This window comes from Bufo gargarizans, chromosome 10 (genome assembly GCF_014858855.1).
Source record: "Bufo gargarizans isolate SCDJY-AF-19 chromosome 10, ASM1485885v1, whole genome shotgun sequence".
NCBI lineage: Eukaryota > Metazoa > Chordata > Amphibia > Anura > Bufonidae > Bufo > Bufo gargarizans.
In genome coordinates, this window is record NC_058089.1 from 63,647,908 (window position 1) to 63,936,265 (window position 288,358).

The 288,358-nt window shown below is 44.4% G+C and overlaps 3 protein-coding genes across 6 annotated transcripts in view; 2 read left to right on the forward strand and 1 right to left on the reverse strand.

The window, feature by feature from the left end:
* The window catches only part of NPAS4 (neuronal PAS domain protein 4), a 3,990-nt gene extending 3,744 nt beyond the window's left edge, over positions 1-246 (forward strand). Inside the window, exons 7-8 of the mRNA XM_044271065.1 lie at positions 1-4; positions 221-246. The exon at positions 1-4 is cut by the window's left edge and continues 1,216 nt beyond it. Of these exons, the coding sequence (XP_044127000.1) occupies positions 1-4; positions 221-246 (30 nt within the window). The remainder of the gene's footprint in view (positions 5-220) is intronic.
* Positions 247-25,130: 24,884 nt separating this feature from the next.
* MRPL11 (mitochondrial ribosomal protein L11) lies at positions 25,131-101,363 on the reverse strand. The gene is made up of 6 exons (XM_044270538.1): positions 101,238-101,363; positions 88,549-88,673; positions 78,767-78,862; positions 58,614-58,707; positions 38,462-38,621; positions 25,131-26,046 (listed from the first exon to the last, which is right to left on the reverse strand). Exons 2-6 carry the CDS (start codon positions 88,669-88,671, stop codon positions 25,941-25,943), a joined length of 579 nt encoding a protein of 192 aa, XP_044126473.1. The 5' UTR covers positions 88,672-88,673; positions 101,238-101,363; the 3' UTR covers positions 25,131-25,940.
* Positions 101,364-101,501: 138 nt separating this feature from the next.
* DPP3 (dipeptidyl peptidase 3) lies at positions 101,502-237,330 on the forward strand. Of its 4 annotated transcripts, none has more exons than XM_044269901.1 (19): positions 101,536-101,580; positions 103,902-103,955; positions 127,799-128,090; positions 171,328-171,417; positions 178,256-178,393; positions 200,279-200,353; positions 200,477-200,570; positions 200,656-200,789; positions 200,981-201,111; positions 201,228-201,286; positions 215,719-215,913; positions 217,350-217,462; positions 217,819-217,911; positions 218,033-218,095; positions 218,195-218,319; positions 221,085-221,205; positions 224,472-224,651; positions 233,908-234,070; positions 236,768-237,330. In XM_044269901.1, the coding sequence occupies exons 2-19, from the start codon at positions 103,930-103,932 to the stop codon at positions 236,923-236,925; spliced, it is 2,250 nt and encodes a 749-aa protein (XP_044125836.1). In that variant the 5' UTR covers positions 101,536-101,580; positions 103,902-103,929; the 3' UTR covers positions 236,926-237,330. The 4 variants fall into 4 exon arrangements, with proteins under 4 accessions (XP_044125837.1, XP_044125836.1, XP_044125835.1 ...); XM_044269900.1 differs by having other exon boundaries at positions 101,567-101,580; positions 103,902-104,005; XM_044269902.1 differs by lacking the exon at positions 103,902-103,955 and having other exon boundaries at positions 101,502-101,580.
* Positions 237,331-288,358: the final 51,028 nt, after the last annotated feature.

Genomic DNA, 288,358 nt, shown 5'->3' on the forward strand with positions numbered 1-288,358 from the left:
CAAGGTAACTTATTAGTGCAAACCTCTGAAGTTATATTTATAAAATAGATTACGGCATATTGTAACGTTATCTTTTATAGATCAGAATTTGTTTAGCTTTCTTCTACCTAAAATAAAACCTATTCTTTTAGTTAAGGTCTCAGTGTCAAACTTTTCACTTTACAAAATAACTAGTGAAAAATATGTACTAATTTCTCTCCTTTCTTTTGTTGTTTTACAGATGGAAGTGGAAAACCTTCGTTTTGAAATAAGTCTGTGACTTACTTCGATATGTATGGCATATTGTCATATTCCAAGCAGATGTTTCCTGCCTAATAAAGAACAAATCAAGACGCACAATGTGGGAGCAAAAGAACGACTTTTTGCGTCGTACGACTCTCCCATTTATCGCAAAACGGCTTTGTTCATTTTTTCTCTTTCAATCCTCTATTATTGTTTTCTGAATTTTGTGCATGTTTACAAGATATATCTTTTGTTTTCTTTTGAAAATAATGGTACAGGCAATGGCCCAAAATGTCAATTTAAAAACAAAGGGGGAGATTTATCAAACTGGTGTAAAGTAAAACTGGCTTAGTTACCTATAGCAACCAAACCGATTTCACCTTTCATTTTCCAAAAGAGCTGTGAAAAATGAAAGGTAAAATCTGATTGGTTGCTATGGGCAACTAAGCCAGTTCTACTTTACACCAGTTTGATACATCTTACCCAAAGGGTTTGCAGAATTGGTGAGAAATAGAAAAAAAAAGTGTATATTGCAAAATTAAGCTGTAAGCAGTCTTACATAACAAAATAAGTATTCACTTGTAGTGAAACAAAAAAATGTAGTGTGTATATATATATATATATATATATATATATATATGTATTGTGGATATAAAAAAAATTCAAAGTTTTTGTAAATTAGAGACATTTTCTCAAAATCAAGGTCTAAAGATTTCTGAAAATTATTAGATATCAGCTGCTTCAATCACTGATATGAATTTCAAGCACATTAATAACCTTGAACATGGCATTAGACAAAATGGGTAAAAGAAATACGGTAAGGTTCTGCTGAAGAGCGACCAAATTACCAACAAAAATACAAGCCACCAGTTATTATTTCAGCACTGCAATGAACAGTATGGGAGAACTCAGGTTGCAAAATTTGCAGTAACCATAATTGCGATATTTATGCTTACACTACAGGCACCTTAAAAGGCCTGATAATAGCTACATTACATCTGTATTTTACATTTATACCGGCAATAGGTTTACATTCAGAGAAAATGCACGTTGATGCTCACTTTCACTCTTCTAAATAACGGTTGATGGCTTGTTTTTTTTGTTTCCTACCCATCAAATCTTAGACCTCCGCATCCTTCTGTAGGTGCCTGAACTGCACCCATTTATCCCGATTTAAGTTTATACCTTTTTCAATTTTAGCCTATGTACTTACATTTTAAATGTAAAAGTTTCACAAAAAGATAAAACATAATTCACAAAATAAAGGGACTGGGATTACATTAATCCCAGACAGGTTTTCCCAGAGAATGTCAAAAGTTAAACAGTATGGGGTGATGTTGCTAATATTCTCTCCCTTATATTTAAGGTGCAACATTGTTGAAATAAGCCAAAAGGCACAAATACCAGCAGTAAGTCCTTCAGCATTGCAGAATAGCATATGGATTTTCAGTTTTTCAATTCTGTAATTTTCAAATTTCTTTATCTAATGTATTTGGTGTTAACAAATATGCAAAATATAACGCTGAATTCCTTGTATTGGCTCACTGAACTGAAGTATCGGTACACAACTACCTGTGCCTTTTTTATGAATATTTGTATTTTGGATAATTGCACCTTGAAAGAGGGGGGAAGTGTTTGATGTAAAACTGAACCTCTACAAAAAAAAGTGCTAATGCTTATAAGCAAGCATAGAATTTTTTTTTATATGTATCAAAATTATGGTGCGGTGGCGTGCCATAAAAGATTTAAGTATAAGGATATTTTTTCCTGAACAGCTGTTTTTCAAAAGTTTGAGAGAAATGGTGATAAAATGTACAGTTATAAATATTTATAAGTAGAATTTTTCTAATGTGTATGACAACTGCATTGTGTTGGGCTGGTGATGTTAAGTCCTGGTCTTGTACAAAGTGATTTTTTTATTGACATGATAAAGAAAGAAATGAAAAGAAAAAGCTGTGTATGCTTTTTTACTACATATTGCAAGAAAAATGTATATAAGTGCATTGCATCCCAGAATCCCAAAACTATCCAGCAGTATCAAAACTAGGTTTAAGACGGAAAAACAAGCAAATAAAACACTGACAGAATATAGCAGCAACTGCAGATTATAAAGAAGGCAATTCACATTATTCCAAACAATGAGAGCTCTTTATTTTGTTACAGTTTAGCAGTAACAATATGCAAATAAGCACTCTTTCCAAAAAGAAATAAAAGCAGAGCCTCTGATGCCACCACAAGTAAGGTAGCTATACTATAGGGCAATGCTCAACCCGTTAAACAGGCCTTGAAGCATAATTTGGATGATAGCTAAGCCAATACCTCATTTGCAGACAGTTGTTTCAGGGTGATTGCCCCTCATGGGAGCAGAACTGGCTTAACTAGGTGAGAGGCCTTTGTCAGGATTTGGGGGTACTATTTCTCTTTATGGAGAGAGCCTAGTAGGCATGAGGAGTCCTATAGGCAAGACTACGCTCCTCTGGATTCTGGGAAAAAGATATGCAAATTAGCTTCCTTTTCTAAAAAGAAAGCTGAGCATCTGATGTCACCAGATGTAAGGTATCAATCACCCCTAAACAGCTGTCTGCAGTTGAAGTACTGGCTTAGCTAGCATCCAAGTTATGTTTCAAGGAGATCGGAGGTTCAGCTTTGTTCAAATTCCCAAACAGATTGCATTTGGGGGGTTTGGGCAGATCTCTAGGCATTGTAAGGGGGCACTGGGATAGTAGTTTTAACCTGTTCCGGACACATGATGCACCGGTATGGCATATTGTCCGGTACTTAAGGACACATGACGTACTGGTACGTCATGCATAGTACTGATCACCGCCGCCCGGTCATCGGAACCCAGTGCCTGCTCAAATCATTGAGCAGGCACCTTGGCTCAATGCGCCGGGGGGTCCTGTGAACCCCCCATGTTGGAGATCGCAGCAAACCTGCGGTTTGCTGCGTTTCCTGCGATCCTGAGAGGTGATGGTGACATCACCTCTCAGGATCGCTCTCATTGGTCGGCTGGGCGGGCGGGTCATTCAAATTATTGCAGTGCTCCTTTCCTCCTCCTTTTGTGTCGGGGAGCCAAGGAGAGAGGAGCGCTGCACGTGGATCACCAGCTGCACTGATCTCCAGCCAGCACCCCAATCTTTGCCCCAGCACCCAGGTAATTAGGGAAAGGTTAGATTAGGCAGGGATATTTTAGGGAAAGTTAGTGAGAAGAAAAAACAAACAATTTTTGATTGCATCACCTGTGAACTGTTACACCTTCCTGCGGGGTTGTTTTGGGCAGAAACAGGAACACCGACACCTTTGTAGCTTGTGCGTCAGACTGTTGCTAGTTTGTTTTGCAAGTTGCTCAAAATAACTAACAAAACCAAAACAAACAATAGCCGTCTGGCTCCTGCCTATCTCACTCGGCAGCCCTAGCTAAACTCCTAACACAAAACACAAAGAGCATTTTCAAGGGAAAAACTTACAGTTCAGTAGTTAGGTAGAGAAGCTGACTGCTTTCAGAGCTCCTAGGCTTGCAGCTTCTCAAACAGACTGCCAGACTCCCAGAGAGAGAGCTTCTGGGTCTGGGCTGCTGACTTAATTAGTACATCTGTCTGAGCAGTCCCCCCAGGCAGGTAAAACCCGGACTGGCTCCGGGTGGTCAGGGAACCCACCCAACTCTTCTCTGACCGGCTCCAGGACCCTAAACTGGCTTTCTATTTCCCAGGAAGCTTCTGGAAACAAAGAAAACCAAACCTTCCTGGAGCCTTTTAACCCCTTAAGGACCAGGCTCATTTTCACCTTAAGGACCAGGCCATTTTTTGCAAATCTGACCAGTGTCACTTTAAGTGCTCATAACTTTAAAACGCTTCGACTTACCCAGGCCGTTCTGAGATTGTTTTATCGTCACATATTGTACTTCATGACACTGCTAAAATTGGGTCAAAAAAGTAAATTTTTTTGCATAAAAAAATACATTTTTTACCAAAAACTTTGAAAAATTAGCAAATTTCAAAGTTTCAGTTTCTCTACTTCTGTAATACATAGTAATACCCCCAAAAATTGTGATGACTTTACATTCCCCATATGTCTACTTCATGTTTGTAGCATTTTGGGAATGATATTTTATTTTTTGGGGATGTTACAAGGCTTAGAAGTTTAGAAGCAAATTTTGAAATTTTTGAGAAATCTTCAAAATCCCACTTTTTATGGACCAGTTCAGGTTTGCAGTCATATTGTGAGGCTTAGATAATAGAAACCTCCCAAAAATGACCCCATTCTAGAAACTACACCCCTCAAGGTATTCAAAACTGGGTTTACAAACTTTGTTAACCCTTTAGCTGTTCCACAAGAGTTAATGGCAGATGGAGAAACAATTTTGAAATTTCTATTTTTTGGAAAATTTTCCAATATAATCAATTTTTTCCAGGAGTAAAACAAGGGTTAACTGCCAAACAACACTCAAAATGGGTTGCCCTGATTCTGTAGTTTACAGAAACACCCCATATGTGGTCGTAAACTACTATTTGGCCGAACGGGAGCACATAGAAGGAGGGGAACACCATATGGGTTTTGGAAGGCAGATTTTGCTGGACTGGTTTTGTTTATACCATGTTCCATTTGAAGCCCCCTGTTGCACCCCTAGAATAGAAATTTCAAAAAAGTGACTCCATCTAAGAAAGTACACCCCTCAAGGTATTCAAAACTGGGTTTACAAACTTTGTTAACCCTTTAGGTGTTCCACAAGAGTTAATGGCAGATGGAGAAACAATTTTGAAATTTCTATTTTTTGGAAAATTTTCCAATATAATCAATTTTTTCCAGGAGTAAAACAAGGGTTAACTGCCAAACAACACTCAAAATGGGTTGCCCTGATTCTGTAGTTTGCAAAAACACCCCATATGTGGTCGTAAACTACTGTTTGGCCGAACGGTAGCACATAGAAGGAGGGGAACACCATATGAGTTTTGGAAGGCAGATTTTGCAGGACTGGTTTTGTTTATACCATGTCCCATTTGAAGCCCCCTGTTGCACCCCTAGAATAGAAATTTCAAAAAAGTGACTCCATCTAAGAAAGTACACCCCTCAAGGTATTCAAAACTGGGTTTACAAACTTTGTTAACCCTTTAGCTGTTCCACAAGAGTTAATGGCAGATGGAGAAACAATTTAGAAATTTCAATTTTTTGGAAAATTTTCCAATATAATCAATTTTTTCCAGGAGTAAAACAAGGGTTAACTGCCAAACAACACTCAAAATGGGTTGCCCTGATTCTGTAGTTTGCAAAAACACCCCATATGTGGTCGTAAACTACTGTTTGGCCGAACGGTAGCACATAGAAGGAGGGGAACACCATATGAGTTTTGGAAGGCAGATTTTGCAGGACTGGTTTTGTTTATACCATGTCCCATTTGAAGCCCCCTGTTGCACCCCTAGAATAGAAATTTCAAAAAAGTGACTCCATCTAAGAAAGTACACCCCTCAAGGTATTCAAAACTGGGTTTACAAACTTTGTTAACCCTTTAGCTGTTCCACAAGAGTTAATGGCAGATGGAGAAACAATTTAGAAATTTCTATTTTTTGGAAAATTTTCCAATATAATCAATTTTTTCCAGGAGTAAAACAAGGGTTAACTGCCAAACAACACTCAAAATGGGTTGCCCTGATTCTGTAGTTTGCAAAAACACCCCATATGTGGTCGTAAACTACTGTTTGGCTAAACGGCAGGACATAGAAGAAGGGGAACGCCATACGGTTTTTGGAAGGCAGATTTTGCTGGACTGGTTTTGTTTATACCATGTCCCATTTGAAGCCCCCTGTTGCACCCCTAGAATAGAAATTTCAAAAAAGTGACTCCATCTAAGAAAGTACACCCCTCAAGGTATTCAAAACTGGGTTTACAAACTTTGTTAACCCTTTAGCTGTTCCACAAGAGTTAATGGCAGATGGAGAAACAATTTAGAAATTTCTATTTTTTGGAAAATTTTCCAATATAATAAGTTTTTTCCAGGAGTAAAACAAGGGTTAACTGCCAAACAAAACTCAAAATGGGTTGCCCTGATTCTGTAGTTTGCAAAAACACCCCAAATGTGGTCGTAAACTACTGTTTGGCTAAACGGCAGGACATAGAAGAAGGGGAACGCCATACGGTTTTTGGAAGGCAGATTTTGCTGGACTGGTTTATTTACACCATGTACCCTTTCAAGCCCCCTGATGCACCCCTAGAGTAGAAACTCCATAAAAGTGACCCCATCTAGGAAACTACGGGATAAGGTGGTTGTTGTTTTGGGACAATTTTTGGGGTAAATTAGATTTTTGGTTGCTCTATATTACTCTTTTTTGAGGCAATGTAACAAAAAAATTTAATTCTAAAATTGTTTCTACATTCGCTATTTAGTTTTGTGGAACACCTAAAGGGTTAACATAGTTTGTAAAGTAATTTTTGAATACCTTGAGGGGTGTAGTTTCTTAGATGGGGTCACTTTTTTGGAGTTTCTAGTCTAGGCTACATCAGGGGGGGCTTCTAATGGGACATGGTGTAAAAAAAAAAAACTGTCCATCAAAATCTGCCTTCCAGAAACCGTATGGAGTTCCCTTCGTTCTATGCCCTGCCGTGCGGCTATATAGCCATTTACGACCACATATGGGGTGTTTCTGCAAACTACAGAATTGGGGCAATAAATGTTTAGTTTTGTTTGGCTGTTAACCCTTGCTTTATTACCGGCAAAATGGATTTAAATTTAAATTTTGCCCAAAAATAGGTGTTTTGGCACCGTTTTTATTTTATATTTTTAACATCGTTCATCCGAGGCGTTTGGTAAAAAGTTATTTTTATAGCGACGACTTTTACGCACGCGACGATGCCCAATATGTATGGCTCTCAGACTTTGGAGACACTAAGCAGGCATCCTAAAACTGCGGCCCTCCAGATGTTGTAAAACTACAATTCCCACCATGCCCTGATGATGGCTGTAGGTTGTCTGGGCATGCTGGGAGTTATAGTTTTACAACATCTGGAGGGCCGCAGTTTGAGGATGCCTGCACTAAAACTAATATTTTTTGGGGAAAGAAAAATTGTTTTCGTGTCTCCAAAGTCTGAGAGCCATAGTGTTTTATGTTCTCTAGTGAACTGTTGGGGATTATAAAAATTTAGTACTCCATGGAAGTGTGATACTCCCTGAAGCAATCGATAATGCAGAGGCCCGGATGATCGGGGCACGTGTCACATTGAGTTGTGGTGTCCTTCCGTATCCCCCTCTTGTGACACACTCTGCACTTTTTTTGGGTTCGTCCCTTCTTTCCAGTATGGGGGACCACACCTGGAAAGTGTTGGCCAGGGACGATCCGGGCGCCTCCAGTTCCCGAGGTACTCCGGCCTGCTCTTTCCCGGTCCGAAAAGATCAGGTCTTTGAGGACTGCCTCATAGAATTGGAGGAATGTCCCTGTGCTGCCAGCGCTTCGGGATAGTACAAAAGAGTTGTACATGGCAACCTGCACCATGTAGACCGCAACTTTTTTGTACCATGCCCGGGTTTTGCACATGGCGTTATATGGCGTGAGGACTTGATCAGAGAGATCAACTCCTCCCATATACCGATTGTAGTCGACGATACAATCGGGCTTGAGGACCGTTGCCGCGGTACCTCGCACAGGGACTGGGGTGGTGCTGTTACCGTGGATTGTGGACAGCATAAGGACATCCCTCTTGTCCTTATACCTGACCAGCAACAGGTTTCCACTGGTAAGTGCACGGGTCTCACCCCTGGGGATAGGTACCTGGAGGGGGTAGGCAGGGAGGCCGCGTTGATTTTTCCGCACGGTCCCACAAGCGAACGTGGATCTGGCGGCAAGGGACCTGAACAAGGGAATGCTGGTATAAAAGTTGTCCACGTACAAGTGGTAACCCTTATCCAGCAGTGGGTACATAAGGTCCCACACGAGTTTCCCGGTAACACCCAGAGTGGGGGGACATTCTGGTGGTTGAATCCGGGAATCTCGCCCCTCGTACACACGAAATTTGTAAGTGTACCCTGAGGTACTCTCACAAATTTTGTATAGCTTCACGCCATACCTCGCCCGCTTTGTGGGAATGTATTGGCGGAAACTGAGTCTCCCCTTGAACGCAACGAGAGACTCATCAACCGCGACCTCCCTTCCAGGTACGTAGGCCTGCTGAAATGTGGCCCCAAAGTGATCGATGACCGGCCGTATCTTGTACAGCCGGTCATAGGCAGGATCACCTCGGGGGGGACATGCTGCATTATCGGAATAATGCAGACATTTCCGGATGGCCTCAAACCGGTGACGTGTCATGACCATACTGTACAGTGGGGTCTGGTACAGGACGTCCCCACTCCAGTATTGCCTGACACTGGGTTTTTGGACTAGACCCATATGCAGCACGAGGCCCCAAAATGTCCTCATCTCGGCTGCACTGACCGGCATCCAGCCACCGGGTCTAGCCAAAACTGAGCCTGGGTTTTGAGCGACGAACTGTTGGGCGTACAGATTCGTCTGCTCCACCATCAAATTCACCAGTGGGTTACTGAAAAAAAAACTAAAAAAGTCTATTTCAGTAAACCCCACTGTGGGAATCTGGATTCCAGGACTGCCAGCGAAATCCGGAATCTCAGGCTCAAAGTCCACTGGGGGACACCAGCTAAGTTCATCGGCAGGGGGCTCCGGTGAACTTATTTGGTGGGCCGGGAAACCAGTACGAACCCCAGGGCGGCTCGTACTAGGGTGGGCCACAGGATCCCTAGCATGTGTGGCCCCTGGCTCCGCCTGGCGGCGTCTCCGCTGCCTTGGTGGCTCATCGTCATCTGATGATGATGAGGAGGATGCGGATGACAAAAGGAACGTGGGGTCATCCTCATCCTCACTGGGGCTCTCAGAGTCGGAGGCAATCTGGGCATATGCCTCCTCGGCTGAGAACACCCGGCGGGCCATGGGTGTGTGTGTGTGCGTGTGTATGTGCGTGCGTGTAAACCTTTATTCTATGTGCGTGTGTGTGGGGGCACGGGTGTTCACGTACTAAAAAGTCCAGGCAAAAAAAATGGGCAAGTGTTAGGAAAAATAAAAATCTGCGGTTCAACGCTGATCAGCGGTCGGTGGGGTGGTGGGGCGGGCGATGCGCTAACAGTGGACGGACGCTAAAAAGTGCCGGCCAGTCAGCGCACGCAGAAAAAAAAAAAAGTGGTGGTGGGGGAAGGGTCTGGTGATGGGGGGAGGGGGTTGGTGGGTGGGGGGGGGGGCTGGTGGTGGTGGGGGGGCTGGTGGTGGGGGGGATGCGGGGGGGGCAAGTGGCAGGGGGGGTCTGGGGTCTGAAAGTTGAAAAAAAAACAGTTTGGAATAAATGTGCTTTTTTTTTTTTTTTTCTAACTTTTCCCTTCTTTCCCTGCCTAACGGTGCCTCTCCCTCACTGACCCTAACCTACCTGGGTGGCGATGGGTGCAGGAGGGTGATGGATGCCGATTTAGGGGGACACAGGAGCTGGTGCTGGACGATGCTGCACGGTCAGGGTGCTGGACAGGAAGAGGAGGGGAGAGAGGAGCGCAGGAAGTTTGAATCTCGCGCCTCTCTCCCCTGCACCAATCAGCACCCTGGACAGCGGCGTTCAGCACCAGGGCCAGCTCCGCCTCTGCAAATCCTCGGACTGCGATTGGTGGTGTAAAATTACGCCACCGATCGCAGTCTTTTTCCGGTTCATCGGGTCACAGGACACCTGAATGGACCGGAAACGCAGAAAACCGCAGGTCTGAATTGACCTGCGGTTTTCTGCGATCGCCGATACGGGGGGGTCCAATGACCCCCCCCTGCGTTGTTACGGGATGCCGGCTGAATGATTTCAGCCGAAATCCCGTTTCGATTAACCCCCGAGGCGCCGGAATTCAGATTTTAAGTCAGGACGTACCGGTACGTCCTCGGTCCTTAAGGACTCGGGAAATAGGGCGTACCGGTACGTCCTCGGTCCTTAAGGGGTTAACACATGAAGCGCCGGACACTTTCTGAGAACATACAATGAGTTCGGGAGAGAGCGTCAGCATTGGCCTGCAGCTTTCCTGCTCTGTGCTCCACTGAGAAATTATAGTCCTGTAGTGACAGGAACCAGCGAGTCACCCTTGCATTATGATCTTTGGCCTGTGACATCCAGGTAAGAGGGGAGTGATCTGTCACTAACTGAAAACGACAGCCGAGCAGATAGCATCGCAGAGTCTCCAAAGCCCATTTGAAGGCCAAATACTCGCGCTCCACAATACTATAGTTTTTCTCAGCCGGGGTTAGCTTCCTATTCAAATATATCACTGGGTGTTCTTCTCCATGCACCAACTGTGACAACACGGCCCCTAGGCCCACATTGGAAGCATCTGTTTGAACAACAAACTTTTTTTTAAATCAGGAGCAATCAAAACTGGCCTACTGCATAACACCTCCTTGAACGCAACCTCAGCATCTTTGTTACAAGAAATTCCCCCTAAGCTTTTGCCCTTGATTAGGTCCGTAAGTGGAGCAGCTATGGTGGCAAAATCTGGAATAAACCTCTGGTAATACCCTACCATGCCCACAAATGTCGTCACCTGTTTTTTTGTGCAAGGTTGAGGCCACTCGTTAATTGCCTGTACCTTTTGAGCCTGAGGCTTGATGAGGCCTTTACCAATAATGTACCCTAGGTATCGTGCCTCTTCAAGGCCCAGGGCACATTTCTTGGGATTGGCCGTCAGACCAGCCTGCTGAATTGAGTTTACCACCGCTTGGACCTTGGGAAGATGACTTTCCCAATCCGAGCTGAATATCACCACGTCGTCAAGGTACGGACCACAGTGAAGTCAAGTGTGACATAAGTGTGACATGGTTTAAACAAACCATGTCCATCAGATTCTAATCGCATACATTCACATGTCGACAAACCATCAGATTATTTAAAATCGCAGACTTTAAAATCGCATGTGATAAAATCTAAAATCGAAGACATTATAATTGGTGCACAAGTACCTAACTTAGATGGACACATACGCATGCTTCAGTCCAGCAAATCGCGTATAGCCAGTGTGCATGCTCTGTGTTGAGCATGAGCCGCCCATATGGTTCAGGCATTGCACTTCATTATCTCTTATCCACATTCCATACACTTGTAAAAATAAATGGACTTGTAACATAAATAACCAACATGTGTATATAAATCTATGTCATGGAAACTACTACTTTAACCTGAACTCCATAATTAGTCCCCATTACGCTAGATCCTCTATTAACCCACTCGATACCTGAATCTTCTATTTTCCCACCACATACCAATAAAGGAGCAACTGATAGACACTAAGAAATACCTAAACTGGTAATTCCATTTAACTCATGCTAACTGCCTTCATGTCCCATTGTATGTTGAGACTGTTTTGTAGGGTTGTAGGGTGTTCAGTTCGTATATATACATTTTGCTTCTATTTTGTTAATTTGTTTAACCACATCCCCACCTCTCCAATTTTTTTGCACATGTTCTACTCCAACAAATCTTAGTCCTACGGGGTTCTTTTGGTGGACTCTTTTAAAGTGTGTCTCCAGACCTCTTTTTATATTACCTATATGCTCGCTGATCCTGGTTTTGAGTTTTCTTAAGGTTCTGCCCACGTATTGTAGCCTGCAGGGGCACTCTAGGACATTGATTACCCCTGCAGATTCACAGGATAGTTGTCCTCTAATTCATTTTGGTTAGAGCAGGAGGATATGGTGTTTTGAGTCCTACAATTTTTATCTGTTGTGGATCTAGTCTTACAGACCGAACAAAAACCGCACCAAACAAAGTTATTTTTGGTGGACGTTTTAGTTTTTTCATTTAGACACCCTCGTACTATGTTATTAAGTACAGTGGGTGCCCTTTTAAAAATAAAAGGTGGTTTATTTGGGATCAGAGGGCCAATGACCTCGTCATTCTTTAATACTCTCCAGTTCGTCCTAATTACTTGCTTAATATCAGGACATGAGGCTGAGTACATGGTTTTGAATGCCCACTTGAATTTATCAGTGTTTTTCTCTCTGACTGTATTTTTACCAACATTGTTTTCACCAATTTCCCTTCTTTGTTCTTGTAGTACCTCCTCATTGTAACCCCTTTCTTTAAACCTATTTAAAATGATGCCACTCTGTATCTCATAGTCTGCCTGATGGGAACAGTTTCTTTTTATGCGTTGGAACTGACTCTTGGGGACCCTTTGTAACCATGGGCTATAATGACAGCTAGTTGCATCAATGTATCCATTCCTATCTGTGGGTTTAAAAAAGGGTTTGGTTGTTAGATGTTGGTTAGTTATAGATATCTCCAAATCGAGGAAATTAACCCTAACCTTGCTACTCTCCTTTGTGAATTTGATATTCTATTGATTGTTGTTGATATACTTAATAAAAACCATTAAAGAGGACTCGTCACCCTTCCAGATACATAGGCAATCATCGATGTATCTTCTCCAAAGAATCAACATCCCTCCTGCTCCTTTTTTCTGTATGAGCGGGGTGATAAAAAAAAATTCCCAATAGGACATAAAAAGATTGGCAAAACTGGGTGCGAATTTTGCACCCATCACCACTCCAGACATCTGCAGATAAAAGGAATCTCCATACGAGAAATAGTTGTCTGTTAAACAATATTCAATACAGTTTAAAATAAATTCTTTTTGATCAATTGCCATGTGTTCATCCTTATCCATGAAGTATCTTACTGCCTCCAATCCTTTATCGTTGGGAATCATGGTGTACAGTGATGAAACATCTGCTGTCATCAGATGTACATTCTCTGTCACTGTATCAACCTCCTTTAAGATCTTCAGAACACGACCTGTGTCTTTGAGATAGGATGGTGCAGTGGGCACATATTTCTGAAGAAATATGTCCACATATTCTGAGATCCTGCTGGTGATGGATCCGATCCCAGAGACAATGGGTCTCCCTGGTGGATTGACGGGATCCTTGTGGACTTTAGGCAGGTAGTAAATAAAGGGTGTGATTGGATGAATATTATGGAGATAGTCAAATTCTTTTTTATTCAAAACTCCTTTTTTTAATCCTCTCTCGAGTAGTGTTTTCAGTTCTTTTTTATATTCCTTAATGGGGTCATTTTCCAACAATTTATAAGTGACCTTATCACCAAGAATGCGTGCCATTTCTTTCTCATAACACGTTTTGTTGAGGACAACTATCCCCCCACCCTTATCCGCAGGTTTTATTATTATATTTTCATTGTTCTCTAGATTTCTTAAAGCATCTTTCTCTTTCCGACTGAGGTTGTTTTTTATGTTTTTATTATCTTTCATCCCTTCCACTCCTTTTATTACTCCTTTTTTGAAGGCCTCGATACACTCATTATCCCTGTTGTTTGGGTAGAATTTAGATTTATTTTTTAGGGAGTTATGTGGTTGTTGTTCCGCCAACCCAGCATCTGTTATTGGTTTGGACATCATGTATTTGAAAATATTGAGTTTCCTTATATATTGGTGTATGTCCAGATATACAGTCGTGGCCAAAAGTTTTGAGAATGACACAAATATTAGTTTTCACAAAGTTTGCTGCTAAACTGCTTTTAGATCTTTGTTTCAGTTGTTTCTGTGATGTAGTGAAATATAATTACACGCACTTCATACGTTTCAAAGGCTTTTGTCGACAATTACATGACATTTATGCAAAGAGTCAGTATTTGCAGTGTTGGCCCTTCTTTTTCAGGACCTCTGCAATTCGACTGGGCATGCTCTCAATCAACTTCTGGGCCAATTCCTGACTGATAGCAACCCATTCTTTCATAATCACTTCTTGGAGTTTGTCAGAATTAGTGGGTTTTTGTTTGTCCACCTGCCTCTAGAGGATTGATCACAAGTTCTCAATGGGATTAAGATCTGGGAAGTTTCCAGGCCATGGACCCAAATTTCCAACGTTTTGGTCCCCGAGCCACTTAGCCATCACTTTTGCCTTATGGTACGGTGCTCCATCGTGCTGGAAAATGCATTGTTCTTCACCAAACTGTTGTTGGATTGTTGGAAGAAGTTGCTGTTGGGGGGTGTTTTGGTACCATTCTTTATTCATGGCTGTGTTTTTCGGCAAAATTGTGAGTGAGCCCACTCCCTTGGATGAGAAGCAACCCACACATGAATGGTCTCAGGATGCTTTACTGTTGGCATGACACAGGACTGATGGTAGCGCTCACCTTTTCTTCTCTGGACAAGCCTTTTTCCAGATGCCCCAAACAATTTGAAAGAGGCTTCATCAGAGAATATGACTTTGCCCCAGTCCTCAGCAGTACATTCACCATATTTTCTGCAGAAGATCAATCTGTCCCTGATGTTTTTTTGGGAGAGAAGAGGCTTCTTTACTGCCCTTCTTGACACCAGGCCATCTTCCGAAAGTCTTCGCCTCACTGTGCGTGCAGATGCGCTCAAACCTGCCTGCTGCCATTCCTGATCCCGCAGCTGAATCCTCTTTAGGAGACGATCCTGGCGCTTGCTGGACTTTCTTGGATGCCTTGAAGCCTTCTTAACAAGAATTGAACCTCTTTCCTTAAAGTTCTTGATGATCCTATAAATTGTTGATTGAGGTGCAATCTTAGTAGCCACAATATCCTTGCCTCTGAAGCCATTTTTATGCAACGCAATGATGGCTGCACGCGTTTTTTTGCAGGTCACCATGGTTAACAATGGAAGAACAATGATTTCAAGGATCACCCTCCTTTTAACAGGTCAAGTCTGCCATTTTAACCCAATCAGCCTGACATAATGATCTCTAGCCTTGTGCTCGTCAACATTCTCACCTGAGTTAACAAGACGATTGCTGAAATCATCTCAGCAGTTCCTTTAATGACAGCAATGAAATGCAGTGCAAAGGTTTTTTGGGGATTAAGTTAATTTTCATGCCAAAGAAGGACTATGCAATTCATCTGATCACTCTTCATAACATTCTGGAGTATATACAAATTGCTATTATAAAAACTTAAGCAGCAACTTTTTCAATTTCCAATATTTATGTAATTCTCAAAACTTTTGGCCACAACTGTACTTCAAATTTGTTACCCTTATGTGTGGGGGCAAATTTGAGACCTTTATTGAGAACTCTTTTCTCATCTTTTAGGACTCAAAACACCATATCCTCCTGCACTAACCAAAATGAATTATGTATGAGAGGACAACTATCCTGTGAGTCTGCAGGGGTAATTTATGTCCTAGAGTGCCCCTGCAGGCTACAATACGTGGGCAGAACCTTAAGAAAACTCAAACCCAGGATCAGCGAGCATATAGGTAATATAAAAAAAGGTCTGGAGACACATAGTGTATTTGCACACTTTAAAAGCGTCCACCAAAAGAACCCTGTAGGACTAAGATTTGTTGGAGTAGAACATGTGCAAAAAAATTGGAGAGGTGGGGATGCGGTTAAAAACAAATTAACAAAATAGAAGCAAAAAGGATATACGAACTGAACACCCTACAACCCAACGGTCTCAACATAGAATGGGACATGAAGGCAGTTAGCATTAGTAAAATGGAATTACCGATTTAGATATTTCTTAGTGTCTATCAGTTGCTCCTTTATTGGTATGTGGTGGGAAAAACCAAATTACTTACCAGTAATTCCCTTTTCATGAATCCTCCATGACGGCATACCATGAGAGATAACCCGCCTCCAACCAGGTAGGGTCAGGACGTATAAATTAGACCCTTCTTCAGCTCTTCCTCAGTGTCTTTCTGGACCGACAGCCTAGAGTCTTATCCTCATATAAAGGGATTATTATGTATTTACAAATATATATATGTATTTTATTTTTATGTACATATTCCTACATATATTTATTCATATACGTAATTAGGGTGGGAAATCCGTGCCATCATGGAGGATTCATGAAAAGGGAATTACCGGCAAGTAATTTGGTTTTTCCCTTTCATCCTCCATGACGGTATACCATGAGATATAACAGTTTAATACTCTTATTAGGTGGGGACTATGGCCTGAAGCACCTTCCTGCCGAAAGAGAGCTCCTGACTAGCTGTAGTATCCACTCTATAATGTTTAATAAATGTATGAGGACTTGACCATGTCGCTGCTTTGCATATCTGTTCTAATGAGGCATTCGCCCCTCTTTGCCCAGGATGCAGCCACAGATCTTGTGGAATGTGCTGTAAAGGACTTTGGTGGAGGAATATCAGACGCTTTATATGACTCAGAGATTGCCATTTTTATCCATCTGGGTAAGGAGTTTTTTGTGGCTTTTTGCCCTTTATGTGTTCCACTAAACTGGACAAAGAGAGTCTGTTTTCCTGAACGTTTTTGTAGTTTCTAGATAGAGTAACACAGCCCTACGTACATCTAGATTGTGAAAATTTCTTTCCCCTTGTTTTTGGGTTTGAGCAGAATGATGGGACAATAATCTCCTCCTGCCTGTGGAAATTTGATACCACTTTAGGAAGAAAAGAATTGTCTAGTCTCAATACAATTCTGTCCGGAAATATGGTGCAAAAAGGTTCCACTATTTTTAGAGGTTGGATTTCACTCACTCTTCACGCTGAGGTGATTGATACCAGAAATAAAGTCTTTAGAGATAAGTATCTCAACGAGGTTTCTGACAAAGGTTCAAACGGGGCGCTTGTCAAACCTAACGGCTTGGAACTTGAAAGGATAATTTTGAGAGCTAAGGGCCTATCAGAAGCCATTATTAATACTATGTCAGCCAGCAGAAAAGACGTAACTTCTAAAATTTATCGTAAGGTGTGGAATAAATTCCGCAGAAGTTCTCAGTCCAAGCAGTCCTAGGTTTCCTACAGTCCGGCTTTGAAAAAGGTTTACACGTGAAAAAATTGCAGAACATCCTTGGGTGATCTGTTTCCTAAAAGGGGCAGATAGGTTAAGACCGTTCCTAAGACCTACCGTTTCCCCTTGGGATCTCAATGTAGTGCTATTAGGTGTAACTTTTCTATCTGGGGATGGTAGATCGGGCCCTGGAACAGAAGATCCTGTTGCCAAGGAAGGATCCATGGGCTTTGGACTGAAAGTTTTCAGTAATGGAAACCATGTTTTTTTTGGCCATAGAGGGGCTATTAGTATCACATGAGCCCTGTCTAACCGAATCTTTTTTAGGACCCTGGGAATTAATTGAAAAGGGGGAAGGCATATGCTAGTTGAAAATCCCATCTTTGGGACAGCGCATCTACCCCCTATGTTTCCATCGAACGGATTCAGAGAAAAAAACTTTTTTAGTTTTGCGTTTGTGGCTGAAGCAAAAAGATCTACTTGTGGGGTCCCCCACAAGTCCGTGATTTGGAGAAAGACATGTCTTTCTAGGCTCCATTCTGTTGTTTTTAAGGAAGTTCTGCTTCAAAAGTCTGCTTCTATGTTTTGGGATCCTTTTAGATGGATTGATGATAGGGATCTTAAGTGAATCTCCGCCCAGGAGAATATTTTTTTCTGTTAGTTTGCTCAATGCTAAACTTCTTGTCCCACCTTGATGGTTTAGGTAAGCAACTACTGTTGTATTGTCCGTTCTTACCTGAACATCTTTGTTTTGAATAAGATGGGCAAACACCTTTATAGCTTCCCAGACTGCCGTGAGTTCTCTTTGATTTGACGACAGATATTTTTGAGTGACAGACCACTCTCTTTGGGAATAGAGGGGAGAACAATGTGCTCCCCATCCCCAAAGACTTGCGTCCGTCGTGATAACAACTAAGTGCTCGAGGTTCCAAGGAACTCCCTTTAACAGATGGTTTGACTGTTTCCACCACTGTAGGGACTGAAACACAGGTCCGGGAATTTGAATTTTTTCCTCTAGAGAATCCGGGCTTCTGTTCCAACACTTTAAAATCCATTGTTGCAGGATCCGGGTGTGGAACTGAGCCCATCTTACAGCCGGGATGCATGAGGTCAGACAGCACAATAGTTTGCTTCTCTGATCATACATACAGGTTGATTTTGGAAATTTGTTGCCTTTTCGCTTATCCCCATTACCTTCTGAACTGTAAGAACTGTCTCTTGGTGAATCATACCTAGACAAACCCCCAGGAAGGTTAGGTTCTCGGATGGGCAAGGATTTGACTTTTTCCAATTTATCAGCCACCCTGTTTGGTACAGAGTTTGGCAAGTCAAAAACAGATTGTTTTTGAGATCTGTCTCTGAATTGCCTACGATCAACAGGTCGTCTAAGTAAGGGAATATCAGGATGTTTTGTCTCCTTAAGTGAGCCACTACCTCCAACATTACCTTGGTAAATACCCTTGGTGCAGAGGTAATTCCAAATGGGAGTACCTAAAACTGGAAATGACAGCTCTTTCCTTAAGAAAACCGCTATGCGGAGAAACTTTTGGGATTCCTCGCAAATTGGGATATGGAAATAAGCGTCCTTTAGGTCCCGAATCCCCCTTTCCAAATTTTTCTGTAACACAGCCGATCTTTGGATGGGGGTTATTCTGAATACATTTGGGGGAGGAGGAAGGCGAAAGGTAATATTGTAACCCTTTGAAATGATGTTTAACACCCAGGGATTTATTGTGATATTTTCCCATTCCTTTAAGAACAGCTTCAGTCTTCCTCCTACCTCTCTGGCATCATTGTTTAGTGGAATCTGGATTTCTTGGGGTAAATAAAAACCCTCTGTTACCACTTTTTTGATTTTTCCCTTTTGACCAAGGAGTGTCCCTAGAGGTTCTCTTGGCCCGGAAAGAACTCCCTTTTTTATTCCTACGAAAGGGAAATTTCCTTTTATTTGCATCTTTGGGAAATTATTTTTTTCAGTCCGCGGCCTTCTCTAAAATGGATTCAAGATCTTTGCCGAACAGTAGGTTCCCATGAAAGGGCAAACTAGAAAGCCTTGTTTTTGAAACGGTATCACCAGACCAGGATTTTACCAGAGAGCTCTCCTAGCTACAACTGCTAGGCCTGAGGTTTTAGCGGCCATTCTGACTGACTCTGCCGTGGAGTCTGACAGGAAATCAACTGCTTTCACTAGTAAGGGAAAGGAGTCTTTTAAAGTATCATAAGAGGCTCCTTCTTTCAGGAGAACCTCTAACTGTAACAACCACTGTTTTAAAGACCTTGATACAGATGTGGCCACCAGATTAGGCTTGAATAGTGCTGTGCTAACCTCAGACTTTTTTAAGAACCTGATAAGTTTTTTGTCCATGGGATCCTTTAAGGTCCCCCTATCTTCAAATGGGAGAGCATTAGCCCCTTTAACTAGTTTGGATAGAGATGCATCCACTTTGGGGGAAGTTGTTAATAGGGCCTCGTCTTCTTTACAGAATGGTAGGCGACGTTTCTTTGTTTTTGGGATGAATAGTTTTTTATCTGGGGATTTCCATTCTCTTTTAAATTAGTTCCATCATATTTTCATGGAGTGGAAATACCCTCTTTTTCCTTTGTTCTAGACCGCTATACATCTGGTCCTGGACCAACCTCTGCACTTTCTCGCCTGAGAGCCCCATAGTAGCCCTAATGGCTTTTACTAACTCCTTTGTGTCCTCAGAGGAAAAAAGGAAGTTTTTATACTCTGAATCAGACCCGGAAGAGAACTCGGAATCTTCATCCTCCGAATCCAACTCAGGCTATAAGTCAGAGGATGGCACGGAGATGCTCAATTTAGTATCTCTGAGTTTAGAGCTAGATGTTCCAGGAGTAACAACCGTACTTTCTGCCATAGCAGATCTCATTTCTTCCCGTATTACATCTCGCAGCTCCTATCTAATTGACGGAACTAAGTCCTTCACCATACATTAGAGGTACAAGTTTTTTGTTATAAGTGTCGGGTAATCTAGCTAAACACATAACAAATTTTTTAGTTTTTGGACTAGCTATTTTCTGAGCTATATCCTTATCACTCTGCATTCATACAGGGAGAGCAATAGAGGGGAAGGGGGAGAGAGGAGAGGAACATACAGGGGTTAGCAAAGTAATACAACCAGCACTCACCCAACCCACAGGACCTTAGCTTACAATAGAGGGTCCCTGAGAGGTTTCCATCTGGCCAGGTTGTTCAGACATGTTTGCAGCAACCGCTCTACAAAATACCCCCCTTAACCACCTCAGCTCCCCTAGCTTAAACCCCCTTAATGACCAGACCACTTTTACAACTGAAAGTTAAAAATGTCTTTTTTTTGCAAAAATTTCGGTCAATTTCGATTAATAACAAAAAAGTAAAAATGTCAGCAGCAATGAAATACCACCAAATGAAAGCTCTATTAGTGAGAAGAAAAGGAGGTAAAATTCATACAACTTACCACCCAAATGATTTTACCTCCTTTTCTTCTCACTAATAGAGCTTTCATTTGGTGGTATTTCATTGCTGCTGACATTTTTACTTTTTTGTTATTAATCGAAATTGACCGACATGTTTGCAAAAAAAAAGAAATTTTTCACTTTCAGTTGTAAAATTTTTCAAATAAAACTACATTTCTATATACATTTTTCTCTAAATTTATTGTTCTACATGTCTTTGATAAAAAAATGAAATAAGTGTATATTTATTGGTTTGCGCAAAAGTTATAGCGTTTACAAACTATGGTACAAAAATTAGAATTTCCGCATTTTTAAGCAGCTGACTTTGTGAGCACCTGTCATGTTTCCTGAGGTTCTACAATGCCCAGACAGTAGAAACGCCCCACAAATGACCCCATTTCAGAAAGTAGACACCCTAAGGTGTGAGGCATAGTGAGTTCATGGAAGTTTTTATTTTTTGTCACAAGTTAGCAGAAAATGATTTATTTTTTCTTACAAAGTCTCATATTCCACTAACTTGTGACAAAAAATACAATTTTACATGAACTCACCATACCCCTCACGGAATACCTTGGGGTGTCTTCTTTCCAAAATGGGGTCACTTGTGGGGTATTTATACTGCCCTGGCATTTTAGGGGCCCTAAAGCGTGAGAAGAAGTCTGGAATCCAAATGCTCTTTGGAATTTGGGCCCCTTTGCGCACCTAGGCTGCAAAAAAGTGTCACACATGTGGTATCGCCGTACTCAGGAGAAATAGGGCAATGTGTTTTGGGGTGTATTTTTACATATACCCATGCTGGGTGAGAGAAATATCTCTGTAAAAGACTTTTCAAATTTTTTTAATACAAAGTTGTCATTTTACAGAGATATTTCTCTCACCCAGCTGGGGCGGACTGAACGCAAGTGTGCGCACAAGATCAGGCCTGATCGGGCGAACACTGCGTTTTTTGTAAAGCCTATAGAACACGTCCTATTCTTGTCCGCAATTGCGGACAAGAAAAGGCATTTTCTATATAGTTCTGGCAACGTGCGGAAAGCACATTGCCGGTGTCCGTGTTTTGCAGATCCGCAAAACACATACGGACATCTGAATGGAGCCTTACAGGGGGGTGATCAGGGGTTAATAAGTGACCGGGGGGGGGGGGGGGGTAGTGTAGTGCTACTTATTACAGAGCTGCCTGTGTCCTCTGGTGGTCGATCCAAGCAAAAGGGACCACCAGAGGACCAGGTATATCAGACGCTGTTACCAAAACAGCGTCTGATATACCTTTCAAGAGTTAAAGAAAATTGCATCTACAGCCTGCCAGCGAATGATCCCCGCTGGCAGGCTGTAGATCCACTTGTTTACCTTCCAATCCTGTGAACGCACACTCCTGTGTGCGCGCGTTCACAGGAAATCTCGCCTCACGAGATGACGCGCCGGCGCGTCCAGGAGGAAAAACCCAGCCGCCCGGCGATGCAATCCTGCGTTAGGCGGTCGGGTAGTGGTTAAATACTCTCACCTGCAGACCTCAGATCAATGGGCGACTTCCGCCATGATCAGCGTGCCTATTTGCCGCTCCGCCCCTCTGCATGCGTTCCACAGAGCGGAAGTTCCGGTTGGAACGCACGTGAACCGCATAAGACTTCCGGTGGCGTTCTTTGCGAGAGCCAAAACTATCGGATCGCAATGCGGAGCTCCTAAACAGACCGGAGGGACTCCTTGATTGTCCGGTCGCACATGGACCTCCACGCCCGACACCATGCGGGAGGTAAGGAGCAGTGATCCTGACAGTCTTTTTAGCCCCACAATACCCAACTAGGGCACGGGTGCTGCTGCTTCCCTCATGTGCATAAGGCACTTTTCTTCTTACTGCCTCTGCCTGCCTGTAACAGAAACGGGCTCACAGCATGTGCCATGAGGATGATCCATCTCCTACCTGGAGGGACAGAAAGACACTAAAGAAGAGCTGAAGGAGGGTCTAATTTATACTTCCTGTCCCTACCTGGTTGGAGGCGGGTCATCTCTCATGGTATGCCGTCATGGAGGATGAAAGGGAAAATAGAAGATTTAGGTATGGGGTGGGTTAATAGAGGATCTAGCGTAATGGGGACTAATTATGGAGTTCAGGGTAAAGTAGTAGTTTCCATGACATAGATGTATATACACATGTAGGTTATTTATGTTACAAGTCCATTTATTTTTACAAGTGTATGGAATGTGGATAAGAGATAATGAAGTGCAATGCCTGAACCATATGTGCGGCTCATGCTCAACACAGAGCATGCACACTGGCTATACGCGATTTGCTGGACTGAAGCATGCGTATGTGTCCATCTAAGTTAGGTACTTGTGCGCCAACTATAATGTCTTCGATTTTATATTTTATCACATGTGATTTTAAAGTCTCCGATTTTAATAATGCGATTTTAAATAATCTGATGGTTTGTCGACATGTGAATGTATGCGATTATATATGAATCCTGATTCGGGAAAAACTGATATGACATAGGAGTTTGGTGGTATAAGATAACAGCTTGAGCTGATTTTGTAACGTCCCAGACGAAGGAAAGGCGAAAACCGGGTCGGGCATATTTACACGCTGTGTACAAGTCAATGTTAGTAAGTATAATAAACCTTACCGCACATTAAACATCCTGGTATTGCACTATGCTTTGTTCCTCCTGAAGGACAAAACTTTGCTGGTCGGTATCGAGAGTTACATTGGGGATGTACCGGTGACATTGTGGAATCTCCATGGAATCTTCCTGTTAGTGAAACGCCTGCCTTTTGAAGCCCATCGCGGACCCATATATATGTACTTTTGCGGTTTTTCTGGAGAAGGGACTTACTCCAATTTTTGGGACTGCTGCTTAAACTGTTCCTGACACCACACAGTAACTACATTTGTGGTTTTTCAGCCTAATGATGGCTTGCTTCGCTGATAGTGACAGCTCTTTGGATCTCATCTTGAGTTGACAGCAACAGATTCCAAATGCAAATAGCACACTTGAAATTAACTCTGGACCTTTTATCTGCTCATTGTAATTGGGATAATGAGGGAATAACGCACACCTGGCAATGTAACAGCTGAGAAGCCAATTGTCCCATTACTTTTGGTCCCTTAACAAGTGGTAGGCACATGCAAACTGTTGTAATTCCTACACCGTTCACCTGATTTAGATGTAAATACCTTCAAATTAAAGCTGACAGTCTGCAGTTAAAGCAGTCTTGTTCGTTTCATTTCAAATCCATTGTGGTGGTGTATAGAGCCAAAAATGTTAGAAATGTGTTGATGTCCCAATATTTATGGACCCGACTGTATGTCTATGTCTTGTGGCTGCTCAGATGTATTTTTCATATATTTCTCATTAGATGGAAGTCCGGGGACTGTAACTAGACATTATTGATATATATACTGTGTATTTACTATGCCATAAACACAGTATTTCAGTTGTTAATACTCCTTTACATTTTATTTTCGGCCCTTGTCATTGGTTCAGTCTGGCAATGTGGCTGGCCCCCAACCATAAAACGTTGTGCACCCCTGGTTTACTGGGTGTCGTAGATTTACTATACACACACACACACACACACACACACACACACACACACACACACACACACACAAAATATACATTATATAAACTTCTGTCTTTCTTCATTTACGACCAAATGACTTGACCGATCTGCACCAAATTTGGCACATAATTACATCCGGTGTCCGGAAAAGTTTTAGATCAGCAAAAAAAATGAAATATGGAACCATCACATGACCCATATTAGCCAATAGAAGCTTGTGGGTCTTTCAATCATATCCTAACTGCCATACACACGGTCATATGACCCTTTTCAATATATAGTGCTCTTACCCATTTCTGTTGTCTAGTTTCTTTTTTTTTAAAACGCACTTTTATAATATGTTAATTGCCTCTCTACCAGCAAGTAGGGCGGTTACTTGCTGGTAGCCGCCACATCCTCCTTTAAAATAAAAAAAACGCCCCTCCTCCTGTTGATTGACAGGTCCAGCGAGCGCTCTCCTCTGGCTGGCCCTGTCTGCATTCTAAATATCACGCCTGCGCTGTACCAGTCTTCAGATGGCGCAGGCGCACTGAGGACGACACTCGCTCGGCCGCTCCTTCCTCAGTGCGCCTGGTGTAGATGTGACGTCATCGGCGCAGGAGCACTGAGGAAGGAGCAACCGAGCGAGCGTCCTCCTCTCAGTGCGCCTGCACCGACTGAAGATCGGTACGGCGCAGGCGCGAGATTTAGAATGCAGACAGGGCCAGCCAGAGGAGAGCGCTCGCTGGCCCTGGCAATCAACAGGAGGAGGGGCTTTTTTTTAAAGGAGGATGCGGCGGCTACCAACAAGTAACTGCCCTACTTGCTGGTAGACAGGTAATTAACATATTATAAAAGTGTGGTTTTTAAAGAAACTAGACAACAGAAAAGGGTAAGAGCACTATATATTGAAAAATCGCACTAGAAGGATTTTAAATTAGCCCAAAAATGAGATCACTTAAAAGGGCAGGGTGTTGTGGAGGTCTCTGTTAAGGGGGTGATCTGCTGTGGCGGTCACAGTAAAGGGGGTGGGAAACTGGAGGTCTATGTTAAGGGGGGGGGGGGGTGCTCTGGAGGTCTATGTTAGGGGGTGGTGTACTGTGGAGGTCACTTTTAAGGGGGCAGACTATTGTGGAGATCAAAGTTCAGGGGGCAGGGTACTGTGGATATCTTTTAATCATAAACATTAAATGAAATAGAGGAAATATACCCTTGCAAAGTCAGGTCATTCTGCTTGTATATAAATATTTTCTTGTTTGCCCAATAACATTTTAATATGCAATTCCATTAATATTTTTATACTTACCCTGATACACTAATTTGTGTAACTATACTCAGGGGTAAACCAAGAAGGATGTCACCCTACATGAGCCACCTAGAGATCACACAAGGGCTACAACTAGCAGGGATAGCTTTGAATTACAAAACATATTTTTCTTGAACACCAGTTGTAAAAATGTTCATTAATGCACGTAAAGTTAAATGCTTCAAATCTGCTTCAGATCTGTAAGGCTATGGTCAGTCCCAGATGAGCGAGCGAGCGAGCGAGCTGAGTGTGAGAAACTTGCTTTGAGTGGCAGTATGAGTTCCCGTTCTGAGCTCTGCTCCTCTGACAGGATTGCACCGCCTTAATATGTTTTATAATGCTGTTGCCCCTTTGCAACGTGAAATATTTTGTATTACACTGACAGCATTATGTCAGTGTAATTAAAAAGATTTCAGGTCACTCAGGGTCACACCGCATTATAAATCATTGTAATGCTATGCAATCATGTCAGAGGAGCGGGAACTGGCACTGCCAACCACAGCGAGTTTCTCTCGCTAAACTCACTCTTGTATGTCTTGCCTATAGCTACAGTGTGCAATAAGTAGCACTACAAAAAAAGTGGCAGAGTAGCCCAGACTTAAAAAAAAGATGTGGCAATGTAAAGTTCCTCAAAAGTTCAAAATATCCTTTTTCTTGTCACATCATTTCTTCTTGACTGTTGCAATTTCTGCTAACCGAACTTCAGCAGCTTCTTGAAGGATAGTTCGTCGCTCTTCTAGAAATTTTCCATAGTCATCCGCTGACAGACTGTAGGAACAAAGCACAAACCATTTAAAGGGCTATGCCACAAATAAAAATAAATAATATATCTAGGGTCACACTCAACATTATTTTAACTACTGTACATTAATGCAAGTGTACAATTTTGAAGTGCATTGCAGTAAGCTATTGTTAATCCCTTCCTCCCCTGTATAGAAATTATTCCCTCACACGCAATGCAAAATCCTTCTCTACTGTCTACAGAGAGCTAAAGTTATATATTTCTATGAATTAAGGCTACTTTCACACTGGCGTTTCTGGGTCCACTTGTGAGATCCGTTTCAAGGCTCTCACAAGCGGCCCAAAACGGATCCGTTCAGAATGTATCAGTTTGCCTCCATTCCGCCCTGGAGGTGGACACCAAAACGCCAAACGGATCCGTCCTGACTTACAATGTCCATTTTCACTGACAATATGGTGCAATTGAAAACGGATCCGCCTCCCATTGACTTTCAGTGTAAGTCAAAACGGATCCGTTTGCATGATCATGATTATTATTTTTTGTTCACGATAATGCAAACTGATCAGTTCTGAACAGATACAAGCGTTTGCATTATAGGTGCGGATCCGTATGTACACATACCAGATGGATCCGCACCTAAACACAGGTGTGAGGCTGGGTTCAGACCTGACCGTTCGGGATGGAGCGTGCGATTGTATGCGCGTTTACAATGTACGCCCCAAAGAAGCTCCTGTACTTCTTGGGGCGTTTTACAGCGCGATCGTACGCGCTGTAAAACGCTCAGATGAGAACCATTCCCATAGGGAATCATTGGTTCTTGCCTGTTGAGTGTTTTACAGCGCGTAGGAACTGAACCCAGCCTGAAAGTAGCCTTAGAAGTGGGGACACATGCAATGTGTCTGAGCCAGATCATTATGAGATCACTAAACCAGCACTAAGAAGGAAGATGGTAGGGAAAGTACAATGCATGTTTGCCCACCACTAAATGCAGAAGGTGGACCAAAGTTTTAGCAAATGATAAACAGCATGGGAAGCTACAAGAAAGAAAATGTAATGTACATTAACAACCAAATAATATTTTTATTGCATGAAATACTTTATTTAAAATGCTCTATTCTTTGCATAGGAATAGTTTTCATGGGATAACCCCTATAACATTAAACAGATCTCCAAACTGTATATCTCACACCACACACACGCGTAATTATTCAAAGTGTATGTAATATATTAGAATGTATGTATATAAGGCTTGTTCACATCACAGTACCCTAGAGACGGAAACAAAGAACATGCCAAACTTGCTCCCCACACCACTCTTGCAAAGATCGCCTTTAGATGTAAACCCACAAACTGTCAGATAGATGGACATTCAGACTTCTTTGCTGGAGACAAAAATCCTACCCTGAAATCATACTTAAAGGGGTTGTCTCACTTCAGCAAGTGGCATTTATCATGTAGTAAAAGTTAATACAAGGCACTTACTAATGTATTGTTATTATTCATATGGCTTCCTTTGCTGGATTGATTAATTTTTCCATCATATTACACACTGCTCTTTTCCATGGTTACGACCACCCTGCAGTCCAACAGGGTTGGTCGTGCTTGCACATTATAGGAAAAAGCGCTTGCCTCTCTTGCCTATAGTGTGAAGGCAAGTTTTTCCTTGATCATCTAGTACGTCTGAAAGAGATTCGTTGTTTTAAAAAAATGTGTATTAATAAACCATACAGCATCGGCTCCAGGAGTGACGTCACATAAGGGCGCGGAGTTTTGCGGAGCAGCCGGTAACGTCTCTATGAACCCAATGGGTTTAAATCGTAGACACGATCTTATATTGCATTACTGATCCGGATTCATTGTTTCTGGGTTCTTAACACATTTTTAATGTCTCAGAGGTGGAGCTGCTCCTGATTATTTCCACCTGACATCTTTGACCTGCCCTTTATTTAAAGGGAACCTGTCACCGGGATTTTGTGTATAGAGCTGAGGACATGGGCTTCTAGATGGCCGCTAGCACATCTGCAATACCCAGTCCCCATAGCTCTGTGTGCTTTTCTTGTGTAAAAAAAAACGATTTGATACATATGCAAATTAACCTGAGATGAGTCCTGTCACTAATATGAGTCAGGGACCGGACTCATATCAGGTTTATTTGCATATGTATCAAATCGTTTTTTTTACACAATAAAAGCACACAGAGCTATGGGTCTGGGTATTGCGGATGTGCTAGCGGCCATCTAGCTACCCATGTCCTCAGCTCTATACACAAAATTCCAGTGACAGGTTCCCTTTAAATAAAGGGCAGGTCAAAGATGTCCGTGTCTTCCTTCATCTTTAGAACCGGTGAGCCTCAACAACCCCCTTTTTAAGCATATGAAACTGTTTTACGCAATTCTGTCACAGGGCTGGTGCACTTTATGTCTGTGCTAAATAAAAAGAAAGGAATGCACTGTTGCCAGCACGACCAATCGTAGTGTAGTGCAGGGTTTCAAATTGTGACAGTGAATGAGGTCGCATTGCAACCCTACAGTTGTACAGGTCCCAAAATTAAGCCTCTCACGAGTGGCAATGTTCTTTTCTGCGCCTACCATGGTGATCACGGGTAACGGGGAATCAGGGTTCGATGCCGGAGAGGGAGACTGAGAAACGGCTACCACATCCAAGAGAGGTCAATGGCTGAAATCCGATTGGCTGTTGTTGCCTTGCCCCTTTCTTTTCCCCCTAATTGTGAACCACCCAGAGAGGGTGGTTCATGTTATTAAAGCACAAGCGTCCAAGGAAGGCAGCAGGCACGCCGCAATTACCCACTCCCGACTCTGTAGTGACGATAAATAACAAGAGGCCCTGATATTGGAATGAGTACACTTTCCATTAACAAGGATCTATTGGGAGGAAAGTCTGGTGCCAGCAGCCGACTTGCTCCCAGCCTCCACAATGTTCACCCAGTGTGCAGTCATGGTGAGGATTGTGTTCACCAGACTCTTGGCTACTGAGACTGGACTTTAAAAGTGAGGGCCTGCTGCTGCTGCTTTGTTGACTCTAGATAACTCCCAGGTGATCGCACGTCCCCGTGACGGCGACGACCCATTTGGAGGTCTGCCCTATCAACTTTCGAGCAATTTTTCAACAAGGACCTTCTGTTATAGCACCGTTTTGCTTGTCCTTTCCACCAGAGAAATGAGAGATGAGAAGTTTTCTTTGTAGCGGGGGTCGAGAAGGGTGAACAACCAGTAATCAGTGTTGTCTAAAATGCGTATAACACGCGGGTCGTGGGAAAGTCAGCCTAACATGAAGTTAGACATGTGTGCCAAAGTACTCAACAGGCAAGACTTCGCTGTCGTCATCAGAAGGTGAGCTGACCCTGTAAAAGATTGTAGATGAGGGCCTGCGGGTGAGCTGACCCTATAAAACATTATATGCGAGGGTATTATATGTGAAAAATAAGCATGATGATATGATGGAAGAGGATGAGAAAAGGCAGATTTAACCATATACCCTTTTTTGTGGTGGAAGGGGTGCATGAGAATACAGTGTATTGAGTATATTAAACGTGGAGTCGAGAAGTCTGGAGCAATCCAGGCCTTATTCATTTTTATAAGAGTCAACCTGTCAGCATTTTCAGTTGACAGGCAGATACGCTTATCTGTTAGAATGCCACCAGCAGCACAGTTGTAAGGCACTGAGGACACTGACACGGTCTGCTACGTACTCCATCATCTTCCAAAACTTTTCCCTCCTTGTGACAATAGGCCGTATATCAGGGTGAGGGTGCTGGCGGAGTGTCATGAAACTGTCCCAGGCCTTGGAGAGTGTCGCCCTGCCTCTGTTAGAACTGCTGTGTGTTAATCCCCGTCTCCCCTCCTCGGCTGCCCAAGAAAGTACAGACTCTGCCGCCAGAGTTGTCAGATGGAAATTTTTGGAGCAATTTTTAAACAAGGACCTTCTGGTATTTCAGTTTTGCTCGCCCTCTCTAACTGAGGAATGAGAGATGTTCTCTTTGTAGCGAGGGTCGAGAAGGGTGAACATTAATATGTGTTGTCTATAATGCGTATAATGCGCTGGTCGCGGCAAAGGCAGCCTAACATGAAGTCAGTCATGTGTGCCAGAGTACCAACGGGCAAGACTTCGCTGTCATCCTCATAAGGATGACTGTCCATCTCCTCATCCTCTTCTGCCCACCCACACTGAACAGATGGAATTAAACTTCCATGGGTACTACCGTCTCCTGCTCCTCTTCATCATCCAATTCGCAATGAGAATATAGACGAAGGGTGGTCTGGCCATCGCCCTGTGTAATGTCTTCTTCCCCCATTTCAACCTCCTTCACATGCAAAGCGTCGTCCTTAATTGTGACCAGCAAGCATTTAAGTTGCAAACTACTATTATTTTTCCGTCTGCACCTTTCTCAAAAAAGCGCTTACTGTGGAACACCTACCCCTTGGCAAGGGAGATTTATGCAAGGGTGTGCTCTGTGGAACAGTTGTGGGCTTGTTTGGTGTGGCCCGCCTTCTCAAGAGGTTGGGAATCAGGGCACAAGATCTCATGTCACTCTTCTAGCGTGCTTGGCAAGAGGCCCAAATCAAGTAATGGCGATGAAAAGAGCTTGGAATTTCCGAGTGTGGGATCACTTGTTTGGCCGGACTCTCCATGGTGGGGGAAAGGAGGATAAGGGTAAGGATTCTGTTGACCAGACTCTTGGCTACTGAGACTGGACTTGGTGGAAGACAGGGTGGTGCTTAACCGACTAGAAGCATTATCTGCTGCAATCCAGCCAACCACCTGGTCGCACTGGTCTGGCTTCAAGAGTTTTGTCCTGCTACGCCCTGCAAACTGGGACATGAAGCTAGGTATCATGGATGATTGTTTTTCTTGTGCTCTGGTAGCAGGCACAGTTTCAACGCGCCAAGGGCCACAGCCTCTGCGTGAACCATCAGCATCACGGCCACTTCCCCGTCCCTTTATGCTCGCCTTCTTCATATTAAATGTTATATGCACGGTTGACACAAGATGTGGCACGGATGTCACAGTTCACAGCAAGCACAGTATATGGAAAAAGTACGTAAAAGTAGGAAAAAAGGAAAATATATTTCACTTATATTTTTACTACTATCTCTGTCTCTGACACACAGAAGGTATTGCACAGATGTCACAAGTCACTGCAAACACCCTCTATAGAAACAGTATTGAAAATGATGGGGGGAAAAAATTGATGGCTATATTATATTGCTGCCACCACACACACACACACACAATAGTCCTTAAAAGGAATTTTGGGTCTTTGAAATGTTTTTCAACTAGATTGCAAATCTTGCAATCACACTCCCTACAATGTCTGTACCTTCCTAAGCGCAGCTCTCCATAACTACAAATGAGCCGAACATGCTTCATTGGGTGCTATATAGCACCTGATGAGGTGTTCCGACCAGCCAATCACTGTAATGCCAGTAGCAAACAGGGCTACTGGCATTACAGTGATCGCAGTACTTACCTGTACGTTTATTGGCTGCATAACAGCCGCGAAACGTGCAGTGAGGAGACTTGAGCATGACGCTCGAGCACATGCGGTACTTGGCCGAGTACCGCCATGTGCCGAGCATAGCCGAACAGCAGTTCAGCCGAGCATGCTCGCTCAACACTATTCGGCAGGTAGTCTCCTGCAGCAGGCTTTGGTGGATCATTACTGGATACCAGTTCGACATCCCAAGAAACCCTTGGAGGTGACATTCATTGACTGGAGGGCTCTGTCTAAGTCTGTACAATATCTGAAAAGATATCACTTATCGTACTTTCAGAAATATCCAATTCTCTTCTGTCAGGGTTGCTATGGCTCCGAAAACAATCCTGTCCTGGAGTTTTTCAAGAAAAATGCCTCATCTTCGTTCAGCCTACTCAACCTCCATCTGTGCTACAGAAATTGATGAATCTGCCTGTGGCCTACCACAGATTTGCAGAGGTGTTTAACAAAAAGGAGACATTACTGCCGCATCAACCGCATGACTGTCCAATAGATTTGGCACCTAGATCCTCACCTCCTCAAGGATCAGTGTATTCTGTCTTCTGCTAAGACTCAAGCAATGTCAAAAAAACTAAGAAAAATTTGTACAGGGTGTGCATTAGAAAATTATCTTCTCCAGCTGATGCCAAATTATTTTTTTGTAACAAAATAAAAATAATAATGTTGTTTCCCTTTGTCTATGTATCAATTACAGAGGTCTCACTATCAAAAACAAGTATCCACTGTTTTATTTGATGGCTTGCGTGGAGCCAAATTTTTTAACATTTGTGCAAAAATCCATACCATTCCAAAAGGGTTCACATACTTTTTCTTGCAACTATATATCTAAATGTTTAGATTTGTTACTCTATTGTGGCCTTATAAAGCACCAACATGTCCAGATTGAGAGAGAATAGTCTTTGTGGAAAAATTTTTGAAAAAATGTGTTTTTGACAAATCTTCACTTCCGTTCCTTTGGTGATCGAGAACTACATCAACATGGCCCTGGAAGGAGCCATTCACCCAGTGGTGATTTTCACAGACCATAAAATATTTGACATATCCACAGTCTGCACAGAGGATTAACTCCAGTCAAGCCAGATGGTCCTTGTTTTTTTCCCTCCATCTCCGTGCCTCAAAGAAAAATGTTAAAAGGTGCTGTCTGGGTTCAGAGCTGAACCAGGACATATCCCCTTCTTACTTCATTCAGACCCCTGAATTGAGTATCGCACAGGCAAGGGCTGTTTGTTTACCTTTTTTACACTGCTAGACAGAGGCTGGCACTAACAGGTGGCCTATTTTACAGGCTAGGGCAGACTTAAAGACTTTTAAACTAATTTCTCTAATTTCTCAGTACTATTGGCAGCCAACCATGCTGAAGGATGTACTGTACAAGGTTACATTTCAGCTTGTTCCAATTGTGACTAAAGCATAACACCAAGACAAAATCCTGCTGGTCTTCTCCCTCCTTTAGTTAGTGAGGCTCCCGAGGAAACACATTGCTATGGACTTTATTACAGACTTCTTATCTTCAACTGGTTGCACAGTTATCGGGAGAGTGGTTCATCATTTTTCACAAATAGCACCATTTATACCAAAATGTCTGGCCTTTCATCTGCTCATCATTTGGCCATCTGAATACTTCATACCTTCCATTTCCATGGCTTACCACAACATACGTCTAACAGAGGTGTTACATTTACTTCGAAATTGTGAAGGGCAGTCTGCAAACTCCTGGATGTATCTTTTGATTTTTCATCTGCATATCATCCCCAGTGAACGGGTAATGGGCAGGTGGAACAGGTCAAACAGATTCTTACCAATTTCTTCCTATGCAATTTCACCAATGAACACCAAGACCCTCCCCCCTTCCCGGCGGATATAGGGTGGAGGGGATACGGGTGAAATAAGGGTTAAAGGTAATATGCTATCTACTGTAATGTATTGGATAGGTCCGGTATTTCCATGTAGGGGGTGTTTTAGTGGCAGGGGAACGAATACCCTGCTACTCTTATCGGTGCAATTGTATTGAGCACTCTTACTCTCTCTTGGTTGATGCCTGATGTTTTTATAGTGTAATTGTTAAATGTATTACTACTGCTTTTTTGTACTCTACTGGATTAAATAAATAAATAAATAAAATAAAGAACACCAAGACGACTGGGTTGAGCTGTTATCTTTGGCAGAATTTTGTCAAAATAATCATGTCAGCGATTTTTTTTTTGTCATATATGGTCACCAACCCAATATCGCTTGACATGTTTCTGCTTCCTCAGCAGTTTTAGTAACTAATGTTTTGGTGGAAAATTTTTCTAAAATCTTTCAGTAAAACCAATATTGTAATGGAAAAGTCTTGCAGACAGCAAGCGTAAAAACCCTCCTCAGTTCGCTCCAGTTGAAAACATATGGATTTCATCAAATTATATAAAGCTTAAAAGTACCATTGTAAACTATTGTAGCTCCTCACTTCCTTGGACCATTTGAAATTATCATGAAAATTAATCCAGTTTGTTATAAATTAAAACTTCCTGCATCCTTGTGTGTACCAAATTCTTTTCAGGTTTCTATACTCAAGCCGGTGGTCTTCCACTAATACTGTAAAGTACTGTAAAAAGCTGTGTACTAGATCGTACACAATGTGATACCTCTTGGCGCAAAACCACAATTGCGAGTGACGTCTTTTTGAAAGGTATTTATTCATTCAGGTGACAACGTGTTTCGGAGTAAGGGTACTCCAATATCAAGTCTTTGGAGCCGGGTACATACAGTTGGCGCGACTGATCCAGATACTTGATGTTGATGAGTCCTGTGTGTGTCTGCTGTCCTCCTGCAAGCGCGGACGGAGCAACACTTAAGCCCCTTTCACATGAGCGAATTTTCCGCGAGGGTGTAATGCGTGACGTGAAAAGTGCAGTAGGTTCTAGATTCTGAGTTTTTCACGCAGCCCTTGCCCCATGGATGTGAATGGGGCTTCAGTGAAAAACGCATTTTATTTTGAAGTAAGAGCGGATGAAATGCGTTTTTCACTGATGGTTGCTAGGAGATGTTGTTTGTAAACCTTCAGTTTATCACGCACGTCAAAAACGCATTGCACCCACGCGGAAAAAACTGAATGCAATTGCAGACAAAACTGAACTTGCTTGCAAAATGATGTGAGGTTCACTGAACGCACCCTGAACGCATCCGGACCTAATCAATCACGCTCGTGTGAAAGGGGCCTTACTATGCCATCCAGCAACCAGGTCGCAGACATCCTCTCCATGGTGCTGCCTCCATGCTCCCTTAAACTCTACAGGACCGCCGCACGCACTGATGAGTCTTTGCGGCGGCCCTGTAATTCCTCCTGGACGCGCCGGCGCGTCATCTCGCGAGACGCAAGAGTTCCTGTGAACGCGCGCACACAGGAACTGCAGGTAAGCGAATGGATCTACAGCCGGCCAGCGGCGATCGTTCGCTGGCAGGCTGTAGATGCGATTTTTTTTAACTCCTAAAAAGGTATATTAGAGGCTGTTTTGATAACAGTGTCTAATATACCTGCTACCTGGTCCTCTGGTGGTCCCTTTTACTTGAATCGACCACCAGAGGACACAGGCAGCTCTGTAAAGTAGCACCAAACACCACTACACTACACCCCCCCTGTCACTTATTAACCCCTTATTAACCCCCTGATCACCCCATATAGACTCCCTGATCACCGATCCGCGGTGTCAGTGTTTTGAGGATCCATGGATCCGCAAAACACATACAGACGTCTGAATGGAGCCTTACAGGGGGGTGATCACCCCATATAGACTCCCTGATCACCCCCCTGTAAGGCTCCATTCAGAAGTTTGTATGTGCTTTGCAGATCCACGGATCGGATCCGCAAAACACATACGGACGTCTGAATGGAGCCTTACAGGGGGGTGATCAATGACAGGGGGGTGATCACCCCATATAGACTCCCTGATCACCCCCCTGTAAGGCTCTATTCAGACGTCCGTATGTGTTTTGGACACCGCGGATCCGCAAAACACGGACACCGGCAATGTGCTTTCCGCATTTTGCGGATCCGCACATTGCCAGAACTATATAGAAAATGCCTTTTCTGGTTTGCAATTGCGGACAAGAATAGGACATGATCTATAGGCTCTACAAAAAACGCACTGTTCGCCCGATCAGGCCTGATCTTGTGCGCACACTTGCGTTCAGTCCGCCCCACCGCAGTGACTGAAATATATTTTTTTCTGATCAATGCAAAAACACAGTAAAATCGCTGCGGCGCTATAAAAAGATCACTTTTGAGGGGCATGGCGAGTTCATAGAAGATTTTTTATTTTTTTTGAACAAGTTAGCAGAAATTGATTTATTTTTTCTGTGTGGGGGGGGGGGGTGTTTCTTACAAAGTCTTATTTTACACCAAAATCTCACATGAACTCACCATACCCCTCACGGAATCCAAATGCGTAATTTTTTTTAAAATTTATATTCCAGACTTCTTCTCGCGCTTTAGGGCCCCTAAAATGCCAGGGCAGTATAAATACCCCACATGAGACCCCATTTCGGAAAGAAGACACCCCAAGGTATTCGCTGAGGGGCATATTGAGTCCATGAAAGATAGAACTTTTTGTCACAAGTTAGCGGAAAGGGAGACTTTGAGGGAAAAAAAAAACAACAACATTTCCGCTAACTTGTGCCAAAAAAAACCAAAAAAATAAAAAAACTTCGATGAACTCGCCATGCCCCTCACGGAATACCTAGGGGTGTCTTCTTTCCAAAATGGGGTCACTTGTGGGGTATTTATACTGCCCTGGCATTTTAGGGGCCCTAATGCATGAGAAGTAGTTTGAAATCCAAATGTGTTTATGTGTTTTGGGGTGTCTTTTTACATATAACCATGCTGGGTGAGAAATCTCTCTGTCAAATGACAACTTTGTATAAAAAAAATGGGAAAAGTTGTGTTTTTGAGAGCACCTTTAGGGCTGTTTCACACGAGCGGATGCAGAGCGTGGCATCCGCTCCGTGAAAGAGTGCCAAAACCCGATGCAGACTGCAGAGGCACGGAGCATTGACATGACTGATAATGCTCCGTGCCTCTCTGTGACCTCTTTACTACAAAATCACAGTGAGATAAAGTTGTCACCGTGATTTCGTAGTAAAGAGGTCACAGAGAGGCACGGAGCATTATCAATCATGTTAATGCTCCGTGCTTCTGCATCAGGTTTTGGCACTCTTTCACGGAGCGGATGCCACGCTCTGCATCCGCTCGTGTGAAACAGCCCTTAGGGTTTCACAGGACATTTTTTAGACATTTGAATTTCAAACTACTTCTCACGCATTAGGGCCCCTAAAATGCCAGGGCAGTATGACTCCCCCACAAGTGACCCCATTTTGGAAAGAAGACACCCCAAGGTATTTCGTGATGGGCATAGTGAGTTCATGGAAGTTTTAATTTTTTTGCCACAAGTTAGTGGAATATGAGACTTTGTAAGGAAAAAAAAAATAAAAATCATCCTTTTCCACTAACATTGTAGAACCTCAGGAAACTTGACAGGTGCTCAGAAAGTCAGAGTTGCTTCAAAATGCGGAAATTCACATTTTTGTACCATAGTTTGTAACTTTGTACCATAACTTTTACCCAAACCAATAAATATACACTTATTGAATTTTTTTTTATCAAAGACATGTAGAACAATAAATTCAGAGAAAAATTTATATAGAAATGCAATAAAAAAAAAAAACATTTACAACCGAAAGTGAAAAATGAAATTTTTTTTGCAAAAATTTTGGTAAATTTCTATTAATAACTAACATTTTTGGGTTCCCTGGTCACTACCAAAGGTGTTTGATTGTCTAGCGCTATTGCAATTTACTTGCATTTATCATGCGTTCTCCTTTCTGTATTCCTGGTGTTTCAAGTGTGTGCGCTATCCTCCCTGTTTGTCCTTGCACTTTCAAGTCCAAAGTCAGTCCAGTTTGTGTTTAAGTTAACCAAATCTGTCTACCCTGTCTGTCCTCCAGTCTAGTCCCCAGCCTGCTTACCTCATGTTTGCCTCATCACTAGTCCGCCTGCAAGTCTTTCTTGTGTCTACATTAACTCCCTGGGTCTCTAAAAACCAGCATTCTGGTCTTTGTGACTGTACAGACTATACATCTGACGGAGGCCTCTGACATATCATACAGTGGTAACCATCACCTATAGCAGTGATGGTGAACCTTTTTAAGACTGAGTGCCCAAACTGTAACCCAAAACCCACATATTTATCGTAAAGTGCCAACACAGCAATTTACCCTAAATACTATAGTCCAATATAAAATATCTTCCATGTACTTTATCATTTAGCTATAATATCCTGCCTACATTCAGTGCGCTGCCTGTGCTGTTCATAGTGAGCCCTGCGCTGATGAATGGTAGGAAAAGTCTAAGGCATATTGGTACACCATAGACTTTTTCCATGGTGTGGGTGCCCACAGAGAGGGCTCTGAGTGCCACCTCTGGCACCCGTGCCATAGGTTTGCCAACAATGACCTATAGGGTCCCACTGTTAAGAAAAAAATATATATATACGTTTAATGTATACTTTACTAGTGGATACCACTTTTTCCACAGTTTGTTTTAACATAAACTGACATATACCAGTTAGACTGAGGCCGAAGAGACATCATTTTGGCTTCTGATAGGCCAACGTAACCCTATGGACATGTTTAGCGTATATGTAGGGAGCTTTCCCAGCATACATGCAGACGTATGTCACATGTGAACACTGATTAACATAGCAGTGTTCCAAAACTTCCTGCTCACCTTTTGCAGAGAAACTAAAAACTCTCCTTGTACTCTATCAGACTCAGGATCTCATGACATGTTGAGAGTTCTGGTTAGAGCCGCATAATATATTAAACATGGTCAGCATCTTAGTTTGTACTTTTCTATCACTGAAGTGACATTAGCGGGACACAGAACTCCTTACTCTCTGACAACTTTGATCCCCAGTGACCGAGCGCTGGCAATAATAGATTTCACCACTTCAATCAGTGGCATATCCCGGACAACAAACGCTTCATCTTGAGACTTCACAACAGCTATTTCATATACTTGCTTCAATGTCACCATTCCTGCCACCTCCGAACCTACAGGACAAATAAAGCAAAATAAATATCATTGCTGCAATTTTTCACAGATTAAGGCCTCATGAACACGGCTGTGCCATTTTTTGCGGTCCGCAAAAAACGGAAGTGGGGCCAGCAATATAAATGCCTATTCTTGTCCGCAAAGCGCGGACAAGAATAGGACATGTTATATTATTTTAGCGGGGGCACGGAACGGAGCCACGGATGCGGAAGTGAATGGGTCCACATTCGAGACGCCGTTTGGTTGTGTGCATGAGGCCTAAGGCCGAATCTACACGGCCGTGAGCGGTCCGTGGTATCCCAACCTGGCATTCTGCTGACAGCAGCGCACGGAGTCATTGGTTGCTATGCCGCCGTGCGCTTCATGCCGCCGCTGCACTACAGTAATACACTCGTATGATCTATACGAGTGTATTACTGTAGTGCAGTGGCGGCATGAAGTGCACGAGGTCATAGCAACCAATGATGCCGTGCGCTCCTGCTGTCAGCAAGATGCCAGGCCGGGATACCACGGACTGATCACGTCAGTGTTCCACGTAAGGCCTAATGCAAAGCCCTATATTTAGAAGCCATTGTATCAGTGTCTTAAAACAAGTAAAACAGGAGTCAATTAAGTTGCTATTTAGGGTAGAAGGGGGAAATTTACTCCGCAGGTGCCGGAAGCACGGCTCAGGACGTGTGCGTGAGATTTGGAGCTGCATCGCCGAATAGCATAAGGTATGGTTATATTGCTTTTAAAAGACTCCCTTAAATCGAATAGTAATTGTCAGAACAAACAGCCCAAACACTGTGTAGATGCAATCTGGGATGCATTAAGACTAACCTTCGCTCAAATGTAACCATGGAGAAGACTACTTATGTTTCCATGGCTATAGATGTTACTAAAGAAGCTCAGTAATAACAATTTCCCTGTTCAGTGTACCTGCATGAACACTGCGGTCTGACATCAGAAAGTAGCAGCTATGCAGCAAAAAATAAAAATAAAAAATCCTTGACTAGTGCTAAAGCAGGAAATGATCAGGGAGTTCATAGACTTTCATCGCTCCTTACTGTGTCAGACTGAGGAATTATTCATGCACAGTAAAAATGATTTTAAAAAGGTTGTCCGGCCTCAGAGCACACAAGCCCCAAAGCTGGCGCAGGTTTTAGCTCAGCCATTTTTCTTCATTGCTATAAGTAACTGTTAAGGGGGGCAGGGCGCTATGGAGGCCACTGTGGATATCTTTTAACCACACTCAAACATTAAATAAAATAGTAAATATCAAGATGGTGGCTCACTCCAAACGAAATACAGAGACAGGTGCTACTAGCCCAAATTAGAGGGTCACCCACCCTCTAGTAATGTTTGGTTGAAATAAAAGCTATAATAATGGGCGAGCACACTACATTTGGACTTGTGCGATTTAGAAAATTTAATTAAATCACACAATTTTGTACTGAACACGTGTATAACATGTAATAATAAAATGAGTAAGACAATATACTATAAAATACAATAAGATCAAGTAAAAAATAAAACGCACTTCATGAAAACTAACACCACCATATATATCTGGCAAGGTCCACGGAAATTGGCTTGAATTGCTGGGATAGTTCCTTATTTGCACAGTAACTGGCTGACTGTGTTATGCCAAAGTTCTAAATAGTATCTAAAAAGTCTCGTGGAGATAAGTCCACATGTGAATAAGGATGTATATCAGAAATATTGTTGTACGGGTTTTCAGACACTTTGGAGTTTCATAGATTGTTGGAACGTCAGTCTCTTGTGCTATTATAACCCAATGACCGTTAATGTTTGTTTCACCCACAAATATTTTAGGTGTTTTACTTGTAGATTAAGTCCTCTTACCTTCCTCGGCGCAAATAATTTGTTCTGACGAGGGTCGAGCGGCACGGGACAATGCCGGCGTCTCACTCTGTACTCCTCTAGCCGGCTTACCCGAGATAATGCGGGAATTCGGACGAGACTTCAGTGTATGCTTCGTCCGTGCTTGTTTCTCTTCCGGCACAATAAAAAGGAAGGCATCTTTTCGGTCTGTAGATCTTACTTCCGATCGTTTTTCATCTGTCCTTTAATTAAATTTTCATAACGTGGCCACGCTTATGACTGCGAAGGTGCTCTTTACAGGTGTCCGATCTGGCCCAGACGCGTTTTTGGAATTAACCTTCCCTTCATCAGTGGTATCGCAACACCCGTTAGCCTCCGCCTTTTATTTCAAAGAGAGCACCCAAAATATGGATGGCTGGATTTCCTTTTGGATAAAGGGACATTTTTTTTTTTTGTACATGTGCGTTTTTTTGTGCTATATGTTCCTTATATCCTTGTGGACTTCTTGTATAGACAGAATTGCTATTTTTGATTGCCTTAAAAGGTTATAACTTTTTAAAGGCAGTTAGCATAAATATATACTATCTATAACTATGTGGCTATATCATAGCGTCAATTTTCAATCAATATTCTTTGTGCATTCTATATCTATATAGATTAAAATGCCAATATTAAAATTGCACATTGTTAAAATATTAATAAAAATTCGAGAATAGGTTAATAGAGGATCCTTGGTCATATATAATGTTAAGAATCTTTCTTATAGACCTTGATAATATACCCATATAGTTGTATGCCATATTATAGACAATTTTAATTGGATCAATATGCCACATAAATGGCCTGTGAACAAAACAGATTTGTTGATGTGTATGGGATGTTGATCTAGTTGTATAGGGTTGGGGGCCCCAGTTCGAGTCCACGACACAGTGCCGATAGACGGCCAGACTGCGGCGTGTGTCGACTCTGTGGCACCCTGCCTACAACAACCCAAATATTTCAAGTTCAGCATTCAGACCCGCTGGTAGCATCGATTCAAACTCGTTTATGCGTCTTGACTATCTTGGACAATCTGTTTAATGTAATTGCCTCCCCGCCAGTGTCTATCCACCCTCTCCAGTGCCATGAAAACCAGATTGGATGGATCTTTGTTGTGGACATCTCTAAAATGCTTGGATAGGCAGTGTTTGTCATATCCCTTTCGTATGTTAGATATGTGTTCCGACAATCTCTTACATGGACGTCTCTTACATGGACACTGGATAAGGTAGATGACTCTGACGGTATTGCAAGTAAGGCATTCCTTAATCTCCCATTTGTGTTTATTTTGAGTGGAAGAGATTGTTGTTGTTTTCCTTGGTGTAGGATTAGTCTTGCATGCCATACATTTCCCGCATTTGAGGAAACCTTTCAGAAGAACATTAACATTTAGAACCTAACCTAACCTTCAGAACCTAACATTTACATTCTAGGCCATTCTAGGCCTAAAAGTAGCTCCATCTATCAAAAAACCAACTAAGAAGGAGAACACTATTATGGGCACTTGGATGATAATCCAAGTGCCCATAATAGTGTTCTCCTTCTTAGTTGGTTTTTTGATAGATGGAGCTACTTTTAGGCCTAGAATGGCCTAGAATGTAAATGTTAGGTCATCTTCTGCCCATTATACCATCTCTATCAACTTATCACTCTGAATATGGTGCCAATGAGTTCATTTCATTTTTTGCACTCTTTTATGATTATTATTAAATGGGAAAATGATTCTAGTATTTATTATACCACTCTCTTGCCTTTTCCCAATTGTTGGTTCTTTATCTTTCTCTATTTCTAGTTCTCACTAACGCTTCATCCAAAATTTTCTCTGGATATTGCCTGTCCAAAAATGTATTCTTTATTTTCATGGCTTCTGTCTCAAAGTCTTCATCCTGTGTACAATTTCTTACGATTCTGCCAAACTGGCCGAAAGGAATATTCATCAGCCAGTTTGGCAGATGGCAGCTGGAGAATTGTATAAAACTATTTTTGGATGTGGGTTTAGTGAATGTGTTACACATATAGCTATTTCCTTGCTTGCATTTGGTTTCTTCCATAATATTAGAGGTAAGATTTAATCGATTCTGGTTTATTTCCCTCAGGAATAGTTCCAATTGCTCTCTACTCCCTTTCCAAATGAAGATAATATAGTCTATAAATCTGCGCCATAGGGCCAGATCCGCCCCCAGTTTGGGTTTGATGTAATTTTCTCCCCATTCTGCCAAAAATACATTTGCATAACTCGGGGCGAATGTGCTCCTCATGGCGGTCCCAGAAATGTCTCTATCTATCTATCTACCTTGAGAAAATGAGGAAGCAGCACACTGTGTAAACGAGGGGTGCACGTCCGGCCAATGTGGACCAGCACCTAGGTCCAGTGAACTAGAAGTAGAAAAACAGCCAGCAGCACTCCGAATAAATTCAAGAAAATTGTGGTTTATTGGACCCAAAGTCAAGCGACGTTTCAACAGCTTGTTGCTGTCTTTATCAAGCACGTGCTTGATAAAGACAGCAACAAGCTGTTGAAACGTCGCTTGACTTTGGGTCCAATAAACCACAATTTTCTTGAATTTATTCGGAGTGCTGCTGGCTGTTTTTCTACTTCTATCTATCTCCTACATACATAAACACAGTCCTGATCAAAAGTTTAAGACCACTTGAAAAATGGCAAAATCATATTTTACATTGTTGGATCTTAACAAGGTTCCAAGTAGAGCTTCCACATGCAACAAGAAGAAATGAGTGAGACAAAAAATTTTTTTGAGCAGTCAATTAATTGAAAATAATGATTAAACTGAAACAGGCTGTTTTTCAGCTGATCCAAATTTTAGGACCACATGCCTTTAAAAGGCCAAATCTGTGCAAAAATGTGGATTCATTGTCATTTTCTGTCAGGTAGTCACACTTTGTGATGGCAAAAAACAAAACAAAAAAAACTCCCTTTTTTAACGTGGTCGGGTTGTTGAACTGCATAAGCAGGGTCTCTCACAGCGCGCCATCGCTGCTGAGGTGGGACGCAGTAAGACAGTCATTTGTAATTTCTTAAAAGATCCTCAGGGTTATGGAACAAAAAAGTCAAGTGGAAGACCCAAAAAGTGAAAGACCCCAAAAAAAAAAAAAAAATCATCAGCACTGAGCCGGAGGATCCAATTGGCTGTCCGTCAAGACACTGGACGATCCTCAACACAAATTAAGGCCTGTGAAGAAAATTTACTTTATTGTTTTACCTTTTTGTGAATTGATCGACCACACGTGGAATTCATGGAACTGTTTTGGGTGAAATTTGGATATGTTGGTCCCCCAGATCGGGGCTATCAGGGGATATGTAAATTGTGGGGATACCTTGTGGGGAAAAGAGTGTTCCAACGTTTGAGAGAATTGTGTGCTCTCTGCCTGGAGATAAAGGGTTTATCCCTTAACTTATCTCAATAGCTCCCAGGCAGAGAGGGCAGGTGTTAATGTAACTATGTTAATTGGTTATTGTCCCTTGTTTACTATGGGAGGTCCTCTTGCAGGAGGATTTCTCAAAAGCCAGTGTGTTATCAATAAAAAGTGCTCCTGTTACACCCTTCATGAAGTCTAGGCTCATGGTTGGGGAATATTGCATTTGCTGGGGAGAATCATCTTGGAAGCTGCATTCATCCACCCTATGGTAGCTATAATCACATATGCTCAGCTATTGGGGAAGGAATAGAAGGCCGCAGTCCCATAACCACTGTAGGCTTTAACAACTGGTGGCAAGCGACGGGATTGAATGGGACGCATAAAGACAACTGGTGAATGGCCCAGCAGTACGAGAGACTAAAGAGGACTATGCTAAAGGATCTGCTGGAAGCCTGAGGTCAGATGGCAAGCAACAAAATGAAAGCTACCCTCATAGCAGAACTAAGGGAGGGCGACCAAACCAGCGGCATGGCGGATGTCAGCCGGGAGGAAGCAGAGTTCCAACAGAAGGTGATCTGGAGGCTAAACCTATATGGGCCAAATCCCACACCGGAGATGGCGCAAGTCCTGGCGCTGGTGAGCGCAGAACGCAGAGCACAACAGGCAAGCTTAAACCAAGGAGACACTGCTTCCTTAGCTGGATCTATAAATGGAGGACAGCGGAGAAAGATTAACTATGCTGCTTTTAAAAGTTTTTCAGCTGGAGAAATGGAAATTGACGCATATCTACAGATTTCGAGCAGCAATGCGCTTTGGAGGGTCTGGAATCAGAGCAATGGGCCGCAGAAAACTCACGGGCCGAGCAGAGGCTTACCGAGCAGTTCCTGATACAGCCATACATGACTACGCCAGGGAAAAAGGACATTCTGCTAGCCAGGTATGCTGTGACCCCAGAGACTTACAGGAAAAAGTTTCGGGCATTACGGAAAGGGGGCCGAGACGAATTACGAATGGGCTTTTAGGATGTATCGAGAGAGCCCAAAACTGGATACAAGGCTGCCAGGCCACGACGCTAGAGGAGATGCTACAACTCCTCTTGCTAGAACAATTTTTTGACCACACCCCTGCAGACACCAGGGACTGGGTCAGAGACAGGAAGCCGGCCACAATTGAGGAAGCGGCCAGACTGGCAGAAAAGGCTAGTGGGAACCGCCCTCTAGTAAGGTCCAGCTCTCCAACGCCAGGTCCTGTGACCCACCACAGACCGAACGCGGTACCACCCACGACACAGCCCAATTTTAACGGAGACCGCCATTGGTATGTCACCAATGCAATCAACCAGGGCATTACAAGATACATTGCCCTTAGCGGAGCAGAAGCAATTGGGAGCGGCCATCGCCACCGAGGGCAGCCGCTCATCACTATCAACATGAGCCGCTGGAAGACCACAGCCCTGAATCTGAGCAATGGGCCGTACTACATGAGGTGGACCTAGCCCAAGCAGAGGGGGACAACCGGGTGCACCATAATGGGTCACCATAGATGGAAAGGAGGCTGAGGGGCTACGGGACTCTGGGGCCACCCTTACTCTGGTGCAGCCTCACACCGTATCTGCAAAAGCACGCACCAACAGGATGTTGCAGTAAGAGTGTCAGGAGGCGCCATCCACAAACTACCCACAGCCCGAGTGCAGTTAAATTGGGGCACCGGAGCAAAGCAGATGGAAGTAGGCATTATGTCTGGCCTACCTGCGGAAGTATTGTTGGGGAACGATTTGGGGTGCCTAACTTCACAGATGCTTACCCCAGATCCCGCTGGTACCTGCCCTGTGACTACTAGGGCACAAGCCCGCCGAGCTGGACAGACACACTCTGAGGAAACACAGGTAGGAACCAAAATATCCCCGTAGTATGCCCTAACCCTATTCCCTTCTGGGGCACTCCCCAAGACTTTGGCCAAGCCCAGCAGTCAGACCCCACCTTAGCAGGTTACAGGAAGGCTGTAGCTACCCCTAAGGAAGGTAATGCCCAAGAGAACTTCCACTGGGACAAGGGACTGCTATATAGGGTCACAGGGGGAGTGGGAAGTGGGGAAGCGCAAGTTATAAAAAGGCAGCTAGTTGTACCCCGCAAATACAGAGCAGAGCTTCTAAAGCTCAGCCATGATATCCCACTAGCCGGACATCTGGGTATCAAGAAAACTAAGGACCGCCTTACCCAGATGTTCTTCTGGCCAGGGATATCAAAAGACTTGCAGACATACTGCAGGACAGGTGACGCATGTCAAAGGATAGGGAAACGGGGGGACCACCCAAACGCCAAGTTACGGTCCCTACCTATAATAGAGGAACCATTCTACAGAGTGGCAGTAGACCTGATAGGGCCCCACAACAAACCCAGCTCCTCCGGAAAGTGCTACATCCTCACGGTGGTGGACTACGCCACTAGGTACCCTGAGGCTTTGGCGCTCTCCAACATTGAGGCGGAGACGGTAGCAGAGGCTCTAGTCAGGATCTTTTCCAGAGTAGGATTCCCCCGGGAAATACTCTCCGATCAGGGAACACAGTTCACAGCAACTGTCACTCAACAGTTATGGCAGAGCTGCGGGGTGAAACCGTTATTTAGCTCCCCCTACCAGCCCCAGACCAACGGCCTCTGAACTATTCAACGGCACGCTTAAGCAGATGTTCACGGCGTTCACAGAGTCCTACGGTCAATGGGAGAAATTTCTACCCCAGCTCCCGTTTGCCTACCGGGAAGTACCCCAGGCGTCAACCGGGTTCTCCCCCTTTGAACTCCTATACGGGAGAAAAGTCCGGGGACCCCTGGACCTTATACGGGAGCACTGGGAGGGCAACACAGGAGAGGAAGGGATCCCAGTGTTACCATACGTGCTGGAGTTCCGGGACCGCCTGCAGGCACTGACCGAATCAGTTCGGGAGAACCTGCGGGCGGCCCAGAAACGACGGCCCTGACATTTTAGGGGTGTGTAGACTTTTTATATCAGAGTGTGTGTGTGTGTGTGTGTCACAGGTGCAAAATCGACACTGTGCGCAACAAGCCAAAAAGGGGAGGTCAATAGTACAACTCCATCTCACCTAGAATAAGGCTTCTTTCACACAAGTATATTGGGTCCGTGCAGCAGCCAGGACAGATCCAGACCCATTCAACTTGAATGGGTCCACGATACGTCCATTCCCCAAAAAGATAGAACAAATTCTATTTTTTGGAGGAATGGAAGCACTGATTGGAGCCCCACGGAAGCATTCCGTTAGTGGTTCCATTCTGTACCTCCGGATTTGCACACGGCTGGTGACCTGCGTATTGCGGAACCGCCGTATGCAGCCTACAATACGGCCGCGGGAGCACTACGGCCGTGTGAAAGAGGCCTAAGGGTGCTCCGCCTATGTCCCACTGCATAAAATATTGGTGTGCATAAGGGTAAAGATAAAACTCCTGCAGGGCACTTACAGGAGGCAGAGAAGGAGCATCGAGCTCTCTGGGCGAATGCGGTTCAGGACCAGACATACTGATCACCAGACTTCAGATCAGTCATGACTCCTGGTTCCCAGCTTTATTCCGGTATCAGAAACACTGCACGCCACCTCCTGGTCACTTCCTGGATGCGACGGGAAGGGACGCAAATAAAAAAATATATAATGCAACAGCACTGTGCAAACCAAATAAAGTACAATAATGCCATAGTAATAGAAAATATTCTGGTGCTAATGCTACGCTTATTTTGTAAATTAGAGATTCTTGGCAAATACATTTTGTACAAAAACTGCCACCATAAAATTCAGGGAGTGCAGGTTCCACATGCATGCTGGGTCCACTCTGCTTCCCCGAATTTAATAGAGGCCATTTTGGCACCAAAAATGATAAAAAGCAGAGTGGACCCAGCATGGATGTGGAACCTGCACGCCCTGATTTTTATGGTGGCCGTTATGGCACATAGAGAATAGTAAATAGACAAATAACAGTGGTATTGTGATTCAGCACTTTACCAGAGGTATAATATCTGTCTAAAAATAAAAAATATAAGAATCAAACTGAAGCGCCACTCCCTATAGTTCTTACTACTGAGTTAGTGAGTTGTTTGGAAATAAGTGTCTCAATTCACCCTGTGAATTTTATATATTCCTCAGTCATATATAATGATGAATATATGATGAGACTGATATGAAGCACCAAATTAGTCCGTGATAAACTTAAACAAATAGGAAGAGAACAGTTCTGTAGGACTTGATTAAAAGTATATTATATATATATATATATATATATATATATATATATATATATATATATATATAGAGAGAGAGAGAGCAATACCCCTTAATGGCATATAGTCTGTTTTATATCAATAAAACCAATAAACAGGATCGCATGTAGTTAAATGGAGACTGATGGCAGCACACTCTCAGGGCTTTTGATAAATCTGCTCTATTGAAAATCTGAAAAATCTGTGGAACGCAGATTTCATGCGTTCCACCTTGGAACGCATCGGCCGTGGGTAGGCCAATAGGAAGAGTGTGGGGGGGGGGGGGATGTGGCTTATAGCGTTCACAGCATGATTTTTTATACCAATTATGGAATATTCATTGATATTATATTAAAATGCAAAATACTGACAAAGTAGGGAGGCTCGACACTCCAGATGAACAGATAGCGGTGGGTTCACTGCTGATTGGGTCACTCACCCAATTAAGAAATGAAATTATGTAACAAAGAGGAGCAGGCACACCACCTTCTGGAATAATAGTGGACCACTAGAAATACTCTATTAAAAAAAAATATTCTGAGATGTCACACATAAAATGGCCAATGTATATAAATTACTCTAAACAATAAAATACACTGAGATAAAATTGATAAAAGAAAGAAATGTCACATATAAATGCCAAGATTGTCATACAGTCTCCTGGAATAGTGTCTCCTGAGATGAAAATGTGGCAGAGAACAATAACAATCCACCTGTCAATATTTGTCAAATTGGACTGTCTCCATGAGACTCTTACCACTCAGTAGTACCGATGCTGTTAGTGTGTGTCATGGTTGAAGGGATATATGAATTTTCTCCACTATGACATATGAGAACAAAAAAACGCACAGGAAACGCATGTGTGCATTGAGACCTATTATGGTGGTATCATGAAGGAATTATGTTAATGCTAACTTATTGGTATTTTTGTGATTGTGAACACTTTAAGAGAAGAATATACATATATTCTGTGTGACATAGAATGATATTTGACATTTTGATGCATATTTGCAACCGATGTGTTTGTCTCCATTTTTAGAATCCTTTTTAGAATCCATTCCATGTTTTATTTGGTTTTTTAACCTGATCTCAGGTTTTACTAATGATTTTAATTGTGTACCCTATATAATGTTTGGAAGAGCGCAGTCTGGTAGCTACTGAGGAAGAGGCAGGTAGCCTCGAAACGCGTCTAGCTGACTACGCAATTTCTACATCTAGTACTGGTCCGGACCCCAAGTACAGAAGATTTCGTGGACAAAGAGAATTATTCTTTAAAAACTATCCGTGAACATAGCCATTGTTGCAACATAGGACCTGGACTTATGCTGTGCCAAGTCACCACCATGATATAAGGACCTGTGCACTATGTGATTGGGCGATTCATACCAGCTGATCGGAACATCTGATTCATTTACATAGGATCACCTGATCGAAAGCACGCCCTCCGAACTAAGCACTTGAAATTAACCCAGCGTCCAGTGTCCTGCGCTCCGGTGACTGCAGTTTCCACCGCTGTGCGATTAGTCACTCTGAGCACGTCCTCCAAGCTGTGCGCCTTTTCAAATCGATCCAGCGTTCATCGTGCAGAGTCTAGTGCCTTGGAGATCACACTTTTCCACCGCTCCGTGCAAGTAGACCACACACTAACAGCATCGGTACTACTGAGTGGTAAGAGTCTCATGGAGACAGTCCAATTTGACAAATATTGACAGGTGGATTGTTATTGTTCTCTGCCACATTTTCATCTCAGGAGACACTATTCCAGGAGACTGTATGACAATCTTGGCATTTATATGTGACATTTCTTTCTTTTATCAATTTTATCTCAGTGTATTTTATTGTTTAGAGTAATTTATATACATTGGCCATTTTATGTGTGACATCTCAGAATAAATTTTTTTTAATAGAGTATTTCTAGTGGTCCACTATTATTCCAGAAGGTGGTGTGCCTGCTCCTCTGTTACATAATTATATTAAAATGCTTGAGCCCTATTTCCAAATGAATTCCTATACTATTGCTAACAAATATTAAGAGGTTTTACCAATCACTATGGGGAAAAAAAATAAAAATAATATATATAATCTCCAGAAAATGGAGACGGCACTCCAGTAGGATGAAACCTAGCGATTCCTTTATTCAACCATCCGGTGCAACGTTTCGGCTCTGAAATGAGCCTTTTTCAAATATATATATATATATATATATATATATTACAAAATCGGTAATTTATCCGTCCACAGAGATATACACTCACCTAAACAATTATTAGGAACACCTGTTCTATTTCTCATTAATGTGATTATCTAGTCAACCAATCACATGGCAGTTTCTTCAATGCACGTAGGGTTGTGGTCCTGGTCAAGACAATCTCCTGAACTCCAAACTGAATGTCAGAATGGGAAAGAAAGGTGATTTAAGCAATTTTGCACGTGGCATGGTTGTTGGTGCCGGTCTGAGTATTTCACAATCTGCTCAGTTACTGGGATTTTCACGCACAACCATTTCTAGAGTTTACAAAGAATGGCGTGAAAAGGGAAAGAACAAACATCCAGTGTGCGGCAGTCCTGTGGGTAAAAATGCCTTGTTGATGCTAGAGGTCAGAAGAATGGTCCGACTGATTCAAGTTGATAGAAGAGCAACGTTGACTGAAATAACCAGAATAACTCGTTACAACCGAGGTATGCAACAAAGCATTTGTGAAGCCACAACACGCACAACCTTGAGGCGGATGGGCTACAACAGCAGAAGCCCCCACCGGGTACCACTCCTCTCCACTACAAATAGGAAAAAGAGGCTACAATTTGCATGAGCTCACCAAAATTGGACTGTTGAAGACTGGAAAAATGGTTTCTTGAACATGACAATGAGTTCACTGTACTAAAATGGCCCCCACAGTCACCAGATCTCAATCCAATAGAACATCTTTGGATATGGTGGAATGGGAGCTTCGTGCCCTGGATGTGCATCCCTCAAATCTCCATCAACTGCAAGATGCTATCCTATCAATATGGGCCAACATTTCTAAAGAATGCTATCAGCACCTTGTTGAATCAATCAATGCCACGTAGAATTAAGGCAGTTCTGAAGGCAAAAGGGGGTGCAACACCGTATTAGTATGGGGTTCCTAATAATTCTTTAGGTGAGTGTATATTTATTATGTACAAATCGGTAATTTAATACATCTCTCTCAAGAAGGATGTATGTATGTATGGGTATGTATGTATGATGTTCCGCAATCACTCAAAAATGCAACCATCGATTTCAACTAAACTTAGTATACACCTCCCTTGCTACCTGGAAAGAAATCTTGTCGGGGTCACAGCTCTCTAGCACGTACCGTTCCTGAGATATTCCCAAAAAAATGCAAATATGGCACATCACATGACCTACATTAGCCAATAGAAGCCTAATAATATGTACTTTTATTTCTAACATTCAGTGTCTTCATATTAGTAGTTCACATACTCTAATGATTCATTCAAGCCAAATGGAGTCAAATTATTCAGTTGATACATCCAGAACATTTCCTTTATACAAAGAGTCTTGTATGAATGACACCCCCCCCCCCAGCTAAGTGAGTACATAAAATCTTCATCTTTCATCTCTGGCCTCTGTAGGGACAGGAAGCACTGGGGTATGGTAGAGGGAGGGGGTATTTTAACCTCTCTCTGTTCCTGCCCCTATAGAGGTCAGGGGTCAATCTCCTTGTCATGTTGATGATATAGAAATAGAAGTTAAAGGGGTATTACCAACTGAAATAGAGTATTTATGGACTATTGTACATACATGGCATATTGTTCATGTGAGCAGCCACAAGACATACATGTCTGTCACTAGATGGTTGGGGGCCCACAAAGAATGATATTGAAGGGCTGCATGTGGCCCCTGGGCCGCAGGTTGTGCACCCCTGATCTACAGGAATAATGTCCCTGTTGCAAACATGGTTTAAGTGTATGTGTATCATGCAATAGCTGCCATCTGAGAAATACACATTTGACCTAAACCAGTAAAACAAACAATAGAAAGAAAAAGAAAAAAAAAAAAAAAAAAAAAAATTATATATATATATATATATATATATATATATATATATATATATATATATATATACACAGTACAGACTAAAGTTTGGACACACCTCATTCAAAGAGTTTTCTTTATTTTCATGACTATGAAAATTGTAGATTCACACTGAAGGCTTCAAAACTATGAATTAACACATGTGGAATTATATACATAACAAAAAAGTGTGAAACAACTGAAAATATGTCATATTCTAGGTTCTTCAAAGTAGCCACCTTTTTGCTTTGATTACTGCTTTGCACTCTCTTGGCATTCTCTTGATGAGCTTCAAGAGGTAGTCACCTGAAATGGTTTTCACTTCACGGGTGTGCCCTGTCAGGTTTAATAAGTGGGATTTCTTGCCTTATAAATGGGGTTGGGACCATCAGTTGCGTTGTGGAGAAGTCAGGTGGATACACAGCTCATAGTCCTACTGAATAGAGACTGTTAGAATTTGTATTATGGCAAGAAAAAAGCAGCTAAGTAAAGAAAAACGAGTGGCCATCATTACTTTAAGAAATGAAGGTCAGTCAGTCTGAAAAATTGGGAAAACTTTGAAAGTGTCCCCAAGTGCAGCTCACATGCGGACCGCCCCAGGAAAGGAAGACCAAGAGTCACCTCTGCTGCGGAGGATAAGTTCATCCGAGTCACCAGCCTCAGAAATCGCAGGTTAAACAGCAGCTCAGATTAGAGACCAGGTCAATGCCACACAGAGTTCTAGCAGCAGACACATCTCTAGAACAACTGTTAAGAGGAGACTGTGTGAATCAGGCCTTCATGGTAGAATATCTGCTAGGAAACCACTGCTAAGGACAGGCAACAAGCAGAAGAGACTTGTTTGGGCTAAAGAACACAAGGAATGGACATTAGACCAGTGGAAATCTGTGCTTTGGTCTGATGAGTCCAAATTTGAGATCTTTGGTTCCAACCACCGTGTCTTTGTGCAACGCAGAAAAGGTGAACGGATGGACTCTACATGCCTGGTTCCAACCGTGAAGCATGGTAGGAGGAGGTGTGATGGTGTGGGGGTGCTTTGCTGGTGACACTGTTGGGGATTTATTCAAAATTTAAGGCATACTGAACCATGGCTACCACAGCATCTTGCAGCGGCATGCTATTCCATTTCGGTTTGCGTTTAGTTGGACCATCATATATTTTTCAACAGGACAACGACCCCAAACACACCTCCAGGCTGTGTAAGGGCTATTTGACCATGAAGGAGAGTGATGGGGTGCTGCGCCAGATGACCTGGCCTCCACAGTCACTGGACTTGAACCCAATCGAGATGGTTTGGGGTGAGCTGGACCGCAGAGTGAAGGCAAAAGGGCCAACAAGTGCTAAGCATCTCTGGGAACTCCTTCAAGACTGTTGGAAGACCATTTCAGGTGACTACCTCTTGAAGCTCATCAAGAGAATGCCAAGAGTGTGCAAAGCAGTAATCAAAGCAAAAGGTGGCTACTTTGAAGAACCCAGAATATGACATATTTTCAGTTGTTTCACACTTTATTGTTATGTATATAATTCCACATGTGTTAATTCATAGTTTTGATGACTTCAGTGTGAATCTACAATTTTCATAGTCATGAAAATAAAGAAAACTCTTTGAATGAGAAAGTGTGTCCAAACTTTTGGTCTGTACTGTATATTGTAACGGACCGTTTCAGCAGACAAGGGGTTAAAATCAGTTTAGGCGATATGCCCCTTTCTGAGAGACAGGCACAGCTACTGCAGAACACCAACCTCCCGAACTGGATACAAAATAGCACTCCAAACTAGAACCTCGCAAATAGCTGCCGGCAGACGAACAGGAAAAACGTACAGTCAGCTTACACTCCTGGCAATCAGTCTCTAACAGCATACAGGGAATCCACCCAATAACGAGACAAGGCTCCGTCTTGAGGGTCAGCAGTGGTCTGATGTGCTGGCACACCCAGCCTGGTTTTTATTACAGTTGTTGCAAATACAGGTTCGCCCACAGGGTTTTGAAATACAACCAATCAGTAATTTACAACACATACAATGTAAATACAGCAACCAATCGTTCACGCCCCCAGAGGACCAGAAGGGAGACTGCGACACAGGACAGATACAACATATCCCCACAATGCATCATGGTTTCCTCCTCTCTGTCCCGGAGACAACCGAAGGCAATCCAATTATCTCTCAGGACAAAGGGAGATCACCAATACACATGTGGAGACAACAGGACAGACATCACCATTTAAACACACAATGGCACACCCCCACAGCAAAAACAGACATTTAACATATCCCCAGATAGCTCAAGTCTGAGTGCATATCATTAGGTGAATGGCACTCAGAATACACAAATACAATAATATTAGCTATCTGGGTGCCCTCACATAACATACAATTTAACCGAACACATAACATAAAATACAATTCCACAGACAGATTTAAGCTGTGCGGCCGGTCTGTCTTCTCCTTTAAAGTTACTACGGGCCATAATCCTGAGCAAGAGGCATTTAACCACTTCAGCCCCGCTAGGTGAAACCCCCTTCATGACACTTCGGCAGTACACTCCTTTCACCGTTTCACCGTTTATCGCTCGGTCATGCAACTTACCACCCAAATGAATTTTACCTCCTTTTCTTCTCACTAATGGAGCTTTCATTTGGTGGTATTTTATTGCTGCTGACATTTTTACTTTTTTTGTTATTAATCAAAATGTAACGATTTTTTTTGCAAAAAAATTACATTTTTCACTTTCAGCTGTAAAATTTTGCAAAAAAAACGACATCCATATATAAATTTTTCGCCAAATTTATTGTTCTACATGTCTTTGATAAAAAAGAAAATGTTTGGGCAAAAAAAAAAAAATGGTTTGGGTAAGTTATAGCATTTACAAACTATGGTACAAAAATGTGAATTTCCGCTTTTTGAAACAGCTCTGACTTTCTGAGCACCTGTCATGATTCCTGAGGTTCTACAATGCCCAAACAGTAGAAAACCCCCACAAATGACCCCATTTCGGAAAGTAGACACCCTAAGGTATTCGCTGATGGGCATAGTGAGTTCATAGAACTTTTTATTTTTTGTCACAAGTTAGCGGAAAATGATGATGATTTTATTTATTTATTTTTTCTTACAAAGTCTCATATTCCACTAACTTGCGACAAAAAATAAAAAGTTCTAGGAACTCGCCATGCCCCTCACGGAATACCTTGGGGTGTCTTCTTTCCAAAATGGGGTCACTTGTGGCGTAGTTATACTGCCCTGGCAATTTAGGGGCCCAAATGTGTGAGAAGAACTTTGCAATCAAAATGTGTAAAAAATGACCGGTGAAATCCAAAAGGTGCACTTTGGAATATGCGCCCCTTTGCCCACCTTGGCAGCAAAAAAGCGTCACACATCTGGTATCGCCGTACTCAGGAGAAGTTGGGGAATGTGTTTTGGGGTGTCATTTTACATATACCCATGCTGGGTGAGAGAAATATCTTGGCAAAAGACAACTTTTCCCATTTTTTTATACAAAGTTGGCATTTGACCAAGATATTTTTCTCACCCAGCATGGGTATATGTAAAATGACACCCCAAAACACATTCCCCAACTTCTCCTGAGTACGGCGATACCAGATGTGTGACACTTTTTTGCTGCCAAGGTGGGCAAAGGGGCACATATTCCAAAGTGCACCTTTTGGATTTCACCGGTCATTTTTTACACATTTTGATTGCAAAGTTCTTCTCACACATTTGGGCCCCTAAATTGCCAGGGCAGTATAACTACGCCACAAGTGACCCCATTTTGGAAAGAAGACACCCCAAGGTATTCCGTGAGGGGCATGGCGAGTTCCTAGAATCTTTTATTTTTTGTCGCAAGTTAGTGGAATATGAGACTTTGTAAGGAAAAAAGAAAAAAAATGAAAAATCATCATTTTCCGCTAACTTGTGACAAAAAATAAAAAATTCTAGGAACTCGCTGTGCCCCTCACGGAATACCTTGGGGTGTCTTCTTTCCAAAATGGGGTCACTTGTGGCGTAGTTATACTGCCCTGGCAATTTAGGGGCCCAAATGTGTAAGAAGTACCTTGTAATCAAAATCTGTAAAAAATGGCCTGTGAAATCCGAAAGGTGCACTTTGGAATATGTGCCCCTTTGCCCACCTTGGCAGCAAAAAAGTGTGACACATCTGGTATCGCTGTACTCAGGAGAAGTTGGGGAATGTGTTTTGGGGTGTCATTTTACATATACCCATGCTGGATGAGAGAAATATCTTGGCAAAAGACAACTTTTCCCATTTTTTTATACAAAATTGGCATTTGACCAAGATATTTTTCTCACCCAGCATGGGTATATGTAAAATGACACCCCAAAACACATTCCCCAACTTCTCCTGAGTACGGCGATACCAGATGTGTGACACTTTTTTGCAGCCTAGATGCGCAAAGGGGCCCAAATTCCTTTTAGGAGGGCATTTTTAGACATTTGGATCCCAGACTTCTTCTCACACTTTCGGGCCCCTAAAAAGCCAGGGCAGTATAAATACCCCACATGTGACCCCACTTTGGAAAGAAGACACCCCAAGGTATTCAATGAGGGGCCTGGTGAGTTCCTAGAATTTTTTTATTTTTTGCATAAGTTAGCGGAAATTGATTTTTTTTGTTTTTTTCTCACAAAGTCTCACTTTCCGCTAACTTAGGACAAAAATTTCAATCTTTCATGGACTCAATATGCCCCTCAGCGAATACCTTGGGGTGTCTTCTTTCCGAAATGGGGTCACATGTGGGGTATTTATACTGCCCTGGCTTTTTAGGGGCCCTAAAGCGTGAGAAGAAGTCTGGAATATAAATGTCTAAAAATGTTTACGCATTTGGATTCCGTGAGGGGTATGGTGAGTTCATGTGAGATTTTATTTTTTGACACAAGTTAGTAGAATATGAGACTTAGTAAGAAAAAACAAAAACAAACAAAAAATTTCTGCTAACTTGTGCCAAAAAAAATGTCTGAATGGAGCCTTACAGGGGGGGGTGATCAATGACAGGGGGGTAATCACCCATATAGACTCCCGGATCACCCCCCTGTCATTGATCACCCCCCTGGTAAGGCTCCATTCAGACGTCCGTATAATTTTTACGGATCCATGGATCGGATCCGCAAAACACATGCGGACGTCTGAATGGAGCCTTACAGGGGGTTATCAGTGACAGGGGGTGATCAGGGTGATCACCCCCGTCACTGATCACTCCCCCCTGTAAGGCTCCATTCAGACGTCCGCATGATTTTTACGGATCCATGGATCGGATCCACAAAACACATGCGGACGTCTGAATGGAGCCTTACAGGGGGGTTATCAATGACAGGGGGTGATCATGGTGATCAACCCCCTGTCACTGATCACCCCCCCTGTAAGGCTCCATTCAGACATCCGCATGATTTTTTACGGATACATGGATCGGATCCACAAAACACATGCGGACGTCTGAATGGAGCCTTACAGGGGGGTGATCAATGACAGGGGGGTGATCAGGGAGTGTATATGGGTGATCACCCGCCTGTCATTGATCACCCCCTGTAAGGCTCCATTCAGACGTCCGCATGTGTTTTGCGGATCCGATCCATGGATCCGTAAAAATCATGCGGACGTCTGAATGGAGCCTTACAGGGGGGTGATCAATGACAGGGGGGTGATCAGGGAGTGTATATGGGTGATCACCCGCCTGTCATTGATCACCCCCCTGTAAGGCTCCATTTAGACGTCCGTATGCGTTTTGCGGATCCGATCCATGTATCCGTGGATCCGTAAAAATCATACGGACGTCTGAACGGAGCCTGACAGGGGGGTGATCAATGACAGGGCGGTGATCAATGACAGGGGGGTGATCAGGGAGTTTATATGGGGTGATCATGGGTGATCAGGGGTTTATAAGGGGTTAATAAGTGACCGGGGGGGGGGGGGGGGGTGTAGTGTAGTGTGGTGTTTGGTGCGACTGTACTGACCTACCCGAGTCCTCTGGTGGTCGATCCTAACAAAAGGGACCACCAGAGGACCAGGTAGGAGGTATATTAGACGCTGTTATGAAAACAGCGTCTAATATACCTGTTAGGGGTTAAAAAATTCGGATCTCCAGCCTGCCAGCGAGCGATCGCCGCTGGCAGGCTGGAGATCCACTCGCTTACCTTCCGTTCCTGTGAGCGCGCGCGCCAGTGTGCGCGCGTTCACAGGAAATCCCGGCCCTCGCGAGATGACGCATATATGCGTGACTCTGCGCAGGGCCGCCACCTCCGGACCGCACATCTGCGTTAGGCGGTCCGGAGGTGGTTAAACAGCCCTCTCCAAAACCCTATGGCGAGGTTGGTTTCGCCACATATATATAAAAAAAAAAAATCTCAGAAACCATTGGTATCAAAGTACCTCCACTTACATTGCATTTCAGTAGTTTGCATGTATGATATTACTACTAACCTGAATTTGAAGCTCCTTTTTCTATCCCTGCTGCAGCTTTCAAGAAGTAGGACACAGGTGGCTGGCCAATCTTCATTTCATAAGTTCTGTCAGGCTAAACAAAAACATTTAAAAATAATAAACATAAAGAAATACACTAGTAATAGGCATCTACATTCTTCTTAAAATGCAAATTAGACCTTAGGTGCACCCAAGCTCCAATTTTTTCCATGGCTAGCCCCTCACTAGCTACTTTAATTCAGAGGCTAGGCAGAGGCATGTGAAATCCAATACCCAATGTGGGCAGCTGTATCAATGAACAGACTGCACTAATCAATAGCTAGCTTTGGATGACATGGACTGCAGCAATGGAAACCGCTCCCGAGCTTTTGCAAGCTCATGCATTAATGTTCTTTTTAAGGACATCAGATAGACACACAAGGGGGGAAAAAAATTAAGACTTGTGAACTGTTTACCATGTACTACCTTATAGAATACTTACCAACATTCACCAAAGGTAGTAATAGTAAAAAAAATACCCATAAATGACCCCATTTTAGAAACTACACCCCTCAAGTTATTAAAAACAGATTTTTTTAAAGGGTGCTTTTTGGGGGTTTGAAAGTGTGTTTTCTAAAGATAATTATTTTTTATTTTTGTCCCGCTGTGAGACAAACTTTTCAGTCCTCCCAGTCCCTTCATCTTCCTACTAAAGACAGACTAATCTCAACCTGTAAAGTAGCATGACCTCACTGTTAAATCGGAAGTTCTGAAAAAGAAGTTGGGCTTAATGCCCACTCACTTCAATGGACACCTAGCGCACTGTGGAGGAGGAGGAAAGTGCAAAACGTTAGCACCTAGTTATAAAACCTCCCCTGTCCGTGAGCAAATATACTATACACTAATAGGTCACTGTCACTAGAGAAGGTTTTACCCAGCTGTCCCTGGAGACTGAAAGTCTATATGCAAGAAGGATTTCTCACTTTGTCTAGGCAAATCTGACATTCATCAGTGTTGGAAAGTTGGATTACAAGTCATGTGGAGCTGTACATAATGAGGAACATTTATTAAGGGACTTGCTTCTATTTTAGTTGAGTTCCCTTTTTAACCACTTGTGCGACAATATATAGCTGCACAGCTGGTTTTACACCATGTTCACCAATTGAGTTGGACGAGGGAAGAGACGAGCATGTCAGTGGCCACGCCGAGGCTCCAGCGCTGGCAAATCTAACATTTATGCCCGGAAACGGGAGTACATGTTGACAAATTTTTATTTAGGGCTCATGCACACAACGGCTGGATGTTTTGTGGTCTGCAAATTGCGAGTCGCCAAACATGGAAAATGGCCATGTGCATTCTGCCTTTTGTGGAACAGAACGTCTGGCCCTTTTTTTTATTATTTGTAGAACGGCCATACGGACACGGAATCACATGCAGTCATTTCCGTTATTTTAAAGCCCCATTTAAGTGATTAGTTCTGCATACGGGCCACAATAAATAAACAAAACAGACTGTCAGAAACAAAACAGACTGTCAGAAGGGAGACTGTCAGTAGTAGCATGCTTTACCTCTCCATCTGAGGCTTGTCAATGTGCTTGGTGACAAGGCTTGCATGTAGCTGCTCAACCATGGAAATCCATGCCATGTGGCCCCCAGCACACAGTTTTTGTGCTGATGTTGAAGGGACCCCGTTATCAACTTTATGCTGACCTCACTGAGGGCAGCATAAATTAGTGACAGAAATGCCAACTTCAGCGGTGTGTCACTCATGAGCTAAAAGTAAGTGGTTGCTGAGAACCAGCATCCTCATCATTGCAGCAGAGGCCTGGAAAAAGAGTCAAATCTACTTTAGAAGCGTCATGGTTATTCCTAATCTCCTGCTCTCTCGCCCATCTGCTGATGATTGGCAGTTCTCTCCTAGAGAGAAAGGGAGAAAAGTAGGTAGAAGTCTGTCAGTCATCAGCAGGTGGGCAGGAATTTATGAATAATCATGACTCTTCTCAGGTGGCCGGGACTCTTTTCCAGGTCTGGTCTGCAATGATTGTGATGTTGGTTCTCGGCAACAACTTACTTTTAACTTATAAATGACAGACTGAAATCAACTAACCTGTCTCTACTTTATGCTGCCGTTAGTATGAACAGCATAAAGTTGATGCTAGGTTCTCTTTAATGCCACAGGAGGTCTGGAACTCTGCAGTTATTGGGGCACATTTTACTACAGTGTTTGCAATTTTTTGGTAAAAATAAATAAATAAAGCTGTTTAACTGACTAGACACACCTGCACACATTGCAACAACACCACATTGCAGCTCATCTGGTGACAACCGAGGCTGATGCATAGCGCTCTCTTTGGTGCCTCCAACATTGTTGGCGGCCACGATCTCTGCTTAGCGTGAATCAAATTATCCAGCGTAGAAACTCCCTGGCCCATGCGAGACTAAGACGCCTGTGGTCAGGTACCCTTGCCGGTCGTCTAGTATGCAGACCACACAGATATAAATAGTTTTGAATGGTCTAACGTAACACTTGGGTGCCTCTTACCTCCTTTAAAAACAGGCTTAGAGTTGTGTGGCATTCATCATCCAGTTCCATGTGGGACTTGACCAAAGGAAATCTACTTCTATGCCTTTCTGTGACTCTTCCAGTCTTTCTGCATCTCTGTTGCAACCTGCTGATTACACTCTATCAATCTAAACTCAGTGGCCACTTCCGTCTCAGAACATCCTGCTTGAAGCCTCACATTTGCGAGGTACTGTTGGTCAATTGTTAGGTGTCAACTTGGTCTTATGATGTCAAAATGTGAACAGCATGAGGAGGAGCACTGTTTAAATGCCAATTCTAATTGAACCAGGAAATGTATTGGGCAATTCACGGACCAAACTCCTGTTGTGAATTTTGCAGTAAAGCGCCTCGTTAGAGAATAGCAAGTTGTGCAAACAGGTACGAAAAACTCTGAACAGTTGGAGTTGTGCATTCAGAAGTTTGGAGAAAGTCACATTAAGTTCACCTGTAATACTGATTTGAATATGGCGCCCACTCACACGTGCAGTAGGCCCCAAAGCCACCAGGTGCCTGGTGTTTTAAACAGCAAGCACCCAGGGCTGATGTCGTCATCTGGGTACAAATGCAGATCGTGAACTTTTAACTCTTCAGATGCAGTGGTTAAATGAAGGCAGGAGTGCAAGCCAGGCCATGTAACCCATTACATGCCGTGGGCAATAGCGCCCAGAGCATGTAAGAAGTTGTCAATTGAGCTGGCTACCTCTGTCTCCTATCAGCACCCCACAAATTAATTGAGTGAAGGCTCTAGGCCTTCCTCCAGGGTGTCGCAGCAGGCTGTGCCTCTCTGGCACTGCCTGCTGGTGAATGTATAGCACTGACATTAAAATATATTGCACTACAGGAACTCTGCAACATATTTTAGAAGTAATCAAAAGATCAGCTATTATAGTGCTCATGGGACTATTAAATGGTTAAAATGTAAAATGTTATTAAATAAAAAATTCCAAGTAAGAAAGTACACCTTTTTTCCCATGGAAACAAATTGCAAAAATAAAACCTCCACACATTTGGTATTGCCACGTCCGTAACGACCCGCAGTACGCAATTACGTAATTTATACAGCATGGTGCAGCAAAAAACGCAGCAAAAAAGTATCCTGGTACGTTAGTATAGACTCCACAGGAGTTGGGTCTTACCCATCTTCAATGCCTGAATGCAGCGTTTATTCCAGGCGGCCGCACACCAGCGGCATCCCACGGGACCTGGTTGTTTGGGAGACCCAATAGAAGCTGTGATAACGTCGTTGGTAGGCGACTGATTCTAGACGATTTCCTTTAGCTCTTCTGCTTGTTGCTTATAACATGGGAGATTTTTATTCCTTTTTCTTTGTTACAGATGTGCATGTAATGCTCACTCTGTACGCCAGACGAGTTTCGAGGTACTGAGGTACTTCCTCAGTGGCCAACTAAATGAGCGTATCCTCACTTCTTATAAATGGGACCCCTATTCCCATGGTGCTTCACACTGTTGCGCATTCCCCAATTTCTGGAGTGGAATAGGCTCTTATCGATTCCTCTTTTGCATGGTCATCATATATACATAAAGTCACAATGTTATCCTACATAGACCTTTAAAACCATAAATAATCCCACATATTAAAATCATATGCAAAGTTGTGAGTCCAACGTGCAATGGTAATAACATAAAATACATATATTAATAATTACGTTCATAAAACATAGGATATGGAGAAAACCGCAAGGTCATGCTGTCACCAATCGGGAAAACGCACAAAAACGCAATTTTTTTTTTTTGCAGATGTTCAATTTGAATCCAATCTTACCCATAAAACAGCAAGGGTTAAAATTGTTTTCTGAGTGTTTTATAATGACGACTTATTATCTGGACAGTTCATCGGTATCTGACCGGAGGATCAGCCGTTTGAGAAGGCAGTGGCCTTCTCTCAGCAAACCAAGCACAGCGACGTACACTGTATAGCAGCTGTGCTTGGTATTGCAGCTCAGCCTCATTAGCTTTAATAGGGCTAAGCTACCCCTCGGACATGTGACCGATAAACGTGACATTGTGTGGCCTAAGAAACGCTGAAAAAAGGCTTCTCAAACAGCTAAAATCGGTGGGGGTCCCGGGTAGTGGACTCTGCCAGAAAATACGATCTCTGGGTGCATACTTGTAATACCCATTATAGAATTATATGTGCTGTGTATCTGTTGTATAAGGATTCCCAAGGTGTGATTTCTGCTGAAGCGAAGGTTCATTCACCAAATCACTGACTGCTTTGTAGCCTCCATTCTATCCCAGCAAAATGGAGTCAGGCATGCTGGGCTTCTGTCAGCTACAGAGGTGCAAATGGACAGTTCTACTCAATATCTTGTCATATCCAACACCTCTGGCCACCATGCACAAATTAAAAAAAAAAAAAAAACATCTACTGCCCCCTGCTAAACTGGACACCAGGAGAAGGCGATTCATTTTGTACTAAAAAAAAAAAAAAGACAGGCACTCTAATAGATTGGGCTCACATGGAAGAAGGAATTTTGTAAAACTTCTATATTTATTACAATAAAGAATAGAGATTAAAATAGAAAAACGCATAAATAGACATGAATCTTAAAATAGAAAAAAAATACAAAAAAGTACAATGTCCCAATATATATCCCCCTATGGATAGTCCGCTCTTGTCAACAGTATATTGTCTGACAAAGTCATCTAATATCGATGATTTCCATAATTAGCCACTTCCCAAAACACTGGTCACTAATAGTCATCACCTGGAACACCAGACTCATTCCAGCTCAATATCTGACATACAAAAATGTATATTAAAAACCATTAGAATGGGATTGCAGCGAAATAATTCATTCGCCGCATGCCCATTATCTCTCATGACATTAACATAAAAGCTATGTAACATACAGATAAAAGAAAAAGAAAGGAAAGGAAAGGAAAGGAAAGAAGAACTCTGCTATATGCCTCCTGCGGTTTATAGGTACCTGTTCACATTGGGATTACTTCCTATCCTATCGTTTCCTTTTTAGTTTCAGGGAAAACCAAAACAACCTCGTCGTAGATGCAGTTTCAGAGATCCCAACTATATTCCTATGCATATGGATGAATTTGAGAAGGGTAGAAGAGAAAAAAGAAGAAAAAAAGCCACTCTCCTCCAAAGCTCCCTTAATAAAAATGCATAATTTCCCTTCTCATATTCATTCCCTTTGGATACCTTGTTTCCAATTTAAATATCCAAAATGCCTTTAAGGTTTACTAGATGTCTGATATCCCCTCCTCTGGGGTTTTTACGTGTTCTATAGCATATGCTTTAAAATGCTTTGCACTGCGATTATGTTTGTCTATAAAATGTCTTGCGGCATTTGATATATTGGTGTATGAGGGGTTATCTATATAATTAAGGTGTTCTAAAATTCCGTTTAAATTTTCTTATAGAACACCCTACATACATTTTGTCGCATTGTTCACAAAGGATCACAAACTACTGCTTTTGTGTTACAGTCGATATAGGACTTGATATTATATATCTGTGTGTGGTCTGTATTAGCGAACGTTTTTGTATTTTGCACATAGTTACAAGTGCGGCACCGCTGACTGCCGCAGCGTGTGAACCCTTTGTATGTTAGCCATGTGTTTGTTTGTGGATGTATTTCGCGTACAAACATTGATGGAGACAAGGAGTTCCCTATTGTGGGAGGGTCTTTTTGAGACTATTCTTCAACCCTGTTTGAGTACAGTATCCAGTATATTATCCTCATATAATACCGGCAAATACTTTATTATATTCTGAATTGCATTGAATTGTCTGCTGTATGTTAAAACCAGGGTAGGTTGTTTAACTTTAATGTTATTGTCTTCTTGATTTATATCCCCATTTGTGCACCCATCTTTATTTTTGTATGTTGGATATTTTTTGGGGGTTATTCTTATTACTGAACAATAAATGTTCCCTGGTTTTATTTTTTGCTATATGGAGGCCCCTTAGTATCATCCAATCTGGATATTTTCTTTCTGATAATCGCGTCCATATCACATGACTTTCTTTTCTGAATGCTTCAATTGCGTTGCAGTTTCTTCTAGCCCGTATAAATTCACCCACTGGGATGGACTTAATAGTATGGTGTGAATGGTGGCTATCTGCTCGTAAAATCGTATTACCTGTAATCTCTTTCCTGTATGTCTCTGTTTGAATGATTTTCTCTGGAATGCCTGTTAGTTTTAGATCCAGGATGTTCATCGTCCTGGGATCCTCACTATGTGTAAATCTTAGATTATAAGTGTTATTTTGAAGATACTGTATGAACTCCTGTACGGCAGGCACATCGCTGCTCCACACAATGAGCAAGTCATCGATGTACCTGCCGTACCAGTTCAGACAGTTAGCAAAGGGATTATTGGTACTATATATATATATATGTATTTTTCTTCCCAGTAGGCCATAGTCAGGTTGGCCAGAGCTGGGGAGTACTTGGCCCCCATTGAAACTCCTTTTGATTGAAGGTAAAACACATTATCAAAGGCAAAATAGTTATGGGACATGAGGAACATGGTTACATCAAGGACATATTCTATAAAGTCATCCCCATATCCACTATATTTATGAAGGTGGAACTCTAGAGCTTCCACTGCAATAATGTGTGGAATTGAAGGATAGAGTGCCACCACATCTATTGTAAGCCATCTATATTCTGATTTCCATTTTTTGTTATAGAATGACCTCAGGACTTATGATGTGTCACTGATGTAACCCGGTATCCTCTTGACCATGGGTTGAATCGCACAATCCAGTCAGTTACCGAGTCTTTCTGTTAGAGACCCTATGCCACTAATTATGGGGCGCAAAGGTGGCGGGTTTTGATTTTTATGGACCTTGGGAACTGCATGCATGATCGGGGCAACTGGAAAATCTACATTCATATAATCATATTCTTTTTGTGATATAAATGCATAGTCCAATCCTTTTTTGAGGATCTGGGTATATTCCATTTGATATTTCTCAATAGGATTTGATGGGAGTTTAATGTACGTGATGGCATCTCCCAAAATTTCCATTATTTGATGGTAATATACGTCTCTGTCAAGGACGACAACAGATCCCCCTTTGTCTGCCATTTTAATTTTTTTTTGTTTTGTTATCTGATAGCTCTTTTAGGGCTTGTCTTTGATTTTTGGAGACATTGTGGGATATGTTGACGTCCCTGACAGTATCATGTACTTGTTTCAATTCTTTTTCAACCAAATCCTGAAACAGGTCCATATTTGTAGTGCGAGACATTAGTGGGTAAAAATAGGGATTAGAAATCCTGAAACTCTGCATTGTCAAATGACTTTTGTCCTGTTCATTGTCCCTCTGAAGATCCTCCAGACATGTCAGAGTTGATTGCTCCTGAAACTCCATATTTTAATATGGGTTATGCATATTTGGGGTATCTGATACGTTGGTAGGATGTTCAGAGGGATCAACACCCAAAAAAATGTCTAGCCACTGTCAATTGTCTAATGAACCTATTTATATCTAATAATGTCAGAAATAGATCAAAGTTCACACTTGGCACAACATTTAAACCCAGTCTTAATACATGTATTTGTTCTTGAGTTAAAGTCTCTGTGGACAAATGAATCACATCATTGCATTTTCCCTTTGAGGGAACGTTTTTTACCTCCTCTTCTGTCGTGTTGACATCACATGTCCTTTTCCTGTGTTTGCGACCCGCTCTCCGGACTCGTTTTTTGCTGGAGTTGAGTGGTAATTCCTGCTTGGTTTATTCTTTTTATAGTATGAGGTTTTGGGTCTCGTTGTTTCATTCGCTCTATCTTGTTGATTGGATTTCTGTGTAGACTCCTGGGATAAGTCACTCAGTTCCATGGTGTCTAATTCAGATGAGAAATTCACTTTTGGTGGGTTTCCTATTCCTTTGCTTTTTTTTATTGTTTTTTCTCTTTTTTAGGATGGATTTTGGGGTGGAGAAAGGGTTCTCTCTTCTACCCCATTCATATATTTGGTCATGTTTGTAGTCATATAAGTCTCTTTGGAACTTTTTTTGTTTCATTTCGATGATATGCTCCTCCATTTCTTTGATATTAGCACTCATGTTATTTTGTAAGGTTTCAAAATCTGGTATATTTTCAGACCTGTTTAGTTTTTGTTTAAATACGTTGATATCTGTTTGCAAGTCCTGTAATTTTTCTCCTTCATATTTAACAATGAGCGTCATGAGCTTGGTTGAGCAGTCCGATAATATTTGGTTCCATTCCAGCACAAATTGCTCTGAGAAAATCGTGGTTGGGATTTTTTTTTTTTATCTGTAAACCCCTTGGAATCATATTTTTTTCTAAGTATTTGACCAATGTTGTATGGTCCCACCAAAGCCTTGTCTCTTGACAGAGTATTTTCTCCAGTTGGTACATGTCACTAACAGGGCTGTGGAGTCGGTAGATAAATGCTCCGACTCCAACTCCGACTCCTCAGTTTTTTGTACTTCCGACTCCGACTCCTCTGTATTTAATATGCGAATGTATTTTATACATTCCTTGAAGGAAAGAAAGAAGTTCTTCTAAGCTTTTCTAGCACAGAGAGGTAGTTCGGCAGAAGCTGCTGCCTTCTCCTTTGTGTGCTGATCTTCTGCTGAAGACAGGGCAGTGGGAGGATCCAAGAAGGTACATTTATTTTAAAACATGATTTCCCTAGAAGAATCCCATAGTCATGTTTAAAGTTTAAGATAACATTCTGAGTTTACACGTTTTATAGCCTTAGCTGAATGACAGCAGTTTTTCCAATGGTTTACAGCAGGGATGTCAAACCCGTGGCCCTCCAGCTGTTGCAAAACTACAACTCCCATCATGCCTGGGCATACTACAGCTATCAGGGAATGATGGTAGTTGTAGTTTTGCAACATCTGGAGGGCCATGAGTTTGACATCCATGGTTTACAGCTTCAGTCTTGAACTATTGACCCTCCATTCCCTTCACTTATACAAGTGTCTCTAGTCCTGCAAAACACATATTTACTTAATCCCTTATCAGTGAGAGGCTAGGTAAACCATGGGCATTGCGTTCCCTGTAACATCAGAACACAACACAATGGAAAGTATAAGTATTGCCACTCCTAATTGTGCATTGCGTGCCATATATAGTGAAGCATATGAAAAGCATGCTTCTTCACATCACTGAACGCGTTTGTTTTGCGGTTACGTGAGGCACTGCATGCATTGGCCTTTATTCTTACAGTAGAGAAGTCATTAATTATAACCGTTTATGAATTCGGACATTTAAACTTGCTTTTTTTTATTTAACACTGGGAAGTTCCTCCAACGCATTTTTAATCAGTATCCGAAAATACCAGATCTGCTTTAGAGGTGGACCATAATTTGCCACTTCCCAAAACACTGGTCACTAATAGTCATCACCTGGAACACCAGACTCATTCCAGCTCAATATCTGACATACAAAAATTTACATTAAAAACATTAATGAATGAATTTCGCTGCAATCCCATTCTAATGTTTTTAATGTAAATTTTTGCATGTCAGATATTGAGCTGGAATGAGTCTGGTGTTCCAGGTGATGACTATTAGTGACCAGTGTTTTGGGAAGTGGCCAATTATGGTCCACCCCCCCCCCCCCCCCATGTTTCTTGGAGTGGGAGTGAACTAACACCTAATTACACACACCCATATGGCTACTTATACCTGAAAACACCAGACGCACACCACTGTTACGAATAAGAAGTATTTCGAAACGCGTCAACAGCCAATACACCAGAGAGAAATTATGTCCTATATGTCTGTGAACACTTGCCAATAAAGTATGGAGAAAAACACACTTCAACAAAAGTGAGTGCTAGAGCCTATATCTTTTTGTCGGCGCTGTCAGCAGGAGTCAAATGCCAGGTGAGTATTGATAAAAGTGGACAATTTTTATTTTCTGTCAACGCGTTTCAAGGGCGGAATGCCCCCTACATCAGGACAGTAAAACAGATGTCATCTACATACAGCGATTTAAAAATCCTTTTTGGAGCGCAAGCCAGGGGGTGGCAAAGGGAGGAGAGAGGGGGCGTGTTGTTGCACAATCTTGTATATAGGTAATGCAAGGGGAGGTGCGCAATATGTTAATAAACAGTTATGGGAAGAAATGATGTAGCGATTGTTTTTATTTAGGTTATAAGTGAGCACGATTTTGACCAGGGCGATCGTGCTGTATGCTAGTAGCAGAGGATGCTGCGATGGGCTGAATGGGGAGTATTTGTATGGGTGCATACTTGCAATAACTATTAAATGTTCCTGTATCATCTCCTGAAGAACTACTGGTACTGGGGAAATGTGTCGGCACACCTGTAAAGGTCACTAAAATGCACCAATTCTTAAGCATGGGCCATTGCAGTGACCCCTAGCAGGAACTATTTCTGGCATAACGGGATTAGTTTAAAGAGGACCTTTCACTAGTTTAAAAACTAAGTATATCAGTGGGCAGAGTGGCGCCAGGGGTCCCCCTGCACTTACTAGTATGTCTGGGCGCCGCTCTGTTTGCCCGGTATAGGCTCCGGTGTCTGCAGCTCCCTCTGTTGTACTGGGCAGGGTTTTTGTATTAGGGTTGTCCCTTGCTGCAGCGCTGGCCAATCGTAGCGCACAGCTCATAGCCTGTTCTATCGGAGACCCAGCCTGTGGTTGGGAAATTCTCAGACTATTGCTAATGCATTGGAGTCTACGAGAGAATCAATCTAATAATTGCATGTTCAAGTTCCCTACAGAAACGGCGAAGTGTGAAAAAAAAAAAAAAGATCAATGATCAAGTGATCAATGAGTCATACACACCCCAACAATGAAAAGTACAGATCAGCCCAAAAAATTTGCCCTCACACAGCTCTGTATACATACGGTAACTACAAAAAAAAGTTAAGGGTCAGAATATAACAATGAAAATAACTTTTTTTTTTCCTAAGTCAGGCGTCCCATAATGCTATACATGCAGCCAATCAGCAGCCAGCCAGCCAGCCCTGTGATATCACAGCCCTAAAAATACCTGCATCCATCTTGGATTCAGACATTTTCCAGCTTTGAGTGCATGGACAGACGTTGCAGGCACTAGGGAGAGAGTTATGCTGCAAATCTCATGAAAAACAAAAAAAAAGTGATTTATAACTGCAGGGAAACATTATTTAAATTGCAGGGAAACGATAGGGAGGAATAATTTCACAGCATTTTAGTGCAGGAAGAGACGTCTGAAGTCGCTTGGGACAGTGCTAGATAAAACCTCATTGTGAAAAAAAATATATATATATATAAAAATGATTTACAAGTGCAGGGAAACATTATTTGGGGATCCAAATAGTCATTATACAGCTCTGGCATTCCAGCAATTAGTTCTTGTTATTGGAGTGCAAGTGGAAAAATAAAATAAAAAATATATATATTCTTCTAAAAATGTTTCTTTATTAAGAAATGGAAGCAGCGGCAGCAGCCGTCAGTCAGTGCATAGTGTTGTCGGTAAACACTATGGCAGATTTTTGTACAGCCTCTGTAGAATCTGTGGGCAGAAGGTGAAGCGTAGCTAGTATGCCAATGTGGGCAGCATGGCCCTGCATCAACATATGCAGCGTCACCATAAAGTGGCCTGGGAGAACCGTGGCTCCGATGTGGTGATCCAGTCTGGCTCAGCAACCGCTGCATCACCCAGTGGCACGCCGTACCAGATTTCAGGCAGTCAAGGCTCCACCACCTCAGGCAAAAGGAGCAGTCTGTTGTTCCCATCGTCTGCTGGTCCTGATGCTCCTGCTCCTCCTTGTCAGTCATTCCATCAGCAAACGATCAACGAAGCGATTGCCTAGAGACAACAGTATGCATGCACGTATCAAACAGAGCAGAAACTGAACGTGCTGCTGTCCAAGTTGCTGGTGCTGAAGTCCCTCTGTTTCCAAGTGTTGGAATCTGCACCTTTCAGAGAGCTGATGGCTTGTGGCGAGCCAAGGTGGAGAATCCCAAGCCTTTAATGACGCATTTCAGTAGCAAAAAAATAAAAATAAAAAAATTATTCAGCGTTCTAGTTATGTGGTAAAATCTTTGACTTATTTTGGTTGAAAAAACTAAATTTATTCAGCGTTTCAGAGCTGTAGTTATATGCGGTAAAATCTCCATGATAAATCTGCAGCGTGGGGGGGCCCCGTGTGGATGCTACACACATTAAAAATAATCCTTCAGTGGGGCGAATAGATGCCAGATGACCGGGACGCTCCATGATCTTCCCAGGAGCAGCTGGTTGGAGCAGCGGTTAATTTGAAATGTCCGTATAGTGCGGTGGGAATCCGAAGACCCTCTCCTTCTCCATGCACCATAGGATGTCGATGTCCTCCTTCCCATCCATGATGACTGGGAACTGGTGAGGTTTTTCCTGACGAAGAGACCAGGGGCTGGTAATTACGGTTTCAATCTTTATGAACTTCACGACTCTTTCAGGCTCCAAGCTATTTTGAAGCTTTGTCTTCTCATTGTCTGTAGCTACTAGAGGCCTGTTCATGCCAGGCACGTTCCCCCAGCAGTATCTGGCTCGATGAGCAGTCGATACCGCACTTGCATCAATCTAGACAGGATTCGTCTCAAGGTAGAGAGAACGTTTTTTGGAATGCCATCTCCATCGCAACCACAATTTTTATTAAATATTTATTATTAATTTGAACCAAAACTTGATTAAAATTATAAGAAAGTAAACTTAAATTCGCCAATATATTATCCAAATCTTTGAGGGAAATTCACGGACAACTTAATTTGCCAAGCCTTTTGTGCCGGAAAACGTGTATTATTAAATGGTCTTTTAAGCAGCACTTGATAAAGTTGAGAAATACTAACCTTCTGTTCTGTGCCATATTCACTATAAATGAATAGACGAAAGAGGCCACTCTGTTGGGTCCTCATGCTGCTGCCACCTCTGCAAAATCTCGTTGTCGTGCCACTCTGTGGCCTCATGCTGCTGCCACCCCCACACTGTCACCTTGCCACTCTGGTCTCCTGATGCTGCCGCTACCTCCCCAATCTCTCTTCGTCGTGCCACTCTGTGGCCTCCTCATGCTGCTGCCGCCCCCACACTGTCACCTCGCCACTCTGTGGTCTCCTGATGCTGCCACCACCAACACACTCGGTCATTGTGCCACACTGTGGCCTCCTCATGCTGCCGCCACATCCACACAGTCATTGTGCCACTCTGTGGTAGTCTCATGCTGCCATCACCTCCAGACTGCCATTGTGCCACTATGTGGCCTCCTGATGCTGCCACCACCTCCAGACCCTGTCATTGGGCCACTCTGTGGTCTCCTCATGCTGTTCCCACCCTCCCCACTTCATGACTGGGCCACTATTTTGCCTTTCGGCCTGGCTGACATAATTTGTTTGACCCCTCTCAGAAGGAAGGAAAAATTAGACGCACAACAGATCCCGTCTGTAGCAGCTGTAAGGCCTGTATGCACCCATCAGAATTGGCTTATAATTTGGTAGCCAATAGCAGGAGTGGGTACAAAACACAGAAGACATGCAAAATTTTCCATGCACATGTCATCTCTGTTTAAGATCCAATCCTGTTTTTTTTGGGGGCATTAGCAATACTGATGGATTATTGAGCAGATGCTGACCAAGTGAAGGCATATGCTCCACAGACCGGATCCGTTTTTTGTGGGTTATGGTTCTGACGGATCAGGGGAGCGCAAATTAAATCAGTGACGTCAATACAAAATTACAGCCGACACCCTCTCCACTCTGTCGGGGGGGCTCTACTTGTATAAGCGTTTAATAGAATAGGTTCTGTTTACATCTACAGGGTGGGCCATTTATAAGGATACGCCTTAATAAAATGGGAATGGTTGGTGATATTAACTTCTTGTTTGTGGCACATTAGTATATGTTGGGGGGGGAAACTTTTCAAGATGGGTGGTGACCATGGCGGCCATTTTAAAGTCAGACATTTTGAATCCAACTTTTGTTTTTTCAATAGGAAGAGGGTCATGTGACACATGACACTTATTGGGAATTTCACAAGAAAAACAATGGTGTGCTTGGGTTTAACGTAACTTTATTCTTTCATGAGTTATTTACAAGTTTCTGACCACAAAATGTGTTCAATGTGCTGCCCATTGTGTTGGATTATCAATGCAACCCTCTTCTCCCACTCTTCACACACTGATAGCAACACTGCAGAAGAAATGCTAGCACAGGCTTCCAGTATCTGGGTCATTGCAGCAGATTTCAATGTAAGCCTACGAGACCACCCATCTCCCATGCTACAGCTTCCCAATATTAAATGCTGCCATTAGAAAGTTGTATAGCAGGGTATTTAAGTGGCCGTTTCCCCAGTCATACCTTGCAATGTAGTTGGTTAGTGCTAAATGGTAGTACCTTGCGTTCCCGAAGTATGAAGTAACTGTACACGTATATGGCACACCGAAGACCTTTTGGTGGAAGGCTAGAAAACATCTAGCCATGTAACAAAGAGCAGCTCCATTGAAGACATCAGAGTAAAATGCGTCTTGCTACCATCACCTCTCTTTGTATCAAATGGATGTCGGCCAAGCGCCATGTTGGGCAATGGTCGATGGAGAGCTTGCTCATTTGTTCACGGCTTTGGTGACTTAAATTACTCTGGATGTTATATTTTGTGTATTATATATTTTATCATAGTTTAAATCTGTCACGATAATACAACCTGTACCGCACAAAACAAGCCTTCATACGGCTATGTGAATGGAAAAAGGGAGGTATTTTAAAGAAGGTGTTGTAAAGAAGCCAAACGTTAGACAATATTGGAGTTCGGACATTTTCTACCAGACTCCAATTTACAGCAAGACCATGACCGAGAAACGATTTGAGTCAATTAGGAATTCCTACACTACAACGACAATGCAATGCACAGTGCCCATCCCAAAACAACCCAACATTTGACAGTCTGTTCAAAAGTTAGGCCTGTCATTGACACCTTTTAAAATCAAGTTTGCTGAGGTGTACAACACAAATAAAAATGTCAGTGTAGATGAGTCCCTATTACTTTTCAAAGGGAGGATTAGATTCCGCCAGTACCTGCCTAGCAAATAGGCAAGGTATGGCATAAAGATTTACAAACTTTGTGAGAGTAGCTCCGTGTACACCCACAAGTTCTGCATTTACAAAGGGGAAGATTCCCAGATAGAACCTTCAGAATGCACCCCCATCCTAGGAGTTAGTGGGAAGATCGTGTGGAACTCACTGCACCCACTGCTGGATAAGAGATACCACTTCTATGTGGATAACTATTATACCAGCATATCCCTATTCATGTCCCTAACTGCCAGAGGTACTGTGGCATGCGGCACAGTGCGCAAAAATCAGAGAGGCCTCCCTAGATTCCTGGTAGGGCAAGCACTGAGAATAGGTGAAAGTAGGGCTCTCCTCCATGAGAACATGCTGATGGTTAAGTACAAGGACAAGAGGGACTTCCTTGTACTGACCACCATTCACACTAACACCAGCTCCCCTGCTCCTGTACGAGGTACCACAACCACTACCCCCAAACCAGTTTGTATCCTGGAGTATAACAGGCACATGGGAGGGGTGGATCTTGCAGATCAGCTTCTGAAGCCCTACAGTGCCACACGAAAAACCACAGTGTGGTACAAAAAAGTTGGCCGTACGCATTGTATAGATCAGGGCTGTGGAGTTGGTAGATAAATGCTCCGACTCCTCCGTTTTTTGTACTTCCGAATCCGACTCCTCTGTATTTAATATGCAAATGTATTTTATACATTCCTTGAAGGAAAGAAAGAAGTTCTTCTAAGCTCTTCTAGCACAGAGAGGTAGTTGGGCAGAAGCTGCTGCCTTCTCCTTTGTGTGCTGATCTTCTGCTGAAGATGGGGCAGTTAACAGTGCCCGGCGCATGAGCCGGATCTTGTGAAGTCCGGTACAGTAAGCGCCGCCCAGCTCATCAATATTCACTTCGCTGGGCGGCGCTTACTGTCCCCGACTTCACAAGAGCCGACGCATGCGCAGGGCACTGTTCAGCGCAGCGCTTCAGAGCGGGGACCACAGAAGCCGCCCAGCAAACTGAATATTCATGAGCTGGGCGGCGCTTCAAAGCGGCAGTTGGGGAGGCTGGCTGGGCGCAAGAGAGGTGAAACGCCGCCCCTTGGGCAGATTGAAGACCGTTGGAGCAGGTTATAAAACTTAAAGTTTACTGTATGTATAATGTGGACAGGGGGGATACTTATATGATTGTAATACCCATTATAAGACCTGTAGTGCCATATATATACCTCAATATGCTTATTGGCCCTGTCAGTGTCCCTTTAAGATAACATTCTGAGTTTACACGTTTTATAGCCTTAGCTGAATGACAGCAGTTTTTCCAATGGTTTACAGCTTCAGTCTTGAACTATTGACCCTCCATTCCCTTCACTTATACAAGTGTCTCTAGTCCTGCAAAACACATATTTACTTAATCCCTTATCAGTGAGAGGCTCGGTAAACCATGGGCATTGTGTTCCTTGTAACATCAGAACACAACACAATGGAAAGTATATGTATTGCCACTCCTAATTGTGCATTGCGTGCCATATAGTGAAGCATATGAAAAGCATGCTTCTTCACATCACTGAACGCGTTTGTTTTGCGGTTACGTGAGGCACTGCGTGCATTGGCCTTTATTCTTACAGTAGAGAAGTCATTAATTATAACTGTTTATGAATTCGGACATTTAAACTTGCTTTTTTTTTTATTTATTTTTATTCCAATTTAAATTTAGTAGGAGTCGGAGTCGGTTCATTTTTTGCCGACTCCGACTCCAGGTACCCAAAATTGACTCCGACTCCTCGACTCCGACTCCAAAGCCCTGGTATAGATGGCAATGTGCAATGCATATGTGCCATTTCAATCTGCAGACCACACAGGAACTTTTCTTCCGTTCCAAGAGGTAGTTATCAAGGCCCTAATTTTTCAAACCCAGGCCAGGGATGGTCCCAGTACTTCTGGAAGTCATGGTGCCCGTGTTGTACCAGGGCAACATTTTCCAGGTCAAATTCCTCAGACAGCAAGGAAGGGAAGGACCCAAAAAAGATGTAGGGTGTGTCACAATAGAGGATAAGGAAAGACACCATTTACCACTGTGAAAGTTGCCCTGAAAAACCTGGCCTGTGCATGCAGGAGTGTTTTAAAATCTACCACTCATCCATGGAGTACAAATTTAATTTCATCCATGATGTACCCTGCAGTTTTACCACCTTATATCTTTGTTTTAGTCCGCATAGCTTACAGATCTACTTTTCACAACCACAAAATTTTCAATTCTGAGAAACACCTATTAGGTCAAAAGTACCCTTTCCACCACTTAAAATGTTTGTACGGGGGTGCCCTTTCCAAAATGGGGTCACTTCTTGGGGTTTTTAAATTTCTGGGGACCTCAGGAACAACATGCACCTAAAATCCATGCCTGCCAATTCAGGCCAGCCACATTCACATTTAGCTGTTTGTGCGCCCATACAGCAGGCTACAAGCACTTATGGGTTTCCTGAATGGGGAACACATACTGGGGTGCATTTTCTCCTTTAACCCCTTATGAAAGTGAAAAATTGGGGTCTGCTAGTAATTTTTCATTTTCAGAAATGTGTGCTTTGAAATCCTTTAACAAGTGTTTCTGCCTTTTGTGAGACACCAGTTTGCTGAAAAGTACCCTTTCTACCACTTAAAATGTTTGTACAGGGGTGCCCTTTCCAAAATGGGGTCACTTTTTGGAGACCTCAGGAATCCTAAATGCGACATGGTACCTAAAATCAATGTCAATTCAGGTCAGCAAAATACATATTTTTCTGTTGGACTCTAGAGCCCTGCTGTGCGCCAATACATCATTTTTGAGCACATATTGATGTATTCAGAGGGAAATTGGTAAAAAGAAAAAGTGGGGTGCATTTTGTCCTGTTATGCCTTGTGAAAGTGAAAAATGTGGGTATAAAGCAACTTTTTCTGGAAAAATAGTGTTTCCTAATTCTGTAAAACGCCTGATGAGTCAAAGTGCTCTCTACACACCTTAAAATATTCCTTGAGGGGTGTAGTTTCCGGAATGGGGTCACTTTTTGGGAGTTTTCACTGTAGGGCCACCTCAGGGTGTCTTCATATGCGACATAGCTCCCAATTATCATTCCAGCTAAATTCGCTCTCCTAAAGCCATATGGTGCTCCTTCCACTCTGAAGCCTGCCGTGTGCCCATACATCAGTTTTTAAGCACACATGGGGTGTTTCTGTAAACTCCAGATTCAGGGTAATAGATTGAGTTTTGTTTGGCTGTTAACCCTTGATGTGTTGCAGAAAAAAAATAAAATAATAATTTGATTAAAATGTAAAATCTGCTAAATACAAAAAAAAAAATAATTTTGAATTTCATTTCCATTTTCCTTTAAAGGGATTCTGTCACCTCCCCTAACCCAAAAAACGATTTTAAAGCAGCCATGAAGCACAGCTTACCTTGATTAGGCTGTGCTCTTTTATCTTGTAATCCGTCCAGCAGTTTCTGCAAAAAACAACTTTTATTGATATGCAAATGAGTCCTGAATGTGCCCAGAGGGGCGTTTTGTTCCTCTTAGAGAGCCCAGTACCGCCCCTCTTACAGTGCCCAGCCCGCCTTCCTTGCACTGTCTAACCGCCCCCAGCCTGCCACAGCCTCTCCTCCCTCTCCTCCCCCTCCCTCACGCCAAACGAACTCTCGCACAGGCGCAGTACCCACTGAGGGCTGCGCCTGTGCGATCAGCAGGAGACTGAAGGCAGGAGCTTCATCCTCGTCACTGGGAATGCGCCGAGCCCAGTGACGTCCGATGCTCGCTCTTCCCTCAGTCAGCAGGGAAGAGCGAGCATCGGACGTCACTGGGCTCGGCGCATGCCCAGTGACGAGGATGAAGCTCCTGCCCTCAGTCTCCTGCTGATCGCACAGGCGCAGCCCTCAGTGGGTACTGCGCCTGTGCGAGAGTTCGTTTGGCGTGAGGGAGGGGGAGGAGAGGCTGTGGCAGGCTGGGGGCGGTTAGACAGTGCAAGGAAGGCGGGCTGGGCACTGTAAGAGGGGCGGTACTAGGCTCTCTAAGAGGAACAAAACGCCCCTCTGGGCACATTCAGGACTCATTTGCATATCAATAAAAGTCGTTTTTTGCAGAAACTGCTGGACGGATTACAAGATAAAAGAGCACAGCCTAATCAAGGTAAGCTGTGCTTCATGGCTGCTTTAAAATCGTTTTTTGGGTTAGGGGAGGTGACAGAATCCCTTTAATTCTTGTGGGGCACCTAAAGGGTTAACAAGGTTTGTAAAATCAGTTTTGAATACCTTGAAGGGTCTAGTTTCTAAAATGAGGCAATTAGGGTGGTTTCTAATATGTAAGCCCCACAAAGTCACTTCATAACTGAACTGGTCATGAAAAAAATTGGGTTTTGGAAATTCTTAAAGATTTCAATATTTGCTTCTAAACTTCTAAGCCTTCTAACCCCTGATTGAATGTGATGAAAAGCATATACCGGGGATACCATTATCCTGGGGGAACTTTCAGCATACAAAACAATACATTGTGACATGGAAGATATAAACACAAAGGTTGACAAAACGTACTAGACAGATTAAGGACAGAAAACAGAAAAATTGAGAAGAGAGTGTAATAGACACTTACATTAACAAAGATTTTCACTCGCATTGGCACTCCTTCAATGATGTCTTTGGTCCTCTCATTGAACTCCTTACAAAACTGACCAATTGGGATGCCCCTCTGTTAATAGAGAAATAGAAAAACACATTTACATAACCAACATACCTTTAAATTTATATCAAGACACGGAGGCTGATATTGCATTCTCTCTCTTTACTGAATTCCATAGCAGCAAAGAAGAATAACCAAGGTAACATAAACACCCCTAAGGGTAACCCCTCCCACCAACCAGTCCACAAATAGGCCCTCCTAAGTGTAATCTTCCTCATTCTTTGCTGCTCCATGGCAGATAAGCGTTATGTTTTCACTGTCTTATTTTTTTTTTATGTAGGGTTTTTTTCTCCACAGTATTATTGGGTTTCTTTTATTCCTTATTTAGGTTTCCATCATATATTGCGTGATTTAGGGTTTAATTATATATTCATAAAAATATCTGTGCCCCCCTTCGTTCTGAGATTGCCTCAGTGCTTTCCTATCCCCCCTCTCGTCCGTTATTCTTCCTCACCTGCTCGTCGTGGTGGTGGGGTTTCGGCGCCATTTCTCCTCATTGCCGCCGTCTGCATCTGGTTTCTTCTCACTGCGCCCGTGATCTCACCATCTTGTTCTCCTTCGTTCGGTATTCCTGGGCGTTTACCTTAGGTTAGGGCGGCGCTTTTTCCCGCAACATCCTCTCCCTGTTGGCGCTCGGAGGAGGCGGGGGTGTGTCTCTCCCTCCCCTCCCTTTATTCTCTGCGGCGCTTGCAGTTGCCATTTTAGTGCGGTTCCCGATTTCCTAGCAGGTTGGTTTTGTCCTCATATTGCGCTCTTTTCCCAACAGGAGTGACTAACTCCATTTCAGTGGCCTAAATATGTCCCGCCCTACCGATAGTAACCCTTTAGTACCTGTCAGTTCTCAGGTGGCCATCCCTCTGGTATCCCCTCCTGCTCCCCCGGGGACTACTGTGCCCGCTGTGGATGCCCAGACCCTGGCTCTGCAACAGTCCACCTCCCATGCCATTGCTTCTGCTATGGGGTCTATGTCCTCAATTATATCTCAATCCATATCACAGGCCCTTGGCCATCTGGGGCCCCCCCGCACCCCTCCACCTGATGCTGTTGCCTCCAGAAATCCAGCAAATTATAGCATAGTTCTATCAAAAGAGAGCGTGCTCAGCACACGCATGAGAGCCTGTCCACGCCAGGCGGAAAAAGCACGGCCGTAGAAGTCGGCTCGCAATCAGCCCGAGCATAGTTCTAACTCCGATATGGAGTCCGATGAGGAGGCTTTGAGTTACCACCAAGGTGATTTGGATAATGATATTGAGGGCGCTATGGTAGACCCCGCGATGGATGATAACATCCCTTTATCTCGCCCTTCTACTAGTATGGCCCTGGATGCCACCATGTTGGGCTCTGTCTCCCTTACGGATCCTACTGGGGAGCCCCTTTTTGACCCCGATAGTTTGCATCATCCCAGATCTGCAGAGTGGGTTCCTGTACCGCATGTTGCCCATTATTTGGAGGCCAGGATTAGAACGCTCTTAAGTAAGGACACAAAATAAATTAAGGGCTGAATGCCCTCGCCTTTAGATTCCTAATAAGGTCTGTGAGACCACTAATGTGGACCCTAAAATGGTCCAGTTTCTGGCCAAAACAGGGTTCAATCCCCGCAGGGGCTAAGATTCTGCACTTCGGGCTTGCCAGGATAAACTCCTGGATATCTTAGGACCTCTTGCGAAAATATTTGATATAGCAGATTCTGCTAGACCGGATAGCACGCCCATAGACCCGGAGGTACTCGGAGGATGGGTTCAGCGTGCAATCTGTGTAGCGGGGAACGTAAATACTTCCCTCGCGATTGAGAGGAGGAAGGCTATCCTCATGAAAATAGAGCCAGCTTTGACTGAAGCCGGCAAGGATGCTCAAGGGCTCCTATTTGGCGATTCTTTTTATAAAAAAGAGCTAGGGAAATTTGTGGGGGCCTTCACGGCCTTGGACAAGGCGCAATCTTCTATGCGCAAAGTTTTTCACGGTAGGTTCTCTACCAGGGCTGGCAGTACAAGGGGCCGACTGTCCGGCCGTGCGCACTTTTAGGCCCGTAGCACAGGTCGAGGTCCCTTCAACCAACGTCCAGCGTTTCAGGACCAGAGACAACAAGCCTCTTTCTTCATGTCCATAGGTGCTTTCGGAAGGTCCAGAGGAGCTCCAGGTTCAAGACGTCCTTTCGGTGTTACCAAAATCTGCTCCTTCTTTCTTCCCTTTGCATAGGGGGCAGACACCAACATTTTTTACATGCCTGGTCTCATCACGTCCGACCCGTGGGTCCTAGCTACGATCAGGGGGTTTCAGATGGACGCCCCACTTTATCTATCTCCAGGCAGGGCAAGGAAGTTCTCACCAGAGTCCCTCCGGCTCATAGATTTAGAGCTCATATCCCTTCAGGAAAAAAGGGCTATAGAGAGAGCTCCGTTTTCCCAGGGTGGTGTCATCAGCGAGATTTTCCTGGTAAAGAAGAAGGGAGGACAGTTTCGTCTAGCGATAAACCTAAAGGCCCTAAATGGTTATGTTTGGTACAGTCATTTCAAAATGGAGGGCATCAACCTTCTCAGGGACCTCCTACTTCCGGGGGACTGGATGGTCAAGTTCGACCTGAAAGATGCTTACCTTACAGTGCCGGTCGCCGGGCAGTCCAGGGACCTACTTCGGTTCCTTTGAAGGGGGCAGGTCTGGCGTTTCACTTGCCTCCCGTTTGGCCTTTCCTCGGCTCCATGGTGTTTCACCGAGCTCATGAAGCCGGTGGTTTCTTGGCTTCGCGGTCAGGGTATCCGTCTGATAATTTACTTGGACGACAGGCTGCTCATTGCCCAGGATCCGTCCATCCTTCTGGCTCACCTGCGTTTGTCCATTTCCCTTCTCACCAGCCTAGGGTTCATTATCAAAATCGAGAGAAATCTTGTCTTCATCCGTTGAGATCCATGGAGTTCTTGGGATTCACGGTGGATTCCACTGCACGCACTCTGCGCCTTCCCCTGGCCAAGGTCCAATCCATCTGCAAGGAGCTCCGTCACACCTTGCGGCTTCCCCGGGTTTCCCTACGGCACTTGGCCTGGATAGTGGGTCTGCTGTCATCCTGTATTCAGGCGATTTTTCCAGCTCTGCTTCATTACCGGGCACTTCAACGGCTCAAAATTGCACATCTGCAGGTGGGTGCCTCCTACGCAGACTCAGTGGTCCTGGATCAGGACACCAGAGACAAACTGACGTGGTGGATTCACAATCTCGACGCGTGGAACGGCAAAGCCATCGTGGGACACAGCCGGATTTGGTTATAGAGTCGGACGCCAGCCTGCAGGGATGGGGTGCGCGCTGCAACGGCGTTTCCACCGGGGGTCCTTGGTCGACGTCGGAGGCGACTTTGCACATCAATGCCCTGGAGCTTTTAGCGGGCTCCTACGCGATTCAGAGCTTCACCAGCGACAAGTGCTTGCATACGACTCAGGATGGACAAGGTGTCAGCCGTTCGCTATGTGAACTCCATGGGCGGCACTCGTTCTGCAATGTTGACGCATCTGGCGAAGGAGTTCTGGTCCTTCTGTCTGGACAGGGGCTTCACGGTGGTGGCGGAGTATGTTCTGGGTCTTCTCAATTACCACGCAGATTAGAATTCTCTGTACATCTCGGACTACAGCGACTGGAGATTGGAGTCGACAGTGTTCTCTTCCATCGAATCCCTCTGGGGACCTTTTTGGAACGTCCAGTTGTCCAGATATTACAGTTGGAGACCGGATCCTCAGTCGGAAGCAGTGGACGCGCTTCTCCAGGATTGGTCAGGCACCCTCTCCTATGCCTTCCCACACTTCGCTTTGATCCTCGGGTACTATCTCAGGTACGTCACCAAGCGGCGGAGATAGTTCTGGTGGCTCCTTTCAGGCAGGCACAGGTGTGGTTTTCCCAACTTCTGGAGCTGCTGGTCCGAGGACCCTCGCGGATCTCCTTCGAGGACCAATGGATCAGCACCACCCCCTCCTGATGGATAGCTCGCTGCGTCTTCTGGTGTGCAGAGTTTCAGGGGTCGCTGGGACATCGCTGGAGTATCAGAGACAACTCGATTCCTTCTGGAGAGTGCGTTGGGCCCCCGGTACCAGACGTGCCTACCGGGCAGCTTGGGGTTCTTGGACTCGTTGGTGCATGGAACGGCACCTGGATTCCATTTCGGCTCCTGTAGAGGATATTTTACAGTTTCTGTCCTCACTCTTTGAAGACGCCAAGGCGTATCGAACTATTAATTTGTACAGGTCAGCTATTTCCTCCCATCATCAAGGTTTCTCCGGGTGCCCTGTGGGTCAGCATACATTGGTGTGCCGGTTGCTCAAGGGTTCTTGCCTCTCTCGGCCTCGATTCTCTTCGTTGTGGGACGTTTCTTTAGTCATTGATTTCCTGTCTCATTGGCCTCTTAATTCGTATCCATCTCTTCATCAACTTACGGCAAAACTATTCACTCATTTTTGCCTGATATCTTGTAAGCGGGTTTCTGATGTCCGTGCTTTGGACTTTGACGCGGTCTCCTTTACCCCAGATGGGGTAACTTTCAACATTTGCCGGCGTACCAAGACCGCTATCAGATCGGTTTCTTACCCTGCCTTTCCCGAATCTCTGGCGGTTTGTCCGGTGTCGTGTTTCAGGGAGTACCTTTTACAGACTTCATCCCTGCGATCCTCAGACTCTCCGCAACTTTTTATTTCCTTTCGTAGGCCTTTCACACCGTTCACCAGTGTTACCCTTTCTCGCTGGGTCAAATGGATTCCATCTCTTCCGGGCATAGATACCTCTGTCTTCACAGCCAATTCAGTTCGAGGTGCTTCTGTGATGTCGATGGTGGTCTCGGGAGCCCGTCTGGAGGATATTATGAAGTTGGCGGACTGGTCCAGGGCATCTACGTTTAGGGATTTTTATTTCAGACCTAGTCCTCACGCCTTTTCGTCGGTTATTTCATAGCTTTAAACTTGCAATATGAGCTTCTGTGTCTTGATATAAAATTGTATGATTTTCCTAGTTTATGACGTAAAGTCATGATTTTATGAAAGAGAGGAGAGTATTGCCCTCCCTATCCTCTCCCGGTTTGTTTTGGGTTTGTAATATAATTTCTGTGGGAAGTGCATCTACTAGTTCCTATTGTTTGATTATCTTATTATGTAAGCTGTACCTTACCAGGTTTTGCTATGGTTATCATTTTATTGTTATGGGTCGATTTTTGCCATGCAATTACCAAGCATTTTGTTCTCCTTTTTCCTTAGGTTGAGTTCCTTGGTTCCGGAGTGGTTCTTTTAAGTCCTATGCCTGCACATGCCGTTGTTGGTGCTCCAGTTTGGATCAGTGTTATGGTCGTGTCCCGTTGGAGTTTCACCGGTTTGAAGAAATTCCAGTGTCTCGTTTAGGGCCCGTTGGTTCTATGGTTTGACAAAGAAAAGAGGAAGATTACATTTAGGAGGGCCTATTTATGGACTGGTTGGTGGGAGGGGTTACCCTTAGGGGTGTTTCTGTATGTTACCTTGGTTATTCTTCTTTGCTGCTATGGAATTCAGTGAAGAGAGAGAATGCAATACTCACCTCCGTGTCTTTCATAAAATCATGACTTTACGTCATAAACTAGGAAAATCATACAATTTTCTGCTAATTCTCTATTGAACACAATGCATTTATATAAAAGAAAATAATCATCTCATGATTTTTTAGCCAATTATTAGTAACGTGTTCATAAGAATGCTCATTCACAATAATTGCCACATATAAGTTAATGGTGATATGTAATATGTTATTTTATTATTTGTTATATATTTTATTTGTAAAATTGGGAAAGGGGGTGATTTAAACTATTATAGGGGTTTTGCCATCTCAGACAATGGGTGCATATCGTTAGGTTATGCCCCCATTGTCTGATAGATGCAGGTCCCACCGCTGGGACCAGCACCTACAATGAGAACGGAGCGGGGAAATGAACAGAGGGCACACTGCACAGCCGCCCTCTATTCATTTCTATGGGGCTGCCGAAAATAGCCGAGTATTGCCGTCTGCTTCATAGAAATGAATGGGAGCATGGGCCACGCATGCTCGGTGCGCTCCCATTCACTTCTATGGGAGCAGCGCTTGGGGGTGGACGGACCTCAGGAAATACGGGGTCCTCCAGCCACAGTGCTCCCCACTTTGTTCTCGTTGTAGGTGTGGGTCCAAGCGGTGGGACCCGCACCTATCAGACAATGGGGGCATATCCTAGCGATATGCCCCCATTGTGTGAGATGGGAATATTATTTTTTACTTTAATTAATAACCAATAGCCCCCTTAAGCCTCATTCACACAGTGTTTTGATCAGTAATTTCCATCAGTGATCGTGAGCCAATACCAAGACTGGAGCCTCCACAGACATAAGGTATAAGGGAAAGATCTGCACCTGTTCTGTGTTTAGAGCCGCACCTGGTTTTGGCTCACAATCACTGATGGAAATCACTGACCAAACACTGACTGTGTGAATGAGGCCTTAGGCGGCTAGACCCGGGATCTTTTGATCCCTTGTCTTACTCACCCTAAGAGAGACCTATTAGGGTGAATAGGATTTTACACTGTCCCTGCGGCACTTTATGCACACGGCAGCAGGGAGCTTACCATGGCAGTCAAGTATGGCTTTAGTAGCTTCCTGCCTGGCTGACATGGAAACTGGAGCCCCAACAGTGAAATCATGGGGCTCCGAACAGAAGCTGCCGCTGCCACAAATGAAATTACTGAGAGGGGAGGGAGGTGCAGACCCTGTGCGCGCCACCAATGAATATAACACTTGAGGGGGGGGGGGGGGATGAGTGTTAATGCGCAACCTATGCATATAATTTACACTGAAATACAAACGTAAGTGGCAGGTGCCGGTTAGTGGCGCCCAGCCTCAATGACAGGGCGCGGCGATCCTGTGGAGGACAGCATCCTGGGGGGATCCTGTGGGGGACTGTTAAGGGGGGGGGGGGGGAAATTGACCCCATTAAATTGGGCCCCAGTTATAGCAGCCCAGCCATCACATATAAAGTGTATGCTGCAGCCCTTAGCAGTACTGCTTTGCTAAACTAGCTGTAATCGCTATGCACGCAGGGCAGCAGCGCACGTCACTCACCACTCATTAATCAAGTGGGAGGGGCTGGAGCATGACTGAGTGAGTGACGTGCACTGCCGCCCTGCCCGCATAGCGAGTACTGCAGAGAAGCGATTACAGCTAGTTTAGCAAAGCAGTACTGATAGGGGCTTTATATGTGATGGCTGCTCTGCTAAATCCTGTAATCCCTCAATCTACTCCTCACTAATTTATCTCTGATAGTATGACATCTTTTAAAGGTGACAAGTGGTTTGTTTTCTGCTAAGTCCTGTAATCCCTCTTCGTTCTTGAGAATCTCCCAGTTTTTAAATATGGCTTGTCTAATGGTATCCGCTAAAGGGCTAAACCTGAAGGCAAAAGCAAATCTCTCCATATTACTTTTTGATTCATTATCATTTTTACTTTTATTTTTGCCTTCAAGCAGCTCCTTTTGAGTAAAGCGGCCTGCCTTTGTTAATGCCACATCCAGCATGTTTTCAGGGTACCCCCTCTGTAATAACCCATTCTTGAGTTCTAGGGCCTGTTGTCTATAGCCCATCTATTTATGCGCCTCAGCCTAATAAATTGGCCATACGGCAGTGCACGTTTTACGCTACGTGGGTGGTAACTGTGATGGTGCAACAGGGAATTGGTGGCCGTGGGCTTACGATAGCCTTTGGTGACTAATGTGCTATTCTCAATAGTGACCATGACATTAAGAAATTCTAGTGATCCACCTCCAAAATTCATAGTGAATCTCATGTTCATGTCATTATTGTCATTAAGGAAATGCACAAAGTCTTCACACAGCTGCCTGGAGCCCTGCCACACCATGAACACGTCATCCACATAGCGTAAATATAGTTTAATGTACAGAAGGTACCGATTCGAAGTGGAATATACAAAACTGATAAAAATAAATTGGCAAAGGTGCAAGATACCGGCGTACCCATGGATCTGCCTGTACCAGCGGCCCCCCAAATGTAAACACATTGTTACCAAGTACAAAATTGAGTGCCTCCTGGACAAAGCTGCAATAGATATCAATCTTGTCTGTGTTGCTGAGAATTCTAATGACAGCCTGTACACCCTTCCCATGTGGGATACGGGTGTACAGGCTTTCAACGTAAAGTGACACCAAATTGAAATCGTCCCGCCACTGGAAGTGATTCAATACCTCCAGGAAGGAATTGGTGTCCTGTAGGTAAGTGGGAGCATGCGACAAGAGTGGTCTAAGCAGCCAATCCAAATATTTAGCTAAAGGCTCTGTCACTGACCCTATCCCCACAACAATAGGACGTCCCGGTGGATGGGTCAGTGACTTGTGAATTTTTGGTAAAAAAATACAATGTAGGTTTACTGGGGGACGGTGGCACAAGCCGATCCATGATACGCGCCGTGAAAAAAATCCAAGTCGATATACCGCGTAAGTAATTCGCGGAGTTGCACCAAAATAATAGGGATGGGATCCCTCTCAAGTCTTTGATAGACAGAGGTGTCATCTAACTGCCTATATGCCTCCTGTATATAGTATTCCTTGGTAAGAAGTACAATATTTCCCCCCTTGTCCGCCGGTTTCACTACAATGTCATCCATATTGGAGAGCCATTTAACAGCTGACCATTCTTCATTGGTGACATTACTATCCACACTGGGTCTCCTCTTACCAGTTGTTCTAGAGATGTGTCTTCTGCTAGAACTCTGTGTGGCATTGACCTAGTCTCTAATCTGAGCTGCTGTTAACCTGCGATTTCTGAGGCTGGTGACTCGGATGAACTTATCCTCCGCAGCAGAGGTGACTCTTGGTCTTCCTTTCCTGGGGCGGTCCGCATGTGAGCCAGTTTCTTTGTAGCACTTGATGGTTTGTATGATTGCACTTGGGGACACTTTCAAAGTTTTCCCAATTTTTCGGACTGACTGACCTTCATTTCTTAAAGTAATGATGGCCACTCGTTTATCTTTACTTAGCTGCTTTTTTCTTGCCATAATACAAATTCTAACAGTCTATTCAGTAGGACTATCAGCTGTGTATCCACCTGACTTCTCCACAATGCAACTGATGGTCCCAACCCCATTTATAAGGCAAGAAATCCCACTTCTTAAACCTGACAGGGCACACCTGTGAAGTGAAAACCATTTCAGGTGACTACCTCTTGAAGCTCATCAAGAGAATGCCAAGAGTGTGCAAAACAGTAATCAAAGCAAAAGGTGGCTACTTTGAAGAACCTAGAATATGACATATTTTCAGTTGTTTCACACTTTTTTGTTATGTATTTAATTCCACATGTGTTAATTCATAGTTTTGATGCCTTCAGTGTGAATCTACTATTTTCATAGTCATAAAAATAAAGAAAACTCTTTGAATGAGAAGGTGTGTCCAAACTTTTGGTCTGTACTAATATATATATATATATATATATATATATATATATATATATTAGTAGTGACATCTGTCACCACTGCGCTGTTAACAGTGAGAAAGTAAACAATCAAGGAAAGGCTTCGCCGGCACAGAACACGGCCTTCCCTTCAATCAGCTAATTAGCAGGGGTTCCGGGTGGCGGACCCCCACCTATCTGATATTGATGAAATATCCTGATAGGTCATCAATATTAAAATTGCTGAAAACTTTAACTCCTATACAGGCGATTTGCAAACCTGTCCCAAGGTGGGTCCCAAAGGAGGTCCTGGTGCTGCCTGTCCAGCTCCCACCATGGCTCGAATCACACCAGCGACATCAGCTTTCTTCACAGCCTTCACTGCACGAGATGCCTTAGACATATCTAATGGAGAAAACATCATATTAATCAACTCTACAACACATACAACAAAAATAATAGTAATGTTAACCCCTTCAGGACCCTGCCATTTTTCACCTCAAGGACAAGGCCATTTTTTGCATTTCTGACATGTCACTTAAGGCTACTTTCACATTTGCGTTCAGAGCGGATCTGTCAGACGGATCCGCTCATATAATGCAGACGATGGATCTGTTCAAAACGCATCCGTCTGCAGTATATTTTAAAAAAAATTCTACGTGTGAAAGTAGCCGCAGACGGATCCGTACAGACTTTACATTAAAAGTCAATGGGGGATGGATCCGTTTGAAAATTGAGCCAAATTGTGTCAAATTCAAACGGATCCACCCCCATTGACTTACATTGTAAGTCTGGACGGATCCGTTTGCCTCCGCACGGCCAGGCGGACACCCGAACGCTGCAAGCAGCCTTCAGGTGTCCGCCTGCTGAGCGGAGCCCAAACGCTGCCAGACTGATGCATTCTGAGCGGATCCACTCAGAATGCATTAGGGCTGGACGGATATGTTCGGGGCCACTTGTGAGAGCCTTCAAACGGAACTCACAAGCGGAGCCCCGAACGCTAATGTGAAAGTAGCCTTATGTGGTGATAACTTTAAAATGCTTTGACTTATCCAGGCCGTTCTGAGATTGTTTTCTCTTCACATATTGTACTTCATGACACTGGTAAATTGAGTTAAAATATTTTTTTTATTTTTATAAACAAATACCAAACTTACCAAAAATCTTAAAAAATAAAAATATTAAAATAATATCAGTTTTCAACATTTCAATTTCTCTGCTTTTAAAACAGATAGTGATACCTCCTAATATAGTTATTACTTAACATTTCTCATATGTCTACTTCATGTTTGGATCATTTTCTGAATGGCATTTTATTTTTTGGGACGTTAGAAGGCTTAGAAGTTTAGAAGCAAATCTTGAAATTTTTAAGAAAATTTCCAAAAACCCAATTTTTAAAAGGACCAGTTCAGGTCTGAAGTCACCTTGTGAGGTTTACATAATAGAAACCACCCAAAATGACCCCATTTTAGAAACTACACCCCTCAAGTTATTCAAAACTTATTTTACAAACGTTGTTAACCTTTTAGGTGTTCCACAAGAATTAAAAAGGAAACTAGAGATGACATTTCAGAATTTCACTTTTTGGGCAGATCTTCCATTTTAATCTTTTTTTTTCCAGTAAGGGTACTTTCACAATAGCGTTATTCTTTTCTGGCATTGAGTTCCATCCTAGGGGCTTAATACCGGAAAAGAACTTGGCAGTTTTATTCTAAGCATTCTGAATAGAGAGCAATCCGTTCAGGATGCATCAGGATGTCTTGAGTTCAGTCTTTTTGCCTTTTCAGGACGGAGATAATACAGCAGCATGCTGCGGTTTCATCTCCGTCCAAGATTCCAGAACACTTGCCGGAATGCCGCCTTTTCCCATTGAAACGGATCAGTTTTTCCAAACTGCGCATGCTCAGACAGCAAAAAAAATTTGAACCCCCCCCCCCAAAAAAAAACAGACACCGGAGAGATGGATCCGGCATGTCAATGCATTTGTCATACGGATCAGGATCCTGATACGTCCGCCAAATGCCATCAGTTTGCATATGTTTTGACGGAGTGTGCAAAGCAGTAATCAAAGCAAAAGGTGGCTACTTTGAAGAACCTAGAATATGACATTTTCAGTTGTTTCACACTTTTTTGTTATGTATATAATTCCACATGTGTTAATTCATAGTTTGATGCCTTCAGTGTGAATCTACAATTTTCATAGTCATGAAAATAAAGAAAACTCTTTGAATGAGAAGGTGTGTCCAAACTTTTGGTCTGTACTGTATATTAATGTTTTAGCGTCTCCATATTCTGAGAGCTATAGTTTTTTTTTTTTTGCCTGATTGTTTTATGAAGGGGCTAATTTTTTGCAGGATGACAGTTTGATGATCGCTTGGTGTTGTACTTTTGTGATGTAAGGTGACAAAAAAAAAAAAGTTTTTTGCAGTTTTTATTTTATATTTTCTACGGCGTTCAGGTGAGTGGGTGGTTCATGCAATATTTTTATAGAGTCGGTCGTTATGGACACAGCAATACCCAACATGTTTGTTTTTTGTTCTTTTTTCTTCACAATTTGATGTGTTTTATTTTGGGAATTTATTTTTTAATTAATGAAAAACACTTACTTTTTATTTTTGTCCCACTATGGGACTTCAACTTCTGGGGTATGATCCCCTCTGCAATGCATTACAATACAACCTGAATTGTAATGCATCGGGTGTCAGCTTTTATGCCTTCTCTGCCATCCGGTCCCCGCCACTGCATCGCGGGGACCCGATGGAGATGCGGAGGACACCTGTACCTCCGCAAACCCTCTGCATGAAGCGGACAGCTTTGACCGTGGCATACAAGGGGTTAAATGTGAAGTCACCACTTTAATGGGTCTGCGATTCGTCCGTTCCGCAAAAAGATAGCACATGTTCCATCTTTTGGTGGAACTGAAGTACTGGACGAAACCCCAAGGAAGCACTCCATAGTGCTTCTGTATCTCCGGATTTGCGGACCCATTGAAGTGAATGGGCGCGCATCCGTGATGCGGAATGCACACGAAACAGTGCCCTCACTTTGCGGATCCGCAAATGTGGTCCGCAACACGGCCACAGAGCGCACACAATCATGTGCAATAGGCCTAAGTGATCAGTATCTGATCTGTGGGGGTCTAACAACCAAGACCCCCCGCCAATCAGCTATTTGAGAAGACACCAGAGCTTCTGTGAGTACCACGACCTTCTACATTATCACCAAGCACAGCGCCATACATTGTATAGCGGCTGTTCTTGGTATTGTGCTCAGCCCCATTCTTTTCTATGGAGTTGTGCTGCGCTTAGGCCACGTGATCCATGAATGTGTGATCACTGACCTAGGGAAAGCTGTGAAAAGGCTGTGACACTATGGTGAGCTATTCGTCAACATGAGCATATCCAGGGACTCTCCACTCCTCACAGAACACATACCGCAGATAATCTGCTTCTCTTCATTACTAACCCCACTGAAGCATTTCCCCATATCCTTTCCCTTCTGCAACAATTTGGAATATACCCCTATTTCAAGATCAATTATGCAAAAACTACAGTACTAAATGTATCCCTACCATCTTTGAACGAGTCTACTGCCCAGGCCCTAGCACCCTTTGCTTGGCTCCCAAATATTACATATTTAGGAATTTGCCTTTCTAGTGATCTCTCTGCGATCTACTCCCTTAAATATCAACCTCTTTTGACCTCAGTTTCTTCCCAACTTCAGAACATTAAAGCCCCTTATGTTTCAAGGCTAGGTAAAAAAGCAATCCTCACCACCTTTATCATGCCGAAATTTCTATACCTCATGCAAACAATTTACCTTCCCCTCTCCTTTTTTACTACTGTAAGGCATCTGTTCTTCTGCTTTCTCTCGGAAGGTTCCCGACCCAGGATATCCTACATATCTTACTGTCCCCAAAGGTTTGGGAGGTGCCGGCCTCCCAGATGTACACAGGTACTATACGGCCAGAATTTGTTCAACAACAAGCCCATTTACTCTCAGACCTGGAGAAATCCCTTCTGGATAATTCTCTGCATCATCTGCTATGGGTTACTTCACATCTTCATTGCCTACAAAATATCTTGAATCCTCTCACCAGAGGGATGCTAGGTGTTTCGCAGTGCTTGCTTCCTCCCCCTCGCCTATTATCCCAGCCAAGTACTTACCCCATCTACTCCCTAAATCTAAAACTGGACAACTTGTCAGAGTTTTGGAGTAAGATGGAGCTACCGCTCTCCTCGGTGAAGGCATAATCCCCTCTCTCCCAGGCTTAGGCCTCTTTCACACTATAGTATGTTGAATTCAATGTTTTGCGTTCCGTTTTTCACGGATCCGTTGTGTTTCCGTTTCGTTGTTCCATATGGCATATACAGTAATTAAATAGAAAAAAATTGGGCTGGGCATAACATTTTCAATAGATGGTTCAGAAAAAACGGAACGGAAACAGAAGACATACGGATGCATTTATGTAGGTGTTCCTTTTTTTTCACGGACCCATTGACTTGAATGGAGCCACGGACCGTGATTTGCGGGCAATGATAGAACGTGTCCTGTCTTTCAACGGAACGGAAAAAACAGAAATACGGAAACGGAATGCATACGGAACACATTCAGTTTTTTTGCGGAACCATTGAAATGAATGGTTCCATATACGGAACGCAAAAAACAGACCGCAAAATGGAAAAAAAAAAAAACGGTAGTGTGAAAGAGGCCTTAGGTCCCTTTCACACGAGCGTGATTTCCACGCGGGTGCAATGCGTGACGTGAACGCATAGCACCCGCACTGAATCCTGACCCATTCATTTCAATGGGGCTGTGTACATGAGCGTTTTTTTTCACGCATCACTTCTGCAATGCTTTGAAATCGCAGCATGTTCTATATTCTGCGTTTGTAACGCAGGACAGGCCCCATAGAAGTGAATGGGGCTGCGTGAAAAACGCATTGCATCCGCAAGCAAGTGCGGGTGCGATGCGTTTTTCACTGATGTTTGCTAAGAGACGTTGTTTGTAAACATTCAGTTTTTTATCACGCGCATGCCAAAATCGCAGCATTTTCACTGAACGCACCCTGAACGCACCCGGATCAAATCAGTCACGCCCATGTGAAACCAGCCTTAGGGTGTACAAAACGGAAAGCCTTTTTTTCCCGGATCCATTATCATCCAGAATAACGGATCCGGTATTTAAAGATCAAAACGCAAAAATAGCTCCTCATATGTCCCGGTGCATGGGCAAACCAGAAAATCGCATCCGGTAATTTCCAGAACACTTGGTACCGGATCTGGTATGAATACATCTCTATGAAAATCTGGCAAGTGCGGTATTGTTCCGGGATTTTGGCCGCAAAAAATACCGTACAAGGGATGAAACGGAAGACATCCTGAAGCATACTAAACGGATTGCTTTCCATTCAGAATGCATTAGGACAAAACTGATGCGTTTTTTTCCGGTATTGAGACACTTTACCGGATTTCGATACCGGAAAATAATAACGCTAGTGTGAAATGATGCTAATGTCTGTAAAGCGCTGCGGAATATACTAGCGCTATGTAAGTGCATAAAAAATAAAAATAAAGTACCCTTAGGCTGTATTCACACGTCCGCAATGTGTTTTGCGGATACACGGAGACACGGATCCGCAAAACACGGAAAGCAGCAATGTGCTTTCCGCATTTTGAGGACCGCACATTGCCGACATAATAGAATATGCCTGTTCTTGTCCGCAATTGCGGACAAGAATAGGACATGTTCTATTTTTTTGCGGAAACGGAAGTACGGATGCGGAAGTGCGGATCCGCAAATGTGGATGCGGACAGCACATTCCGTCCCCATAGAGAATGAATGGGTCCGCACCCTTTCCGCAAAATTGCGGAAAGGATGCGGACCCATTTTGCGGACGTGTGAATGGAGCCTTAGAAAAGATTCTAGGAGTCTCTGGGTTACAGAGCCTGCATTACTACCAGTTTCGATCGATATGCCACAAATTCCCAGATATTAAGGCTACATGCACACAATCGTATGCGTTTTGCAATCCGAAAATTGCAGATCCACAAAACACCAAAAAATAAATAAAAAAACACACACACATGGATGAAAGCCGTATGCAAATTTCTTTTTTTGCGGCTCCATTGTAACAATGCCTAAAACGGACAAGAATAGGACATGTTCTATTTCAGAGTGGAGGTGGCAAAGAGTTCGGGTGTGGGCAGTTATGTATGCTGGAAGAGGCATGCTTGGGCTCTAAAGGAAGGCAGCCCGCCTTCCTTTAGAGCCCAAGCATGCCTCTTCCAGCATTGTACGGGGGAGTTCCTGGGCTCCAGATTAGGATAATAACGCCCTTCTGGGCACCTTGGACACTCATTTGCATAACCTAAAATGTGGATTTTATCACTATTGAAAAACAAAATAAAGACTACAGCAAGGAATAAGGTATTTAATTGTACATGGTAGGGATCGACCGATATTGATTTTTTAGGGCCGATACCGATAATTTGTGAACTTTTAGGCCGATAGCCGATAATTTATACCGATATTCTGGGAATTTTCATTTTTGAAAAAAAAAAAAAAAAATTCCCACAAATCTTCTGAAAATTAATGTTTATTGTTAATGTGTATTTTTTTTGTTGTAAATCTTTCTTTCTTTTTCATTTATACTTAATATTTTTTAAGTGTTTTTGTGTTTTTTTTATTTTTGTAACTTTTTATTTTTTACTAACTTTTAGCCCCTTAGGGAAAAGAACCCTTGTCCTATTCACCCTGATAGATCTCCATCAGGGTGAATAGGAGCTCACACTGTCCCTGCTGCTCTGTGCTTTGTGCACACAGCAGCATGGAGCTTACCATGGCAGCCAGGGCTTCAATAGCGTCCTGGCTGCCATGGTAACCGATCGGAGCCCCAGCATTACACTGCTGGGGCTCCGATCGGAGGAGCAGGGGAGAGGGGATCCTGTGGGGGGGGGGGGCCCTATGCGCCACCACTGCTTAACCCCTTAAGGACCAGGCTCATTTTCACCTTAAGGACCAGGCCATTTTTTGCAAATCTGACCAGTGTCACTTTAAGTGCTGATAACCTTAAAACGCTTTTACTTATACAGGCCATTCTGAGATTGTTTTTTCGTCACATATTGTACTTCATGACACTGGTAAAATAAAGTCAAAAAAATTAATTTTTTTGCATAATAAAATACCTAATTTACCAAAAATTTTGAAAAATTAACAAATTTCAAAGTTTCAGTTTCTCTACTTCTGTAATACATAGTAATACCCCCAAAAATTGTGATGACTTAACATTCCCCATATGTCTACTTCATGTTTGAATTATTTTGGGAATGATATTTTATTTTTTGGGGATGTTACAAGGCTTAGAAGTTTAGAAGCAAATCTTGAAATTTTTCAGAAATTTACAAAAACCCAATTTTTAGGGACCACTACAGCTCTGAAGTCACTTTGCGAGGCTTACATAATAGAAACCGCCCAAAAATGACCCCATTCTATAAACTACACCCCTCAAGGTATTCAAAACTGATTTTACAAACTCCGTTAACCCTTTAGGTGTTGCACAAGAGTTATTGGCAAATGGGGATGAAATTTGAGAATTTCATTTTTTTGCCTAATTTTCAATTTTAACCCATTTTTTCCACTAACAAAGCAAGGGTTAACAGCCAAACAAGACTGTATCTTTATTGCCCTGACTCTGCCGTTTACAGAAACACCCCATATGTGGCTGTAAACTACTGTACGGCCACACAGCGGGGCGTAGAGTGAAAGGTGCGCCGGATGGTTTTTGGAAGCCAGATTTTGCTGGACAGTTTTTTTGACACCATGTCCCATTTGAAGCCCCCTGATGCACCCCTAGAGTAGAAACTCCATAAAAGTGACCCCATCTAAGAAACTACACCCCTCAAGGTATTCAAAACTGATTTTACAAACTTCGTTAACCCTTTAGGTGTTGCACAAGATTTAATGGAAAATAGAGAGATACAATTTCAAAATTTCACTTTTTTGGCAGATTTTCCATTTTAATATTTTTTTTCCAGTTACAAAGCAAGGGTTAACAGCCAAACAAAACTCATTATTTATGGCCCTGATTCTGTAGTTTACAGAAACACCTCATATGTGGTTGTAGACCGCTGTACGGGCACACGGCAGGGAGCAGAAGGAAAGGAATGCCATACGGTTTTTGGAAGGCAGATTTTGCTGGACTGGTTTTTTGACACCATGTCCCATTTGAAGCCCCCCTGATGCACCCCTAGAGTAGAAACTCCAAAAAAGTGACCCCATTTTAGAAAGTACGGAATAGGGTGGCAGTATTGTTGGTACTAGTTCAGGGTAGATATGATTTTTGGTTGCTCTATATTACACTTTTTGTGCGGCAAGGTAACAAGAAATAGCTTTTTTGGCACGTTTTTTTTTTTGTTATTTACAACATTCATCTGACAGGTTAGATCACGTGGTAATTTTATAGAGCTGGTTGTCACGGACGCAGCGATACCTAATATGTATACAATTTTTTTTATTTATGTAAGTTTTATACAATAACTTCATTTTTAAAACCAAAAAATTGTTTAGTGTCTCCATAGTCTGAGAGCCATAGTTTTTGGGCGATTATCTTGAGTAGGGTCTAATTTTTTGCGGGATGAGATGACAGTTTGATTGGCACTATTTTGGGGTGCATATGACTTTTTGATCGCTTGCTATTACACTTTTTGTGACGTAAGATGGCAAAAAATTGCTTTTTTTGCACAATTTATTATTTTTATTTTTTATGGTGGTCACCTGAGGGGTTAGGTCATGTGATATTTATATAGAGCCGGTCGATACGGACGCGGCAATACCCAATATGTATACTTTATTTTTATTTATGTAGGTTTTACATAATGATTTTATTTTTGAAACAAAAAAAATGATGTTTTAGTGTTTCCATAGTCTAAGAGCCATAGTTTTTTCAGTTTTTGGGCGATTATCTTGAGTAGGGTCTAATTTTTTGCGGGATGAGATGACGGTTTGATTGGTACTATTTTGGCGTACATGCGACTTTTTTGATCACTTTTATTACCTTTTTTGGGAAGTAAGGTGGGCAAAATTTCAATTTTCTCATAGTTTTTATTTTTTTATTTTTATGGCGTTCACTGTGCGGGGAAAGTAACATGACCGTTTTATAGATCAGGTCGTTACGGACGCGGCGATACCTAATATGTGTAGTTTATTTTTATTTTTTATTTTTTTTATTCAGTGATAAATGTTTTTTTTTTATCTTAACTTTTTTCACTTTTTTTTTTTTTTTGACCCAGACCCACTTGGTTCTTGAAGATCCAGTGGGTCTGATGTCTGTAAAATACAGTACAGAACCTATATAGGTTTCTGTACTGTATTTTACTTACACTGAACAGATCTATGCTTTCAGCATAGATCTGTTCAGCACCATGGACAGCAGGACGCCTGAGCAGGCGTCCTGTTGTCATGGGAACCTTCCCCGTCTGCCACAACTTCGCAGACGGGGAAGGGTGAGGACGGGGCTTCGGGGGGCTGTCTGGGGGCTCTCTCCCTCTCCCATCGGGGGGCTGCAAAGGCACAGCAGCCCCCCGATCGGAGAGGGAGGGAGCTCCCTTTTACTGTTAACCTTTTCCATACAGCGGTCCGTACGGACCGCTGTATGGAAAGGGTTAAACGGCTGACATCGCATCAACGATGTCAGCCGTTTATACCAGGGTGCCAGCAATGTGCTGGCACCCTGGTATACCCACTGTACACCAACAATTATTCAATGGGAGGCGGCCTCCCGCAACGCCCCCACCGCCTGCGACACCCCCCCTGCACCACCCGCCGCCATCAAATCATGCAGGGGTGCAGGGGGGGGGGTGTACTATATTGATTTTAGACACTCTAAAGTTTCTGATCCCCGCGGTCAGGGACCGCGGGGATCAGAAACTGCAAAAAGCGCAGCAAACCGCAGGTCTGAATTTACCTGCGGTTTGCTGCGATCGCCGACACGGGGGGGTCACATGACCCCCCCTGGCGTTTTAACAGGATGCCGGCTGAATGATTTCAGCCGGCATCCTGTTCAAATTAACCCCTGCGGCGCCGGAATGCCGATTTTAAAGTCAGGACGTACCGGTACGTCCTTGGTCCTTAAGGACTCGGGAAATAGGGCGTATTGGTACGTCCTATGTCCTTAAGGGGTTAAGGGGCTTGGGGGGAGGGGGGGCGCACTGCGCCACCAATGTCTAATACTGGGGGGCGCACTGCGCCACCAATGAAGCTTAATCTTATTTATTCATAAACAGGAGGCGGGAGCTGGCTGCAGACTCATATAGCCGACTCCCGACCTCTATGAGCAGTAGCTGTGATCCGCGGCACCTGAGGAGTTAACTACCGCAGATCGCAGCTACAGCTCATAGAGGTCGGGAGCCGGCTATGTGATACTGCGCAGCCAGCTCCCGCCTCCTGTATATGCATAAATTAGAGATTAATCTTCATTGGTGGAGCAGTGGCCATAGCTCCTCCCCTCTTCTTGTGCCCTGTACTTTCATTGGCGGCAGCAGCAGCACAGGGGGAGGAGACACTGCTCCTTCTCCCCTGTGCTGCTGCTGAGGGAACACGGAGAGTGCTGTCAGCAGCGCGATCTGTGTTCCCCATACGCTATCGGAATATCGGCAAAATAAATGCTGATACCGATAGCGTTCAAAATCCTGAATATCGGCCGATAATATTGGTAAATCCGATAATCGGTCGATCCCTAGTACATGGCAGTAGTAACACCTTTTAATATGCTCAAACCAGGTGACAGATTCCCTTTAAAGCCGCCGGGTTTCTGCTATTTTAAGCGTGGAAGCGCTCATCTCTTCATCTGTGTCGCTGTCCTTAGGACGGTGGTACAGATGAATGCTGGGGCAGGGGAGAGGCGTCTCCCTTCCCCAGTCCTCTCATAGGCTATAGGCACTAGGCCTGCAACCTGAGGCCGGCGCAATGACATAATCGCGCTGTCTGAGTGCCCGCGCACACAGGCCGGAAGATGCCCGAATCGCATCGCTGAAAGCAGCAAGGAGGTAAGTAATAAGTATACGTGTTTGTTTACATGTAAGCGATCAGTTATACATGCAAAACCTATTCAGTTATAATATCAATGCATTATATTGGAGATATTCGAATGGACATGTCCAGACCTGTTCGGACGCACTCTGGCTGATGTCAGCAATAAGTATAGAAGACAAGCTGGGCAGATTTTGATAAAGTGATCTGTTATAGTGCTATCAGTTTTGAAACTTAAAATGGATAAACGCAAATGTGTTAACGATCCAGACAATTTCTGCTATATACAGTATGCGGCAAATACACTACTTATGATCAGCGCAAGAATCTGACAAAGCGAGTGCGTCTTGCAGCTTGGGATGCATTTGTGCTAGTAGTGCAGAACTTCCTTAGGAACAGACGAGCTGCAAACTGTGCTGAATTAGTAGACAACATGCTTACACCATATGAACAATTTGGCTGCCGAATGTCATTGAAAGTGCATTTCTCACATTCCCATCTTGACTTTTTCCCACCCAATGTGGGACATGTAAGTGACGAACATGGAGAGCGGTTCCATGAACATATTTCTACAATGGAGAACAGGTATCAAGGTCGCTGTAATCCCAAAATGATGGGGAACTACTGCTGGGTTTTTGCAATGGGAAAACATGACTGTTTACAAACGCAAAAGCAGAGGCCTGAAGCACTGTTAGGCTACTTTCACACCTGCGTTCAGGTGTCCGCTCGTGAGCTCCGTTTGAAGGGGCTCACAAGTGGCCCTGAACGCAGCCGTCTGGCCCTAATGCATTCTCAGTGGAGGCGGATCCACTGAGAATGCATCTGTCTGCCAGCGCTCAGCCTCCGCTCCGCTCAGTGAGCGGACACCTGAACGCTGCAAGCAGCGTTCGGGTGTCCGCCTGGCCGTGCGGATCCGTCCTGACTTATAATGGAAGTCAATGGGGACGGATCCGCTTGAAGATGACACCATATGGCTCAATCTTCAAGCGGATCCATCCTCCATTGACTTTCAATGTAAAGTCTGAACGGATCCGCTCAGGCTACTTTCGCACTTAGAAATTTTTCTAAGTTATTAATGCAGACGGATCCGTACTGAACGGAGCCTCCGTCTGCATTAATATGAGCGGATCCGTTCAGAACGGATCCGCTTGAACGCTAGTGTGAAAGTAGCCTTAACAGTACTGGGCCTTGCTCAAGTAAGATTTTAAAACTGAAAAAAAAAGACTTTTTCAAATTTTGTTATTCAATTACATTTTCATACACCGTTTACTACGCAAACTTAGATGTAGATCAGGTAATTGCTGGAGTAAAAATCGTTCTGTTCATAATTATTCAATGCTTTCAAAATTTTGTGATCAGGTTACAATTCTGACTTTGGATTTTTAATCCGCAGACTCGATTTAGTATAGGACAAATGGTTTTTGCCCATTAGCAGACGAAACGTTTTTTGTTACAGCAGCAAATTGCTGATACCAACTAAATGGCTGTGCGCAGAACCCTCGACAAGGTGTCAATGGATAAATAAAGTAGATGAGAGATATGACGGCTCATGACCGCTTTTACATGCAGATTTTCCTCTCACCATTGAAGTGAATAGAGGAAATCCAGTCAGGAAAAATAATTAACACGCTGCAGATTTTAAAAGCCAGACCATAGGTCAAAACCCACACTGAAAAAAGAGAAAATAAATATAAATCTGCTTTGTCTGCATAAAAATTTCATGTTCTCATAGATTAAAATATACATGACCTACAGCGCGGAAAATTTGCATGCAATCCTGATCATGTGCATTTAACTCATATTCCTATTCACCAAACATGTGAGGGGCAAAGCTTACACATTGGGTACAACACTCCCTCGAAGAGCTCTGGCATAACACATAGACCGGAGTGTAACATTGGGGAAATGTGTATATAACATATGTAGGCGACCTGCACCCACCTGACCTCTGGAAGCACGGACCGCTAATAAGAACCCCAGGCCTCAGAAACAACCTCCGACCTTCTACCGGCTGCTGAGAAAAGAGGGCGGAACCTCGAATATGGGAAGCGCCTAGAAGTCACGAGGGGTAAGGTATTTACACGAGTAAGGATTCTTGTTACAACGCCGGCTGTACTATGCTCGCTTCTCATTGGACAATACGTTCCAGTATGAGCCACGCCTTCGGAGTGAACTGTTGATTGGTCTGATGGCTTTGTGGGCGGGATTTTGGTGACTTGTGGTGTAACCCGGATGTGGGCTGATCCTTCAGTTTGTGTCTTTGCCGTCGCAGCAGCAGCAGCAGGTGAGAGATGTTCTGTGCAGACGATGCGGGACTCTGCAGCTGTCAGGGTCGTTATGGCCGTGGGCTCCTAGCAGTAAATCGATGTATGAGTGAAGAACGCGCTCTTAATCGCCGCCTTCTTTGTGGCTGAGTGGGTCTCCGCTCGTGTGGCTGATCGGAGTCTGTAGTGGTGTATAGAGGCGGTCTTGTGACGGTCTGCAACGATGTGCTCTCCCTGTCCCAAGGGCTGTTCACACCTAGTTTTTGCACTACCTTTAACTATATGTTAGGCTGGGTTCACATCACGTTTTTGCCACCTGTTTAACATATAAAAAATACAAATAAGGCTACTTTCACCTAGCGTTTCTATTTTCTGGTATTGAGATCCGTCATAGCAGGGGTGGATATACCGTATGAGAAGCTGGTTAGTTGCACAGGGGCCCTGAGCAGAAGGGGGGGGGGGCCTTCTTACCTAGCAGCAGGAGGAGATGAGCGCTTCCATTGTGGAAGCGCTCATCTCCATCTGTGTCGCTGTCATTAGGACGGTGGTACAGATGGATGCTGGGGCAGGGGAGAGGTGTCTCCCTTCCCCAGTCCTCTCATAGGTTGCAGGTCTAGTGCCTATAGCCTATCAGAGGCCGGCGCAATGACATCATCGCGCTGTCTGAGTGCGGCACACAGGCCGGAAGATGCCTGAATCTCATCGCTGAAAGCAGCAAGGAGGTAAGTAATAAGTATACGTGTGTTTTGTTTTTGTTTTTTAACACTTTGCAAGGGGCGCTATCTGGCACTCATGGGGTATCTACTGGGGCCCTATCCTATGTACTTGCACACATGGGCACACTATGGGGGCCCTATTTTAAATACTGACACACATGGTGGGCACCATGGAGAGGGCAGTACTATTGGGGCCCTATTTTATATACTGGCACACAAGGGGGGCAATATGGAGGGGGAGGAGCATTAAAGGGGTTGTCCGGGTTCAGAGCTGAACCCGGACATACCCTTATTTTCACCCCGGCAGCCCCCCTGAGCCTAGCATGGGAGCATCTCATGCTCCGATGCGCTCCAGTGCCCTGCGCTAGATTGCGCAGGGCACGGGCTCTTTTGTTTTCAAAAACACACTGCCGGGCGGTAACTTCCGCCCAGCCGTGTGTTCGGTGACGTCACCGGCTCTGAGGGGCGGGCTTTAGCTCTGCCCTAGCCGTTTTACTGGCTAGGGCAGAGCCAAATCCCGCCCATCAGTGCCGGTGACGTCACCGGGGTTCCTGTCAGCCCCATGGAGAGCCCCGGTACGTCACCGGAACTCTGAAAAATGCCTTTGCCCTGCGCGATTTAGCGCAGGGCAAAGGAGAGCATCGGAGCATGAACTGCTCCGATGCTCATGTCAGGGGGGCTGCCTGGGTGAAAATGGAGGGCTATCCAGGTTCAGCTCTGAACCTGGACAACCCCTTTAAGGGGGGGCCCTATCTTCGTAACTGGCACACATGGGGGCACTATATATGGGAAAGGACCCCCCCCCCCCATAGTGTTCTATCTTATATACTGGCAGACATGGGGGCACTATGGAGAATGGGGGGGGGGGAATGAGCACTATTGGGGTCATTATATAGGGGCATTATACTGGCAAACATTATGGTGGCATTTTATACTGGCACATTTTTCAGGGGAAAGGTGAGGTGCACTTTTGGTTGCCGATATAGGACTATTTTATACTGGCGCAAATTATAGGGCACTATGGGGACTTTGGCTCAACTGGGGGTACTAAGAGTTTTTTGGGCACACAGGCGGCATTGGCACACATGAGGCTATTATGGGGACATTGGCTTTACAGGGGGCACTAAGAGGAGGTATTTTTTTTTTTTATACTGCCACTCTACAGGGCACTTTTATGTACTGGCACACATCATAAGGGGGCATTTTTCTACTGTTACACAAAGTTATAAAGAGAATTACTACTACCGGGGGCATTATGGTGGGCTTTATGACAGTTGAGGGATTATGAGGAACTTGAATACTAGTATTGGCACTATAGGAGCATTATTACTTCCGGGACACAGTGGGGACATTACTACTATGCGTTCTCTGGTAGATAATTATTTCTATTGGTGGGATTTTGGGGAGCACTGTTACTTTGGGCACCCTGGCACGGTATCAGCTTAGCACACAGGGACACTATTTCCTGGGCAGTTATTTTTTAGGACAATGTGTGCCATTCATTATTGGAGGGGAACAATCTGTGTGTAACTAGTATATGGAGTACAGCATTAGAGGGGTGTTAATTAGGTGGGAGGATAATGGAAAACTAGGAAACTAAGATGTTTGTCTGTCAAACCCTGCAGAGAGAAGAGATGACTGAAAAAAATCATTATGGCGGTGTGGTCAGAAAGGAGAAGGTGAGGACAGAGAACATATACATCAAAAAAGATGTCACGGGATGTAAGAGGTATGTCCTGTATTAGGCTACCTTCACATCTGAGTTAGTGATTCTGGCAGGCTGATCCAGCATAGAACAGCCTGCCGGAATGCTCCGGAACTGCTAAATGCAAACAGAATGTCCACCGACCCCGTTAACTATAATGGGGTACTAGTGGTGTATCTTGGTTTTCTGCTGCCCTAGGCGAGACTAAACTCTGGCACCCCCCTAATATAAATTTGAGCCACCCCTTCCTGTCAAGGCCAAACCCCTTCTCTAAACCCCACCCCTTCTTATGTGCCATCCCCTAAAGAGTGCCATCCACAGACCGCCCCTCCCCGACGCTCACGGGAGTACATTCATAAACTGTAATCAGTAACTTTAACTTTAATCATCGCCAATCTCTTTACTGGGATACCTTACTCTTAGCTCCGGTAACAGCAGGCAGCGCTCACTCAGACGTTACATGCCCGCACCGCCTAGTGGGAGGAACAGACATGTGACATCAGTAAGTGGGTGCCGCCACCCGCACTGCCTGCTGTTACCGGAGATAAGAGTAAGGTATCCAAGTAAAGATATTAGCGATGATTAAAGTTAGTTACTGATTACAGTTTATTAATGTACTCCTGTGAGCGGCGTGGCCGTGTATATTCTAACCCCCAGGCAAGCGTCCCTGTCACCATGGGAACGCCTGGAGGTTAGAATATACCATCGGATCTGAGTATACCAGCGTATGAGACGGATGGGACAAGGGGCAAATAAGGCATTTTGCCGCCCTAGGCAAATGCCTTGTTTGCCTCGTGATAGATACGCCACTGTGGGGTACGGCAGAGATCCGGCCACAATCTGGCAAAAATGCAGAGAATTAAGCTAGGTCTACACGACGACAAATGTCGCGCGACATTTTGTTGCACTAATGTCACGCAACAATTTTTATAATGGCAGTCTATGGTGTCACACTGCAAAATGCAACATACTGCAACGCAACAGTCGCAGAAAATCCATTCGAGATGGATTTTTCTGCGACTGTTGCGTCGCAGTCGCAGCATGTTGCAGCGCGACACCATAGACTGCCATTATAAAAATTGCCGCGTGACATTAGTGCAACAAAATGTTGCGCAACCAATGTCGTTGTGTAGACGTAGCCTAAACCTGTAAGTTTTGTATTGCTATAAGTAATGTTAGGACGGAATTGGTTATGTTAAGAACTTGGCTTGGAAGGGAGGGGGCCCAGGCACATTCTTTGCATTCTTTGTGTCCGCCCCTGTGTCATAGGGTCTCAATACCGGAGAAAACGCTTCAGTTTCATCCTCATTCTTTGTTAATGGGGACTAAACTTAACTGAACGGAATGCTCCAAAATGCTGCGGTTTTCTTTCCGTCCTGGAATGCAGAGCAGGACAGATCCGTCATAACCCACAATGCAAGTCAATGGGGACGGATTCTGATACAATAGAAAACAGATCAGTCCCCATTGACTTTCAATGGAATTCATGACTGATCAGTCTTGGCTATGTTGGAGATAATGCAACCGGATAGTTCATAACGGATACAGTATTATCAGTAACGGAAGCATTTTTGCTGAGCCCTGCCTCAGACAGATGGTATTTGTCACCATTAGAGTCTCATTGTAAAAAATAATGTATATGTTAATAAATTGAGGTGTTCCTCCCCCCCCCCCCCCCAACATATAGTACAGACCAAAAGTTTGGACACACCTTCTCATTAAAAGAGTTTTCTTTATTTTCATGACTATGAAAATTGTAGATTCACAATGGAGGCATCAAAACTATGAATTAACACATGTGGAATTATATACATAACAAAAAAAAGTGTGAAACAACTGAAAATATGTCATATTCTAGGTTCTTCAAAGTAGCCACCTTTTGCTTTGATTACTGCTTTGCACACTCTTGGCATTCTCTTGATGAGCTTCAAGAGGTAGTCACCTGAAATGGTCTTCCAACAGTCTTGAAGGAGTTCCCAGAGATGCTTAGCACTTGTTGGCCCTTTTGCCTTTACTCTGCGTCCAGCTCACCCCAAACCATCTCGATTGGGTTCAGGTCCGATGATTGTGGAGGGCAGGTCATCTGGCGCAGCACCCCATGACTCTCCTTCATGGTCAAATAGCCCTTACACAGCATGGAGGTGTGTTTGGGGTCATTGTCCTGTTGAAAAATAAATGATGGTCCAACTAAACGCAAACCTGATGGAATAGCATGCCGCTGCAAGATGCTGTGGTAGCCATGCTGGTTCAGTATGCCTTAAATTTTGAATAAATCCCCAACAGTGTCACCAGCAAATCACCCCACACCATCACACCTCCTCCTCCATGCTTCACGGTGGGAAACGGGCATGTAGAGTCCATCCGTTCACCTTTTCTGCGTTGCACAAAGTAGGGATCGACCGATTATCGGTTTTACCGATATTATCGGCCGATATTAAGGATTTTGACTGTTATCGGTATCGGCATTTATTTTGCCGATATAACGATAACGTACTGGGAACACAGATCGCGCTGCTGACAGCGCTCTCTGTGTTCCCTCAGCAGCAGCCCAGGGGAAAAGGAGCAGTGTCTCCCTCCCCTTGTGCTGCTGCTGCTGCCAATGGGAGGACAGGGGACAAGAGAAGGGGAGGGGCTTAGGCCACTGCGCCACCAATGAAGAGAAATCTCTCATTCATTCAAATTGAACAGGAGGTGGGAGCTGCAGAATGACATAGCCGGCTCCCGACCTCTATGAGCTGTAGCTGCGATCCTCGGTTAACCCCTCAGGTGCCGCGGATCGCAGCTATCGCTCATAGAGGTCGGGAGCCGGCTATGTCATTCTGCAGCCAGCTCCCGCCTCCTGTATATGAATAAATGAGAGATTTAACTTCATTGGTGGCGCAGTGCGCCCCCCCCCCCCCCCAAGCCCCCCAGTATATTAATTATTGGTGGCGCAGTGCGCCCCCCCCCCCCCCACATTAAAAACATTGGTGGCGCAGTGCGGTTACCATGGCAGCCAGGACGCTATTAAAGCCCTAGCTGCCATGATGAGCTCCATGCTGCTGTGTGCACAAAGCACAGAGCAGCAGGGACAGTGAAAGCTCCTATTCACCCTGATAGAGATCTATCAGGGTGAATAGGACAAGGGTTCTAGTCCCTAAGGGGGCTAAAAGTTAGAAAAAGTAAAAAAAAAAAAAATATATTAAGTATAAATGAAAAAAATATTTACAAAAAAAACTACACATTAACAATAAACATAAATTTTCAGCAGATTTGTGTAGGAATTTTTTATTTTCAAAAATGAAAATTCACAGAATATCGGTATAAATTATCGGCCTGAAAGTTCACAAATTATCGGTATCGGCCCTATAAAATCAATATCGGTCGATCCCTAGCACAAAGACACGGTGGTTGGAACCAAAGATCTCAAATTTGGACTCATCAGACCAAAGCACAGATTTCCACTGGTCTAATGTCCATTCCTTGTGTTCTTTAGCCCAAACAAGTCTCTTTAGCTTGTTGCCTGTCCTTAGCAGTGGTTTCCTAGCAGATATTCTACCATGAAGGCCTGATTCACACAGTCTCCTCTTAACAGTTGTTCTAGAGATGTGTCTGCTGCTAGAACTCTGTGTGGCATTGACCTGGTCTCTAATCTGAGCTGCTGTTAACCTGCGATTTCTGAGGCTGGTGACTTGGAGGACCTTATCCTCCACAGCAGAGGTGACTCTTGGTCTTCCTTTCCTGGGGCGGTCTGCATGTGAGCCAGTTTCTTTGTAGCGCTTGATGGGTTTTGTGACTGCACTTGGGGACACTTTCAAAGTTTTCCCAATTTTTCGGACTGACTGACCTTCATTTCTTAAAGTAATGATGGCCACTTGTTTTTCTTTACTTAGCTGCTTTTTTCTTGCCATAATACAAATTCTAACAGTCTATTCAGTAGGACTATCAGCTGTGTATCCACCTGACTTCTCTACAACGCAACTGATGGTCCCAACTCCATTTATAAGGCAAGAAATCCCACTTATTAAACCTGACAGGGCACACCTGTGAAGTGAATACCATTTCAGGTGACTACCTCTTGAAGCTCATCAAGAGAATGCCAAGAGTGTGCAAAGCAGTAATCAAAGCAAAAGGTGGCTACTTTGAAGAACCTAGAATATGACATATTTTCAGTTGTTTCACACTTTTTTGTTATGTATATAATTCCACATGTGTTAATTCATAGTTTTGATGCCTTCAGTGTGAATCTACAATTTTTATAGTCATAAAAATAAAGAAAACTCTCTTTGAATGAAGGTGTGTCCAAACTTTTGGTCTGTGCTGTATACGTTCAACAGATGGCAAAAAAATTCATGTGAACCTAATAAAATGAATGAGAAAAAAAGCTATATATATCTCTATCTGTCTCTGTCTCTAGTTTTGTCTCTAGGTTTTGTCTGTCTGTCTCTAGGTTTTGTCTCTGTCTGTCTCTAGGTTTTGTCTCTGTCTGTCTCTAGGTTTTGTCTCTGTCTGTCTCTAGGTTTTGTCTCTGTCTGTCTCTAGGTTTTGTCTCTGTCTGTCTCTAGGTTTTGTCTCTGTCTGTCTCTAGGTTTTGTCTCTGTCTGTCTCTAGGTTTTGTCTCTGTCTGTCTCTAGGTTTTGTCTCTGTCTGTCTCTAGGTTTTGTCTCTGTCTGTCTCTAGGTTTTGTCTCTGTCTGTCTCTAGGTTTTGTCTCTGTCTGTCTCTAGGTTTTGTCTCTGTCTGTCTCTAGGTTTTGTCTCTGTCTGTCTCTAGGTTTTGTCTCTGTCTGTCTCTAGGTTTTGTCTCTGTCTGTCTCTAGGTTTTGTCTCTGTCTGTCTCTAGGTTTTGTCTCTGTCTGTCTCTAGGTTTTGTCTCTGTCTGTCTCTAGGTTTTGTCTCTGTCTGTCTCTAGGTTTTGTCTCTGTCTGTCTCTAGGTTTTGTCTCTGTCTGTCTCTAGGTTTTGTCTCTGTCTGTCTCTAGGTTTTGTCTCTGTCTGTCTCTAGGTTTTGTCTCTGTCTGTCTCTAGGTTTTGTCTCTGTCTGTCTCTAGGTTTTGTCTCTGTCTGTCTCTAGGTTTTGTCTCTGTCTGTCTCTAGGTTTTGTCTCTGTCTGTCTCTAGGTTTTGTCTCTGTCTGTCTCTAGGTTTTGTCTCTGTCTGTCTCTAGGTTTTGTCTCTGTCTGTCTCTAGGTTTTGTCTCTGTCTGTCTCTAGGTTTTGTCTCTGTCTGTCTCTAGGTTTTGTCTCTGTCTGTCTCTAGGTTTTGTCTCTGTCTGTCTCTAGGTTTTGTCTCTGTCTGTCTCTAGGTTTTGTCTCTGTCTGTCTCTAGGTTTTGTCTCTGTCTGTCTCTAGGTTTTGTCTCTGTCTGTCTCTAGGTTTTGTCTCTGTCTGTCTCTAGGTTTTGTCTCTGTCTGTCTCTAGGTTTTGTCTCTGTCTGTCTCTAGGTTTTGTCTCTGTCTGTCTCTAGGTTTTGTCTCTGTCTGTCTCTAGGTTTTGTCTCTGTCTGTCTCTAGGTTTTGTCTCTGTCTGTCTCTAGGTTTTGTCTCTAGGTTTTGTCTCTGTCTCTCTAGGTTTTGTCTCTGTCTGTCTCTAGGTTTTGTCTCTGTCTGTCTCTAGGTTTTGTCTCTGTCTGTCTCTAGGTTTTGTCTCTGTCTGTCTCTAGGTTTTGTCTCTGTCTGTCTCTAGGTTTTGTCTCTGTCTGTCTCTAGGTTTTGTCTCTGTCTGTCTCTAGGTTTTGTCTCTGTCTGTCTCTAGGTTTTGTCTCTGTCTGTCTCTAGGTTTTGTCTCTGTCTGTCTCTAGGTTTTGTCTCTGTCTGTCTCTAGGTTTTGTCTCTGTCTGTCTCTAGGTTTTGTCTCTGTCTGTCTCTAGGTTTTGTCTCTGTCTGTCTCTAGGTTTTGTCTCTGTCTGTCTCTAGGTTTTGTCTCTGTCTGTCTCTAGGTTTTGTCTCTGTCTGTCTCTAGGTTTTGTCTCTGTCTGTCTCTAGGTTTTGTCTCTGTCTGTCTCTAGGTTTTGTCTCTGTCTGTCTCTAGGTTTTGTCTCTGTCTGTCTCTAGGTTTTGTCTCTGTCTGTCTCTAGGTTTTGTCTCTGTCTGTCTCTAGGTTTTGTCTCTGTCTGTCTCTAGGTTTTGTCTCTATTCATTGTAAATGGGGACAAAACGGAACTGAAGGGAACAGAGTGCACCAGAATGCATTCCGTACGTTTCTTTGCGTTCCTGTGACTCACACAAGAGCAGCATGCAGCTTTTTTGAGTGCGTTTAGGGATGCGGAGCAAGATGGATCTACAAACCGGATTCCCAAAAAGTTGGGACACTAAACAAATCGTGAATAAATACTGAATGCAATGATGTGGAGATGCCAACTTCTAATATTTTATTCAGAATAGAACATAAATCACGGAACAAAAGTTTAAACTGAGAAAATGTACCATTTTAAGGGAAACATATGTTAAATCAGAATTTCATGGTGTCAACAAATCCCCAAAAAGTTGGGACAAGGCCATTTTCACCACTGTGTGGCATCTCCCCTTCTTCTTACAACACTCAACAGACGTCTGGGGACCGAGGAGACCAGTTTCTCAAGTTTAGAAATAGGAATGCTCTCCCATTCTTGTCTAATACAGGCCTCTAACTGTTCCATCGTCTTGGGCCTTCTTTGTTGCACCTTCCTCTTTATGATGTGCCAAATGTTCTCTATAGGTGAAAGATCTGGACTGCAGACTGGCCATTTCAGTACCCGGATCCTTCTCCTACGCAGCCATGATGTTGTGATTGATGCAGAATGTGGTCTGGCATTATCTTGTTGAAAAATGCAGGGTCTTCCCTGAAAGAGATGACATCTGGAAGGGAGCTTATGTTGTTCTAGAACCTGAATATATTTTTCTCCATTGATGGTGCCTTTCCAGACATGCAAGCTGCCCATGCCACGCGCACTCATGCAACCCCATACCATCAGAGATGCAGGCTTCTGAACTGAGCGTTGATAACAACTTGGGTTGTCCTTGTTCTCTTTGGTCCGGATGACATGGCGTCCCAGATTTCCAAAAAGAACTTTGAATCGTGACTCGTCTGATCACAGAACAGTCTTCCATTTTGCCACACTCCATTTTAAATGATCCCTGGCCCAGTGAAAACGCCTGAGCTTTGTGGATCTTGCTTAGAAATGGCTTCTTCTTTGCACTGTAGAGTTTCAGCTGGCAACGGCGGATGGCACAGTGGATTGTGTTCACTGACAATGGTTTCTGGAAGTATTCCTGAGCCCATTCTGTGATTTCCTTTACAGTAGCATTCCTGTTTGTGGTGCAGTGTCGTTTTAAGGGCCCGGAGATCACGGGCATCCAGTATGGTTTTACGGCCTTGACCCTTCCGCACAGAGATTGTTCCAGATTCTCTGAATCTTCGGATGATGTTATGCACAGTTGATGATGATAGATGCAAAGTCTTTGCAATTTTTCGCTGGGTAACACCTTTCTGATATTGCTCCACTATCTTTCTGCGCAACATTGTGGGAATTGGTGATCCTCTACCCATCTTGGCTTCTGAGAGACACTGCCACTCTGTGAAGCTCTTTTTATACCCAGTAATGTTGCCAATTGACCTAATTAGTGTTAATTGGTCTTCCAGCTCTTCGTTATGCTCAAATTTACTTTTTCCAGCCTCTTATTGCTACTTGTCCCAACTTTTTGGGGATTTGTTGACACCGTGAAAATTTGAATCAACGTATTTTTCCTTTAAAATGATACATTTACTCGGATTAAACGTTTGATCTGTCATCTACGTTCTATTACAAATAAAATATTGACATTTGCCATCTCCACATCATTGCATTCAGATTTTATTCACAATTTGTTTAGCGTCCCAACTTTTTTGGAATCCGGTTTGTAACATGACTCACAATGTAAGGCCTTTTGCACACGACCGTATGCTCTCTGAGACATACGGTCTGTGAGTGGGCCATGTGTCCCGGAGCGGCATTGATCGTGTGCACGGGAGCACACAGCATCATGGATTACAATGATGCTGTGGACGTCGGGCCGTCCGCTGGACTATTGTTCCACACTTGTAAGAACATATTAGTGTGGCCCGACATCCACAGCATCATTGTAATCAATGATGCTGTGTGTACGATCCGGGACATATGGCCCGTTCACAGACCGTATGTCTTGAAAGGCCTCTTGCACACGACCGTATGCCCAAGTCAATGGTGACTGATCCATTTTCTCTGGCACAAAAGAAAACTGATTATTTTTTTTAACTAAATGAACATCAGTGGCTTGCACCCATGTACACTGGTCAAGTTTCGTAGATCCTTCTAGACTAGGGGTGCAAAACCTGCAGCCCTCAACCATCTGGTAACTTGCATGTATGTCTTGTGGCTGGTTAAATGTATTCTCAAGTGTTTGTGGTATATTCTGTATTGTTGATATCCAATAAATACAGTAGTTCACCTGGTAATACCCCTCCACATTCAAAGCAGCGTGGGGCCACTATGCCTGTGTTGTGGACCGCAAACTGTGCAGCGCAGAGGCATGGACCCAGAAGTGCTTCAGTGTTTCCATGGATTCCCGGGTCCATGCCTCCAGTCCACAAAAGATTGAAGTCAGTGGGTCCGCCTCGCAATGTGAAGCTCACACAGTAGCAAATGGCGTTTACAAAGTCGCGGACACCTGGTTTCCGGCTTTTTTACATCAGAAAACTGGTACAGGGATATGATAAATCTCCCCTTTAGGCCTCATGCACACAACCATATTTTGTATCTGTGTCCAATCTGCATTGTTTTGCGGATTCGATACGGCCCGATCATTTCTATGGGTTAGCAAAAAAGGACAGAACACAGATGTCATCTATGTGCTGTCCGCATCTGTGTCCGTTCTGCAAGTTCTAGAACATGTACTAATCTTGTCTGTGTTGCAGACAAGAATAGTAATTTCTAGTGATGGCAGTAAGAAAAATGTAGATTGTCTGTATTTTGCGGCTCCGTGGGCCAAAATACAGACCAGGTCATGTGCATGAGGTCTTAGCAACATGTCTTTGGTTCTGAGGCATAAGGTTACAGTGGTAGCCGAAGGACATGGGTCCCAGCATGCCACTTGTTGCCAGTGTACAGGAATGGTCATGCAGCAGTGCATATATCCTGATTAGGGATCAGCGATTCGCATAATACTTTGAATACTGTATGGAGCGAGCGCTCCGTACAGTATTAGAATGTATTGGCTCAGATGAGCTGAAGTTATTACTTTGCGAAGTCTCGCAAGACTTCGCTTAATAACTTTATAAATTAATTTTGACCGTAATAAACAGTTTCCCGAACTCTGGTTCGGTTCCAAGGTAGCACTTGGAACCGAACCCCAGTTCAGGAAATGTTTTTTTTTTTTTTTTTCCGTAGAAATTAATTAAAAAAATTATTATGCGAAGTCTCGCGAGACTTCGCCAAGCTATACATTCGGCTCTTCTCAGCCAATATATTCTGAAATTGTACGGAGCGCTTGTTTTTTAATTTGTATAGATTATTTTTTTTAGGTCCTCCTTCAAAAAGAACTATTAGCATGTTAAAGGCGTTGTCCTGCCATTAATATTGATGATAGGTCATCTATACCTGATTGGTAGGGGATCCTCTCCAAGCAGCTGGAGGCATTAGTCCATGTGAGGTCTGCTTCCTCGTCATTACACCACATCTCATAGCAGTGGCATAGTGTAATTACAAGTCGTCTGCACTTCCGAGACTAAGTGCAGAATATTGAAGAAGCGGCGCTCGCATCTCACAGCTGATCGACAGTGGTCCTGGGAGTTGGGACCCCACTGATCTGATATTGATGACCTATCCTGACAATAGATCATCAATATTAAAGGGGTTGTCAGTTATTTTTTATCGATGACCGATCCTCAGGATAGGTTATCAATATCCGATCGGGGGTCCGGCACCCCCGCCAATCAGCTGTTTGAAGAGAAGACTCGCGCCATGCCAGTGCTGCCTCCTCTTCATTGTTTACCTGCTCGCCGTCGCATCCACAGCGGTGAGCAGGTGTAATTACACCCAAGCCGTCCCATTCATTTCAATGGGATGGATGGATCGCTCTTATACAAGTGTATAGGAACGAGCCGCCCCATTCATTTCAATAGGACGAATCGCTCCTGTATGCTGCGGATGCGACGGCAAGCGGGTAAACGGTGAAGAGGAGGCAGCGCTGCCACGGCACAAGCCTTCTCTTCAAACTGCTGATCGGTGGGGATGCTGGGTGTCGGACCCCTGTCAATCTGATATTGATAACCTAGTTAGTGAAATCTTGTATTAAATCACTCAGTCGGGGTCCCCAAGATTTTCAGAAAGGTCTACCTATAATAAGGACTCTGATTCAGATTTTGTGGGGAGGACGAGGATAGAGAATCCAACCAGATAATTTCTTCTCTTCAGATGAGGATTCAGCGGGGAGGGCTCTTTTTCCACCAGAAGATATTGAGCCTTTACTTAAAGCCGTTAAAATCACAATGCAATAAGAGGATGTAAAACAACCTAAATCTATTTCTGACCAGGTTTTTACCCGTTCATAAAAATATGGAAGCTCTTATCAGAAGAGTATGGAAAAATCCTGATGGAAAATGTTTCATTCCTAATTCTGTAAAAAGAAAATATCCGTTTGAGGAGTCGGTAGCGGGCATCTGGGACAGAGCCCCCACGGTAGATGCCCCGTTAGCTAAAATAGCCAAAAAACCTGCTCTACCATTTGATGACTTAGGCTGCTTAGGAGATCCATTAGATAAAAAAAAAAGCAGACGTCTGTCTTAGAAGTGCTTGGGAGTCTGCTTCAACAAGTCTTAAGTCGGCCATTGCTGCCTCTTGGGTCTCTAGTTCCTTAAGGCTATGGTTAGATCAGCTGGAGTCGCATATTAAGGACAAAAGACCTAGAGAGGAATTACTATCTTCCCTCCCTACCTTTTCTAAAGCCGCAGACTTCCTGGCGGCTGCCTCTACTGATGTGATCCGTTTTTCTGCCAGAGCAGCTGCCATGTCTAATGCAGTTAGACGGGCTATCTGGCTTAAATCATGGGGGATCAGGGTTCTAAGTCTAGACTTTGCGCTCTTCCAGGTGAGGGTTCTAGGTTGTTTGGTTCCTCGCTTGATGACATCCTAGAGAGGGCCTCAGGTAAGAAGAGGTTTCCTGGTTCCTCAGAAAACTTCATTTTTTCGTAAATTCCAGGCCAGCTTTAAAAGTCAAAGGAGAAGGCAGGGTCACAAGAGAGACAGGGAGACCTTTCCTAAAAGAACAAATGAATCTTAAGTGTGATAGAAAATGGATTCCGTTTGAAATTCCTTTCTCATCCACCAGATTTTTTTATTAATTTTTTGCCCAGACAGCTTGTCCCAAAAATCCGGAAAGATGAAATGCTTTGGACATAGACGTTTACTCCCTCTTGGACAAAGGGATAGTTTGCCTGGTTCCCAAAACAGAGAGGGGCAAAGGGTTTTATTCCCCTTTATTCCTGGTGAAGAAACCCAATGGAACATTCAGAGTGATTTTAAATAAATAAAAAAAAAATTAATCAAATCTGTAGTCTGCTAATTTTTTCGTATGGAGACGATAAAATCAACTGTAAGGGTGCTTTCACACTTGCGGCAGGACGGATACGACAGGCTGTTCACCATGTCGGATCCATCCTGCCGCTATTTCGCCGGACCGCCGCTCCGTCCCCATTGACTATAATGGGGACATGGGCGGTGCACGGCGAAAGCCGCCGGACTAAAGTCGGACATGCAGGGCTTTAGTCCGGCGGCTTTCGCCGTGCTGCGCCGGAGCTCTGCCCCCGTCCCCATTATAAGTCATATGGAGCGGCGGCAGGACGGATCCAACATGGTGAAGTGCCTGTCAGATCAGTCCTGCCGCAAGTGTGAAAGTACCCTAAGGCCCCTTTCACACGGGCGAGTTTTCAGCGCGGGTGCAGTGTGTGACCTGCACCCACACTGAATCCTGACCCATTAATTTCAATGGGGCTCGGTACATGAGTGTTTTTCACGCATCACTTGTGCGTTGCGTGAAAATCAGAGCATGTTCTATATTCCACGTTTTTCATGCAACGCAGGCCCCATAAAAATGAATGGGGCTGCTTGAAAATCGCATAGCATCCGCAAGCAAGTGCGGGTGTGATGCCATTTTCATGTGATGCTATGTTTGCTAAGGAGACAAGGGATGAGCGACCCGGGTCCCCATTTACTTTATTATTTTCCATTTATAACATGGTTATAATAGAAAATAATAGCATTCTTTTAATACAGAATACAAAGTGAAATTTCACTTGAGGGTTAAAAAATAATAAAACATTACTCCCCTCATCTACACTTGATCGCACAGCCGGGATCCTCTTCTTCTTTTTGCAGGTCCTTCAAAAATAACAAAGAGGATCCCGGCTGTGCGATCAAGTGGATGAGGTGAGTACATTTTTTTTTTTTTTTTTTTTTTTTTTTTTTTTTTTTTTTACCCTCAAGTGATATTTCACTTTGAATTCTGTATTAAAGAATGCTATTATTTTCCATTATTACCATGTTATAATGGAAAATAATAAATTCTACAGAACACCTAACTCGAATTTAAGTGAAGTCCGGCTTCGGGTCTGGACACCACATTCAGTTTTTTTTTTTCTTCTCACGCGCGTGCAAAACACTAAACATCAGAACGCAAACGCAGACAAAACCGACTGCAATTGCGTGCCTACCTGCGCAGGTTTCCCGCAATGCACCCTGGACACATCCGTCCCGCGACGCCCATGTGAAGGGGGCCTGAATCTCTTCTTCCAGGATTGCTTGATGGCAAGCTTGGATTTGGAGGATGCATATTACCATGGTCCAATCCATGCTTCCTCCCAAAAGTTTTAAAAAACAGCAGTCTGGGTCCAGGGAGAGTTACTGCATCTCCAATACAGAATGCTGCCCTTCGGGGTTTCTCAGGTTCCCAGAGTCTTTACCAAAGTAGTAGCAGAAGTAGCGGCTTTTGTAAGACTGTCTGGAATTGCGTTAGTGCCCTATCTGGATGATTTATTTTTTTAATAGTCTGTCAATCAAAAGAGAGTCTAGAAAAAGATCTAAAATTCCTCTGCTCCACTTTACAAAATCCTAGGATGGAAGATAAATTGGAAAAAAATCATACCCAATTCCTTCAAGTTTGCATTTTCTTAGGAATTCAGCTGGACTCCCGTCTGCATAAATAATTTTCTTCTGCTTCCAAGGAAGGAGTCAATTGGGGAACAAGTATGGTCAGTCTTCCTTTCTTACCAGTGTACTTTCAGGGAAGCAATGGTGGCACTTGGGCAGATGACATCAGCGATTCCAGCAGTACCATATGCACAGATCCACTCCAGAGAGCTTCAAGCAAACATCCTAAAATCATGGGATGGCTCCCCTTATTCCTTGGATCAGAGTTTCCACCTTTCTTCAAAGACAAGACTCACCTTGTTGTGGTGGACAATTCCAGAGAATCTATCTGCTGGGGTTCCATGGACATTTGTAAACCCAACTATAATTACCACAGATGCCAGCCCTTGGGGTTGGGGGGGCCCACTCCCAGAACAGGTGCTGGCAGGGGAGATGGGACTCAGCCCCAAGGATTTTCACGAAGCTGGTGGTAGAGATGGTCGCCTCCCTGAGGTCTCGGGGTATGACTGTTGTTCCTTACCTAGACTACTTTCTACTGATTTTTCAACTCGGTAGATCAGTGTATAGCAGACCGAGACATCTTCTGCTCCCTTCTGACATCTCTAGGTTGGGTGATAAACCTAAAAAAAAGTTCCACATCCCTAGTTCCAAATACCAGGGTAAAATTCCTGTGGGTTCTGTTAGATTCAGGAAAACAAACAACATTTCTTCCAGCAGAAAGAACTCAGAACCTGCAGTCAGCGATCAGGGCCTTCCTGGGACATTGCTCCTTCTAGTGCAGAGAAGTGATGAGTCTCTTAGGTCAGATGACAGCCTGCATAGTAGCAGTCCCTTGGTGCCAGGCCCGTTACAGAGCCCTTCAGTCCTGGCTTCTAAGAAAATGGGACAAAAATCTATCCTCTTTGGATAAGAAAATCCTGATCCCGGGCCACAAAAAATCCTCAGTCCGGTGGTGGCTTCAAACAAAAAACTTAACGAAGGGCATGGTCTGGTTCAGAACCCTAGCAGTGCATGTTCATACCGATGCCAGCGTAAAGGGGTGGGGCGCAATTTTTTTTCCCGATCTCTACCAGGGAGACTGGCCTCCAAATTCTGCAGCTCAGTCTTCAAACTACAGGGAGCTCAGGGCAGTTTGGGAGACAATACAAGTAGCCGCTCCAAAATTAAGAAACCAACATATTAAGGTCTATTCAGACAATGTAATGACCGTGTCCTACCTCAAACATCAGGGGGGCACACGGTCTCAGAAACTAGAAGGTCTGTCCAAAAAAATCTTCCTCTGGGGGGGAAAAGAACGTAAAGTCGATATCTTTAAGAGGAAGCCTAAACTGTGCAGTGGACTTCCTCAGAAGGACTACCATAGACCAGGGGGAATGGTCTTTAAACAGGGACGTCTTCAATCTGATTGTCCAGAGGTGGGGCCTCCCTCTGGTAGACCTATTTGCTACAAGAATAAATGCAAAGGTATCAACCTTTTTTGCTCCCTAAACCCAAGGGACAGGCCCCTAGCGATCGACGTCTTCTCCCTACACTGAAACCGGGACATCGCATATGCCTTCCTTCCGTTCCCATTAATCCCAAAAGTTCTCCAAAAAATCATCAGGGACAGAGCCAGAGTAATCCTGGTCACCCCGTACTGGCCCAAGAGGAGCTGGTTCTCGATTCTAACCAAACTCTCCCCACAGGAAGCGGTTATTCTCCCAAAGAGGAAGGATATCCTGATCCAGGGGCCGGTTCTCCATCCCCATCCGGAAATCTTCAATCTCTCGGCTTGTCCTGAGTCCAACCTTCTAAGACATAGAGGTCTCTCTGAAGGGGTCATTTCTACCTTGAATGCCAGCAGAAAGAAGGTGACAAACGCCATTTTATTTTAAAATCTGGAAGAAATTCTGTACCTGGTCAGGCGACGAAGCCCCAGACCAAACCAAACTGAATATACTGAGGATTTTGGATTTCCTGCAGAAGGGCCTAGAGTCTGGGTTAAGTCCTTCTACCCTTAGAGTCCAGGTCTCAGCATTTAGTGCATATTTAGATTCCGAATTAGCCAGCCATAGATGGATCCAAAGATTCCTGAGATCTGCAGCCAGACTAAGACCTTCTCTCAAATCAAGGGTGCCTACCTGGGACTTAAACACTGTCCTTAACGGACTCGCAGGTCTGCCTTACGAACCCTTGGACTCAAGTTCTCTGAAGAATCTTTCTCAGAAGGCTGCTTTTCTTATTGCTATAGCATCAGCAAAAAGATTGAGCGAGATCCAAGCATGGTCAATAAGACAACCATACCTCACAATACAGGAGGACCGTGTCACCTTGAGGCTAGACCTGACTTTTTTGCCAAAAGTAGTAACAGACTTCCATAGGAACCAGGAGATCATTCTTCCCTCCTTCTGTGAAAACCTTAAGAATTCTGGAGAAGAACGTTTCCATACCTTGGACGTTAAACGAGCAGTGGTAAGATACCTAGAGGTCACTAAAGACCTGAGGAAAGTGGACAACTTACTAGTCTTCTGTGGTAAAAATAAGGGGAAGGCAGCTTCCAGATCTACCATTGCCCGATGGGTAAAACAGACTATTACGGACTGCTACAAGATCGTGTCTGCCTCTTTTGCTGAAAGGGCAGGAGCTTCCCTAGATCAAATATGCCAGGCTGCAACCTGGTCTAGTGTAAACACCTTCATTAAACATTATAGACTTGACTTATCCAGGTCCTCAGACCTGGACTTTGGTCGCAAGGTCCTACAGGCCGTTGCCCCACCCTAAGACATATATAATTTATGTCTCTCTGGGCCGTCATGGTGGTGAAGTGGAAAGCCGGAATTAGACTTGCCGGTAATTCATTTTCCACGAATCCACCATAACTGCATGATATCCCACCCCAAAAATACTTTTTACTCCAATGGTTTGGTATGACTTAATACCCCCCAAAAAATAAAAAAAAAACACTTTCTTGTTTCACTTGTTAACTGGTGATTGTGGCACTATAATCTGGAACTCACTGGTGAATGGTGGTGGGAGGGGTCCTTTTAAACCTATCTCTGTTCCTGCCCTTACAGAGGTCAGGGGTCAATCTCTCTGGGCCGTCATGGTGGATTCGTGGAAAATGAATTACCGGTATGTCCAATTCTGGCTTTTTGACTCCATTTTACCAGTGTCATTAAGTACAATAAGTGACGAAAAAACAATCTCACAATGGCCTGGATAAGTCCAAAGCGTTTTAAAGTTATCACCACAAAGTGACACTGGTCATATTTGCAAAAAATGGCCTGGTCCTGAAGGTGAAAATGAGGAGAATGGTGTCTAAACAAGGACATTTTTTTTTTTGCAAATAGTCCAGAGGTACGGTCTTCTCACTGTGGACCTTTTTACCTCAAGAGACAAATGAGTATTACACTCACCGGTAATCCGGTTTCCTGGAAGTCTCCATGACAGCACAAACTGAGATTGCCTTCCTCTGATAGGACAGGAAAAAGCACACAGAGGTTAAAAACCCCACCCCCACCCCTCATCGCCAGTGTATATTATAACAGGACTAGGACAAGGGGTAGAATGTAAAACTAGCCAAATAGTTTATTGACAGAAAACAAGGGCGGGACAAAGTTGTGCTGTCATGGAGACTTCCAGGAAACCGGATTACCGGTGAGTGTAATACTCATTTCCCCAGTCGTCTCCATGACAGCACAAACTGAGAACTAACCAAGTAAGTTGGGGAGGGGGGGGGGGGGGGGGGGGACTACAGCACCTAGGACTTTACGTCCAAAGGCCAAGTCCTCGTCAGCAAACGCATCCTTCCTATAATGCTTGGTGAAGGTGTGGGCCCTCTTCCAGGTAGCTGCCCTGCAGATCTGTTCTAACGAAGCAGAGGCTCTTTTAGCCCAAGAAGTGGAGACCGATCTAACTGAGTGGGCTCTAAGGGATGGAGGAGCCTACCTACCGGAGGCTTTATAGGCCTCGGAGATGGTGCATCTAATCCAGCGGGATATAGAGCTCTTAGCTGCCTTCTTACCCCTATTTGGACCTGCAAACTGGATAAATTAATTTGTCAATACGCCACTTCTCTGTGGCATGTAAATAATGAAGAACTGAATGCCTAACGTCTAAATTGTGGAATCTAGATTCCTGCTCGTCTTTAGGGTTAGGAAAGAAAGATGGGATAACAATATCTTGTGACCTATGAAAGGAGGAGACCACTTTGGGGAGAAAACAGGGGTCTAATTTGAAAACAAGCTTGTCGTCTAGCACATTGAGGAAGGGTTCCTATATGGACCGAGCCTGGAGCTCGCAAACCCTCCTTGCGGAGGATATGGCCACTAGGAAGATAATCTTCAGAGTGAGCCACTTAATAGATGGGGAGAGAAGAGGCTCAAACGGAACATCCGACAGCCCTAAAAGGACAGTGTTGAGGTTCCATGGTGCGACCATATTCCTGACTCGGGGTTTTAGTCGATCTGCCGCTTTCAGGAATCTTGCTACCCAGGGGACCTCATAAAGGCTGTTATTATAGAGGGCCCCCAAGGCAGACACCTGAACTCGCAATGTGTTAGGAGCAAGACCCAAATCCAGCCCATCCTGGAGGAAATCCAGGATAAGAGGGATATTGGGGGTGGACTGTTTGAATCTGACTCCGCCCCAGGAGGTGAACTTTCTCCAAACCTTGAGGTATGCCTTGAAGGTGTTGGACTTCCTACTGAGTAAGAGGGTCTTAACTACTCTTTCAGAGAGCCCTAGCAAGAGGGATTGCTCAGAATCCAGGCGGACAGCTTGAGGAGGTTGGTATTGGGGTGCAGTATGGGACCCTGGGTTAGAAGACCCTCCTCCGGCAGGAAACGGATGGGATCTTCCGGGCTGAGGGACCTGAGGAGCCCGAACCAGCTTCTCCTGGGCCAGAACGGGACCACCAAAATCAGTCTGCACCTTTCGGACTGAAACTTTTGGAGCACTCTTGGGATTACTGGTATCGGGGGGGAAGTGGGTGTAAGGCGTAGACTAGGCCCGTCTTCCAGCTCTGGGTAAAAGCGTCTATTGCCACACATGGGTCTCTTCGATTTTAGGGGGAAGAAATTCTAAACCTTGCGATTCTTTGCTGATGCGAACAGGTCTAGGATGGGATTCCCCCCAACGATCCCGAATCTGTTAGAAGGTGGTCTGGGACATAGACTATTCGCCTGGATCCAGACTTTGCCGACTGAGGTAATCCGCCTGGAGATTCGGGGATCCCTTCAGATGTACTGCTGCAAGGGATTGTAGATTCTTTTCTGCCCAAAGGAAGATTCGGTCTGAGAGCCCCTGGAGGTGACCATGTCTTGTTCCTCCCTGGTGCGGGATAAATGCCACCACTGTGGAATTGTCCAAATGGACCAGGACGTGTCGATTTTTGGCCTATATTTGGATGGACCTGAGGCCTTCCCAAACCGCACGGAGTTCTCTGTAGTTGGAGGACATGCTTCTCTGGTCTCGGACCAAATTCCTTGAAAAGTCTCTGAAGCCGTGAGGCCCCCCCAGCCCCAAGAGCTGGCGTCCGTTGTGAGGGAAAGCACACCCTCCTGCCTCCATGGAACACCCGTTTCCAGGTTCTTGGTCTCGAGCCACCATCCCAGTGAAGCCTTTACCTCCCGGGACACTGACAACCCTTGGTCCAGGGATGATCGATACCTGTTCCATTGTTTTAGAACCAGCTTCTGTAAGGGTCTCATATGGAATTGGGCCCAGGCTACCGTAGGGATGCAAGAGGTGAGATGGCCCAGCATTTCCATGCCCTGCCTTATTGAGCAACAGGACTGCTTGGTGAAGTGGAGGACCCTTGACTTCAGCTTCTGTAGCTTTAGCGGAGGGAGAAATGATTTTTGAGGAGCTGAATCCAAGAGAATACCCAGGAAAACCTTCCGATGGTCTGGATGGACTTCTCCCGGTTGACCAACCAGCCCAGGTTCTGGAGTCGCAAAAGAACCACTTGGATGTGTCTGTGAAGGAGATCTGAGGTTTCCGCTACTATTAGCAGGTCGTCTAGGTAAGGGACGATTATTATCCTCTCCTTGCTTAGGGAGGCTACGACCCCCGCCATAACCTTGGTGAATATGCGGGGTGCCGATGATATGCCGAACGGGAGACACTTGAACTGATGGTGGCGGACTGTCCCGCCTTGCTCCACCGCAAACCTCAGATATCTTCTGGAACGGACCTGTATTGGGATATGAAAGTATGCATCGGAGAGGTCTATTGTAGCCATAGACCCCCTTTTGATGAGCTTCACCACTGACTTGACGGTCTCCATTCTGAACCTGTGGTAAGTTATGTGTTTGTTCAGGGGTTTTAAATTTATGATGGTCCGAAAATTGCCATTAGATTTCCGGACTAGGAATAAGGGGGAATAGTGACCCCCCTCCCCAATTCTCCGGCAGGGACCCTTTCTACTGCCCCTAGGCGTAATAAGTTTCTTACACCCTCGGATAAGGGAGACTCGAGGCCCCTGGTGAGCTTGGTCAGGACAAACCTCTGCGGAGGAAGGGAATCCAGTTCTATAGTGTAGCCATGTTCTACGATGCCTAATATGTACGGATCTGTGATGGTTTGTTCCCAAACCCCTAGAAAGGAGCTGAGCCTTCCTCCGACCGTGATGATGTCATTGTTTTGAGGGAGAGGGATCTCCCCTGTTGGGATTAAGGAAAAAACTTTCCTCTCCCGCCTCTCGTAAATCTGCGACCCTCGTGGCTCCTCCTATCTGCCCTGGGATCCTGCTGGGGCCTCCGAAAAAACTGTCTCCTGGACTTGGATTTGTCCTCTGGAAAGCCCTTCTTACAGTCCGTGGTGTTCTCAAGGATCTTGTCCAGGTCGGACCCGAACAACTATTGACCGTGAAAGGGTAGAGATCAGCCTGTTTTTTGATACGGTGTCACCCGACCAGGCCTTAAGCCACAGTACCTGTCTGGTGGTATTGGACAGGACTGCCGTGCGAGCAGATAGCCTAACCGATTCTGCATCGACAAGGAAGAAAGTGGCCTTCTTCAGAAGAGAAATACTGTCCAGGATTTCCTCCCGAGTGGCCTTATTCGCTATATGGTACTCTAGTTGTTCAAGCCACACTGCAAGTGTACGAGCCACACATGTCACTGCTACCCCCGGTTTCAGGAGAGCTGCTGTAGCTTCCCAGGTTCTCTTGAGCAGACTCTCGGCTTTCCTATCTAGAAGGTCCTTGCGCTGCGTTCTCAAACGGAAGGACCGTTCATTTCGCAACGGGAGCGTCCACCCTGGGAATGGCCTCCCAGTCGGCACAGTCCGCTTCGTCGAAGGGGTATCGCCTTTTGAGGCCCCATGGGATAAAGGAACCCTTCTCCGGCTTCTCCCATTCTGCCCGTATCATATTCTGGACGTTGACCGGGAACACCGATTTGTGCCTCTCCCCCCCCCCCCCCAAACCCCCAAAAATCTCCTCCTGGACTGACTTGGACCTCTTAGGGACCTCCATCTTAATAGTGGCCCTGATGGTTTGGATCAATTCTTTGATATCCTATGGATTAAAGAGGACTCTCCTGTACTCACTACTTTCCTCCAATTCCTGAGATCTAGCAGATGTCCCCACATCTGACACAACAGAGTCGGCCGAGTCCAGGTCACTCCCAGAGTAGTCAAGGCCTCTGGAAGAGGGTGGTCTGTGGTCCTGACAGGGCTGGGGTATAGGGGAGGCAGGGGGGTCCCTAGCGGCCAACGCTGATTGGACCTCCGTTCTGACCAGAGTCTTAATCTCCTCCATAAAACTAGTGGACTCCGCCTTCACCACGGTAGAGGTGCAGTCTTTACACAGTAACTTAGACCCTGAGGAAGGAAGGCGCTTAGAACAGACGGTGCACTTCCTGGATCTGGATTTAACAGAGGAGGTAGACTCCTTTTTCTCCATGCAACACACAAGGGAGGAAAGGGTCAACCACTGCAGGGAAAATATGCCATATGAAAAGGTGCCAGCAGGCTACTCACACCGCCCAGAGTGGTAGGGGGCTCATCTTCTCAGCTCTCGTCCACTTGCGTTGCTTTCAGCAGGTAGGGTGAACCGTGGAGACCTCAGAGCGGTCCGATTCGGCGTCCCTTTTTGAATTTGGCGCCTGCCGTGGCCTCCGTGACGTCACTACACTGGCCACGCCTCCCGGCGTCCGACCTCACCCGGCGACTGGAGGGAAGCACGTCATGGCTTCGCTCCAGCCGCCCTTACCGCACTGCTTCAAGCCCGTCTGGGCCGCCGCAGAGGGAACTTCGCCAGGATCACCATGGGTGAGGGTGACCCGGGCATAGACCGCACCTGGAGGAGGGAAGAGCCGACCTCTGGTCTAACAGATGACACCCCGCCGTAGCAGGGTGCAAAGAAAAAAAAAAGGGTAAAAAAATCGAAAAAAGGACTAGGGAACCCAAAAAAGCTTTGTTGACGGGACAGGAAAAAACACTGGCGATGAGGGGTGGGGGTGAGGTTTTTAACCTCTGTGCCTTCCTCTGATAGGACAGGAAAAAGCACAATCTCAGTTTGTGCTGTCATGGAGACGACTGGGGAACAGTAAATTAGATGGACTCTTCTCCCTCAACCATTTGGACGGCCCGTTAGCAATAGACGGGTTAGCACAGGACTGGAGCCAGGAGTTAGTGTATACCTTCCCTCCATTTTGCCTTATTCCCCAGGTATTGAAGAAAATAGAGAGGGGGGCCTCATTTATCCTGATTATCCGCCAAAATAGTCTCCACTATGCTGAAGAGTAGGAAGGTGGTTGCCTCAAGAAAATATAACAAAGTTTGGAATGTTTTTTTTTTTGTTCAGCCTTAGTACATAGCTCAGACCCCTTTTAAGTCTCCTGTAATACCAAAGATCCTAGAGATTTTGCAAGCAGGGCTAGACAGAAATCTTAAAGCATCTACATTGAAAGTCCAGGTATATGCTTTAAGTTATTTCTTTGATTCCATATTAGCAGATCATCCATGGATTAAAAGATTCTTGCCGGCAGCATCAAGAATGCACTCTTCTTTAAGACCCTTGTCTCCCACCTGGGATTTCAATACTATCCTTTCGGCCCTATCGCAGGCTTTCTCTGCCTTTCCTCCCTATACTACTATTTTATAGGACAAGGTGATTAGACCTCTTCCATCATTTCAGCCTAAGGTGGTCTTCAATTTTCATAGAAGTCAGGATGTGATTCTTAGCTCCTTCTGTCAAAATGCAACCAATATGTTGGAAGAAAGATTCCATTGCCTGGATGTCAGAAGGTGTTTGGTATTCTACCTAGACTCCACTTCATCTTGGAGAATAGATGAGAATCTCCTTATTCACTTTTTGGGTAAAGCTAAAGGGCACAAAGTATCTACTAGTGTCATTGCTAGATGGGTAAAGAATTCTATTTCCCTAGCATATTCTTCCCTTAGGGTCCATTCACACATCCATATATGTTTTGCGGATCCGCAAAACACTGACACCGGCAATGTGTGTTCCGCGCCGGCACTTAATAGAAAATGCCTAATCTTGTCCGCAATTGCGGACAAGAATAGGATATGTTCTATTTTTTTGGGGAACGGAATTGCAGACCCAGAAGTGCGGATCCGCATTTCCGGATCCGGACAGCACGTAGAAATGAATGGGTCCAGAATTCCGTTCCGCAAAATGCGGAACAGAATTGCGATCGTGTAAATTGCGCTTTAACCTGACTAACCCTTCGGGGCTCATTCCACCAGATCCGTGGCAGCCTAAAGCCTTATTTTATTTTTATTTTTTTAGACCTTACAGACTGCATCTTCACTCAGTTTTCCACCCGCAGTCCACAGCAGGCTTTAGGGGCCTGTTTCCCGCCATGTGGCTCTCAGCCCTTTAGCACGGCACAAATTCACAGGTCCCAACACAGAGACTCCCCAGCTTCTCTGCCAGGTGGAGGATAAACCACACCCAGAGAGACTGTTGGCTGGGTTTTATATTGCCAAAAAGACCCGTCCTGGAGCGTGGGGAGCAGCCACCCACCCAGCACTTTGGCTACTCCCAGTAAGAGCTGGCCCAGATCGGCTTTACAGCCATACTAACAAAAAACAGTGTCAGTCAGCGCTAGCTGCCGCTGACAATTAAAACTACCGGCTCTTACCTCACCGAGGCCAAGAATCTCAGTGACGCATAACTTCCATCAACGACTGCCCCTTGCGCCTTCCTACTATATCTATCTATCTATCTCTCTCTATATATATATATATATATATATATATATATATATATATATATATATAATTCGGTAGCTGGTAAAGTTACTTTCCTAGAAGATATCAGAAGAGATATAATTTACCAGATTGGTTCTCTTCTTTACCACTTTGTGTGTTGGTTTCTGTTTTCAAGAGTAATTTATTTACTTCAGTTGCAGTTTTCTCTTATGTCCATGCTTGAATCCTACTTCATGGTTTGTCATGTGTCTGCTGACCCATCATGCTTTAGGGCAGTGAGATGTTCCCTGACATCAGCAGAACATGAGACACAACCATGCCTTTTGTTCCTGCAATGGAGCATCATTGGCAAGAAGTTAAAACTAAATATCAAAACTGATTTGCCACAGGGTGACTACATAGGCTAATAACTTTAGCATAAAGAAGTTTTGATAAATGGTGGTATAAATCTATAATAGGGATACATAACCAGTCATGGCTTTCAATACTTTACACTTGAATGCTATTGGAGTAAGAAAAATCTCATAATTTTGTCTTTCAGGAACATTGTGATTGGAAACATGGCAGCCCCATCTCAGTACGTCCTTCCCAATGACCTTCCCATTGCTTTACTTGATTGTGAAGAGGCCTTCTCTCTTCTGTCAACAAAGGAGAAGCTTTACACCCATTTTTTGTCGAGAGCGTCATTTTATGGTGGATTAATAGTTCTGTTCCAAACGTCTCCTGAATCTCCAGCCATATACATCCTGCTTAACAGGCTTTTCAGGGCACAAGAGCCCTGTGTGTTGCAGAAAGTGGCCCAGTGCCAGGGGATGACTGATGAGGAGTACCAGGTATGTGCTTAATCATGTACTTGTCTTAAAGCATGTTTTATTACTCTCCTTTATTTAATAGTTGGTGCCAGGATTAAACTGATATAAAAAAATTCATAAAAACAAAGGTTTACTTTTTGGAGACCCTCCATTTCTTCTACCCTAGGGACATTATGCACAGCAATTCCCTATTATATATGGGGCAATTGATTGCCTGCGGTAAATTGTAAAAATGAGTATTAGGCTAGTTTCACACTAGCCCTTTGTATCTGGCAGGCTGTTCAGGCAGAGAAAGGGCCGTCCTGCCCCATTAACTATAACTGGGACCAGTGGAGATCCGGCCGCAACCCATCAAATATATGCTCAGTGGTTTACTTCCGGCCAATTCTCTGCATATTTTTCGGGTTTGGAAGTCTCCAACAGCGAACATCTTAGACTGATAGGACAGGGGGAAAAACGCAAGTTTAAAACCCCCACCTTCCATTCAAACTCCAGTGTATTTTAACGAAATCAGCAAAGACAGAATAATATACAGTAACCGAATATGAGTTTTGGATGGGAAAATCTAAGGCCTCATGCACACGACAGTGAAAAAAAAAAACGTCCGTTAAAAACTGAAACACTGTCAGTTTTTCATGGCCATTTTGCATCAGTGTGTGCATCCATTTTCTGGCCGTGTCAGTTTTTCATGTCCGTTAAAAATGAACCTGAAAAAATGTATGAATTTGATTAGCAGTTATTTCTACACCCACAGGATGATAGGCACCCAGCTAAAATAATGTCCCCCATAGTGTAGGATTTTAATTTTTTTATGCTGCCCCAGCTTTACTAATGCCCCCATGTAGGCCCCCCCAGAGAGACATCCCTCCTTCAGGAATCTCTAGAGGAGGGTGTTCAAAATCTGTTGTCCCAAAGAGCCATTATTCCAGTACCCTATTCTCAACAAGAAAAGGGTTACTACTCAACAGTGTTTTTGGTAAAAAAAAAAAATGCAGGAAGTTCCGGTTGATCCTAAACCTAAAAAAATTGAACAAATTCATAAGATAATGTTCAGAAAGGCTTTTTTTTTTTTTTTTTTTTTTTTTTTTCTCTCGTCCATAGATCTAAGAGACGCATATTACTATATACCTATATGCAAAGAGGCCCAGAAGTACCTGCGGTTTGCAGTATTCCTAGGGAAAAGACTGTCATTTTCAGTATCAGGTTCTCCCTTTCGCGATAACCTCCGCGCCGAGAGCGTTTACGAAAGTGATGACAGAAGTCATGGCTCATCTAAGAAGAAGAAATATCTTAATACCCTACTTAGATGACCTTCTTTTGGTAGGGAACTCAGAAAAGGACCTAGAGTTAAAAATTTCAAAAACACGTCAGATCCTGTCCCAATTAGGGTGGATCGGTAACGGGGAGAAGTCAAAATTCTCTCCTTCAGAGACTAGTTTTTTTTAGGAGTATGTCTGGACTCCATACTTCAAAAAGACATTTCTTCCAGCCGAAAAGGTATCAGAAATAATAGTGTCGAGGTTCTTGGAGATGGAAAGCTGTTCTGTCAGGGAAAGCATGAGATTGTTAGGCTCCCTAACATCGTGCATCCCTGTAGTGAAGTGGGCCCAATTACACACTCGCACCTTGCAGCAGTGGATTCTCGGAGGTTGGGACAGAAGGCAAGAGGCCTTAGATCTGATAATTCCTATTCCTCCTTGGGTAAAAAAAACTCCCTCCAGTGGTGGTTAAACCCGGATCCTCTAAGAGGAGTACAGTGGTTTCCCGATCAGATTCAGACAATCGCCACCGATGCAAGTCTGTGGGGGTGGGGAGCTTGCTGCTCTCCCCATACCTGCCAAGGACGATGGTCTGTGGATCAGAGGAGTCAATCCTCAAACCAGAGAGAACTCTGGGCGGTTTGGGAAGCATTAAAAGCTTTGGCTCAGGAGACAATAGGGAAGGATATACAAGTAAGATCCGACAATACTACAGTAGTAGCCTACCTGAATCATCAGGGAAGAACAAGGAGCTAGAGTCTGGGCCAATTAGCGGAAAACATTTTTTCATGGGCAGAAAATCACGTAAATTCCCTTTCAGCGGTACATCTCAAGGGATCCTTAAATGTAAAAGCAGACTTCTTAAGTCGGGTTCCTCTAAAATCCACAGAGTGGAGTCTGGAGGAAAAGGTCTTTTCCCGTATAATCTCAATGTGGGGTATTCCGCAGGTGGACCTGTGACTTTATCATCAGTGTCACTGTCTAGTCTTCCCTTCTTCCCATGACCTAGCACAGCCAAATAATCCACATATGAGCCCAAGCTGAATACTGGAACAAGACTTTACTGGAAGCATCATAGGTATTCAGAACTACACTTTTTCTTTTATGCCCGGCTCCCATGCAAGGGAGACACCCACAACAAATATACATTAACCAATAACACAAAGGTTACAACCCACATAGAATCCTCCCCTCTGCCTGTGATATAATCGGGGTACATCATGGTTAACATAATCATCACAGGCAGGAAAATACACAATGTCCTCTGTCCTGGAGACAACCAAGTTGTAATTCAATTATCTCTCAGGACAGAGGGCAATTGCCAATACACACAGAGAGACAATGGAATAGACCTCACTACTCAACTTATACAATGTCCCACCCTTTATAAAACACATAGACATTTAACATCCCAAAATGGCACGAATTAGACCAGGGGTTAAAAGTTAGTAAAAGTCTTTTGGGCCTGGCTGTACTCATGGCTTTTCTGTCCAAAACGTCTTGGAGACAATTGAGAAGTGATCCACTTATCTCCCAAGGACAGAGGCAAGAATATTAGCCACATGGTAGCAAAAGACAGCAAAATACACGAACCCACATAACTATGCAGCCATTGCACAAAACTGGTGCATTCAACATGGGACCGTAATCGCATGGTAAGAGGCTGGCAAGTAGTCCTCTCCAAGCACTCGTGGCAACCTCAAATGAGGGGAGTTTGTCACAGGACCTATTTGCCACAGCACAAAATTCAAAACTCGAGAAGTTCTTCTCTTTAAATCCATTCAACGGAAATATAGGGGTAGATGCGCTAGCACAAAAGTGGGATTTTTGCCTAGCATATGCATTTCCTCCACTAGCATTCATTCCCAGAGTATTGAGGAAGTTCAGGCAAGAATGGGCTCATATAATTCTGATAGCCCCACTATGGCCTAAAAAAATCATGGTTCCCTCTTCTGAAAACCCTGTCATTAGGGAGTCCATGGATCCTCCCCTGGACAGAGAACCTTCTACTTCAGGGTCCAATTTGTCACCCCCGGGTAGAAAAACTACACCTGGCTGCCTGGAATCTGAAACGCTAACCTTAAAATCCAAAGGTCTTTCAGATGATATAATAAATACAATGGCAGCTAGCAGGAAGGTTGTGACCTCTAAAATTTTATTCCACAGTTTGGTCAAAATTTTGTGCTTGGTGTTCTCAATCTAAAAATTCCTTCCAGTTTTTTTTTTTTTTTTCCATCCAGACGGTATTAGGGTTCCTAAAATCCGGTTTTGATAAAGGATTGCGTCCTAATACCTTAAGGGTGCATGTATCAGCACTAAGCTCGGTCTTTGATACTAAAATCGCGGACCACTCTTGGGTTATTAGGTTTTTATAAGGGGTAGATAGATTGAGACCCTTTTTTTTTAGACCTTATGTCTCTCCTTGGGATCTTAATTTGGTCCTTTCAGGGTTAATAATAACACCCTTTTGAGCCACTGTCGGATGTGTCATTACAATATATCACAATGAAGGCTTTGTTTTTAGTGGCCATCACATCAGCTCGCAGAATTTGTGAGATTCAGGCTCTGAAGATTGTAGAGCCATTTCTCTTGATATTTCCAGACAGAATGGTGTTTAGGTTGGATGCTTCCTTCCTAAGGTGGTCACAAATTTTCATAGGCAAGAGGAGATTGTGATTCCTTCCTTCTGTCCTAATCCAAAAACTGAAGGTGAAGAAAGATTTCATAAACTAGATGTGTGCAGGGCCATCTCAGTCTATTTGGAGGCCACAAAGGCTTTCAGGAAATCTGATTATCTGTTTGTACAGTTTCAGGGAAAATTTAAAGGCCATAGAGCCACAAAAGACTCTAGCCAGATGGATTAAATCGGCGATACTAGAAACTTACAATGCTATGGGGGCTTCACCTCCCAAGAATTTCAAAGCTCACTCCACAAGATCAATTTGTACTTTATGGGTAGAAAGAGATAATGTGTCAATAGAACAGATCTGTAGGGCAGCAACATGGTCCAACCCTCATACCTTGATAAAACATTATAGAGTGGACACTCAGTCAAAGCAGGAGCTTTCCTTTTGGTAGGAGAGTTTTAGAAGCCATTGTCCCTCCCTAGAATAATTTGATCTGCTATATCTCATGGTATACCGTCATGGAGGATGAAAGGGAAAAACCATATTACTTACCGGTAATTTCCTTTTCATGAATCATCCATGACGGCAGGGATTTCCCTCCCAAAAAATCACCCTATAATTAAGAAGTAAATCTTAGGTGTGTGTGTGTGCAAAAAAATTAAATTTAGCTGCTGGAGGAGGGTCTATTTTATACTTCCTGTCCCTACCTGTTTGGAGGTGGGTCATTCTTCCTCTTCCTCAGCAAGGACGCCGAATGTCGGGCATTGCTCTGGGCTCCGCTGCAATACCGCTACTTCCGGAAGGGGCGGAGCTTGATGGGGCACGCGTCATCACACTGGTTCGGCTCCTGTGTCGAACCCTGATGACGTCAGATGCTGTGCTTTGAATCAAGCGCGGCAGCGCACAGCCAGCGTCTCCCCTGTTCTGCAGCAACGATGTCTGCTCCGGAGGCTCCTGGAACCCGTGGCGAATGTGCAGACCCACCTTCGGTAACTCCATCCGTGAGTCTCCCAGTGGGAAAACCTGCATCTCTATCTGTATATGTTTTTCTTTTAGTCCTTGGGCCTGATTGGGGTTGCTCTTCTTTTACCTAGGTTAAAGAAATGAAAGCAGGGGGACGGAGCTTGGCCGCTTAGCTGAATGGCTGCCTGTCACTGAGCTCCTCCACCTGACTGGCGTTTAACCCCATCAAAAGCACTCTTTGCCCATTTGTGCAGGTTAAAGTGGGGAGAGATCGCACCAAGGACCCTGCAGAACCTACCCCGGTCCGCTCCAAACAGCCTGACATGAAGCAATTCTTGAGAAAGCCGCTCAAGGGCCGTGCTGCCAAGACTCCCAAGATGGCGCCGACTGCACCTCAGCATTCTGAAGTAGAGCAATATTCGGAAGTGGGAAGCGCGTTTGACAGCTCCGATTATAAGGCTCGCAAACTGGTCATGATGTTTTCGAAAACTGCTCTTTGAGAACTCCTGGACTCCGCTCTGGCTCCCTTGAAGCAAGGCCTGGCTGATATTAAAGGGGTTCTGCACTTAAGTTTAACTGATGACCTATCTTCTGGATAGATCAGCAGCTTCTGATCGGCGGGGGTCTGACACCCGGGACCCCCGCCGATCAGCTGTTTGAGAAGGCAGCGGCGCTCCAGCAGCGCGCGTGGCCTTCTCACTGTTTACCGCTGGGCCGCCGGCCCACTGATGTCACCACTAGTATCAACTAGCGTGGGCGCGGCTAAGCTCCATTGGAATGAACAGAGCTTAGCTGCGCCCACGCTAGTTGATACTAGTCGTAACGTCAGTGGGCCGGCGGTAAACATTGCAGAGCCGTGGGGGTTAATCCGAACAGGATGCCGGCTGAAATCATTCAGCCGGCATCCTGTCACAACGCCGGGGGAGGGGTCATGTGACCCCCCTTCCCTCCATAGGCGTTAATATCCAAGGTTCTAAAGAAAATCCTCACAGACCCAGTTACAGTGATTCTAGTTACCCCATATTGGCCCAAGAGAACCTGGTTTCCTATTCTGAGAAATGTTATCCTTGGAAGATCCATGGCTGATTCCTTTCCAGAAGAACATTCTCACAGGGTTCGATCTTGCATCAAAACTCTGGTCTCTTCAAGCTATCGGCTTGGATCCTGAAAGCGAGATCCTAAGGAGCAAGGGACTCTCAAATTCAGTAATTGGTATCCTAAAAGCCAGCAGGAAAAATGTTAGACGCCATTTATCTAAAAATCTGGAAAAGATATTGCTCATGGCTGGGAAAAGAGTTTGCTGATATATCCGCTCCCTCCATACAAAAAATCTTAAGGCTGTTTCACATGAGCGGATGCCGTGCGTGACATCCGCTCCGTGAAAGAGTGCCAAGACCCGATGCAGACTGCAGAGGCACGGAGCATTAACATGACTGATAATGCTCCGTGCCTCTCTGACCTCTTTACTACGAAATCCCAGTGAGATAAAGTTGTCACTGTGATTTCGAAGTAAAGAGATCATAGTGAGGCACGGAACATTATCAATCATGTTAGTGCTTCTGCTGTCCGCATCGGGTCTTGGCTGTCATTCACGCAGCGGATGTCACGCACGGCATCTGCTCGTGTGAAACAGCCCTTAGAGTTCTTACAAGGGGGCCTAGACTTAGGCCTTAGGCCTAGTACCTTGAAGGTACAAATATCATCCTTGGGAGCTTTCTACGATACTAACCTAGCAAACCATAGATGGGTTAGAAGATTTATTAAAGCTGCTTCTAGACTCAGACCTTCCTTAAAGCCTAACATGCCGCCATGGGACCTACATTTAGTCCTTAATGGTTTAACAAATCCTGCTTTTTCCCCGATTTTAAAATTGTATTGAGACTAGAGCCGGGTTTTCTCCCGAAAGTAGTTTCAAATTTCTATAGGGACCAGGAAATTATTTTACCTTCCTTCTGCAGTGATCCAAAAAACTCCTCGGAAGAAAAATGGCATCTTCTAGACGTAAGGGAGACAATTACCTAGTACCTAGAAGTTATAGCACCCTTTAGGAAGGATAATCATCTGTTAATTCAGTTTTTTGGAAAAAAATCTGTGGAAAAACTTTCCAAGACATCCATAGGGCGTTGGATAAAAACAACTATTGTGTTCTGCTATAATTTTATTAGGTCAGGCATGTCCTATAGGGATTAAGGCACATTCTACTAGAGCTATGACCGCCTCTTGGGCAATAAAGGCTGGGGTATCTCTCGATCAAATATGCAGGGCTGCAACCTGGTCTAATACTTTCATTAGACACTACCACCTGAACTTTTCTGCTGCAGCAGATTTGTAGTTTGGCCAAAGAGTGTTGCAAGCACACACGGGAAGAACATGTGGCTTTTCCCAGCCTAACAATCCAGCACTTCCAGGCTGTAAAAAGTACCTTTTGGGGGATTGTGGCCCAGAAGTCTCCTGACTCTGGCCTAGTGACCGTCGATTCCAAGACCTCACCGAGTCCCCCAAAGTTCAGGCTAACACCTAGCCCCGTGGCCCCTCAGTCAGCTCGGCTGAGCCCACTTGTACAGAGCCTTCCCAGGCCTCTGCTGCACACAGACTCTTCCCCCTCCCAACAGTCTGGACTGGGCTCTTATCCCAGACTGTTCCACCTGGTGCGGCCTCTGACCTGCTGATTGACAGCGAAGAAATGGAAACTCCTGCTAGATGTCTCCCCTAGCAACCGTGAGGCCTGTCACTGACAAAAAAAAAAATATATATATATATATATATATATATATATATATATATATATATATAACAGCCAGCAGCACTCCAAAATATCAAAGAAAACGTGTGGTTTATTAGCCCAAAGCCAATCGTCGCTTGACTTTTGGGTTAATAAACCACACGTTTTCTTTGATATTTTGGCGTGCTGCTGGCCGTTTTTCCATTTCTAGTTCATTGGACCTAGGTGCTGGTCCACACTGGCCGGACGTGTGGAATTATCCACTACAGGACCGCCGTACGCAGGATTGCGTCCTGGCGGCGGCCCTGTTATTCAGAGTGGACGCGCCGGCGCGTCATCTTGCGAGACGCGAGATTTCCTGTGAACACGCGCACACAGGCGTGCGTTCACAGGAATGGAAGGTAAACTAGCTGATCTACAGCCTGCCAGCGGCAATCGTTCGCTGGCAGGCTGTAGATGCGATTTTATTTTTTAACCCCTAAAAGGTATATTAGACGCTGTTTTGATTAACAGCGTCTAATATACCTGCTACCTGGTCCTCTGGTGGTCCCTTTTGCTTGGATCGACCACCAGAGGACACAGGAAGCTCAGTAATAAGTAGCACCAAACACCACTACACTACACCCCCCCCCCCGTCACTTATTAACCCCGGATCACCCCATATTAGACTCCCTGATCACCCCCCTGTCATTGATCACCCCCCTGTAAGGCTCCATTCAGACGTCCGAATGTGTTTTGCGGATCCATGGATCGGATCCGCAAAGCACATACGGACGCCTGAATAGAGCCTTACAGGGGGGTGATCACCCCATATAGACTCCCTGATCACCCCCCTGTAAGGCTCCATTCAGACATTATTATTATTTTTATTTTTTATTTTTTTTTGGCACAATTTAGCGGAAATTGTTTTTTTTTTGTTTTCTTAGTCTCATATTCGACTAACTTGTGTCAAAAAATAAAATCTCACATGAACTCGCCATACCCCTCACAGAATCCAAATACGTAAAATTTTTTAGACATTTATATTCCAGACTTCTTCTCAAGCTTTAGGGCCCCTAAAATGCCAGGGCAGTATAAATACCCCACATGTGACCCCATTTCGGAAAGAAGACACCCCAATGTATTCCGTGAGGGGCTTATTGAGTCCATGAAAGATTAAAATTTTTGTCCCAAGTTAGCGGAAAGGGAGACTTTGTGAGGGAAAAAAAAAACAATTTTCGCTAACTTGTGCCAAAATTTTTTTTTTTCTATGAACTCGCCATGCCCCTCATTGAATACCTTGGGGTGTCTTCTTTCCAAAATAGGGTCACATGTGGGGTATTTATACTGCCCTGGCATTTTAGGGGCCCTAAAGCGTGCGAAGTCTGGGATCCAAATGTCTAAAAATGCCCTCCTAAAAGGAATTTGGGCCCCTTTGTGCATCTAGGCTGCAAAAAAGTGTCACACGTGGTATCGCCGTACTCAGGAGAAGTTGGGCAATGTGTTTTGGGGTGTCATTTTACATATACCCATGCTGAGTGAGATAAATATCTTGGTCAAATGCCAACTTTGTATAAAAAAAATGGGAAAAGTTGTCTTTTACCGAGATATTTCTGTCACCCAGCATGGGTATATGTAAAATGACACCCCAAAACACATTCTCCAACTTCTCCTGATTACGGTGATACCACATTTGACACTTATTTGCAGCCTAGGTGGGCAAAGGGGCCCACATTCCAAAGAGCACCTTTCAGATTTCACAGGCCATTTTTTACAGATTTTGATTTCAAACTACTTTGCACGCATTTGGGCCCCTAAAATGCCAGGGCAGTATAGCTACCTCACAAGTGACCACATTGTGGAAAGAAGACACCCCAAGGTATTTCATGATGGGCATATTGAGTTCAAGTTTTTTTTTTTGTCACAAGTTAGTGGAATATGAGACTTTGTAAGAAAAAAAATAAAAAAAATCATCATTTTCCACTAACTTCTGACAAAAAATAAAAAGTTCTATGAACTTTCCGAAATGGGGTCATTTGTGGGATTTTTCTACTGTCTGGGCATTGTGGAACCTCAGGAAACATGACAGGTGCTCAGAAAGTCAGAGCTGCTTCAAAAAGCGGAAATTCACATTTTTGTACCATAGTTTGTAAAAGCTATAACTTTTACCCAAACATTTTTTTTCTTTTTTTTATCAAAGACATGTAGAACAATAAATTTAGAGAAATTATATAGAGATGTGTTTTGTTTTTTTAAAATTTTTACATCTGAAAGTGAAAATTTTTCATTTTTTTGCAAAAATTTCGTTAAATTTCGATTAATAACAAAAAAAGTTAAAATGTCAGCAGCAATGATATACCACCAAATGAAAGCTCTATTAGTGAGAAGAAAAGGAGGTAAAATTAATTTGGGTGGTAAGTTGCATGACCGAGCAATAAACGGAATTGTAAAAAGTGGTCTGGTCATTAAGGGTGTTTAAGCTAGGGGAGCTGAGGTGGTTAAATACATAACAAAAAAGTGTGAAACAACTGAAAATATGTCATATTCTAGGTTCTTCAAAGTAGCCACCTTTTGCTTTGATTACTGCTTTGCACACTCTTGGCATTCTCTTGATGAGCTTTAAGAGGTAGTCACCTGAAATGGTTTTCACTTCACAGGTGTGCCCTGTCAGGTTTAATAAGTGGGATTTATTGCCTTTAAGGCTACTTTCACATTAGCGTTCGGGGCTCCGCTTGTGAGTTCCGTTTAAAGGCTCTCACAAGCGGCCCCGACTGTGTCCGTCCAGCCCTAATGCATTCTGAGTGGATGCGGATCCGCTCAGAATGCATCAGTCTGGCAGCATTTGGCCTCTGCTCCAATCAGCAGGCGGACACCTGAACACTGCTTGCAGCGTTCGGGTGTCCGCCTGGCCGTGCGGAGGCAAACGGAACCGTCCAGACTTGCGATGTAAGTCAATGAGGACGGATCTGTTTGAATTTGACACAATATGGCCCAATTTTCAAACTGATCTGTCCCCCATTGACTTTCAATGTAAAGTCTGGACGGATCCGTCTGAAGCTACTTTCACACTTTCAAAATTTTTTCTAAAATATAATGCAGACGGATCCGTTCTGAACGGATCCCATCGTCTGCATTATATGAGCGGATCCGTCTGGGCAGACCCCAGACGGATCCGCTCTGAACGCAAGTGTGAAAGTAGCCTAAGAAATGAAGGTCAGTCCGTCAAAAAAATTGGGAAAACTTTGAAAGTGTCCCAAAGTGCAGTCACAAAAACAATCAAGCGCTACAAAGAAACTGGCTCACACGTGGACCGCCCCAGGAAAGGAAGACCAAGTGTCGCCTCTGCTGCAAGGAGGATAAGTTCATCCGAGTCACCAGCCTCAGAAATCGCAGGTTAACAGCAGCTCAGATTAGAGACCAGGTCAATGCCACACAGAGTTCTAGCAGCAGACACATCTCTAGAACAACTGTTAAGAGGAGACTGTGTGAATCAGGCCTTCATGGTAGAATATCTGCTAGGAAACCACTGCTAAGGACAGGCAACAAGCAGAAGAGACTTGTTTGGGCTAAAGAACACAAGGAATGGACATTAGACCAGTGGAAATCTGTGCTTTGGTCTGATGAGTCCAAATTTAAGATCTTTGTGCGACGCAGAAAAGGTGAACGGATGGACTCTACATGCCTGGTTCCCACCATGAAGCATGGAGGAGGAGATGGTGTGGGGTGCTTTGCTGGTGACACTGTTGGGTATTTATTCAAAATTGAAGGCATTCTGAACCAGCATGGCTACCACAGCATCTTGCAGCGGCATGCTATTCTATCCGGTTTGCGTTTAGTTGGACCATCCTTTATTTTTCAACAGGACAATGACCCCAAACACACCTCCAGGCTGTGTAAGGACTATTTGACCATGAAGGAGAGTGATGGGCTGCTGCGCGAGATGACCTGGCCTCCACAGTCACCGGACCTGAACCCAATTGAGATGGTTTGGGGTGAGCTGGACCGCAGAGTGAAGGCAAAAGGGCCAACAAGTGCTAAGCCTCTCTGGGAACTCCTTCAAGACTGTTGGAAGACCTTTTCAGGTGACTACCTCTTGAAGCTCATCAAGAGAATGCCAAGAGTGTGGAAAGCAGTAATCAAAGCTAAAGGTGGCTACTTTGAAGAACCTAGAATATGACATATTTTCAGTTGTTTCACACTTTTTTTTATGTATATAATTCCACATGTGTTAATTCATAGTTTTGATGCCTTCAGTGTAAATCTACTATTTTTATATTCATGAAAATAAAGAAAACTCTTTGCATGAGAAGTTGTGTCCAAACTTTTGGTCTTTACTGTATAATATAGATATAGATATATATATATATATATATATATATATATATATATATATATATATATATATATATATATATATATATATAAATAATTAAAAAATGTATGTAATTTTGTGGGGACGTGCTCGTGGTAGGCTATGGTAGCGGCGGCAGTTCTGAGGCAATCACAGACAGTCTTTGTGATACACTGTGACTTTATTCACACCAAAGGCATAACAGGCAATGTGCAGACCACGCAGGCGCATATCCACATAGAACAAAAGAACTTCCATAGAAAATAAACAGCAGATTTGAGTCACCTTGTTTCTGGACAGACCACAGCGGTCCTGCTGGCGTCTAGGTTACCTTCCTTTGTCTCCCTCAGGCCAGAGCCCCTTCGGCTAGTAGCACCACAGGTCCCAGTGCTATCCTTCAATGTGTGCTGCGCCCAGGCTCTCCTTCACCAGCCCTGACTCTGTCTGTGGAAATCTCCAGCACAGCAAGACACACCCCACCCCCATCTTCAGCAGGCTGGGTTCTTTAAAGGCTCAGCTCGACCAAAAACCTGAGCTGGCCGTGGGAAACCTGCTCTTTACCAGTTCCCAGTAAGAACCGGCCCGGACACGCCGCTGTAACCGCAATGATCCGGTTCTTGCTCCACTGAGGCCAGGACCTCTGGTGGCACTTATCGTCTGTCCATTATTATCCCGGGGACTCAAAAAAAAAAAAATATAAAAAATAAATATATATATAATTTTGTTCATGTTATTTCATCAGTCGTCTCCATGACAGCACACACTGAGATTGACTTCCTCTGATAGGACAGGAAAAAACAGGTTTAAAAACCCCACCCCTCCCCCTCACTCATCGCCAGTGTGTGTGTTTTTTCTTTTTTGTCTTTGTTTTTTTTTCTGTCCTGTCCAGGAAGGAGACCAGAGAGGTGCTGGGAGCTATGCTGGGTTCCTAGCCTATTTTTAATTTTTACCTGGATTATCTTTTCTGAATTCTGCAGACCGGAGGCCCGGCTCTTCCTTCCTCCTTTTGTTAGGGTGGCCCCGGCGAAGCTTTCTCCTACGGTGGTCCATGTGGGCTTTATGCGGAGTGGAAAGGCAGCTGAAGCGACGCTAGGACGCGCTTTCCTTCAGCCACCGGTTGATGACGTCAGACGCTGAGGGGCGTCGCTTAGCGTCCTGGCAGCGCATGGCCAGCGCTTGCCCAGCGTTTAAGAGGCAATGCCAGTCCCATCATGGTGCCTAGCATTCTCACCCTGCCTGGAGCGTCTGGCGTTTTCGGTGGACTGGAATTGGAAAAATCAGTGCCCCTACCACCACATGCTCCGGATTTGAGCCTCCCACTAATCTGGGTTCTGTGAGTAGCCTGTGTCGGGCATCCTCCTTATGTTATACTTGCCCTCTAGTGGTTGACCCTTCTCTCCCTTGTATGTTGCAGGGAGAAAAGGAGTCTTCCTCTTCTGCCAAACGTCTACCTTACTCTGGGTCTAAACCTTTAACGCTGGGTTCAGACCTGAGCGTACTTGAACGTACACTCTGTATGCGTGATTGTACGGGCATTTGCAATCGCGCATACAGAGACAAGCGAACGCCCATTGTCGCGCGTTCCCGCTGAAGTCTATATACGGGAACGTGCGACAAGACGCCCCATAGAAGCTCCTGTACTTCTTGGGGCGTCAGGCGTTTTACAGCGCGATCGTACGCGCTGTAAAACGCCCAGGTGAGAACCATGCCGATAGGGAAGCATTGGTTTCTCCTTGTTGAGCGTTTTACAGCGTGTAGGAACGCGCTGTAAAACGCTCAAGTCTGAACCCAGCCTTAGGCAAGGAGTGCTGGAGGATATCAAATCCACAGTCAGGCCCCTTTCACACGGGCGAGTATTCCGCGAGGGTGCGATGCGTGAGTTGAACGCATTGCACCCACACTGAATCCGGACCCATTCATTTCTATGGGGCTGTTCACATGAGCGGTGATTTTCACGCATCACTTATGCGTTGCGTGAAAATCGCAGCATGTTCTATATTCTGCGTTTTTCACGTAACACAGGCCCCATAGAAATGAATGGGGTTGCGTGAAAATCGCAAGCATCCGCAAGCAAGTGTGGATGCAGTGCGATTTTCACGCATGGGTTCTAGGTGACAGTCTATTCACTGTATTATTTTCCCTTATAACATGGTTATAAGGGAAAATAATCAAGAGGAGAAGGTGAGTTAACTTAAAAAAAAATAAAAAATTTAAGCCCTCCAGCACTATTATACTATGCATTCTGTATTCAGAATACTATTATTTTCCCTTATAACCATGTTATAAGGGAAAATAATACAATCTTCAGAACATCAATCCCAAGTCCGAACTTCTGTGAAGAAGTTCGGGTTTGGGTACCAAACATGCGTGATTTTTCTCACGCGAGTGCAAAACGCATTACAATGTTTTGCACTCGCGTGGAAAAATCCTGCGTGTTCCCGCAACGCACCCGCCTCTTATCCGGGCCAAAAATATGACGCCCGTGTGAAAGAGGCCTTAGAGTTGAAGTTCAATCTGCCCTGGCTGTCCGGGATCCTTCCCTCTCCCCATAGACCGGGTTCTTCTAGAGATCTTATGTATATGGCAAGTGATTCCGATTCTGTGAATCCTGAGCTATCTGATCTGGAGATCTTGGAAAGATCTCAAGAATCCGATGAAACTTCCTTTTTAATTCTGTGGATATTGAGGAGCTAATCAAGGCCGTTAGAGCTACAATCAGAATGGACATTCCCAGGAAGCCCAGATCTGTTCAGGAGAAAATATTTGGGGGAGAGGCCTAGATCTGTATTCCCGGTTCCAGATAACATACAGAAAATTATAGGAGCGGAATGGGACAGACCAGAAAAATGCTCCTTTATTCTCCGTGGTATAAAAAGGCGGTACCCCTTTGAGGCAGATTACACAGACTGGGAATCAATTTGCAGAGTCGATGCTCCAGTGACCAAGGTCGCAAAGCGCACGGTCCTTCCCTTTTGAGGCTGCTGCACATCTAAAAGACCCTGTGGCCAGAGGCAGAAAGCCACCTAAAGAAAACCGTGGGAAGGCTACTGCTGCTCTTTTGAAACCCGGAGTGGCGGCGACTTGTGTAGCCTGTACCCCATCAGTGGGGCTGGAGCAATTAGAGCGCCACTTAATTAACAAGACTTCAAGAGAGCAAATCTTGGACAGCCTTCCCCTGCTTAGAAAGACCACTAATTTCCTAGCAGACGCCTCCGTTGAGTCTGTTAGACTTTCTGCCTGTGCAGCAGTACTCTCTAACACCACCAGAAGAGTCCTGTGGTTGAAGGCCTGAACCGGTGGTCTGACCTCAAAGAATAAATTAATATCCTTACCGTTCCATGGGCAGCATGTTCAGCCCTGATCTAGATAAGATCTTAGAGAATGCTGCAGACCGCAAAGAAGGGTTTCCTGAAGGCAGACCAAAAAATAAGGGGCATTTTGTTTTGTAAACAGCAGGATACCAGACCAGATAAAGGAAAATCAGGAAGGTAGAGCTATGCCAAGGGTGGTAGTGGAAGGAATGTTCTTTTTAACCCCAACAAGGGAGACCCTCCTCCACCTCTTCCAAGAAATGACGCTATTCATATGGGGGGGGGGGGGGACTCGGCTCCTTCATAAATTCCTGGGAGCAAGTCATTGCGGGCCCGTATATATTCACTATTGTAAAAAACAGTTATGCTATAGAGTTGGATTCTCTTCCCCCACAAAAATTTCATGATCACCCAACTCCTGGCCTCCAGAGGTCCTCCCTGTCCGAGGGCATAAGGGAATTATTATGCCTAGGGGCAATAGAAAGGGTTCCCAACAGGGAAAAAGGAAAGGGTCACTATTTCCCATTGTTCCTAGTTCAAAAATCGAACGGCAAATTCCGGACTATTATAAATCTGAAGCGACTAAACAGACACATAACCTATCGCAGGTTCAAAATGGAAACTGTCAGATCTGCCGTAAAGCTCATTGAAAAGGGGGCTATGATGGCCACAATAGACCTCAGGGACGCTTATTTTCGTGTTCCAATCAATCCCCCTATCCAGAAAATATTTGAGGTTTGCAGTGAAGCTGAAAGGGAGGATTCATCATCTTCAATTCAACTGGAATATCTTCTGCTCCTCGTATATTCTCCAAGATTATGGCAGAAGTAGTGGCCTCCCTAAGCCAAAAGGGAATCTTGATTATTCCATATCTGAACGATCTGTTAGTTATAGAAGAAACGTCGGATCTCCTACAAGCTCATCTTCAGGTGGTCCTCTCTTAACTTCAGAATCTAGGCTGGATAGTCAACTGGGAGAAATCCAATCTTATCCCAAACCATCACAGGATATTTGTAGGCATCCTCCTGGATTCCGTCCTTCAAAAATTCTTTCTTCCCTCCCCAAAGATCCAGGACCTAAAGTTAGGGATCCAACAAGTCTGAAAGCCCTTTTTGTTCAATCAGACAAGCCATGAAGATTTTAGGTCACCTATCTTCTTGTATTCCAGCGGTCGCCTGGGCCCAATTCCACATGATGCCTCTGCAGGTCCTCATTTTCAGGAAATGGAACAGATCTCAACTAACCGTAAACCAGAGGATGTCTGTAATCAAAGAGATGAAGACCTCCTTACAGTGGTGGCTTAGAGACAAGAATCTGGAGTTCGGAGTCTCTTGGAGACAGGAGGAGGTGCTGTCATTAATGACTGATGCCAGTTCCTGAGGCTGGGGTGCCCTTACTACCACAATTTCCTTTCAGGGAACTTGGTCCGAAGCTCAGAGAAGGATGTAATCCAATTACAGAGAACTTCGGCTATATGGGGAGGCCTCAAAGCAACGCAAACAGTCCAAGAGCAGTCATGTACTAGTCCACTCTGACAATTCTCCAGCTGTAGCCTTTATCCAACAGGGGGCTACAAGGCATGAAAACCTTCAAAATCTCTCAAAACAAATTTTTCTATGGGCAGAGATGAAACTGAGGTCTCTGGCTGCGGTACACCTGAAGGGTTCTCTCAATTTTCAGGCGGACTTTCTTTTCAGAGGGTCCCCCCGCCCAATTCCGATATTCCCAAGGGTTCGGCAGAAATTAACCACCTCCGGACTGCCTAACGCACGGATACGTCCGGAAGCTGGTTGATTCATTCCTCCTGGACGCATCCGTGCGTCATCTTGCGATAGCCGAGATTTCCTGTGAACGCGCGCACACAGGCGCGCGCGTTCACAGGAACGGAAGGTAAGCGAGTGGATCTCCAGCCTGCCAGCAGCAATCGTTCGCTGGCAGGCTGGAGATGTGATTTTTTTTTTTTTAACCCCTAACAGGTATATTAGACGCTGTTTTGGTAACGGCGTCTAATATACCTGCTACCTGGTCCTCTGGTGGTCCCTTTTGTTTGGATCGACCACCAGAGGACACAGGCAGCTCAGTAAAGTAGCACCAAACACCACTACACTACACTCCCCCCCCCCCCCCCCGTCACTTATTAACCCTTTATGAACCACTGATCACCCCATATAGACTCCCTGATCACCCCCCTGTCATTGATCACCCCCTTGTCTTTGATCACCCCCCTGTAAGGCTCCATTCAGAGGTCCATATGATTTTTATGGATCCACGGATACATGGATCGGATCCGCGAAATGCATACGGATGTCTGAATGGAGCCTTACAGGGGGGTGATCAATGACGGGGGTGATCACCCATATAGACTCCCTGATAAACCCCCTGTCATTGATCACCCCCCTGTAAGGCTCCATTCAGAGGTCCATATGATTTTTATGGATCCACGGATACATGGATCGGATCCGCGAAATGCATACGGATGTCTGAATGGAGCCTTACAGGGGGGTGATCAATGACAGAGGGGTGATCACCCATATAGACTCCCTGATCACCCCAGTCATTGATCACCCCCCCCCCCCCCCCCCTGTAAGGCTCCATTCAGACGTCCGTATGATTTTTACGGATCCACGGATACATGGATCAGATCCGCAAAACGCATACGGACGTCTGGAGCCTTACAGGGGGGTGATCACCCGTATAGACACCCTGATCACCCCCTGTCATTGATCACCCCCCTGTAAGGCTCCATTCAGACGTCCGTATGATTTATACGGATACATGGATCGGATCCGCAAAATGCATACGGACGTCTGAATGGAGCCTTACAGGGGGGTGATCAATGACGGGGGTGATCACCTCATATACACTCCCTGATAACACCCTGTCATTGATCACCCCCCCTGTCATTGATCACCCCCCTGTAAGGCTCCATTCAGACGTCCATATGTGGATCCGATCCGTGGATCCATAAAAATCATACGGACGTCTGAATGGAGCCTTACAGGGGGGTGATCAATGACAGGGGGTTTATCAGGGAGTCTATATGGGTGATCACCCCCCTGTCATTGATCACCCCCCCCTGTAAGGCTCCATTCAGACATTTTTTTTGGGCCCAAGTTAGCGGAAATTGTTTTTTTGTTTTTGTTTTTTCTTACAAAGTCTCATATTCCACTAACTTGTGTCAAAAAATAAAATATCACATGAACTCACCATACCCCTCACGGAATCCAAATGCGTAAAAATTTTTAGACAATTATATTCCAGACTTCTTCTCAGGCTTTAGGGCCCCTAAAATGCCAGGGCAGTATAAATACCCCACATGTGACCCCATTTCAGAAAGAAGACACCCCAAGGTATTCCGTGACGGGCATATTGAGTCCATGAAAGATTTAAATTTTTGTCCCAAGTTAGCGGAAAGGGAGATTTTGTGAGAAAAAAACAAAAAAATAAATACATTTCCGCTAACTTGTGCCCAAAAAAAAAAATTCCATGAACTCGCCATGCCCCTCATTGAATACCTTGGGGTGTCTTCTTTCCAAAATGGGGTCACCTGTGGGGTATTTATACTGCCCTGGCTTTTTAGGGGCCCTAAAGCGTGAGAAGAAGTCTGGGATCCAAATGTCTAAAAATGCCCTCTTAAAAGGAATTTGGGCCGCTTTGCGCATCTAGGCTGCAAAAAACTGTCACACATGTGGTATCGCCGTACTCAGGAGAAGTTGGGGAATGTGTTTTGGGGTGTCATTTTACATATACCCATGCTGGATGAGATAAATATCTTGGTCAAATGCCAACTTTGTATAAAGAAAATATGAAAAGTTGTCTTTTGCCAAGATATTTCTCTCACCCAGCATGGGTATATGTAAAATGACACCCCAAAACATATTCCCCAACTTCTCCTGAGTACGGCGATACCACATTTGACACTTTTTTGCCGCCTAGGTGGGCAAAGGGGCACACATTCCAAAGAGCACCTTTAGGATTTTACAGGTCATTTTTTACACATTTTGATTTCAAACTACTTACCACACATTAGGGCCCCTAGAATGCCAGGGCAGTATAACTACCCCACAAGTGACCCCATTTTGGAAAGAAGACACCCCAAGGTATTCCGTGAGGGGCATGGCGAGTTCCTAGAATTTTTTATTTTTTGTCACAAGTTAGCGGAAAAAGATGATTTTTTTTTTTCTTTTTCTTACAAAGTCTCATATTCCACTAACTTGTGACAAAAAATAAAAAATTCTAGGAACTCGCCATGCCCCTCACGGAACACCCTGGCGTGTCTTCTTTCCAAAATGGGGTCACTTGTGGGGTAGTTATACTGCCCTGGCATTCTAGGGGCCCTAATGTGTGGTAAGTAGTTTGAAATCAAAATGTGTAAAAAATGACCTGTAAAATCCTAAAGGTGCTCTTTGGAATGTGTGCCCCTTTGCCCACCTAGGCGGCAAAGTGTCACACATGTGGTATCGCCGTACTCAGGAGAAGTTGGGGAATATGTTTTGGGGTGTCATTTTACATATACCCATGCTGGGTGAGAGAAATATCTTGGTATAAGACAACATTTCCCATTTTTTTTATACAAAGTTGGCATTTGACCAAGATATTTCTCTCACCCAGCATGGGTATATGTAAAATGACACCCCAAAACACATTCCCCAACTTCTCCTGATTACGGCGATACCAGATGTGTGACACTTTTTTGCAGCCTAGGTGGGCAAAGGGGCACACATTCCAAAGAGCACCTTTCGGATTTCACCGGTCATTTTTTACAGATTTTGATTGCAAACTACTTCTCACGCATATGGGCCCCTAAAATGCCAGGGCAGTATAACTACCCCACAAGTGACCCCATTTTGGAAAGAAGACACCTTAGGGTATTCCGTGAGGGGCATGGCAAATTCCTAGAATTTTTTATTTTTTGTCACAAGTTTGTGGAATATGAGACTTTAAGAAAAAAATAAAATAAAAAATAAATCATCATTTTCCGCTAACTTGTGACAAAACATAAAAAGTTCTATGAACTCACTATGCCCATCCGTGAATACCTTAGGGTGTCTACTGTCCGAAATGGGGTCATTTGTGGGGTGTTTGTACTGTCTGGGCATTGTAGAACCTCAGGAAACATGACAGGTGCTCAGAAAGTCAGAGCTGTTTCAAAAAGTGGAAATTCACATTTTTGTACCATAGTTTGTAAACGCTATAACTTTTACCCAAACCATTTTTTTTTATTGTTTTTTATCAAAGACATGTAGAACAATAAATTTAGCGAAAAATTTATATATGGATGTCGTGTTTTTTTTTGCTAAATTTTACAACTGAAAGTGAAAAATGTCTTTTTTTTTTTTTGCAAAAAAATCGTTTACTTTTTTTGTTATTAATCAAAATTTAAAATGTCAGCAGCAATAAAATACCACCAAATGAAAGCTCTATTAGTGAGAAGAAAAGGAGGTAAAATTCATTTGGGTGGTAAGTTGCATGACCGAGCAATAAATGGTGAAAGTAGTGTAGTGTAAAAAGTGGCCTGGTCATTAAGGGGGTTTCAGCTAGCGGGGTTGAAGTGGTTAAGATCCGAAGGTTGTGTCCTAATCAAGGTCGTCCCCTTTTGGCCAAGAAATCCCTCAGCCAGGAGGATTCCAATCCTGTTATCCCCGAGGGAACTCCTAATGCAAGGTCCAATCTGTGATCAGAACCCCAGTCTTCTCAAGCTGTCAGTCTGGTTACAGAGCAATCCATCCTCATAGGTTTAGGTCCATCCCAGAGGGTTTTAAATGCCCTTTTGCTCAGTAGAAAATCAAATACCTCTAAGGCATGGATGTCAAACTCGCAGGCATACCTTATGGTTTGAAGAAATTTGCATCCTGGTGTGGTGTTGGGTTTAACCAATCCACCCCAATATCCCTCTAATCCTGGAATTTCTCCAGGACGGTTTGGATATGGGTCTCTCCCCAAATACCCTTATGGTACAGGTTTCCACATTAGGTGCCCTATATAACACCAGTCTTTTATGAGGTCCCTTGGGTTTCTAGGTTTTTAAAAGCAGTTGATAGATTGAAACCCAGAGTTAAAAATATGGTCTCTCCATGGAACCTGAATGCTGTTCTTACACGTTTGTCAGATTCCCCATTTGAGCCTCTACTTTCCCTGACTATTAAGTGGCTTACCGTTAAGACCATTTTCTTAGTAGCAATATCCTCTGCGAGAAGAGTTTGTGAGCTTCAGGCTTTATCTATCCAAGAGCCTTTCCTTATATAAATCACTAAAACAGTAGGGAAGCACTGAAAAACTATAAGGGAATGGGTCAGATTCATCGATTACATTTTCCTCCTATGGAAAGGGGAGGCTGAGGACCTACATCAATTTGTGGGTATCATAGTAACATAGTACATAAGGCCGAAAAAAGACATTTGTCCATCTAGTTTGGCCTGTCATCCTGCATGTTGATCCAAAGGAAGGCAAAAAACCCCTGTGAGGTAGAAGCCAATTTTCCTCACTTTAGGGGAATAAAAATTCCTTCCCGACTCCAATCAGGCAATCAGAATAAATCCCTGGATCAACGATCTCTCTCTAGTAGCTATAGCCTGTAATATTATTACGCTCCATAAATACATCCTCAATGTTAATGAGGTCAGCTTGCGATTCACCTTGGAGATGAAAAAAGATGTTCTCCCAATTTCTGGATATTGCCATCATGAGAGGGAATCGGAGAGAATTGGTGGCTAAAACTTATAGAAAACCTACCTCTGCAAATTCCTTGTTGAACTGGAATAGCCACCATCACCTCCCCCTCAAAAGGGGAATTCCCACCGGGCAGTATTTAAGGATGAGGAGAAATTGCTCCACTGTGAATGACTTTAAACAGCAAGCAGGGTACTTACGAGCTAGATTCAAAGAAAAGGGCTATCCTGACTCGGTCCCCAAGCAAGCCTATGAAAGAGCCCGATTTAAAAAAGCGTACGGAACTACTGCACCCCAAAAAAACTAATTGTGGAGAACATTTATACGGTTGATTGGTACCTACGATGGTGCAGCAGGGGAAGTGAGAAGTGTTATCTCAAAATATTGGGGTACCCTTCTTATGGACCCCGACATTAAACAAATTGTTGCACCATATGCACAAATCGCGTATTGCAAGGGTTGCAGTCTCCGGGACAGTTTAGTGCATAGTCACTTTAACAAAACCAGTGTCCATACGGATACATGGCTCAAACCACTAGTCGGCTGTTTTTTGCTGCAGTGGCTGTGTTGCCTGCCCCTTCATCTTGAAGGGTAGGGACTTTAGCAGTAATGTAACAGGCAAAATGTACCCCATTAAAGGCTCTCAATTGTAGATCAAGAAGAGTTATCTACAAGGCAACATGTCACTGTGGCCTAGAATATATTGGCAAAACCACCCGGGAATTTCGTAGACGGCTGGGAGAACATCTAGGGGACATCAGAAATGGTCGAGATACCCCACTGGCCAAACATATAGACGCCAGCCATAATGGAAGAATTGAGGGCATGACATTTATGGCCATTGAACTTGTTCCTCCGTTGAAAAGAGGAGGCAATTGGGACAGGAAAATCCTTCAGAGGGAAAGTTTGTGGATATTTGAATTGAAGACCGCACAACCAAATGGCTTAAATGAACAGCTGTCCTTCGGGTGTTTTATTGAGGAGACTAGGTCTTCCCGCTGAGGAATGATAGCTGTCCATTTGCCTTCTTCAATATCTATCCCCGACCCCCTTTTATGTTGGATGCATTGTGTGCACTGTTTAGATTCTGCATTATGTACAGGGAACAATTTGCCTATATAGTTTTCCTTTCAAAGGGGTTCTACTAGGTCCCCTCCGTTTAATAATTTAATTGTTTGCCAATACGTGTATTCAGCTGCACCAGAGACCATCGGGTAATATACTTATTTACTGCTTTAATCTTATCTGTCCAAAGATCTTGTACTTTAAATACCTGGGTAGCGCTGCTCTATGATTCGATAGGAATGACGCACCCTTTTCCGCTTCTATGCCATTACATGTATGTGGCTATGTGGGGCTGGTCGAGTTAGCCCATCTCCCAGCCCCTCATCTCCATATCCCCGCCCCCAATACTATTTGAATTACCGCTACGTAACTGTAGGGGGCGGACTCGGGGCTATCGTGACACACCTCTGGTCTGAGTCCCAGTCATGTGACTCCTTGCTGTGACTAGGGACGTCACGACTCATGTGATCGGAGTATCATGTGACTTTTTGAGGGGCGGATCTATGTAGGCCCGCACTGGTTTAAATGGAACGCCGGTACGGGCACTCACTGCCATACGCAGGAGTGGACCCTGAACCGCTGCACACTGAGAAGTTAAGTTACCATTTATACAATACTGCTCTTTCTCTGACTGGCCCCAACATACTTGGAGGCGCCGTGGATACTCAATCTGTGCATTTGTGTATATTTTGTTTTGTTTTGCATATAGGTCCCCTGATGACCTGGCGGACTGCCAGTGAAACGCGTCAGAACTATGTTTTTGCTTGGTACTAGATGACTTGCCCTTGGATGTGTGATACCTTTTGCATTTCTGACGAAGCTGGGCAGTCATTGCCTGCAAGGGACACTAAGGGACATACAGTGAGGGCGTTGATTGGAGTTAGAACTACGGGATACATTAGGGGAAGAGACCCAGTATCTGTCTCCCTCTTTATCCGTATCCCTTTATTTCGTAAACCTACCCTCATAGCATTTGTTTACACTTCACACCTGCTTCTCCTCTCCACCTATTTTGTTGGTGGCGTTTGACTACGAATGCATGTAGTCTCCAATAAAGTTATTGGGCCTAGTATTTTAACTATTGACAAATAAAAGTTACTTTTAAGGTAATCCCACTAATTATATTCGTTATCTAAAAGTACCCTAAAGGTTCAAGTTTCTGCACTTTCTGCCCAAGAGTCTCTCTCATGCTCTGTAAACCACTGAGGTAGGAGAGGGGCTCGTCTTTTATTTCTGCAGATTTCCTGTCCCTGGTGGCGGATCCCCTCTCTGTGGTGCTGTCGTGGGGGAAGGAAAAAATGTATTTATTCAGTTTTCGGGACTGAATAAAGGTAAAAAAGCTGTAAAAAGCTCTATATCCCGCTGGATTAGGTGTGCCATTTCTGAAGCCTATAGAGCCTCCGGTACAGAGGCTCCTCCGTCCCTCAGAGCCTATTCAGTAAGATCTGTGTCTACTTCCTAGGCCAAGAAAGCCTCTGCGTCTCTAGAACAAATTTGCAGAGCGGCCACTTGGAAGAGGGCTCACACCTTCACCAAGAATTATAGTTGATGTATTTGCCAATGAGGACATGGCCTTGGGACGCAAGCTCCTAGGTGCCCCCCCCCCCCCCCCCGAAAGTTTACTTTTTTAGTTCTCAGTGTGTGCTGTTATGGAGACGACTGGGGAAATAAGTATTATTATAATCCGGTTTATTGGAAGTCTCCATGACAGCAAATATATTCCCACCCTTTGGTTGTTAATGCTACTTTAATTTATGTTCTACCTAGGGCTGCAGCTAACGATTATTTGAATAATCGATTAGTTGCCGATTAATTTCTACGATTAATCGATTAATCGGGAAAAACGACAAAATTACAAAACAGAGGTTTATATGATCTTACTTGAAAAATTATGTTCAAAGGCCATATTAAAACAAATTGTGGACGACACTTATGGGGGATCTGTGGACGACACTTATGGGGGATCTGTGGACGACACTTATGGGGGATCTGTGGACGACACTTATGGGGGATCTGTGGACGACACTTATGGGGGATCTGTGGACGACACTTATGGGGGATCTGTGGACGACACTATTATGGGGGATCTGTGGACGACACTATTATGGGGGATCTGTGGACGACACTTATGGGGGATCTGTGGACGACACTTATGGGGGATCTGTGGACGACACTTATGGGGGATCTGTGGACGACACTTATGGGGGGATCTGTGGACGACACTTATGGGGGGATCTGTGGACGACACTTATGGGGGGATCTGTGGACGACACTTATGGGGGGATCTGTGGACGACACTTATGGGGGGATCTGTGGACGACACTTATGGGGGGATCTGTGGACGACACTTATGGGGGGATCTGTGGACGACACTTATGGGGGGGATCTGTGGACGACACTTATGGGGGGGGATCTGTGGACGACACTTATGGGGGGGATCTGTGGACGACACTTATGGGGGGATCTGTGGACGACACTTATGGGGGGATCTGTGGACGACACTTATGGGGGATCTGTGGACGACACTTATGGGGGATCTGTGGACGACACTTATGGGGGGATCTGTGGACGACACTTATGGGGGGATCTGTGGACGACACTTATGGGGGGATCTGTGGACGACACTTATGGGGGGATCTGTGGACGACACTATTATGGGGGATCTGTGGACGACACTATTATGGGGGATCTGTGGACGACACTATTATGGGGGATCTGTGGACGGCGTTTATGGGGGATCTGTGGACGGCGTTTATGGGGGATCTGTGGACGGCGTTTATGGGGGATCTGTGGACGGCGTTTATGGGGGATCTGTGGACGGCGTTTATGGGGGATCTGTGGACGGCGTTTATGGGGGATCTGTGGACGGCGTTTATGGGGGATCTGTGGACGACACTTATGGGGGATCTGTGGACGACACTTATGGGGGATCTGTGGACGACACTATTATGGGGGATCTGTGGACGGCGTAGTTATGGAGAGGGGGATATGTGCACTGTTATGGGCATAACAGTGCACAGATCCCTTTCCTCATAACAGTGCACAGACCCCCCTTCCCATAGCAGTGCCATACACAGACCCCCCCTCCTCCCCATAGCAGTGCTATACACAGATCCTCCCCCCTCCCCATAGCAGTGCTATACACAGACCCCCCTTCCCCCTAACAGCCCCGGCGCTTGCATCTTTATTTTACCTTTTTACAATGACGCTCCCGCTCCTGTAACAGCCAGGCAGAGCGGACGGCGGCGTAACATCACTCAATCACGTGACGCGCCTGCTCCGCCCACTTCATGAATGAAGGAGGCGGAGCAGGCGCGTCACGTGATTGAGTGACGTTACGCCGCCGTCCGCTCTGCCTGGCTGTTACAGGAGCGGGAGCGTCATTGTAAAAAGGTAAAATAAAGATGCAGCGCCCGCCCGCCCGAATAGCAACGAATCGGCGATTATTCGATAACTGGATTCGTCGACAACGAATCCAGTTATCGAATATAATCGATTACATCGATTAATCGTTGCAGCCCTAGTTCTACCCCCTTTCCGTTAAAATACACTGGTGATGAGGGGAAGGGGTGGGGTTTTTAAACCTAATTTTTTTTCAGTCCTATCAGAGGAAGTCAATCTCAGTGTGTGCTGTCATGGAGACTTCCAGGAAACCGGTGAGTGTAATACAGTACATAGATAGATAGATAGATAGATAGATATTTTTTTTTTTTTATGGGAAAAGACTCTCTAGGCTGTCGGTTCAGAAAGACACTGAGAAGGAGCCGGAGGAGGGTCAAATTTATCTTTCTGTCCCTACCTGGTTGGAGGCGGGTCATCTCTCATGGTATGCCGTCATGGGGGATTAATGAAAAGGAAATTATCGGTAAGTAATATGGTTTTCATAGGTTTACAGAAGCAGATGACTCCTCCGTGTTCCCTGAAACGGTAAGCGACAGAAGTATCAGCCACAGCACATAATGTCACATAATGCACCCTTGAAGACAGGTTACTCAACACATCCTGAGCTTTGCATATCTCCAATATAGAGCTTGGCATGGCTTGGGTACTAATAGTGGATCTAAGAACACCTGACCACCAAAGGCAATGCAAATCACATTCTAGTGTTCCAGCATCATTGCTTAAGCCTGTGCTCTATATACTTATGAGCTGGCAAGAGTCTACCAATGCCAGAAGTGACGTACTGACACAAACTCCACCCTTTAAGTCTGACGTAATCTCTACAGGCCCTGGAGGGAGTGCATCATAGCATCTCTCTAGTCTGATGTTGCCACTCTGCATAGAGCACCTCAGGGCCTGACACAGGAAGGATCTGCGTAGGGACAATTGCACTTGCAGAGTCCGGACCCAGGCCACATTATGAGGGAGGGCTGCCACCTTCTGGATCCAACCTCAGCCTAGATCTAAGGCTGTTTTCCGCTCCGAACCCCTCAAAAGAAGCATCTAGCAACTGTCTGGCATTTCTGCTTTTGAAATAACAGAAAAAAACACTGGTGTTGGACGGAAGGGATGGGCCTTTGAAACCTGTTGTGGTGTTTATTTATTGATTTATTTTTTTCCTGTCTTATTGGAGGAAGGCAGTCTCAGATGTGTGCTGTCATGGTGACCACTGGGTACATTTTAGTTGTCAAGGAGTTTCAAGATCACATAGAAGCACAAGGTATAATGCAGAATAAATAAATCCGCTGCTGCAGTTCCTCCTTTAGACACATGAATTATCTCCACATTTTAAGGCTTGTTTCACATTTGCGTTTGCATATCCTCGGGATAGGTTAGCAATATCTGATCGGCAGGGATCCGACACCCAGCCGATCAGCTGTATGAGGAGACAGTGTGCACGTGCCGTCTCCTGTCTCTCTTCCTGTCCACTGCTGACTTGGCATAAACTGCACGCGCTGTCTCCTCATACAGCTGATCGTGGGGGTGCCTGGTGTCGGACCCCCGCTGATCTGATATTGATGACCTATCCTGAAGATAGGTCATCAATAGTAAATGCCCGGTAAGCCCCTTTAACCATTCCCCAGTCAGCTCCATGACGGGACACTGAACTTGTCACCTCCTTGTTTGGACAGGAAACCACATGTATAGAGAGGTTTAAAAAGGCCACTCCCCATCGTCCATCCTCAGGGTTTATCCTTTTCATAAAATTCTACTTGGGATCACAATAATCTTTTAAGAGTACATCTTTCTTACCCCTCTAATCATGATATGCTCTAATGGAGTTTATGTAATCAGGCTCCAGGGAAAATGTATGTAGTCAGGCACAAGACCTAGTGGATTTCTGGGACTTGTTCCCAAATGCCAGTGGGTGTTTGTGGTGGTAAATGCTGCGGAACACAGCTTTGAATCTTATTCTCTTGTTTTGTATGAATGGAGCATCTATCCCATCCAGGCTTGTTGTGTTATGCTTGAGATTAACACTTAATTCTGCCATAGTTGTCTCCCCTCTCCTACGAATGGTTATTCTATACCAGTGGTCAGCAAACCGCGGCTCGCGAGCCACAAGCTGCTCTTTAGCCCCTTGAATCCGGCTTACAGGTGCAGGCTCCCACATAGCCGAAAGACCAACCCCTCCTGATTTGTGAAGCACGCTCTACAGTCGTCTTGCCTGTGGAACGCATTTGTGTTCCGCAAAGCTGGAGAGGGCGTGTACATCTTATATCACATGTCCATATTTCCTCCCACTATTGGCGCACGCGCATCATCACACATCACCTTTACTTTGATGTACACACCTCCTTCCAAATGTCGGAACATGCTGCATCACAACAGGAAGTGACGAGGGTAAGGAAATATAACAGAACACCGCCGCAGGCGCTTGCTGTGCTATTAACATGACGCCATGGTAGGCATAGTCAAGTGTGCTACCCCCTTCTACAGGGGACTCTAATTAATTATTTGGCATCATCATTTACATGGCATGTAAACTATTTAAACAGAAAAAGTAATAAAATAGGCGTGCACACCTTGCACTGGCTCTGCATACAAGTTTTAATAAAAGTAAAAAAAAAATAAAGATAAAATGAAATAATAATCAAGATCAAAATAACAAAGTATATGTAAAAACACACTCTAATAGTGTAAAAAATATAGAAAACATGAGATATAGAAATCATTTTTGTCATGCCCAAAGTCCAATGTCAACAGAAAAAGTGCAGACTCCAAAGGCAATGCAATGATGTATTATAATTCACCAATGGACAATGCAACGATTAAACTGTAGAAAGGTGAGATATTGCAGTTTAGTTAACCTCCCTGGCGGTATGATTATGTCAGGAATTTTGTTCCAAAATTGGTACCATTTTTTTGCATGGAAATTTGGTGTTATGTATTGTAGGCCTGCAATTCTTAGTAATTACTTACTTAAACCTGACCAAAGAAGACTCTAGTAGACCTCTCAGATGTGATAAAGTTCGAAAAAATAAAATCATGAGTTATAATCTAATAAATAATATAATTTTATTCAGTAATGTAATAAATAATGAAATTTGTCAAACAAAAGAAAATTCAGTAAACATCCTGGGAGTGCACATAGACCAACGTCACAATCAGGGCAATAGAACCTGGTTTCCCTTCGGATTTTTTTTCCATTTCCATCTCGCTTTGAGCAGCAAACTACACACATCCTTGTAGGTGCTGCCTTTTTTGCGCTTGGCGGGATGTAATCCATAAAGTGACGACCAGTCAGCCTCTCTGGGTTTACAACGTCAACAGCGCGACGTCCAGATCTGTTCACGGCCACTGATGGCGTTTGGTAGTTCACAAAAATCTGCTCCGCCACCTTCCAGATGAAGTCAGAGTGAACAAGAGGCTTGTCCCTCTTTCCTTTGTGCAGTATATAGGCATTTCACAGACATTGTTCCAGGAGATGCCTGAATATTTTTTTTGTAGTATTTTTTTTTTTTGTTGTTTCTTCCGCATAGCTGGATAGAATGTCATCGCCTGATCGGCTCTATCGACTCCTCCCATGGTGTTATTATAGTCGATCACAAGTTGTGGCTTTATGACATCTTTCCCACCTCTTGTGTGGACCGTGGTAGTGGAGGTGTTATGTACTGTACTCATTAGGCACACGTGTTTTTTTGTCACGCCAACGCATTGCCATCATCTTTCCTTTCTGCCAGGCCACCATTTCTCCTGTTTTCAGTTTTTTCTTGAAAAACATACATGGCAGGCCACGTCGGTTGGCCCTAACTGTTCCATATGCGTCAGTCTTGTTTTTTTAGTAGAAACTCGTACAGCTCAGGCGACGTGTAAAAGTTGTCTGTTGTCACACAATACCCCTGATTGAGCAATGGTTCAAGCAGTGAAAGGACTGATGACGTTGCCATCCCATAGCCGCTGTACCTGGGGTTGAATTGTGTTCCTTTGCCGGTGTATATGATGGAATTCCATATATAGCCAGTTGTAGACTCGCAGAGCATATAGGATTTTATTCCAAACCGTGCTCTCTTGGATGCGATGTATTGAATCCAGCTGAGGCGTCCTTTGTAAGCCATCAGACTTTCATCAATGCTGATGTCTCTGTCTGGCACATAGGCCTGCTGGAAATTGGTTATGATCATTTGGAATACTTCCCAGATCTTCTTCAGTTTTGGCGCTGGATGTGTGGCTTCGTCAAATTCCTCATTGTTGGTGAAGTGTAAATTCTTCATTATGAGGGAAAATCGGTACTCGGACATGATGGTGCCAAAAAATGGCGTTGCCAGCAATATATTGGTAGTCCAGTACCATTTCTGCAGGGGTTTCCCCACCACCCCCTGAAGAAGTATTAGCCCCAGAAATTTCCATATGTCCTCCTTACTCACCGGTTCCCATTTTCTGGTTCTGGAAAACTTGCTGTGCAGAGTAGTGGATTGCTGCTCTTTGTAGCGGTTTGTCTCCGTGACAATCTTTTCAATGACGTCATCCGTCAGAAATAATTTTAGGTACGCCAAAGGATCATTGTGATCAACGTCTACCTTCATCCCAGGCGATCCTGTAAACGGGAATCTTGGCGGTGGTACTGCATCCATACCGCAATCAATAGGGCACCAAGAGCGCACCTCACTGAGCTCAAGTGCAGATTCGTCGCTGTCGCCACTTCTCTGGTCAGTGTCAGAGTCGGATGACTAATCTTTCCACGAATCGCTGTCGCTCAATTCTGCGAGGGGCTCTGTGTCGCTGTCACTTATCTGATCCAAACCCGCTTTGGTGATGCTAAAGTGACGCTTTGATGCCATGGTAAAAAATATATATTTTTTTTATATATATTTTTTTTTGCTTAGAAAAAACAGCTAAAAGGGCAGCCAGGGCAGTGTAGAATGATCAGATGTCAAATCTGTGGTGATAGTGTAATCTGACAGGATTCCACTGTATCACCTAACTTTGTGTGTGTTTGACTTTTATACAATGTATTTTTTTTTGCCCAGTTCCGCCTCTGTGAGGCGCTGCGGCTCACAGAGGCGGAACCAGGAAGAGAGATGAGACATCCGCCGGGGCTCTCACCGGCGATCACAGCTGGGAACATCGCTGGATCGCCAGGATTAGGTAAGGACTGCAATGTACTCTGCAATGTACCCCGAGCGTGACTCTGGGTTACCGCTTCTGGCAGCGAAAATTAACCCCGAGTCACGCTCGGGAATACCGTCAGGGAGGTTAATAAGCCTCACAAAAATAGGGTGCCGCCTGAGGCAATTTCAATATAGTGTCTTTTTCAGCTGATAGTCTTTTTATGTTTGTCACCCTGATGGATTTATGTGCATACTACGCTAGTTATCTTCTTCATATTGATTATCATCAGCAGACACTTATTGAAACTAAACAATGTACCTTCCTATATATTTTAGGTTTTAAAAATTTGGCACTTAAAAGAAATTTCATTCGCGGTTTTGTTGATATTTGGCTCAGTTGACTAAAAAGTTTGCCCACCACTGTTCTATACCTATAACAGTCAGTCTGGTCCTTAAAATTGATCCACACTCATGACTGTATGTCGTCCTGAGCTCAACAGAGAGATTGAGACTTTGCTAAGAACACTTTACCACTTGGGTATTGCGCCATGTGCTTCTTTTCTTTGTGAAGGTATTGGTACTATGTATTGAAAGTTTCGGTTGGTGGCAAGACGCTGCAGGAGAGGTCCATAGGAGTGGAATGTGAACAACCATCTGTTGGATCGAGTGTCGAGTCTGCACTGTGTCCTAAAACTGCTGATATCGGCGCACTCCCTGAAATTGCTTGTGGATTAGGCCCTTGTTCCCCCTGGGCTCTGGCCTCCAGCCCCTGATCTCAGGTCTGCTGCCGTGGAGATGACTGGGGAAGTGTGCAGTTACACTTGCACTGGGTTTCCTTGAAGTCTCCACGACAGCTCCATGTAAGTGTAATTGCACATTTTTAAAGAAGGTCTACAACATCTCAGGTGTATATTACAATGGGAAACATTACAGGCTAATACACACCACAGCTGCTGAAGAACTTTTAAAGAGACAGGGGTACTTAAAGGGAGTTTACTATTTTATACATATTAAACTGCCATCATTGCCCTGTAGGTGATATAAACTGTTTAAAGGGATTTTCTGAGACTTTAGAACTGATAACCTATCCTCAGGATAAGTTAGCTGTACCTGATCATGGGGGTCTGACACCTGGGAATCCAGCCGATCAGCTGTTTGAGAAGGCATCAGTGCCGCAGCATTTTCACTGTGAAGACATGGGTTCATGGGGCACATGACCTAGGAGCAGCTCAGCCCCATTCAAGTGAAGCTCTTTCAGTGATCAGCAAATGTCCTAGTAATGGAGGAGCGCAGAAATATCACATTCTACATAGACACGCACAAGAATGCTTGTTCCACTCTACTAATGACAAATGTGTAAAATACACATTTTTATCCTATAAGACGCATTCTTCCCCCCCCCCCCCCCAAAAAAAATAAAAAGTGGAGGGAAATTTCTGTGTGTCTTATGGGGTGAATACTAATAATCGCTTTCATTATTGAAGCGACCATTAGTACAGGAGGATCAGGAAGCGGTGAATGCATTGCTCCCTGTGCGGGCTCTGTACTCATTCCTTCCTGGTCTTCTCCTGCAAGGCTGTGCAATGACCTGCGCAAAGCATAAGGATGTTAGTGCGCTCTTTGACCTCATGCTGGATCTCTGGGATGAAGGTGGCGTCCAGAGCAGGAGAGGCAAGTTTAATATTTTCTTTATTTTTTGTCTGAGCTTACCTTAACATTGGAGGTTTGATTGGGGCTCTAAGCTAAGCTCTGATTAACACTGGGGATCTGATCTGAGGTCTAATGTAAAATTCCCTAACGTAGGGATGGGCGAAATGGACTAAAATCTATATCGCAATATAATTTGAAGCATGTGCGATATAACGATATATCGCAATATATTCTTCTGTATGTATACAAATTACATGGCCATCATCATCCATGTCCCCCAGCCAGCACCATCAGTCCCATGCCATAGCCATCCTCCCCACACCACCCCCCGGTAGATTTTGGCCCCTGCTAATATACTTGCCTTTCCTGCAGGGTGCTCTGATGGAGTCTTCTTCCCAGCATGCACTGGGAGGCACCTGACGTCAGCCAGCGCGCTGACAATATGTGAACGCAAGGCCCTGCAGCTCGGTGCAAAGTCGGGAGGCTACGGAGTGGTAAGTGAGAACCTTCTTCAATTCACTACCACTCCATGGTCCTCTATTGCGATATAACTAAAATCTAGATCGTTGGCCGAATTTATGAATATATCATCGTATATCGCTTATATTGCACCCTACCCTAACTCCTCCATGCCAGCACTTCTAGGAGGATGATCCCACCTCCAAGGACAGGAAACAGCAGAAGCCCCAATAAAACCTCCTACCTGCTTAATTTGTTGTTTCCTGTCCCTCAGGGTGCGTGGAATCCTCCGCCAGTGCTTCTGGCTTGAAGATCGTCTCTTCCTGGGAGGGCTGGCTCTGGCTTGAGCAAGGGCTCTCCTCTGTCCCTTGGAGTAAGACCCGCTTTGGGCATCCCAGGTTGTGTGCCGTGCGGGCAGGGAGATCGGCGCTGCTTGCGCTTCAGCAGGTGGGAATCCTCTGTGGGCAGGAGGATTCCCGAAGCGCACTGCGCTCTGACACTTCTGCCTGCGAGTGGCTGTTTCCAGCACGGGCAGACGTTATTTGAGAGTGTGTGCCGGACAGAGGAAGTGGGGGTGTAGCCAGTTTGCAGGACATCCAAGCGTGGGGGTGGAGCGAGAAGAGCACAAGGCTGCAGATCATTTTATGCATCTGCAGCTCAAGAACTGTCTCCTACTACTGACAGCAAGATGTCTGACGCTGGAGATGTCCCATGCTGATCTGCAGATCCCCCCCCCCCCCCCCTCCCCCGGTAAGGGACCTCCTTCGTCTGCATTTAGGGCTTGGTGGGATTTATATTCCCTGTAAGTCACCTCCTGAGTGTTAGTGTCAGCCTTTAATTAAAGGGGATTCTAATTATATATTCTCTCTAGGCTAGAGATGCTGTCCTACAAAGGCCACGAGTGGTGAATCTGTGAAAAAGAAATGTGCCGTGTGCAGGAAAGGTCTACTTCCCTCACGTAAAGAGCCGTTCTGTACACATTGTACGGAAATGGTGGTATTGCAAGAATCGCCATCCTTTATGGAACATCTTAGAACCCTTATTAGGGCTGAAGTGAATTCTGCAATTGACCAGCACATGACGCCCACTTTTCCCCATCTTTCAACTTCAAGATCTATGGATACATATTCGAATATAATAGATTTTGGTGTGTGTGTGTGTGTGTGTGTGTGGTTTGTTTTTTTTTGTTTGTTTTTTAAGATGATTCATCTGACGATGGCTCTGGTAGTCCATTGTATTCACCTGAGAACACATAGACCCTCTTGAAAACTGTGCGAGCAACAATGAAGTTAGAGGATGTTAAAGGGCCCTTAACAATTCAGGACCAAATGTTTCACAGTCTAGAGGGAAAAGTAAAAGTTTTCCCTATACATGATGTAAGGAAATACATTTTTAGGGAGTGGAAGGACCCCAAAAAAGAAAAGCCTGGTTATATGCAAAGCCTTCAAACATAAATACCCCTTTGCAGAATCGGAACGGAATTTTTTATTTTTTTTTGGGGGGGGAATGGAGTCTGTAGGTGTTCTCAGTTTATCCTACAGACCACCTCACCTGTAAAGTGAGTCAGTTGTTTACAGTTTGTTTTTAGAAAAAGCTTTTAAGCGTTTTTTTTATTTTTATTATTTAACCTTACTCCAGGTTTTAACCTAATTGGTTGGAATACCTATTTCTTCATTATTTCATTATTATTATTATTATTATACACACTTATATAGCGCTACTAATTCCGCAGCGCTTTACAGACATTATCATCCAACTGTCCCCAGGAGTACCGGAGTACCCGGAGGAAACCCACGCAAACACTGGGAGAACATACAAACTCCATGCAGATGTTGCCCTTAGTTGGATTCGAACCTAGGACCCCAGTGCTGCAAGGCACCAGTGCTAACCACTGAGCCACCGTGCTGCCCACGTTTCATGAATATTTTTATTCCCATTTTCAATCTCTATTCTGATCACCTATCCTAATGGATACTAGGGGGTTTGGCGCCATCTTTGTGGCTGTGATGTATTTATTTTTTTCTTCTCTTTATGTATTACACAGAGAAGCCTCCCAGGAGGGAGGTGAAGAGTTTTCTTATAGTTTTTAACTTTTTCTTTATTTTTATATTCAGAGATAATTGGCTTACCAATCTTCTCCTCTGCCCTCCCGCAGCTAAGGAAATTAGGGTGATTTGAGATGGCACTACAGTCATTCTGTGCTTCCCACAGCTTCGGATCAAGAAAAAACTTATTCCATCATCTGGATGTAAGGAGATGTCTACTGGCGTATTTTGAAGCAAAGAAGGATATTAGGAATTCTGACCACCTTCTAATCCAGCTTCAAGGGAAGAACAAAGGCCTAGGAGCTTTTAAAGATTCAATAGTTTGTTTGGATAAAATTAGCCATCATTCTATGCTAAAGTACAAAGATAAAAAGATCTCCCCTCCGGCTGGATTAAAACCCCACTCAACAAGAGCCATGTCTAACTGTTGGGCTGAAAGAGGTGCTGCTTCAGTAGATCAGATCTGCAAAGCGGCTGCTGCCCCTACTTGCGGACATGGGCTCCCTCTTTCCCTCCTGCTGCCGTGCTGACAAGCGCAAGCAGCAGGTAGCTTAAATGTTGTATCTGCGTTCTGTGCCTGAGTTTACTTCCTGCATGAGTCCTGTACTGTGTGCTAGGGCATGTACTGGTGTGTCTCGCCTCATTGTGAGGCAGCATGTACAAGCCCTATATCTCCCCAGCCTATGGCTGGGTTGCAGGAAGTATTTAAAGTAGGGATCGACCGATTATCGGTTTTACCGATATTATCGGCCGATATTGAGGATTTTAACAGTTATCGGTATCTGCATTTATTTTGCCGATATTCCGATAACAAATCGGGAACACAGATCGCGCTTCTGACAGCGCTCTCCGTGTTCCCTCTGCAGCACAGGGGAGAAGGAAGCAGTGTCTCCCTCCCCCCTGTGCTGCTGCTGCCGCTGTAGCCAATGGGAGGACAGGGAACAAGAGGAGGGGAGGAGCTATGGCCACTGCGCACCAATGAAGAAAAGTCTCTTTTATTTATATACAGGAGGCGGGAGCTGGCTGCAGAATCACATAGCCAGCTCCCGACCTCTATGAGCGGTAGCTGCGATCTACGGTAGTTAACCCCTCAGGTGCCGCGGATCGCAGCTACCGCTCATAGAGGTCGGGAGCCGGCTATGTGATTCTGCAGCCAGCTCCCGCCTCCTGTATACGAATGAATGAGATTTATTTTCATTGGTGGCGCAGTGTGCCCGCGGCCCCCCAACCCCACCCCAGTATTAACAACATTGGTGGCGCAGTGCGCCCGCGGCCCCCCACCCCCACCCCAGTATTAACAACATTGGTGGCGCAGTGTGCCTGCGGGCCCCCCCCCCCTCCCCCCAGTATTAATCATTGGTGGCAGTGGCCACAGGATCCCCTCCTCCGATCGGAGTCCCAGCAGTGTAATGCTGGGGCTCCGGACGGTTACCATGGCAGCCAGGACGCTACTGAAGCCCTGGCTGCCATGGTAAGCTCCATGCTGCTGTGTGCACAAAGCACAGAGCAGCAGGGACAGTGTGAAGTCCTATTCACCCTGATAGAGATCTATCAGGGTGAATAGGACAAGGGTTCTAGTCCCTAAGGGGGCTAAAAGTTAGTAAAAGAAAAACACCAAAAAGTAGAAATGAAAGAAAGATTTACAAAAAAATAAAAAAAAATACACATTAACAATAAACATTCATTTTCAGCGGGATTTTTTATTTTTTTCAAAAACGAAAATTCACATAATATCGGTATAAATTATCGGCTATCGGCCTAAAAGTTCACAAATTATCGGTATCGGACCTAAAAAATCAAGATCGGTCGATCCCTAATTTAAAGGTGCTTTCTACTCCAGGAAGGTGCCTGAGCAGTCTTGGTCACTAGGCAGTCTAGTTCCTTGTATAAAGGTGTTTTGAAGTTTCTGCTTTACTGTGTACTGGAGCCTGCTTCTCAATTCAGCAGACTTTGCTTAATTGCCGCCTGCCTCTGATCTTGGACTTTGATTACGGACATTGCCTGCTGGCTTCTTGCCCTGACTACGTCTTTCCCCTCCGTGCTTTGCACCTGTATCTCTGACCCCCAGGTCAGATGCCACTGACCCAGGGACTGCTCTGGAGTGGTACCTAGTGTGACGAAACTAACCTCGCCACTGGGTTTTAGAAGGCCTTGTTTGCCAGCCTCTTGCCTCAGGATTATGGCCCATATACTAACTTTGAAGGAGAGACCGGCCGCACAGCTTAAATCTGTGGAACTGTTTTGGGCAGGAAAGCCATGCTTGCGGTCAGCCAAATGTGACTTCCATGGAATTCGGGAACCCCTGCTCGGATCTAGGTGATTTTTTGATATGTTGTTCGCACAGATCAGAGCTATCCATGGGTGTATACATTATGGGGATATGTGAGGTTGGGGGGAAAAATGTGTTTTCTTCCTGTGAGTGATTTAGCCCATTATGTTTAGTAATTGTATCACAGGCAGAGCCTATTGTGTTTTGTTTGTTTATTGTCACGATCCCTACTCAATAGGTCACGTCACTGGGGTGAATTATACTAGTGAACTGATCAAGTTACCACATAAATCCCCCCCCCCCCCCCCTATTCTAGATGACAGAATTATGCTAACTTACTCCCCCAGATTCTAACACCCCAATATTTTATATCACAATAGCTGCCACCACCTATACTATAAGCAAATAAGGGCCTATACTCAGCTATTCTCTCAACCCCAATTTAACACAGTAAAACAGATTATCTATATGAGACCTAAAATCCTCTGAAACACTACTGGTAACGTTATTCCCTCCGAAAGAGCAGGTTCTATTAGACCACAAGGAAGGGACTTATTAATGTTTAAATTTAATACAGAATAGTGCAGTGCAATACAAAAAGTGTCAGATTAAAAGAGAAAAACAAAATATACATACTATAACAATGCAGTGAACAGCTAAAATAAACGGGATAAAATACAGAAAATTGGCTTACTGAGATGCAGCAGTTAAATTCCGGTTGTGGGGACAGCTGAAGATATGGGCAGTCACTCCAAACGATGTGGATCCCCAAAATGGCTGACAATTACCTGTTCCTAAACACCCATTTTTATCCCCCCTGTGAGGGAACCTCCCTCCTTTCGGTCCGGCATTCTGGGACGTCTAATATTATTCAGGTTTCTGCCCCACCTTCCCAGAAGACTGACTGACTGAGGTAGCAATATGAATCACGGCGATTCCTCGCTGTATGATGGGGACTGCAGGTACAGGTATGATCCCATAATCTGAGTCGCTTTGTCCCGGTCATACAGACGCCAAATATGATTGAGTTATGATTTCCAGAAGGCCAGATCCTGAATACCGAGAAATGCCTCCTGTCTCTGCCCGAAGACTCTGCATGAACACAATTTTTAGGGTTCTGAGACTGTGGGTGCCATGAGGTCAGAGTTATGGCTTCTGATATTATTTCATCCATCTAATGAATGGGTTAGACCACCCACTGGTCTAGCAGCCAACATGTCTATGGTGGCTGTGCATTTTAAGTACCCCCCCTCCCAGGTCTTCATTAGGATGCCCAAATGGTTTGCAATTAGCAGGCTTGTGCTAAATGGGGCTTCCCCTGATAATGTGGAGTTTCTCACCTAGTCTTCAGACACGCTGGCATCGAGAGGTACCATGTGCATTTGCTTAATAGGTCAATTAGCCACTGCTATATAATCAGCTATTGATACCATGAGTCTAGGAGAATATGAGACTTATCTATCTATCTGTCTATTTACCTCGGATTTCGTTACAATGGGCATTGCCTGTGATACAATTAATGTATTTTGTTTGCGTCACAGACAGAGGCGGGTGGTTGCTGGGAAGGTTTCAATACTGTAAATGCATGTGATTGGCTAATGTATAAACTGTCGCAGCCTTCCACACGGTCCCCAGGGGGAGTGTCTCTTGCTGGAAGACCTGCATAAAAGGCTAACATTTAGCCCCATTAAAGAGTTTCTGTTTTACCCTCAACATATAGAGCCTTGTCTCGTGTGGGTGGAAAGGCTGTACAGGTCCTTCTAAAAAAATTAGCATATTGTGATAAAGTTCATTATTTTCTGTAATGTACTGATAAACATTAGACTTTCATGTATTTTAGATTCATTACACACCAACTGAAGTAGTTCACGCCTTTTATTGTTTTAATATTGATGATTTTGGCATACAGCTCATGAAAACCCAAAATTCCTATCTAAAAAAATTAGCATATCATGAAAAGGTTCTCTAAACGAGCTATTAACCTAATCATCTGAATCAACTAATTAACTCTAAACACCTGCAAAAGATTCCTGAGGCTTTTAAAAACTCCCAGCCTGGTTCATTACTCAAAACCGCAATCATGGGTAAGACTGCCGACCTGACTGCTGTCCAGAAGGCCATCATTGACACCCTCAAGCAAGAGGGTAAGACACAGAAAGAAATTTCTGAACGAATAGGCTGTTCCCAGAGTGCTGTATCAAGGCACCTCAGTGGAAAGTCTGTGGGAAGGAAAAAGTGTGGCAGAAAACGCTGCACAACGAGAAGAGGTGACCGGACCCTGAGGAAGATTGTGGAGAAGGACTGATTCCAGACCTTGGGGGACCTCCGGAAGCAGTGGACTGAGTCTGGAGTAGAAACATCCAGAGCCACCGTGTACAGGCGTGTGCAGGAAATGGGCTACAGGTGCCGCATTCCCCAGGTCAAGCCACTTTTGAACCAGAAACAGCGGCAGAAGCGCCTGACCTGGGCTACAGAGAAACAGCACTGGACTGTTGCTCAGTGGTCCAAAGTACTTTTTTAGGATGAAAGCAAATTTTGCATGTCATTCGGAAATCAAGGTGCCAGAGTCTGGAGGAAGACTGGGGAGTGGGAAATGCCAAAATGCCTGAAGTCCAGTGTCAAGTACCCAGTCAGTGATGGTCTGGGGTGCCATGTCAGCTGCTGGTGTTGGTCCACTGTGTTATATCAAGGGCAGGGTCAATGCAGCTAGCAATCAGGAGATTTTGGAGCACTTCATGCTTCCATCTGCTGAAAAGCTTTATGGAGATGAAGATTTCATTTTTCAGCACGACCTGGCACCTGCTCACAGTGCCGAAACCACTGGTAAATGGTTTACTGACCATGGTATTACTGTGCTCAATTGGCCTGCCAACTCTCCTGACCTGAACCCCATAGAGAATCTGTGGGATATTGGGAAGAGAAAGTTGAGAGACGCAAGACCCAACACTCTGGATGAGCTTAAGGTCGCTATCGAAGCATCCTGGGCCTCCATAACACCTCAGCAGTGCCACAGGCTGATTGCCTCCATGCCACGCCGCATTGAAGCGGTCATTTCTGCAAAAGGATTCCCGACCAAGTATGTCAGTGCATAACTGAACATAATTATTTGAAAGTTGACTTTTTTTTGTATTAAAAACACTTTTCTTTTATTGGTCGGATGAAATATGCTAATTTTTTTTAGTTAGGAAATTTGGGTTTTCATGAGCTGTATGCCAAAATTATCAATATTAAAACAATAAAAGGCTTGAACTACTTCAGTTGGTGTGTAATGAATCTAAAATATATGAAAGTCTAATGTTTATCAGTACATTACAGAAAATAATGAACTTCATCACAATATGCTAATTTTTTTAGAAGGACCTGTATCTACACTGGGGAATGCTATACTCTGTATACTCCCCTGGCTATAATCACTGAGCTCTTTGAAGAGCTTGTTCCTGCATCTCTCTCTGAAGGAAGAGCGCTTCACCCACTGGAGCCTTGTCGTAGGTACAGGGTGGGTAGGAGACGGCGAGACCCCAACCAAGCTGTGGCGGTTTGTTGGGTTTGCAGTGCTTACGATGTCAAGTGGAGTGCTTTGAGCTTTCGGGAAGCACTAGGAGCATCCATCAACTGAGGTACCCAGTTGGGGTGCCATTAGATCTGTTACACCTAGTCACTACCCTAACGGCCCAAGCCTGTCCTCCAGTAGTTACTTCGTCACTCCCCTCCAGGGTATAGCCGGTCAGTGGCACAGTGGGTCCACACCCGCTTGCATAACAGTGGCCATATGATCTAATTCAATGACATTCTTTAGGCAGTACAAACTTGATGTCATGGCTAACTGCATCTGGCGTTTGGACAAAAGGTCCATTCTGCCGTAGGGGGGCCCCCCTTCCCTCCTCAAAATACATCTACTCTGAAATTCCTCCTAGCAGTGCTAGTGTGAAGGTGTTAGGGGGAAAATGAGGATTACTCTTACCGGTAATTTGATTTCTTGTAGCCTCCACAACGGCACTGGGTATTTCCCTCCCTTTCTGTTTGCTAAAAAAAAAGTGTGTATACATATTTTTAGAACTGCCTATCTGTATTACTATTTCAGAAATAATAGTTTGTGAAGCATTTTAGGTTCTCTGTCATTAACTGAAGCAGGTAGGAGGAGGTGTCTTTTTAGTAAAGCTTCCGCTTTTGTGGAGGCAGCATCATCCTCCTAGCAGTGCTGTTGTGGAGGCTACAGGAAATCAAGTTACCGGTAGGAGTAATTATCAATTTATTATTATTATTTTTTTCCTTCTTTAAAACCTAGGTGCATCTTTTGTAGGGCAAAAAAAACAGTATACACGACTCTCAAAGTTAAGGATATTTGGCTTTCGGGTGAAATTTATGGAAAATGTAAAAGTTTACTCTACAGTGATATAATATCGTGAAAGTAGGGCATTTAAAGTAGAAGCATGCATTGTTGATTTTCTCATCTCAAACAATTTATTGAAATAAAAGCCAACAACAGTGGTGATTATACCCCCACAAAAAATGTCAATGTCTCAATAACTTGTCATAGACCCTTAAGCATCAATTGCAGCTTGATAATGACTCCTCATGCTGTTGACAAGTCAACTTTTTTTTCTGCTGAAGCATGGCATCCCACTCTTCTTGAAGGGTGGACCCCAGGTAATTGAGGTTCTGTGGTACAGAGTTACGAGCCTCTACTTAGCGCTCCCGTTGGTTTTCAATGGGATGCAGGTCTGAAGGAAGTGCACGCTACTCCATTTGAGGTACCCCAGTCTCCAGCAGCCATTCCCTAATGATGCAACCTCAATGAGCTGGCAAATGGTCGTTCATGAAGATTAAATTAGGCCGGAGTTATTCATGCAGCGGCACAATGACTGGATTAATGTAATTAAAGTAGTATGGGCTTGTCACTGTACCATTCTCAAAGTGTAGGACAGTTCTTTATTGACTAGACACACCTGCCCACACTGTAACCCCACCGCCACAAGTTCATCTGGTGACAACAGTAGCTGATGCATATAGCTCTACTTGACGTCTCCAACATCGTTGGCAGCCATCATTTCTGCTTGGCTTGAACTGACTTGCATTAGTGAACAGCTCAAGTGAACCCACCTCTAAAATAGCCTAGGGCAGCACTATACACCTGTGGGTGTCACCTGGCTCACTGCTAGGCAAACGTCTCACCTAGCATAGTGAAGGAAAAACCCATTACTTTACCGGTAATAAACAAATAGACCTTGCCCAGCGCAAGGCAGGGGGTAGCGGCAGAGCAAGGAAATGCTCAGATGCTCTACTTTTTATAAGGTAAATGAGTAAAGAAGACAGCCCCTTTATGTAATGTCTGTGGTACTGTGATGGTCTTGGCTGATAATTTTTTATATTAACCATTCTCCCCTCTTGCTTCCATAGGCTCTTTTGGTTTACACTGCTGGATTCTTTGCTAACATGGGAAACTACAAATCCTTTGGGGATACAAAGTTTGTTCCTAATGTTTCTAAGGTAAGTCATGTATTCTCATTCTCTATAGATAAACTTTATGGACAAAAGCTTTGGGACACTTGCGCATTAAACCTTCCTGAGTTTTTATGGCATTCCATTCTAAATCCATAAGCATTAATATGCATTTGGGTCCCTCTTCTTGACAGCTAAAAAAGCTTCCACTCTTCTGGGACAACTTTCTACAATATTTGAGTTTCGTTTGGAAGTTTGAGCATTTGTGAGGGTGAGGGCAGACATGCTGGATGAAAGGGCCTGGCTTGCAATCTCTGTTCTAGTTTATCCCAAAGGTGTTTGATGGATTTGGATCGGGGATATGTGTGGGCCAGTCATGTCTTCCACTCCAAGGTCCCCAACAATGCCTTTAAGGAACTTGCTTTTGTATAAATAAAAAGGGGCCTTTCCCACACTGTTGCTACACAGTTGGAAATGTATAAATTGCCCAGAATATCTTGTTGTCATGGACGTTCCCACAACAGGTCGCAGGAAATCTGGGAGACTGGCTACACGTGGTTTGATCTGATGTGTTTTCTGTTTGGATCAAATGATATCTGTGTTGTTTCTTGTGATTGCCACACCTTCTAGGTGTGGCTATTATGATCATTTAACCTTCTCTATTTATTGTTTCTCCCACTATGCTATGTGGTTTATAGCTTCTGTTTGACTTGTGAATTGCTGGTGTGTGCATCTCGGCTAAGTTCCTGGTGCTGCCATAGCCATTTGAAGTTAAGTGTTTTCTTTCCCTTTTTGTATTTTGTTTGGTTATTTAGTGCACTGCATTTCCCTGTCATTTGTATTGAGGCCTGAGGGAGACTTCTGTTAGTCCTTCCTGTTGGAGGAACACGTTGTCCAAGTCCTGGCATTAGTACCAGGGTCCTATAGGGTGAGTTAGGACACTGGGTATTCCTGTGCATGGACTCGCCTACCTCTGGGGTCTGTTCATACTGGTAGTTAGTCAGGACTTTGATTAGGGTTTTACTAGGATGTGTCCATCTCCTTTTCCTAGTTTCCAGGCCTTATTCCCTCACCCCTTTCCCTCGTATGTTTTGGTGTGGTGTTTCCCTCCCACACTCGAACTTGACACTTGTATGCTGAAGTATTAAAGGGGTATTCTGGGTATTTATATTATTAAAGCACTGTTCCATGGCTCTGTACATATGAAAGCGGGTATACATGCATAATACAAAACAAGTGCAGTAAGCATGAACAAGATGAGTTACAAACTGGTACAGAAGGAGAGAGGACCTTACAATCTACACAAGGGATGGGGAAGGACACAGTAAGTGAGGGTAAAGCTGGTCATAGGGGTATAACAGCAGGATGGTCAGTGTACATTGTATGCTTGTCTAAAGATGTGGGTTTTTCATTTTTTTATTTTTTTTTATTTTTATTTTTTTAGTTTTCATTGTAGGTGAGAGTCTCATATGTTGGGGTAGAGAGTTCCAGAGTATAGAGGATGCACAGAAGTAGTCTTGGAGACCATTGTGGGAAGAGATAAGAGGAGAGTAGAGAAGGAGGTATTGTGAGGATCAGAGATTACCTGTGGGGATGTATGGGGAAAGTAGCTCACAGATGTATGGAAGGGACAGGTTGTGGATGACCATATATGTATTTGTTAGTATTTTAAACTTAATTCCCAATAGGGAGCCATTAATGGGACTGGCAAAGAGAGAGACAGAGAAGTAACTGGAGGTGGGGGGGTCGAAGGTGAATTAGTCATGCAGCAGAGTTAAGGATAGATTTGGAGGGGTGTGATGGTGCTAGATGGGAAGCCACATAGGAGGATATTATAGTAGTTTAGGCGGGAGATAAGAGCATGTACAAGCAGATTCTTGGCTGAGGAATGTGTGGATGCGAGTAATATTTTTGAGTTGGAGGTAGCAGGTGGTGGAAAGGGCTTGGATGTGCAGTTTGAAGGACAGGGCACACTCAAAGTTACTCCAAGGCAGCGGAGTTGGTTGACCATGGAGAGTATGCAGCCATTGTGATACTTCTGTTGGAGGGGTTGAGTGAGATGGGGGAAAGTTGATAAATTCTATTTTATCTATGTTAAGTTTTAGAAAGCAAGAGGAGAAGGAGGATCTAGAAGATGGTCATTGTGGGATTCTGGATAGTACGGTGGTAATATTTCGACTAGCAAGGCAAATTTGTTTGTCATCAGCATAAAACTGAAGCTGAAATCCATGGGATTCTGAGCTGTCCCAGGCTGAAGGTGTAGATTGAGAACAGCAAGGGTCCTAGGACAGAGCCTTGAGGGATGGCAACAGAGAGGGGATTATACATGGAGGTGGTGTGAGAGTGGGAGACTCTAAATGTTCGATCTGTGAGGTATGATGTGATCCGGGAGAGGGCCAGATCCGTGATGCCAAGAGATGAGTTTGTAACAGAACTGAGTGGTCGACGATGTCAAAGGCAGAGGACAGAGTAATGTTGTTTGGCTTTGGCAGTGTGCAGGTTGTTGGTGACTTTGGTAAGAGGTGTTTTATTCGAGTGATGGGGTCGGAATCCAGATTGTAGCTGGTCAAAGGCAGCAGGAAGAGTGGTGAGAGGGACAGTTCAAGGTCCACATGTTCAAGTAGCTTTGAATCATATGAGAGAAATGATATAAGGCGATAACTAGACAGAGAAGATGGGTCAAGGGATGGCTTTTTGAGGATGGATGTAATGGTAGCATATTTTAAATCAGAGGATTATTTATAGGTTGACAAGATGTTGGGGCTGGGATATTCATTGGGAGACACAGAAACCATGGGTGTAGCTATGTCCTCTAGGAGGCGTTGACACTAGTAAAAGCTGTCATCTCCTCCCCTGGCATCTATCTTCCCCCCCCCCCCCAGTCCCGTCAGTATCAGACTGGGCCTGGATCCTATCACAGTCAGAGGAGGACCCTTCAGTTTTTCCAATCAGTGGTTCAGCAATCAGTGGTTAGGTCTCTGCTGTGATTCCGGCGCGATTTTCCAAGATGGCGTCTGAGGTAGACGGCAGTACTTGTCGTATGCATTACCCCCTTCTTTAGGTGGAGTAGTTGCACTACTACTGGATGCAGTACTCCCTTGGAGATTACTTCCCTCCATTGGGGTCTAACCGCACTAGAACTGTTTTAGTGCCGGCAGTAGGCATCCCCACCACCACCTTTTTAGTAGGTGGCGGAACTGCATTTCTACTGGGGACAGTACTTACTGTATGCATTAGCCTCTTCCATAGGTGGCGCTATGGCATTATCCCTGGTTCAGTGTTTACTGTATGTCTTACCCTCTAACGTAGGTGGGGTATTGATACGGGACTCTCCATATGCTTTGCCCTTTCCATAAGAGGTGTACTCTCTACTTGGATTCAGTTCCTGCTAGATGCATTACTGCATTGCCACCCTTCATGGTGGAGTACTTGCACTACCACTGAGTGCAGTGCTTGCCGCAAGCATTACCCCCTTTCATTGGTGGGATAATTGCAACATTGCTCCTTTCACAAGTGATCCACTTCCATAGGGAACGAGTACACATCTTGGATGTTGCAGTTCAACTACGCCACTGCTATAGATGCCTTAGCTTCTTCTACAAGTGGAGCGTAGCGAGTATCGATACACGCTGGTGCCCTGTACTCTTCTTCTAATGATATTTCGGTGCCGCCAGTGGATACTGGCTGTTTCCATGTTGTGTACTTTTTTCCTTCGGTGCTGGTTTGGGACATAACTATGACAACCTCTTTCCTCACGTGGTTGCCCAGCGTCACTCATGTGTCCTAGAGTCCCCTATCTCCATGGTCCTCCACTATTCCAATATGTGTCTTAAACAATATGTAGAGCGTACACCATGGCACGTAATATTGTGATTACGTTCCAGCAAGTCGAGTGTTACACTGACTCTATATTCTCTATCCTCCATTCCTGATGTGGGAAGTGGTTGTGACTGCACTCTGGTTTAGCTTTGCAGCGTGTTCTCCGCTGGTACAGGTTTTGCTCTGGTACTACAGTTCGCAGTCGCTGCAGTGGGGCATTCCCTCAGGTAGGGGTTCTACCCTGACGCTGGCTTGGCGGTTGTTCCTGTTCAATGCCCTTCACAGGTAGTGTTTAAGGTTAGCTCTCCTTCCCTGGGGCAGTATGGTACCCTGGCTTCTAACGGATTCCTCTAGTCTGCCCCTCAGTTTGTGCTGGCGGGGCATGCTGCGTCTCCTTCGGTAAGGGGGTCCTGGAGTAGCCATTACATACTCTGGCTCCTCCTGCACGGCTCCTTCTTCAGGTGACTGATTCTTCTAATGCCGAATTTGGTGGTGTACGCTGCTTGGCCTCCTCCTTAGGCGGAGTATGGCGCCGCCACTATCATCCGGTGGCTACTTCTGTGTAGTGCCAGTCTCAGATGGGGAATGGGCTTCCCTCTGCCCCTTTTTACTTCAGTTTTTTCGTTCTCTGGCTTGGTAGCTCTTACGTTACTGCTTCCCCTCATCTACGTTGATGCAGGGTATTGGTTCTGTGTTTTTTTTTTTTTTTTTTTCTTCCAGTCTCGTTCCAGACAGACTGTTGGGCTGTGACGTTTTCCATATTCTCCTTCTGCAGGTGAATGGAGTTTCGTTCCTGGAATGGAACACCCCTTCTATTCTTCCTCCTCGAGACAGGAGTTTTTTCTCTCATCTTGGTCTAGTCTAAATTTCCGTCGAGCAATGTTGCTACACCGTCAATACACGGTCGCTGACGGAACTCCACCACCGGTGATTCTCATATCGTCTCTACTTCTACCTATCCAATGTATTGATTCCTTGCGGTTGGACATGCCTCATTCAGGCATTTTTTTTCTTGGTAGTTTATCAGCCAGCTTCTCAGCTTCCCTACAAACCTCTTTGGCTCAGGGGATATCGGTGGACCACTTACTGTTTCCGTGGAGCGCTTCCCTTTAGCAGGGGTGGATCCTGCAGTCCTGGGTTTTTGGTTTTTTTCCCTTTGTTTCTTGATGGGTCAGGTTCAGCGCTTTCTATCCTTTTCCAGCATCCTCTGACCCACCCGGGCCCCATAATAACCTTCCTTCAGGGAATGCCACCTACGGTTCCTCCGTACCGTCCTCCTTTACTGCCTTGGGATCTGAACTTAGTCCTTTCAGTGCTCCGCAATTCTCCCCTTGAACCCTTGCGGGAGATGTCACTCCGACTCCAGTCCTGGAATGTTGTTTTTTCTTGTGGCTATCACATCCGTCAGACTGGTGTCCGGGTTGGGGCTCTCTTGCAGAGAACCTTCCTGGTTCTTCACAGGGATAAGCCGTTCTCTGACCCGTTCATTCCTTTCTCCCAACGGTGGTCTCTGATTTCCGTTTCAATGAAGAAATTGTCCTTCCATCACTGTGTCCCTCCCTTCACACCCTAGGGAAAGGGAGTTACACCATTTGGACGTTGTCGGGGCTCTGACTATTTATTTGCCAGCCTCCAGTTCCTTCCGGCGTATGGACTCCTTTTTTTTGGGGGGGAGGGGGGGGGGGGGTCATCCCAAAGCATTGGCAGCCTCCAGTCTGGCAATTTGCACGTCTGCAATTGCTGAAGCATACTGCACCCGGGACAGGTTTCCGCCTTTCGATGTGACGGCTCACTCCACCAGAGCGGTGGGCGCTCTTGGGCTCTGAGGATTCAAGGTTTGGCAGCGCAGTTGTGCAAGGCGGCTACTGTCTTCATTACCCACATTCGCAAAATTTTACCAGGTGCATATTTATGCATCGGCGGGCGCTGCCTTGGGCCACATGGTCTTGCAGGTGGCAGTTCTTGGTTGCCTGCAGGGGCGCTTGCTCCATGGGTCTGTGTTTTTCCTTCCCCATGGACTGCTCTTGGATGTCCCATGGTTTCTGTGTCCCCCAATGAATATGGGCGAGAAAATGAGATTTATGTAAAATCTTTTTCTCGCTCTTCATTGGGGAACACAGCACCCACCCAGTATTGTTTGGCCACAGTTGGGGCTGTTGCTGGTTAGAACCTAGTTGGGTTCTTGGCATTGTTGGTGTTAAACCTTAATTTTTTGGTTTACTTTCTTCTCCTACTGCTTTTACACAAACTGAAGCTCTCTCTCTCTAGGCTGGAGGGGGGTATAGCTGCCAGGGGAGGAGCTAACAGCTTTTACTAGTGTCAACTCCTCCTAGAGGACATGGCTATACCCATGGTTTCTGTGTCCCCCAATGAAAAGCGAGAAGGAGATTTTACTGTTAAGTTTTACAAAAATCTCATTTTCATAGGATTTTTTATTTTTTTTTATCAATTAATAGTCTCACAAGGGGGCTATAAAAGGCAATCCTTTAATTTCTTCTAAAATACAATGCACTATTCCTGTAGCGCATTGCATTTTAATGTCTGTGCTATACTGGAGAACACAACAACAACAAAAAACGTGCAAAGACTAGTGCAGATTTTTGTGGGTTTGTGCACCCAATCTGAACTAAAAACCATCTCACCCTTCATTAGAAAAGGGTGAAAACTCCAGCTAAAACTACAAACATGATTGACATGCTGTAGAATTCTAAATCCGACCAGCAGGTCAGTTTCTGCACAGAAAACATCTGTAAAGTGTACATGAGATTTGTTGAATCTCATACGCTTTGCTGATACTGTACAGCACTGCATTTATTTATTTTTTTGCATGTTAATCCACACGGAAAAGAGTGTATTCCACTTCATATACAGGTACCCTAAAGCTAAAAAAAAAAGTTGCTGTCACATAAACGTAACAACAAAGATAAGACTTTTAAACCACCTTGTACACCAAATCATGAAATGTCTAGTCATTGAGGCCTTTTCATGCCTGGTCTTTAAAGGGAGTGTCCCAATACGTTTGTCCATATAGTGTATCTTGTCAAAATTGACTCTAATCTCTGTGCAGGAGAAACTGGAGAAGCTGCTGCATGCAAGTGAAGCATTTACTAAGGATCCAGAGGGAGTGGAGGCACTATGGAAAATGGTTGAAGACCGCATGTACTCACTTGAGCCACGAGAGAGGCAGCTGGGACTAGGGGACCATGTAAGTATTTTCCGTGGTGATTTTATTTTATTTAGTTTTATTGTTTTGTAAAGAAAAGGTGTCCAATTTCTTAACATGTCTGTCTTATTGGTGCCGCTGAACACCAATGAGGACAGAGTAGGAGGAGGAGGGGCGGGACTGTGGCCACTGCGCCACCAATGAATGTGCCGGCCATATCCCACAGGGTCCCCCCCCCCTTCCCCCATTGGTGGCAGTGGGCAGTTCCGATCGGAGTCCCAGCAGTGTAATGCTGGGGCTCCAATCGGTTACCATGGCAGCCAGGAGTCACGCTACTGAAGTCCTGGCTGCCATGGTATGTTAGTGAGCATCATTATACTCGCGTGCACCGTGGCCCCCGGGCGCTCCTTCTGTCTGTGCAGCGGATTGCTAATGCTTACAGCATTAGCAATGCGCCGCACAGACCTATGAGAAGGAGCAACCGGCGGCCACGGCGCACGTGAGTATAATGCTGCTCACTAACATACCATGGCAGCCAGGGCTTCAGTAGCGTGACTCCTGGCTGCCATGGTAACTGATTGGAGCCCCAGCATTAAACATACATAGAATGTGTGTCGGCAGATAAGAACCATTTGGCCCATCTAGTCTGCCTAATATACTAAATACTATGGATAGCCCCTGGCCCTATCTTATATGAAGGATGGCCTTATGCCTATCCCATGCATGCTTAAATTCCTTCACTGTATTTGCAGCTGCCACTTCTGCAGGAAGGCTATTCCATGCATCCACTACTCTCTCAGTAAAGTAATACTTCCTGATATTACTGTTAAACCTTTGCCCCTCTAATTTAAAACTATGTCCTCTTGTAGCAGTTTTTCTTCTTTTAAATATTCTTTCCTCTTTTACCTTGTTGATTCCCTTTATGTATTTAAAAGTTTCTATCATATCCCCTCTGTCTCGTCTTTCTTCCAAGCTATACATGTTAAGTTCCTTTAATCTTTCCTGGTAAGTTTTATCCTGCAATCCATGTACCAGTTTAGTAGCTCTTCTCTGAACTCTCTCCAAAGTATCAATATCCTCCTGGAGATATGGTCTCCAGTACTGAGCACAATACTCCAAATGAGGTCTCACTAGTGCTCTGTAGAGCGGCATGAGCACCTCCCTCTTTCTACTGGTAATTCCTCTTGCTATACACCCAAGCATTCTGCTAGCATTTCCTGCTGCTCTGTGACATTTTCTGCCTACCTTTAATTCTTCTGAAATAATAATCCCTAAATCCCTTTCCTCAGATACTGAGGTTAGGACTGTATCACTGATTTTATATTCTGCTCTTGGGTTTTTACGTCCCAGGTGCATTATCTTGCACTTATCAACATTAAATTTCTGTTGCCAGATTATTGACCATTCCTCTAGTTTTCCTAAGTCCTTTTCAATTTGGTGTATTCCTCCAGGAACATCAACCCTGTTACAAATCTTTGTATCAGCAAAAAGACACACCTTACCATTGAGGCCTTCTGCAATTTCGCTGATAAAGATATTAAACAATATTGGTCCCAGAACAGATCCCTGAGGTACCCCACTGGTAACAAGACCTTGGTCTGAATATACTCCCTTGACTACAACCCTCTGTTGTCTGTCCCTCAGCCACTGCCTAATCCATTCAACAATATGTTCCACAATCCTCTCCTTAAGTATGGTTTCCATTAGTTTCCCCACTATTGATGTCAGGCTTACTGGCCTATAGTTGCCCGATTCCTCCCTACTACCTTTCTTGTGAATGGGCACAACATTTGCTAATTTCCAATCTTCTGGGACGACTCCTGTTGCCAGTGATTGGTTAAATAAATCTGTTAATGGTTTTGCTAGTTCACTGCTGAGCTCTTTTAATAGCTTTGGCTGTATCCCATCAGGCCCCTTTGACTTATTTGTATTAATTTTAGACAGTTGACTTAGAACCTCTTCCTCTGTAAAGACACATGCATCAAAAGATTCATTAGTCTTCTTTCCTAACTGAGGTCCTTCTCCTTCATTTTCCTTTTGTAAAAACTGAACAGAAGTATTCATTGAGGCAGTCAGCTAGTTCTTTATCTTCTTCCATATACCTTCCTTCTTTAGTTTTTAATTTGGTAATTCCTTGTTTTAGTTTCCTTTTTTCATTTATGTATCTGAAGAATGCCTTATCGCCTGTTTTCCCTGACTGAGCTAATTTCTCTTCTGCCTGTGCTTTAGAAGCTCTTATAACTTGTTTGGCCTCTCTCTGCCTAATCTTATAAATTTGTCTGTCATCCTCTTTTTGGTTTTTTTTATAATTCCTAAATGCTATCTTTTTGTTTTTAATGATTTTGGCCACTTCTGCTGAGTACCACAGTGGTCTCTTCCTTTTTTTGCTTTTACTGACAAGCCTAATGCAATTTTCTGTTGCCTTCAATAGTGCCACTTTTAAGTAGTCCCATTTCTCCTGGACTCCAATGAAACTGTTTCAGTCTGATAGGGACTAATCTAATTTTAGAAAAGTCCGTTTTTCTAAAATCTAAAACTTTTGTTTTTGTGTGATGTGACTCAGTCACTGTACTTATAGTAAACCACACTGACTGGTGATCACTAGATCCCAAGCTTTCCCCTACAGTAATATCAGATACCAAATTCCCATTTGTGAATACTAAATCTAAAATGGCCTCCTTCCGGGTTGGCTCCTCCACTTCTTGCTGTAGAGATAATCCCAGTAGGGAATTTAGAATATCTGTACTCCTGGCAGAACTAGCTATTTTGGTTTTCCAGTTTACATCTGGAAGATTGAAGTCTCCCATAATGATAACTTCCCCCTTCAATGTCATTTTAGCCATTTCCTCAACTAGTAGATCATCTAATTCTTTGACTTGGCTAGGTGGTCTATATATCACACCTACACGAGTTACCTTATGATTATCAAGCTGCAAGGTAACCCAAACTGACTCCAAATTGTTCTCGCTAACTTGTATCAAATTAGATTTTATGCTATCTTTCACATACAGGGCCAACCCTCCCCCCTTCTTGCCTACTCTGTCTTTCCTATATAGAGAGAACCCTGGTATTGATGTATCCCAGTCATTACTCCCCTTGAACCACGTTTCAGTAACAGCCACTACATCTATATTCTCAGATGCCATTATAGCCTCAAGTTCATTGATCTTATTCCCTAGACTGTGAGCATTTGTAGACAAGACTCTGAGCTTGTCATTTCTTAACCTTTGTGCTACTGGCCTCTTCTGGCATTGTTCCAGGGGGCAGTCGGACTGCTGGTTTATCACTCTTTTGCCCCCCTTTCCTAGTTTAAATGCTTCTTAGCAAATACTTGGAACTGTTCACCGAAGACATTCGTTCCCTTGAGAGAAAGATGCAAACCATCTTTCTTGTACAGTTCTTTTTCATTCCAACAAGAGCTAACATGAGACACAAAGCCAAACCCTTGGTTCAGACACCATTCACCAAGCCATACATATATCGCACATGCTTAAAATTATATCGCAATATAGATTTTAGGCCATGTCGCCCACCCCTAATTGATACTATTTTGGGGTGTGAAGAGACAAATGGCAATCTGGCCATTTTTATTTTTTTTACTGGTATAACATTCACTGTACAGGATAAATATGTTTATATTTTAATAGTACAGGGGTTTTGAGACCAGGCAAGTATCAAAGTGTGTGTTTATAATGTCAAAGTAGCCCTAAATTAGAGCATTTTAGATGCACTCTGGTGCTCCAAATCAATGTACCCCGAGGGGGTTAATATCCACGCGTGGTTGAGAGACTGGACACTGACACAGAAGTTGGTCAAAGCAATCTCTAACTTTTATTACATGGGGTAAGCGTATATACATTTTCAGAAGAGGGCAGTCTTTCACTGAGGCTTAAGCATTGTTTCATTGGTCAAAAAGGAAGAAGAGAGAGGAGATAGCACCCTGGCTTCTGCGCACCGGGTCCTACTTTGGAATGTGAACTAATGTAAACATCTGGTTACCATCGCCTTTTTGTAATGGAGTTTATCCTAACAAGAATACTGCCTACGTCATATGTGACACTTCAAAGAGGTGCTTCTCTATAGGCAGTGAATAATATATACATATCATCGAGCCATATAATTGGCTTATGCACTCCTTCACAGTCTATATGACTCTTGGGACACCTGTACAAAGATGAGAAAACAGACACTTCTCACAGCACAGCCCTTTGCCCCCCCCCCCCCCCTCTTCTCCAGTCTTGAAACAAAGAGGGGGTGGGTGGGTACTTGGAAGTAGAAAAAGTTAACTCATTACAATCCTAGATATACAAAAATATAGAATAAAATTCACACATCTTTAACAATAACATATACTCAGTAAATTAAAATGTCATCAAAAAGTCTTTTCAGTAATTAAAAAAGTGAAACTCGTATATTGTATAGATTCATTGCGCGCACACACTGTTCTATTTCAAGCGTTTATTTTAATGTTGATTATGGCTTACAGCTAATGAAAACCCAAAAGTCAGTATCCCAAAAAATTTGAATATTGTGAAAAAGTTCAATATTGCAGACTCATGCCATCGCACTCATCAGCTAATCAACACAAAACACCTCCAAAGGTTTCTTTAATCCTTTAAATGGTACCACAGTACCATTGCCCAGTACAGATCATTAGGCTACACAATCATGGGGAAGACTGCGGACTTGACCGTTGTCCAGCAGGCAGTTGTGGAGCATATTAATGGAAAGTAGAGTGGAAGTAGTATGTGTGGTAGACAGATGTGCACAAGCAACAGGGAAAACTGCAGCCTTGAAAGGATTGAGAAGAAAAGGCCATTCAATAATTTGGGGGAGATTCACATAGAGTGGATTGTGGCTGGAGTCACCACACATAGATGTGAAGAGCCACCACATACAGATGTATCGAGGACATGGGCTGCAACTGTTGCATTCCATGTGCTAAGCCACTCATGACCTAGAAACAACATCGGAATCGTCTTGGGCTACTTTCACATCAACGTTTTTCCTTTCCGGTATTGAAATCAGTCATAGGATCTCAATACTGTAGGAAATCTCTTCAGTTTTGTCCCCATTTATTGTCAATAAGGACAAAACTGAATGCAACGGATGCACCAGAATGCATTCCTTTCAGTTTGGTTTCGTTCCCATACCGGACAGAAACCCGCTACAAGTAGCAGTTTGAGTGTGTCATGTGATGTGGAGCAAGACAGATCTGGCATGAAACACAATGTACAGATGTAGCAGGGGTAACGCACACACTCTTAACTCAACTCAAATTTCTTAACTCATTGCGTTATCTTGAAACAATAGCCATTGAAAAGCAATTGCTTAACGCATTTAGTTGCATTGATAACATGTCTCAAAAGCATGTGTGTTAACCCTGCTACATCCGTAGGTCAATGGTGCCAGATCCATTTTCTCGGACACAAAAGAGAACTGATCCACGCCCATTGGCTTTACAATGGTTTTAGTGCCAGATTCTTCATAGCTATTGTATTATCCTAAAGTAAGTGTTTTTACTGATCAATGATGGATCTAGCAAAAATGCAGATGTGAAAGTAGCCTTACCTTGGCTATGGAGAAAAAGCACTGGACTGTTACTTAGTGGTCCAAAGTTGTTTTCAGATGAAAGTAAAATTTACATTTGGAAATAAAGATCCCAGAGTCTGGAGGAAGAGTGGAGAGACGCACACGGGTCAAGGTGCTTGAGGTCCAGTGTGAAGTTTCCAGTCAGTCATGGTTTGGGGAGTTATGTCATCTGCCGGTGTTAATCCACTGTGTTGGACTACATGCACATGACCGTTCCTTTTTTTAGGTCCGCGGATCCGCAAAAAACGGAAGCCGTCCGTGTGCCTTCCGCAATTAACGGAACGGATGGCCTATTGTAGAAATGCCTATTCTTGTCTGCAAAACGGACAAGAAAAGGACGTTATATTTATTTATTTTTTTGCGGGGCTACAGAACAGTGCAACGGATGCGGACAACACACTGAGTGCTGTCCGCATCTTTTGCGGCCCCATTGAAGTGAATGGGTCCGCACCCAAGCTGCAAAAACTGCGGCTCGGATGCGGACCAAAACAACGGCTTTGTGCATGTAGCCTTATATGAAGTCCAAAGTCAGTGCAGCCGTCTACTGGGAAATCTTAGAGCACTTCATGCTTCTCTCTGCTTACAAGCTTTATGTACATGCAGATTTCATTTTCCAGCAGGACTTGGTACTACTTTTGGCAGTGTGGGCAGTTGACAATACATGGTTTAATAACCATGGTATCATTGTGCTTCATTGGCTAGCAAACTTGCCTGCCCTTAGCCATAGAGAATCTGAGGTTTTGTTAAAAGGAAGATGAGACACAGACCCAAAATACAGATGAGCTGAAGGCTGCTATCAAAGCAACTTGGGCTTCCATAACACCTCAAGATAAAATGGTAGAACAGATAGTGATTGGTGTGAAGTACTGGACAAAAGCGGCGGTGCCCTTAATGGGGTAGGTTCAAACTCCTTAAGCAGTGTATGAAAGTAGTTGTCATATGGAACCATAAACGCGGAGAACTGAGTTCATATTCTGCTATCAAAGGTGGCAATCGCAAGTCCGTGTTTCGCATATAAAAAGACAGCTGTCATAAGTCTATACTTCACATGCGATGAACCTGTTATCCACCTCCAGTCTGTAGTCAGATCTCGGTCTTTTTTTTTTTTTTTTTTTTTTTTTTTTTTTGCCTCTGCCCCTGGAAAGACGCTCAGCCTTTGGTTTGTTGGCCCTGAGAACTTCTTAGGAGGGCTATAGCAGAGCGCAAAACTCTGCCTCCCACCCCTATCTTCTCTCTCTACCTGCGCTTTGCAGCCCCAGGTTCTGCCGTGGTTGAGTGGGATCAGCAGGCAGGAGGATTAGGCCCACATCTGTGGAAGGCTGGGGCCGAGCCTTTCTCTTGCTTTGGACTGGAGAGGAAGCGGCGCTTCGGGGCTGCCGGGCCGCTCACGTGATCACAAGTGGGCGTTTCCGGCGTAGTGACGCCGGAACCCGGAAATAGCGAGGCAGGCCGGTTTAAAAATGGAGGCTGACAGAGCCTTGTGTGTTTGGCGTGGTGATCACAGGATGTCTCTGCCTCCTCAGGCAGATGTGGGGAAAAATATCTCTGACCCTCCTAGGGCCCTCAGCCCAGTAAGATTAATCTGTTTTCCTCTTAATGTGTTTGCCACGATCACCCAGTGCATTAGCCAATGTCTGAGGTGTTTTTTTTCAATACTATTTCTTCTTTAGTTACCTTTTGGTGGTGGTTCTTGCTCGGGTTAGAGTCTATTTTCATCATGATTCCCTCTGTTTTAGGGTAAGACCTCTGGGAAATCTGTAGACCCACCACTAAAAACCAAAATATGTGCTTTATGCAAGAAACTGCTTTCTTCCTCATACAAAAAGCAGATATGTGTCAGATGCACAGAGAAGGTAGTTTTAGAAGAAAGCCCTTCTATTATGGAAAATCTTAGAGCACTCATTAAATAAGAGGTTACAAAGTTTTCTAATCAAGCCTAGAGACCTTCCACCTCTAGATCAGATCCTCAACAGTATGGAGGAGGACTTAGAGCTGGATGAAGGGGAATTAGCTGATAATTCAGATTCTGCCTCTGAAGACTATTCTGGAACGCTGCTGTGTTCAGTGGATGTAACTGAAGCCTTATTAAAAACTATACATGCTACCATTAATGTAGAAGACGTTAAAGAAGCATATTCGATCCAAGATCAATTATTTAAAAGGCTTGGAGAAAAAAGAGGAGGGTGTTTCCAGTACATGACACAATTAAGAAGTTAAGTAATAAATGGAAAGATACGGAAAAAAGATCAGGGATTTCTAAATTGTTCAAGAGAAAATATCCATTTGAGGAACTGGATTCTGCGTTCTGGGACAAGACTCCTAAAGTTGATACTGCAGTAGCAAGAATCTCAAAGAAATCCTCTTTACCTTTTGAGGATGTAAGACTTTTGAGGGAGCCTATGGATAAAAAAAAATTTCCATCTTGAAAAGGTCCTGGGAGGCAAACATTGCTTTTCTTAGACCAGGGATTGCCGCAACCCTTACAGCTGGAACCTTGTCCTTTTTGGTTATCTCAATTAGAAGAGCATGTAACCTCAGATACTCCAAGGGAAAATTTATTCTGGCTTCTTTACCAGTCCTAAAAAAGGCTTCAAGTTGTATTGCTGACGCCTCCATGTGGTTAAACTGGTGACTAGATCGACTGCCTTATCTACTAACTCGGCCAGAAGAACAATATGGCTCAGATCCTGGTCTGGGGATGCAACATCCAAATCAAGACTGTGCAGCATCCCATGCGAGGGGGACAGTCTTTTTGGGTCTGTTCTTGATGATATTTTGGAGAAGGCCTCAGGCAGGGAAAAAGTGTTTTCCCATGGAATAAAAACATTTTTATTTTATTTTTTGGGGAGTCGATCCTTTCGTATGCGAAGGAAGGGCAGGCAAGACTAAGAGAAAAAAGAAATTACGTGCCACTGGCAGACATCTATAGGCAGAGGAAAAGACTTCCTGTTCAACCAGGATAAATCTGCCAGACAGTCTAACAAATGATGCCAGCAGTACAGTGGGAGGAAGATTTAAGAATTTCACTTCTGCCTGGGAAGAGATATCTTCCTCCCCTTGGATTCTATCCCTAATCATGTCAGGTTACAGGATATAATTCAACTCCTACTCTCTAGAAATGTTCATGGTAAACGAAACTTTAAATCCAGAAAAACAACTTCTCCTGGAAATCCTAAAATAATGTGTTTCCAGCACCGTCTGATCAAGAGAAGGAAGAGAAAAATGGAACTCACAGGGCTATAAGAAACTTAAAAGGCCTGATCAAGTTCGTAAGTTACAAAAACTTTGAGATGGAAATGATCATCAACAAAAAATCTTTTAACAAAAGACTGCTTTATGGTAACATTAGATCTGGCGAACTCCTACTATCACGTCCCCATGCCTCTTGAACCCCAATGGACGTTGAATAATAATGAGCGCTTCCATGGAAGCGGTAAACCTTCTGTACTTAGGCTGTGCACAGCGTGAGGGTGCTCTGTGACTTCACGCTGTGCGTTGCAGTTTAGAGCACAGGAGTGAGGAGAGAGAGAAAATTGCAGGTGGCATCCAGGAGCAGGAGAGGTAAGTGTTTTTTTTATTTTATAAAAAAATGAGGCTGCTGGGGGCATAATGGGGGCTATTGAGATGCATAATGGGGGCTATTGAGATGCATAATGGGGGCTATTGAGATGCATAATGGGGGCTATTGAGATGCATAATGGGGGCTATTGAGATGCATAATGGGGGCTATTGAGATGCATAATGGGGGCTATTGAGATGCATAATGGGGGCTATTGAGAGGCATAATGGGGGCTATTGAGAGGCATAATGGGGGCTATTGAGAGGCATAATGGGGGCTATTGAGAGGCATAATGGGGGCTATTGAGAGGCATAATGGGGGCTAATTAGAGGCATAATGGGGGCTAATTAGAGGCATAATGGGGGCTAATTAGAGGCATAATGGCTAATTAGGCTATTAGAGGCATAATGGGGCTAATGAGGCATATGGGCGCTAATGAGGCATAATAGCCCCCATTATGCCTCTTTAGAGCCCATTATAAGCCATTATGCCTCATTAGCGCCCATTATAAGCCATTATGCCTCATTAGCCCACATTATGCCTCTTATTAGCCCCCATAGGCCTAATTAGCTTCCATATTCCTAATTAGCCCCCATTATGCCTCATTTGCCCCTAATTAGAGGCATAATGGGGGCTAATGAGGCCTATGGGAGCTAATTAGGTATATGGGGGCTAATGAGGCATAATGTGGGCTAATGAGGCATAATGTGGGCTAATGAGGCATAATGGGGGCTAATGAGGCATGGGGGCTCATATGGGGGTGATAAGAGGCATAATGGGTGCTAATTAGCAATAAGGGCTGATATGGGGGTGATGAGAGGCATAATGGGGGCTAATAAGAGGCATAATGGGGTCTAACGAGGCATAAGGGCTGATATGGGGGCTAATGAGAGGCATGGGGGCTGATATGGGAGTGATGAGAGGCATAAATAATAACAGTGTCATCCACAGATGCCCCCATAACAGTATGTCTTCCACAGATCCACCATAACAGTGCACCTGCGCACTGATGAGACAGAAAGAAGGGGAAAGAATCTGCAGAAGCAAGCAGAGGACGGCACAGCAGACGACTGAATAGCTTGTTTTGTAAGTAAATTGTTATTATAAATGTATCCCTGCATACCGCAATTCTCTCGTATTTTGTAATCTTATTTATATATACTTATTTTGGTTTTGTCGCCACTGCCATCCATGTAGATCACCAGAGGCTTTTAAGGTTAGCTGTCTATATTCAAGGTCAACTCCAGCACTTACAATTTCAGGCTCTCCCCTTCTGCCTTTCTTCAGCTATGAGGATATTTACAAATATTATATCCTAAATTTCAAGCCGGTTCCATCAACAAGGGATCTTATTCATTCCATATCTCGACAACTTTCTTTTTGCAGCAAAAACAGAACAGAAGCAGCTTTGACCTCATTAGGTTGGATGATAAATACAGAAAAATCCTATCTCCAGCCTTGCGCGTGATGACCTTTATTCCTCAAGAGAAGATGCAAGTCTTGGTCGAGAAAATAAAATGGTTTCTGCAATCAAAATTGGTATCGGAGACATTATGACAGTGTTGGTCCTTTTTAACTTCAACCCTTCCAGCGGTAAAATTTGGCTCAGGCCCATATCTGAGTGCCCCCAGTCCTTTCTTCTTGGGACAGAAGTCAGTCATTCCTGGACAAAAAAGTATCACTCCCTCTGAGTGTAAAACACTCCCTTTACTGGTGGCTGATCCAAAAGAATCTAAACCAGTGGGTTCCTTGGAGACAAAAAAAAAACTGGTAGTCATCACCACGGATGCGAGTGGCTCAGGATGGGGAGCACACTGCAATCGAGAGGTGATAGAAGGCTCTTGGAACATGGCCCTGACCAGATAATCCTCAAATGTAAAATAACTGAATGCATTATTGAATTCTCTGAGCGGACAGAATTTTCAGGTTAGCAGAAGAACATCTTTCCATCTCAGCGCAAGGAGATCAGAATGCCCTAGCAGATTATCTGAGCAGAAAGACCCTCAGAGAAGGGGAATGGTCTCTGTGACGAATACCACACCTCGTGCCCGCTTGACGTCTCCTTCGTCAAACTCACAAGACTCTGTATGGTCACGGGTTACCGAAAACATGACGTTACGCCCTCCAGAGGAGCAGGTAAAGTCAGCGTGGTAGAGTTTACACATACACCTCCTGTCCACGTGGGCATAGAGAGGCAACAAGCTGAGAGCCTTTTCACTGCCGCAGTGAAAACAGTGCTGTCTCAGCCTCGGGTATCTGCCACCAGCTCTTGTTTGATATAGGCCCGGTCCGCTAACAGTTTTTTATATAGCGGTGGTGTCAGCGGTTTCCAGGTCTCTCCAAACACATTTGCACGATGTGACCCCTTTTCAGAGAAAGACACCGCTCGCTGGCTTTCATGGGCTTAAGACCTGTAGCTGGCCGCTCCCCTCCCTGCCCCTGGGAAGGGTCCTCCCCTCCTTCTCTGGTGCTGGCAGAAAATGACCCATAAAACCCGTTAGGGCTCATAGACCAGAATGCCGCCAGAAGATGGTTCCAGGCCCAATTGATCCACCTGAATTCTGGCTACAACTGGAGTCCAATCATGGTACTGTTATTTGGTTTCTGTGGGGAGATGAGTATATCTCCCCTCCCAGGCATCCTAGTCTCAAGCCAGGACTACGTGGATGTTTGGCTTTGCCCCAGGATCGCATGGATGGATGGACAATATATAATTCCTTATAACTCGCCGGCCCCAATATGTCTGCTAATCTGATTGAACTGGGGAAGGTTGGGGACCCCATACTGAGAGATCCTTCCGGTTAACTTGGCCTGGCTCCTAGCTGCTGGAAGAGGTGAAATATAAATATAAATAGTTGTAATCTGCTCTCCAATATCTTTGTGTAAGGAAAAGTAAAAATCTCAACCGCAGTCAGCCAAAGGTGTTCTCATATTAAGTTCTGCTGAGCATCTGTCCCGCCCTGCTCAGTCTGTTTTCTTTACTCACAAAAGGTGTAAAAGTGGCTGGCCCAAAACAAGGATACAGGAAGTGATGACATAGGAAGACAAGACGCCATCATTTAGAATAACCTAACCAATAAACTCATGTATACAATAATCTACCATTACCACTGGAGTGAACTTCATCCATCCTTGCTCAGTGATCAATACCAGATAAAGTTACTATGATCCTCATGCATGTTTATTTACAGTACAGCGACATTATCTCCAGCAGCTGATCAGGCGCACTAGAGACAACAAACGCAAGTTCCTTTCGTTATATTGTTCTCTTAACAAATGCATCCACGCCAAGCCAATAAATCTGCGTCTTGCGCGGGGGCCCTATTTGGCGTCCAGACATCAGCCAACAAAGCGCTGCTCTGCTGAACACATCAGCCACCCCCAGCCCACAGCCCAGTGCTTAGTACATGGACCATTCCAGGACATACACGGGAAGATATCTACTCCAATGGTTTACCCTGACACTGAGAGACATGATGAGAATACACAATATATTAAATACACATCCTAAAAAAAAATCCACAACAGAGGTGCGAGTCTATCCACCTGGGGCATCCTTTGAGCTAGGCCCCCCTGTGGATTTCAACCATCTGCTTGTCAGATGGCAAAGGTAGTGGAGTGAAAGCCTGTTTGCATGTGGACTGACAAAAAGGTGAATCGGATGAGAATCAGGGCTGCCAGTAAATGATGATCCATAATCCTCACAGGACAATCCATATTCCTCAGTCTCTGGATCAAAAAGCCTTCGACCCAATTTGCAAAAGATGGGGATCCCCGATTTCTGGATCTTTTTGTGACAAGAGACAACAAGAAAATAGTTCCCTTCTGCTCCCTGTCCTATCAAGACAGACCTTTTCTGGTGGATGCCTTTTCTGCTCCTTGGCTGAAGGGCTTTCTGTATGCCTTTCCTCCTCCTACCTCTCGTTCCCAAATGTCTAGCAAAAATTGCGGAAGAGAACTGTCAAGTAATCCTGGTGGCTCTGTTTGCCAAGAATATCCTGGTTTCCTCTCCTGTTTCAACCGTCAAGAGGGGATTATTGGCGTCTTCCTCAGGTTACATAGCTTCTTATACTGGGTCCAGTAATACATCCGAACTCAACCCCTCAACCTGGATGTTGAACGTGACATCTTAAAGGAAAGGGGCCTTTCGCATTCAGTGATTACTACCCTACTTAAGAGCAGGAAACCAATTACCTAAAAAATCGTGGAAGGCTTTTCTGTATTTTCTTTCCGCAGGTTCCTGGGACCCGTCCATGGTTCCGAATATAAAAAATCATCTTGGATTTTCTTCAGAAAGGCCTAGACATGGGTCTTAGAGTAAATACATTGAAGGTACAGATAGCTGCCCTATCTGCCTTCCTAGACATCAAAGTGGAAGAAATAGAGCTAGTAAAGAGATTTATAAAAGGAGTCTTATAGCATCAGGCCTGTCTTCCGTTCTTCAGTAAACCTAGTTTTATCTGGCTTATTAGATCCTCCATTTGAGCCCGTTAGTGATATTACCCTAAAGTTACTCTAGTTAAAAATGGCCTTTTTAGTGGCCATTACTACAGCCAGAAGGGTAGGAGAAATTCAGGCTTTTTCATGTAAGCCCCCTTACTTGTCTATCCTGGATGACCAAATTATTCTGAAGCATTCTCCTGCCTATTTACCAACTTTTTTTTTTTTTTTTTATAGATTTCACGGTCAGCAAAAAGTTTCCCTACCTTCCTTTTGTCCTCAGGAAGATTCTTCTTGACAGTCTAAATTCCATAATCTAGATGTCAGGAGGTGTGTTCTACAATACGTATAATCCACAGAGCAGTCAAGAAAGTCAGACCATTTTTTTTTATCCAGTTTCGGCGTCCAAATAAAAGACAGGCAGCAAGTAAAGCAACCATTGCACGTTGGTTAAAAATTACCATTTCTCTGGTTTATTTTAAGAAAGGGGTCGATATTCCAAAAGGGTTAAAAGCCCATTCTACAAGATCTAGCCAGATCAACTTCCTGGGCAGAAGGTGCCTCAGCATCACTTGATCAAATCTGCAAGGCTGCTACCTGGGCAAATCCATCTACTTTTTTCAGACACTATAAGCTAGATATTGCATATAACAAAGACTTATCCTTTGGACGTAAAGTCCTTTCTGCGGCTGTCCCACCCTAGAGGATGTTTGCTCTGCTAATCTTCCTGCTGGTGCTGTTGGGGAGGCTTATGGAAAAGATTAAAATTACTCTTACCGGTAATTGGATTTTCCATATAACCTCCACAACTGCACCACTTTTTTCCCTCCCTCGCTTAACAAAATTGTTTTTTTTGACAAGTTACGATGAACGGATGTTTATTATCTTGTTTTTTGTTGTTTATATAAAGTTTTTTCTGTTCTGCATCAATTCCGTGTCCTAGGTTGCGAACTGGAGGAGGTAACGGGGAGGAGCTTTTTAGATTATTGGTCTCCATGTTGTTTCCTGGCCCTGGGAGGCAGGATATCCTCCTGTTGGTGCCGTTGTGGAGGCTATATGGAAAATCCAATTACCGGTAAGCGTAATTTTCATCGAGATACTAACGTTTGGGTTTTCATTAGCTGTAAGCCATAATTGTCAACGTTAAAGGAAATAAACACTTGAAATAAATAACTCTGTGTAATAAATCTATATAATGAGTTTCACTTTTAAAATTAAATTACTGAGATTAACTTTTTGATGATATTGAAATTTATTGAGATGCACAAATAGATGGAGTTGGTGACTTGCAATGGTAGGTGTGCTGGTCTATCTAAATGGGACCATGAACAGTGTTGAGATCACCTTAATAAGCTATTACTAGGAAGACATTCACATACGTTCTGCACTAACCTAATAAAAAAGGAATAATTCAGATCATTTGGGACATAAACATTTAAAGGGGATCTCCAGGAATTAAGAAAATAAAAATACTTTAATATTACTTTATTATAAATATATTCCCAAATATCTTTCATTAGTTATAATGGTTTGTTTTCTCTAGGGAAAATCATATTAAACTGTATTTAGCATAATAATCCCTTACCAGCAGTGCAGAGAGTAGGATGAGGCGGCTCCATAGCTCAGTGTTGTGAAGTAACTTGTCCTCCTGTGTGATTAGGACAGGTTTGTGTTTGTGTTTTATTTCCCCTGATGATTGCTACTCAGACAAAACAAGCAGTTATAACTAATGAAAGGTATTTGGGAATATATTTATAATAAAGTATTATTTAGGCATTTTCATTTTCTTAATTCCCGACATCTGCCGTACATGTCCAGCACAGCAGGAAGTTACTTCTCCCAATCCGCCCTACATGTACCGCACTGATCAGGAGGGCACAGAAGCTGTGTGCATCCGATCAGGACAGGAACCCGGCTGAAGTCTCTGATGCCGGAGGGTTAACCCCTAAGATTCCACAGTCAATGCTGACAGCTGCATCGATGGGGTTTAGAAGATGATGAAACCGCTTAATTTCCTCGCATCTATGGGGTTGCAGAGAGGGGCTCCCTCTATGACCTCACTGGCTCCCTGCACTGTGATGATGGGAGACCAATGACTGCTATGACAATTGAGACCTCGGGAGGCCTAAAGGGTGTGGTGTGTCTTAGATGATACCAGCTGGGCGCAGCATACTATGCGCTGAAATGCCATATCTGTGGAAAACTTCCATTTTGCACCTCCTACTGCTCGTTAATTTCTTCAAACACCTGTGGTGTCAAAATGCCCACTGAACTTCTTGATAAATAACTTGAGGGGTGTAGTTTCCAAAATGAGGCACTTTTAAAGGTGGTTTCCAACTGTATGGGTATCTAGGGGCTCTGCAATTGTGATGTGGCACCTGAACACCATTCCAGCAAAATTTGTGCTCCAAAAGCCAAATGGCGCTGCCTCCCTTTGAGTCCTGTCATGTGTCCATACAGCAGCTTTCACTCTGCACAGTCTGATTTAATGCATTAATGCAAAATATCTGTGGTGTCAAAATGCTCATTTCATCCCTTAGGCTATTTTCACACTAGCGTTTGGGGCTCCGCTTGTGAGTTCCGTTCAAAGGCTCTCACAAGCGGCCCGAACGCATCCGTCCAGCACTAATGCATTCTGAGTGGACGCGGATCCGCTCAGAATGCATCAGTCTGGCAGCGTTCAGCCTCCGCTCAGCAGGCGGACACCTGAACGTTGCTTGCAGCGTTCGGGTGTCCGCCTGGCCGTGCGGAGGCGTGCGGATCCGTCCAGACTTACAATGTAAGTCAATGGGGACGGATCCGTTTGAAGATGACACACTATGGCTCAATCTTCAAACGGATCCGTCCCCCATTGACTTTCAATGTAAAGTCTGGACGGATCCGTTCAGGCTACTTTCACACTTAGAAATTGTTTTACAATATAATGCAGACGGATCCGTTCTGAACGGAGCCACCATCTGCGTTCTATGAGTGGATCCATCTCAGACGGATCCGCTCTGTACGCTAGTGTGAAAGTGGCCTTAAAGGGGTATTCCCATTACAATGATCACTGTTAAATCTGTTAATGATTTGACAGTGATCATTTTTGTATATACATTTAATTACCCAATTCCCACCCTTTTTGAGAAAATAAGTCCCATCTTACCTGATCGTTGTCTTTCGTCTCCAATGGTTACGGCCACCTCTCCTGTCGAATCCCGGCTGGGCCGCGCTTGCGCAGAAGACTGAATATTTTCTCCCTGCCGGGCAATGTCCAGAACGCACGTGCCGCCGCAAACATGCACGCCGGCTCTGTACTATACAGCCCAGGAATAAGTCACCATGGCGCCCGGCCGGGAGAAAGTCTTCTGCGCAACCGCGGCCCAGCCAGGAGAAGACGGCAATCAAGCCCAGCCGAATCCAGGAAGTGAACGTCGCGCTCAACGAAGGGAAGTATGAAGATGGGAATACCCCTTTAATAAATACCTTGAGTGGTGTAGTTTCCAAAATTGGGTAACTTCAGGAGTTCTATTTATTATTTCACCCCAGAACCTTACACTTGCCAGAACAAGATGTATAAATCACATTGGGCCTCAAATGCACATTGTGTTCTTTTTCTCCCGATCCCTGGTGTATGTCCAGGCAAACGATTAGAGCCACATGTAGGGTTTTTTATAAAACCAGAAATCCTAGCATAATAAGATGGCTTGCTTTTAACACTGGCACATGATGGGCACAACATATTTGACACTGAATTGGCATATTATGAAAAAAATGCAATTCTCACTTTGCACCTACTGTGAATACATTTTTGAAAATTAGCTGTTGGGTTAAAATGCTCCGCTTGGTAAATACCGCGAGGGGTGTGGTTTTTAAAATGGGGTCACTTCTTGGGGATTTGTTTATTTCCCATGTTGAACTCCTTGCCTTATCCTTTGGATAAGTAAAAGCATTCCAAAGTGAAGTTACACATGTCAGATTTGCAAAGTTTGGCCATGTCAGGAAGGTACAAAATGGCTGTGTCCTGATTTGGTTAATAAAACAATAAGTCTGTTCAGCAGTTCTTGAATATAGGGTGATTATCACGCAACCAGTGTGTTTAGTGCAAAAATACCATGTGTATTTTCAATCTAGTAATACTGTATGTCAAAAATAATAACCAGGGGGCACACTTGAAAGGTAATGGAGTGCCAGCTAATAGCCCCTATAACCTATACAATAACTACAACCAGAAGGACTATATAAAAAAACACAAATCCAATATGTATAAAATATATCCATCTTTATTTAGCACCACAACATTAAAATATTGTATACAATATGTCCTTACATAAATGTGTGCAAGTGGTCAAATATAAGGACAATCCTAAATGCCTGGACAACCCACAATAAATAGCTAAGTAGACACACTGCTAGGACATCCAATGAAGACCCCTGAGGTTATTCCCTCAATATGTGTGGGGCCTGGCTTGTGTGCCTACTAGTGCCTGGATGCCTATTCTCACATCATGGGTATTGTTGTGTAACATTTTGCATTTGGCATTCGCCGCTCAGGATTTTAATAGTTGAGGCATTTTTGGACGCAGCTTTTTTGTTTTATTTTTTGTTTCCCAATTTTACTTATAAAAAATATAAAGGGGGGGGGGAGGGGTTTTAAACTCTTAAAATTTTAATACTTTTTAAATTAGATTTTTTTTCTTTTACTTTTTTTTAACAATACATTTTAGCCCCCTTAGGGGGCTAGAACCTGGGATCTTTTGAGCCCTTGTCCCATTCATTCTAATAGAAATCTTAGGGTAAATGGCATCATACTGCACTCCCTACTGAGCTGCAGCCCTCTGCCTTGCCTCACAGATGCCGCGATAGGCGTTGACGTCAAATGACTGAGGAATCGCTGCTCCCTGTATTATGTACAGGTCCTTCTAAAAAAAATTAGCATATTGTGATAAAGTTAATTATTTTCTGTAATGTACTGATAAACATTGGACTTTCAAATATTTTAGATTCATTACACATCAACTAAAGTAGTTCAAGCCTTTTTATTGTTTTAATATTGATGATTTTGGCATACAGCTCATGAAAACCCAAAATTCCTATCTCAAAAAATTAGCATATCATGAAAAGGTTCTCTAAACGAGCTATTAACCTAATCATCTGAATCAACTAATTAACTCTAAACACCTGCAAAAGATTCCTGAGGCTTTTAAAAACTCCCAGCCTGGTTCATTACTCAAAACCGCAATCATGGGTAAGACTGCCGACCTGACTGCTGTCCAGAAGGCCATCATTGACACCCTCAAGCAAGAGGGTAAGACACAGAAAGAAATTTCTGAACGAATAGGCTGTTCCCAGAGTGCTGTATCAAGGCACCTCAATGGGAAGTCTGTGGGAAGGAAAAAGTGTGGCAGAAAATGCTGCACAACGAGAAGAGGTGACCAGACCCTGAGGAATATTGTGGAGAAGGACCGATTCCAGACCTTGGGGGACCTGCGGAAGCAGTGGACTGAGTCTGGAGTAGAAACATCCAGAGCCACCGTGTACAGGCGTGTGCAGGAAATGGGCTACAGGTGCCGCATTCCCCAGGTCAAGCCACTTTTGAACCAGAAACAGCGGCAGAAGCGCCTGACCTGGGCTACAGAGAAGCAGCACTGGACTGTTGCATGTCATTCGGAAATCAAGGTGCCAGAGTCTGGAGGAAGACTGGGGAGGGGGAAATGCCAAAATGCCTGAAGTCCAGTGTCAAGTACCCATGGTCAGTGATGGTCTGGGGTGCCATGTCAGCTGCTGGTGTTGGTCCACTGTGTTTTATCAAGGGCAGGGTCAATGCAGCTAGCTATCAGGAGATTTTGGAGCACTTCATGCTTCCATCTGCTGAAAAGCTTTATGGAGATGAAGATTTCATTTTTCAGCACGACCTGGCACCTGCTCACAGTGCCAAAACCACTGGTAAATGGTTTACTGACCATAGTATTACTGTGCTCAATTGGCCTGCCAACTCTCCTGACCTGAACCCCATAGAGAATCTGTGGGATATTGGGAAGAGAAAGTTGAGAGACGCAAGACCCAACACTCTGGATGAGCTTAAGGCCGCTATCGAAGCATCCTGGGCCTCCATAACACCTCAGCAGTGCCACAGGCTGATTGCCTCCATGCCACACCGCATTGAAGCAGTCATTTCTGCAAAAGGATTCCCGACCAAGTATTGAGTGCAGAACTGAACATAATTATTTGAAGGTTGACTTTTTTTTTTGTATTAAAAACACTTTTCTTTTATTGGTCGGATGAAATATGCTAATTTTTTGAGATAGGAAATTTGGGTTTTCATGAGCTGTATGCCAAAATCATCAATTTTAAAACAATAAAAGGCTTGAACTACTTCAGTTGGTGTGTAATGAATCTAAAATATATGAAAGTCTAATGTTTATCAGTACATTACAGAAAATAATGAACTTTATCACAATATGCTAATTTTTTGAGAAGGACCTGTATATTCCTATTCTCCAAGTCATTAATCTTGGGCAACAGGCTTTCTATTTTTTTTTTCTCTTCTCTATTTGCAATGGCATCTTCCAGATGGGAGAGAATTTTGACAGTCTATTACAAAACATTTAGACTTCTCAGTGATCTGCGCTGTAATATGCTCACCTGAAATGATTGATTGCAACCAAGAGTCATTTTTTGTCATTGGCATATCAGCGATGGTTTTAGCCAGTTGTTGGTGCTTTACTAGTGTCGGAGGGAGAGTGACCGCCTTATGGAGGCCTATTTTTAACCCCCTTCAGGGATGCATTAGAGGCTGTTTTGTTATGCAAGCTGGTGTGGACCCACTGCGCCACTGACTGGCTATACTCTGGAGTGGGTGTGACTAAGCTACTACCTGGTCTTCACTAGAGCATCTGATGGTGAGGATAGGCTTGGGCCGTTAGGGTAGTTGCCAGGTGCCACTCCAGAGCAGTCCCCAAGTCAGTGGCAGCTGACCAGGGTGTCAGAGATACTGGTGCAGGCACCGAGGGGAAGTCCGGGAGCAGGGCAGGCAAAGATCAAGCAAGGTCCGTGAACAAAGTCTGAGGTCAGAGGCAGGCTGCAAACAGGCAAAATCCGATAATTCCAAAAGCGGGATCCTGTACACAGCAAAGCAGAACTTCAAAAACACTTTAACACTTGAAACTAGACAAGCTAGTGACCATGATTTGCTGAGGCATCTTCCAGTTGTAGGAAACGCCTTTAAATACTACCTGCAATCCAGCCGTAGGCTGGTAAGACGGAGGGTGTGTACGTGCTGCCTCACAAGTGAGGAGAGACACACCCATACAAGCCCCAACAGTACAGGTCTCCAGCAAGAAGTAAACTCTGGCATGGAGCACGGCTGCAACATTTAAGCTAGCTGTTACCCGTGCTTGTCAGCACAGCGCATGGCAGCAGGAGGGAAAGAGGGAGCAACAGCGCTGGCACGGTCTGCTGGGCTAGCACTGTTGATGCTTTCAAATTTTTCCATATGCCACAACAGAAGTGGGCAAATTGTGAAACATAGTATTATTATGGAGGCTCAGACTCTTTGCTGAAGTCAGTTATGTCACAAGATGGCGCTGTAACACTAGAGAAAAATAGCTTATCTAAGGGTACTTTCACAATAGCGTTATTCTTTTCTGGCATCGAGTTCTGTCCTAGGGGCTCAATACCGGAAAAGAACTGATCAGTTCTATCCTAATGCATTCTGAATGGAGAGCAATCCGTTCAGTACGCATCAAGATGTCTTCAGTTCAGTCTTTGCCATTTCAGGGAGGAGAAAATACATCAGCAGGCTGCGGTTTTCTCTATGGCCAAAAAGACTAAACACTTGCCGGAATGCCAGATCCGGCATTAATTTACATTGGAGTGTATTAGTGCCAGATCCAGCATTAAGTGTTCCGGAAAAAAGGATCCGTTTTTCCGGATGACACCGGAGAGACGGATCCAACATTTTAATGCATTTATCAGACGGATCCACATCCGGATGCGTCTGACAAATGCCATCAGTTTGCATACGTTTTGCCAGATCCGGCAGGCAATTTCGAGCGACTGAACTGCCTGCCAGAATCCTCTGCTGCAAGTATGTAAGTACCCTAAGTATTTGTATGCAGTAGTATAATCATGGAGGCACACTGAGGCCTATCTGACATGTGAAAATGACGTCCTGGTATGTTGACGTATTACGATTTCTAGTTGTGGGTCTCCAGAACGGGGCCCCCAGAGTGAAGGAGAGCAGACGGCACATGTATAGCATGCTCTTCATTCACCTCTGTGGGATTTCCAAAAATAGAGGTGGGACCCGCTTTTAACTGATATTGATGGCATATCTTACTTGTATTTTCTTATAGGGGATAAGCACTTATTTTTCTGCAAATTGTACTTTGGAAGATGCCAAACTGGTACAGAAGTTCCTTGACTCAAAGGTATTTAAATGAGGTTTGATCAACTGTCTAATATTATTAATATTCTTCTGAGTTTCTCTAAAAATATAAATCGGTCAGCAGCCTTTTTTTTCTTTCTCCCCCCCCCCCCCCCTTTCTCTGTAGAGTCTTAGTGCCTACAACACTCGACTGTTTAAAACTCAGGATAAAGGTGACAAAGCCAAGTATGAAGTTCGACTGGCCTCTGTCAGCAAAGGAGGTAAGGAAACAAAAGAGGTGAATAGGAATGTGTCAATTAAATGTAAAATTGACCTTATTTATAGCCCTTTCCTTAATCTCAATAGGATCTGCTGATGCTACTTCTGATCTCTCAAATCTCTTGGGCCAATTTGAATTTGAAGGTCATGCAATTGAAGTTACGAGGGGAGATTATTCTCCTTTACTTCTCAGGGTGAGGGAAAACCTGGAGAAGGCAAAGGTGCGTACATTAGCTCTGGATAACGCTACCTAAGATGGAGTTAAACTGCAGTACAACATACAATGTTTGCATCAGGCTTTAGTTCAGACCTGCAATATAACTTGCGTCACTTTTTCTTTTACTGCATGTAAAACCCCCAACCCATTTTTGTGAGCTTATTAACAGGCTTTCTTTTCCTCTAACATTTATAGGTTTATGCTTCCAATGAAAACCAAAGGAAAATGCTGGACGCGTATGGGCTCAGCTTTCAGGAAGGGTCTATCCAAACTCACAAAGAGGGCTCTAAATACTGGGTTCAGGACAAAGGACCAATAGTTGAGAGGTTTGAAATTATAAGGGGGACTTAGAATGAGGAAATAGAGCAGAATTAATAATATACATACAGTGGGAATACATATACTTGATAACTTTCATTTGACGGTATATGTTTCATTCCAGTTACATTGGATTCATTGAAAGTTATAGAGACCCCTTTGGTTCCCGTGGAGAATTTGAAGGTGAGATGCAGAGCTTTGTAGAGCTGGTAGACCTGCAGAGAATTTGCTATTTTGCTTAAAGAGGACCTTTCAGCGGTCCAAACATTGTAAAATAACTATTAGGCTGTGTAGAGCGGCACCTCAGGATCTCGCTTCACTTACTATTATTCCGGGGCGCCATTCCGTTCTCCCGGTATCTCCCCCGGTATTTTCGCTGACTTGATAACACTGGGATGAGTCTGCCCTGTTTCTCCCTGGGCGTTCCTTCTCCCTGTTTTGTAGCGCTGTCCAATCGCAGCGCAAAGCTCACAGACTGGGAGTTTTTTTTTCTCCCTGGCTGTGAGCTCTGCAATTAAACAGCACTACAGCCAGGGAGAAGGAACGGCCAGGGAGAAACAGGGCACACTCCTCCCAGTGTTATCAAGTCAGCGAAAATACCGGTGGACATAGCGGGAGAACGGAGCAGCGCCCCGGAATAATGGTAAGTGCATTGAGATCCCGGGGCACCGTTCTACACAGCCTGATAGTTATCTTACAATGTTTGGACCGATGAAAGGTATACAAGTAGTGCAATTGCCCATAAGGGTGCTGCTGCACATCATGATTGTGCTCTGTTTTGGGTGCAGCAAAAAAAACACATGTGGTTTTTGCAAAAACACATCCATGTTCATGCTGCGTTTCAAATTGCACACAGCAAAACTGAATTACATTAATTACAAAATTGACTAACATTAATGTGATTTAATCCATTGACTACCAAAGTGCCTTCTTTATGGCAGTAACTAAGTGGCCTTATGCTAGGCTGCCACCTTCTAACGTCTGCTCAGGAAAGGTGCACATGTCTTCCATGCAGTGGAGAGCGGGGCCCCAAGCTTCCTGCTATGTGGCCTGTTTTCTAATGGCTCAGATGATCTGGTCTCCGGCCCCAACTTGAAACTTCTCCATGCAAATCACCTGTGGAAGGAAGGTTATTATATTAATACTTACCCTCCGCAGCACAGGCGTTCCCACAATACTTTTCATGGTCAAGTGACCGCTGCCCAATGTTTTCAGCTCTTACGGTAGCACTTGGAACCGAACTACAGTTCAGGAAATGTTTTTTACAGTAAAAATTAATCTATGAAGTATTACGCAAAGTCACGCGAGACTTTGTGAAGTAATAACTTTGGCACATCTGAGCCAATACATTCTAATACTGTACGGAGCGCTCGCTCCATACAGTATTGGACCAAAGTTTTATGCAAATCTACTTCGGATGACCTCATGGAAGTCACTACACTGTAGCCTGCAAGACCCTGCGGCTGAGAGCAGCATCCTCAGAGGCCAAAGAATGCACCCGGTAAAATTTTGTGAAGGTGTGTAAGGAGGACCAGGTCGCCGCCTTACACAATTGGGGTTGCAGAAGTGTGGTGTAGGTGAGCCCAAAAAGCCCAGAAGGCTCTGATAGTGAGCCGTGATCCCAGGAGGAGGCACCTTGTCCCTGGAGCGATAAGCCTCTGCAATTGCCGATCTAATCCACCGGGCAATCGTCACCTTGGAGGCTGCCAAACCCTTACGAGGACCCTCTGGGGCGACAAACAAAGCTTCTGTTCTCCGAAAGGGAGCCACGATTGACGTCTTCAAAGCCTGCCTTACATCCAGACGATGGAGCAAGACCTCCCTCGGATGAGAAGGCTGTGGACAAAAAGAGGGCACAACAATGTCCTCGTTAACTTGAAAAGCTGATACTACCTTAGGTAGAAAAGATGGCACTGGGCGAAGCACCACTTTATCCTGATGGAACACCAAGAAGGGCTCCTTGCAAGAAAGAGCTGCAAGTTCTGAAACCCTCCGGATAGATGTGATGGCCACCAAAAAGGCCACTTTCCAGGGGAGCAAGCGAAGGGAGACCTCACTTAGAGGTTTGAACGGAGCGGCCTGGAGTGAACCCAGAACTAAGTTCAGGTCCCAAGAATGCAAGGGGGGGGGGGACGATAAGGAGGCACTGTGTGAAGCCACGCCCTGCATAAAGGTCTTGATCGGACCTAACCTGGCCAGGGGCCATCTGGAAAAAAATTGATAGGGCAGAGACCTGTCCTTTCAACTAACTAAGCGCCAGACCCAGCTCCCATCCGGACTGCAGAAATACCAGTATATTAGGTAGAAAAAACCGTCTGGGAGGAAGATAAAGTCCACGTCCGGACGTCCCCACCGGAGACAGAGAGCCTCAAACACTTCCTGATGGAGAGACCACTCCCCCGGCTTCCACCGTCGTATGGTTGAGAAAATTCACCATCTAATTGTCCACTCCCAAAATGTAGACTGCAGATATCACTGTAACGTGATCTTTCGCCCACTGCAGAATCTTTGTGGATTCCTTAATCACCGCCGGGCTGTGGGTCCCCCTTTGGTGGTTGATATAAGCCACCGCCATGGCATTGTCCGATTGCACTCTGATTGGATGGCCCTGCAGGAGGGGAGTCCAATGGCAAAGGGGTAGATAAATAGCCCAGAGCTCCAAGATGTTGATGCGCAGTTTGGACTCCGCCCCAACCGTGAAGACTGCCGCCTGTTGTAATAACCGTCCATGTGACTGGGATAAAGGATTTCCCCATATCCAGGTGCGCAGGTAAGATTCACCAACTGAGTGCCGACTGTACCTGCCGAGACAGCGAATCCGGAAATTTGTCTTAAGAGGACAAAATGGCACGCTGAAAAGACCTGGTGTGGAACTGAGCGAATGGGACTGCCTCGAAGGAGGCAACCATCACCCCCAGTACCCGCATACAATTGCGGATTGACATACTGCAGTGCCGGAGTAGCGGACACACTGACCGCTGGATGTCCAGTCTCTTGTCCTGTGGTAGGCGTACCAATGCCACGCCCGAATGACTGTCGGAGCCTTGATCAGGATGTTGTCCAGATAAGGGAGAAGAGTAATGCCTCTGGACCGCAGAAGGCCCAGGAGGGTAGCGAGTACCTTCGTGAATACCCGTTGAGCTGTCGCCAGGCTGAATGGCAGGGCGACAAATTGGTAATGGTACGACTGGACAGCTGAACAATGAAAATGTTGGTGAACGGCTGTGATGCTGCAGGTAGGCGTCCTGAATGTCTATGGACGCCATGAATTCCACTTGGACCAATGAAGCAACCACTGAGCTAAGGGACTCCATTCTGAACTGTTGAGTCCAGAGAAAGCTGTTCACCACCTTGAGGTCCAGAACTAAAGTGATCTCGCCCTTTTTTTTTTTTTTTTTTTTTTTTGTGGAACTACAAACCGGTTTGAATAAAAACCCCTCAACCTTTCCTCTAGGGGCACTGGAGTTATCACCCCCCATGTGAGAAGGGATTGGATTCCCTGAAACAATGCCGCAGCCCGTACTGGATCTTTTGGGGAGTTGTGAGAGGGAAAAACTGTTGGGAGCGATGGATTTGAATTCTATTTTGTAACCCGAGGTGACGACCTCGAGTGTCCATGCATACGACTGATATGTGAGCTCTTGAAAGTAAAAGAAGACCGGGAAGGGGGGGGCACACCTTCATGCGGAAGACCTGTTTTCTGGAAGAGGAACGTGGTGGCTGAGCCCGCGGACACCAGGCTGGTTGGGGCTTAAAGGATGGCGCTTTATGCTGGTCCCCGGTGGGGGCGGTATGGCTGCCGGATGGGTGCGAGGAGCCATCCGTCACTGGAATAGCCGTGTTCTTCGCGAGCGACCGGTGGGTCCACTTTCGGAGGAGAGGTCAATTTTTCCACGCAATCAGCTGGAAAAGGATAGAGCAGGTATCGGATAGAGCTTCGGAACCAGGAAGCGCAGACCTGGCTGGTCCCAAGCTTTTGCTACAACCGCAGAAAAGTCGTTGTGCAAGGGGAAAGATTTAGGGGTTTGCTTCACACGCAAAAATGACACCCCCTTGTGGCTAGTGGAGGGAAGGTCCTCTTGTACCTGGAAAGTGTCACGGATAGCAGATACTAGACTATCCACCATCGATGCAATCTGGGAAGATTGCTCCGAATCCACAATCTCCCCCTCCGACAGCGTGTCGCCTAAAGAGGGAGGACGCCTGCCATCGGGAACCGGGAAAGATGTTGAAGCGTCAGAAAAGGAATGGTGACCTGCTCAGGAGCAGGCTTCCTAGCAAGCGTCCCGGGATTGTGCGCCCTGATACGGTGTAGACTGTACCGGTGGCGATTTCTCAATCAAAGACCCATTAGAGAGAGAGTGGAGTGGGAGGTTTTAGAAAGGTCTTCAACTGCCCAGGGCAGGGCCTTTACCCAGTCAGGTTCCACACAGCCAGAATGGTCCTGTACTTCTGTGGGCCATAGAGGGAAGGAATGGCTCTGTGCAGGCGCCTGGCATGCAGAACACAGATGTTGCCTGTCCACGGGGGAATTTTTCCCTGCACGAAGTGCAGGCCTAGTAGGTGGCGCTGCAGGTGGCTTGACGGGGAGGTATTGGTTCAGACATGTGTGCCACAGCTACTCTACGCTGGATGGGGTAGCAATAGTCCTACCAGAAATGACGGTAACCCAGGTCCTGTATCTCGCCACGCTGATGAGTCGAGTAGAAGAGGGGAGGAACACTGTCGCGGCGGGAAAGATGGCCCCTCCCCCTCCGGACGCTGAGGAGCATGACTGGAGTGAATTACCTAAAGCCACGCCCCCTGAATGTCTGCTGTTGTGCATGGAAGCTCCCATGCACCCGTAGGAATAAGATTGAGTGCCGCCATGCCTGCAGGAGGGACGCGGAATGGAGTCTGAAAGTATCCCCACAGTGCGGTGGCTTTAATCCCCGCTGCCGCGGTCGAGAACTGATGTCAGAGTGAAATCCCCCGAAATGAGGTCAGGACGCTACCCCCCTCTCCAGGTCTTTTCTGGGTCTTGCGAGGAGTAGGAAGGGCTGCCGGTGGTAACATACTCACTTGTCTTCATCTGTGATCCTAACGCTTACTTGTCAGACCAGCAGTGCCACCTCTACGGCCACTGGCACCGAAGTGGCAGGTGACCGAGCAGTAAAGGGTTTGGAGCAGGTGGCCCTTTTGATGGCGGGAAGCAGGGGAGCTAGGCTGCCCTAGCCCACTTGTCTTCTTGGGGGAGGCAAGGCGGTGGGACAACCGACACCAGCCTGCCTCCCTGCGACTGTGTCCCCACCAGAAACCTGTAGAAAAAATGATTAAAATAAAATAAATTGCAATAGCCACCCTGCTAAGCATGGAGGTCTGCCTCCTACGACACTAAGCTAAAAACTGATATGCTCTCTCCAGGCTGGAGGGGGTATAGCTGGCAGGGGAGGATCTAACAGTTTTCAGCCATACCCACGGTCCTTTTGTCCCCCAATGATATGAGTGAGAAACATTTTATTTAGCAAAAGTTTTATTGTGCAAAAGTAAAAAAAAACTAAAACTTTGTGTGTGTGTATATATATATGTATGTGTATATATGTGTGTATATATTTTTATTATACACACACTCACCGAATTATTAGACTCGTACTAATACGGTGTTGGACCCCCTTTTGCCTTCAGAACTGCCTTAATTCTACGTGGCATTGATTCAACAAGGTGCTGATAGCATTCTTTAGAAATGTTGGCCCATATTGATAGGATAGCATCTTGCAGTTGATGGAGATTTGAGGGATGCACATCCAGGGCACGAAGCTCCCGTTCCACCACATCCCAGAGACGCTCTATTGGGTTGAGATCTGGTGACTGGGGGGGGGCCATTTTAGTACAGTGAACTCATTGTCATGTTCAAGAAACCAATCTGAAATGATTCGAGCTTTGTGACATGGTGCATTATCCTGCTGGAAGTAGCCATCAGAGGATGGGTACATGGTGGTCATGAAGAGATGGACATGGTCAGAAACAATGCTCAGGTATTGTGGCATTTAAACGATGGCCAATTGGCACTAAGGGGCCTAAAGTGTGCCCAGAAAAAATCCCCCACAGCATCTCACCACCACCACCACCTGCCTGCACAGTGATATCAAGGCATGATGGATACATGTTCTCATTCTGTTTACGCCAAATTCGGACCATTTGAATGTCTCAACAGAAATCGAGACTCATCAGACCAGGCAACATTTTTCCAATCTTCAACAGTCGAATTTGGGTGAGCTCGTGCAAATTGTAGCCTCTTTTTCCTATTTGTAGTGGAGATGAGTGGTACCCGGTGGGGTCTTCTGCTGTTGTAGCCCACCTTTCTTTCCCATTCTGACATTCAGTTTGGAGTTCAGGAGATTGTCTTGACCAGGACCACAACCCTACATGCATTGAAGCAACTGCCATGTGATTGGTTGACTAGATAATCGCATTAATGAGAAACAGAACAGGTGTTCCTAATAATTCTTTAGGTGAGTGTATTTGTTATTGTAGTGATGTTATTTAAATTTGTTATTTATGCCAAAAACGTGAACACCGCAAAATTTATGACACAAATGATTGCAGTTTAGAGTTAAAAAAAAAAAGTTACTTGTGTGTAACCCAAAATTTTTAAATTGCAACTTGTTCTGCAAATAACAAGCCCTCATAGTCATACGGCTTGGGCTACTTTCACACTTGCGTTCGGGGTTCCGCTTGTGAGTTCCGTTTGAAGGCTCTCACAAGTGGCCCCGAACTGATCCGTACGGCCCCAATGCATTCTGAGTGGATGCAGATCCGCTCAGAGTGCATCAGTCTGGCAGTGTTTGGCCTCCGTTCCGCTCAGCAGGCGGACACCCGAACGCAGCTTGCAGCGTCCGCCTGGTCGTGTGGAGCCAAACGGATCCGTCCAGACTTACAATGTAAGTCAATGGGGACGGATCCGTTTGAAGTTGACACAATATGGTGCAATTTCAAACGGATCCGTCCCCTATTGACTTTCAATGTAAAGTCTGGACGGATCCGTCTGACTAACTTTCAGACTTAGAATTTTTTCGGAAATATAATGCAGACGGATCCGTTCTGAACGGATCCCGTTGTCTGCATTATAGGAGCTGATCCGTCTGTGCAGACACCAGACGGATCCGCTCCGAACGCAAGTGTGAAAGTAGCTTAAATCGAACGGAAAAATAAAAATGTTATAGCTCTTGTAATTTGACAATGGAAAAATTGTTTGGTCCCGAACGCCAAAAACAGACTTGTCACTAAAGGGTTAAATCTGCTGTGTGTTTTTCCTTGCTGGAAGAAAATGCAGCATAAACACAGGTATGTTGTTCCAAAAACCATGTGTGTTTTTTTTTTTTTTTTTTTTTTTTTTTTTGCTGCACAGATAATACAATACCACTGTTGTGTGGCAGCACCCTAAGAAACTTTGTAATGCATTTTATCAATGAGAAATCTGTAGTTCTATTATCAACAAGTCTGTAGAGACTGCTGCAACTAAATACAAAGTTTATATTGCAACACAAGTGCTTTATTCACAGCCTTACAGGTCAATCATTATGGGTAATGTCCTCTGTTCCTAGGGCTACTTCTGAAGGAGTAAGAGATAGGAGGGGAAAAAGTGCAGAATATGCTTCATAGCTTTGTGCAGTGAATGGCGGCTAGTCCGGCAGTTAGAACTGCAAACTAAAATTCTAGAATACAGATGAGACCTGCCAAATGCCATAAGTAGTGTTACTCCTCAATTAGTTAATCTGTACTATTGATTAATTTAAAGTTTGTTGAAAGGTTAGGTATGCTTTGAGACGTTCCTCAACATCTGACATGCATTTTCATCACTGGTTGGTAGTTCCTGCAAAATGCCTTTGTGTACTTCATAGTACCTGGCAGGGACAGCCAGGCTCCTTCTGTAATGGCAGGCATCAGAGAGAACGCCGATCCTGACGTTTTAACCCCTTAGGCCTCTTTCACACGAGCGAGTTTTCTGCGCGAGTGCAATGCGTGACGTGAACGGGTAGGATCCGCACTGAATCCTGACCCACTCTTTTTATTTTTATTTTTTTCATGTATCAGTTCTGCGTTGCCTGAAAAACATTGCATGTTCTATAGTCTCAGTTTTTCACACAGCCCTGGCCCCATAAAAGTGAATAGGGCTTCAGTGAAAAACGCATTTGCATCCGCAAGCAAGTGCGGATGCAATGCGTTTTTCACTGATGGTTTCTATGAGATGTTGTTTGTAAACCTTCAGTTTTTTTTTATCACGCGGGTGAAAAACACATCAAAACGCATTGCACCCGCGTGGAAAAAACTGAATGCAATCGCAAACAAAACTGAACTTGCTTGCAAAATAGTGTGCGTTTCCCTGAACGCATCCGGACCTAATCTGTCATGCTCGTGTGAAAGAGGCCTTAGATGACCAGGTCAACAGCTACGTTCTTATTTTTGTTAACCCATCAGCATTTGCATTGATAATGGAAGCCACAAAACTACTGCCTCAGGTCTACCATCTTTGTGTACTCAATAGGCCTTGCTAAAGGCGTAATAAGCTGCAATACCAAAGTATATTATACAGTCGGGGGCGTGGTCTGCTGGGCATGGAGTGAAGACACATGCTGCATGAGCTCCCCTGCCATCCTGACTGAATCCTGCATTTTAATTGCGTTTGGAACACCCTGAAAGGGTGTATTGGCTGTGTGGGGCACTGCAGAAACATCTGATGCGGTAATTCGGGCGTGTGGTGCTGTTCCCGAAGTCTTGGTGACCTGCGTGGAGGAGGACTGCTGCTTACCTAGTGCGGAGGGCGGCCATCTTGGAAAGGGAGAGGGCAGCCTGACTAGCGCAGTAGTTGGCACTGACTCGTTGGAGAGCCGATATCTTGCCAGCGGAGGGCTGGATCATATGTGCAGGAGCCTGAGATACTTCGGCGGTGGCAAGTGGTGGACGCTTCTGCTGAGGAACTGGAAAGTCGCCAGTGGGGGAAGACATCTCTCTCTCCCGGAATCACGGCGCAACACGTGGCAGCATACAAGTAAGGGGAAAGAAATTAAGATGTACGAGGGGGAGGGGGCTCTACATAATTGCCTTTTGGAGGTTGGTGACGTAAGGGCCTGGAGCCCAGTCAGCATATTGGGCACCCCACTGTGATATAGGCTGAGAAGCCGCAGCAGACATCTGTGAAGGCACTCTGCATTAAGGGGAACTCTGCCACCTGATACTGCTTCACAAATAAGGCTAAAGAACTGTATTATTGTCCATACCCCCCTGCTTTAGTGTGATCATCACTGGTGAATGCTGTACTCTATCTGATCTGAAGCTTAAAGAGTCGCAGTTTATACCCCCTCCCCTGCAACTGCGAACCTCAGAAGTCGCTTATCAACCTCACTTATGGGCCGCAAAACCGTGTCATCTGCGAGCTCTACACTAGCAACAGAAGTGGTAGATAATGAGCCAGACTGAGATGGATTTGAACCAGAGTGGTGCTGCGAGTGCTGAGCTCCAAACTGAAAGAGATAATGACTGCTATAGCTACATGTCAGGCCGCTATGACAACCAAGATTGATCACTTACAGAGCGACATTAATTGTCTACGCCATGATATGGATAAAATGAGAGACCGCACTAAAGGGTTGAAGGTTCCTTCCAGAGGCATATGCTGAGCAATTGATTCGCACCATATTATGTCCAGTTGAACTGTCATCTAGTTTTGTGGTGGAGAGGGCCCAAAGGATTCCTATGAGACCACTACCATCAGGGGCTGCTCCCAGGCCTTTCATAAGGAAGATATTAAACTACAGAGATCGGGATGCTATTCTGGCGGCTGCCAGACAAAAGAAGGACATTCAAATTAAAAATGCGAAGTTATCCTTCTACCCTGATTTTACAGCTGAGGTCCAGAAACAACGGCGACAGTTTTCAAATGCCAGGACTCGTCTACGGGAGCTGGGAATCAAGTACGCAATGATATACCCAGCCAAGCTGAGAATCCAAGAGGGTGATGGAGCCAGATTTTTCCAGACTCCGGAGGAAGCAGCTGACTGGATTGATCGACAATGTCCGAGATGAAGAGAAGGACTATGAAATCGCAGAGAACTGCTGCAAGTGTCCTACTCTCCTAGTAGGGTTCTGATCAATCTGGTCTTGCGAAGTACCGCAGTTGCTGCCGGACAGATATGATTCTTCATGCCGATAGCAGGATAATCTAATTAAGCTGTAAAGTATTGTTTCTGACAGGGGTTAATCTCAGTTCAGAGTTATATTTCTATTTTGAATAGCTTTGTGGGACTTAGGTCTTGTATTATGTCTTAGTATATTTGGGTAGACTGAAGGATTAGTTGGTTAGGGATATAGAAGCTTAGACGAGTTGGGGATGTCTGGGCAGGGTGGGAAGTTCTACTCTAATTGCAAGTTGGAATGTGCGTGTGTGTGAATGGGGCAGTGACGCTGAAGGATCCGGAGGAGAAAGGGCTCTATATCTTCAGCAACAATGGCTGTATGTAAGCTAGTTTCCTGGAATTTCTGGGGCTGAATGACAATGTCAAAAGAGCGTTAGTGTTAAATTACATTAAGAAATATAACCCGGATGTTCTTATTTTTCAGGAAACTCCTCTTAGGGGCCAAAAGGTGCTGGCGGTTATAAGACCGTGGGTGGGATATGGTTATCATGCGACCTACTCTAACTATGCTAGAAGAGTATCCATACTGGTCAGTAAGACCAGTAAGTCTGGAAAGGCGGTGCTAGGCACGAATGGCGGTGCGTGCGGCCGGCACCTTGCATCCCCTTGGGCACCTTTATTTCTTTGAGTGACAGGTTAGTAAAACCTGTTTTTTAGCAAAATAAGGCTACGGATCACATTTAAAAGCCCATATTAGGAATCCTGATGAGGCCCTGAACATCCGCATATGTTTAGCTGACAGAGGTGAAACCTGGTGACAGAATCCCTTTAAATACCTAACTCAAGTTTGAGGGTTTTTTTGTTTTGTTTTTAAACGTTCTCAGCCCTATAGGCGGAATACAACTTACCACAAGCATCTCTCTTTAGATTTTTTTCAACTGAGACATGCTTGCGAATCCCTGTTTGGGGCAGGTCCTTTGAGGCTAGACTATAGTGCAGTCGAGAAAATTGCCAGACGGGCAGTTCATATTAAAATGGTGTCATCTTTCTATGGTTTTCTTCTATCCTCCCAACCTTCGCCAATGGCAAGGGCTTTTCTTAAGTGGAAGGCTGATATTCCTGCATTGGAAGATTATCGTGAGAAAGAGCTGTCGGCCTCCTGGAGGGGGCGGTGATTTGTGCATGGGATCAGCTGATTCAGATAAAATGGTTGCATAGAGTCTATTTTACCCCAGTGAAATTGGTACGCATGCATAACCTTACTTCAGATACATGTACAAGATGTAATAACGACAAGGGGACTTTTTTGCACATGGTATGGGAGTGTCCGGTCATTGCTGAATTCTGGGTGGAGGTGCATAGGTATCTTAATGCTCGTCTGGGGCTCCCAGCAGTTGTAACACCTGAAGTCAGCCTGTTGGGTCTTGTCAACGATATTGTTCCAACTAAACATACTAAAATCCTTTATAGGTTGCTGATGTTTTATGCAAGAAAGTAAATTCTGCTGAATTGGAAGCCCCCAAAAAACCAACACTGTCTCATTGGGTCCAGCTTTATTAACGCTATGCTATCAGTATACAAGCTAACTTATGAAGCTAGGGGTATACCGGAAACATTTGAGAAGATCTGGGATATTTGGCTGAGTGCAAACTCTGTTACAGTGTAATTGGGCTGGAGGAGTTAGGAGAGGTCTGGCTCACTGCCGCTATGAATGTGTGTGTGACTGGGGACAGGTTCTAATGAAATAATTCTGCTCTATGACAACAACTCTGTTTTATGATTGATGTGAATTGTATTAACGACGTCTATACTTGAAGATGCATCATCTATATGTAATCCTATCATCTTGCCTGTCAATTGAATGTGATGTTGAGGTTAAACTGTGTTGAGGGGGTTGTTCCCCTATTTACTGTATTTACTTTTCTGTGAAAATTGAAAAATAAAGCCTTTAAAAAAAAAATATGTATATTATACAGTCGATCGCGTTAAAATCCCCTAGAGGGGCATAAAATAATATAAAATAAGTTTTAAAAAATATATTTATTTGCAAAAGGTGACATTTATGCACATATCAGTCATTCCACTTTGACTCAAATTACAGAGTTTACCGTTGTTGTTCAATTCCCATGGTGAATACCATAAAAAAATAAAATAGATCAAATGTAATCAAAAAGTCATAGGTTCTCCAAAATGGTAATAATAGAAAGTAAAGTTCAACCCACAAGTGTCTGATCTGCCAATCCTAAAAACGGGGCCTATGCTCTGCCATTTGTATGAAGCAGTGGTGGATAGGAGATAAGTTGTCTTAATGGGACAACCCTTTCAAATGTAGGGACACTGTAACACTGTAGTAGAAAAACATAAAAAAAAATATATAATTTTAAGAATGCCTCTAATTTTTTTATAATGTTTCCTAAATTGAATAGTCAGGTGAATTTCTATTAAAGAAAAAGGCTTTTATATGTGTTAAACTGGCATCCCATGCCTGCCGCTACCCTGCTTCTTTTTGGATGTACAGGCGTTATAACCTTGCTCTTTCTTCCCCTTCGCCTCTCTGCTATGCTTCCTGGCCTGTCTCTTAGGGCGCACAGTCGCTGTTGGCCTCTTTAAGGTTAGCTGTTCTTGGGTGTATAAGACACCTTCCCAAGTGGGAGGTTTCGAGAGCTTTAGGTAACTAGTTTCTAGGTAACCAGTGAAGATGCGTTATTCTGACTACCCATGCTCCAGTCTTCTGCCTGATGACCAACTCTGATTCTCTACTGCATCCCCTGACCTCGTATTGACCCGTTGCGGTCTGCCCTAACCTCAGACTTGTTTCTCTGATAAGTGTCAGCCCTGACTTTGGCCTGTCTGCTGACTTTGAACATTGCCTGTCTACTCTGTGCTTTGCATCATTGTCTCTGACTGCACTATAGGTCAGACATAATTGAAATTAAAACGTTATTGAAGTTTCTACGTTTGGGGTGCAAAAGTTTGGTGCAACTTACACACCTCAACATTGAAATTGCAACAAGAAGGGCAAGCCCGTAAAGTTATGCAATTCTAGGAAGTAGCAAGTGTAGCGAAGATCTGCAGATATTCAAATTTTCAAGCACCTAGCTCCATTCTGTGGCACGTGGAATAGGCATAAAAGCCAAACTGAAAGCAAAGTTTTTATCTACATTAAACCTCAAAAATTGGATCAAATCATATAGAATGATCGTATGATGTCTCCTGTTCGTCGATATGTCATTTATCACCACTTGTCACAAACCGAGAAGGACAGAATCCTTGAAATGAGAGACTTTCCTTTATCACTCAAGCAGATTGCTATGGACTTAGACCAACATTTCACCACTTTTCAACGTTTCGTGTCACAGCAGATGGGAGAACAATTGTTCAGCAATTGCAACGGGAGCTGCTAGCAACGGATCTTGATGATTTGCATGCCCAAGAGCATTCAGCATAGCAGAACATTTCTCAGACAATAATCAGTAACTTCACTGATAGAATGCCAAGACGGTAATGCATGTATTACGATGTGTGGTGCTCATACTCTATAATGAATTAAGATGTTATGACTATTTTCTTTCCATTTAATTTGCATAGCATTTAAAGGTCTGTCTGTCCTATGATTTTTCATAATTCAACACTTTTTTTTCTTGTTGCAATTTCAATGTGGGAAAACAAAATCGCTCCATATGTGAGAGCACGTATGCTTACTGATTCATGGGGAAGAAAGTGGTTGATAACATGCAGATAAGTCCGTTACCCTCCCAGTGAGGACATATTCAACAGGGTGCGAGGATCTATGTCTCTCCTTCCTGCAGCCTGTCATCATGAACCCCCCCCCCCCCCCCCCCCCAATCCAATGCTGGCTGTTTTTCAGGCTGCAATTGAGCTACAGCTAGTATAGACCATGTTTGAAATCTGACAATCTAAGCTTTAAAACATGACCAGGATCACGCCCTTCAGGTCAGGAGTGAGAGCTGCAGGTTTATGCAGCTCTCATTGGGACCAATCTCTAACCGCTGTAACTCCAGTTTTATAGCGGTTACTAGTTTTCTTTTAAAGCTTAGATTGTCAGCTTAGATCTTGGCTTTGGCTTATTTGTCACCCAAGAAGGAGCACTTAGAGGTGCACCCCACCCCTGCACCCAAACAGCCTGGACAAAAATTTCAAATCAGTAATGTCCTTCTCTGCCTGGATGAACTGTGGTTGGGAAGATCAATGGAGGGTGAAGTTGTTGCCAAAAAATCTCATGGGTTTCTTGATGCCAAACATATCTGAATGTATAAACTCCCTGGGGATATACGAGTTGTGATGGATCCGCTTCTGTTATAAAGAGATTATAAAACAGAACAATTGTGGAGAACAGAAGTTAGTAATGGGGTTTTATGCAACTCGTTTTATTTGCTAAAGGAATGAGTGGCAATAATTAGATGAGACATGCAGCAGAAACTTTATAATTCTTGAATTCTTGCTTTATTGTTTTGTAACATTTTTTTCCTTCTGTTTATTCAGGTTTTGTGGCAGTGGTTAACAAGTTAGTGAGTGCTCGCTTTGCTCAGCTAGTCTCCGCTGCAGAGCAGCTCATAGCATCACTCCCATGGCCATCTACTTATGAGAAGGACACTTTCCTCCGTCCAGACTTCACCTCTTTGGATGTAGTAACATTTAGTGGCAGTGGCATTCCTGCTGGAATAAACATCCCAAACTGTAAGGTTACATGGGTTTACTTATTTGTCAGTTTGTGGCTTTGTGTTCTTAATAACTGTTAAATGAGACACATAAATTGCATTATAGTGGTTAGCCCAAGACAGATATCTCCTATCCAATCATTTTTTTTAAGGTGTTTTTTGGCCTAGAAGATTTAAACAGTAACCAGAGCATGTGCCCAAAAGAAAAAAAATCCACTCAGTTGTTCAGTCCTATTGTTCCAGTGTCACGACTCAGGTCCCCACCTGAGTAGAAGTGACAAGGTCCTGGGACCACTGCTGCCAATTATTGGCCTCAGCAGTCACATGTGCGATAACAGCATGTCACTGCAGTTCCACCCTGTTTGGCCTTACCCTCCAGGGGTTTAGTCAAGTTAGGCTACTTTCACACTGGCGTTTTGGTTTCCGTTTGTGAGATCCGTTCAGGGATCTCACAAATGTTCCACAACAAATCAGTTTGCCTCCATTTCATCTCCATTCCGCTTTGGAGGCGGACACCAAAATACTGCAGCATTTTGGTGTCCTTCTGACGAAACTGAGCCAAACTGATCCGTTCTGACACACAATGTAAGTCAATGGGAACGGACCCGTTTTCACTGACACAATCTGGCACAATAGAAAACTGATCCGTCCTCCATTGACTTTCAATGATGGCCAAAACTGATCCGTTTTGGCTATGTTGAAGATAATACAAACGGATCTGTTCTGAACGGATGCATGCGGTTGTATTATCTAAACGGATGCGTTTGTGCAGATCCATGACAGATCCGCACCAAACGTGAGTGTGAAAGTAGCCTTAGTCTGTGTGATTTCAGTTTTCATTATGATTGCTAAAAGTGCCCATACATCTACAACATTCTTCATACAATGACAACAGACAAATCGGGAGTCTTCTTATCTCCCCAGAGAGCAAGAGGATCAGGCACGGTAATTCAATATGTCCAATCCTTCTTTCCCCCAATATTTGTTGTGGACAGTTAGGGGTCTACCATACACATAAGATAATGCAATATCTAGTCATATGGTCTTAATAAAGGGGTTGTCCCTTGTATAGGATATACCATAAATGTCCAATAGGTATCTCTGGAGCCTGCCTCTGTCCCAAGAAGGGGGCTCAGTGGGTGGAGAGGATGCCAACCAGGCACATCATTCTCCATTGACTGCTGTGGGACTTTGGAAAGTATCCGAGCATGCTCTCTTGGCTATTTTCGGAAGTCCCGTAGAAGTTGTGGCATCTTCTCCATTCACGGCAGGGAGCTCCTCTTGGGACAGGAGCAGGTCCGGGTCCTAGAGGATCTGCACCTAATTGGGCATTTATAGAATTTCTTATCAATATGCTGTAAATGTCCAAAGGGGACAACCCCTTTAATTGTATATTGACGTTACACACAAAAAAAAATAGGTCAAAAAAATTGACACTGTCTTTATTTGTCCTAGATGATGATATCAGACAGAGCATTGGATTTAAGAATGTTTCATTGGGCAATGTTTTATCAGTTGGTTCTGCAACTGAACGTGATAAGCTAACATTCTTATCTGAAGAAGACAAGGTACAGTATACAGCTTATTAGCCAAGACAACGATTTGCTTCCTATGAAATTAGCCATATGAGTTGTTAAACGCAAACTATATGCTGAGGACAGGAACAGATGTCTATAGCACTGTGAAGTACTGCAGAGTGTGTTCAGTTTGTATACACAGTAGTCATATATTCAGAATATTAGTCATACACTTCTTATTGAGTAGAAAGACCCCAAATTATATCCACTGCTGTCAAATCATTAAATAATGATTTTGAGTGTGTTAATCTCAGTCTCTACAGTTGTAATTGGTGTATTATCCTATTTACTGCCTGCTTCTATGTACCTATATGTTGCCATATTAATGGAAGGTCCTTTTCCTTCAGGATGTTTTTATAAAGTATCGCGGTCCATCTTTTGAGGTTCAGGTTGGTCTGCACGAGTTATTAGGACATGGCAGTGGAAAGCTTTTTGTTCAGGTACCAGTTATTACCTCAGATTATGTGCAGTGATATCTGTTGACCATATATGAACAATTTGTGTTCAGTAGATCAGTAAGATGTGTCTCTGTAGAGAGGTTCACACATTCATGTTTTCCAGGATGAAAAAGGAACATTCAATTTTGACAAAGAGAATGTTATTAACCCAGAGAGTGGAGAACAGGTGAGTAACAATTGTGACCAACAGAAGTGTAGTGGTTTACACTGGGTTATCAGGGACTCTCTTTATTTTTTGTATTTGTTTTACTTCCTATCCTACCAGGTGAAAAGTTGGTATAAGCCTGGTGAAACTTGGGACAGTAAATTTTCTACAATAGCCTCTTCCTTTGAGGAATGCAGAGCGGAGTGTGTGGGGCTGTATCTAAGCATCAATGAAGAGGTGTTGCGGTAAGAAAGTCATGATTAACTTAAAGAGATTGTCTACATGATAAATGCCATCTGAAATGAGACAAAGTTAGACTATTTACACCTTCTGATGCCCAAAACATTTTTGTTTGCATTTTACCCTTTTTGCCCCAAAATTTTTTTTTTCAATTGGCCTTTATTAAAAATATTAAGTCGTTCTGTCACAAAGGGTTAACAGTTTTTCTAGCTGTGTGACTGTTAATTTATATAGGTCAGAGATAAGGAGTCTGCTCCTGCTCTGATGGAAAAGACAGAAAATCCAAAGGATGCTACTATAGCATCTCAGGTCTGTGACTCCATACTTTTAATAAAGACTCATTTAAAAAATTATTTTTAGCTCAAAATGAGTACAATGCAATAATAATCTTAAAAAAATGCTCCAAAAGGTGTACACAGCCTTTAACACTTTCCCGCATGTGACGCATGTTACATGTTGGGACTTGAATACAGCAGGCACCTGCAGCTAATGTCCTCGACCGACGGTAATGCCGATCGCAGACATTTAGCCTTTCAGATGCTGTAGTCAAACCTGACATTTGAGTCCCTTTTATTACCAGAAGCTTGCGCTTCCGGTGATGCTCCAGCAGCCCAGTGTAGCGATTGGAGGAGCCGCAGCTTATGTGCAGCAGTCTCTATCATAGAGAAGGACAGGTAGCTGCTGAAGTGTTTACTATGGAGCCCCTGCCTGTAATGGGGCTTCACAGAAAACTAGAAAAGTCATCATAGACTCCAATGCTAGTTCATTGGAGTCTTTCAGAATAGCAATCTAATGATTGGTTGTTATAGTTCCCTATGGGGACTATAAAAGAGTGTAAACATAAATAAATATAGCTTTTAAAAAATTAATTACAAAAAGAAAAAATTCTAATCGCTCACCTTTCCCCAAAATGAAAATAAAAAAGGTAAAAGAATACACATCATGTGTATCGCTGTGTGCAAAAATGCCAATACTATCAATATATAAAAGTATTAATCCCATAAGAAAAAAAAATTGTCAATATGGCTGATTCGCTATTTTTTTCGGTCACTTCTCCTCACACCAAAATTTAATAAAAAGTGATCAAAAAGTTGTACACACTCCAGAATGGTATGAATGAAAAGTACAGATCGCCCACAAAAAAATGCAGCTCCTCACACAAAAAAAGTTATAGGGGTCAGAAAATGACCAAAAAAATATATAATTATATTAAATATTGACATTGGAAAGTACAACTTGTCCTGCAAAAAAAACAACTCATACGGCTATGTGAAAGGAAAAATAAAAAAAAAGTTATTGCTCTGGGAAGGTGGGGAGCGCAAAACGAAAACTCAAAAAAAAGCCTTCGTGCTAGAAGGGGTTGTTCAAGTTATTTTTATTGATGACCTATCCTCTTGCGCTGGCGAGCAGGTAAACAATGAAGGGAAGGCCACTTTTCAACCCCCAGCCCGCTGATGTGATATTAAAGACCTATCCTGAGGATAGATCATCAATAAAAATGACTTGGACAAACCCTTTTAATATAATGTACTTACTAATGAGTTGTCCTCATTGCCTCCTTTGGTGGCTTAATTCATTTTTCCCACACATTATACACGCCTTGTATCCAGGGGTTATGACTACCCTGCAATCCAGCAGTGGTGGCTGTGCTTGCACACTATAGGAAAAAGTGCAGACCACTCTGGTGGTTGCCCCTTTGGGAACATGCAATCGCAGCTGCTTCTGTCCTGACCACCTTGTATCTGTGCTGCAGCAGTAGCCGTAACCCCTGTAAGTGAGCATTGTATAGTGTGATGGAAAAGCGAATCAAGCCAGCAAAAGAGGCAATATGGACAGTCAATGCATTAGTAACTTTTGTGTACATGATAAGTATCATTTGCTGAACTGAAACAACCTCTTTAAATGTTGTGCTGTTTTCCTAATATAATAAGCTTGGAAGAAATGCTAGCTACTGACTAAGGGCTCGTGCACACAGCTGTAGCTGTTTTTAAGGTCTGCAAATTGCAGATCCGCAAAACCTGATACCGGCCATGTGGTTTCTGCATTTTGAAAAATGAAACGTCCTGCCAACTATAGATCAGTCCTATCTTGGTCCATAAAACAGACACGTATAACATATGTTCTATTTTTTTGTAGGTGCCGCAGAACTGACAATGCATCCATCTTTTGCAGCCCCATTGAAGTGAATGGGTCTGCATCCGACCCGCAAATGTGGATTGGGTGCGGACAAAAACATGGTCGTGTGCATGAGCCCTGAGAATGTTTTATGTCTAAATGTGCTGACAATCACCTAATGAATGAGCAAACACTCATTTATCAGGTGGCGGCATCGCTGGTGTGGACACCTAAAACATTGTTTCTCGGCAGCAGATCATGCTGTCAAAACAGCAGTATGTTGCCCTGAAACAACAAAGTGTATGGGGACAAGCACTCACTCTAGCAAACGTCCGTTCCCAAAGAGTGGACGTGAATGTAAATGCAGCTCTCTCGCCTCCTGTAACAAGCAGGCAATTATCGGAACCTAATGGTTAATTCCCTATAATTGCCTGTTGTGTAGGCAGATGTATGGGGACTTAACACTTCAGCAAATCTTTTTGGTATAGGAGTACCCAAGTGGCACCATGTCTTTCAGGGGTTAAGTAGTAAACCTCAAGTCATAGACCTCTATAGATACTGCTGTCATAGGCCTTGATGCATGATGAAATAAACCATGCCAGTTAAAAGCTTACACTTGCGTAATTATATTACTAATCACTTTTTGTACCTAAAGGATATTTGGCCATGAATCTCATGAAGCCCAGGATGTTTTGTATGTAAATTGGTTAAATATGGTCCGGGCCGGGTTATTGGGACTGGAATACTATACACCAGAGACTGGCAAATGGAGACAAGTAAGTTTCAACTTTATGGCTGTTTGCATTATGGCTCCATTTATAGCAGAAGGCAAGACCTAGTGCTGGTTTTGTTGTATCATTGATTCTTGGGTGTATATTATTCTTATTAAGCCAACACAGTGGCTTGGTGGTAAGCACAGTTGCCTTGCAGAACTGAAGTCTTGGGTTCTAAGGGCAACATCTGCATGACATTTGCATGTTCCTTCTTTTGGATTTCATCCTACATTCCAAAATTGGCTGATAGATTTTTTTATTTAGATTTGTGAGCCCTGATGGGGACCAGGGTTGGTGTGCGTGACAACAATCTCTTTACAGCACTGCAGAATATGCTGGAGCTATGCAAATTAATAAAATAATATAACCGCTGTGGGCAGGGGCGGACTGACAACTCATAGGGCCCCCGGGCAATAGGACATTATGGGGCCCCTCTAGCCCCACCCACATATCGCGCCACATCGGCTCCAGGCTCATGCGGGCCCTTGGGCGATAAAGTCTCGGTGGGCCCCCTTTAAACAGTGATAATTATCTGAGTACAGAAAATGTAGTAGTGTTACCTGCAGTCCTATGTAAAACCACAGATAACACTAGTGTAGATAATGTGGTAGTGTTACCTACGTCCTTAGTGTGCCTCCCTGTGTCTCTCCCATGGAATTCATGCTGGTGTCTCTGCCTCCTCTTCCATCTTCTTCTTCTTCTTCTTGCCCCACATAGAACGTCCTGATGCAGCTGCATCGAGACATAGGAACACTGTCGGCATGGTGATGGTGACACACACACAGGGAGACACACACACACTGGCACAGTCAAATACACACTGGGACAGATACACACACACACACAGGGAGACACACATAGGGAGAGACACGCGCGCACGCACAGGGACAGACGCGCGCACACACAGGGACAGACGCACAGCTAGACCTCATCACACTCCAGCCAGGCTCCTCTCCGTACAGGAACACACAGGGTCCCTAGTGGGGGGGAGCAGGGTCACTAGTTGGGATGACAGGAGGAGCGGAAGCAGGGGGAGCAGGGTCACTAGTGGGGTGACAGGAGGAGGGGGGAGCAGGGTCACTAGTGGGGTGACAGGAGGAGGGGGGAGCAGGGTCACTAGTGGGATGACAGGAGGAGCGGAAGCAGAGGGAGCAGGGTCACTAGTGGGGTGACAGGAGGGGGGGGAGCAGGGTCACTAGTGGGGTGACAGGAGGGGGGGGAGCAGGGTCACTAGTGGGGTGACAGGAGGGGGGGGCAGGGTCACTAGTGGGGTGACAGGAGGGGGGGGGAGCAGGGTCACTAGTGGGGTGACAGGAGGGGGGGGAAGCAGGGTCACTAGTGGGGTGACAGGAGGGGGGGGGAAGCAGGGTCACTAGTGGGGTGACAGGAGGGGGGGAAGCAGGGTCACTAGTGGGGTGACAGGAGGGGGGAAGCAGGGTCAGGAGGGGGGGAAGCAGGGTCACTAGTGGGGTGACAGGAGGGGGGGAAGCAGGGTCACTAGTGGGGTGACAGGAGGGGGGGGGGGGAAGCAGGGTCACACTTGTGTTCGGAGCTGATCCATCTGGTGTCTGCACAGACGGATCCGCTCCTATAATGCAAACAATGGTATCTGTTCAGAACGGATCCATCTGCATTATATAATAAAAAAAAATATTTAAGTCCAATTTGTAGTCAGACGGATCCGTCCAGACTTTACATTGAAAGTCAATGGGGACGGATCCGTTTGAAATTGCACCATATTGTGTCAACGTCAAACGGATCCGTCCCCGTTGACTTCCATTGTCAGTCTGGGCGGATCCGTTTTGCTCCGCACGGCCAGGCGGACACGAAAACACTGCAAGCAGCGTTCGGGTGTCCGCCTTCTGAGCGGAACGGAGGCCAAGCGGAGCCATACTGATGCATTCTGAGCGGATCCATATCCATTCAGAATGCATTAGGGCTGGACAGATCCGTTCGGGGCCGCTTGTGAGAGCCTTCAAACGGAACTCACAAGTAGATCCCCGAACGCAAGTGTGAAAGTAGCTATAGAGGTAAGTGGCCTAATCACATCCACAAACCCTACTAGCCTGGGGGGTAGTGAGGACACAAATGGGGACTGGGAATGAGAGACATCATACAGCAGGGATCCCATATGGATGGTGGAGACACAGGGGCTGGAACGGCTGAGAACTCTGCACAGACATAAAGGGCATTGTGTGGGAGGGAAGAAGTCACCCAGGGGCAAGTCAGGATATATGCAGGAGGACATCTGTGGACACTGGCATACCTCTCAGGAGATGTGATGGAAGGGTGGTGTATTGATCTGTCTATAGCAGGCACTGGGAGCATACTGTCCATAATAAGGATCTCCTTATCTGATGATGATAGGATCAGAAATTCATTACTGACTGTCTCCTCAAACACATAGACATAGCCCCACTAGCCAGCAGCTACCTATGTGTATCCAACTAGACAGGAGGATTGAAGCAAGCTCCTGTAGTGAAACAAACAGGAGGAGGGGTGCTGGGGAAGAAGCGTAAACGGAAGCCAAGCAAAAGAGTAACAGTAGCAGCAGCAGAGGGAGGGACTCTCTTGTGGTCAGACCTGCACTCATATACTCCAGGGACCCCCTGAGATCAGACTTTGTACACTCCAGAAGCAGCATCACCAGAGGGACCCCCTGCAATGAGACCCTATCCTCATACACTCCTGTAGCAGCACCAGCAGAGGGATTCTCCTGACATCAGCCCTGTCTTCATATACTCAATAGCGGCAGCAAGAGGACCTTCCTGAGATCAGACCAAAGACTTTATACACACCAGCAGACTCAGAGGGACCCTCCTGACAGCCTGTGCGCGCGTAGGGATCCAGCCAGGGAGCAGGGCAGGCACGGCACTTATGAGGAGGCGGGCCCACCATGAGGGAAGGCGGACCCACGACCCAGACAGCGCAACAAGCGGGGGAATGGAGGCACTGTGCAGCACTGCAGCAGCCATATCGAGTGAAGTGGCGAGGTGATCAATTCAACCTCGCCGCTTGCTAAAGTTAAGTTTGTGTGACACTGTCTGTAATCCTAGGGGCCCCCTAGTGGCCGCGGGCCCTCGGTCCATGCCCGAAGTGCCCGAATGGTCAGTCCGCCCCTGGCTGTGGGATGACCCCATTATTTTATAATTGTCATGTGTCCATTGTGATGCAGCGCTGATCTTCTCATCAGATCTGGTGGAGGCTAAAGTATATATGTTTGCATTTGTTTTAAGCTGATTCATTCAATCACTTGTTCTCCTCCACAGGCTCATATGCAAGCTCGCTTTGTCATTCTCTGTGTCCTCCTGGATGCTGGAGAGAACTTTGTCACCATCACACAAAAAGCCGGAGCTGACGGCCGCCCGGATGCACAAGTGTCCCTAGACAGGAGTAAAATTATTAGTGTGGGTCAACTAGCCATTCATCGTTTCCTGCAGCGCTTACAGGTATTTACCATGAGACATAAATGGATTTTAATTAGAGTTGAGCAGACACCTGGAAGTTCGGGTTCGGGACCCGAACTTGACCCCGAACCTCATTGAAGTCAAAAGGGACCCGAACTTTGGAGCCCTAAAGTGCCTCTAAAAAAGTTACGGATAGGGCTGCAAAAGGCAGCAAAATGTGGTTAAGAGCATGGCAAGTGCTCTGCAAACAAATGTAGATAGGGAAATTACTTAACCCCTTAGGCACTTCGGGTGTACCGGTACGCCCTGTTTCCCGACTCCTAAGTTTAAAAGTAGATTACGGCGTGGGGTTAATTGTGGCAGGATGCCCACTGAAATCATTCAGCGAGCATCCTGTCAATGCCCTGGGGGACATGTCGCCCGTATCGGCTGACGGTGACGAGCCTGTGAGATCCAGCCCCCTGGATCTCACAGGCCGGAAGCTGTATGAGTAATACACAGTATTACTCATACAGCCAATGCATTCCAATACAGAAGTATTGGAATGCATTGTAAAGGATTAGACCCCCAAAAGTTCAAGTCTCAAATTGGGACACAAAATAAAGTGAAAAAAAGTTTTCCCCCCCAAAAAATAAGTTTCAAGTTAAAATGAACAAAAACGTCATTTTCCCCAAATAAAGTTTAAAAAAATAGAGAAAAAAAAATATACATTTTAGCTATCACCACGTCTGTATGGACCGGCTCTATAAACAGATCACATGACCTAACCCCTCAGATGAACACCGTTAAAAATAAAATAAAAACTGTGCTAAATAAACCATATTTTTGTCACCTTACATCACAAAAAGGCGTTTGCCCACCAAAATAATACCAATCTAACAGTCACCTCATCCCGCAAAAATGGAGTCCCTACCTGAGACAATCGCCCAAAAAAAAAAAAAACTAGCTCAGAATATGGAGACACTAAAACATCATATTTTTGTTTTGTTTTAAAAAAAGCTGTTATTCTGTAAAACTTACATAAATGAAAAAAAGTATACATATTTGGTATCGCCGCGTTCGTATCGACCGGCTCTATAAAAAGATCACATGACCTAACCCCTCAATTTTTTTTGTCACCTTATATCACAAAAAGTGTAATAGCAAGAGATCAAAAAGTCACATGCACCCCAAAATAGTGGCAATAAAACTCATCTCATCCCGCAAAAATCATACCGAACGCAAGGTAATCGCCCAAAAACTGAAAAAATTATGGCTCTCAGACTATGGAAACACTAAAACATGATTTGCTTAAAAAATGAAATCTTTGTGTAAAACTTGCATAAGTAAAAAAAAAAGTATACATATTAGGTATCGCCGCATCCATGACAACCTGGTCTATAAAAATATTACTTGATCTAACCTGTCAGATGAATGTTGTAAATAACAAAAAATAAAAACGGTGGCGAAACAGCTATTTCTTGTTATCTTGCCTCGCAAAAAGTGTAATATAGAGCAACTAAAAATGAGATGTACCCTAAACTAGTACCAACAATACTGCCACCCTATCCCATAGTTTCTAAAATGGGGCCACTTTTTTGGAGTTTCTACTCTATGGGTGCATCAGGGGGGCTTCAAATGGGACATGGTGTCAAAAAAAAAAAGCAAAATCGGCCTTCTGCGGCCTGCCGTGTGCCCGTACAGCGGTTTGCGACCACATATGGGGTGTTTCTGTAAACTACAGAATCAGGGCCATAAATAGCATTTTTGTTTGGATGTTAACCCTTGCTTTGTTACTGTGAAAAATGGATTAAAATGGAAAATTTGCCCAAAAATTTAAATTCTGAAATTTCCTCTCCATTTGCCAATAACTCTTGTGGAACACCTAAAGCGTTAACGTTTGTAAAATGTGTTTTGAATACCTTGAGGGGTGTAGTTTCTTAGATTGGGTCACTTTTATGGAGTTTCTACTCTAGGGGTGCATCAGGGGGGCTTCAAATGGGACATGGTGTCAAAAAAAAACCAGTCCAGCTAAATCTGCCTTCCAAAAACCATATGGCATTCCTTTCCTTCTGCGCCCTGCCGTGTGCTGGTACAGCTGTTTATGATCCCATATGGGGTGTTTCTGTAAACTACAGAATCAGGGCCATAAATATTGAGTTTGGTTTGGCTGTTAACCCCATGCTTTGTAACTGGAAAAAAAAAATATAAAATGGAAAATCTGCCAAAAGTGAAATTTTGAAATTGTAGCTATTTTCCATTAATTCTTGTGGAACACCTAAAGGGTTAACAAAGTTTGTAAAATCAGTTTTGAATACCTTGGGGGGGGTAGTTTATAGAATGGGGTCATTTTTGGGTGGTTTCTATTATGTAAGCCTCAAAAAGTGACTTCAGGCCAAGGCTTCTAAGCCTTGTAATATCCCCAAAAAATGAAATGTCATTCCCAAAATAATCCAAACATGAAGTAGACATATGGGGAATGTAAAGTAATAACTATTTTTGGAGGTATTACTATGTATTATAGAAACAGAGAAATTAAAACTTGGAAACTTGCAATTTTTTTTACAAATTTGTGGTAAATTTTGTATTTTTTATAAATAAAAATGAATGTTTTTTTACTTCATTTTACCAGTGTCATGAAGTACAATATGTGACGAATAAACAGTCTCAGAATTTAGTAGGCGTGTAGGCGTGTGCACATATACTGCTCCAGCATGTTGGTGAAATGCTGCCTCCTGCTAAGACGTTCCATATCAGCTGGTGGTGCTGGTTGTTGTGGCATGCTGACAAAGCTTTTCCACATGTCGGCCATGCTAACCCTGCCTTCTGAGGTGCTGGCGGTGCCCCAGCTGCGTTGGCGACCTCTTCCTCCTCCTCAGCCTTTGCCTTGTGCCCTTGCTGTCAGGTGGGAATGCCATCAGCAGAGTGTCTACAAGCGTGCGCTTGTAGTCGCGCATCTTTCGATCAGTAACAGACGTTTTTTCTAAATTTAGTTCCCTGTCAGCAATGCAGAGCAGGGTTTTTTCACCTGCAAAAATAGGTTAATGTCAACCATCAATGTAACAGACGAATTTGAGAAGTTTCGGTCCCTGTCACCTATGCAGAGCAGGGGTTTGTGTACGGCAAAACTGGTTAAAATGTCACCCGAGAATGTAAAAGATGATTTTTTTGAAATTTAGGTCCCTGTCACCTATGCAGAGCAGGGGTTTATTCTCGGCAAAAATTTTAAAATGTCACCCAATAATGTAACAGACACTTTTGCACCCTGCTCCCTCTTTTGCTGTGCTAGTGCCTCTGTGCGACAACCGCCTCTTCCTCCAAACTGCACACGTCACTTGCATGACCTTGATTCCATGTGGGGTCTAGTACCTCATCATTCTCCATATCATAATCTTCCACTCACTCTTTACCCCTGCCCTCCTTGTCGGTCTGCAGACTGCAGAAAGCCCCAGCAGTTGGCACCTGTGTTTTGTCATCAGAGACGAGCTACGGTGGTCTTCCCATGTCCTCATCCTGAAACTTAAGTGGTTGGGCATCGGTGCACTCAATCTCTTCCACTTCTGGGGCAGGGCTATGTGGATGGCCCTTGGAAACCCTGCTAACAGAGTCATCAAAAAGCAGAAGAGACTGCTGCATGACTTGGGGCTCAGACTGCTTGGCTGATTTGCGAGGGGTGAGGTGAAAGACTGATGGACGTCGGCTGCCGGTGCTAACTCTGATCTTTCAGCAGGAGACTGGGTGGGAGGCAATGTGAAGGAACTGGAGGCACTGTCAGCAACCCAATCTACTATCGCCTGTACTTGTTCAGGCCTTGCCATTCGTAGAGCCGCATTCGGGCCTACCTAATAATGCTGAAGGTTCTGTCACCTACTCGCACCTGAGGAAGGTGTTTCACTTGTGCGTGTAGCTGGCACAGATCCACCATGTCCTCTACCTGCAACAGGACCTCCACCAGGGCCATGTCCCTTATTTGACGCTCTCCTCATTCTTTGCGATCACCCACAAAACTAACAGATGGTTTATGTCAGGCGACAATGTAACTGCCAATAGTCAACAATTAAGTTCACTGACAGGCAGTGTCGTTGTCATAAAGAGACAATTTCTTGAGGTCACGCAACAATGTGACAGTTGAATTTAATACAAATACTTCACTGTAAAAAAAAAAATTAATTTGTCAAACAACAATGTAACATCAGTATTTAATGGTTTGATTGGACTTTCATAAATGCAGGCGTAGGCTGCAAATGTACTTTCTGGCGCAAAAGATAAGAATTTGTCACCCAATGAATTTAGTGTATTTATTTGCCTGGCTGTCACATATGCAGCTCAGGCCGCAAAGGTATTTTCCGGCACATATTATTTTTTTTTACCAACAATGAAACAGATGGAAATAACGGATTTTCTTTCACCAACACAAATACAGCGCAGGCCGCAAAGGTACTTTATGGCAAAAAATATATATATATATTTTTTTTTTTCCACAAACAATATGCAAGTTGTATTTACTGATTATATTTCACTGCAAAAGGCAGCAAAATGTGCTTAAATGCATGGCAAGTGCTCAGCAAACAAATGTGGATAGGGAAAGGACTTAAAATAACATAAAATACGTAAAACAAATAAAATATAAATCTTGATGAGGTGGAGGTCCATATGGAGTAGGAGGTTGAGGAGGCGGTGGACGTGGTGGTGTAGGTGGAAGCGCCGGTAGAGGAGGAGGAGGTAGCCAATCCTGTTATTTTTATATATAATTTTTTGTTTGTTTGTTTTGTTTAAATTAGAGTACACCCCAAAACATTGGGAAATAAAAAATAAAAATAAGAAAGTGCGCTGGAGTATAATAATGGATGGGTGAGGCCAGTATACATGTCTATTCTGCAGAAGGTGCGGACAATTCCTGTGGGATCCATGCCTGGCTCATTTTAATGAACGTGAGCTTGTCCACATTGGCTGTGGACAGGCGGCTGCGCTAGTCTTTGATAACGCCCCCTGCCGTGCTAAACACAAGTTCAGACAATACACTGTAAAGTGCAAGCTCAGATTATGTGTCCAATTTGGAGACCCAGAAGTTGAAGAGGGCAGACCCATCAGTCAGTACGTGTAGGCGTGTGCACACATACTGCTCCACCATGTTGCTGAAATGCTGCCTCCTGCTAAGACGTTCCATATCAGCTGGTGGTGCTGGTTGTTGTGGCGTGCTGACAAAGCTTTTCTACATGTCGGCCATGCTAACCCTGTCTTCTGAGGTGCTGGCTGTGCCCCATCTGCATTGGCGACCTCTTCCTCCTCCTCTGCGATCACGCTCCAGTGATGGAATGAAGGATGATACATTGTCCTTGTAACGGTGATCCAGCAGCGTGGCCACCCAGTAATCGGTACAAGTAAGAATGTGGCCAACTCGCGGTCGTTGCGTAGACAATGCATCATGTAATCACTCATGTGTGCCATGCTTCCCAGAGGCAACGAACAGCTGTCCTCTGTTGGAGGTGTATCGTCTGTGTCCTCTGTATCCCCCCAGCCACGCACCAGTGATGCCCATGAGCTGGTTTGGGTGCCACCCTGCTGTGAACACGGTTCCTCCTCCTCCATCTCCTCATCCTCCAGAACTGTGCCCTGGCTGGACAATTGTCTACTTGGCCTATGTTGGTGCAGGAATCCATCGTCTGAGCCACTTGTGAATGACTGGCCTGAAACTTTTGTAAATGATCCCTCTTCCTCCTCCTGTGCCACATCCTCTTCCATCATCGCCTGAAGCGTTTTTTCAAGGAGGCATAGAAGTGGGATAGTAACGCTGAGAACGGCATCATCGGCACTGGCCATGTTGGTGTAGTACTCGAAACAGCGCAACAAGGCACACAGGTTTCACATGGAAGCCCACTCATTGGTGGTGCTGTTCTGCAGAACGACTCACCCGTGCATGCTGCAGCTGAAACTGCTGCTGCTCGCACAGTCTGGCCAGCAGTGTAAGGTGGAGTTCCACCTTCTGGGCATGTCTCATATGAGGCGGTGCGCAGGAAGGCCGAACTTGCACTGTAGCGCTGACAGGCGAGCAGCAGCAGGTTGAGAACGCCCGCACTTTCTGCAGCAGCTCTGACATATTGGGGCAATTTTTCAGGAATTTCTGCACCACAAAATTCAGCACATGCACCAGGTAAGGGGATGTGCATCTAACCGGCTAGGCCCAGAGCTGCTATGAGATTTCATCCATTATCGCACACCACCAGGCCGGGCTTGAGGCTCACTGGCACTAACAACTCATCGGTCTGTTGTTCCATGCCCTTCCACAGCTCCTGCACGGTGTGGGGTTTGTCCCCCAAACAGATACGTTTCAAAACTGCCTGCTGTAGTTTCCCCCCTTGCTGTGCTGAAGTTGGTGGTGAAGGTGTTATGCTGACCGGATGAGGAGGTTGTGGAAGCAACGAGAAACTCCCTGCAATCCTCGATGGTGAAAGGACATGCGCCTAACTACTATCCACCTCGGGCCCAGCCGCCACTGCATTTACCCAGTGTGCTTTTATGGAGATATAACGTACCTGACCGTGCTTACTGGTACATGTATCTGTAGTTATGTACATTGCCACAGATGGCGTTGCGCATTGCACACTTGATTTTGTCCCCCACATGGTTGTGCAGGGAAGGGATGGCTCGCCTGGAAAAGTAGTGGCGGCTGGGCACAATGTACTGTGGGACAGCCACCGCCATCAGACCACCATTCTTAAAACTGTCTGTGTCCACCAGATGGAATGACAGCATTTCAAAGGCCAGGAATTTGGAAATGTTGGCATTCAGGGCCTAGGGATCACAAGTGGGTAGGGGGGCACTTCCTCTTTCCCTCCAGTATTTGGGAGATAGACAGCTGAAGGATATTGTGGAGATGCTTGGTGACCGAGGTGGTGGCGTTGTCATCCTCTGTTTGGGGGGGTGGCAGGTGCCACTGTCACTCCAGAGGGGGATGAAGAGGCAGAGACTGCAGCACAAGAGGAAGCAGGAGGATCCAGAGACATTTCTTGGTTTTTGAGGTGTCTACTTCAACTCGTGCTTTGCACTTAGCTGGTCATGCAGGTTGTGCTCAGGTTTAAAACGTTTATGCCTCGCTTCAGGCTCTGATTGCACAGCGTGCAAACCACTCATGTCTTGTCAGCACATTGTCTGAATAACTGCCACCCCAGGGAACTCCTCGGAGCTGGCTTTGGTGTACTTGGTCCCTTGCTGCTGTGGGCAGTACCAGGCGTACTGTCTAGGGGACGGCCGCTCCATTTTTGCACCCTGCTCCCTCTTCTGCTGTGCTGGTGGCTCTGTGCGACCACCGCCTATTCCTCCGAACTACACAGGTCATTCAAATGACCTTGATTCCACCTCATCGTCCTCCACATCATCTTCCACCCAGTCTTCACCCCTGCCCTTCTTGTCGGTTTTCACACTGTAGAAAGACGCACCTGTGTTTCAGCATCATCCAAGAGGTGCTGCGGTGGTCCTCCCATGTACTCATCCTGAAACATAAGTGGTTGGGCATCGATGCACTCAATCTCTTCCACTTCTGGGGCAGGGCTATGTGGATGGCCCTGGGAAACCCTGCCAGCAGAGTCATCAAAAAGCAGAAGAGACTGCTGCATGACTTGGCTCAGACTGCTTGGCTGATTTGCAAGGGGGTGAGGTGAAAGACTGATGGACATGGGCTGCAGGTGCCAACTCTGATCTTTCAGCAGGGGACTTGGTTGGGGACAATGTGAAGGAACTGGATCCACTGTCAGCCACCCAATCTTCTATCGCCTGTATTTGTTCTGGCCTCACCATTCGTAGAGCCGCTTTCGGCCCTACCAAATAATGCTGAAGGTTCTGTCGCCTACTCGCACCTGAGGAAGATGTTTTCACTTGGGCGTGTAGCTGGCACAGATCGACCACGTCCTCTCCCTGCAACAGGAGCTCAAGCAGCACCACAACCAAGGCCATGTCCCTTGTTTGACGCTCTCCTTATATTTTGCGGTCACCCACCGAAGTAACAGACATTTTTACAAAATTAAGTTCCTTGTGAACAATGCAGAGCAGGGTTTTTTTGACGGCCAAAATGAGTTAATGTCACCCAACAATGGAACAGACGAATTTTTTAAACTTATTGCCCAGTCTGCTATGCAGTGCAGGCAGCAAAGGTACTTTATTGCCCCCAAAAAGTTTTTTTCTCACACACAATGAAACAGATGGATTTAACTGAGATTATATTGCACTCTCACAAATGAAGCGCATGGGTTTTTTACATAACAAATGGTGGATTTGACACCCCTCCAATGGAACAGAGGGATTTGCAAAATTTGTGTGCCTGCCTATCACATTTAAAGGTACTTTACACCCAAAAATGGGAATTTGAAGCCCAAAAATGTAACAGTGGTATTTGCTGTTTTTTTTAGTTTTGTTTTTTGACTGACAGGATGCAAATGTACTTTCTAGCAACAAAATATTTAACTGCAGTATTTGGCAGTTTTATTGGACTGTCAGAGATGCAGTAAAGGGTAAAAGAGGACTTTATTGTCCCCAAAAAATGGGTTTCTTTAACCATAAATGAAACAGATGGATTTAACTGAGATTATATTTCACTCTCAGAAATGCAGCACAGGGGTACTTTACACAAAAAAAGGGGATATGTCACCCCCTGGGTCCCTGAACTCAGACGGTATTATTTTTTCTTCCCCTGGCACATATGCAGTGCTGGTGCACTGCTGTTGAACAAAATGGCCGACACCCGCCTAACAGACAGATTACAACTTTTTTTCAGTCTCACTGGTCTCAGGGCAGGGTACAAAATGTTGCATTGCACCCCCAAACTAAAAACGCTGTAGATCGCTGACTTCACACCAAGTGCAGATATCAGTCTTTCCTAATCTCTCCCTCACTGCAGCATCCTATCCCTACAACTAGTAAGAGCAGAGTGCCGTGCGTGACTCCAGCTTATATAGAGGCTGGGTCACATGCTGCACTTGTCCAATCACAGCCATGCCATTAGTAGGCATGGCTGTGATGGCTTCTAAGGGCACACAAGTTAAATGCTTGTTGATTGGCTGCCTTGCAGCCTTTCAAGAAGTGCCATTAAATCACCGAACCCAAACTTTTACGAAAATGTTCAGGTCTGGGTACAAAAAAAAAAACTAAAGTTCGGTATGAATGCGAACTTTACAGTTCGGGTTCGCTCAACCCTAATTATAATTCATCTTATTTTCTCAGTACTGTCTGATCAGGACATGACCGCTTCTAGATTTCTCGTGTATTTTTATTTTATTTTTCCTCTGTTATATATACTTGTTCTCATCTATCCCCTCTTCTTTCTCAGGTATATAAATCTACAGCAGATGTAGACCGTGCCCGTAAAATGTATGATGGTTATTCTAAAGTTACTGATGAGGAACCTTACAAGTTTCTCACCCTGCGTGACATTGTAATACTGAGAAAAGAGGAGCGCAAGTTGTTTGTACAGATAAACACTCAAATTACAGGTGAGCAGACTGACCTATTAGGTTCTAGTGAAAGCCAGTGACCTTTTTACCTGTCGTAAGATATATAAATGTTGAATATTGTATGTGGATGTCTATTTATTTCTTTACAGGGAGACCCCAGTCAAATCTTTTTTTTTTTTTTTTTTTTTTTTTTTTTTATCAAGGGAGATGACCACACGGAGAGGGGGAGTTGGGGGGGACTGGGAGATTTAATAAAGGTTTTTTTGATGCATGTTATTGACGTGCTGATTTGGATAAAGTATGATTGATTTAAATGTATTGATATGATATTGTCATATAATGTACGGTTAATCTGAATAATTAGCTGTATGTAAAACCTTTTAATAAAAATGATCTGGTTCAATAAAATTTTAATTCCCCTGTTGTCGTGGGAAAAGGCCTGAATCCAGTGCAGGCCAATTGTTTTGCAAGCCGCATACAACAGTCGCCCAATTGCTACTTTACCATGTTCCCCCATTGGTACTTCTGTCATATAACCCAAAACACTCACTTTTGGGTCTCGGATTAACTGTATAGGAAATGCCTTATTTATTACTTTCAGGACACCACACCAAAATTCGTTCAGTGGCAAGCAGCTCTACAGTGAGTGTCTGATCGAAACAACAGAAGTGTTTTATATACGCCTCCCACTTTCTCTTAATGGAACAGCCTTCAGTATATCAGACCATTGTTCATCTGAGATATTTCCACGATATTTATTTAATAATAATTGATAAACGGCTAATATTAAACTGGCCTTGCATCCCCCATAGGCTATTGTGTGAAGAGTAGCATCTTCCTGGAAGGATGACGTCCTGCCCTTACTGTAGTCTCATATAGATACCGTAGCTGCAAGTATTGATAGAAACAACTCTGCGTGATCTAGAATTCCTTTTGCCAATGTTGAATGGACTGAAAAAGACCCTCCACAGCAGTATGACGATAAAGAAACAAAACTCTGTACTCCCCGGGATACCTCTCAACTGCTTCGGGCTTATTCAGACGGCTGTAGTGTTTTTGCGGTCCGCACATGGCCTGCATTATGATAGAAATTACTTTTCTTATCCGCAATCGGACAAGAATAGGACATGCTCTATCTTTCTTGCGGGGCTGTGGAACAGAACTATGGATGCAGACAGCATCTTTTGCAGACCCATGGAAATGAATGGGTCCACACCCGTTCCAAAAAATTGCAGAACATATGTGGACCCATTCATAGTCATCTGAATGAGCCCTTAACCATACACCACACATTGTGCATCTTTAATATAGGCAGCCTACACACAAGACTATGGTCTTGTAATGTAACATACTAAGCTTGTCAGTTCTTTTTTAGTTCCTCAAATGCAGTTTTTAATAGGTTCTGTAAGCTATAGTTCCTTTAAAGGGTTTTCACTCAATTAAGTATAGCTCCAAAGTTAGGTTTTCTGAAAACAATACTATTTTATATCATCTAATCCAGTTTTTGAAAATACAACATCCGATATTCACCCCAACCAAGGGATGATTACTTATCCAAGTAATTAATTAAGCCTATGGCAGCTATCATATATATATATATATAGAACCTAAACAGAGAATTGCCAGACCGCTTATACTATTCAAATTCTTTATTACAAAAAATCACAATTGTTTGCATGATTAAATACAGACATAGTTAAAACAAAGTGCAGGAGATAAAAACGACATCACTGGAGGAGATCTACAGCGGATCTAAGTCCATTTATATTTAACATGATTCTCATTTTTTAAAGTGCATATGCAACAAAATGACAAATGTATAGTAAACATTTGGACATTTACCCATGCTGTTTCTCCTCCAGGATGGCGCTAACCCCAACGCGCGTTTCGGCGTACCTTCGTCTGGTACCCCAGACGAAGGTACGCCGAAACGCGCGTTGGGGTTAGCGCCATCCTGGAGGAGAAACAGCATGGGTAAATGTCCAAATGTTTACTATGCATTTGTCATTTTGTTGCATATGCACTTTAAAAAATGAGAATCATGTTAAATATAAATGGACTTAGATCCGCTGTAGATCTCCTCCAGTAATGTCGTTTTTATCTCCTGCACTTTGTTTTAACTATGTCTGTATTTAATCATGCAAACAATTGTGATTTTTTGTAATAAAGAATTTGAATAGTATAAGCGGTCTGGCAATTCTCTGTTTAGGTTCTACAGTTTTTGAAAATGTACTGCTATTAGCGTGTTTGTTACAAGCAGCAATAGCATTTTGCATTCAAACATGTGCTATTGCAAGACTGTCACTCCGACACTAGTAGTAGTAGTAGTAGTAGTAGTAGTAGTAGTATCTGCACACAGAGTGTTGGGCAGAGGAATTGTGGGGAGACTGACATAATGATGTAGCAATGCATAGCAAGCCCAACATTTTTTAGATACAGTCCGGAAGTGCATGGTTTCCATAGGGAGGCTAAATTAAGAGAGTTTTGAAAGTGACATAAGAAAAAAGACACAGCCTTTATTTTCACCATCCTTCCTTTGTATACTGTAGTCTTCAGTGCTTCGGAGACTTTTCTATGTTATCACCCCCGTTACCAATCTAAACGCTTTAAAACACCTAATCCTTTCTGGTGAATCTGCACCAGTCTGTAGTTAAATATTCATATTTTACCAGTTAGATGGTCACAATACAGGCATGATAGATCATGAGTTCTCTTTATTTTGTTTTGTTTTTCCAGGGGATAATGTGGAAGTTCTGCATTATGACAGCAGTCCCACTGGACTTATACTCTCTGTGCTGCAAAGATTTTGCAATGATGAGGAGGAACTGGAAAGGAAAATGCTGGAACTGAGCTGTGCAGATGCCTTCTACTGGGAAAAACAGAACAGCAGATGAATAGCAGGAAAACCAGTCAGAATACTGTAGGACTGTGCTCTGAAAATAAAGCACTATTGTGCACATTCACAGCAAATATTGGGGCAATAAGTCCTTAAAGGGTAACTGTCATATTTTTTTGTTTTATTTGTTAGTTTGTTAGAGCTAGGCATGTATACCTGAGTTAATCTGTCAATGATTGTAAAAAGATCTGTAATTACTTTATAATAGCTTTAATTAATGTCCTTCTTCTCTTTCCACTGCTCCCTTTTAAAAGACTATTGCGAGGGCTTGTCTGTGTTCCTTTTAGTATAAACAGTAGACAGGGGCGGTCTTCCACACTGCATGCCTGCATTAGGCTTCAGAGTGAGGAGGCGTGTCTCTCAGTAATCCAATCCGATTGGCTGGCAGGGAGCTGCTTGCTACAGCAAGTGTGTATGGGAAGTGAGGTAAAGCAGTTTTGGCCTCAGAGAACTGGCAATGGAACCATCTTGAGAAGATCCTCATATTCTAAATGTTTAAACAGCCTTAACTAAGGGAAAACAGTGGTATGTGAAGAAACTAAAGATTGCATAATGCTGCTGCAGCAGTAAAATTGATTTTTTTTACGAAAATCTGACAGTTACCCTTTAATTTCCAATGAATGAGTAATCATTTCAACCGGGTAAAAAGAGCAATGATTCTAAGCAAAGTTGTTTCCTAGTAGAGATCACAGGAAGAACAGTGAAATGTCCTCACATATGGCCATCAATGAAACAGTATTTTTCTTTTTCTTTTTTTTTTGCTCAAAGATAATCTGATGGGTTAATTTGGAGAATGAATAATTAAACATGGTTTTATAACGTTAGATTGTTTTCTTAATATATTCTTTATTTGGAAATTCGTAGGTAATAGAGGAGGGTACCCTATTCAGTGGATAGTGGCTACAAGATCATTCCACTCTGTAGGAGCCTGCACATTACATATATTGATTACAGTTAGAAGTATGAAATGCTTTTTTTACCCTTTGGTGGCACTGCAGGGACACTAAACCCTGGAACAGGGCTTATCCATGTTTATAAGAGGCAGCTTTTTATACACTGGCGCCACAGGTTGTGGACCCGCAACGCAATTTTATTTATGGCCAAAAAGTGCTTAGGATTTTTTTTTTTTAAATGCCCTTTATCTATTGACCGTTCCTACACTGTGGATCCCATCCCCACACTTCTCTGTGGACAGTATGTGTGATATCCAATTTATCATTAAATGCACTACTTCAGCCATTTACTGCCTCAGCTGTCATGTGCCACTTGGAGACACATTACTGATGAGACCACTTAATGGCTGCAGCAGTGAACATGACAGGATGTCACATGTCTAGTTCAGTGGAGATGGGCCCTTAGCACTGGAAAGGAGCACCATTAAATAGGTAAGTAGCTTTTTAACTTTATGTTGAGCAATTTTTGGGCCACAAGTAATTCATTTGTGGTTGGAAAGTTAATGGAATCCTTGTGATGCTCTGGGCAATGTTCTAATGGGTAGTTTACCTTTTTGTGACAACAGTAACACTGCGAAAATTGTTTTAGGAATGTGGAAAGTTCACTTGCCCTCCAAATTCCCAGAACTCAATCTGATTGATAATGTATGGGATCTGCTGGAAAAACACACTGCAACCAACAATACTTTAAAGCAGGCATCCTCAAACTGCGGCCCTCCAGCTGTTATAAAACTACAACTCCCAGCATGCCCGAACAGCCTACAGGTATCCGCTTACAGCAGAGCATTGTGGGAGTTGTAGTTTTACAACAGCTGGTGGGCTGCAGTTTGAGGATGCCTGCTTTAAAGGATCTCCCGTTAACCCCTTAGTGGCAGATTACACCAGACACCTTCCGAGTTCTTGTAGAGCCCATTTCTCGATGCAGGGGTATGCCCAGAGATATAATTGAATGGGCCCCAAATACCAGCTGTGTGCATTCTGCATTTTGCAGAACAGCCAAGCCACTAATAGAATAGTCCTATCCTTGTCCGTAATGCAGACAATAATAGGATATGTTATATTTTTTGCAGAACGGCCATTTGAACATGAAATGTACACAGTGAATTATTGAATTTTTTTTAATGGATGGTTCATACGGGCCTCAAAAAAAAAAAAAAAAAAAAAAAAATGGGACGGACACCGGAGAAAAAAAATATAAGTCCGTGTGTATAAGCCCTTATTCATATGTCAGTGTTTGGTCAGTGATTTTCATCGCTTATTGTGAGGTAGAATGGAATGGAAATCTCTGCACCTCTCCTGTGGTTAGACCCACACCTGGTTTTGGATCACAATCACTGATGGAAATATACTGACTGTGTGAACAAGGCCTTAGGAGGATAGTTGGTTCTCTCTGCCCGGATGCAGAGAAAGCTGTTGGTGTGAGAGTTCAGTGTGAATAAAAAGGTTTTTGTAAGGCTGGTTTCCCACTACCAGCACAGTTTTCCCAGCATAGAATGCCGGGAATCGGCTGGACACAAACCGTTGCACACATGATGGTGCTGGCAATAAGCAACCATCATCAGCAATGGCAGTTCTATTTAACTGCCTCAGCCAGATGATGTTTTGTATATTTGTGAAGGACAACTTTGTTCATTTGGGGGTGAGAATTCCATCTGTCTGGCTAAAAACCCTCACTGAGATGACACTGGAGTTCTGGAGTCAGAGAATGAGGTATGTGCCAGGCAACGGTCAGTCATTTATAAAAACAAGATCATTTTAAACAGCTTCCTAGAAGTACAAATATGATACGGCAGAATAGAATTTGGCGAAGGTACAGAACTGTGCCACATTTCCATAATGACAAGATAATTTTATGGATACCTGGCAAAAAGTTTAACTGATGGCATAGAGAAGAATTAAATTTTGGGTAAGGAGCGAACCGGTGCTACAATTACCACAACTAAGGCCTCTTTCACACGGGCGTTGTGGGAAAATGTGCGGGTGCGTTGCGGGAACACACACTATTTTTCCGCACGAGTGCAAAACATTGTAATGCGTTTTGCACTCGCGTGAGAAAAATCGTGCATATTTGGTACCCAAACCCGAACTTCTTCACAGAAGTTCGGGCTTGGGATCGGTGTTCTGTAGATTGTATTATTTTGCCTTATAACATGGTTATAAGGGAAAATAATAGCATTCTGAATACAGAATGCATATTAAAAAAGCGCTGGAGGGGTTAAAATAAAAATTAAATTTAACAAAATTTAACTCTCCTTAGTCCACTTGATCGCGAAGCCGGCATCTCCTTATGTCTGTCTACTGTGCTGTGTGCAGCAAAAGGACCTGTGGTGATGTCACTCCGGTCATCACATGGTCCATCACATGATCTTTTACCATGGTAATGGATCATGTGATGACCGGAGTGACGTCACCACAGGTCCTGTTCCTCCACACAGCACAGAAGACAGGCAGTAGAGATGCCGGGCTGCGCAAGCAAGTGGATTAAGGTGAGTTAAAAAAAAAAATTTAACCCCCTCCAGCGCTATTTTACTATGCATTCTGTATTCAGAATGCTATTATTTTCCTTTATAACCATGTTATAAGGGAAAATAATAATAATCTGGTCTCCATCCCGATCGTCTCCTAGCAACCGCGCGTGAAAATCGCACCCCATCCGCACTTGCTTGCGGATGCATGCGATTTTCACGCAGCCCCATTCATTTCTATGGGGCCTGCGTTGCGTGAAAAATGCACAAAATAGAGCATGCTGCGATTTTCACACAACGCATAAGTCATGCGTAAAAATCACCGCTCATGTGAACAGCCCCAAAGAAATTAATGGGTCGGGATTCAGTGCGGTTGCAATGCGTTCAACTCGCGCATCGCATCTGCGCGGAATACTCGCCCGTGTGAAAGGGGCCTAAGTGGTACAGCAGCAACTAAATCGTCAGCAGGTTGGCCAGGTGGGTGTTCAGAAGCTAGTTCCTGGTTGCATATAGTTTTCTGATTGCCACACATTCAGTTATAAATGTCTCACAATGGGAAAGAGGAGTCTGAGCAGGAGAAGAAGCAGCTAGGTTTCAAAATGTGAATTCAAAACATTTGAGAATGAATAAGCTTACATGGGCTAATTGAATAAATATAAGTAATAAGTGTGATTAAGTGTAAAATAACACAGACAAATCGCATACAAAATAATAAAGTAAATCATTATCACTGGCTTAGGGCGAGACTCCAAGTCGACCATGTTACCACACATGGCCAACACCCCAGCCTGTGCAAGAGATAGGGCAAATCAATACTTACATCCTACCTAGAATTAAGTAATCTCTGATATTTGCAGACTCTATACTGACAGGGAATGTCCCACAGGATTGGCGCATGGCAAATGTGGTGCCAATATTCAAAAAGGGTCCAAAAACAGAGCCTCGAAACTATAGGCCGGTAAGTTTAACATCTGTTGTGGGTAAACTGTTTGAAGGTTTTCTGAGAGATGCTATCTTAGAGCATCTCAATGGAAATAAGAAAATAACGCCATATCAGCATGGCTCCGTGAGGGATCGATCATGTCAAACTAATTTGATCAGTTTCTATGAGGAGGTAAGTTCTAGACTTGACAGCGGCGAATCAATGGATGTAGTATATCTGGACTTCTCCAAAGCATTTGACACTCTACCACATAAAAGGTTAGTATATAAAATGAGAATGCTCGGACTGGGAGAAAACGTCTGTAAGTGGGTAAGTAACTGGCTCAATGATAGTGACCCAATCTGAGAATGTATCATTAATAACCACCCTCTGTTTTCTGTCACTAGTGGGGTACCTCAGGGGTCAGTATTGCGCCCTATTCTCGTGAATATATTAATGATCTTGTAGAAGGCTTGCATAGTAAAGTATCAATTTTCGCAGATGACCCTAAACTGTGTAAAGTAATTAACACGGAAGAGGACAGTATACTACTGCAGAGGGATCTGGATAGATTGGAGGCTTTGGCAGATAAGTGGCAGTTGAGGTTTAACACCGACAAATCTAAAGTTATGCACATGGGAAGGAATAATGCAAGTCACCCGTACATACTAAACGGTAACACTGACATGGAAAAGGATCTAGGAATTTTAATAAACAGCAAACTAAGCTGCAAAAACCAGTGTCAGGCAGCTGCTGCCAAGGCCAATAAGATAATGGGTTGCATCAAAAGGGGCATAGATGCCCGTGATGAGAACATAGTCCTACCACTTTACAAATCATTAGTCAGACCACACATGGAGTACTGTGTACAGTTCTGGGCTCCTGTGAACAAGGCAGACATAGCAGGGCTGAAAAGGGTTCAGAGGAGGGCAACTAAAGTAATAACTGGAATGGGGCAACTACAGTACCCTGAAGGCTTTTTTTTCAACCTTAATATCCCCGAACGTGGCTGTCATCTACTTTGAAAGGGACATACAGGTGTAGTGGATGTGTGGCCTGTAGATCTATCCTTGTGGGCAAAACTTTCAGGAGCACATCAACCGAAAAACATGCGAAATCAGAACATTCATTAATTGTAAGACCACAGGTGTTATATACTTAGCAGCCTGGAACTGTGGTCTTCAATATGACGGGAAAACGATACTCGAATGAGGCAGAGAGTTGGGGACTATCTGAATGATATACGCAACAAGAAGGCTACCCCTATCGCCAAACATGTGGGCGAATATCACTCAGGCGACACTACTGCAATTAAATTCCAAGATTTTTGACAGGCCCGAAGATCACCTATAGGAGGCGACCTAGATAGGAGACTGCTCAGAAATGAACTAGAATAGATTTTTCGCTTGAATACTGAAACACCAAAATGATTAAATGAGAGAAGCAGCTTTGTGTGCTTTATTGAGTGAATTTTCACCTTATCTGTTTGACTGTGAATTGTATTCCATTACTACAGTATGACACCGCCGCACAATTCTGTAGAGGCTTTTTTGATTTGATGTATTTTGACACTGGCCACATGTCCCCTTGGTACCCGGGTCTCAAGAGAATTGGAAGGAGCTTTTTCTCTCTCCTATATCTCCATCTGCAGGCCACAGAGTTTCTGAGGGATAGACAGTGCATTAGATTTGACAAAACTAACTGGTTTATTACTTAACCATTTTTTATTTTATTTTTATATCCACTCATATTATGCGGCTTTACGCATGGGTGGTTTATTCTTCTCAATATGTATTTGACAATACTTAGTATATAACATTGTATTATTATGCAATATTGTATCTTTCCTGACATCTAATTTTTATTCCTGGTTTTAGCCACCCTTGACATTGGGTCTGTATTCCCTGAATGTCTTTATTGTCATTTACTGAATGTCTTTATCGTCATACGGCGGACGCCTAGGTCTGGGTGTCTGCTGATTATATTTTTTGCCCCGTTTATGTAAGTCAGTATTTGGGCTAGTTCCTATTCTTTAATTTCCTAGCCTCAGGTATAATACACAGTTTGAGTTTTGTTTATTTAACTTTATTATGTTATTGTCCTTTTTAAGCCGCTTATAGATCCCTATTTTACTTGAATGAGTGGGAATATGTTCATACATTTTTATAGTATGGGGCACAGTTGGTTGCGGAGCGCTCACATGGTTTGCTGGTACGCGATCCCTTCCTTTTAAAACTATTGGCTGCTGCCTTTAGCACACACCTCCTATTCTGCACTCACCCTGATATAATGAGCGGGAGCGGGCACACGCGCATGGCCGTCATAGTGGCGGTAGGGTCCCCGCTCTTCCGCTTAGTTAGGCAGTTTACCAGCCTCAGGGTCACTCTAAATGCTTCTGATTTTAAAGTGTGCATAACAGAGACACATGAAACGTGTTGAGCATATTTAGGCCACTGTTAAACTAGGATACAGGATACAGTGTTGCAGCATGTGGAGAGACTGTTATTTTGTTTCTTCTTCACAGGGTACGTTTGTTAACCACCTCAGCCCCCCTAGCTTAAACCCCCTTAATGACCAGACCACTTTTTACAATTCTGCACTACACTACTTTCACAGTTTATTGCTCGGTCATACAACTTACCACCCAAATTAATTTTACCTCCTTTTCTTCTCACTAATAGAGTTTTAATTTGGTGGTATTTCATTGCTGCTGACATTTTTTTCAATATTAATCGAAATTGACCGAAATCATATTCCACTAACTTGGGGGGGGGGGGGCGTGGCTTGCTCATGGCTGAGTAGGACGTGTGTCGCTGCAGCTCTCCCGCCACTCGAACTTACACAGCTATGTCCCGGCTACTAAAGCTGCCACAACCCGAGCAAAATGGGCAGGAAAACTGCAAAGAGCACTGCCGAGACCGACCAGCAAGGTGGCGGTGCCGGCATCCAGAGATTTTTCGGCTCCCAGCAGAACACAGTGGGACAGCAAGGAGCTCCCAAGATGGCCGCCGGCTCCTCCACGCCGCTTCCAGACCGCGGCTCCCTCAGACAGCCCCTCCTCATGTGCCTCCGATACCGGCTGGGACTTACAAGCGCAGCTACGAGCGCTGCCTACAGAAAGAGGACTTAGCTCACTCGGTCTCCCGGCTCGAACAGACCTATAAATCAGAGATGGAGGTACTGAAGGGGGAAATTATCCATTTGGGTCACCGGGTGGAGGCCCCTGAGAAAACGCAGGAGGCAGTATTTGAACACCTTGCAGACCACCAGCAAGTGATCTCTGCGCACTCCACGCAGATCTCCCAAATATTGTCTCATATCGACGACATTGATAACCGCCACCGGAGGAATAACCTCCGGATAAAGGGGCTTGCGGAGTCCGTCGCGCCGTCTGACTTGGAAGCCACTGTCCAGGCGCTATTCAGCTCTCTGCTGCAGAGGTCAGAGGATACCCCCATTGAACTAGACCGAGTGCACAGGGCTCTAGGGCCCAAATCTGCCGACCCCAACAGACCGTGCGACATAGTTTGTCGCGTGCACTTCTTTAAAATTAAGGAGGACATTATGAGGGAATCAACAAGGTAAAAGAGGAGAGAATATTTAAAAGAAGAAAAACTGCTACAAGAGGACATAGTTTTAAATTAGAGGGGCAAAGGTTTAAAAGTAATATCAGGAAGTATTACTTTACTGAGAGAGTAGTGGATGCATGGAATAGCCTTCCTGCAGAAGTGGCAGCTGCAAATACAGTGAAGGAGTTTAAGCATGCATGGGATAGGCATAAGGCCATCCTTCATATAAGATAGGGCCAGGGGCTATCCATAGTATTTAGTATATTGGGCAGACTAGATGGGCCAAATGGTTCTTATCTGCCGACACACATTCTATGAGGGCTGCACGGCAATCTGAGGACTTATCCTATCAGGGGACCCAAGTCCAGATTCTCCCTGACCTGTCGAGAAGGACACTCCAGCTACGCAGAGCGGTACACCCTATTCTTGCCCTGCTAAAAGAGAAGGACATAATATACCGCTGGGGCTTCCCATTTCAACTACACGCCAAGAAGGACGGCAAGATGGCGACGTTTCGTGATATTGAAGATCTCCCTAAATTCTTGGAGACTTTCTCGCTACCCAAGGTCTCCCTCCCAGATTGGCCGGCGATGCCATCCCCTGCACAGCTGCCAGATAGAGTGCAGTGGACGCAAGTCTCACCACGTTCGTTGAAAGCGAGGAAGATGCCGTGAGAAGCTCTGTATATTTAGTCTGTGCTGGACTTTGCTGTGCCCAAGTTGCAAGTGGATCTCTTGCAACCGTTTTGCATTAATTGTGGTTCATGTATTCGGTTCCTACCTCTAGTTCATAGCTAGAAGTCACTAGCCTATATACCCCTGCGAGTGTTTATGTGCAGTTTCTGTTTCTTTTTGGTTCTGTCCTTGTCCTTGGTCAGTTTCTGTTTCTTTTTGGTTCTGTCCTTGTCCTTGGTCCCACTTGTTGGACTAGTATAGGGGCAGTGCCACGTTTACCAAATAACTCTCTACCAGTTATGCCTTAGTATTGAGTGGTGGGAGGATGCTTGCTCACCCTGGGCTTTCATCGCTTCTATCTCCTCAGTGTGGCTGAAGATATCCCTGAGATGTTAATACCTCAGGCTGAACGCCACTGGTTATTGTTTTATGTGTTTGTGTGTCTTTGTTCTGTCTACCCTGTCATGTCTAGTCTCCCCTTTCGTTTTTCCCTCCCCCTTTCCATTCCTGACAAACTTATATATAGATTCTTAATATGTACTATTCTATATGGCGTCTATTAGAATCAGCTCTTACAATGTGAACGGTCTCAATGAGCCAGCCAAACGTAACCAAATTCTTTATAGCATGCATAAACAAAACATCTTGATAGCTCTCTTGCAGGAAACCCACTTCAAAACTGGACATGTGCCCTCCTTCAAAAATAGGTATTACACGACCTGGTCGCATTGCACACACTCAGAGTCCAAGTCTCGGGGTGTGTCCATTGCCGTACTTAAATCAGTACCCTGTGAAATATTGGACACCGTTTCTGACAGCTCTGGTCGTTTTCTTTTCATTAAGGTCTGCCTAGCTTCTAAACTCCTAATAATTGCTAATGTCTACTTTCCCAATACAGGGCACTCCTGCTTTGCCTCAAAGATGTTCTCCGCACTGACCGACTTTGCTGATGGCTTGCCGATTGTCCTGGGTGGGGATATAAACTTCCCCTTGGATGCCTCCTCCGGTAGGTCCTCTGCTACCCCTGGGGTGGCCCGTGGTTTTAAGAGACATCTCCGATCCCTCAGACTAATAGATGTTTGGCGCATACTATTCCCTACTACGAAGGATTACACATTCTTCTCCGACTCCCACAACACGTACCACCGTTTAGACTATATTTTCATTTCTCACTCTTTGCTTGACTCACACCCAGCTGCGGGCATTGAACCTGCCTTATTTTCAGATCACTCCCTGACTTGGGTAGCCCTAGACATTGGTGACTCCTCCAGATCATTTGGTTCCTGGAAACTTAATGATAATATACTTAGGGATCCTGTTTGTGCAGCTGACATTTAGGTCTGCCCTCTCTGACTTTGCCCTGAACCATGAATCTGACCCCTCTATCCCGACCATTCAATGGGAGGCCCTAAAATGTGTGATTAGAGGTAGACTTATTCTACACGCTTCTAGACTTAAGAAAATCAGAGCTGGGGAGATCAAAGCATTACTGCTGAAATTGGCGGGTCTAGAACAGAAACATAAGAGGTCAATGTCCAATGAGGATTTCCAGGAGCTCTGCGAGACCCGTACAGCTCTCCGGAAGATAATTGATCAAAAGTACCTGGGTGCTAGGGATAAGCTGCAGAAGCTTTTCTACGGCCACGGGGATAAAAGCGGTAGATTGCTAGCGAGAATGCTGCGGCCCAAAGCGAACGCCTCATATATTCCTGCCCTAAATCGTAGATCGGGGGGACGTATTCACACAACTGGGGACATACTCCAAGAATTCCGCTCTTATTATGAGGCGTTGTATAACCTGAGAGGGAAGTTTGCAGATTTATCCAATGACACCAAAATCAAGAAGATTAGGGACTATATGGCTGGCTTACTTGGCCCTAAATTATCCTCTGAACATAGACAGGAACTAGAGGGAGAGATAACGGCATTGGAGGTCCACAAAACGATTAAAGGATTAATAGTTGGTAAAAGTCCAGGCCCCGACGGCTTTACGCCTCGTTTCTACAAGCACTTTCTGGATGAGATATCCCCTCCTTTTACCAGAATGTGTAACTCCCGAGCAGATGGCTCGTCTTTCCCTCCCCAGGCTCTAATGGCCCACATATGTGTTATACCAAAACCGGGGAAAGACCCGTTAGCATGTAGCAACTATCGCCCTATATGCCTGATCAACATAGATGTGAAGATATACGCAAAAATTCTTGCGGACAGAATGAAGCCGTTTATATCATCTTTGATTCACGTGGATCAGGCGGGCTTTGACCCGGGGAGGGAAACACGCGATAACACCATTCGATCCATGGCCATCATTAACAGAGCTAACAGATTGGGGTCTCCTTTGTGTCTCTTATCGATCAACGCAGAGAAAGCGTTCGGTCGCGTGGACTGGTCCTTTCTGCATGAGTCCCTGAAGGCGTTTGGGTTTGGCCATGGTATGATAGAATTTTAGCACTTTACCGTGACCCTAGCGCCCAGGTCCGAGTTAATGGATCTCTATCGACTCCGCATCCATAATGGCACCAGATAAGGGTGCCCTCTTTCCCCACTGTTGTACATTATGGTCATGGAATTTTTAGCTAGAGCTCTCAGGGCTAATGAGTCTATTAAAGGCCTTAAGATGGGAGACCTGGAGTCGAAAATAGCCATATACGCAGATGACCTCCTTATCTACTGCACAGACCCGCTAATTGGCTTCCCAAATATATTGAGGGAGTTTTCGACCTTCGGAGACCTCAGCAATTTTAAAGTTAACCTCCATAAGTCGGAGGTCCTTAATATCACCTTGCCCCAAGATCTGGTCAACAACTTACAAACCTCTTTTCCTTTCCGGTGGGCGCGTGGCCATATAGCTTACCTGGGCACGGTTATTCCTTCTGACCCGGCAGATTTATTTCTCCTGAACTTTACCCCCCTTATAGAGGACATCAAAAAGGACGTAAGGGGCTGGAAGGGGCTTCCACTATCCTGGTTTGGTAGGATTCACACGCTCAAAATGAATATTCTCCCTCGCATCCTGTACCTCTTCCGCACTATCCCCATACCCCTTCCGAACGCCTTCTTCAGAACCCTTAGATCTATGTTCCTTAAATTTATATGGGCAGGCTCTTCTCCTAGGATGGGGATGAGATTTTTGGTGAGATGCAGATCAAAGGGGGGCGCGGGGGTCCCGGACCTGCCAAATTATCACAAAGCGGCCATCCTCTCATACATACTGAATTGGTTTCATAACGGACAATCTAAGAGGTGGATCCAGTTTGAGAAGCACGAGGTTGGGTTCCCAGCCCATAATCTGCTCTGGATTTCTCGTCTCCCCCTCTTGACCTCGGGTATTCTGAAGATTTGGGATAAAATTGCAATACCACTTGGCCTTACCCAACTCCCTAGCCCCCTAATCCCTCTTTTTAATAACCCTGATTTCCCTTTGGGCATGAAGAGTAAGTAGTTTCTGGCTTTGGAACTGGCAGCTAATCCTACTTTATCCTCAGTTATGGAGAAGGGATCTTTATGGCCGCTATCCTCCTTTCCGGAGGGTTTGTTGCAAGGGGCGTGGTTTCAGTACAATAGCCTTAAAAATTACCTCTCCTCTTTAGGTCCCAAGACGGCATTAGCTAGAGATCTTACCTCTTTTGAATCATTGTGCACTCAAACATCCCCTCCTACACATTTAGTGTCTCTGACTTACGGGCTACTCCAGGGGAAAGACGACACCATCTCCACTTTACCCTATGTAAGGGTATGGGAAAGAGAATTGGGGAAGTCATTCCCTGCTGACCTGTGGGAGAAGGCATTTGAGCTATCTTATAAGTCTTCTATAAGCTGCGGACTCCAGGAAAATAATTTTAAAGTGTTATCTAGGTGGTACAGGACCCCGGCTCTGTTACATTCCTTCCTTCCCACATGCCCCAATACTTGTTGGAGATGTGGTAGTGAGGAGGGCAATATGTCCCATATTTGGTGGTTTTGCAACAGAATTACACCGTTCTGGGAAGCTATTAATGACCTTTATGATTTGGTTTGCGGCAGTTCTTCCAGGTGGCCGCCAGAGGGTGCTTTACTCTCCATGTTTCCCTAGTTCTGCTTCCACCTTTGAGAAAAGGCCTATTGAAAAGGCCTATTGAGAAAAGGCCTATTGTTTTACAGGGTCAGGTGAGCTGACCCTGTAAAACATTATATGCGAGGGCTTGTAGGTAAGCGGATCCTGTAAAACATATGTGGGGGCCTGCAGGTGAGCTGACCCTGTAAAAGATTGTAGGTGAGCTGACCCTGTAAAACATTATATTTGAGGGCCTGCAGGTGAGCTGACCCTGTAAAACATTATATGCAAGAGCCTGCAGGTGAGCTGACCCTGTAAAACATTGTAGGTTAGGGCCTGAAGGTGAGTTTACCCTGTAAAACATTATATACAAGGGCCTGCAGGTGAGCTGACCCTGTAAAACATTGTAGGTTAGGGCCTGCAGGTGAGCTAACCCTGTAAAAAAATTGTATGCGAGGGTCTGCAGGTGACCCTGTAAAAGATTTTAGGTGAGGGACAGCACCTCCAAGGCATAGAGCGCCAGTTTGTGCCACGTGTCCAGCTTGGACACTTAGTAGTTGTAAGGCACTGAGGGATCATTGAGGATGCTGACACGGTCTATGTACTCCTTCACCATCTTTCAAAATGTTTTCCTCCTTGTGACAGTAGGCTGCGCTTCAGGGTGAGGGTGCTGGCGGAGTGTCATGAAACTGTCCCAGGCTTTGCAGAGCGTTGCCCTGCCTTTGTTGGAACTGCTGTGTGTTCCACTTGTCTCCCCTCCTCGGTTACCCAAGGAACTGCCACCAGCGTTGTCAGATGGAAATTTTTGGAGCAATTTTTGAAAAAGGACCTTCTGGTATTGCACCGTTTTGCTCGTCCTCTCCACCAGAGGAATGAGAGATGAGAAGTTCTCTTTGTAGCGGGGATCGAGAAGGGTGAACAACCAGTAATCAGTGTTGTCCAAAATGCGTATAATGCACGGGTAGCGCGAAAGGTAGCCTGACATGAAGTCAGCCATCTGTGCCAGAGTACCAACAGGCAATACTTTGCTGTTGTCATCAGGAGGATCACTCTCAATCTCCTAATCCTCTTCTTCTTCCTCTTCTGCCCACCCACGCAGAACAGATGGAATAAAACTTCCATGGGTACTACCCTCTGTAGCGGAGACAACAGTCTCCTGCTCGTCTTCTTCGTCCAATTTGCGCTGAGAAGATGAATTGAGGGTGGCTATCACCCTTTGTAATGTCTTTCCCTATTTCCACCTCTTCCACATACAAAGCGTCGTCCTTAATTGTGAGCAGCGAGCGTTTGAGTAGACACAGAAGTGGGAAAGTTACACTGATAATAGCGTTATCGCCGCTCGCCATCTGTATTGATTCCTCAAAGTTTCAAAACTTTACAGAAATCAGACATACATGCCCACTTCTCGCTTATGAATAGTGGAAACTGACTGGAAAGGCCACAACCATGTTGCAGCTGGAATTACACTACTGCCCTCTGCTGCTCACAAAGTCTGGCCAACATGTGGAACGTGGAGTTCCCGGGCGTGCTCACGACGCACAACAGCCAGTGAGCTGCCAATTTCAAGCACTGCTGCAGCGTTGACAGACCGGCTGAAGCTGTCAATGACATGCAGAAATGTGCACACACGCAGCGCACCTTCAGCAGTAGCTCAGGCAAATTTGGGTAGGTTTTGAGAAACCGCTGTACCACTAAGTTTAAGACGTGGGCTAGGCAGGGGATGTGTGTTAGCTTGCCGAGCTGCAAAGCCGCCACCAAGTTACGGCCATCATCAGACACAACCATGCCTGGTTCTAGGTTGAGTGGCGAGAGCCACAGCTCAGTCTGGCCTCTTATCCCCTGCCACCGCTCTGCCGCGGTGTTCTGTTTGTCCCCTAAGCTTATAAGCTTCAGCATGGCCTGTTGCAGCTTCCACACTGCAGTGCTACACTGCTTCTAGTTACTGACTGATGGATGACTGGTGCTGCATACTGATAATTCGGAAGTGGAAGTGGAGGAGGAGAAGTGGGGGTTGGAGCCACTAACGTAAGTGTTGGCGGAAACCCTGATCAATGTAGGACCCACAATCCTTGGTCGGTAGCACCTGTGCCATCCCAGGGTACGACTCGCTCCCGGCCTCCACAACGTTCACCCAGTGTGCCGTCATGGAAATGTAGCATCCGTGGCCGAATGCACTTGTCCATGTGTCCGTGGTTAAGTGGACCTTCCCACTAACTGCATTGGTCAGGGCACGTGTGATGATACGGGACACATGTTTGGGTAAGGCGGGCAGGTCACACCTTAAAAAATAGTGGCGGCTAGGGACTGCGGGATGGCCGCCGACATCAGGCTGCGGAATGCCCCAGTATCCACAAGCCTAAATGGCAACATTTCCAGGGCCAGTAATTTGGAAAGCTGCACATTTAGTGCTATGGCTTGTGGGTGGGTGGCTGGGTATTTGCGCTTGTGTTCAAAGGCCTGGGGTAAGGACATTTGGACGATTTGCTGGGGCACGGAAGTGGATGTGGTCGCTGATGGTGCTTGCGAAGGTCCAGGTGCAGGGCAGGAGGCATCCGGGCCTGCGTCTTCAACAGGGGATTAGCCAACACGTACCACAGGGGAAGAGGAGGCAGTGATGTGACCCACAGACACAGATTGTGGACCTAGGCGTTCGTCCAACTTATTACAGTGCTTGGATTCCATGTGGTGGATCATGCTGGTGGTTTTGAGGTTGCTAGTGTTCATGCCTGGCTCATTTTGGTACGGCACAGGTTGCAAACTATTCTTTTGTCATCTGCACTTTCCTCAAAAAAGCACCATACTGCGGAACACCTACCCCTTGGCAAGGGAGATTTCCGCAAGGGGGTTCTCCGTGGAACAGTTGCGGGCCTTTTTGGTGTGGCCCACCTTCTCCCTTTTGCCACCCCACTGCCTCTTCCAGCCTGTTGTGGTGCTGCAGATCCCTCGCCCTCTGTACTGCTGTCCTCGCTCGGCTTTCCATCTTCCCAGGTTGGGTCAGTAACTTCATCATCCACTTCCTCACTCTGCTCATCCTCCTGACAAGTTGACCTAACCACAACCTGTGATTGACAACTGTGTCTGATCCTCTTCATCACACTCTTGAGACAGTAATTGCCATTGACTTATTGGCAACTGTGTCTTATCATCATCCACCTCATTAAACAGTAAATTGCCGTTACCTATCGTCACATTATTGTGACTGTGGATGCTCGAGAGTTTGGGAATCAGGGCACAAGATCTGTCCCTCTTCAAGTGTGCTTAGTGAGAGGGCCAAATCAAGGAATGGCGCTGAAAAGAGATCATCGGAATATCCGAGTGTTGGATCACTTGTTTGCCCAGACTCTCCATAGTGGGAGGAAGGAGGATCAGGGTGAGGATTGTGTTGAGCAGACTCTTGACTACTAAGACTGAACTTGGTGGAAGACAGGGTGGTGCTTAAACAAAGGGAAGCATTATATGCTGCAATCCAACTGACCACCTGATCGCACTGGTCTGACTTCAAGAGTGGTGTCCTGAGCAGCCCTGCAAACTGGGACATGTAGCGAGGTATAATGGATGATTGTTTTTCTTGTGCTCTGGCAGCAGGCACCGTTTCAACGTGCCCAGAGCCACGGCTTCTGCGTGCACCATCAGCATCACGGCCACTTCCCCGTTCCTTACTGCTCACCTTCATATTAAATTAAGTGCTTGAAAGTATGTCACACGTACAGTAGAGTAGTATTTGGAAGTACAGTACAGACCAAAAGTTTGGACACACCTCATTCAAAGAGTTTTCTTTATTTTCATGACTATGAAAATTGTAGATTCACACTGAAGGCATCAAAACTATGAATTAATACATGTGAAATTATATACATAACAAAAAAGTTTGAAACAACTGAAAACATGTCATATTCTAGGTTCTTCAAAGTAGCCACCTTTTGCTTTGATTACTGCTTTGCACACTCTTGGCATTCTCTTGATGAGCTTCAAGAGGCAGTCACCTGAAATGGTCTTCCAACAGTCTTGAAGGAGTTCCCAGAGATGCTTAGCACTTGTTGGCCCTTTTGCCTTCACTCTGCGGTCCAGCTCACCACAAACCATCTCAATTGGGTTCAGGTTCGGTGACTGTGGAGGCCAGGTCATCTGGCGCAGCACCCCATCACTCTCTTCATGGTCAAATAGCCTTTACACAGCCTGGAGGTGTGTTTGGGGTCATTGTCCTGTTGAAAAATAAATGATGGTCCAACTAAACGCAAACCGGATGGAATAGCATGCCGCTGCAAGATGCTGTGGTAACCATGCTGGTTCAGTATGCCTTCAGTTTTGAATAAATCCCTAACAGTGTCACCAGCAAAGCACCCCCCACACTATCACACCTCCTCCTCCATGCTTCATGGTGGGAACCAGGCATGTAGAGTCCATCCGTTCACCTTTTCTGCGTCGCACGAAGACACGGTGGTTGGAACCAAAGATCTTAAATTTGGACTCATCAGACCAAAGCACAGATTTCCACTTGTCTAATGTCCATTCCTTGTGTTCTTTAGCCCAAACAAGTCTCTTCTGCTTGTTGCCTTTCCTTAGCAGTGGTTTTCTAGCAGATAGTCTACCATGAAGGCCTGATTCACACAGTCTCCTCTTAACAGTTGTTCTAGAGATGTGTCTGCTGCTAGAACTGTGTGGCATTGACCTGGTCTCTAATCTAAGCTGCTGTTAACCTGCGATTTTTGAGGCTGGTGACTCGGATCAACTTATCTTCCGCAGCAGAGGTGACTCTTGGTCTTCCTTTCCTGGGGTGGTCCGCATGTGAGCCAGTTTCTTTGTAGCGCTTGATGGTTTTTGTGACTGCTCTTGGGGACACTTTCACAGTTTTCCCAATTTTTCGGACTGACTTACCTTAATTTCTTAAAGTAATGATGGCCACTCGTTTTTCTTTACTTAGCTGCTTTTTTCTTGCCATAATACAAATTCTAACAGCCTATTCAGTAGGACTATCAGCTGTGTATCCACCTGACTTCTCCACAACGCAACTGATGGTCCCAACCCCATTTATAAGGCAAGAAATCCCACTTATTAAACCTGACAGGGCACACCTGTGAAGTGAAAACCATTTCAGGTGACTACCTCTTGAAGCTCATCAAGAGAATGCCAAGAGTGTGTAAAGCAGTAATCAAAGGTGGCTACTTTGAAGAACCTAGAATATAACATATTTTCAGTTGTTTCACACTTTTTTTGTTATGTATATAATTCCACATGTGTTAATTCATAGTTTTGATGCCTTCAGTGTGAATCTACAATTTTCATAGTCATGAAAATAAAGAAAACTCTTTGAATGAGAAGGTGTATCCAAACTTTTGGTCTGTACTGTATATGCGCAAACAAATTGGGATGTGGAAACATCACACAGGAGATATCACGCAGATAATGTCAATGCTGTCACCAGCGGCTAATAAAAAATTACAGGGAATGTCACAGGTATTAGGGATGAGGAAACATTATACAGGAGAGGTACCACCAGTAATGTCACTGTCCGCAGCGTCTACAGAAAAAGTACACTGTATGTCACAGATAAAAAATTTATGCGCACACGTTACACTGGAGATATGGCACTGGTAATGTCACTGTCAGAAGCGGACACAGTCTATTGGAAAAGTACACTGTATGTCAGATACATTTTTTTTCAGTGCACACATTACAATGCAGATGTGGCGCAGCTAATGTCACTGTCCGCAGCGAACACAGTCTATGGAAAAATCACACTGGATGTCACAGATATTTTTGGGATGCGCACACGTTACACTTGAAATTTGCCACTGATAATGTCACTTTCAGAAGCGGACACCATCTATTGAAAAAGTACACTGTATGTCACAGATAAATATTTTCTGCATACACGTTAAACTGCAGATGTGGCGCTGGTGTCACTATCTGCAGAAGACACCGTTTAATAAAAGTACAATGGATGTCACAGATATATTTTGGATGCACACACTTTACACAGGAAATGTGGCACAGCTAATGTCACTGTCCACAACGGACACCGCCTATGGAAAAAGTACACTGGATTTCAAATATTTTTGGGATGCGCACACTTTACACAGGAGATATAGCGCAGCTAATGTCACTGCCCGCAGCGGACACAGTCTACGGAAAAAGTACACTGGATGTCATGGATATTTCTTGGATGCGCACACTTTATACTGGAGATGTGGCGCAGCTAATGTCGCTGTCTGCAGCTGCCTAACAATTGCACGCTATTTAGCGCAGGATGCCGAATACTGGTATTCAGCCGGGCATGCTTGATCAACACTAGTGTTAAAGGGAACCTGTCACCAGTTTTATGGTGTCCTAACTAAGGGCAACATAAATAAGTGACTGATTCTTTTAGCAAAATGCTGGGTCACTTTCTTTAATTGACCCAGTCAATCTGCCAACATCTTGTATTGAAAAGCTCCAGCTGATAATGATGAGTCATGAATATTCATCAGCTCCTGACTCTCCCCGCCTACCTGCTGCTGAGTGACAGTTTGTTTCCATAGGAATCAGCAGCAGGTGGGCAGGGGAGTGGCTAAAGCTCTGAATTAAATATACGGTGGACTCAATGAGATCACGCCGGACTCGAATCAGCTCATTAGCATGCGGCATCTTTGTGTGTATATTATAAGGTAACCATCTGTCACACCAGTAAGTGAATACATCTAAGGGACTTTTTAGTAGTTAATGATTGCATATAATTAGTTAGAATATAATCAAATATCCACATGACAGGTTCCCTTTAATGTGTCCGACTTGGTATCTTTCTATGGAGATACCTTTTAATCGGCTAATAAGAAGCTAATTCCCTATGCTTCTGTAAAAAGTGCAGGGTACTTTAACCTTCATTTTCCTGGGGTTTTGGTTTACCCGACAGACCATTATTAAATCTTGCTCATATTTTAGTGTACCACGTAAACATCCATAGCGTAGACCCTTCTGTTGGGTTACTGTACCTCTGGCTCACAAGGTATTGGTGTCATTACCGATACTCCCACTGCCCTGTGAGCGATTTATCCTCTCTGCCAGGATTTGTTACATGAAGAGGGTGAACATACTGTAGTTACTTTTTATATTTTGTTTCATAATAAAGTTCTGTTGTTTTTTGTTTGTTTGTTTTTTATTGTCTTGGACAGGTAGTTAGACTATTCTTAGTTAAGACGGAAAATTAGTATACTTGGACATTACTTTCAGTAAGCCCAACTTTATCAGTAAGTCTGAGTCACTGTATGTCTTGCCTGAACATCCTGTATTGGCCAAATTTTATGGTTTACCCAAACTTCACAAAGGCTGTAATCCCCTTAAAGGCAGACCAATCGTGTCAGGAATGGGCAGTCTAACATCAAATATTAGTACGTTCATTGACACCATCTTAAGGCGCTTTGTGATTGGTCTGCCTTCATATGCCATGGACACCATAGATGTTCTTTGCAGGTTAGATGGGATATATTATGATGATGACACCTGGCTGGCTAGCTTGGATATAGATGCTCTTTATAGCTCCATCCCACACAATATTGGATATAAAGCAGTACTTGCTGTACCTTTCTCCAGCAAAGGGGAGAACACCTCCGACGACATATTTTCCTCATGGAACTCATACAATTAATTCTGATGTGTTGATCTTTGATTGTCAGATCTTCCACCAGCTGAGGGGAGTGGAGAGGAGGAGTCCCTGTGCCCCGATGTATGCCCATCTCTACCTGGGTTGGTGGGAGTAAGAGGTGATTTTCAGGGTCACAATGGAACAGTTTACGTCACTGATTCCACTTTGGATCAGATACATTAATGACGTGCTAATTCTCTGTAAGCACAGTTTCATGACGTTGTCTCAGTCCTCAGTCAGAACCAGGTAGGTCTCCATTTCACCTCTGAAATCAATGACAGACAGATCTCCTTAGATTTGTCTATCACTATGTAAGACGCTCTTTTGTTTCGCGGTCCACTGGGGCCCCCAGGAATCTTCGGTTCCGACTCCTTTGCGGGCGGACGTGGTTCTGGCGTCCATGCTGATGCAATCGCGTATCAATGCTGGGCCACTTGAGCGTCCGCATGCGCGCTTGAAAGGAGGTTCGCAAAGGGTTACGTGGCCGAACGTACGCGCATCTTATTCGCTACGCAGGCCGCTGACAGGGAATATACCTGTACATAAACTCTAGTAGATTCGAGGGCAGGCATGGGTTAAGTGATTTAATGACCAGCCAAGGCCGCACAAGTGTCAGGGATTAGAATAATCATATGGCCTATGAGGAATAGACACATGGCACTCTGTGATTGGCTAGCAGGTGTTTAAGAGGTGATCTCCCTGGCTGGTCAGTGCCCACTGTTGTTTTGATAACCCGGGTGTATGTTGCTGTTAACATTCTTCCAGACTACCTGTGCATGACCTCTGACTACCTCAATCAATGCCTGTGGGAAACTAATATGCGGAACAATTTTTCTCGTCTTGGACCTCGGATCGGACCCTGGAAATTTCCCGTCCCTAGGTACTACGTTACACAGACTATTTCTGTGCATCTGAACTTTGGCCTGGTCTGGCTGTCCCTTGTGAGTTTTCCTGCGCAAGTTATTATTTGGATTGATTACCTGCATATGATTTCAGGTCTGGACTGTATTGCTGTCATTTAATAAATCCACCATTATTTAAACTCTGTCTGGTTGTTTGGGGTTCTGCACAATTACACACTATTGACAATATGGAACAAATTGTGACCAATATATTTAGAAAAACCACCGCTACCAGTATTCTTTTGAGGTGGGAAAGTGGTCATCCGGTGGCCCTCAAAAAGGTGATACCCAAAGGGCAATACCTGAGGCACGCAGGAATTGCTCTGAGCTGGCTGAATTTAGAACTGCAGAGTATGAATGGCAACGGAGGTTTACTAACCGCCGCTACCCACAAAATGTTCTGAGACAGGCTTATCAACACTCCCTAAGTACAAATAGAGCTTTGCCCTAAGCCAAAGGCCGAGCAGGAGAAAAAGATCAGAATCATTGGCACATTTGACAAGGCTAATGAAGAAGTACAACAGATCTGACTGACAGCACGGGCATTTTGTTATCTGAGCCAGATATTGGTAGTTTGATTTCCCAACATCCGGCGATCACGTACAGTCGTAGCCGCAATCCACAGCTTTTAGCAAAGCCCCATACAGAAAAAGTGGTTACAGAACATGTCATAGGCACTTTCTTATGTGGCTCCTGTATGTTCTGCACATACAGGTCCTTCTAAAAAAAATTGCATATTGTGATAAAGTTCATTATTTTCTGTAATGTACTGATAAACATTAGACTTTCATATATTTTAGATTCATTACACACAACTGAAGTAGTTCAAGCCTTTTATTGTTTTAATATTGATGATTTTGGCATGCAGCTCATGAAAACCCAAAATTCCTATCTAAAAAAATTAGCATATTTCATCCGACCAATAAAAGAAAAGTGTTTTTAATACAAAAAAAAGTCAACCTTCAAATAATGATGTTCAGTTATGCACTCAATACTTGGTCGGGAATCCTTTTGCAGAAATGACTGCTTCAATGCGGCGTGGCATGGAGGCAATCAGCCTGTGGCACTGCTGAGGTGTTATGGAGGCCCAGGATGCTTCGATAGCGGCCTTAATCTCATCCAGAGTGTTGGGTCTTGCGTCTCTCAACTTTCTCTTCCCAATATCCCACAGATTCTCTATGGGGTTAAGGTCAGGAGAGTTGGCAGGCCAATTAAGCACAGTAATACCATGGTCAGTAAACCATTTACCAGTGGTGTTGGCACTGCGAGCAGGTGCCAGGTCGTGCTGAAAAATGAAATCTTCATCTCCATAAAGCTTTTCAGCAGATGGAAGCATGAAGTGCTCCAAAATCTCCTGATTGCTAGCTGCATTGACCCTGCCCTTGATAAAACACAGTGGACCAACACCAGCAGCTGACATGGCACCCCAGACCATCACTGACTGTGGGTACTTGACACTGGACTTCAGGCATTTTGGCATTTCCCTCTCCCCAGTCTTCCTCCAGACTCTGGCACCTTGATTTCCGAATGACATGCAAAATTTGCTTTCATCCGAAAAAAGTACTTTGGACCACTGAGCAACAGTCCAGTGCTGCTTCTCTGTAGCCCAGGTCACGCGCTTCTGCCGCTGTTTCTGGGGAATGCGGCACCTGTAGCCCATTTCCTGCACACAGTGGCTCTGGATGTTTCTACTCCAGACTCAGTCCACTGCTACCGCAGGTCCCCCAAGGTCTGGAATCGGTCCTTCTCCACAATCTTCCTCAGGGTCCGGTCACCTCTTCTCGTTGTGCAGTGTTTTCTGCCACACTTTTTCCTTCCCACAGACTTCCCACTGAGGTGCCTTGATACAGCACTCTGGGAACAGCCTATTCGTTCAGAAATTTATTTCTGTGTCTTACCCTCTTGCTTGAGGGTGTCAATGATAGCCTTCTGGACAGCAGTCAGGTCGGCAGTCTTACCCATGATTGCGGTTTTGAGTAATGAACCAGGCTTGGAGTTTTTAAAAGCCTCAAGAATCTTTTGCAGGTGTTTAGAGTTAATTAGTTGATTCAGATGATTAGGTTAATAGCTCTTTTAGAGAACCTTTTCATGATATGCTAATTTTTTTAGATAGGAATTTTGGGTTTTCATGAGCTGCATGCCAAAATCATTAATATTAAAACAATAAAAGGTTTGAACTACTTCAGTTGGTGTGTAATAAATCTAAAATATATGAAAGTCTAATGTTTATCAGTACATTACAGAAAATAATGAACTTTATCACAATATGCTAATTTTTTTTAGAAGGACCTGTATATCACTAAGGGCAAACTCTTAACCGGTACGACTACCAACAAGTCTTACTATATAAGATCTTTTATCAACTGTAAGAAAATAGGAGTGGTATATGAAATGATTTGGATCTTTCTGGACCTCTACAACCACCTTGGTTTGATGTCACTGACTTCAGGAGAGATATTTCTCAGCTAGCAAACACATAACTAACTAATAATCTAACTTTATTATGCTATCGCTTGGCCTTATATAGGCAGTAGAAAAGTTTGCATAAAAACATTGTTAAACCAATCATAAAAGATAAATATTGGTGCTCACACACATACTACTGGAACATCCTTATATGGTATGTGTACGTGCAGTAAGCAGAAAGAATAGGTTTTAATCAGTCACATATAAGAATGTACGCAGTTGTGCCGAATGACCCTGAATAAGGCAAGAATGTTTGTACTAGTTCTAGGAGATAAGAAAACCTAACTCGCAGCGGAGGAAGGTGAAACAGTGCGTGGGTGAGATGTTCTAACAATTCTTTACATATTTAGAGAAGACAAGATGGAGTCACATTTCTCTTCAATCCCCTCTTAGAACCAAATTTCTTAGATAATATGGTTCTTACCCTTGCCCTTTTACCTGTATACCGCCAGATATTTTCTATATCTTTCTTGCGAGTTGTCTTCAGGATTAGGCAGCAAAGTCTCATAAAATTACATATTTGATACTCCTTTTATTATCAGTTTCCGTACACATGGTATGATACATGTTGCAACTATTGCTATTACTATAATAATTATCAGGATAATGATTCCCAACTGTACAAGTGCCTTTTTCCAGTTAGGGAACCAGCCAAAATACTGATCCCAAGGGTCATCAATACCCGAGTTTCTTTTGAGCTTGATTGATAAATCCTTGAGTTTCTTTATTGCCAGTGTGACCTTACCATTAGGGCCGGTGTTGTTGGGTATGAATGTGCAGCAGGATGAGGGGTCCGTCAATGCCTTACAGGCACCACCTCTTTCTGCAAGTATCATATCGAGTACCATGCGGTTTTGAAATGTCATAGTGGAATCTGCCTGTAACTGTTCTGCTACACACCTGGTGTAGTTTACAAACCTTTATTGATTATAGTAAATATAGTTGATCCAGTCTACATTTTTGTTGATTGTTATGTGGGGAATTATGGATTCAAATCCTGCTGCCACCTGACCTCTGGCCTCAAATTCATCAGGGACCCCTCTTGGGACGCCTATTGCGTCTATATACACATGAGGATCAAAACTACCCATGGGGAGTGATCTTTTGGTCCTTGTCACTCTTCCTACACTAGGGGTCTCTTGTTCACTAAATATGTGTATATTCATAATGGCTTTAGCAAGAGCACATTCGCCTTTCCAGGAACCCTTTAGTCTAGATCTTATCTTTCCATCCCCACAGATCCAATATACATCTCCAATTAAGTATACTTGATTCTGTGTGAGGGAGGTATCGGTTTCACTGTAAGTTGCACAGTTTCCTTCAGTGAAATTACCCAGGGATCTTCCTTGATATCCCCCTCTGTGGCAGGTAGGGTTACCAGGATATATATGTATACCTGCACCAGGGCGGGGAGTTTTTATGAGGAGTGGGTATTTTTCTTCACATGCAGACTGGTTACTAGATGAATTTGAGAATAATTTCAAAAAACATTCCTCAACACTAGAGGGCAATATTAAGGGCACAGTACCTAGGTGAGGCTTAGCGGTCCCACATATATAACAATTACTTTTATTTACTGAAGCTGCACGGTACTTCATCCATTCTAACCATAGGTTGGCATCAGAGAAGCCAGTTTCTGCTGCCAGGGTATCCTCATATGTAGGGTCAGAAATAGCCAGTATGTTTCCTAGGGACTGTATATGGGTTTTTAGAGGGTATGTTTGTTTCTGAAGGTATGTCCATTCTGAGGATTGACATATTGTAACGAGCCCCTGCTCGCTCTATTCTGCTCTCACGGCACTCCCTGATGTGACCACAATATCTGCTGGTTCCGCCGTTGATGATCCGGCCTCAAACGACCGCTCGTGTCGTTTTAATTCTCACAGAACTAACACCTGTCAGGCTGTATGTAAGTTCAAACTGACAAATTCTTTATTAAATGCATCACATATATTTATATTGACAGTTGGAACACCTCTTTCAATTGGCAAATTGTAAACCCCCCTCTGATTGGCTATGCAAATGAGGTAAGCAGGGATTAGTTCAAGAGCTTGGCTGGGAGGCAAATGGGTGTGGTCATTGTCACAGAGATTCAACTCGAGGATGTTGGAAAAGTAGTCTTAAGATTCCAGGTCCGTTTGCCGGGATAATCCATCCGCATTCCCGTTTTGAGGCCCTGGCCGATATTGTATGGTGAAATTGTAGGGTTGCAAAGCCAGGCTCCACCTTAGTAATCGGCTATTCTCTCCTGCCACCTGGTTTAGCCATATCAAGGGATTGTGGTCTGTCATGACAGTAAAAGAGCGTCCATAGACGTAGGGCTGCAATTTCTTTAAAGCCCAGACTAAAGCCAAACATTTTTTTTTTCCACGGCCGCATATCCAACTTCACGGGGTAACAACTTGCGGATAAGATACGCCACCGGGTGCTCCTTCCCGTCGTCGACAACTTGACTTAGTACGGCTCCCAGTCCGAACAGGGAGGCATCTGTATGTACGACAAAGCGTTTTTTAGGATCGGGTGCCACCAGTATGGGAGCTTGTGTTAGGGTGGTTTTCACTGTTGAAATGCTGTTTCGCACTCCGGGGACCACAGGACCTGTCTAGGGAGATTATTTTTGGTCAGGTCAGTCAGTGGTTTTGCTATGTCACTATAGTGGGGTACAAACTTGCTGTAGTACCCGGCTGTCCCTAAGAATGCAAGTACCTGGGCCTTGGTTCTGGGAACCGGCCAGTTTAGGATGGCCTTGATTTTTGCAGGCTCCAGCCTCTGCTTCCCACATCCCACTCTATGTCCCAAATATTGTACCTCAGACATCCCGATATTACACTTGTCTGGCTTCAGGGTCAGGCCTGCAACTCTGATTCTGTCTAGCACTATGCCCAGGTGTCTGAGATGCTCCTCCCATGTCTGGCTATAGATTGCGATAGATATGCGCATGCAAAATCCTGTAGACCACAGAGGAGTTGATCTATCATTCGTTGGAAGGTAGCCGGAGCATTTTTCATCCCAAATGGCATTACCCGGAACTGGTAAAGGCCAAACGGGGTAATGAAGGCCGACTTTGGAATGGAGTCCGCCTCCAGGGGAATCTGCTAGTAGCCCTTACACAGGTCAATAGTCGTCAGATAATGTCCCTGAGCTATTTTGTCCAACAATTCGTCCACTCGGGGCATGGGGTAGGCGTCTGTCACAGTACAGTCATTCAGTCGCCTATAGTCCACACAAAATCGGGTCGTGCCATCCCGTTTTGGGACTAATACTACAGGGGAAGCCCAGGGGCTTGCTGATGGTTCGATCACCCCTAACACAAGCATCTCCCTAATCTCTGCTCTTATCCATTCTTGCGCAGCTCCGGGAATCCTATAGGCTGATTGTCTCAGGGGCTTCTGCCCGAGGGTCTCCACCTTGTGCACTGCCAAGTGAGTCTATCCAGGGAGTGTTGAGAACATCTCTTTCTGGTCCTGGAGTAATTCCCTGACCTGTTCTTGTTCCTGGGGTCCTAACCCATCTCCTAACTGAACATCTTCCACCCCCCTCAGAATGGTTACTGACTGCAGGAAGCTCCAGCATCGGCAGGTATTCAGAGTCCCCAGTGGCAGGAGTGCATATGGCGGCTACTGCCTCAGCCCTCTCGTGATAGGCCTTCATCATATTGATGTGGAATGTCCTCTTAATTCTTGTGTCTGCACAGCTGGCGACCATGTATGTGGTGTTGCACAGCTGTTTTACCACCTGGTAGGGGCCCTGCCAGGAGGCCTGTAATTTATTTAGCTTCAAGGGTTTTAGTACTAGGACCTTCTGTCCGACACAAAAAGTGTGATTCCGAGCAGATCGATCATGCCAAACTTTCTGCTGACTCTGGGCTGATTACATATTCTCATGGACTAGCTTGGTAAGTTCCCGCAGTCGATCCCTGAGTTCCAAGACGTAAATAAGGATGGGGAGGCCTTCCGGATCCTCTCCCCCTTCCCACTGGGCCCTCACTAAGTCTAAGGGTCCCCTAACCCTTCGCCCATACAACAGCTCAAATAGTGAAAACCCTGTGGATTCTTGGGGTACCTCCCTGTAGGCGAACAGTAGGTGGGGAAGATATTCCTCCCAATCCTTCCTACTCTCCACGAAGGCCCGAAGTAGCAGTTTTAGGGTCCCGTTAAATCTCTCGCACAGACCGTTCGTTTGGGGGTGGTAGGGTGCGCTCTGGAGGGTTTTAATTCCACAGAGGCGCCAGAGCTGCTGGGTCAGCTCAGCGGTGAACTGATTTTCATGATCAGACAATATCTCCTGGGGAAATCCTACCCTAGTAAACACCCGCAGTAAGGCATCAGCTACCGTGTCAGCCTGGATATTGGATAGGGGAATAGCTTCCAGGTAGCGGGTAGCGTAATCCATCACTGTAAGAATATACTTCTTCCCAGTGGCACCGGGGTGGGCCAGTGGGCCAATAATGTCTACTGCTATCCGGCTAAAGGGTTCCCTAATTATCGGCATGGGGTGCAGAGAGGCTTTTGGATGATCCCCCGCCTTTCCTACCCTCTGGCAAGTCTCAGAGGTCCGGCAGTATTCTCGTACCTCTGCATGTAACTTAGGCCAGAAGAAAGCACGAGACAACCGAATCCGGGTCTTAGCTATCCCTAAATGTCCAGCCAAGGGGATATCGTGAGCCAGCCTCAATAGCTCCTGTCTGTACTTCTGGTGTACGACTAGCTGTTTGTGGGGGCCCTCGCGCTTCCCGTTGCCCACCACTTCAGTGTAACGATAAAGAAGCCCTCCCTCCCACTCTATTCTGTCTTCCCCTAATCCCCCTGGATCCTTGCCCGCCCTGTCCCAATAGCATGCTAAAGTAGGGTCTCTCCGGGTTTCTTGCCTAGCGTCTGAAGGAGAATCCCAGGACATGGGGTTGTCAAGTCGGGGTAACGTGGGAGGATTTGGTCTTACCTAGGTCCCCATAGGAGTGGAGTTGCCTTGTAGGTGGCTTTGTTGTCGGGTGGTCACGGCCATGGCCATGGCGGTCTCTGGTGCAAATGAAGAAATCAAATGCCCCAAGTCAGTCACCAAAAGTACTTCCGCGGGTAACTCACGGAGTATCCCTACTCGCACTTGTCGCTTCCCTGAGCCTCAATCCAGGTGATCTCTGGCGGTGAATAAACGCAGCACCTTGCCCCCTGCTACCCTGACTGCCACAGGCTGGCCGGTTCGGGTTGACTGAGGAACCATGTGAGGCTGAATAAGGGTAATCGTAGCCCCGGAATAACAAAGTCCCTGGGCCGGCTGCCCATTAACCCATTCCGCCTGACGATGGTGTTGCCGATTATCTTCAGCTGCGGCCTGGACGGGATTAGCCTCGAACAGCTCGCCAAACTCTTCCTGAACATCTAGAGGGTTGGCCTCGTTCTGGAGGCAATAAGTTGCCGACCTGGATAACTGGGCAGTCTCTTGGTACCTCGGGGATCGGTTAGGGCAATAACGCTGCAGATGACCCGTCTGATTACATGTATAGCACTTAGGCCCGGTAGAAGGTTTTGATTGGGCTAAGGGTCTAGAGGCAGCCCACTGAGATACTGGAGTTGGGCTTGAGGTTGGTACACTGGGCCACGGTAGTGGATTGCGCTGGCCTCCAATGGATCTCCTAGAGTCCAGATATTCATCGGCCAAAGTCGCTGCTTGCTGTACTGTCTGTGGCCGCTTATCTCGCACCCAATCCCGTACTATCGGAGGGGTGTGGTCAAAGAACTGCTCTAAGAGAACTAGCTGGGTGATGTCCTCTATGGTATGAGCATGGCTATCCTGGAACCATCCCTTGAAGTTCCGCTGCAGACGATGTGCCCACTCCACGTAGGTTAGGTTGCCTAGTTTCCCGGGATTCACGAAACTTAATCCGGCTGGCTTCAGGGGTAATGGCAAATCGGGCTAGCAGGGGTTCTTTTACCCGGTTATAATCCATGGCGTCCTCATCCTCCATGGCCCGATACGCATCTGCAGCTTTGCCAGTTAGGTTACTCGCCAGTAAGGCGACCTGATCTTGGGACGGCACTTTGTGTCTGGCACAGTCTCTCAAAGTCATGGAGGAACTCTTCTATTTCCTCCGTCCTTCCTTAAATAATTTGAATGCGCAAAAGGGCAACTTACAGACAGGTGCTGTCTCTGATCGCCGTATTTCCGCCATTCTCCACTTATGTTGTCGCTCCAATTCTCTCTCTTGTTGCTCTAGTTCTCTCTCTTGCCACTCATCCTGCAGCTGGATGTCTCTGGCATTCTGTATGGCGGTCTCGGATGGGTTGGCACTATATAATGCCAACCGCTCTCTAACTCGTTGCTGAAACAAGTCTTCCACGGACCGAGGTCCAGCATCACCATCCCTCTGATCCATCTCAGCTAACTCACTGATCAAGGTTACCTTGTTCTTTGTCCCAGCGATCCCTCCTCGGCTCTCAAGTAAATCTTTTAGCGTGTCTCTCCTGCAGGCTGCGTAGCTGGTCATTCCTAGTTGTGATTTAAAGTGTCCCAGTAACTGGAGAGCCAATCCCACCGCTGCCACCAATGTAACGAGCCCCTGCTCGCTCTATTCTGCTCTCACGGCAGTCCCTGATGTGACCACAATATCTGCTGGTTCCAACGTTGATGATCCGGCCTCAAACAACCGCTCGTGTCGTTTTAATTCTCACAGAACTAACACCAGTCAGGCTGTATGTGAGTTTATATATTGACAGTTGGAACACCTCTTTCAATTGGCAAATTGTAAAACCCCCTCTGATTGGCTATGCAAAGGAGGTAAGCAGGGATAAGTTCAAGAGCTTGGCTGGGAGGCAGATGGGTGTGGCCATTGTCACAGAGATTCAAACCATGACACATATATCTCTTATTTCAAAGTGTTTGGTGGCTATTAAAATCTCTGCCCCCCCTTCCCCTCCATGTTGTGAAAATACCATCCCAGCACATAATCTCCTTCATCACCTTTGTTGGGGTTTTCTATGTTTATAATTATTTTCATCTCAGACCCCATCTTAGGGGATGCCCACTCTGTAGGATATAGGCTAACATCTATGTGACAGTCCCCTCCGTTGATAATTGTCATTCTACTAATCAAGGATTTACCATTCTTATCCTTTCGATTAAGGGCATTCTGTTGTTTATACCCCCAGTCTTCTCCTGTATTCCATCCTACTGACTCCCAGTATGCGCATCTATTACCCCAATAAGGGTCAGTAATACAGATATAAGCCTGTCCATTCTTATAGTGGTTGCCGCATCTCGTGGACGGACTGTACTTCATTATGCTGCATAAACAGAAGGAGTAAGTTGCAATGTGAGTACTGGAGGAATTGTACCAGAAGGTAGTGATTCCACCTTTCTGAGTTATAGCTTTGTTATCCTCCGGCAGAGTCATTAGGACCGTCTGTGCCATCTTCCAGAATTGAGGGAGTGCATCCTGGTAGAGGTCAGACCTGTCTGCTCCCGTTAGTACCTCACTTTGTCCTTTTTCGAGGTCAGGACTGTCTGTCCCCGTTATTACCTCCTTTTGGGGTGCTTCCTTTACCAGTTTTACTCTGGTGGCGTGGACCCAGGTAGGTGCTTCTTCTGTAAGTACAGCTGTGCGGGTCACGGCTACCACTGTAGTCGGTGGTCCGTAGGTGAAGTCTCCTGCGAATTTTCCTTTCTTTAATTTATTTATCATCACGATCTCTCCCACTTGAAATGGGTGAGTTGCTTCCTGTGGAAGACAAGAAGACTTACAAGCAACTTTTTCCTCAATTTCACTTAGTGCTTTAATCAATCTGGTTACATTGGTGTTTGGGTTGTTCCTCAAACATGTGATACACCTTCCCACATAATCTGACACTAACTGTTTAATGCCTGTAATATAGAAATCCTGTGCTAGCAGCATGTGTGTTGTTTGAATGCTGTTGTGTCCTACTCCATGAAAATGTGCAATGAACAGAGGGGAGCTGTGATTTGGTATTCATGGTTTCCCCTCTTTGCAGATTAATCCTGTCCTAGGATTCTTCTGCAAGATTGGATAACACCAATTGGCCATTTCATCGTCAGTAGCTGAGGACTGGAGATCCACAAGCATCTGAGTTAACTCAAGTGAAGGAGGTACTAAAATCACCATTTGCAATGTGGCCGGGACCATCAGTGCAGCCTTCTTCTACCAGGGCATTGCCTTGGGACACATGATCTTTACTACCATTATTGCTTCCTGCAGTGGACAATTGCAATCTGTGAGGGCAATCTTATGGCTTCTAAAAGTTGTATGACAAGTTGTGAATGTGAGATGTGCTTACCATCAGCTACAATAAATCCTCTCCTTTGCACAATGACCCCGTGGTCCCAGACCACTCCATGTGCGTACCTGCTGTCAGTGTAAATGGTCACTGGCTTGCCTTCATGTAGTATGCATGCTCTCGTGAGTGCAATTAATTCTGCTGCTTGTGCAGATTGGTATGTGATGGGTCTGGCTTCCAGGACAACAGCATAACAATAACATATCCTGCATGATAAGTGTTGTCATTTGTTCTGCTGCAGGATCCATCAACAAAAACATCAGGAGCCCCCCTACTGGTACAGATTGTAAATCAGAGCAGGGTGATGTCTCATGTTGTATGGCATGTATACAATCATGTGACTCTGTCAAGTGATCCTCAGGTCCTTTAAGTCCTAATAGGGCATTCAAGATTGGTGCTGGACCTGAGGTGTGTGTTGCGTATTTGATTTGGAGGGAGGGATTGCTGAGGAGTAGAATCTCACATCCAGACAGTCTCTGTGAGGACATGTGCTGTGTGTGTATGCCCCCGAGAAGGCCTACTACATCATGTGTGGTGTACAGGATAGTCTCATGTCCCATTTGTGAGTGGCGTTGCAAGCTCAACCATCATAGCACAGGCTGCAAGAGATCTCAGACAGGCCGACATTCCTTGGACGGATGCCGGAACCACCTTTGAGAAAAAGGCACAAGGACGTAACTTTCCTCCATGATATTGTCAGCACACCCGCCATGGTTTTACAATTTTGTCAAGCATATATGTGGAATGTGAGGTTGTAGTCAGGGAGGCCCAAACCCAGACTTGTCATTAAAGAACATTTCAAATAATCAAATGCAATAATAATAAACATTTCCTCAGACCACCTGATGAGATCTGGCATGTCTGCCAGAGTGGCTTGTCTAATTATATTGTCATAGTGGGAGCAATCAGGAATCCATTGTCTGCAGTAGTTTATCATACCAAGGAAAGCTAACTGGACTCTTTCTGTGCTGATTCTCCTTTCTCCCTTTGTGAGAACAAAGCCCAAGTAGTCAACTTGCTTTTTACACCATTCCATTTTCTTGCGTGACACCTTGTGTCCACATTCAGACAACCATTTCAACAAAGATAAACCATCTGTTGCATTGGCCTCCTCTGACACACTGCACAATAACAAATCATCCACGTATTGCAAGAGTACAGAACCCTGGGGGGGGGGGGGGGATGCCATGGTTTTAAACTGGCTTGGAGGACAATGAGGTACACTACAGGTGAATCTGCATATCCCTGGGGAATCCTGCACCAGGTGAGTTGACGACCCTCAAAGGAAAAAGTAAAAAGGGAGTCTGGTCTGCTTCTCAACCGGGATAGAGAAGAAAGCATTCTTCAAGTCTATCACGCTGAAACAGACAGCCAGGGCCGTCTTTGCCACAGGGCAAAAGGGGCAGCTGTCCCGGGCCCAGTTGCTCATGGGGGCCCTGGCCCAACTCGCGACTCTGACTCTATGTATCGTATCTAATATGCAGCAGCGCCGGGCACAGGATTATATATTCAAACTGCAGTGTGGTCCGACCGACCGAGACTCTGATCGCATATTTAAGCTGTCACTCCGGGTGATCAGCTGAGCGCAGCGCTCCTGAGCCTCCCCCCTCCCTTCTCCCTCCTCCCTCCTCCAGTCTACACACTACAGTGATGCCAGGCAGCACTGTGTGTTCACTCACTGTTCAGTCTCCTCCTCTGCCTCCCAGTCCCTCCCTCTCTCTGATAAGGAAGTCAAGTCCACAGGAAGTGATGACATCAGAGAGAGAGGCAGAGGGAGCTCCGTGGGAGAAATCATTCTCCTTCTCCTCTCCAGTCCAGCTCCAGCAGCCTGAGCCTGCCCATGTAGTGCCCAGCCCAGTGCCCTGTGCAGCAGTTTTTTCAACCTGACCAAGACAGTCCTGACTCTGTCCTAGATAGTCACTCACTTCTAAAAAGGTATAAATATAAAACTTTTTTTTTTTTTTTTTTTGCCTTCTTATAATCCCTATACTGCGATATATGAATACATAATGTTATTAATCATTTTGGTTCAGTAGATAATGAATAAAACTGACTTTTATAATATGTAAATTACCTGTTTAGCAGCAAGTAGGGCGGTTACTTGCTGGTATCAGCCGCATCCTCCTATCATAATGACGCCCCCTCCTCATGTTGATTGACAGGGCCAGCGGACACGCTGTCTTCAGTCGGCGCAGGCGCACTGATAGGAGGACGCTCGCTCGGCCGCTTCTTCCTCAGTGCGCCTGCGCCGGGTGTAGATGTGACGTCATCGGTGTAGACGCATTGAGGAAGGAGCGGCCGAGCGAGCGTCCTCCTCTCAGTGCACCTGCGCCGACTGAATACCGTTACGGCGCAGGCGCGAGATCTTGATAGCAGACAGGGCCAGCCAGAGAACTATCGCGTTCGCTGGCCCTGTCAATCAACATGCGGAGGGGGCGTCGTTATGAGAGGAGGATGCGGCTGCTACCAGCAAGTAACCGCCCTACTTGCTGCTAGACAGGTAATTTACATATTATAAAAGTCAGTTTTATTCATTATCTACTGAACTAAAATGATTAATAACATTATGTATTCATATATTGCAGACTGCAGTATAGGGATTATAAGAAGCCAAAAAAAAAAAAAGTTTAGTGGGGTGACAGAAGCCCTTTAAACAGGTTTCTGAATCTGTCAATCATCAGAAAAAACTTTGTTATGTAGCTGACTGACATTAGTGATGTGCTGATGTCAGCAGTACATAACTCCCTGCCTGCCTGCCGCCGTTCTCTTAAAATAAAGACTTATAATATGCTAATGAGCCTCTAGGTGCTATGAGGGCATTCCTGCAGCACCTAGAGGCTCTGTCTATTCACCCTTTGGCAGTGGCACGCCCATGTCCAGTTGATTGACGTCCGAGTTCTCCTCTTCATCCCGTAAATCCTGCGCTGAATACTAAACGGGACGGCGCAGGCGTGGGATCAGGGGCGTAACGATCGCGGTGCGACAGCGACCAGGGGTGGAGACGGGACATGGTTGGAGGCGGGACATGGGCGTGGCTGGAGGCGGGCCTGGAAGGGGGCCCTCCCTCCCTTCTGTTCGGGTTTGGCTTGAAGAAAAGGTGGCAACCCTACCCCCGCCCCCGTCACTCACGTGGTAAAAGGGGGTGTGTCTTGTGTGAGTCACCGCAGCCTGGTGAAGCGCCACGGCGGAGCAGGCATCAGCAGGGACTAAGTCCCCGCCTCCGGTCCGGAGGCTAAAGGGATTGGGTGGCGGTGGTGAGTGAGTCACAGCCTCACGTGATGTGACCACTTACCAGACAAGAACCAGACCAGTCTCAAGTCACTGACCTGCTGACCTACCTAATAATAGTACAATCAGTCCGGCAGCCAGAGTCGACCTGCCACTGCCGCGCCAGGAGGGGAGGACAGGACTGAGGAGGAGGTAAGCAAAAAGCAGTGGCACGCTGCGCATAGGCATATATATATTGACTTTATTTTATATTAGAAGAAACCGGTCAGGTCACCAGATCCGACCATTCATAAATTTGTGGGGGATTATTATAGAGAGCCCCAGGAGACATAAGGGCAGGGGTTGGGTTCTTCTCTCTGTCTGACTCTGCTGCTGAACTGTGGCCTGGGGCCATCACTTGCCACATTTACTAATCTTTGCTCAGGGGGGCCCTCATGGTGTGGACTGGACTGGTCATTTTCACTAAGGAATAGTTATAGTTTAACCATTTATGTGCAAAAGATAAAATAAGAAGTCAGCTCCAATCAGATATCTGCACATAGACCAAGACTCTGGGTCTATGCAGATATCTGATTGGAGCTGACTTAGTGACCTCTTTTTTTCTCTTTTGAACATAAACGGTTAAACTATATTCCTTAGAAAAGAATGACCAGTCCACACCATGAGGGCACCCCTGAGCAATGGGTGAGACCAGCCATAGCAACGCCACTGCCTCTATCTGTGAGTCGCTGGAGTGCACGGCAGGCTCGCTTTTCTGAAGGAAGTGGAACTGTGAATTGTCTGAACTCTGAACGGCTGTACAGTCAGTAGTGGCATGTGACACGTGGCAATAATAATGTGTCTGCTGGCCTGCAGCCTGGTAAAGACCTGTGTCATGTCATGTGTGATGTGCATCCCTATTATATGTCTGTTACTACTATCGGTCTTCCGTCTCTACAATATAGTAAAGTCTGCAGAGTCACTGGATATTCCAATACGCGGGACTCAAATCGCTTCAATATCATTCACAAATATTCCCCTATTGCAGTGCTATACCGACGCTACATAAATACCATATTTGCATATCTATACATAAGTGCATGCTGACAGAGTCCATAAGTACATAGCTATATGGAATAACACATAGACAGAAGTATAGTGTCAATAATATAGTGTCTGATATTAGGTGTTGACAGAGGCAGGATATATATGGATATGCATAAGGCAAAAATGCTTATACATGCCAGTACATAATGTACTTATACTACTGCATAGGTCCGGTCAATATCACGTCACCTACATGCATTGACATATCCATATCCATCATGCCAAATACGTCTATAAAAGTGTTAAGTGCATATACTAAATAAAGTGCATATCTTCTATCATCAATATGAATATGAAAATAAAACGACTAAAATCAATATTCTATATATTAGTGCCAATTTCATTATCACAAATATTTAAAGTTCATGGCTAGATACAGCTTTGATATTTATATGCTGATCTAGATCTTCTATTCACAGCATCCCGACACTGAGATTGAGGTAACTAAGTGATTGAATATCTGCTGACAGTGGTGTTATTGTGGACTGCCCCTTAAGGCACTCTGTATGGTCTCTACATTTATGTATATGTCTGTATGTTTTTATGTCATAATAAAGATTTAATTTTATTGGGTATAATTTAGTACCGGTTCTCTTTTGTTGATATACACTATTTGCAGTATGCAGTCCCTAGTTGGGAGGGGGAAACTCACACTTAGATTTTCCTCCACCCACAGTAAGAAAATTCACCGAGTGATAATATTACAGTGAGATATGTTTTTACACTTCCCACCAGAACAATAGATCTCACACAAACAGATGAATCTTATCTCTATAACACTCTATGTATCGTATCACTTTATAGTAATAGTAATCTTATCTATATGGATCAAACCAAGGTAGGTCAGTCTCCCTGAGACTGTTCTCTTACATTGTACCCCTGATACAAAAAAATCTCTGTCGACAGATAAAGTAAATAGATCTCCCTGAGATCCTATGGTGTGTCCCTGACACAAAACAACTTACGGATAGATCTCCCTGAGACTCTATGCCATGTGTGGCATTCCAAGTGCTGGCCTTATTCATGAAAGTACTCTAAGTGCTTATTATAAACTCTATTTTTAAGGCTTAACAATGTATCCCGGATACATAATAAAAACTCACGGGTAGAGATGTGGCCAGTGCCCTTGGACTGGGCAGTGGACAAAAGGGATGTCTCTCTTACCGGACACGAGGATGGCCTTCTCTATCCCGGACGGAGCGCCCAAACTGAAAGGATTTGGAACGTTCTGTACCTCTACGACCACCTTGGTTTGATGTCACTGACATCAGGAGAGATATTTCACACAGGTATCACTGAGAAATAATTTATTATGCTATTGCTTGGCCTTATATAGGCAGTAGAAAAGTTTGCATAACAACATTGGTTTAACAATCATAAAAGATAAACATTGGTGCTCACACACATACTACCGGAACATCCTTATATGGTATGTGTACGTGCAGTAAGCAGAAAGAATAGGTTTTAATCAGTCACATATTAGAATGTACGCAGTTGTGCCGAATGACCCTGAATAAGGCAAGAACGTTTGTACTAGTTCTAGGAGATTCACTGAATCTGTCCTGGGACAGATAAGAAAACCTAACTCACACCGGGGGAAGGTGAAACAGTGCGTGGGTGAGATGTTATAACAATTCTTTACATATTTAGAGAAGACAAGATGGAGTCACATTTCTCTTCGGTACACCTCCTCACGTGTGAGTGTGGCAAGCAATATGTTGGGAAAACCAAGCGCGAATTTAGGAGAATTGGAGAACACATATCTGACATTAGGAATGCTTGTGATACACCAATAACATGCCATGTTTTGGATCACCATGATGGAAGGTTGGAAGCCGTCAGTTTTCAGGGAATTGAAAATGTGAACACTAGGAGGAGACACAGACTTGTTTTTTTTTTGCAAAGGAGGCCCAATGGATTTTTAAGTTGAATACCATAAAACAAGCGGGCTTGAATGATGCAATATAATATGCACCGTTTATTTGATATTTTTATATAAGGAGGTCTGGATGCATCCAGTCTGTTGTCACAAATGTACCCCATATGTTATTTAGCATGACATTATTGCAGCCCATTCATCCCTCATACCATAGAGGGTTTGAATGGTTACCCAGTAACTACGTATTGATACTGGTTCTCCTGTTGACAACTAAATTTGTTACAGGTTACCCACTTTCCCCCTCTGTCTACTTGATTTGTATCACTGATCAGCACACATTATGCTACTGTATGCAGTCCACACTAGGGTAATGTATTGATGCATCTCAGCATCATATTTATCATACTGCCAAGATGTGAGGGCTTACATTGAGCCACTATTGATTCACTGGGCCTAATATCACACCATTCATATTTCTTTTTATAGTCTTACATATTCTCTAGCTGCTCGATTAGTTCCCAGGTTATGTATGGTGCTGCCTGCGTTTCCCCCGAAGTTTCTGGAGGCGGGGTTGCCTGTTTTTTTTTTTTAACACCAGTGTTCTGCCAGATTCTTATACCTGGCAGACTGCTTTACCCGGAAGTGACGCAGCCGCACCGGAATCGGCTAGAGGAGGGTGTGTATGGATCTGCGCAAGTGCAGATCGACTGGATTCACAAAAATAATTGCACCGCCGCGGGAGAAGCACCTACTTCATTTGCATGCGCAAAACCGTACACCGCGTGTGCGCACTAAGGGGTAGGTAGATTTTTCAGTGCAAAATGTTCCATCAGATCTGCCTACCCCTGAGTGTGCACACGCAGACACATAGCAGAGCTGAGTGCAGCATATGGCAGAGCTGAGTGTGATCCCTGAGTGCGCACGTGCGGTGTATGGTTTCGTGCATGCAAATGAAGTAGGTGCTTCTCCTGCAGCGGTGCAATTATTTTTACGAATCCAGTTGATCCACACACCCTCCTCCAGCTGATTCTGGTGCAGCCACGTCACTTCCGGGTATGGCATTCTGCCAAGGTATAGGAATCTGGCAGAACACCGGCGTTCGTGCGGCGGCTCACAAACATCACTGCGCCGTGCTCTATGCCAAACACATGCTGTTGCACTGAGGCAGCCACTTTATTGTTAGTTATTTAAGTTTTTGATTTGTAGGCTCTCCCATGCGCCTGATGACTTGCGGTAATATATCAGCAAAGAAACACGTTGCGCTCTGTATTTGAGAGCACATGGCTGAGAGCCTTTGTGACTGTGGCACTCGGTCAGCGTTGGCTACCAACATACAGGCAGCGCTCCTTGTATTTAGGACTGTCACTGTGCAGTATAGTAGGGAAACCATTAACCACTAACCACTGGTCTCTATATGCACATTGATAGACTAGAGGCGTTGGTGATACTTTATCTGAGGTGCATGTTTTGGCTTTACACATGCACTCAGATTTAGTGAAGCAATTTTGGGGGCCGGTTTTCTATATGTGAGAGCAATAAAAAAAACTGGACCTATAACTGGGTTGCATCTCTCCCTTCCTCTTTAATATTATTATTATTATTATTATATATATATATACCCTCCCTACACCTGATGTTGATTTTCTACTCTGGGCCTTGTACCCCAACCTTTTATTAAGGAATTACCAATAAATATATATTTTTTGTTTTTTGTTTTAACGTTCCAGTCAGGCTTTAGTTAGACTTATTACTTAATACATTTACTCAAAACATTCTGACCGAATATCTTCTCAAAGACTACTGTATATAATGTCAACAGTCTCTATAAACCAGAACATAGATGGATATATTTCTAACACCATCATATTCTTATTCTTAGTGCTAGCCACAGATCTACGGGCACACACTAGGTACAATACTTTTTCATTATTAACTGACAAATCGGTCCCTGATCTATCACGCTTACCATATGTAATCTCTTATTAGACAAAGAAGCATTAGGGTACCAAAGACTCATTTGTGAACATTTTACACAAGTGCCATTCTGATCATTGTAGATACTTAGGTGTTTTTCTCTTGCTAGTGCCATTAATTATCATCTTGACACTGCACTATTTTTAAACTCATCAGAACCCCCCGTCAACATCATATAAGCTCTGATGGCCATAATCTTCAAGCTCTTACCACACAAAGTCTTACAGATTTTCACTAGAATCTGCTCAGTTCTACAACTTCAAAAAGAACTTTGCTAGGTTCTACCGCGCCTACTAAAGCCCCATTCACAGCTTGTAGCAGATTTGCACAAAATATTTGAGAATAAATAAGATTACGCCGGCTAAGTGAATAAATATATTTACTAAGTGTGATTAAATATAAGATAAAACAGATAAATAACATACAGAATAATAAAAAGTAAATAATTATCGCTGGCCTAGGGGAGGGGACTGTTACTGCACATGGACGACACCCCAGGGTGTACAAGAGATAGGGCAAATCAATACTATATCCTACCTAGAATTAAGTCTTCAATGGAGTGCCCCCTAGTGTTTGTATGTAACAGAGTTTATACTTTTTAGCCCCTCCTGCAGTGTGCAGCACACATGTCTCTGAGATAACCACTTCTCAGGAATGTGACCTCAGCACAATGGGGGATAGGTATGATCTAACTATCTCTAACCCACTACATTATAAAGAAGACTTTATTACACAGAATATTTAAGATAAAAGAGACAGAATTAAAAATCAGTACTTCAAAATACTCTTACAAATCAAGCTGATAATGACATAGACACCGAACTGCTTGATGATTTGGCCTTTCTGCCACAAAGAAGACCCAGAGAATGAGAACAGACTTGTTCCGAGTGCTGGCCAGTTCTATTTTCACACAGGACCTGGTGAATACAGCCTCATGTGCTGCAGTTAGGGTTGAGCAAATCGAGTTTCTGATCACAGATTTTAAATTAGGAATCCTAATTTAAACCAAGGTACCTGCCAGTACCGAAGCCAACTTCAGATTCCTATTTTAAAATGTTTGCAAATCTGCAGATAGGAATACTAAAGTCATTTACCGAAATCTTGTGCAACTTCGGACTCTACAACATTTTTCTAAACGGAGCAAATACATTGTAAATTCAGTATGGAAATAGCATTACAAATGAAGTTTTTTAACTAATCAAATTCTGATCTATGATCAGAAGCTCGATTCCCTTAACCCTAGCTGTAGTAGAGCCCTGGTAGCTTAGTTTGAATGCCCATGGTGTACTTTGATTCTGAATAGAGATGGCCTTGCGGTTCGCCCAGGACTCGTTTTGCGGCAAACTTTGCTTGTTCGCCGAACAGGTGAACATATGGCGATATCCGCCGACGCCATATTCTTTGCATTGTGCAGAACTTTGACCCATGACACATCCATCAGGTGGGACAAGACAGCCAATTGAGACGTTTCAGAACATGGACATGAACCCGATCTGTCCGCCATTTTACATTCAGTCTTTTGCCAGTGTAGGGAGAGGTTGCTGTGTGGCGCAGTGATAGGCTGTTAGGGACACCAAACGCTAGCTAATAGGGCCACAAAAGTCCTTTTAAGGACTGGTATAGGTGTGCTATTGATAGGTGTGACATACTGAGGGGTGTAATGTACTTATAATATACTTTCTAACTTAGAAAGTATATTATAGTGCATTTGTATTATGCAGCAGTTGTGTGCGGTTCTGCTGCGATACTGCAGCTATACAGAGCTACTAACGATATTGGAACAACTAATTGCAACTGGTGTGTTATACCAGTTGCCCCCCAAAAATATGATTGAGGCAGGAGTGTGATATACCTGTAATATAATTTCTATATAGTGCATTTGTATTGTCCAGCATTTGTGTGCGGTTCTGCTGGGATACCATAGCTATACAGAGGGACAAACGACATTGGAACAACTAATTGCAACTGGTGTGATTTAACAGTTGTCCCCAAAAAATTTGATGGAGGCAGAGGTGCGATATAACTATAATATAATTTCTATATAGTGCATTTGTATTGTGCAGCATTTGTGTGTGGTTCTGCTGAGATACCGCAGCTATACAGAGGGACAAACAATATTGGAACAACTAATTGCAACTGGTGTGATATAACAGTTGCCCCCGAAAAATCTGATTGAGGCAGGGGTGTGATATACCTGTAATATAATTTCTATATAGTGCATTTGCATTGTGCAGCATTTGTGTGCGGTTCTGCTGAGATACCGTAGCTATACAGAGGGACAAACGACATTGGAACAACCAATTGCAACTGGTGTGATATACCAGTTGCCCCCCCAAAAAATCTGATTGAGGCAGGGGTGTGATATACCTATAATATAATTTCTATATAGCGCATTTGTATAGTGCACCATTTGTGTGCGGTTCTGCTGAGATACTACAGCTATACAGAGGGACAGACGCCATTGGAACAACTAATTGCAACTGGTGTGATATACCAGTTGCCCCCCAAAAAACTGATTAAGGGGTTCTATATACCTGCTTCCACAAATACTGCTCTTCTATAGAAAATTTGTCACAGGGTCATTTTGAAAATGACAGGAAGAGGAAGAGGCAGGCCATTCCGCAGGGATGGTAGGGGTCGGGCAGGTGCACCAGGCCAGAACCTAAGTGAGAAGTTGGAGAAGGTGTGTGCGATTACGTCAAAGGACGCACCAGAGTTGGTTGAGTGGCTCACTCAGCGTTCCCCTTCTGCACTCTCCTCATCCTCTGTATCTGCAACCTCCTCACTCTCTACTGTGTGCACCCCCCAAAGACATCACCACCACCAAAGCTCCGCCACTCGAGTCAGAGGAATTATTTTCCCATCAATTCCCAGACCTTACAGATGCAGCCATTCCTGGAGGTAGCAACGGCCGCCACCCAGCGGTCTAACGACAGTACCCAGATCAGCCCAAGAAGGGTGGTCCCCGCTGTTTCTGCCTACTCCGAGATCTCTTATGTCAGTGGTGGTGAAGGTGACAATGATGACGTGTCACGTGGGTGCCCACAAGAGAGGAAGAGGAAGGGAGTTCAGAGGGAGATACGGAGCAGCAGATAGGGAGAAGAAGTCAGAACTCGCAGTGCACAGGAGGGCTAAAAATCAGACTGTAAATGTATCTGGAGCAAGCCATCCACCATGCACGGTCACATCTTGCATTCCCAGGACGCCGTCACATGACTCCACAGTGTGGGCTTTGTTTAACGTGTCAGCTGCTGATAATAGTGTTGCCATCTGCAGCCTGTGCTGTCAATGCATAAGTCGCAGTAAGCCCAACACTCACCTAAGGACGACTGCCTTAAGAAGGCACCTGGCCTCCTATCACCGAGCCCAGTGGGAGCAACACTGTCAGAACCCACTAAGCCACACTCCTGGTGCTCCACGTCCTGCCTCTTCTACTTCTCTCTCCTCCCATTTGTCCTCTACTCCACCTTCTCTTCGTCGCGTTCATCTGGCCCAAGGCAGGGTTCCGTGGCCCAAATGTTCGAATGTAAACAAATGATGACGCCGGAAAATCCTGTTGCCCAATGGCTGACCGCTGGCTTGTTGGAACTGCTAGCCCATCAACTACTGCCATATAAATTGGTGGACTCAGAGGCCTTTAGATAATTTGTGGCCATTGGCACAACGCAATGGAAGGTCCCCAGAAGGAAATATTTCTCCCAGAAGGCCATCCCAGTGCTATATGGCCACGTTCAGCTGCAAGTGAATGTATACCTGCCACACAGTGTCGGTGCCAAGATACATCGCCCTCCGGATCCAGCCTCAGGGAATGCCTAGACCGACAGGTGTCCGACTACATTGCGTTAACGACCGATGTGGACGCTCTGAGAAGCGAGGAACCCCTGGACTCCTGGGTGTGCAGGGTTGACCTGTGGCCAGAGCTGGCACAATGTGCCATAAAACTCTTGGCTTGCCCCTCGTCGAGTGTTCAGCGCAGCAGGGAGGATCGTGACCGATAAGCGCACTCGCCTAGCTCATCTAAAAATGAATGAGGCATGGATCTCAGAGAAATTCAACAGCCACTTTTAATTGAATTTCCTCATGACAGCCCACAAATATCCGCCACCACCCAGATCAAATAATATCCCTGCCTTAGGTAAATACAGCGGCATAAAAGGCCTTTTCTGTCCGGTGAATGCCTAATGTTTGGGACCTCGGAGGAATTCAACACCTGTGACGACCACATGTTATCGAATTTCAACTATTATCCTTTGGGGAGTTTTCCAAAGGGGGGATTTCGTTAGCAATGTTTTTAATTCAATTTTATATTTTTTGTTCTTTTAAACATATGTATTTGACATCTATTTGTACTGACCTGCAGTAAAATTGATATCCAATGACTGTCTAATATATCTCCAGTCACATAATTACTTGTTCTTTTCTGTCTGGTAAATGCCTAATGTTTTGGACTTGTACTACACTGGCCTACAGTAAAATTGATATTGAATGGCCGTCTAATATACGGTACCTCCAGCCACAAAATCCCTTAATCATTTATGTACGGTGAATGCATAATTTTTGGGGCCTGTAATATAACTGGCCAACAGTAAAATTGTTATACGATGACCACCTAATTTACCAATTACTTGTTCTTTTCTGTCCGGTGAATGTCTAATGTTTGGGACTTCAACACCTGCTGACAACGACCATGTGTTATCAAATTTAAACTATTATAATTTGGGAGGTTTTTAAGAGGGGGGGATTTTGTTAGCCATGTTTTTAATCCAATTTAATATTTTTGTTCTTTCTAACATATGTATTTGACATCTATTTGTACTGACCTGCAGTAAAATTGATATCCAATGACCGTCTAATATACCTCCAGCCACATAATCACTTGATGTTTTCTGTCAGGTGAAGGCCTAATGTTTGGGGCCTGTACTCCCGTGGCCTAAAAAAAATTGTTTTCTAGGCTGCAGCAGGCCACATTTTTGACAGTTGCCCTTTAAGATGCATATTTTTTGTGGGAATTTTTGCCATTGATCCCCCTCTAGTATTTCACTGTCCATGTTGTGGGACGATTTGTGCACTTCTTGTAAGTATTTGGTGGCTGCAATAATGACCTGAAGGTTTTTCAGGTTCACCTGCCATTAAAGTGACTGGGGCCCACCGCGAACTTGCGTTCTCGAATCGTCCTGGCCGATGTTCGTCCATCACTATTCCTGAACATCTTGCACATGTCAGTGTTTTGTGTGCCATACGAAAAAACACCCCATATGGGAAATATTTGCATAGAGCATAACATTGTCTCTGCTTCTTATTCCTGTTGTGGCCACTGCCCTCCTCCTCTGATGTCACCTCCTCCTCAGCACCCCAATATTGCTCCTAGGTCCTGTCCAACACACAATCATTATCATAATCCTCATGCTCCCCATCACTTTTATCAAACTGTGATATGTACTTTCGAGATCCTTGTCTGTCTTCAAGATTCCCTCCATTGTATTTGCACTGAGTGCCACAGGTTTGGTACACAGATTACTAAATGGTAGCAAAATTGCAAGAATTTTTTTCTGTAAATTACACACAGAGGCACAATTAGGGTGTCTTCACATGCTGCAGATTGTTGATGTGACTGAAAATCTGTTCCATTAAGGTTAACTGAACTGATTTTCAGTAGTGGAAAATTCTGCAACAAAATTCGAATTGTGTGAATGCACCCATAAACATCCCTCACCACATACAAATACACTGGTAATGACAATTTACAATGGTAATTTAATGTGTTGAATGAAACAGCTATATTAATGCAGTACAATGCATTCACTAAAACTGCACAGTAATACAACAGTTATTACAGTACGACTGATTAAATAGATGACTAGGTGTGCATTCACAATGTGCAACATTCCTTATCCTGAAGTATTTTTAGGGACATTTCTACATATTGAAGTTGCATAGTTACATAGTTAATACTGTTGAAAAAAAAAAGACCTAAGTCCATTAAGTTCAACCAAGGAAACTTCATCCATTAGAACAACATTCCCCCAACATCTATCTGGTCTGGTGGGAGAAAGGTAGTCTTCAGTGACACTATTTCTGTGTATCTTATCCTATCATGTGTGATACCATTTGCTAAGCTGTGTATCTAATTCTATCTTATGTGATATTGTCTGCTGAGCTGATGTATCTAATCATGTGTAATACCGTCTGCTGACCTATGTATCTAAACCTATTATGTGTGATACTTTAAACCGAGCTGTATATCTAACCATGGATGATACTGTCTACTGAGCTGTGTATCTCATCCTGTCATGTGTGATACTGTCTGCTCAGCTGCTGCCTCTAATCCCATCATATGTACTGCAGACCTATGTATCTAGTCCTATTGTTTGGAACAGTTTGCTGACCTATGTATCTAATCCAGCTATGTGTGATACTGTCTGCTGACCTGTGCATCTAACCTTATCATGTCTGATACTATCTGCTGACCTGTGTATATAATCCTATCATGTGTGATACTGTGTGCTGAGCAGCTGGATTTATTCCTATCATAACAGATCATGACTATTTTGTCACGAAGGGGCGACTCAAGCCAGATGATCCAGATGAAGCTCAACTCTTATTTATAGTCCAATATTACAGGTAGGGTCATATGAGCGAATTGACTTCAGATGCTTTATCCGAAGTCGATTTTCATAGAATTTTGCTAGAATATTGTAGCGAGCGCTCCGTACAGTATTAGAATGTATTGGCGCCGATGAGCCGAAGCTATTACTTTGCAAAGTCTCGGGTGACTTCGGGTAATAACTTTGAAAATTAATTTCTACTGTAAAAAACCTTTGTACCGAACTTCAGCTCATCGGAGCCAATACATACTAATACTGTAAGGAGCGCTCACGCCGTACAATATTCTAACAAAGTTTTATGCGAATTGACTTCGGATGAAGCCTCCTAATCCCTAATTACAGTGATATCTCAGGGAATGTCCTCCACACATCTCCCCCACCAGGAGATCATTACACATGGCCTCAGCAACTGTCTTTCATCATTCCCTAAATATGCTTCTACCTCAGCCCACTATCTTCCAAAGGGTCCACACGCAGAAGGTTAAAACTCCATGACACCCCCCCCCCCCCCCCCACACACACACACACACACACACACATACACACATACACACCAGCATCCTGCACGTTACTCAGTTTACAAGGACAGAACAATTTTTAATTCTTCCTCAATTCTGACCACCAAACTTTTTTTTTACTTTTGTTTGCACAGTACATACTGCTGCTTTATATACAGTATACTATTGTGCAATGAACTTTTTGCCTACTGGCATAGAAAACCAACCACCACACACAGGTTCACAGAAAATGCTGAATGTGGTCCCGTTCACATCTATGCATCTTTGGACACGTTGCATTATGTTGACTGATACTGCTTGCAGCTCTTCACCAGTGATGCTGTGGATAGTGTTTGTGATGTTTTCCTTGAGTTCATCCGAGGTATGTGGATTGTTAGCCTACACTATCTGTTTTAACCAATTGGCTAATGGAGGTTTTTTCGTTTTTGCATTTTCATTTTTTTTGCCTAAAGTAACATACAGGTGAGCCATAACTTTTATATATTTCCAGTCATAGAGCTGTATGATGGCTTATTTTTTGCAGGACAAGTTGTACTTTCTAATGCTACCATTAATTATGGCATAAAATGTAGTGGAAAGCGGGGAAAAAATTCCAAATGGGGTGGAATAAAAAAAAAACCACAATCCCTCCACTGTGTTATGGGTTTTGTTTACGACAAAACGGACCCATTCTCCTCATTCTCTGGGACAGTACGATTACAATGATACCCCATATATATAGGTTTTTTATGTCTAAATAGTGTAAAAATAAATTTAAACTTTGAGCAAAAAGTAATAATTTTACATCACTATATTATGACCCACATAACTTTTTTATACTTATGTCTACTGAGCTGTTTAGGGGCTCATTTTTGTGGGACAATCCATCATTTTTCTTGCGGTATGGTCACAGCTTACCAAAGCATGACGTTACGCCCTGCAGAGGACCAGGGTAAGGTAACCTCGGTACAGTTTACACAGACACCTCTTGTCCACACGGGTACAGAGAGGCAACAAGCTGAGAGAGCCTTTTCTTTTTTTTTTTTATAGAGTTTATTTAACACTTTTCAAGTTATTACAACAATCCCAAAGGGAAACAGTTTAATCTGACATAGTCGCTCGCATGAGCAAGTACATCAAATCCATCATCATAATTTTTATGACAATAGGGAACAAAAACGTAATTGCGATACAGTATCTCGAAAAGCAATACCACACTCACTCACACCCCATCCACACTCACAGACACACGCACATGGGTGGTGCAGCTTCAAGCACCAACAAGCCTCAAACTGTGCCTCTTGCTTGTACCCACAAGCCCCAGATTTTGTCAAAGCGATCAGGCACTCCCCTGGCTTCATACGTCAATTTGTACATCTGCAAGTCACTATTAATAAGTTGCACCCACTGCATCACCGTAGGGCATTTTGGCGGTTTCCAGTTCAGCAGTATGTTCTTCCTCCCATAATACATTAACAGACGCAACAGTGCTCTACTATATTTGGATGGCGTCGCATCAGAGACTAGCCCCATGACACACACCACTGGATCACAAATCCCTGGTAACCCCAGTTTGACATTGATAAAATCGCATACCCCTTTCCAGTATATCTGGATTATTGGACACTGCCACACCATGTGAAAAAAGGATCCCCTAGTTTCCCCACATCTGTCACACCCAGGGGTCGGTAATTGCCGCATCTGGTAAAGACGCATCGGGGTCAGATACACCCTGTGCATCCATTTAACTTGAATGAGCTGATCCCGAGCGCTTATAACAGACTTCCTCCACCCCAGACGCCATTCCTCCAAGTGAGAGTCTGCCAAATCAGGAATATCCACCGACCATTTAACAAATGATCGCTGGATAGGAGACTCCTGCATCTTGATAATTTCAACATAAAAGGAGGAAATCGGCTTAGGGCCCTTTCACACCTGCGTTATAGTCTTCCGGCATAGAGTTCCGTCGTCGGGGCTCTATGCCGGAAGAATACTGATCAGGATTTTCCTAATGCATTCTGAATGGACAGTCCGTCCTTCAGGATGCATCAGGATGTCTTCAGTTCCGGAACGGAACGTTTTTTGGCCGCAGCAAATAGCGCAGCATGCTGCGCTTTTTGCTCCGGCCAAAAATCCGGAACACTTGCCGCAAGGCCGGATCCGGAATGAATGCCCATTGAAATGCATTGATCCGGATCCGGCCTTAAGCTAAACGTCGTTTCGGCGCATTGCCGGATGCGACGTTTAGCTTTTTCTCAATGGTTACCATGGTTGCCGGGACGCTAAAGTCCCGGCAGCCATGGTAAAGTGTAGCGGGGAGCGGGGAGAAGCATACTTACCATCCGTGCGGCTCCCGGGGCGCTCCAGAGTGACGTCAGGGCGCCCCAAGCGCATGGATCACGTGATCGCATGTACACGTCATCCATGCGCCTGGGGCGCTCTGACGTCATTCTGGAGCGCCCCGGGAGCCGCACGGATGGTAAGTATGCTGCTCCCCCGCTCCCCACTACTACTATGGCACCCAGGACTTTAATAGCATCCTGGGTGCCATAGTAACACTGAAAGCATTTTGAAGACGGATCCGTCTTCAAATGCTTTCAGTACACTTGCGTTTTTCCGGATCCGGCGTGTAATTCCGGCAAGTGGAGTACACGCCGGATCCGGACAACGCAAGTGTGAAAGAGGCCTTATGCGGTTTCTCTCTCCTGGCAATAGATTCGAGTGGCCACACTCTAATTTCAGGGCTAAGGACTGAAACTGCTTTTCACATGCATGTATCAACTGGAGGAAACGATAAAAACTCGTGTGGGGTAGCAGGAAGTCTGCACGCAAACTCTCGAAGGAGCGGAAGACCCCGTCCTGGAACAGCTGCGTCAGATACTTCAGGCCCTTCCGCGGCCAAAATTCAAAGTCTGAAAGGTAAAAGAGCTCGGGGAGATGCTTATTACGCCACAGTGGGATGTACGGGGACCAGGTTTCTCCCATTTGGCTAATCATACGCGTGTCCACAAACCTCTCCCATGCCTCCAGAACTGTCACCATAGCCCCCGTGTTACTTTTGGTGTCCAGGCCTTTGCCTCCCCTATATACCAAATTCGTCAGGGCCTCATACGACCCTACCAGCGCCGCCTCCAACACCACTGCCGGATTGTTGGCGTCCGCCCTGATCCACCAGGAAGCATACATCAAGCGAGTCGCTATATAATAAACATACATATCCGGGAGTTGTAAACCCCCCTGCAAATAGGAGGCTTTCAGTGTCTTTCTTGCAATTCTTGGGGACCTGTTACACCACAGGAATCGGGTCATGACTTTGTCTAAAGTATCGAAATGGGCCTTAGGGATCCTCACTGGGGCCGCTATATACACATATAATAGCTTAGGTAGCAACACCATTTTAACAATGTTAATTCTGCCCACTAGAGTCAGGGGGAGATTTTCCCAGGCTTCCAACTTGCGCGTAACATATTCCATAGTGGGCCTCAAATTCAAATGACAGAACTGCCGAGGATCTCTGTGGATATGAATCCCTAAGTACAGGAAGCTGTCTACCACCTTCAGAGGGGACACTGTTGAGACGTCTATCCCATCCTCCACGTCCACTATGCATAGACTGGACTTAGGCCAATTCACTCGTAGTCCCGAGTACCTGCCATAACCATTCACCACATCTAACAAAGATTCTAAGGAGGGGCCAGGACCAGCTAAATACACCAACAAGTCATCCGCATACAGCGATACCTTCTCCTGTACCCCAGCTATCGTCCACCCTTCTATCAAAGAGCTATTATTGATTAGTTGCGTGAGGGGTTCCATTATCAGGGCAAACAGCAATGGTGACAGTGGACAACCTTGCCTGGTGCCCCTATACAACCGGAAAGGTCGAGAAGTAACACCATTCACCCGGATACGTGCCGTAGGCGCCTGATATAACAGCTGGACCCATTTGATAAAGGAGGGGGGGAATTGAAGGCGGGACATCGTCTCCCAAATAAAGCACCACTCTACCGAGTCAAAGGCCTTCTCATTATCAAGAGAAGCCAAGGCCCTCGATCCTGCGTTATCATGTCTGACCTGTAAATTAGTGTATAACCTCCTAAGATTGATATCCGTCGTCTTCCCAGGCATAAAGCCTGATTGATCCGGGTCAATGATGGATAATACTACCCCACTCAGTCTCCTAGCCAAGACTTTGGCCAATATTTTCGCATCAGTATTCAGTAGGGAAATCGGTCTATACGACGCGCAGTGGTCCGGAGGCTTCCCAGCTTTATG

Excerpts from the sequence above, each read along its gene's own strand:
- MRPL11 (XM_044270538.1), bottom strand. The coding sequence starts at position 88,671 with ATGTCTAAGGCATCTCGTGCAGTGAAGGCTGTGAAGAAAGCTGATGTC. Across the intron at positions 78,863-88,548 it reads TGGGACCCACCTTGGGACAG|AGGGGCATCCCAATTGGTCA; the intron begins GTTTGCAAATCG and ends CTCTATTAACAG. Across the intron at positions 26,047-38,461 it reads GGGATCAAAGTTGTCAGAGA|TCTGTCAGCGGATGACTATG; the intron begins GTAAGGAGTTCT and ends TTGTTCCTACAG.
- DPP3 (XM_044269899.1), top strand. The coding sequence starts at position 103,878 with ATGTTTGTCTGTCAAACCCTGCAGAGAGAAGAGATGACTGAAAAAAAT. Across the intron at positions 200,571-200,655 it reads GGCCTCTGTCAGCAAAGGAG|GATCTGCTGATGCTACTTCT; the intron begins GTAAGGAAACAA and ends TAATCTCAATAG. Across the intron at positions 221,206-224,471 it reads AGACTGGCAAATGGAGACAA|GCTCATATGCAAGCTCGCTT; the intron begins GTAAGTTTCAAC and ends TCTCCTCCACAG.